Source organism: Pleurodeles waltl, chromosome 6 (genome assembly GCF_031143425.1).
Source record: "Pleurodeles waltl isolate 20211129_DDA chromosome 6, aPleWal1.hap1.20221129, whole genome shotgun sequence".
Lineage (NCBI taxonomy): Eukaryota > Metazoa > Chordata > Amphibia > Caudata > Salamandridae > Pleurodeles > Pleurodeles waltl.
In genome coordinates this window covers 1,074,731,282-1,075,019,639 of record NC_090445.1, presented here as the reverse complement: position 1 = coordinate 1,075,019,639, position 288,358 = coordinate 1,074,731,282, and the positions used below count along the sequence as shown (strand labels likewise).

General features: G+C 44.7%; 1 protein-coding gene across 1 annotated transcript; it reads left to right on the top strand.

Annotated features, from left to right (window-relative positions):
• Positions 1 to 89,132: 89,132 nt before the first annotated feature.
• On the top strand, positions 89,133 to 287,716 carry LOC138300562 (chloride channel protein ClC-Kb-like). The gene is made up of 20 exons (XM_069240102.1): positions 89,133 to 89,205; positions 131,116 to 131,289; positions 137,757 to 137,885; positions 143,180 to 143,311; positions 143,714 to 143,853; positions 177,457 to 177,534; positions 179,916 to 179,994; positions 181,380 to 181,505; positions 200,463 to 200,547; positions 208,881 to 208,982; positions 210,911 to 210,995; positions 214,013 to 214,186; positions 219,300 to 219,369; positions 242,816 to 242,926; positions 246,607 to 246,820; positions 252,409 to 252,542; positions 255,820 to 255,926; positions 256,669 to 256,752; positions 280,067 to 280,153; positions 282,236 to 287,716. Exons 2-20 carry the CDS (start codon positions 131,178 to 131,180, stop codon positions 282,281 to 282,283), a joined length of 2,097 nt encoding a protein of 698 aa, XP_069096203.1. The 5' UTR covers positions 89,133 to 89,205; positions 131,116 to 131,177; the 3' UTR covers positions 282,284 to 287,716.
• The last annotated feature ends 642 nt before the right edge of the window (positions 287,717 to 288,358 follow it).

Here is a 288,358-nt window from a genome sequence, read left to right as displayed (position 1 = left end):
AAGGAAGACTTATATGATGTGGGACAGATTCCTCATTTGATAGGGGCCATTGATGGCACCCATGTAGCCCTGGTCCTGCCCAGTGCCAATGAACAGGTGTATAGGAACAGGAAGAACTACCACTCCATAAATGTTCAGGTGGTGTGTCTGGCAGACCAGTACATCTCACAAGTGACAGACAAGTTTCCAGGATCTGTGCATGACTCTTTTGTGGAACAGCAATGTCCCATACATAATGGCACGACTGCACACAGAGAGGACCTGGGTCCTTGGTATGTAAGCATCTGAAGGCATTTCACTGTTATGGCACCTGTTGTCACAATCTGGCCAGTCTCTGTATCTATTATTTCACAAGTCCTACATTTGTGAACACAGGTGACTCTGGCTATCCAAACCTTCCTTGGCTGTTGGCACCAGTGAGGTACCCTGCCACGAAAGGGGTACTCAGTTTCGCTGAGGCCCACAGGAGAACAAGGCGTGTAATCGAGCGCACTTTCGGCCTCTTGAAGGCAAGATTCAAGTGCCTGGACCTATCTGGAGGTGCCCTCCTCTACTCGCCCAAAAGGTATGCCAAATCATTGTTGCCTGCTTCATGCTTCACAATCTAGCCCTGAGACGTCAGATACCAATGCTAGCTGATGAGAGTGAGGCAGCTGGACTAGTGGCTGGAAATGCTGAAATGGCAAGTGATGAGGAGCCAGGGGAAGAAGGTGCAACAGACTCTAGGACAGAGCTCATCAATCAGTACTTCCAGTGACATACAGGTATGTAGAGTAGGGTTTTTCAAGTCTTAAATGTCCACATTCAGAGGTGGATTGGTGACAATAGTCCTCCTGACGTGATTCATCAGTGGGGTTGTAATGTGGTCACATCCCTATGTGTGAGTGTTGGAAGCTGACTGATAGAATGTAAGGCACACTGTAACAGTGGTTCAGCTCTAAAGTGTGTTCACTACGGTTACCTACATTCACTTCTCAAATGAACAGACCAGTATTGAGCTATGTTTGCTGCATTCCCATGTTCTCATGTCATTACACTGACTGTGGTTTTTAATCTGTGCCTCTGCTACCTATGGCTTCAGGCATTCATAGTAATTTGCCATTGCTAAATGATTGCAGACATGAAGGTTGTAAATGACAGATGGCAGGTAAATGATTTGTGTGGATAGTCTGTGACTGGTGATGTGTTTACTATCTGGGAGACCCTGCTCAGGAGGTATTCTATACCGGGCACAACATCTATCACCTGCATATGTGCTTTGTGTGACACTGTGCCTTCCATCCTGATGGTAATCTCTGTCATAGCCTTTTTGCAGGTTGGAATACTGGCTATACTCCTGTATGGCCCTGGATTTCTACCTCTCTGACATTTGTCCTGTTTTTTTATTTCTCCTGCTGAGGAAGCCTCGCTCTTCTGTCCATTACACTGCCTGTTCGATGTAGGGGGGCATCACCAGACCACAGTTGGCAAGCATGACAATTTCTGATGTTTTATTAAAGACACATATACAGTAGCTGTGTTCAATGATGATTTATTGTGCATATCATAATATTGAAAGTAAACAAAAATGTGCATAAATTGACATTAAGGTGATGAGTGAGGTCATGGTAGATGGAATCAGAGTAGCAGCCACAGCAGTTGGTTGCACAGGTTCAGTGTCCAAGTGCCATGGGAAAATAAGAGTCATGTCTCTGAACAGTCAACAGGATGTCTCAGTGGCACACAAGGGAGAGAAATCAGATGAGGTTCACTTCCTGGCAATGGGTTCAGTCTTGTCATCTGCTCCATCTGGGTGGACGTCCATGTTTGCAGGGGATGGGGTGAAGGGTTCTTCTGCTACAGAGGGAGGGATGTCTGAGGCCTGTGGTTCCCATGGCAGGGCCTCCATCCCACTAGCTGCGGCTAATGTAGATGGGGCAGATGTAAGGTTGCTAGCGGAATGGGCCTGATGGTGGGTTGAGGAACCACGTAGGGTGGTGTTGATGTCCCTCAACACCCCTGCAATGGAGGCCATGGTGGTTTTGTGGGCCTGCCACTGCTGCATGACCTCCTGGTGGTATTCCTTCTGTAGCCTTTGGTTTTCCCCCAACATAGTGGTCATCTGGCCCATCCTGTCCTGGTAACTTTGGTATGCTCCCAGGACTTAAGAGATCGTTTCCTGGTCAGTCGAGTCCCTTAGGCCCACAGCTTCCCTCTCATGTCCCCTGCCCCCAGGTGCCTGTGCCCACTCCCAGTGTTAGCAGGACCTTGATTACTGGGTGTCATGGATCGAATCTGGTCCCTGTACTGTGGGGCACACAATAGTTTGAACAGTGCTTGCGACACAGGTTTGGGGACGAAGGGTTGGCTGTGATGTTGTAGCAATGGGGGGGGAGGGATTGATGTGGGCATGGTAAGGCAGGGAGTCGTAGACTGACCAGGTGTCCCAGATGGGTCATGTAGGTTTGTCACTGTCCAGACATCCAGGGGTGTTGTCCTCTCTGGGGCCCTCATCCTGAGGAGGGCTGGCAGTCTCTGGTATCCCCTCCCTGGTGGCACTGGCAGGGGTACCTGTGGATGGAGTGAGGCACTGAGCTAAAATTGAAATTGTGTTTGGTTATCTCTTTGTCAGATGCATAGAGTGTCTTACCATGATTCCCAGCTATGACAATGGCAGATGCTGCACAGCACAACTTTGGTGGTACATACTAGTCTGTGACATGCGTTCCATACTCTATGTTGGATGCTGTCATTCAGGTTTGGGACATATAGCACTGCGGATGGGTTCAGGTACTGTCTGATACTTCACATGACTGTTCAGCACTGTTACCTAGTGAATAGTCAGGCTTGCTAGATGTCACACGAAATGGCTGGACATTGCACCATGGTGTAACAGTGGGAGAACAGTATGTGAGTATGGAAGGTTAAATGTCCTGTCTCTGCATGCTGTGCATGTGCATGAAGTCTGCCATCTTACTTTCCATGCGATGGTCAGTCCATTTCAGGGTTGGAGATCTAGATAAGTGGGCATTTGGATTTCTCACAGAGCTGTAGCTGTGTTTAGCCTTGGTTGCCATTATGGTGTGCCAATGCATTGCTGTATTTGCCATGTTGTGGTCCTCAGTCATACCATCTAGTTGGTGTAGCTCGTAGAATAGCCATACATGCTAAATGTGTGATGTGATGTGCACATTCCAGGTTTTCACGTAGATGGGCTAGTGCATTGTGGGAGTCACAGTGATAGTATTAGCCAATGATATCTGTGACTTTGCCAAGGGCTGTGTGGGCAGTTGGGTTGGGTGGAGGTGTGGCATGCAGGAGATGGGCATTAGGTGAATAGGTGGGAGGTGTAGTGAGACATACAGTGAATTGGGGAGTATTTGGGTGGTGATGAAGCATGCAGGACACGACAACTGTGTGACATTGAAGTTGTGAGTACTTACCAGAGTACAGTCCCCCAGGTATTCCAGTCAGGCCCTCAGGATGCAGGATGTCCAAGACCTTCTCCTCCCAAGGTGTGAACTGTGGGGAAATAGTTGGGGGCCCACTGCCAGTCTTGTGCACGGCGATCTGGTGTTGCGATGCCACGGAATGTACCTTCCCCTGTAGGTCGTTCCATCTCTTCCTGATGTCGCCCCTAGTACACAGATGGTTGCCGACTGAGCTGACCCTGTTGACGATTCTTTGACACAACTCCATTTTCCTGGCAATCAACATTTGTGTGGAAGCTGTGCTCCAAACAGGTGTGTTTCTACCCTGACAATTTCATCCACCATGACTCTCAACTAGTCATCTGTGAACCAGGGGTGCTTTTGTGGGGACATGGTTGTAGTTTTGTTGAGGGGGGAAGGTTGAATGTGTGTAAGGGTGAAGTGCTATGTGATTGATGGGGTGTGGGTGGTGCGTTGTGGGGGTGATGGACGCTTGTCATGATTTGTGTGTGCTTGTTATGTGTGTTGTGTGTTAGTTGTGCTGTTGTGTGGTATGTGATGCGTGTGGTGTGTGTGTGCCTATCGTGTAATGATGCTCTCTCTCTGTGGTTGTCTGCTCTTGGTGTATGTAAATGTTGTTTGTGTTGCAAAGTATTGTGGGTTGTGTCGGGGTGTGTTACAAAGTGCAGTGAGTAGATGTGTCTGGTGTGTGGATGTGTGTGAAGTGTGGGGTATTCAGACTGTCCAATGTGGTGTTGTGTTCTGACAATAGTGGGTTCTGACTGCAGCGGTTCGCACCGCCAATAGTTTTTCACCATGGAAGAACCGCTGTGGAGATTTGTGGCTTGTTATCTCGTAGGCGGATTTGTGTTGGTCTGGCGGGGCTGGTGGTGGAACCGCTTCTTTCCCGCCCTCCAGTGTCCTGTTGGTCTTAGATCTTTGGCTGTTTTTTGACAGTCTTCACTGTGTGACTCTTAATAGGGCAGTCGAATGACCGCCAACATGGTAGTCTTTTGGCATCCGCCAACGCAGCAGTCTTCCGAAAAGACCACCAAAGGCATAATGAGGCCCTTTGTGTGCAGGTGATTAATAGTTCTGCAAGCAGTTGGGCTTTCTTGTTCCAACTAAACATATATGAAGCATATAGTATCCGAGTTCTCTGAATGCTAAAGATGCAAGATAGCAAGCAATAAATGGGGAAGGGCTTTGCAAATACATGCCCAGAGTTCCTTTTTTGCAGCAACCTCTCCCTATTTTCTCCTGTAAATTCCTATGTTGCAATGTTTTCACCAGGTGGTCCCCGGTCCATAGATTGCCTAAGTTCCAGCTCTAAAGTGCCATCTGGCAAAGAAATCCCAGACAGAGGCTTACCTTCTGCTTTCATCCACTAGACAGCACGCCCTCTAGAGGTCTATGGTGGATGGATATATATGTAGTGTAGCAGCAGATGTGTTTAAGCTTTATATAAAACCTATAAACTGTGATACAAAAGAGTTATTCAACTGAATATATTCAAGAAATCATCTAAAAGCATCAGCCCAGACTTCCAAACACATTAATGATTAGGTTTCATAAAAATATCCATTTCTTCTCTCAGCAGTTTGTGAAATCAAGAAGACATGTGCTTGAATATATTCTCATTAAAATCTCAATGCCTTCAGATGAATATAAAATATGTACAAGTGTCTCGACATGTCGCATGACATAGGGCCTAATTATGAGTTTGATGGATGGGATAACCTGTATGCCAAACTCCCCACAGTGTGGCTGCTGCCATAGTGGTGACTACCCCACCGGACCTTTTAGGAGTTTCCCACTAAACTAAGGTTTCCACCCATCAGCCTAGCACGAAACAGGGGACAGAACTGTCTCCGGCTTGAAATAGAGCCGGCAGCAATGTTGTTGCCTGCAGGGTGCACCAGCACCCTTGCTATGCTCACTGTCTGCACATCCCCCGCTTTAAAATAAATAGACATCATGGTCTTTGCCATGAAAAGGCTAGCAGAAAGAGGGGTTGCAATCAGCCAGGCAGCTCTGAGTTTAGCGCCGTCCTGACAAGTTACGAGCCCGACCACCGTCATGTTCGGTGGGGACAGCGGTCCTCTGGTGGGGCCGCCCGCCAGGGTTGTAATTGGGCGGATGGACAGCCATAGTTGCAGCAGTCCAACCATGAAGGCGAGTGTGGCAGTCCTTAGACTGCCACACTCATAATAAGGCCCTAAATCTTTAAATAATTTAAATATATTAAATTTAATTCAAATTAGTTTGCTGAAGTTTAAATAAAAAAAATAATTTCCTCCTAAAGTAAACAATAAATATTATGCATTAATGCTTATTAAATATGAGCTATAGAATGAATTAAAAGTAATAACATTATATTTAATAAAAATAATGTTACATTAATTTTGAAATTCAAAAATGGTTGTTAGAACATTTTATAACTAAATAATCTTTAATCATGAAATTATATGTATTTATGTTTTAACTATTTTAAAATATTTAATGTAACATTATGTTCAGTGGGGTTTTGTTTTAAGTCCCTACCTCAACTATTTTTTTATGGGAGTGTGTTTCAATATCAGAGTTGTCCATGTGTGGTACTGGATTACTACTGGTTTGTTTTTGGCATTAGTAACTTACACTCGCAAATTTGTCTCTGCCCCTTTTTCAGGGCATGAAGACATTGAAGGCTAAACTTTTGAGTAATTTTAAACTCAGATTTTCTGAATAGCCAAAAGTAGTGAAGGTGCTCAAACGTGTAAATTAAGTAAGTAAATTACTTGTGTAAATTACTCATAAGTGTAAGTTACCTTTGCGATTGACCCCAAATTATCACAATACTAAGACATGATCATGAAGCGCATGGCTACTTCAGTGAAGTGTCTCAGCGCTAAACTCCAATCCGGTGAAAATAGTGCAAGTGAAAACAATTAATTAACAATTGTATCCTGAAGGAGGCTTCAGATGGGGCCTGTTGAATTATTTGAGGCAGGGAGGTCCAGATCTTAGGCGCCAGGTAGCTATAAGAGCTGTTTCTGATTCTATTTTTTTTAACTTGAGGTACAAAGACTAGTCTGGCATTAGATGGTCTTAAGTTCTCAGCTGGAAAGTATGGTCTGACCACAGACTGAAGGTAATGCAGGCCAGCATTAGATAATACCTTATAACAGTAGCAGGGAGCTTTAAAAGCAATGCTCTGCCTAACCGGTAGCCAAAACAGTTTGCTAAAACTAGTTCTGATGGAAGCACATTTAGAAAGTTTCAACAGCAGATGGGCTGCAGAGTTTTGAACGCGCTGAATTGTACTTATTCGGGACTGGGAAATGCAAGATAAAGGACATTACAATAGCCCAAACTACAGATAATTAGAGCTTGAATGACGTCTTTCTAAGCTGACACTGGTAGAAATCCTACGATCTTCATGAAGATTTTGAGTAACCCAAAACATTTTCTAGCTGGTGAATTGACTTGGTTGTCAAATAAAAGAGCCAAATACAACGATGTTTTACTTTTTGTTTAGGTGAAGGTAGCGAACCAAGACTACTGGGTCCCAAATGGCCGTCATGTATTCTTTGTCAACCCTTTGCCATATGTAACATGATTGCAGGCTGTGCATTACACAGCTGGCAGTAGGTACAATATAGGAAATTTAGAAATAAATGGGAAATTACTTCCTGTAACTTTGTTTCTGATATGATTTTCCATATTCATTGGTGCTAAATTGCCACCTGGTTTGTGATGCTAATATGCACATAATGCCTTTACAGAGAATTGGCATTACCACAATTTATAAAATGGTAATGTGTTTTCAATATATACAACACAAGGTATAGCAAATGCATGAAAAACTACTTCCTGCTTATTTAACATACATTTCTGCACCCTCTCACCTTCTATAAATGAGGGCTTATATTGAGATGAGGCTATGTTTGCTCTTCAGAATTCATTGCCACGAACATACATTGGCAGTTCACAGACAGCTGGAATAGACTACGCTCTATGGTACCAGAATGTTGTAGCCTAAATGTTGTATGACAAAATATTGCACCCTAAATATTGCTTACAAAAATATCGCTCCACTGAGATTTATGATAGAAAATCTACACTAAGTGGAGCAATATTTTTGTAAACAATATTAAGCCCACAATATTTAAGTCAGCTGCTTGGCCTCATGCACAAGAGAATCTCTTTGGTTCTGCGCCTGCACCTTATTATTGGTGCAGAAGCAAACATGCCATTAAGAGGCACACTCACAGTGCACCATAAAAAGGTGACCCACTCTGAGTGTGTCTGACAGCAGTTTTAGACCTCTTCTGATCTTCTGCAGTTTTCTGAAGTGGGTGCTCAGAGATGCCACATTAATGGTTGTCCATAGCTAGTGGGTGGGAATGACGCCTGGCACACCCTAACCAATAAGGTAAAAGTTCCCAGGGCCACCCATCCTAACCACTTTGGGCATTTTCAGGATGGTGTAAGCCTTCAATCACACTAAACTTGGGCTCTGTGGATTGTGTGTGTGTGCCTGTGTGGTGAACTATTATAATCCTAGTCCTCTCTCATCTAAAACTAAAATTGAGATTAGGACGGTCACTGTACCCCGAATAGACATGGAGACAGAAGTCTGGTAGAAAAAAGAAGGGTTTTCCAGCAAGCAGACAGTAAATACACAATGATTGTTCATTGTTGTATATTCACCCTTTGAAGTGTGCCCCAATTGTTATATGTAAAACCTTAAAAGTCCTGTCAAGCAGGATTTGATATTCAAGCATGATTTAATACTGCAGTGTCAAAATGAGGCCACTGTAATAAGTGCTAGGAGGGACAAAGAAGGGGTCTTTCTCGGGTGTCAGCCAACATTTGCCTGTGACAGGGGAGGCGTCTTTGCAGTTAATCAAGTTCCTATGCACAGCCCACTAGCCAGTCTATCAAAGGAACAGCACCTCCCAAAACCCAGTCCTTGGTTCTCTGTTATGGTAACAGTATTCACACATCTTCAAATGCTAATTACTGGCTGGCAGAAATAGGAGAACAAATGCAAATAGTCCACCAGAATCTGTAGGCAGTGAAAAGTTAACTTTCCAAAGGTTTATTTTCCTTAATATTTATAAAAAAATCCGACTTCACCATTGATTTGCATTTAAATAACTATTAAAATAGTGGTTTAATTATAGTTTTAGCTGTTTCTATCGGATATTAGCATTATTAAATGTAATAATGTAACCCAGTATTTTTCTCTGGAATAGGCAGTCTTGCTGTGGTGAAAATAGCTTTTGGGGCTTTTTCACTGTAGGGACATGTTTAACAATTCCTACCTGTCCTACTTTTAAGTAACCTGCCTTATGGCCTACAGAAGAGACTTATACATGTTTAAAAGAAAGGTTTTGACCTTTCAAAAAGGATTATTTGGATAGGTCTGATTTTCAGTTTTAAAACTACAACAGTCAGGCTACAAAGAGTAGGCCTGAAGTCATGTTTGCACTGTCACTGCACTTGTGGATGGCACAATGGGTGCAGCAGTCCACTAGTAACATTTAACCTACAGATCCTGGGCACCCTTTGTATCATATATTACGGACTTACAGGTAAGTGATACATGTAAATCAGCGGTATGCCAAGTTCACCATGTCGAAAAGGGGCAGCAGAGGCACTTTGTCACTGTTTAGCATGGGTAAAGTGAACACAGTTCTACAGCCAGCAAACATGTAGTGTCCAGCAAAAGACAAGAAATCCAGAGCAACCCTGCAGAAAGGGCACATTTCAAACAAGAACCATGCTTCTCATCTCGTGTTTGACATGAAATAGTATTACCACATCACACCTGTGCTGAAAGCCATTATTTAGCTCATTGTAAAGAGAAAATGTCAAGTTAATCTGCCTCGTCCATAAAGGCTTATGTGGTCAAGCCTCGAATTACCCATCAAAAGTGTTTGTCCCTCAATTTCTCTCCAGATGTCTAAGATCTTCCAAGCTCAACTTACAATCTAAAGTATTAAGGATTGCTTTTGTCCTCCAAACATTTCTTTACAATAGAGGTGATTATGGCATTTTTTAAGTCTTTATCACGCAGAGAGGGAATATCGATTAGTCTGGTGATAAAAGGTACCAGCACAGTGATACCCAGGCTAACCACTTTAGGATTCCAAACATACATTACCGGGAGGACATATTTTGAAGGGCATCAAGATTTTCTGATGTCATCAGCAGAGACTAGAAAGTACTCACAAAAAAAGGGCAACGGCAAGCAAGTACTAATGGGCAAGGGTCATCAGGTTGGTAAAGAGATGCTCTCTCATAGACATGCAATTTTGTTGGTGGAGGCAGTAAAGGGTTTAACATACAGCTGATTTGAGGGTAGGAGGAGGCTTGTCATTAGACTATGGATTAACAATTCCTTAAAAAGCATAAAAACTTTATTTTGTTGAATGATCTGCCATCAGTTGTCTGGACTTCAAAGTGTTCTTTTTCAGCACTGGTGCAATTTGATTTGCAGCCCCATAGAGTCCACTCAGAAAGTGGTAGGGTAAGATAGGAATTTCAGTTAATTCCAATGCTTTTCCTGTGCTCTGCCTTAGTGTTTCAATTTGTGAAATTTATCTGTGAACCTCTGATTGATCTTCATGGGATTAAGCTTGCTGGTGGGCAAGGGGCAAGAATATCTAACGTACAAGAACCCTTCTCTTTATAGATGTTCTCAAGATTCCTAAGGTGCTTCTAAGGGGAAGTCTGGTGATTCTAGAAGTCAAATTAGAAGGTTAGAGTATGTAATACTACTCTAACCTTCTAGGCAGTATATTGTTTTGTGATATAAGAAAGATTAGGATTTTAAAGGAATCCACTTTAATTGTATAACATATTTAAACTCTGGTATGACCAGGATAACTGGTGGGAGCCGACAAGGAGATCAGTAATTGTGGAAAATAGGTGGAGACAACGATCGTGTGAGTGAGTCGGGCCATTGATAAGCTGAGAGAAGCCAACAGTGTCCATTACTGCAATGATATTTTGACTAACGCAGTTGGAAGGACTATCTGCACAGATAATCAGTTATGCGCAGACTATGCCAGCCCATGGCCTCAGGGGCACACTTTGCTGGAAGTGAAATGCACAGTGGCATAGCATAAGTGGGACATAGTTAGGGCAACGGGAGCACCAGAGGACCAAATTGTGTGTCAGGGTCGAGTAAAGTATGCATCTTAATGTGGCACACTTTGTGAAAGTGTTTCTTTATCATTTTGTCATTCTTGCACATGCTAACACTGTCCAGAAAAAGGTTTCAAATCATTATTACCAAGAAAACGCCCAATTACAGCAATAAGTAATGGAAAGGGGGTGGTCAACCTTTGTGAAGGGTCCTCTACTTCGCTGTAACCATTTTTGTTACATACGTGAGTGCACACACGCACAAATGCACACACCCACCTACTTTTATTTGTGTTTCTACTTACGTTTTATCACAGTTGTTCAGTTCAGCACCAATGTTAACGTGGGTCACGGAACCAGCAGCCCAACTCAGTGGTGCTTATTTCATTCACTCAAAAATGAAAGGTTGAATCTTCAGTAACAGAATCTGAACCTGTCACTCCTCAGTTGACCTCAGTTAATCACAATAGACCACCGACTTTTTTCACGAACTGGATCTTCTGGGCAAGTGTACCTACTGGTAAACTGGTTTAAGGGGTTAAGACACCCGATGATCTGTGGGCATCAAGCACTTCTTGGTGCAGATTTCCAAAGTATTCTCCTGGTTGTGAATGCACTTGCTAAAGAGCTCTGTGTTGAAATATCTGGCTCACATGGATGAAGGGTCATAAAACATCTTGGAGGGTTAATTCCCTTCTGAGAAGCACGGCCTGTAAAAAGTCAATCACGTAAGAATTGTGCAGCCCCCTAAAGCACGTGGGGGGGCAGTGGAAGTGAAAAAGAGGGACCGGTAGTATGAAGAAACGAGGGGATCAAGACTGCGGGAAAGGGGAAGGTGCATTGTGAGTGCTACTGTCTCATCGAAGGCAGCGTCGATGGACTGATAGCACGTGTTGGGCAGAGAGCGGGGATCTGTCAATGTTTTATCTTTTTGATAGGGGGACAACAATATGAAGTTCACTTCCGAATTTCACTAATGATGCCACAAACATTCCCTACGTTGAGCACAAATGACTGCGGTTTCCGACCCATCAGAGGCCACCCAGACACTACGTCTTACAAGTTCAGAGTCGCTTGATTTATTATAAATGCGGGCCGCTTATTGACTACCCAATTTGCAGAGGAGGGCAAGTTGTATTTTGGTGCCTGGGCCTATTTTCTTTTCGACTCCGAACCTGTGTATCACTGCTCCGAAATGCTTATTAATATTAAGTGAACTTCTACAAGTTTTCTGTCTGTATAGTAGTCAGTAATATGCATGCTAAATTGATAATGACAAGAAGATCTAATATTTATTCACTGTGGAGAGGCAGCATGGTCACTTTTGACCACCAACTCCCTTGGAAGCAAAGTGCCACAATAGATTTTATTTTTTGCAATTGCAATAATTGAGAATTGCGATTTAATAACTATTAGGTGCCTTATTTTATATTTTGTAATACATTAGCAATTATAGATTAAATAGTTCATAATTAAACCAAATTAAGTGCAAATTGAATATCACCAGAGCAGCTCCATCTCATCCTTCTATCTCAAACCAAAGTCATCCGTATGCAAGCTAATTAATTTCCTGCACATTCCTCTGGTGCATTCTTCCCCTTGGCATCGATTATTTTATTTAACCGCCTACAATATAATTAACTAACGGAAATGAGGCTAACGACGGGTAGAGCAGGACTTTCGAATGCGTAAAAACATTAGGACTCTGTAACAGAGGCCGAGGAACTAAATTTGTTGTGAAATTAAGTGTGCAGTCTGCTGAACTTGTAAACGGAATGTTTATTTTATCAAAGTCAACACGAGAGCAAAAATAAAAGCACAAATCTGGTAGAAGTGCGTCTTCACGAGACACCAAGGGGGTCATTCCCCGCCGCCCGCCAAGCGGGAACCGCCAGAAGACCGTACCGTGGTCAAAAGACCGCGGCGGTCATTCTGAGTTTCCCGCTGGGCTGGCGGGCGACCGCCAGAAGGCCGCCCACCCGCCCAACGGGAAACCCCCTTCCACGGGGATGCCGGCTCCGAATGGAGCCGGCGGAGTGGAAAGGGTGCGACGGGTGCAGTTGCACCCGTCGTGATTTTCAGTGTCTGCTATGCAGACACTGAAAATCTTTGTGGGGCCCTGTTAGGGGGCCCCTGCAGTGCCCATGCCATTGGCATGGGCACTGCAGGGGCCCCCAGGGGCCCCACGACACCCGTTCCCGCCAGCCAGGTTCTGGCGGTCAAAACCTCCAGAACCAGGCTGGCGGGAAGGGGTTCGGAATCCCCATGGCGGCGCTGCCTGCAGCGCCGCCATGGAGGATTCTTCAGGCCAGGGGAAAACCGGCGGGAAACCGCCGGTTTCCCTTTTCTGACCGCGGCTTTACCGCCGCGGTCAGAATTGGCCTGGATGCTCCGCCAGCCTGTTGGCGGTGCATCCGCGGTCCCCGGCCCGGAATGACCGCCCAAGTCAGCTAGTTGTTTGAGAAACCGGGTCCCAAGTAAGGCAGTCAAAAATAGTTTCTGGCGCCCCCTGGTGACCGAAACGGGACTTTTCATGCTGTTCAAATACTGAATGACCTCGGGGCACATTTCCTGATAAAAGACAGTGTGTCTGGCCTTGGCAAGCTGGTGCACTGGTTGCTATTTTATGGCAAGCATATGCCACAACAATAAAAACAAAATATGCAGTCACCTAATGTGGCTTATACATGCAAAAAGAAATTAACACTGAAAATATATTCACCAATGGGGCTGTTTTACTACTGTTTTACTAATGATTTGTAAACGACAAGTCTTTCAGTTTTGTCATGCGTTACAATAGTATTATTATTTGTAAACAAAGCAAGTATATATCACCATCTAACTAATAAGCCCAATTACAGGCAGGTACAACGTTAAAACATCACATAAACACTTCATAACATGAATTTTAAAAAATACAGGGAAAATACATAGTATTTAAATGTAATACCATAGCAAAATAAACATGATTACATAAAGCACACTATGAAGGAACTTTGCATCTGAAAAGAAAGGGACTATTTTAAGCAAGGGTAAGCAATATGCACAAGATGTATGTAATTAATCATAGTGAAGTGTGCCAGTGGATAAAAAGGGAAGTGGTTTGACTCTGTGCATGCTGCATGCTGTGATGGCATTGGGTAAAATGTGAATGGCGGTTTAACAGACCAATGAATGCAGTCTGCTGATTTAACCCCCTGCCCCCAATGTATAGTCTGTATGAATATGTGGGGGTAAAAAAATAAGTTTGGTGAGGCAGCTAAAACTGTCTCAAATACTACTCCTTAATAGTAGTGGTGGGAAGTAATAAACATAGGAAGATCCCGATGATGTCACATGGAATGATGCCACGGAAAGTAGCATCACAGGTAGTCATGTCAGAATCCGTCAATAGCCATCACTAAATAATCAAAAGCCCTTTGTTACAGTGAAAGCGGAGATATTCTTTATTATGGTGGGCAGCCTGAATATCGAACCTACATTATTGGTGGGACAGAATCTCGAGGACAAAATATATAAAAAAAAACATTGACAGGTAAGTCTAGATTTTGGATATCTAACTCCATATATATGTACCTACGCAGTACATATATCTTCGGGGTACACAGCTGTGGAACTAGGAACAGTAAATCTAAAATTTACAATATATAATATGTGAATTTAAACGAATGGTTACAAAGTATGTTTTCATAGCTGGAGGAGACGTACATGAGGATATTCTTGTTTGGCATTGAAAATGAATGTTTGTTTTATGCACTAACTGAGTCTACATTGAACATAATACTTGCTTTTATTATCATTCGCATAGTATGAAATAAAGGCAGTGATTGATTAACACACTGTTTACTATTAAAGATTTAATTTTCATTTGCAACTCACCAAGCTAGTACCAGTCAACAGGGTTGCCGGAAGTTACTGCAAGTTTTTGGCCAACACTTAATGAGGGGTCCCCTGGACGCTGCTTCTGCTTTGGCAAGGTGTGCTGAGCACCACCTGTTTCGGAGTATTAAAAAATATACTTCACGGAAAGACAAAAAGTGCACTCTGGTGCCATCGAGCAGTCAGGCCACATAAGATCCCACTTGCTGCTCCTGGGACACCTCTCAAGACAAAGAGAAATATTTGGGATTTATCAGAAATATGACATAGTATATAGAGTTTCTTGGCATATTTATGTTTTATCAGCAATGATGACCAGCCTCATGAAAACATTAAATTAATGACACAGAAAATTTTAAAATAACATTTCATGTATATACCTATTATCTAATGGCGGTCGTCACTAGGTAGTTATACTTAGGACCATGTTTCCAAAAATAATGTTTGAAAAAGTGTTTTTTGACTTGTCTATATCTTTGGCACCATTTGACAAAATTTGATGAAATTTTCCAAAACAAAAAATGTGCCGCAGTGATTCTTGTTGCAAACAGAAAAATTTGGGGTGATCTGTCAAGCGGAGGCCGGGAAAAAGAGGGGGTCAAAAAAGTTGTGTTTCCCATGGTAATTCCCATAGGACCTTTAGACACGACTAAGCCCGAACCACTGGACGGAATTACACCAAATTTGGAAGATAGCTAGCTTTCAGTACACAGATCACACTATTGAAAATTTGGTGCAAATATGTTCACAAGTTTACAAGAAATTAAAGAAAATCCAAATTTGGATATCTGGGCTGGGAAATATATTTCGAACATTACTGAATTTTCGCGAATGCACGTACAGATGGAAGTGCTGCAATTGGCTTGCCACAACCTGAACAGAAAGTTGTGCCCATCATTTTATGTTACAGGAGAGGGACCCTGGGGCTGATAAATAAAATTAAAAGTAGCATAAGGAGTCAGGCTGCAGGTACCCCAACCCCAGGAGTGTGGTATAAGGATGTTTGAGGTTCAAATTATGGGTTTGAAACAATTTTCTTCATCATGTGTGATATTTGTGATTAAACAAGAATAATCGAGATTAATCGAGAATAATCATGAATAAGCAAAAAAATGTTTTTAATTCACAGACTAATTCATACAGTAATTCATTCACTCATATATGCACTCAGAGACTCATGCGCCCCTCACACACCAACTCAGACACTCATGCACCCACTCAGACCCACTCATAGACTCCCACACCCACTTTCAGACCTGCTCAGACCCTCATGCACCCACTCAGACTCACTCATAGACTTCCACCCCCACTTTCAGACCCACTCAGACCCTCATGGACCCACTTATGGACCCAGTGAAAGACTGTTGCACCCACTCACAGACCCACTCAGACACTGACACACCCACTCACAGACCCACTAGACCCTTTCTCACCCACTCACAGCCCCACTCAGACACGCACTCACAAACCCACTCAGACCCTCATGCACCTACTCACAGACTCACTCAGACACTGTTGACTTACTTACAGACCCACTCAGACAGTGATGCACCCACTCTCAGATCCACTCAGACCCTCACGAACCCACTCATAGACCCACTCAGACACTCTCACATCCACTTTCAGACACACACTCACAAACCCACTCAGACCCTCATGCACCCACTCACAGACTCAGACACTGTTGACTTACTTAAAGCCCCACTCAGACAGTGATGCACCCACTCATAGATCCACTCAGACCCTCATGAACCCACTCATAGACCCACTCAGACACTCTCACACCCACTCTCAGACCCACTCAGACCCTCATGCACCCACTCAGACACTGATGCACCCACTCATAGACCCACTCAGACCCTCACACACCCACGTTCACACCCAGACAGACAATCTCACACCCAAAGACACCCTGTTACACCTATTCTCACACGAAGAGAGACAGACTGTTCGGCTGTGCACAATGTGGGGTTGGGCTGAGCACGGCCAATGGTGGCGTCCCCACCTTGCGCCACCATTGGCCGTGCTCGGCACTGGTTCGGATGGTTATCAGGGGTTGGCTGCAGGGCCTGGCTACAGGCCATCGGCGGTGTGCAGCGCAGGTTTGGATGGCCAACCCCTGCTGTGCACAGTGGTGGTTGGATTAACGTGTAGTAATGAACATTACTATATGCTAAAAAGAATAGAAATTCACTGAAAAAAAAATAAAGTTACAGGGACGTTATAGTTAGAAAACAGAATTTAAAAAACATAGGAATTCAATGACAACAACAAAAGTTACAAGTAGGTTATAGTTAGGCTCAGATTTTGAATGTACAAAACAATAACAATTCACCTGTTATAGTTAGAGTTATTTCAAGTAAACTATAACTTGTGCCCTAAGGTAACTATAACTCGTACCCCCGCCATGCACAGATTTTTCATCAAAAATGTTACTGCAAATATTACATTGATATTATCAATGATGTTATCAAAGATGTCATGAGTGCTGTAATTTGTGGGGTAATTAGCAGTGCATGGTGATAGCCTGAGTTATAGTTACCTTAGGATACGAGTGATAGTTACTTGAGATTAACTACAAGAAATGAATTTCTATGGTTTTGTACATTTAAAACCTGAGTTTAACTATAATGTCCCTGTCGTTTTTTTTTTCAGTGAATTTCTATGTTTTTTTTATTCTACTTCCTATGACTTTCCAGTTACCTTTGTTTTTTTCAGTAAATATTTATGTATGGTTTCCTATGTATCACTTAATGAATCAAAGTGAGAATATTTTTAAACGCCCATGCTGCACTCAGTGAACACAGTTTTGTTCTGCATTCATCGAGTAAATAGGATAGTAGTTAATGGTTTGCATTTAATATATTTTTTGTTCCTGATAGTGTTCTTTAAAAAGATTTAAAACGTAAAAGCACTGCTGATTTCCTCCTCGTGAAGAGCTGAAAGGGTTAATGATGAGCAGTTCCATGAAACTTCATTAAGCATTCCAAAGAAAAAAAAAACTTCTGGGCCCTCCTAAAAGATATAAGAGGATGCTGCCTGGGGTTGGGAATGGAGGAATGAAAACATGCTGAGGCCCCAGTATCAGTGTATTCGATGCCTCCGGCTCTCAGCAGATGAAGAAGATGCAGTATTGGGCACTAGGTGACACCAGGGACATCTCCATGTCCCCTTCAGCCTCGAGCTGAGTAAAAGGCCTCACATTTCTATTTCACCACTTTGAAGGTTGCCTATATTATCAGAGCTCAAAGCCCTTTTCCTTCAAAGACATTTTAGCTACCATCCCCTCTAAATTTCGACCTTTCTGGTTTAGTATCCGCACTGATGGGTGCCTTGAAATTTACTGCACTGCCTCCTTTTTATTAGACTCCATCGTAGACATCCTATTATACGCATTTTATGGCTGTTGCAACATACATTGTATCCAATGTTAGTTGTTTTTCAAATGTACCCACATTTTTAAATAATGTAATTTTGCGCCTTAAGTAATCTATACCCGACGGTGGTTCAATTGGGATGCAAGAGAGTGGGCAGGGCACAAACACTACTGTTGAGAGACGACCCATGGCCGTATGTGGCATTCTTTTGGATATCTAGTTAAAATGCAGAATGCATGGCATGGTGCATTCGAAGAATGTTTAATCATTTAGAACATACATGATAGGCTTTAGAATGTTTGGAGAGTCAATTAGCTGGCTCATCTGATGGACGTGACGTTTCTGTAATCCCCAATACTTTTTCACATTGGCGATGAATATTTTTCGAGGACCCTTGTGAAGAAGAGGATCTACTTTGATTTGTCAATTCGTCAGGGAATGAGGCCTATTGGCTGTTTAGGCTAATTGCCCAACACCAAAGGTCTCAACATACTCCTTTACAATCAGTAGTTCCTTTAATGTACCTTATTCGGTCGCATTTTGTGTGTCTGGCTGTGAGACCAAGATTTATAAAAGATCTTAATCAAATTTGCCGCTGCGCATAAGACTTACAGTTACAAGATGAGCATTTGAGCGGTTAAAGCTTTTGGACTCCCCTGTACCACTTGGGGAGCCTCGCGCTTCGAGGAGCCTTGCACCATGATCTTAGCCTCGAGCTGTGCAGCGTGCTCGCTATTCTACAATTACAAGAAACGGGGTAACGAGTTGAACTCAGACACTTATGTGAAGAGACGTTACTGAAACGCGACGTGAAGCCCATGTCTCATCTGTCCCATGATTGTTACTGTTGACTTAACCCCTCCTCTGCCAGGCCTTTTCCCCTTCAGGCACCAGGCCTTTTTTTTGGCTACTTGGGGCAGTTGGCGCTTAGGCCCTCATAACTTTTTGTCCACATAAGCTACCCACGCCAAATTTGCGTTCTTTTTTTCCAATATTCTAGGGATTCTATCAGTACCCAGAGTTTGTGCATTCCCCTAAAGGAGCCAAAGAAATTAGCAAAAACACAGCAAAAATTTCGTTTTTTTGGAAATAAAATGGGAAAAAGGGGCTGCAGAGCAAGGCTTGTGTTTTTTCCCCTGAAAATGGCATCAACAAAGGGTTTGCGGTGCTAAAATCACCAACTTCCCAGCTTTCAGGAACAGGCAGACTTGAATCAGAAAGCCGCATTTTTCAATACAACTTTGGCATTTTACTGGTACATACCCCTTTTTGTTCTATGTTTTGTGTTTTCAGCCTCCTTACAGTTAGTGACAGAAATGGGTATGAAACCAATGCTGGATCATAGAAAGCTAAACTTTTCTGAAAAATAGACAAAATTCTGAATTCAGCAAGGGGTCATTTGTGTAGGTCCTACAAAATTTTCCTACAGAAAATAACAGCTGAAATAAAAAAGAAAAATTGAAATTGATGTGAAAAATACCAGGCATTTTTCACCACGTTTTTCTCTGCAACTTTTTCTTGCGATGTCAGATTATTTAAAGCAATATACCATTATGTCTGCTGAACTCTTCTGGTTGCGGTGATATAGGGCTTGTAGGTTCATCAAGAACACTAGGGACCCAGAGCCAATAAATGAGCTGCACCTTGCAATGTGTTTTAATTCTATACCGGGTATGCAGCAATTCATTTGCTGAAATATAAAGAGTGAGAAATAGGTCTCAGGAAAACCTTTGTATTTCCAAAATGGGCACAAGATAAGGTGTTGAGAAGCAGTGGTTATTTGCACATCTCTGAATTCCGGGGTGCCCATACTAGCACAAGAATTACAGGGCATTTCTCAAATAGACGTCTTTTTTACACACTGTCTTACATTTGGAAGGAAAAAATGTAGAGAAAGACAAGGGGCAATAACACTTGTTTTGCTATTCTGTGTTCCCCCAAGTCTCCCGATGAAAATGGTACCTTACTTGCGTGGGTAGACCTAATGCTCGCAACAGGAAACGCAACGTGGACACATCACATTTTTCCATTGAAATCTGATGTGTTTTTTGCAAAGTCCCTAACTGTAGATTTTGGCCTCTAGCTCATCCGGCACCTAGGGAAACCTACCAAACCTGTCCACCTGTTTTGAAAACTAGACACCTAGGGAAATCCAGGATGGGGTGACTGGTGGGGCTCTCACCAGGTTCTGTTACCCAGAATCCTTTGGAAACCTCAAAATTTGGCCCAAAAAACTATTTTTCCTCACATTTCGGTGACAGAAAGTTCTGGAATCTGAAAGGAGCCACAAATTTCCTTCCACCCAGCGTTCTCCCAAGTCTCCTGATAAAAATGGTACCTCACTTGTGTGGGTCGGCCTAGTGCCGGCGAAAGGAAATGCCCCAAAACACTATCTGGACACATCAAAATGATCAAATACAAAACTACCTGTTTTTGCGGGGGCACCTGCGTTTTAAGTCCTGGGCTCAGCAGCCATACAGGGAAACCTACCAAACCCAGACATTTCTGAAAACCAGGCACCCGAGGGAATCCAGAGAGGTGTGACTTGCGTGGATCCCACAGTGTTTTTCTCCTCAGAATCCTCAGCAAACCTCAAATTTAGCTGAAAAATCTAATTTTTCCAACATTTCTCTGTGGGATAACCTAATCGGGACAAATTTCCTACTGCCCAACGTTCCCCTCAGTCTCTCGGTAAAAATTATACCTCACCTGTGCAGGTGGGCCAAGTGTCTGTGACAGGGAAGATCCAAAAACATGTCGAAATTGGGGAGGGAACCAAAGCGGTTCCAAAAGGGCAGTTAGAAAAAATCATTTTTAGGCTGACAAGTGGGGCAGAATTTTTATCGGCATAGATGAGACAATGCTGGGTGGTAGGAATTTTGTGGTTTCATGCAGATTACGGAAGGTTCCATCACAAAAAAGTGTAAAAAATGTGTGATTTCTAGCAAAGTTGGAGGTTTGCAGGGCATTGTGGGTAAGAAAATGGTGCGGGTGCATGTGAAGCACACCACCCTGGACTCACCCAGATGTTTAGTTTTCAGATGTGTCTAGGTCTTGTGGATTTTTCTACATGGCAGCGTCCAAAAGTCCAAAAAGGGCAGCTCTCACCATTCTAAGTGGGACGATTTTGAGAGTTAGCCAAACTCTCATGCCCAAATGTAAAACCAAAACCCAAAATAATCAAATATCCTCTTTCTCGCCATGGGATAAGATGTTTTAGTGTGCAGGGGGAGAGCTTAAAGACTGTTACCCCTTTCAGTTGGGGTGGGGGCATAACCATGCCCATACTGGTTGGTAGCCACCACCACACTATTTTTTAAAAAATTCCCTGGCATATAGTAGACTTTCTGCCCACCGGGGTGTAGATTGGGGATAATTGCAACGACTTTGGCCCCATTTATTTGGGGTGGGGGTATGGCCATAGCCCCACCCTCTCATTTTGAAAACAAAATCTTCCCCCCTGGTCTCTGGTGGGTTTTCTGCCATCCTTGGGGGCAGATGGGCCTTCCAAAAATAGGCAGATATGGGCAATAGTAATATGCCTCTAGGGGGAGCGACCCTTGCCCAAGGGGTTTCCCCCCAAACAAAACACACACACACCAAACCTTGGTGCCTAAGTGATATCTTCACCCCCCCGGGGGCATATTGGCCTAATAGAAATAGGCTGATCTGCCCCAAGGGGAGCAGAAATGCCCCAAAATAAAATAAATGTGCCCCCCCCGGGGAGCGGCCCTTGCCTAAGAGGTCGCTCCCCTTGTGTGAAATTGATGCAAAAAAATTAAAATCCCTGGTGTCTAGTGGTTTCTGCCCCATTTGGGGGCAGATTGGCCAAATAAAAATAGGCGATCTGCCCCCAAGGGGGACAGAAATGGCCTAAATACTATTTGCCCCCCAGGTGAGTGACCCTTGCCTAAGGGGTCGCTCCCCATTTATTAAAAAAATAAAGTAAACAAAAAAAAAATACCCCTGGTGTCTAGGGGTTTCTGCCCCCAGGGGGCAGAAAAGGCATAAAAATATTTTGCCCACCTGGGGAGCGGCCCTTGCCCAAGGGGCCGCTCCCCTCATTCAATAATATATACAAAACAATAATCCCCTGCTGTCTAGTGGTTTCTGCCCCCTTGACATTTTGTGGTAGCTTCTGGATGTAAGCCCCAACTACTCTGCACAAGCTGTTTTTTGGGTGCCTGGCATCTGCACAGCTGCCATGTCCTATTAATGTGGAAACTTTTCGCATGGTGAAAATAAAAATATGTACCTGTTGTTTAGGCAAGGTTTTACTTCATAAAACATTAGTCTGATGCGGAATTCGTCCTTTTCTACCATTTACAATACTTACAAGAACACAGTATCTGGTGGAGTGAGTTAGTTTGTTCGGGTGTTTTTTTGTGTTTTTCGTTTGTGTTCAAGTACAGGCAGTGGCGGCAGCTGCAAATCTCAAGGGGAGGGGAGAGCGGGGTGAATAAAAAATAATTTTTAAAAAACTTACCTCTTGCCGTCGACCGCTGCTTCCTCCTGCCGCCTTGATCCTCTTCTGGTCTCCCAACATTCACTGGGACACCAGCACAGGCTCCCTAGAAATCTTGGAGCTGCTTTCGTGCTAAACCCAGCATGAAAGCAGTGTCACGATTGGTATGAGCAGCTTGGACTGCCACTCAGACACAACCCTGGGATCTGTGCAGGTTTTCTCCAGCCTGGCTGTTCAACACAGCTGGGCTGGAGAAACATATGTGTGCATGTGTGTTTGGCCGGCCTGAGACAGCCAGCCAAACACACATGTGCAGTTAGGGGCACTCTCTCCTCCTCCCACCTCCTGTGGCCCATCTCGCCCCTCCCTTCACATGGTGCTGGCTGAGCCAGCAGCTGTAAGATAAAACGATAAAGAAATATCGCTTTATCTTTCAACTGCTGGCTTAGCCAAGGGGACAATGCTCCTTCGCCTTTTGGAAGGAGCCTCCCTTGCATACAGGTAATTTCGGTTGTGAGATCGCACACCGGAGTTTCCAGTCATATTCCACTGGATTTAACAGTGGTATTTTTGGTGTGTTATCACACATCGGAATTGTGATTCTCAAAGTTGACTTATGATCCTACAATTCACCTACATTACTGGTGCAAGTGTGGTATAGCATGTTATATACAAGTTTAAATTTGGCACTTTATTGTACACATCTCATCACAACTGTGCCAAATGTTACCCTACCACCATTTATTTGTCCTCTCCGGGGGAACCGATTATCAGGTGGTCTAAATGGAAGAAAGGTTTCTTACACTATGCCCGCGTCTGCAGGGTTTCATTAAGTGTAGAAAGAAAGACCTCCCTCCTTCTTTACTGTTTAGGGCCAGAAGGCCAGGAAGTTTTCGAGCACCTCTCAAACCTAGAGGGGAGTGAATCTGTAGGCTTAGAAGGGTTTGAAGTGTATTTAAAAAAAACTAGATAAACATTATCTTCCAAAAGTGAGTACTATTTTAGAACAACATCACTTCGGAAGAAGAATCCCAAAAATTCAGGAGTCTGTTGAGATGTACATACCTGACCCACGTAAGTTAGGTGCCACTTGCAAGTTAAAAAGTACCTTGGAAGAATGCATATGTAACCAATTCATGTTGGGCTGTAATATTGAAAAAATAAGGATGAATTTTGGCAGAAGGATGATCCAAATTTGGATGAGGTGGTGTTAGTAGTAAAAAGGATTGAACATTCCCTTGCTTGAGTAGAGGTGATAAAAAGGATAGTGATGCCGCTTTAAAGAAAGTGCATAGCATAAGCTAAGCACCTACAAAACATACAAAATCACTTCTAGTAATTCTGATTTCAAATCCAAGAACACATTTACGCCAAGTGTTTTAGATGTGGTACGGTGGGTCACTTGGCAAATGATAAACGTTTCCAAATGTCGTAGTTGTGGCAATATGGGACACTTTGCAAAAAAGTTTAGGTCTCAGCTGAAAGATGAAGGAGATTATGTTGAAAAATTAAAGTGATTGTGAGCATGATGAGTTACATTGCATTGAAGTGGTACTTAAGATTGGGCAAAACAAAGGTAAAGGTCTTGTTGATAGTGTCAAAGTGGATGTGATAAATATGCTATTTGTGATAAATACGCTATTTGACTCAGGTGCAAAAATTTCTGTTGCACCAAAGGAATTTTATATTGAGAACTTGAGAGGGAAGTTTAAGGTATTTAAATGTGACATTAAACCTTTGGCTAACGGTGGTCAATCGATAAAGTTACTGGGATATTTTCTAGGTGATATTGAGTACAAAGATGGCTTGACCATAGGTAAGATTTAGATCTCTTGTAAGGGTGACTGCATCATTAACTGGTTTCACCAGGGTGATCCAAATGTAATGTTGGGCTCCAACAGTGAGCCATGCATTGTTCTGAAGGACACACTTCCTGGTAAAGGGTCAATACTTGATGAGAAAGTGGAAGTTAAAACAAACACGTTGAACAAGGAGGAGGATAGCAAATTGCTTGAACTATGCCATGAGTTTGAACAGGTTTTTCATAAAAAGTCAGGTTGTCTATTAAATTATACTCACAAAATTGTACTCATGGAGGGTGCCATTCCTGTTGCCTGTAAACTGCGTGGAGTGCTGTTCTCCCTGAGAAGGTTGATGCGTTCTGAGCAAGATAAATTAAAAAATAAGGGTATAATTGTGGAGACTGAATCAACAGGGTGGCTTGCTCCCGTTGTCTTAGCACGAAAGGCTTCTGGAGAATCAAGACTCTGTGTTGATTTACGAGCGCTTAATAGGGTAGTAGTTGCAGATAGATACCCACTTCTTAACATAGCAGATATGTTGACTCAACTTGAGGGAGCTCTTGTGTTTTCCACATTGGACCTCAAAGGTGCACATCATCAGAAACAACTAGATAACAAATTTCCTGAGCTTACATCTTTCATCACATCTTTTGAGTTGTTCAAATTCGCAAGGCTTCCCTTTGGATTAAGTTCAGCTGCTTCTGTATTTTGGGAGCTATGGAACATGTTTTGAGAGGGATACCTGGAGTTACAATTTACCAAATGATGTTTTAATTTATGCTTCATCTTAAGAAGAACCCAACAGCAGATTGAGATTTGTACTGGTAGTTTAGAGTTAGGGTTCTCACCTTAAGAGAGAGCAAGTGTAAATTCAATTTTCTGAGATAGAGTACCCTGAGTCATAGGTTAACTAGAAATGGTGCCAGGCTTAAAGAACAATTAGTAAAAACCATTGACCAACTTCCAGTTCTGGTGGTCACCTTCTTGGGGATGGCTGAGTCATCCAACTTTACCAAGCTCTGGAGTAATTTATCATGCATAAATGGATTGGAAAATTTGAAGACCCATACTTCTGGCGATATCTTATTTTCACAATGTCACCCACTTTTACTTCAGTTTTTGAAGTAACATGTCTTACATCAAAGTTATGCTTCCTTTTCAATATTTTTTATATCCTATGTCTCTTTCCACTTCACATTATCTGAACCTTCACACACTTTTTTGTACATCATCCAAGCAGGGCACATCTGCACATTGGGCTTTCTTAAACTGAAAAGGTCAAAAGGTACTTTTATCTCTATTAGTCTCTATAATCTCACTCTCTCTAGTTCCTCTGTCTTCCAGTCTCTGTTCTGGGATTTAGCAATTTGAATGGATCCTTTCAACGACCTGTTGAACCCCTCTCCCCTTTTGGACAAGAAATCCTCCATCTCCTTAGAGACTAGTTGAACTCCATTGTCCGTTAAAATGCACTCTAGTAGCCCTTCTCAACTGAAAATGTCATCAAGGAATCCAATCACATTGTTGGTTTCTATGCCTTGTGTAATATGTCTCTCTGGCCACCTTGAAAACATGTCTGTCAATGCCAGTAATTAATAATGACCCATTCTACTAGTGACAGGTCCTAAAATATCTAGTGCTACCTTTTGTCACAACTGTTTCAGTGTTTCTCTTACAGCCCTGGACTGTACTCCACTTTTACATATTTTATTGCTAGTATTACACTACGCACAGTCTCTCACAATCTGTTCCGCTTGTACATCAATAACAAGCCACCAAAAATTTAACATGATCCTCTTTTTGGTTTTTAAGATCCCTTGATGACCTAGATGAGTTAGTCTCTCCCTGTGCAATGGGCCCTGTGAGTGATGTATCACATTGGCGGCCATTTTATATATTCCTCGGAAGTTGTTGTATCATTGGTGGCCATTAACCTATGCATGAAAGGTTGCCAGTTTAGTGTTGTGTCCAGTTACGCCGGTGGTGTCATTTCCTTATTGACTGGTTGCATTTCAGTGAGGTTGTGTCAAGCATTTTATTTTATGTACACAACACCTCCAATGTTCAGTCTCCGATCACGTAGTCTAGCAAGTAGGTGGAAGATACTGTTGCACAACTTTGGCACATCTTCATGGCATTGTCCTGCTGCTGGTCATTCGTAACGGTGATTAGCACACCATTGGCACATTGTATCATACATCTGCACACAGTAGCACGAGGATGCCAGCTACAAGGGCTAGACACAAAAACGCTCTTTGTTGCAGGTACATTTTCATGTGTGCTGGCTTCTTCCCACTTGCCAATATTAATGCTCATGCATCTTGATTCATGAGGCACCTGAATAGATAAGAACGACCTCTTCCCAGAAACATTCAAGTGTGATTGTTTTTTCTTGTCATTTTAACGCCTCGGAATGCATTAACTAATAGTGCATGTGCAACATAGCTGTGGGTGTCTTTTGTGTCTCTACTTGCCCTATGGATAAGTAGGGGATTCATCATAAATGTAGTGTGAATGGCAGCTGTGTAACCATGGTATGTTCCAGGTATTTACTCCAAGCCTCTTGATAGGATTTTGAAAGTAGAACATAAACATCGAGCTCAACCATGAAGCCCCTAGCCAGCCATAACCACTTTCATCCTACTTGCTCACCACAGTACTATAGCTGATAACCACATACCCTCTCCGAAGCTAGACCACTACCTGTGTTTCCTAAAACCTGTTGTTTTACCCTGAATATCTCCATTTATTGACCACTGGACATCAGATATGGTGTACTAAACAGCTTTGAATCAGTCCCCACATGAGCATCTTTGAATGAAGGGATAGTGCTGCAGAATAGGACTATGTATTAGAATTTTCTTTATTAACTATTGAAAAACATGTTTATCCATGCACAATAGCTCACTTTGATGTATTTGCTCTGGTGATGGTGGTTCACACTGTTTTGTTTGGAGCACAGCCAAACACAACTCTTGCTAAACATGGTAAACTATGACATTATTTTAAATTGTGTTATTACCTACTTTGTTAAAAATTGATTAAAAAAGGAATAGTAATTGTAGAATGGAAAGTTTGACCTCACGTACAGAAGATTCAGGTGTACTGCACCTCATAAAATTATGAAATGAGCAGGATAGGCACATCCTCCTGGATACATTGTTCTGTGCGGGCTTTCTTTAATGATTGAAAAATACCCACTCTTCAACACAGTCTTTATCAAACAATGCCTTTACCATGCAGGTAAGCACCATGTAAGTAGGTAACACACAGCTAAGTAGTTGTACCTTTACCATGCATACCTTTACCATGTATGTATTTAAAAAAAATAGCATAATCATTATGGCCCTCATTATGACATTGGCGGTAAATCCCATGTACCACCATGCTGACTCCCACCAACATACCGCCGCCGCAGTGGATATCTGTTCACCATTTTATGACACACACACACACCCCAATCGGTCACTATTCAGCCAAACACACAATTCTGCCACACCAAAGGTCAGTGATAAAGCGGCGGTATCAAAACCCACACCGTTACGCCAACAGAACTACGCCCATCACATTATGACCCACGAATCACCACGGCGGACATTCAACGGCGGTAAACCATTGGCAGTACATACCGCCATGCTCAAAATACACACACACAAACAATACAACAACACACTGGACAATTAAAAAAACACACACCTGACACCTATACACACACCACACCCACACACCCACACCACTATAAAACACACACCCACATTACCCACAACCTTTTACCATTACAAACCATTGGCACGAGACAGACACCACGACTACAGACAAAACCAAAGCCACACCACCTACACCTATACACCACCCACACACCCACATCACACACACCAAAACATCACCCTACACATCCTCACCTACACACTTCAAACAACAACCATGGCACCACAAAGACACCCCAGATTCTCAGAGGAGGAGCTAAGGGTCATGGTGGAGGAAATCATCAGGGTAGAGCCACAGCTATTTGGACCACAGGTGCAGCAGATATCGACAGCTAGGGAGATGGAGCTATGGCGGAGAATCATGGACAGGGTCTATGCCGTGGGACAGTACCCCAGAACTAGGGATGACATCAGGAAGAGGTGGAACGACCTACGGGGGAAGGTGCGTTCCATAGTAGCAAGACACCAACTCGCTATACAGAGGACTGGCGGTGGACGCCCGCCTCCTCCCCCACAACTAACAACATGGGAGGAGCAAGTCTTGGCAATCATGCATCCTGAGGGCCAGCCGGAGTAGCAGGAGGACTGGATTCTGGTAAGTCAACTCTCTACTACTACTACCCCCCTACCTGCATGCCATTACATACCCTCACCCTCACTCCCATCACTCCACCACCTCCCGCACGCCCCAACATCACATCCCACCGATCCCAATGGCAAGCCCTGCATGCACCACCAATGCATAGACATCACTCACAGCTCTGCATGGCACCTATCACCAAAGCATGCACACTAGAGAGAAGCAGCTAGCCCAGCATTTGCCAACTTACACAAGTTAAATCTGCCAGGGCAAATACAACCAAATAGAGCAACCCACTGATGCACAATATGTCACACATAGAAACAATAACACAGCATTTACATTCCCACAGGTATCCCAGCCAATGTCAGAGGTGAAGAGGTGCCATCACTATCCAGTCTCCCAACTGAAGAGGCCCACAGTGATGACAGCAACTCTGGTTGCCTAGATCTGGATGACCAACCTGGCCCAGCAGGGACCCCTAGACAGTCGGTTACCCAGGCACAGTCACACACCACACAGAGCCTCCCCCATCAGGAAACACAACCACAGCACCCACCCAGTGAACTCATACCTCTGTCCCCAGGACATGTCAATCAGCAGTGTGTCCACCACTACAGGGACTCCAGGGCACCCCTCATACCCAAGACAATCAGGGACCTGGGGTCAGTGGCAGTGGGCACACTGTTTAGGGGACAGAAGCACAGGCCACCAGGGAAACTGGGAGGAGTGCTGTGCACCGGGGGAGGACAGGACCAGGGAACCGACTCTCTAGGAGGCACTGACCGAGATCCTGGGAGCCTACCAACATTCCCAGAATAAGCTAGGACAGGTCCAGGACAGGCTAGGTGCAGGAGAACAGGCGGCTGCAGGAAGGACAGTACCACGGGATAAGGGAGTACTTGTAGGCCATCAACACCACCCTGGTCTCCATAGCAGGGGTGCTGGCGGACATGGGCAACATTATGAGGGAGGTAGTCACACAGCAGCGGGCCCCTGCCACTAGCCAGACATCTGAATTGCCTTCCACCTCTGCTGCCGCTAGTGGACAGGAGGCCCCGCCACAGGACTCACAGACCACCAGCACCCCTCCCCTGCAGAAGGAGAACCATCCGCAAACGTTTCTTGTGGTCCAGGCAGAAGCCAGAGACTATTGGCAAGACTCCCTCCAGGAAATGAGACTCTCCTGATTGATACCCTTGTGTCCCACTCTGTTACCCTGTCCACCTTGAACTGCCATTGCTCCCCTTCCTATGTCCCCTTGGACTATGCACCTGCGCTACAAATAGACTGGAACAATACCCTGGACTTTCCTCCATCATCGCCCCATCCTATTGCACTTTCCCCTCTTCTTCTTAGTACCTCAATTAAAACCTCTGGAAAAAATACAAGTATGGAGTATGTAAGATTTTTTAAGTATGTATTCGTTTAACCAGGTTCAAACATTGCAATTCAACTGTACAGTAATGTTCACATAGGAAAGACCTGTAGTGTCTTGCAGTGATCACACTAGGAGCGATAGTGGGGCACTAACATCTGCAAAATGAATTGCCAAAGGGTACAGTGAGTGGCATAGAAGTGGGAAATAACAGCATGCCAGTGCCAAAGATAATCTAAATAATGACAATCAAATGTGAAGAAACACTGTCTTACCTGTATGTCATTGGAAATATTGTCGTATCACTGCTGTTCTGTTGTCCTCATCCTCTGCCTCCTCATCCTCACTGTCCTCAGGGTCCACTGCTGCCACACCGGCATCTTCAGTCTCCTCCTCCTGCAGAAAAGGCACATGGCGTCTCAAGGCAAGGTTGTGCAACATGCAGCATGCCACAATTATCTGGCAGACCTTCTTGGGTGAGTAGCACAGGGATCAACCAGTTAGATGGAGGCACCAAAACCTGGCCTTCAGGAGGCCAAAGGTACATTTGATTATCCTTCTTGTTCGCCTATATGCCTCATTGTAACATTCTTCTGCCCTTGTCCCGGCATTCCTCACAGGGGTCAGTAGCCATGATAGATTGGGGTAACCAGAGTCACCTGCAAATATCGAGGGACAACATTTAGCTACATACTATCCTATATGGCCCACACCATACCCATACACCAACATATGCTAGGTTGGAACCAGGGCTCACCTATTAGCCACACCCGGTGCCTCTGTAGTTGGGCCATCACATTTGGGATGCTGCTATTCCTCAGGATAAAGGCATCGTGCACAGACCCAGTATACTTAGCATTGACATGGGAGATGTACTGGTCCGCCAAGCACACCATCTGTACATTCATGGAGTGAAAACTCTTACGATTTCTGTACACCTGTTCATTTTGACGGGGAGTGAGGACAAATGCAATATGAGTTCCATCAATCGCCTCAATTATGTTGGGGATATGTCCCATTGCACAGAAGTCAGCTTTCACTGTGGCCAAATCCTCCACTTGGGGGAAAGCAATGTAGCTGCACATGTATTTAATCAGGGCAGACAACATTCTTGTCAGCACTATTGAGAACATTGGCTGTGACATTCCTGCTGCCAAGCCCACTGTCACTTGAAAAGAACCAAGAAATGAAGCACAGATAGAACTTGCACAAAAGGGGTGGGATCCCAGTGGGGTGACGGATAGCTGATATCAGGTCAGGCTCCAGTTGGGCACACTTGGGCACACAGCTGTGTGATTGTGGCCCTGTCAAGTCTATAGGTGAGGATAATGTGCCTGTCCTCCATAGTTGCCAAAGCCACCAGGGGTCTGTACACGGGGCATGTCTTTATCTCCTATTTATCCACAGCAGTTGCAGTCTAAGGGACAAAAGAGTGAGGAGGCGGTCACAAACTGAACATTGGAGACACAACAGTACAATGCATGATGTTAACTAGTAATGGGTAAGTGGGAATCATCCTGTATGTCAAATTTTTAACTGTGACCCAGTTATTATCCAGGGCCTGCCCCCCCAAATGGCGTCCGCCTGTCCTGTGTGGAGGGACAGGCGGGAACCGCCATGGAACTCCTCATTGGCTAACATTGGGCCCTATAGTGAAGTACGCCGGCAGTGACAGTATGCAGCGCCGTGGCAGTGACCGTCATTTTCTATCTGATGCCTCACTTGCTACCTAACCTTCAACAGGAGAAGACCTACACTGAATGTGCCGCTGTGACCTGTGTCTGGAACCTACCATGGCCTGTGTGACTGGGGAAAGGGCCCCTGCCTTCACCTCAGCGGAGTTGGAGAGTCTGGTGGATGGGGTCCTACCCCAGTATGGACTGATGTATGGGCCTCCAGACCAACAGGTGAGGACACTGTGGGTACGTTGTATGTGGCATGAATGCATGGAGTGGTGTGTGTGAAGGCCTTGTGTGGGGGGTCGGGTGGATGTTGGGTGGGAGGACCTGAGACGCTTGGCACGGAAGATGGCGGAGGCCCAGCTGGGGATGGCCTCCCAACGAGGAAGGGGTGCCCATCGAACCCTGACCCCCCTGATGGCCCGCATACTGGCGGTGGCCTATCCAGAGCTGGATGGGTACTTGGGGGCATCACAGCAGCCACAAGGGGGTGAGTACAGTGCCCATAATCACAACTTACGCATGGTAGGGTGGTATCTGGGTGGGGGATGTGTGTCAGTGGGTGCCCCTAGGCCAGGCCTGACATTTCAGAGTAGACCCCATGTTGGCCAGGGTTCTGAAGTGATAACTCTGCTACCTAGCTCGTACGCATCCACAACTGGTCAGGTTTGTCTGGGTCCCAGGTGTGCTGCATCTGGTGGTGTGTGCCCCTCCCCATGCCTTAGTGGCTAGCATTATAACTGGTAGTGCAATGCATAGTGCGTAGGGCTGTTCCCTGTGTGTGAGGGTGGTGTGTACGTCAATGGTGGTGTTGGTACAGCCATTGACCCAGTGTATCCTTTGTCTCTCCCCCCCCCCTTTTTGTTTTGTCACCCTGTCCTTATGTGCATTAGCATCATCTGGTGGAGGAGCAGAGGCATCAGCGACGGAGGGAGCTGCATTCCACAGGACCCAGGAGGCAGAGCCCACCGACGCTGAGGGCACCAGTGGGACAGAGGGTGTGGGGAGCACTACGTCGGAGACTTGAGGGGACAGTTCTGACACAGATACCTCCTCTGATGGAAGCTCCCTGGTGGTGGCGGACACCTCTGTGCCCACCCCAGCTACAGGTACCACCGCCACCCCCATACCAGCACCACCCTCCCAGCAGCCCCTCATCGAGTTGCCGGTGTCCGCTCACCCAGGAGGGTGGGCATCTTCTTCGCCCCAGGCACCTGAGGCCCTGCCTCAGTTAGCCCTGCTGCCCTGAGTGAGGAGGTTATTGACCTCCTGAGATCCATCTCTATAGGGCAGTCAACCATTGTGAATGCCATCCAGAGGCTGGTAGCCCAAATGCAACAGACTAATGCATTCCTGGAGGGCATTCACACTGACGTGGCAGCCCAACAGAGATCGATTCAGGCTCTGGCCTCCTCTCTGATGGCAAGCATTGTCTATGTTCCTACCATCCCCCCTCCAACTTCCTCTTCCCAATCCCATTCCCCTCAACCCCAACCTATCCTAAGCACACAGGCAGAGGAGCATGCACACACGACAACACAGAAGTGTGGCACAAGCAAACACAAGCACCACACATCATCCCACATTCACTCACACAAACACCATCCAGATGCAGACATACCAACATCCACTATCTCCACTGTCTCCCCCTCCTCCTCCTCCTCCGCCTCCCCCCCAGTTCTGTCTACACTCACACCTGCATGCACTACATCCTCATCCACTACCAGCATCACCACCACACCTAGCAGAACACACACCTCACTTGCAGACACCTCTACAACAGCCATGCACATGTCCCCTGTGTCCTCTCCCACTGTGTCTGTCCCCCCTCCTAAAGTACACAAACGCAAGCACTCAGATACCCAACAGCCATCCACCTTACAACAGCATCCAGCCCATGCACCTGCACCCAAAATCAGCAGACAGACACCTCCTACAACCACTTCCTCTTCATCCACTCCCAAACCTTCTCCCTCTTCCCGCCCCAGTGTCCCTAAGAAGCTTTTCCTCTCCACCACTGACCTCTTCCCTACCCCACCCCCCCATGCTTCATGTCTGGGCAGGGTAGCAAAAACCCAGGCAAGCACCTCAGCCACCCAGTCCAGGGGCCCAGTAGTCCCCACACCCACTCGTGGTGGGAAAGGATCTAGGGCACCTGTGCAGAGGTTGAAGGAGCCTGCACCAGGCAGCCTCAAGGAAAGGGTGCCTGTCCGAGCTGCCGGACGGAAGTCCAAGGAGCCAGCCCCAGCTGCTGCCAGGAAGGGCAAGGAGCCAGCCCCAGCTGCTGCCAGGAAGGACAAGCACCAGCTGGCATGAAGAACAAGGGGCCTGGTGCAGGCACTCAGACGGAGCCCCCACCACCAACCATGGTTGTGCAGCCATCCAAGGCTGCAGGGGATGGGCTGGACCCTCCCCCCCAACCCCACTAGCAGAAGCAGCACCACCACCACCAGTGGGCAGCTGTCTGAGGCTGCAGGGGATGGGCAGGAGCCTCCCCCCACCAGCAGCACCACCAGTGGGCAGCTATCCAAGGCTGCAGGGGATGGGCAGGAGCCTCACTCCACCAGCAGCACCACCACCACCAGCCTCCCCCCACCAGCAGCAGCACCACCACCACCAGTGGGCAGCCGTATGAGGCTGCAGGGGATGGGCAGGAGCCTCCCCCCACCAGTGGCATCACCACCACCAGTGGGCAGCCGTCCAAGGCTGCAGGGGATGGGCTGGAGCCTCCCCCCCACCAGCAGCAGCAGCACCACCACCACCAGTTGGCAGCCGTCCAAGGCTGCAGGGGATGGGCAGGAGCCTCCCCCCACCAGCAGCACCACCGCCACCACCACCACCACCACCACCACCATTGAGCAGCCGTCACCGCCGACGGACGGTTTGTAGTCAAACGTCCATGGGCTGCTGTGGGGCCTGCACCCTGCAAATCCAGTGCGTATGACACCCACCAGTGAGACTGTGACCTTGCACTCCCCAGGATGAAGAGCACAGGGCACGTTGCCCAGTTCAGAACCAGTGGGTCAGACACCCACCAACCCCAGCCTCCCCAGGATGAAGAGCACAGGGCACAATGCCCCCTCAAACCAATGGGTAAGCCACCCACCAACCCCAGTCTCCCCAGGATGAAGAGCACAGGGCACAATGCCCGCTCCAGAGCAGTCCACTTGAGGGACTGTGGCCTTGAACTCCCTGGGACCAAGCAGTGGGCAAGTCACCCACTTGAGAGACTGTGGCCTTGCACTCCTCAGGACCAAGCAGTGGGCAAGTCACCCACTTGAGAGACTGTGGCCTTGCGTTCCCCAGGACCAAGCAGTGGGCAAGTCACCCACTTAAGAGACTGTGGCCTTGCACTCACCAGGACCAAGCAGTGGGCAAATCACCCACTTGTGAGACTGTGGCCTTGCACTCACCAGGATCAAGCACGGAGCATATTGCACCCTCAAGAACCATTGGTCTTGTACCATCTTCCGGCTGAGATGCCCCCGTTCCCCGTACCCCTGAGGTGCCTGCCTATTTACCAACTGATGTCCCTACAGTGTTCTCTCTGTGTTGTTGCAGGCGACAAGTGGGGCCGTTGACTTTGGCCTGTGGCCCACACACAATGAGGACTGGGCAGTGTCCTTTGAACTGTACAGTTGCATAGCATTTTCGTTTTTCTATTGTGTTGATCTTATTACACTCACTTCATCACATTCCTTTTGTCTTTGCATTATTCCTCAGGGGTACGGGGTAAATATGTTTTATTACTGCATCTGATTGTGTGTATGGTGTTGGGGGTAGGTGTGTGTGTTGAGCGTGTGTGTGCCACTCTCTTTTTCCTCCCCCCCCACGTGTGCTAGGCAGCTGTACTCACCGTGGTCGTCTTTGCCGTCATTGGTGTTTGTGGTGGAGCAGGGCATAGAAGATCATTGGAAATATCTGTAGCTCGGGTTCCATGGTGGCGTGGTTGTTTCCTGTGTCTCCAAAGGTGAGTCCTTTCCCTTCTGTGCAGTGTTTCCGCCAGGCTTTTGATGTCGTTGGTACTGCCCCGGAAAAGGTGGCGGTTTCCTGGGTCTTAATATGGTGAGCGGAACATTGACTTCCATCTGGCTATAGGCGGTTCCCGCTGTGGTGCAGGTGTGGTAAAGTGGCTGTCTATCTGAGTTCTCACCACAATGGTCATAATTTGGCGATAGTTACCGCCAGCCTGTTGGCGGTATTACTGCCACTTTATCACCGACCACCAGGGTTGTAATGAGGGCCTATGTGTTTTAAAAAAGGATTTAGGGGTAAGCAGTGGTAGAGGGAGGTAAAGGGAATCTTAGGGTTTAGGGTTGGATAGTGGTTAAGGAAGGTAAGAGTAATGTCAGAGTTTAGTGATGTGTAGTGGTAAAAGGAGGTAAGGGTAGTTGTAGGGTTTAGGTGTGAGAAGTGGTAAAGGGAGGCAAGGATAATTTTTGGTTTACAGGAGCAGTGGTCTAGGGATGTAAAGGTAATTTTAGGGTTTTGGGGTGGTCAGAGGTAAAGGGAGGTAAGAGTAATTTTAGGATTTAGGGATGGACAGCAGTAAAGGGAGGTGAGTATAATCCTACATTTAGTGGTGGGCAGTGGAAAAGGGAGGCAAGAGTAATTTTAGAGTTAGGGGTGGGCAATGGTAAAGGAAGGTAAGGGTAGTTTACGCCCTTTCAAAATTAAAATGGGCATAAATTGGAGGAGTGCATTTCCTTTATATGGGACACTTTACAACACCATGACCCTCCAAATCTGCTCACCTCAAATGTCTGTTTTTCTAGCAGTGTCTTGAAGCATAGGATTAGCACAATACCATCCACACTGTGCTAGAAAGCAACACTACCTTTTCCCATTTTTACACAAAAGTCTTAAGCATAAGATTAGCAACTGCCATCCATGCCGAGCTGAAAAATGACAAAAGCCTTTAACAATATCAGGCACAGTATTAGAGCTTTGCATTGGCAAAATACCATCCAGGGCAACCTGGAAGGAGATATGTGTTTTGCTCTTATTGGAGCTCATCACAGAGGTATAGCTTCATCCAGACACAAGGGGAATCCTGTATAAGTCTAAAGAATGCAGTTGCAGACTTAGAGTGCTGCCTGTAGCAAGGCCCTGCACCAACACCCCCACAGCGCACAGCCTATGGCTGTGTGTGATGTTTGGTAGAGGGCCTGGCTCTGCGCCTAGCCTCCTTGCCGCCATGCATGGCTGACTATGTCATAACAAAATAAAGGGTGTCATTTTAAGCAAGGCAGATCAAGTGGCTTTGGGTCTATTATCTTTATCAAGGGGTCAGCTTTTGAAATGTATTTAACAGAGCTATTGGCTTTGTAAAAAAGTCACTGATAATTTTAATTAAATGTATGTTGTATAAATATGCATCTTGCAAATATGCATCTTGCAATAGCCACAAGATATTTTCAATAAAGAACCCTCTCCTCTAAACAAATCAAAAAAAGCAACCACCCCAGCACTGGCCCATCAGGGTGGATTAAATTGTAAAGAGCAGGAGCCTGCCCTTCTTTATTGTTGACAATAAACAGCTATATATATATATATATATATATATATATATATATATATATATATATATATATATATATAATTGCCACCTCCTGCTCCGTAAGGGGCTACAGACCCTGCAGGGCGGCCTGGGTGACTGGGACGAAGCCTCCCACAGAAAATATCTCCCAAACACGAAAAGCCCAGGCACCAGTCCATGTTAAAATCCAAGCATTTAACAACATTTCTGAGCAGCAAGACAAAAAATCCTGACGCGTTTTGGCAACAGCATGCCTTGTTCACAGGTAAGTAAAAGCAGGTGTGAGTGAGGCAGTGCTTTTTAAATACACAGTCATATGACTTCAATAACCAAACTCCAACTCCCATAATGCACAGTTCCATATAAATAACTTCCTGAGTTGGGGCGCTTAATTTCCATATAACTGCAATAGCGTCACAGGCACTTCAGTTCACCATACAAATGTTCTTATGTGCATTAGCTATCTATTACTTGATAATCCACTTGCTTTTACAGTTGCTGCCCAGCATGATAACAGCAATACAAGGAATACATGAAAAGTAAGAAGAGAGGTACACTGTCTCCCTCCTATCCCTTGCTCACCTCCATCACAATATATTTCTCGGATAAATGCCTTGTTTGCCTGAAGGTGAGCGGGTCGGGCCCCTTCCAGAGATCCCGACCGGTTTACTGCTGAACCCTGGTGGCCTGATATCGGTCCTGACCGCCACTGAGAGTCTGGTGGTCTTAAGACTGCCAGCCTCGTAATGAGGCCTTATAATTGGTGAATTTCTGTGATTTTTAAAGTTTGAAACGTTACATTGTTACAGACCATTTCACCTAACTTTAATGTTACTTTAACCTTTGTTTGTTTCAGTGAATTGCTAGGGTTTTTTTTTAAATAAAATAATATTTTATTACCATATTTAAAGTCAACCTTTATGGCCATGCTCTGCAGCCAATCCCTCGCAGGGAACCAACCCCGCAGCTGGGGTGGGCCCCACGGCCTGGTCTGCAGCCAGGCCCTGTGGCCAAACCCAATGGCTAACCCCTACGGGCAGCCAAACCTCCCCCTCTACTGTCTCTCCTCCCCGTCCACATCCACCCTATATATAACACCCACTATATAAAGCTGATCTTTCTAAAAAAATGACCAATACTTTTAATCAAATCTATATTTCATTACTGTGTTAAAAGTATTTAATAAAGTTGTATTTAATTAAGTTTGTGACTGTTTCTTTTTTACAAAGCTTTTATTACTGCACTTTAAGGGTTCAAAATAAATAGTCAGAGTTATATATTTTTTTTAAAGAAAAAAGAAAGAAAGCACATATATCTCTGTTGCATCTTTTCACATTTTACACCACAATAAATGCAATGGTAATTATAAGGGCTTGTATTTTATGTGACATATTTTTAACAGTTAAAATTCAACCCTATGTAACATTACAATCCCAGCAGTAGAGCAAAAGCTACAGCATGGGAGTGCTTTAGCAAAATATAAGTTCTCTTGGGGTCATGTTTTCAATTACCCAGGAGACTTATGTTCTGTTTCTAGTGTTGCTGGGGGCTGCAAATCTACTTACAGTCTCCCCACAACATTAAAAAAACGTGGTGATGTACCTGCCCCTTTCAGGGATTTCACCAAAACCAAAATATAGTTATATAGGCCACTCTGGGAATCATAGGGCGCTTCTTGAAGGAGCAGTAAATAATAAGTGAGCAGCTGTGGCCACTCATTTATTACTCACTTTTGGCTTTTTTTCTGGGTGTACTGGTTTTACCCAGACTATCCACTATTTATTTTTATAAAGGGCTGTGGGGGAGTCCTAGGGTCCTGTTTCCCCCACAGGCTCCCTGCAAGCAGCCCCAATTCTTGTGGCCATGCAGGAGCCGGCATTCTTTTACATATTTAAGGGGTGCCCTGGTGTCCACCTGGGGCACCGCACATTATTATTATTTTTTAGGGCTATGACATAGCCCCAAGGCCTCTGTGGCCCACTGGATTTTTTTTTTTTTTTATTATTATGAACTGGCGTGCACCGCTGCCCACATGGGGCAAGGCACAGATATTCAATTTTTTTTAATAGTGTGCCCTGGTGCCCACCCAGGACACCCTACAGCTAACTCTTCATTGGGGGCTGCTGGGGAAGTCTCAGGGCCTCTTCAGCCCTGACAGCTACTCTCCGTGCACCCATCACGGGTGCATGGAAGCCAACCAGTGGCAGCTCGCGGCATGGAAAAGGAATGGGGCGGCGCAGCGCGTGGCGGGGGGAACATAAACGGCCAGATTTACAAGGCCCTATCGCCACCAGAGTGTCACTTTTTGGGACGCTCTGGTGGCACAGTGCCCTGTGCTGTATTTACAAAGTGGCGTTAAGCCACATTTTGGGGCTTAATGCCACCTTGTAAATACTCCCCCTTCACACGCAGCACTGTACGTGGAAGGAGAGTCCAATGGGTGTTGCTGTGGGCATGCCACAGCAACACCCATTGCATTTTGACACTGCCTCAGATTTACGATATTTTGTAAACCTGAGGCAGCGCCAAAATTTAACGCCACCCCAGGGATGCCGTTAGAGTGGCGCAACAAGGAGAAATGCCTTCATATCTCCTTGTTTTTTGCTCTTTTTTGCATTTTGCAGCACACATAGAAAAAAGCAAATCGCCATTTAAGACTGTTTTTGTGCAGGAAGGTGGACCTTCCTGCACAAAAACAATCTCCCCCTCAATGCTGCCATCCTTGCACCATGGCGTAAGGATGGCTGTGTTGACACTTAGCAGCCAATTTAGCGCAGGGGGAAACACAGGGATGTGCCGTATTCCATTAAATGTGTGCATCCCAGCGTTTTGAAAATGACAGAGCGAGGTGCTGCCAAATTTGGTGCAGTGCCGTGCTCTGTCATTTTCTAGTAAACCTGGGCCAAAATATAATAATTAAAAAACACAAACAAACAACAAAACGTACCTTTCCTGCTGCGCCGATCCTCAGTCCTTGACTGAAGTGCAGCCACAGGCTCCCAGCCTGCCCTGCGACCAAGCCTAACGCTGCTTTCATTCTGCTGGCAGCATAAAAGCAGCTTTAGGATTGGACGGAGCGCCCTGCCAGGGCGCTCAGAGGCAGAGTGAAAGTGTTTGCCTGCTGTTTCCCACCCAGCAACGCAGTGCCTGCTGGGTTGGAGAGAGCTCAGTGCGCATGTGTGTTTGGCTGGCCCAAGACGGCTGGCCAAACATACATGCACACTGAGGGGGAGTGTGCACGTCACAGACCGTGGCCCCACCCCTTCGACAAGAAAACGATAATAAACACAATTTATAATTGTTTTCTTGTAAAAGTTTTGCAGCTGCTGCGCAGCAACTGCTGTTGGGTGGGAGGCGACGCTCCTCCGCCATAGTGGAGGAGCCACCCCTGGAGCCAGCATTGCTCCAACCCTATGGGAGCCGTTTTCTTTTGCTCTCGTGGGGAGGAGGCAATCATAGAATTTTCCTAGGTGAGCACGGGCAAGGAAATGTTTTTATCTCCCTCCGGGTGGGGGCAGCTTTGTGCTTCTGAGCAGTGATAAAACATTTACACTTATCCCACCTGTAGTCGCTGGCAGGGAAATAAATGCTGTCCTGGTGGTTGTGGATCCCTGCACATCATCAATAATGTGGCCCGGGGGATGGGGTGTCCAGGGCAATTGTATGGGTCAGGGAGGAGGGGCTTATTTTTTTAAAGACAGTCCCTGGAGATGGGGTCTCTGGTGCTCTACTGATTCAGATTCAGGGAGGCGCCCCTCACCTTTATTTGTTATTGGCCCCGGTGATGGGGTCTCGGGGGCCTTTTAGAGGCTTGGAGAGGAGAGGCCATGCACCCCCTTAGCAAAAAATGCTGCACCTTCTGTCCACCACTGGACCTGGCCCACCCAGGGGAGTATTTTTTTGACACATTTCTAAGATTTTGCTGCTGATTCGCGGATCTGTACTCTGCCCCCTTAAGTCTTTGTTTCATTTTTCTTAGGACTTGGGACTGAATCCCAAGTCTTAAGATGGCTGCCACCACTTCCTGGTTGAGGAGGTGGCAGCCAATCAGATCTCAGGATGAGATCTGGAGGCTCCACGGATCCTCTGCGGCATGATAACTACAATATTTTTTAATGTTAATTTTTCCAAAACTACAAAACGGATTTACAGCAAAACACAAAAGCACTCTTTCTGGACCAGGATCTAGGTTTCTCCCAAATTTTGTGTAAATCTGTTCCGTGATTTTGGTTGTAGCTATGTGGAAAGTTCCTATGGAAAAAAAGAATGAGAAAAACATATTTTGGCAAACCCCTTTTTCTCAGTCCCCGCTTTATGGATCAATCAATCAATCAATCATTGGATTTATAAAGTGCACTATGTACCCGTGAGGGTTTCAAGCTGCTTGGGGGGGAGCTGGTGTTACTGGCAGAAGAACCAGGTCTTGAGGAGTCTTCTGAAGGTGAGTAGGTCTTGAGTCTGTCGCAGGTTGGTGGGGAGGGTGTTCCAGGTTTTGGCGGTGAGATATGAGAAGGATCTGCCGCCGGAGGTCTTTCTTCTGATGCGGGGGACGATGGCGAGGGCGAGGTTAGTGGAGCGGAGATGACGGGTGGGGGTGTAGAAGCTGAGTCTGTTGTTTAGGTCGGCTGGTCCGGTGTCGTGGAGTGCTTTGTGAGTGTGGGTAAGAAGCTTGAAAGTGATCCTTTTGTCCACGGGGAGCCAGTGAAGGTTTCTCAGGTGGTGGGAGATGTGGCTGTGGCGGGGTACGTTGAGGAACAGCCGGGCGGAGGTGTTTTGGATGCGTTGGAGGCATAGTAGGTCTTTTGCTGGGATGCCTGTGTAGAGTGCGTTGCCGTAGTCCAGCCTGCTGCTGACGAGGGCCTGTATCACTGTTCTTCTTGTTTCTGTCGGGATCCACTTGTAGATTCTGCAGAGCATGCGGAGTGTGTTGTAGCAGGAGGAGGAAACTGCATTGACCTGTTTAGACAAGGTGAGGGAGGAGTCGAGGATGAAGCCCAGCTTGCGAGTGTGGTCGGACGGTGTTGGTGGGGTTCCTAGTACAGTGGGCCACCAGGAGTCGTCCCAGGCAGAGGGGGTGGGTCCGAGGATGAGGACCTCCGTCTTGTCAGAGTTCAGTTTCAGACGGCTGTTTCTCATCCATTCGGCGATGGATTTCATTCCCTCGTGTAGGTTGGTTTTGGCGGTGCGCGGGTCTTTGGTGAGTGAGAGGATGAGCTGGGTGTCGTCGGCGTAGGTGAGAATGTTGAGGTTGTGTTGTCGGGCCACTTGTGCGAGGGGGGCCATGTAGATGTTGAACAGCGTCGGGCTGAGGGATGAGCCTTGGGGGATGGCGCAGATGATGTTGGTGGCTTCGGAGAGGAAGGGGGGGAGGGGGACTCTCTGGGTTCTGCCGGAGAGGAATGAGACGATCCAGTCGAGGGCTTTTCCTTGAATTCCGGTTTCGTGGAGTCGTGATTTCAGGGTGCGGTGCCAACCTGTGTCGAAGGCGGCAGATAGGTCCAAGAGGATGAGTGCTGATGTTTCGCCGTTGTCCATTTGGCGTCTGATGTCGTCTGTGGCGGCGAGAAGGGCGGTTTCTGTGCTGTGGTTTTGTCTGAAGCCGGACTGGGAGGGGTCTAGGATGCCGCTGTCTTTGAGGTGGCTGGTTAGTTGTGTGTTGATGATTTTTTCAATCACCTTTGCTGGGAAAGGGAGCAGGGAGATGGGTCATAAGTTCTTGGGGTCAGCTTTGGGCTTCTTGAGGAGGGCGTGGATTTCGGCGTGTTTCCATTTTTCAGGGAATGTTGCTGTTTCGAAGGAGATGTTGGTGACCTTCCGTAGCTGGGGGGAGATGGTGGAGTCGGCTTTGTTGTATACGTGGTGGGGGCAGAGGTCTGACGGAGATCCTGAGTGGATGGAGTTCATGATCTTGCGTGTCTCTGTGTCGTTCACGTTGGTCCAGGAGGTCAGGATTGCACAGGTGGAGTGTTCGAGGGTGGGGTCTGGCGTGGGAGTGGCGTCGAAACTGTTGTGGATGATGGTGATCTTCCGGTGGAAGAAGGTGGACAGTGCGTTGCAGAGTTCTTGGGATGGAGGGATGTCATTGATGTTGGTGCTGGGGTTGGAGAGTTCTTTCACGATGCTGAAGAGCTCTTTGCTGTCGTGTGCGTTGTTGTCCAGGAGGTCTTTGAAGTGGGCTTGTTTGGCTTGTCTGATGAGCTGGCAGTGCTTGCGGGTGGCGTCCTTGTGGGCTGTGAGGCTGTCAGGTGTGCGTTTAAGGATCCATTCCTTTTTTAGCTTCCGGCAGTCACGTTTGGAGTTTAGGAGCTCGTCGGTGAACCAGGTGGCTTTTCTTCTGGCTTGGTTGTCGGTGGGTTTTTTGAGTGGCGCGAGGGTGTTGGCGCAGTCGTTGATCCACAGGGTGAGGTTGTGTGCGGCTGTGTCTGGGTCGGTGGAGTCGGGGGTGGGTTCTGGGCAAGAGCGTTGGTAAGCTGGTCTTCCGTAACTTTGCTCCAGCATCAGCGGGGTGGTTGTTGGGTGCGATGGTGCTCGGTATGTTTCTTGTAGGTGAAGTGGATGCAGTGGTGGTCGGTCCAGTGGAGTACGGTGGTATGGTTGAAGGTGACGTGGGCGCTTGAGGAGAAGATGGGATCAAGCGTGTGGCCGGCAATGTGGGTTGGTGTGTTGACGAGTTGTCTGAGGCCGTGGTTGGTGAGGTTGTCGATCAGAGTAGTGGAGTTGGTGTTGTTGTTGTTCTCCAGGTGGAAATTTAGGTCCCAGAGGAGGATGTAATCCATTGAGGTGAGTGCGTGGGTGCTGGTGAGGTCGGCGAGGGATTCGCTGAATGGTGCTCGTGGTCCGGCAGGACTGTAGATGAGCGTTCCTCTGAGAGTGGTGTTGGGGTCGGTGTGGATGTGGAAGTGTAGGTGTTTGGCGGTCTTGAGGGAGTCGTCAGTGTGGGCGTCGACCTTGAGGGAGGATTTGTGGGCGATGGCTATGCCTCCTCCGATTCCGTTGTTGCGGTCTCTACGGATGATCTTGTAGCCGTCCGGGATGGCTATTGCGATGTCGGGCGCCGAGGAGTCGTTCCACCAGGTTTTGGTCAGGAAGGCCACGTCTGGGGCGGTGGAGTCGAGCAGGTCCCAGAGCTCAATGGCGTGCTTGCGTACGGAGCGGGTGTTGAGGAGTATGCAGTGGAGGTGGTTAGTTTCGGTCTTTGTTGGTTTCGTTGTTCTGTCGCAGTTGAATCTGCAGGTGTGCATGCGAAGGGTCCGTGGGTGTTCCTTGGTGAGGACTGGGAGCATGCTGTGATGCGGCCGGGGTTGAGGGCGTTGAGTTGGTCGACAGTGTAGCGGCGTCTGGAGGTGTAGGGGTCTCGCGGACCGGGGGGGGGTGGCGCTGGGCGCGGAGCGGCCGTGCCCCGGCTGCCATAAGAGGAGGGGAGGGTAGGAGTGGCAGGTGGAAGGCGGGAGGGCTTGTCCTATGAGAGGGCTGGGGGGGTGGGGCCGCAGGGGACGCAGCGGCGGGGAAATGGAAAAGGAGCTGAGAGAAGGAGGTGGGAGGCTCCATGTGCAAACTACTCCAAAAGTAGCACAGAATGTTTCATGGAGATTTGTCAAACAGCGCCAAAGTTATTAGCAACACAAAAAAGGCATTCATACTACGGACTGGATCAGTGTTAACCAATGGTTATATGCATAAAATCAATAAAAACTCACTTAAAAGAAGAAGAATGCACTTCCGTTTCGAGGCTTTCAAAATGGGCGCCATCCTGTCATATCAAAATTACTATTCATATTCATTGTTCTTGGTAAATGTAATCTTTCAAAGATATGCAATAAATGATAACAATGAATTTATCTCTATGCATTTTTGACTGAGTGCCTGTGAAGTGGTGATATCAAATCACATTACCTGCCCTGTAACATCAACTCATAGAAATAAAGTCGACATTATCGTCCCTCAGTGCCTAGAGAAAATGATTGTGCAAAATGAATTTTAAATTGCTTTACCAATCATTTCATTGATTGCCACTCAAGTTGTTGAAATCTCATTTCACTCAATAAAGCCCTTGTGGGCTTCAACTTTATATTTATATCGTTCCACACTAAAATCCACATGAGTACAGGAAAATATTCACATATATGCACATTCTTCATATCATATTCCAATAGTCTGGCTAATATCGATTTGACTCGATATTCGAAATGCCCTGCCAGTGATTCTGAAAAGAGACATTAGAAACTTTTAAAAAACAAAGTATAGCATTCCTGATAAACTGCAAAAATAAAATAATCACAAATGAACGTGCGTTTCCTTAACTACGAGTCCCTGAGATTCCTACGAATCCATTAAAAAAATCTGTGGCAGCAACACTGCAAGCCGAGCACCGCTCGTGTTCTGGTGCCTCCTGGCACCGCTGGTTACTGGAAGATATATAAGGTTGAGATACCCCCCCCCCCCTGAAGAACTAATTAAGTTATTTAAAAAATAAAATACTTTCCATGGGTGGTAAAGGCATGCATGTTAAAAAAAATGCGAGGTAAAGGCATCTGAGTGGTAAAGGCAGGCTGTGTGGGAAAGGCACGCGTGGTAATCGCTTGCATTGTAAAGTCATACAACCCTCTCCAGTTACCATCGCATTTCATTAGTCAATATGTACCATTTGTAATTATCCTTGCCTTAGGTTATGTGTCACTCACTTTATTTCGTTGAAGTTTTAATTGATATAGTAATAGTTACCAAGAGATTTCTTTAGTTCTATGACACTTTGGGGCAGATTTGAGAAAAGTGGAGCTGTATCCACTGCAGCGCACTTTCCTTTCGCTCCCCTATTGCCACCATGTGTGCACTGTATTTAAAATTTGGTGCACCATGGCGCATGTTAGGGGGGCAATGGTGTCAACGTTTTTGACGCTATTCATGTACTGTTCAGGGTTAGCACTAAAATGTTGTCTCTAACCCTGAATTGTAACCAATGGTATGCCCTCTTTTAACACCGGCTCTGAGCATGTGTTAAAAATTACGCAAAAAATCATGCCATTTTTTTGGCCACTCCTAACGGGGAACGCCCTTTGCATACATTATGGGGGTCATTCCGACCCTGGCGGTCCATGACCGCCAAGGCGGAGGGCAGCGGAAGCACCGCCAACAGGCTGGCGGTGCTTCCTGGGCGATTCTCCGCCGCGGTCAGAAAAGGGGAGCCGGCGGTTTCCCGGCGGTTTCCCGCTGGCCCAGGGAATCCGCCATGGCGGCGCTGCTTGCAGCACCGCCATGGGGATTCTGACCCCCTTCCCGCCAGCCTGTTTCTGGCGGTGTCCACCGCCAGAACCAGGATGGCGGGAACGGGTGCCGTGGGGCCCCTGGGGGCCCACAAAGATTTTCACTGTCTGCTTTGCAGACAGTGAAAATCGCGACGGGTGCCACTGCACCCGTCGCACCCCTGCAACTCCGCCGGCTCCATTCGGAGCCGGCTTCATTGTTGAAGGGGCTTTCCCGCTGGGCCGGCCGGCGGTCTTCTGGCGGTCGCCCGCCGGCCCAGCGGGAAAGCCGGAATGGCCGCCGTGGTCTTTTGACCGCGGAGCGGTCTTTCGGCGGGAACCGCTTGGCGGGCGGCGACCGCCGACCGCCGCGGTCAGAATGACCGCCTATGTCTGGCACAGGCATAATGTGGCGCAAGGGACTGCAAAGTGGCACAAAGCATGCATTGCGTCACTTTGTAAATTTGGTGCTGCGATTTTGGCCTCGTTGGGCCACATTAGCATACCTAAAAATTATGCTAATGTGGCGCAAGGAGGCGCTAGGCCCTCTTAAATCTGGGCCATCATGATTTAAATCATATAGTTTTTAAAGAAACAACATTTTGTGACAGTTTATATATTTTCTCCCCTTGACTGCAGATCATTTCAGGCGGTTGGCCTTCTTCAAGGCATGAATGATGAAGAATTCATTTTGCATATGTGTTCTCATACTGTGTTTGCAGGGACGCAGAGATGCTCACTTCCTGTCCCCTTCTGAATCTTATCTTGCTCCCCTGATGTTCGGGGTGCTGACCTCTTCCACATGCATACCCCATCCCACCTTTTCGTTTTACTCTTCTCCCACATGTAATCCCCTTCTTTTAAATGCACTCCATTTCTCTTTACAGTAGATAGTAGGCATGCGCTATACAAACCACATACATATTTCTTATTCTTTTTCTCTCTGTCTAATTTAGAACATTCTGCCTTCAGTACGTGAAATGGTCAAATATGTTATTTTATGTATATAGTGACTTCTATCTTTAGTATGACACTGTTACAGTTTCTTGACCTGGCCAAACGTTTCGTAAAATTCAGGGGTTGACCAACAGAAAATCTTGGTGTTTGGGTGGATCTGCTAGGGATTTTGCCAATGCTTAATGTTTGTTCGTTTAGCTGTGTGTGCTGTCATTAAAACCCCATATGCCTAGGAATAAACCAGCCGTTAAATGTCTTCTTGCTTTTTATATCAACCCATGCAGAGGGCTAGGCCTCTCTGTAACTCTCTGTGGCCCTAGAGATGCAGAGAGCTATGATGCACTCAGAGACTGGAATTTTGCATGTCTGGGCCTGCTGTGGTGTCCAAGCCCAGATGCACAAGCACTGCACTTTATTTTAGCAAGGTAGCAGTACTGCCTTTAGTGACCAATGTATAGCCGGTGTGAACGTCCTTAGTCAGTATCAAGAGCATGTTTCTTGCTGGTGAGGCTCATTGTTCAGTGTTTCAAAACTAGCTGCTCCTGTCACATTATTTATCGAAACATGATTCACACCAAAGTGTGCATGTCTGCAAACAAGAACGAACCTGAAAGAGGCGCGTTTGGGATCGGGAAGAGAGATATTCTACTTTTCAGTTTCGAAATATATCGATCGAAATTTATTTTTGTAGACGCCTAATGTAGAAAATGATTTAGTGTTGACAATTTCAGTATCATAAGCGAGAATGAACCTCGTACAGGGGACATATAAAATACTTGAGTTTTATCAATCTGGAACAGCCCTCTTTTAGGTGTGTTGTTTTTTCAAGCTGAACAGTGTTGTAATGGCTGGTAATGACAGTACCAATAAAAAGGCAGGAGTAAAGTGGCTTTGAATGTCTCTCTCTCCCCCGAGCCCCTTCCTCTCAGGCTGTGTCTAGAGCCCCGCCCTCCTGCTCCCTTTTAAAGCTTTAACAGGTGCGATTTAGTGGATGTTGTACCAACAGTTCAGTTGTTGATGCCTACACAAAGCTGGGACAGGTGCTGCCCATGGCTTCAGTCCGGAAATAATCAGAGCTTGTTTTGCCTTTCCACTGCCCTTTGGCACAGCAAGGATTGTGAAAAAACAGACAAAATAGCAGGGGCCAGAATGTTTATTATGAGTCTGCTGGCGTTGATGCTTAGCGCCAAGGCGCCTACAGACCCTGGAAAATCAGGAGAAAAAGTGTGCGACATCTCAGGGAATCTAGTGACCCTGGAATATAAGGAAAAAATAGAAAGCGAGAACCATCTGGTGGCACATACAAGCACTGAAATATCAGGAGAGAAAGAGGAAGACATTCAAAAAATATAAAGAGTGAGGCATCCATTGCACCTAGAGTCCCTTTTTGGAATACTAGGAAAGGATAAAAAGTGGGAGACGTTTCACGGCACCGAGATGTCCTGGAATATCTTGAAAAAAATAGAAAGATGGAACCATCTGGTGGCACCTAGTGGTCTTCGAATATCAGAAGAGAAACAGGGAGACGTTTCATGGAACCTGGAGGTACAGGAATATCAGGAAAAATGACAAAGGAAACATCTTGTGGCACTTAGAGGCCATCAAGTTTCCCTCTATGACATCTAGAGGCCTTGGCTGGAATATCTGGAGAAACCAACAGAGGGCGACATTTCCCAGCACCCAGAGGCCCTAGAACACCAGGTAAGGAAAGAAAGACCGAGATATTTCACCCTACGTAGAAGCTAATGATTATCAGGAAAAGCGGGAAATAGGGCAACATCTCATGGCATCCAGACTCCCTGAAATATAAGAGGAAACGAGAGAAATAGGGAAGACATCAGATCAAATCTAGAAGCCTGAATATCAGAAAAGGAGCTAAAGAGGGAAATATTTAACATCACCTCGAGGCACTGGAATAGAAGCAAAGAAGTGGAAGAAGGAGACACTGTGGCACCTGGAGGCCCTGGGTTATCAGGTGAGAAAGAGGGAGCCTTCCTATGGCACAAAGAGAGAAAGAGAAACATCTTTGGCATCTAACGGCTCTGGCTGTGAAAACCAGAAAAGGAGGGAACTAGAAGCGCTTAAAAAACAAGACACAAAGAGGAAGACATCTCATGGCACCCTGAGGTCTAGGGATATCAGGAGAGAAAGGAGACCTCATATGGGCGCTTGAGACCTGGGAATATCAGAAAAACAGAAAAAGGAGAAGGCATACATGGCAGCTAGAAGGCCCTGGAGTATCAGGGATAGAGAGGAAAAGTGAAACATCTCATAGCACCCTGAGGCCCGGAATATCAGCTAAGGAGACAATAAGGTAGACATCCCATGCCACTAAAAAGACCTGGAATAATACAAAGGATAGAAAAGGGGAGACATCTCACGACACCTGCGGGGCCTGGAATATCATACAAAGAGGGAAACATCTCATAAGAATGAGGCCCTGGAACATCTGGAAAGCTGGTAACAGGGGATGCTTTTTTGGCATCTAAAAGCGTTGGAATGTTAGGAAAAGGAGAGGAAGAGGGAGTCATTTCACAGTACCCTAGAGGCTCCGGATTATCGAGAATGGGGATAAAAAGGGAAGTAAATATGGCAGTTACAGGGAAGGATGGAATTTGCAAAACTACCCATGAGTGTCAGCACAGAATGGGACAAGGCATTTCTCTTGGCCTCACTGAGCCTGCGACTATCACAGAAGGAGGGGGCAGGGAAGAAATGTCTTGCCACAGAAGGCTCCATAATATCGTGGAAATAGTGATCTGTGGTACATTTCATGGTACGTAAAAAGCATGGATTGTTAGCAATGGATAGAAAGAGAGAGACATTCCAAGGAATCAGAGAATATTAGCAGAGAAAGTGACAGAATATATTACTTCAAAGTAAGGTCATGGCATATCAGGATAGAAAGGAATCAGGGTACATTTGATGGCACAGACAGTCCTGGAATGGGGGATGGGAGGATCGGGCCACACAACAATATCAGTAAAGGGTGGTGTGGGAAGACGTTTAATACCATAGCAGCGACCTGGAATATCTGAGAAAAAAGGGGACCGGTGAGACGTCCCACGGAGGAGCAGAGCCCTCGAACGTCAGGAAAGAATGGGAGTGAGGGACACTTCCTTTCTATGTGGGACTCTGCGTCAAAACGCTGTCTAAGCCACCAAGACCACAGCATGTTATTGCCCAATTCCTTTTGGGAGTTGAAGGCTCAGGTCACATCACCACAGATGTAAAATCACTCCATGGGCTGCGAATAGAACAAAGGATCGATTTCAACAAGCACTGGCATAACCAATAGGTCTCGCATTTTGGATGTGAATGCACTATTTTTGCATTTCTATTGTGTTATTGTTTGCATCTTGCATTGCCACTACAAGCGAAAAACCACCCTAGATATGTGTGTGATGCTGTACTCACACGCATTGAAAATATTAAAGGACATTTGGGGCTGTGTTCAGAGCATTAGCCTGCTCCTTGTATTAGACTACCGTTATGCTTTGTGAATGAGATACAGCCACGGCTGTGTCAGAATGAATAAGTGCCGGGGAGGTAGAGGAGATTGAGAGAGAGAGAGAGATGTAGAGATTTAGAGGTATAGAGAGATGTTGAGGTAAAAAGGTAGAGGAGGAGAGGTAGTGGTAGAGATAGAAAGAGAGGTAGAGACAGAGGTTTTGAAGGGAGAGGTAGAAATAGAGGTAGAGGTAGAGGGAGGTAGAGGTAGACAGGTAGATGTAAAGAGAAGTAGGTAAAGGTAGGTATTGAGGCAGAGGTAGAGAGAGAAGCAGAGAGAGAAATAGAGCGAGGTAGAGGGAGGTAAAGGTAAAGAGGTAGCGCTAGGTTTAGAGGTAGAGGTAGAGAGAGAGCGAGAGAGGTAGAGAGAGTGGTGGAAAGGTACAGAGAGAGGGATAGCGGTAGAGAAAGAGGCAGAGGTAGAGAGAGAAGTAGAGCGAGAGGAAGAGGTAGAGGGTGGTAGAGAGAGAGAGATATCCAAGAATAAAGTGTAATTGTCACGCCCAAAGTCAGGAGAGAGAGAGATACCCAAGAACAAAGTGCCATCACAAATGAAACCTGAAACCTTTGGTGCCTTTAAAAACAGTGTTTTCACTGGTGTGGTATGAACACATTGCTATGGACAACCCAAAAAGAACACTAAGGCTGCAATGCCGAGACGGGAGGAGGGAGAAGGGGCAATCACCTGGGAGGGAACTAAGCACACAAAGGGGGAACATTTAGAAAAATGCGCCAATAAAATGTAAGCATTTAAGACCAGCACAACAAAGAGCAAATGGCAATAGTGGGCGTGGTTAAAGCCCATAGGCTGAATACAGCATGCCTTGCAGACAGAGCTTAAGCCTGCCTAGGCTTGACCTAAAAACCTCTGCTTATTACACAAAGCCTTGTAAGTTTCCCCTCTGAACTTACTTATGCACAGTGCCACTGGAATTATGTGATTTGGTGACCATGGCCTTTTTTAGCATAATTATGGATTTGCCACATTTGCCACATAGTCCACCATCTGCTGCATATTCTGCAGATTTTAACCAAAAAATGTTGATTCTAGTTCCACTCATCAAAAGTTGCTAAAAAATTTGCAACGTGTGTTTGTGCATACTGAAGTCCCTTCGCAAACGTTAACTGATCATCTTTCAGTTGTTTATTTCTGTATTTATTTGTTAAACATGTATTACTGAGGTGTAATCATTGTCCAAACAGTATTACCATGTAAAAATTACAAAATAATGAAATAATCCTATTAAAATTGTCCCGTATCATGCATCATGATTTGACATTATGCTGCAAAATGTAGTCAACCATGCTGCATAATTTGATGCTTCCCTGCCACATAATTACTTACTCGATAGGATCTAACCAGACTCCAGGGGTCGGCCAATCATAACTGTTTACACTGCTCCAGTCATGGTTAAAATGGGCTAAGGAAGTATCTACACCATCAAGACCTTTCTCCCTATCCATCCATGCCATGTTTAAAAGCAACTCAAAACCCACCTGTTTATCCAACCATTGTTTCCTGAATGACTTTACCTTATTGCTGTGTGCCCCCAACTGTCTGCTGCTTAATGTCTTCTCCCTGACAGTTATCTTCTCCTTGAAGCCCCTAATGTACCAACACTTGATTACGTCCTTCTAAATGAATAAAGGAAAACGTATAATGTCATCCTGGCACTGCAAGTCCTAGTGCACTGACTGCCAGTGAAGAGGAAAGAGGAATTTAAGTCAGTCCACTTTATTTTAAGGCCTATTAGGCACAAAGTGCACAGTTTTTGACAGACAAACTGGTTCCCTATGCACATGTTTACTTTTCTTTCTCTGACTTCAAAGTGAGAGGATTTATGTGACAATCTTGTATACTGGGGGAAGGAAAGGGTTTTTTCTAGCACACAACATTTAAATGAACTGTGAATATATCAAATTTAGAAAAACAAATGAAGCAGATTTTTTGTTATTTCTGAAGTGTGTTGGAAACAAATACTTCAAAACGATCAAAACAATTCATTACAGTAGGTGATACAATGTATACACATTTTTGTCTGTGCACTGTATAGTTTTTTGTAGAACTGTTTATCTGTGCAAATGTAATGGTCATTTCAATTGATAATGTGTTGTCTGTTATGGCTTTGTGTTACCACACCATGAATACTCCACTTGACACAACTCCATTCTACTCCGCATCACTCCACACCACTGCACTTTACCCTGCACCACTCCACACCACTGCACTCTGCACCACTCCACTCTACGCCACTGTATTCTACACTACTTCGCGCTACGCCTCTCTGCTCTACTCTGTACCGCTCTACTCTAGGTCAATGCACTCTTCGCCATTCTACTCTACACCACTGCACTCTTCGCCACTGCAGTCTACACTACTCTAGTCTAGACCACACCAGTCTACTCTGCACAACTCCACTCTACACCATTGTATTCAACACTGCTCTGCAACACTGCAATCTATGCTACTGCACTTTATGACAATGCACCCTTCGCCAATACACTTTAATCTCTAATACTCAACTTTATGCCCCTGCACTCTACACGACTCCACTGTATGCCACTCTACTCTACTCTGCACCACTGAAATCTATGCCACTACACTCCTCACCCCTTTACTCAATGCCATTAAACTCTTTGCCACTCTATGCAACTGCACTTTACTCTGCACCACTACACTCTGCACTGAAACAATTTACTGTATGCCACTGCACTTCATGCCACTCTCTGCCACTCCACTCTATGCCACTGCACTCTATGTCCCACTACTCTTAACCACTGCATTCTATGCTAATGCACTCTACTCTGCATCACTGTACTCTATGCCACTCTAAACAACTGCACTTTACTCTGCACCACTGCACTCTACACTAAAAGAATCTACTCTATGCCACTGTACTCTGTCCCCACGCTGCGCAACTCCACTCTATGCCACTGTATTCTATGTCCCACTACTCTGAACCGCTGCATCCTACGTCAATACACTCTACTCTGCATCACTGTACTCAATGCCACTCTGACCCTCTGCTCTGCAACACTGCACTCTCCACCACTGAACTCTCTGCCACTCTACTCTGCATTACTCCACTGTACGCTTCTCCACTCTACACCACTGCACTCTATGCCACTGCACTCAATTGCACTATACTCTACTTTGCACCACTGCCCTCAGAATCACTTAACTCTATGCCACTCCACTCTGTACTCTACACCTCTGCACTCTATGTCACTCTACTCTGTGCCACTGCCCTCTGCATAACTCAACTCCATGTCACTCCACTCTCCATCACTCTATGCTGTTCTACTCTATGCTACTGCACTCTATGCCACTCTACTCTGTGCCACTCCACTATGAAATTCTACTCTGCAACACTGTGATTTCCTCCACTGAACTCTACGACACTCTACTCTGCACTGTCCACTCTGCTCCTCTGTACACCATTGCACTCTATCGCACTGCACTCTAAGGCAGTATACTCTACTGTGCACCATCCTATGCATCTGTACTCTGCACCGCTCTATGCCACTACGCTCTATGCCACTCAACTCTACCCTGTGTCACTGCCCTCTGCATCACTCAACTCTATGCCATTCCACTCTGTGCCACACTATGCTGCTCTACTCCACTCGGTGCCACTCCACTCTTCACCACTCCACTTTGGACCACTCCACTCCACAATGCTCCATTCCAATCCACACCACTCATTTCTACTACTCTGCATTGTACACCACTGAATTCGATGCCATTGCACTTAATGCCCCTGCACTCTACACCACCGTACTCTGCAACACTCTACACTAGTCCACTCTACCCTGTGCCACACCAGTGTATACCAATTTATGTGACTCTACATTTTGCCACGCCAATACACAACACTCTCTGCCACTTCACTCTAGAACACTCTACTCCAGTCTCTCCATTCCACATTATGACACTCCATGCCACTCTCCTCTATGCCACTAACTTTTAGATATGCTGAACAGCAGCCACTCTGGTGTACAACATGGCTAAAACAGATTGGCAAAGCCAATATCTCTTGCACAGGCGTGACATTTTGACTTTGCCAGTGCTTGTTTTAGTTTTTCCTCTTTGCACATAGATTCCATTTGGTGAACGAGCGCTTTTTAAAAATAAAAACAAAACCAAGACAATGATGGGTATAATGTTTGAATGATTTTTAGCCCATGCTAATTATTCGAATACTCTAGTTCATCACTGTTTTGCCGGCTACGCCATTCTAAACAGAGACCATCCATATGTGAATCAGATTTGGTCCTGATCAAGGATGAGCAATCTATTCCGAGCTGCCAGGGCAAGCTCCATCTATATAGAGGAAATATGCTTCGCCTTACTGGTTTGAGCCTTTTGTTCCTCATCAGTGAGATGCAGGTTAAATCAGGGGCACAGAGCACTTATGTCATGGAAAACACATTGCACTTAGGGACGGCATTGTTGGGTCGTGGCAACTCATTGTTGGGTAGAACCACATGATTTAGAGTTAGGGGACTCATACTCTCATATGGTATAATTTTTGTTTCATAGGCTTTTTTATGGGTATGTACATCCTTAATCCATTAAATCTGAAATGCACGTAAACTGGTGATGTCTGTTACAGTCAGGAGCGTCGTGAACGCCTCCCCCACCCCACAACTTAAGCAGCTAAAGCAGGGGTGGGGTTGCTGATGGGTCTCTTCTGTCTGCAGCTGGGCAGACAAAAGCTCATAAACAACGTGAAAGAGTGGGTGGTTGGTTGGTTGAGTGAAAGAAACGATGGATAGGTGTGTGAGTGAAAGGGTGGATCAAGTGAAAGGGTGGATGTATGAGTGAAACAATGGATGTAAGGATGGATGAGTGAAAGAATGAATAGATAAGTGAAAGGTAGAATGAATGGATGAGGAAAAGTGTGGATGGATAAGTGAAAGAATTGATGGATGAATGAAAAAGTGTGGATGGATGGATGAATGGGCAAATGGATGCCTGAAGGTAGATGGATGATGCGAGGATGGATGGATTAGTGAAAGAATGGATGGATGGATGGGTGGAGTGAAAGGGTGGCTAGATAGATGAAATGAAAGAGTAGATAGATGGGTAATCTAAAGGGTGGATGGGAGAGTGAAAGGATGGGTGCTGGGACGTCTTGAACCCTCCGCCACCTCCCCAACATTAGAAGCTACCGCAGGGTGGAGTTCTTGATGGACCTCTTCTTTTTGCAGCTTGGCAGGCAAAGGGGAGTTAGTGAGTGAAATGATGGATGGATGGGTGTGTGAGTAAAAGAATAGATCGATTGGGTAGATGGATGAATGACTTAAAGGATGGATACAAGGATGGAGGAATGAAATATGGATGAATGAGTGAAAGTGTGGATGGATGGATGAGTGAAAGAATTGATGGATGAGTGAAAGGGGGGCGGATGGATAGATGAGTGAAAGGGTAGATGGATGATGGGAGAAAGGATGGATGGATGAACGAATGGATGGATGATGAGAGGATGGATGGATGGATGATGCGAGGATGGATGGATGGAAGAGTGAGTGAAAGGATGGATGATTCAGTGAAAGGGGTGGATAAACAGATGGCTGGGATGAGTGAAAGTGAGGATGAGCAGATGCTGGAGTGAAACTGTGGATGGATGGATGAGTGAAAAGTTGGATGGATAGATGAATGGAAGGGCAGAAGGATGGATGGATGACTGAAAGAATGGATGAGTGAAAGGGAGGGTGGATGAATGAAAAGGTGAATGGATGGATTGGTGAAAGGACGCATGGATGAGTGAAAGGGAAGGTGGATGGAAGGATGAGTGAAAGCATAGATTAATGAGTGATTGATGGATGAGTGAAAGGGTAAATGGAAAGATAGTTGAGTGGTTGGGTGGAAGGAAGATTGAAAGGATGGGTGAATAGATGGCTGAGTGAAAGAATGGATGGAAGAATGAAAAGGAGGATGGGTGGAGTACAAGGATGAATGGGTGGATGGATGGATAAATGAAGGTGGATGGAGAGATGGATGAGTGAAAAGGTGAATGATGGATGAATGTGGAGATAGATGTATAGGTCTGGCAATGATTGGGCAGACAGACGGGATGGTGAAAGACTGAATGGCAGATGAAAGAATGAATTGATGACAGAATGTAAAGATGAAATTGTGGATATCAGCAGGTGAATGTAAGGATAAATGTATAGCTGTTTTGATGGGAGAGACAAGAGAGCTCTTCTTGGGAGTGTGGTGATGAGTTCCTTCGTATGCTTGGCGCCATATTAGCTTTCTTTTGGAGTGGGGGGTATTTGAATTTTCTGGCCACTCCCTTGGTTACATCCCTGCTATTGCTAATGCCAACTGACAATGTGAATTGTTAAGTCTAGGAGCACAGAATGTTTACAACCTCTGTTTTTCCTGCTATAAAAAAAACAATTGCTTTGCTCTGTTTGATATCTAGGACAAAACAAGACCTTGGTATAACCGAGAATAATTTTGAGCTGGTGTTTAGCCATTTGTATTCCATAAAGTGCACTGAACACTGCTGGCCAGTTGGGGACGGTCTGGTCCTAATGAGGTAAGGGCGCAGGAGATCAATGGGATGTGAACATTTGAGAGCTTCAACACCTGTGGAAGACTGGCCACAATCAAAACAAACAACAAGGCAGCGAGGATCCAGTGTTTTCCAACTCATTACTAATTGTGGGATGTAATCATATTTTTAATTTGCGGGCTGCTGTCACCTGCACCTGATCCCATGTGTTAATATGGATTGCAATTCCATTTCTTCATGAATTTTTTTCATTCCAAAATTAATTCGTTTTTGGCACAACCTTTCAGTAAAATTTCAGAAAAATATGTAAATACATTCACTAACATGGATAAGATCCAGTTGTTTGTGAGGTGCATTAAGGCAGATGCCTCATTACCAATCCCCAAGGAAGCCAGAGATACAGCGGCCAATTTTGCAGCAGCATCATTTCCAGCCAGCCACCTTCTCCTCGTACATAGACTTAACCACGAAGCACGAAAGGTCCATACCCATCTATGAGACCTCACATCAAATATCAAATGTTACTGTTGCAAATGTGGCTGACTAGATTAACTATCAAAACTATTTGTGTGTGTGGGAGGGGGAACATGATCTTCCTGATGAAATATAGATTCTCAAAATATAATATGGGAATGACACCACTGCTATACAATGCAGACAGGGAGGAAGCAATGGAGCCACATTAAGATGTAATTAACTAAAATTACTATTTAAGCGCCATGACGACATTTAAATGAGTTTTTGTGTTATGCTAAGGACAGGGCGGGTGAGGTGTTGTGCAATCACACTTTATTAGTATAATGACCTAGGTGTCTCTGGGAGTCACGTGGAACCTCTGACCTGTTATACTCGATGCACTCTGCGGCACAGGAGAGAGAGCCCCATGAAGGCAGTATGGTCTTTAATACATATGAGATTTCATGACGGTGTAAGTGGTTTCTGTTACATCATCAATTAGAAGCGCTTGAGAAATCTGCAAGGTGATGCTCTAGAATCATTCCAATTTCTTTGTAGTTATTGCATGGCTTCTACCAGGGCCTCTTGTGTCATCACTGGCTTCATTTGTGATACTGACAGTCCAGGCTGAGTGACACAAGGACCCTTTCGGAAACTCCAGCATGAGGGGATCGAATGATTGTCACGGACCACAACAGTGAAACATTGTAATTATTGGAGCGTGTTGGTTTAGACCCCAGAAGAGTTATTTGAAAAGCCATCAACAAATCAGGCCTTAGTGCCAGTAGGGTGTGAGATGGAAAATAGTGCGCACGTGAGAGCGGCAGGCGTGAGAAGGGTGAGTGGATCCTAATTGCATAGGAAGTTGTAATATTTACACAGTCAATGTAGTGAGAGCGAATGCGAGGGCATTGAGTATGCATTCTTGCACAGCTCACAGGAGTGTCAGGTTTAGGAGAGTTGTGCTTTGGGGGCCCCATTAGCACTTAAGGCGTAAGGTGGTAGGTGTGCAATGTAAAGATGCACTAACTTTGTAATCCAGATCCAACTGCAGCAATGTGCGATTCCATACTTCTCAGATCCCACTGCCAACCACGGACCAACAACATGAGGTTCAAAGTGGACCTGGGGAGAGGGGAATGGTAAAAGAGAGGGAACAGGGACATAGAATATCTTCAGTGTGCCAACTTACTCACCTGGCATCTAACCTTCTCACAGCTCTCTGTTTTTCAAACTCTATGGCGGAACCAACGTTGATTTTTTTTCCAGAACTTAAACACAATTAGAGTTGAAATAATAATCGTGAGCTACACTTTGACCTATTCAAGGTTGTTAAAAAATCTACTTTGAAATTATGTGATAGCATGCTGTGGCGCTGATTAAGATACTCGTGACCAGTTGAGAAGTCTAATTTGAAAATCATCAATTAATGTTAAATATTTTTCTTAAAACACATGCTCATTCAAAACTATACCCTAACACCAAATGTGTTCCAATAAGGATGTATATTCTGTGCAAGATGAGGTTCTTATGACTCCTCTTGTAGAAATAATGCACTTGTAATGTTAAGGTTGTAATCCTGGTGGATGATTTCTTGCATAAATAAACGAGTGTATATAGAATTTGTAGTCGTAATGGACAAATCCTTTTGAAAAGTTCACAATCCTTATTGAAGAAATTCAGAAATACACACATTCATAAATGCTGTGTCAGAATAATTATTTCACTCCAGTTATGTCTTTCGTTAACTTCCAAGTATAACAGTTTGCGAGGACTTCAAGTGTCTGAACAGGTCGTGGCTGTAGAAACTATGGTGGTCATTATGCCAGGGTTAATGTGGTGGTATCACCACCAACAGGTTGGTGCTGAGGACCGCCACATTATGAGTGTAGTGGGTTGGCCGCTGCCAACCCTCCACATTTCCACCCATACCGCCATGCCGGTATAAACCGCTGGGCCGGAGATGCTAATCTCCGACCTGGCGGTCCACAGAGGACCACTGGCGGTATTAGGAGCCAGCCTCCCGCCATGGTTTCCGTGGCAGTAGCACTGCCACGGAAACCATGGCGGTAGGGCTACCAGTGACAGGGAATTCCTTCCCTGTCACCGGTAGACGGCTCCACCCCTAGCAAGCACCTGATCCCCCCTACAATAACAGTGCCCCCACTCCCCCTACTGACATAGCGCCCCCCACCCCATACATGCACACAGACACCCACACGTACCATGCATACACCCACTCACCTACACTCCCAGACACACATCTACTCACACTCATCCATACATGCATTCACTCACACGCATCCATCCAAGCATTCACTTACACATACTCAAACACATTCAGGCATGCATACACACAAACATCCCAAGATGCACACAGACACCCACACGCACCACGCATACACCCACTCACTTACACTTCCAGACACGCATCCACTCACACTCATCCATACACGCATTCACTCACATGCATCCATCCAAGCATTCACTTGCACATACTCAAACACATTCAGGCATGCATACACACAAACATCCCAAGATGCACACAGACACCCACACGCACCACGCATACACCCACTCACTTACACTTCCAGACACGCATCCACTCACACTCATCCATACACGCATTCACTCACACGCATCCATCCAAGCATTCACTTACACATGCTCACACACAATCAGGTATGCATACACACAAACATCCAAAGACGCATCCTCACACGCATACACACCATATACACTGACATGCAGATATGCACCCACTTCAACATTCATACACGCATTCACTCACATACATACAACCACGCATACACCACAACACTCACAGTTGTATTCACACACACACACACACATGCATACACACACGCAGACATCACACACTCAGACACGCACACACAACACCCCACACCCTCCCACTCCCTCCCCTGTCGGACTTACCTTGTCTTGGGAGGAGGTCGTCCGGCAGGGAACAGGAAGGGGCGCTGCCACTGCCGGCAGTGCCCCGCCGGAAAGACACCCCCAGGCAGTAATAATGATAGTGGTAGCAATGCAAGTGCGCCACTGCCCACCAGCATGGCTCTTGCCGGATATCCGCCCAAAGTGTGGCGGAAAACCGGCAGTACCCATTATATGGCAGGCGGAAGACCACCAGCTTTGGCGATCTTCTGGTGCCCGTGGCTTTTGCGGTCTCGCTCAGAGACTGCCAACGTCATAATGAGGGCCTATGTATCAAGACTCCCTAACAATGTTTGTATACTCTAAGGATTCAAAATCACCTTCACCATTTGCAAGTCTTGTGCCAATCCGGCAGCTCCATGGTACATGCAGTTTTTCATGTCTTCACTCATGTGTTATGTGCAGCATGTCCATCTGAGACATGAAACCTCTACTGAGGTGGTGCCTACATTCTCAACACTCCACCATCCTTTTCTGCTTATGAATATGCATGTGCTCAGGAGATTCAGAGTGACAGGTCCCCACACTGGACCTACACATAGAGGGAAGCACGTCCTGTGTATCCTTACATATAACATCACTGCTCAGGTTCACCATAATTGACTGGCATCCTTTAGCACCATAGGATGCCTGGACAGGTCTGAACGTCAGTGTGATCGATTATTATTTTATTGGCTAGATGAATGGGCTGAATGCCTGATGTTTTCATGATTAAGTGAGTCACATGTAGGAACTTGAGGAGTTTGTAGCAACACCAGGTGTTTTCTTCCGGAGGGGTTTTCATTAATCGGTAACTTGTTGCCTACACAGAGCAGGAATCCAGAAGGAGAGCAGTATATTTACACCATGCTAGCGCCATGGTATAGGATTATCTACATTGTGTGTTTGTGGGATAACTGGAGTAGCCTCCGTTTAATACTAGGCAGCAGCTAGTCCCTTATCGATTGTCAGGCAGCCTATCTTGTGCAAATATCTCTTGTAGACTGAGATGTAGGAATATGTAGCCTGGCACTTCAAACCTCCAGTACCCAACCCTTATGGTGCGTTATGAAATCAAGTCATCCTCGAAGGAGGTAACTCTACAAGTTTGTAAACAATTCGAATCAAATTATTAAACAAAATAATCTGATTTGAAAAAATACTGGAGTACATCATCTTTGGATCTTATGGACCATTCAGAGGTTCGTCCTTTGGGGAAGTCTTTCTATTGAAAATATAGCTCTGAAGGCCATGGTAGGTCAATTCCCAATCACCCCTAGGCAGAAATGATGAAGGGAAACCCTCCAGATTACATAAAGGTCCCTTTTGGGAAGCCATTGCGCTGTATCAATGTGCCAATTGTTCCCTAGTTTTATCTTCAGGGTTTCACTATTTGAGTTACTGAATGTCTGGTCCCATGCTCGATACTTCCTCTGCATCATGCTATGGGAACTAATTATTATTTTTCATGTAAGAAATCCCTGCGATGGGCACACCCCATAGCCCCATTTGTGATGTTTGGACACCCTAACGTGCTCGAAGGAATGAACGTTGGAAACATTCCAGTAGTAAGCCTTTTTGTCCTTAAGCAAAGTAGATAAACTGTGCTCATTACAGAGCCTTCGGTGCAAGGGAGTAGCCAGAAAATGACTATACCCCACTCCAAACCCTGTCACCAAGCAAATGAAGCAAGTCATCACGACCCTCCCTAGAAGAGCTCTCTTGTCTCTTCCATCCCAGCATCTATCCATTAGTCCTTTCAAGTCACCTGATGATATCCAAAATGTTGTTGGTACATTCTGTCATCATTTTAGTCTTTCATCTATCATTCAGTCTTTCACCTTTCTGTATGTCCGCCCATTCATGCATCTCCTATGCCCATCCAGCCAAACCTATGCATCTATCTCCAAACATGTGCATCCATCCCTCTATCCATGCATCCACCTTTCCACTCATCCATCCTTTTGTTCAGCTATCCAATCATCCATGCTTTCAATCTTCCTTCCACCCAACCACAGATCCACCATCCATTTACCCTTTCACTCACCTATCCATCCACTCATCCATTCATGCCTTCACTCACCCTTCTATCCATCTACCTTCCCTTTCGCTCATCCATGTTTTCTTTCACCAATCCATCCATTCACACTTTCATTCAACCACCCCCCTTTCATTCATCAATTTTCACTCATCCATCCATCCACCCTTTCATCCATTGATCCATCCATCAGCCCTCCCTTTCACTCACCCATCCATTCTTTCATGCATCTATCCTTTCCCTCATCCATTCTTTCTTTCATCCATCCACCCTCTCACTCATCCATCCATCCTTTTGCTCATCCAGCCTTACATTCCATCCATCCAGCCACAGTTTCACTCCATCCATCTGTCCATCCTCCCTTTCACTCATCCCATTCAATCCATCCACCCCTTTCACTCAGCCATCCGTCCTTTTACTCCAGCCAAACCTATGCATTTATCTCCAAACATATCCATCCATCCACCTTTTCAGTCATCCATCTCTCATCCACCCTTTCACTTATCCATCCATCCTTTCTCTCATCATCCATCCATTCATTCTTCCATTCATACTTTCTCTCATCCATCCACCCTTTCAGTCATCTATCCATTCTTACATCATTCATCCATCCTTTCACTCATCCATCCATTTTTCACTCCTTCATCCTTGCATCCATTCTTGATGTCCTTCATTCATCCATCTACCCATCCTTTCACTCACTAACTCCACTTTGTCTGCCAAGTTGCAGAAAGAAGAGGCCCATGAATAGCTCCAACCTGCTGTAGCTTCTAAAGTTAAAGGTGGGGGTGGGGACTCATGACGTCCCAGCACCCATCCTTTCACTCATCCAACCATCCCTTAGCTCATATATCTAGCCACTCTTTCATTCCGTTTATCTATCCACCCTTTCACTTCACCCACCCATTCATCCACAGTTTCACTAACCCATCCCTCCTCTCTCACCATCCATCCACTTTCAGTCATCCATCCATTCTCCCTTCATTCACCCTCTTTCGTTCATCCATCCATCCATTCTTTCACCTATCCATCAACATGTTCCATCCAGCCATCCATCCATCCATCCTACCTTTCACTCATCCATTCATTCTTTCTCATCCGTTCTTACATCCATCTTTTCACTCATTCATTCATTCATCCATCTATGTATCTACCCTTTCACTCAGCCACCCGCCCTTTCACTCACACACCTACTCTTCAGTCCCTTTACTCACTCAACCAACCAACCACCCAGACTTTCACGTTATGAGCCTTTTACTGCCAAGCTGAAGACTGAAGAGGCCCATCAACAGCTCTGCCCCCGCTTTAGCTGCTAAAGCGGGTGGTTCGAGACATCCCTGCTTCAGTGCACAAACAGATACTAAACACACACACATGTGTGCACACACACACACATATAACCTACTTTTGCTTAAGTGTGAAGGATACTATGTTGTCCTGGTGAGCTGCTGAAGGGAGCAGGGAGTTGTAAGCAGGCGCAGATTCTCCGTTAGGGCGGAGGAGCATTGCCCCTCCTGCCCGCCAGCAGTGGCAGCTGCAAACCTTTTACAATGACGATAATAAACTATGTGACGAGCACTGAGTGCACTCCCCCTCAATGCACATGTGTGTTTTGCCAGCCGTCTCGGACTGGCCACACACATATGCGCAGTAGGCTCTCTGCAGCCCAGCACTGTGTTGTCAGGCTGGATAGAGCAGGCACAGGCTCCCAGTCTACCTGGGAGCGCCCTGGTTGGGAGATTCCAGCCAATCCTGATGCTGCTCTGAGCAGTGTCAGGATTGGCCGCAGGGCAGGCTGGGAGCCTGTGCCTGCAGCCTGTCTGCAGAGAAAGCAGCGCAGTGGTGACGGCGGTGACTGTGTGCACAGGTACTTTAAAAAATAAAAAAAAATCCCCCTTCACCCCTCCCGCGCGCGCGCGCTGTCCCACCCCTACTTGGCACCGCAAGCAGCTCCTAGTTGTAAAGGTTACAGTTGAGACGAAAGGGGTCAGTTTTAGTTTCTGAGAGGAAGATGACAGACAAAAACATATAAATGTACACCCATACACATACTCTCAAGCACGGGTGTAAATATATGACTTTTAGTAAATTTTCCTATTTCCACAATTCGTATTTGTAGAAGGCAACCGCTGTCAAGGGGGCTGTTAACTCCTGCACTCTCTTGATAGAAAACAGAGAATGGTATGCTAGAGAGCGGCATTGTGAGTCTGTAAAGGCAGGTCCGCAGACAATGTTAACAAATAAAGGGGATGAGGCGGATATTAAGGGAAAACTCTTTGATATGTCTACCGACCAGCAGCTCCATAGTAAGGGGCACACATTTGGGAGGGCAACTAGTGGACTAGGCTTAGTGATAAGAATATGCTTTTATGTAAGGTTCGAAGAGGAAGATAACCACCTAGAAAGGAATGGCACCCGGGCATCCACATTCATGACACAGCATAATTATGGGCTGGTCAGGTTTGTAGATTAATAGAATATGATTTCAATGACTATGAGCAAAATGCCTTGCCATCATCTCCAATCACTGAAATGTGCCAGGTGAGCAGAGGAAGCTTATATATTTGGATGGGACCTTCGTGAATGGTAATCAGCATGAGATGGGGGGAGTGGGGGTGGGTAAAGGCAATCCTCCAAAAAGCAAAAGGATGACGTTGACTGGCTTTTCATCCAGATACAGACAACATTCACATGTTCAACTGCTCATTCAGCCTTGAGAGCATCCAGAGAGACATGAATAAACAGAAACTCACATGGGTGTAGACTACAAATATCAGAGTTTCTTCTAATACTCAGTGTTAGAAATGGGGTCTCTAGTTGGCAGTCGGTTTGCACCCTGTCCAAGTAGGAACCCTCACTCTAGTCAGGATAAGGGAGATACCCGCTCAGATAACCCCTGCTCACCCCCTTGGTAGCTTGGTACGAGCAGTCAGGTTTATCTCAGAAGCAATGTGTAAAGCATTTGCACATAACACACAGTAAAAAGTGAAAACACTACAAAGGGACACCACACCAGTTTTAGAAAAACAGCCAATATTATTTATATTAAACAATACCAAAACGAGATAAAATCAACATACAGTAATACAGATATGAATTTTGCAAGAATTAACTTAAAAATAAAATTTCTTGAAGCTGATAGCTCCCTCTGTTGCTATCAAGGTGTTGTGAACAACAAATCCAACAGTTCAAGCCAGCTGTGGCGTCGTGGGCAGGCCACGGTGTCAAGAAGACCCGAAAACAGTACCTTGGAAATGTAGGGCATCGTGCTCCTTGTAATGAGATCTAGAAAGCAGAGTTTCTGGCATCGCAGGAGTCACTTCTGGAGGTCATTGCGGGGGTCAGTGCGGGGGTCGTCGGGCCCTTGAAGTCACAAGCGTTGCGGATCGAACCCTGGGCTGATGAAGTCAGGAGCGATGGCGTCAGGGCGGCAGTGTGAAGCGAGACGATGTGACGTGGGGTGCCTACAGGTCACGGTGTAGCCAGTGGCTTGGTGACGGTGTCCAGCAGTGTCGGTGAGACCAGGGCTGCAGTGTGAAGCAGGGTGGTGCGACGTGCGCTGTCACCAGGACACGATGCAGGCAGCAGCGTGATTGTTGCTGAAGTGCTGTCATCGGTAGGCCCAAATCGGCGGTGCGGCATGGGGCGGGCTCCGTGCAGCATCCACAGGCACATCAGTTGACAACACTAGAGTAGATGGTGCTGGCGCCAGTGGTGTAGTGAAATATGTGTCTTGACCACTGACTTTGTGTGTTCACCAGTTACAGACTACATTTTGTATTCAGTTTAGCCTTAGATTCATTCTGCCTATTGACTTTATCGTAGCATTAGACACTGCCATGTTAAAGGCTGCACATAATTTTCCACATTGTAAACTGTGCATTCTGTCTTTTTGTGCTTTTTCTCACCAATCGCTTTGGTTGATAAGGATGTACTCAAACGGCAGGGAATGGCCTTGTTTTGACTTGACATCTTGGGATTGTGGCCAAACCACAACGTGTTATTTTCAAAGCACACCTAAACTAGACAGCATGTTTGAATACTTCTTACAAGCGAGTTTTCCAGAAAGCTCCTTTGGTTTTTTAAGATATAAAAAGACCCAGTGCGACAGTGAGAGATGGAGTGGCCTCAATCAGGATTCAGACGTCAGACGCCTGATATAGAGTTCCCGTGAGGACGGAGACTTCTCTTTCTCTCAGTCGAACGGGGTCATTGGCTTGCTGCCATGAGAAAGATGAAGCACCTGACAGGCCCTGCGGTGATGCATTTTTATTTCATTATTTGCTTTGCACTATAATATAGATACATATATTTGCTGTGTATATTGCAGTGGAGAATCATTTTGGTATGTTTTCATTTCATTGTTATGAATATTTTTAAATGTGTGCTTTCAACATGCTCATCTCCTTTTAGGAACCTTGCTTAGTGAAATAATAAATGTCTTCTTTGGACTCAGAAGTGCAGTCCAGAGATTTTTGTCAGCTCGGTCATTAGTGAAAAGCAAAACAAGTGGGCCGGGGCTGCAGTGCGGGATGGGACCTTGCTTTGTGTACCTCACAAGCGGTGTCCACAGGCCACGGTGCAGGCAGCGGCGCAGGTGTCAGCAGAAGCAGCGTTGTTGGGGATGCCCTGGCTGCGGTGTGAGCAATGCGATGCTGGAGTGCAGGGCCAACAGGTCACGGTGTAAGCAGCGGCTCGGTGATAACGTCAGATGATGGTGAGACCAGGGTTGCGGTGCGAACGGTGGCACTGCGTTTCCGTGCGGTGTCGGCAGGCCACGATGCAAGCCAGTGGCATCGTTTGCGGTGGCTTTTCTTCCTGAACAGCACACAACACACAGTTCCCAGTGCTGTAGGCAGATGAAACTGAAGTCTTTGGTGTCCCTGAGACTTCCTACAGGAGGCAGCTCTACTCCAAGCCCTTGGAGAACTTCTCTCAAGCAGGATATACATCAAAGTTCACCCTTTGCTCTCTTGTAAGGCAGAAGCAGCAACTGCAGGCCAACCCAGCAAAGCAGCACAGCAAAGGGCCAGTACTCCTCCTTCAGCTCTTTAGCTCTTCTCCTTGGCAGAGGTTCCTCTTGATCCAGAAAGATTATAAAAGTTTGGGGGTTTGGGTCCACTACTTATACCCCTTTCTGCCTTTGAAGTTGCCCAACTTTAAAAGGAAAGTCTCTGTTGTTGACAAGATCCTGCCTTGCCCAGGCCAGGCCCCAGACACACACCAGGGGTTTGGAGACTGCATTGTGTGAGGACAGGCACAGTCCTTTCAGGTGTAAGTGACCACTCCTCCCTCCACTCTAGCTCAGATGGCTTATCAGGATATTCAGGCCACACCTCCGTTCCCTTTGTGTCACTGTCTAGAGGGAATTCACAACAGCCCAACTGTCTGATCCAGATGTGGAATACACAAGCAGCAGAGGCACAGAGGGGGTAATTCTGACCCCGGCGGTCAAAGACCGCCGGGGCCGGGGTCGGCGGTAGCACCGCCAACAAGCTGGCGGTGCTCCGCCGGGCATTCTAACCGCGGCAGTACAGCCGCGGCCAGAAACGGAAAGTCGGCGGTGTACCGCCGACTTTCCGCTGCCCATGGGGATTCCGACCCCCTCACCGCCATCCTGTTGCTGGCGGTTCCGACTGCCAGGAACAGGATGGCGGTGAGGGGTGTCGTGGGGCCCCTGCAGTGCCCATGCCAATGGCATGGGCACTGCAGGGGCCCCCGTAAGAGGGCCCCACTTTGAATTTCAGTGTCTGCTCAGCCGACACTGAAATTCGCTACTGCACCCGTCGCACACCTTCCACTCCGCCGGCTCCATTCGGAGCCGGCTTCCTCGTGGAAGGGTGTTTCCCGCTGGGCTGGCGGGCGGTGGGAAACCCAGAATGACCGCCGGGTACGGTCTTCTGGCGGTCCCAGCGGCCGGGATCAGAATGACCCCCAAAATGGTTTAAGCAAGAAAATGCCCACTTTCTAAAAGTGACATTTTCAAACTAACAATCTAAAAACCAATTTCACTAAAAGATGTATTTTTAAATTGTGAGTTCAGAGACCCCAAACTCTAAATTTCTATCTGCTCTCAAAGTGAAACTACACTTTAAGGTTATTTAAAGACAACCCCATGTTAACCTATGAAAGAGATAGGCCTTGCAACAGTGAAAAAGAATTTGAATATTTCACTGTTAGGGCATGTAAACCACACCAGTACATCTCATACGTTCTAATACAGTGCACCCTGCCCATGGGGCTACCTAAGGCCTACATGTAGTAAAAGGGAAGGTTTAGGCCTGGCAAGTGGGTACACTTGCCTGGTAGAATTGGCAGGTCTGAGACATGTTCGCAGGGCTACTTATGTGGGTGACACAATCAGTGCTCCATGCCCACGAGTAGCATTTCATTTACAGGCCCTGGGCATCCCTGGTGCACTTTACTAGGGATTTACCAGTAAATCAAATATGTCAATTATGGATAAACAAATCACCAATACCATTTATATAGGGAGCACTTGCACTTTAGCACTGATTAGCAGTGGTAAAGTGTGCAGAGACAATAAACTAGCAAAAAAAGAGTCCAGTATACTATAAAAACAGGAGGTCAGAAGGCAAAAAGACAGGGGAGACATGCCAAAAAACTGCCAGGTCTAACGCTCAGATACCTTTCTGCTGTACACTTTGAAATGACGAACAAGTACTTGAGTGAGACAGGGAGTTCCTTTACTAAAGGTAGTGTGACAGGGATGCCATTCAAAAATCACTACATTTCAGCTGCTTATTCCCTTTTCCCACCTGTACACAAGAAGAATAAGATGGACATGTTTATACAAAAAATGTATTCACTTGAAACCTGAAATCATAATTAAGGCTCTCAATTTTATAATATGTATTTTTCAGCATTTCCATCTATCGCATCCATATTTTTGCTACTCTTATCAGTATTTATCCATCTCTTCATTGTGTTTTATGAAGAATGAGTTGCCACCAGTATATTCAGATTTATTTAACTGATAGCTTTGCACTTGCAGTGGACATCTGCCGGAAATTAGCATAAATAAGCAGTCATATAAATAAAATACAAACATATGAAAATGTGTATTACAATACAAGCAAATGTGAACATCTGCAGGTACTTAAGAAAATTCCATCTGTTTTTCAAATTACCTATGATGTTAATCTCAGCAGATAATGTCCCGGCTGTGGTAATTGATGGCTTACAAAGAAGACCCATTTTCTATTTCTTCCATTTTTTTTGTTTTCTAAACAGATTTTGTTGAGTTTTGTGGAGAGTGCACACAGTATACCACAACAGGACACACATTCATTATGGTGGAGAAGGCTGAATAGCTGTTGAACACAGCATCAATAAAGAAATTGAAGTCATGCAATAATATGGTGCTGCACTTTGGTCCCTCCCTCACAACGATTCTTATGACAGCTGTCCAAACCATTTTCCTCAGACCCTTCCATGTTTGCAACGGCAGCCCCGGGTCTTTATAACTGGTCTCTCCTGTTGTGCACACCAGTCCACCCCTCTGTACTACTGTGAAATGGTGGGAGAAGTTGGCTTCCTACAGTGGGCTGCAATGTCCCGCTTGGCCACCATATTCACTGTCTTCAGGAAAGTCTTTTCAGGCCTCGTACCCTCAAACCCCTCAAGGATCCCCAATAAAAGCCCCAAAGGAGAAAGAGGAACCTGCCACCCCAGAACCTCAGTCAACTCCCCCACAACTGCTGACCAATACAATTGAATTTTTGGGAGAGCCAGACCACGTGATAGAAATCTGCAGGTGTTCCCGCACAGGAGGGGCAGGTGGGCTCAGGAAGAAGGCCCGCTCGGTACACCTGGGTTGGGGAGAGATAGGCTGTGTATAAGTATTTGTCTATATCAAGCGTAGCTTTGAGGATATTCTAGGTGCCATGAGGGCATCTCTCCAATTGCCTTCCTCGAGGTGACTCAGTCAGGCCTCCCACCGACTTCAGAGGTGATCTAGGTTGCCTGGGGTATTTACAATCAGGGTACGGTATATCCTAGAAACTCCCCCTTTGCCCAAGGCACCCATAAGGAGTGTGGCTTTCATCAGGCTAAATTCTGGGAGGAGGTTGGTTTGGATGGCATGGGCCTGGAGGGAATGTCTTGACTGGCAATATTTCTAGAATTCTGTCTTGGAGAGCGCATAAGTTGAATGGAGTTCTTGAAAGGCCCGCATATCTGTGCCTGCCCAAACATTACCCAAATGTGAAATACCAATGAGGTCTCATTTCTCAAACTCCCATAACAAGGCCATCTCTTGCACCCAGGTACCATGCCAAAGAGTTGTTTGTTGTGTGAGTGTTGAGTTCCATTGAGTATGCTGAAGAGCTGCCCTCTAAGCAGTCAGAAAGGCAAGTTTTGTCACTTGGGGGGTGCTCTGGGGCATTGGGGACCTGTAAAGCAAATCTATCATGTGGGAGAGTTCTAATTGGTATGCTGGGTCTGACCACTCCCCGAAAACCAGTCATGGATTACTAATAAGTGAGAGGCTAAATAGTACAGGTAGAGGCTGACCGTACCCAAGCCTCCCTCACAGAGGGCCCGCAGACAGTGTGCAAAGGCGAGCCGAAGCCTGGAACCATGCCATATAAAGGCAGCCGCAGTTCCATCCATGGCCTGGAACCAGCACCGAGGTATAAGGAGAGCTACGTTTTGGAAGACATACAAAATATTGGGAGGATGATCATTTTGTAGAGGGTTATGAGCCCCATAACATTTAAAGGAAGAGATCGCCATTTGATGAGGTCATTTTTTGCCTTCCTCGCCAGGGGATCGACATTAAAGGACCAGGTCAGCTCCAGATGCAGGGCCACCCAAATGCCTAGATATCTTAAACTGAGTCAGTGGATGGGAATAGTTTCTTGCCAATCAAAGCAGTCCCGAGAGGGATCCAAGGGTACCAGTACAGATTTGGAAGAGTTCATCTGCAGAAAGGTCACCTCTCAAACCGCTGCAGGAGCAATAAACAGTGGGGATCACTCATTACCAGTTCGGCTAGGTATAAAAGCACGTTGCCTGCATACAAAGCTATTTAGTCTTCTTGACCCTCATCCCACTTCCAACCTGGGCATCCCAACACATGAGCCATACCAATAGCTCTATTGCTAGCGCAAAAAAAAGTGGGGACAGAGGGCATCCCTCTCTAGTCCCTCGGCTGACAGAGAATTGTTGGGAGAGGATTCCATTGGTTTGGACCCGTGCCGTGAGATTGGAGTAAAGGGTCCGGACCATCCTCTGAAAGCGTGGCCCCATCCCGGCGTGTTACAGTACTGACCGAAGGTACTTGCAGTTCACCATGTCGAAGGCCTTCTCAAAATCTATAAACGACAGAGCTAAGGCTGTGGGCAAGTACTAGTCATAAAGGCTCCACAGTCATAAGTTTTGAGTGCCATTAATGGACAATGGTGGCCCAGGAGATTGGTCTCTTTGAGCAGGAGGACCTCGGAAAAATATAAATGAGCGAAGTTTAGGACTGCCGTCCATTTCACAGGGTCAAGGAAACCGTTAACAGTCCAAGGTAAAATATGGAAGGGAAACATCACTAAGATGAATGGGTCTTAATACGATAGGGAGTAGGAGCTGCCCTTTGTCCTGGGGCTCTACTTGCGTGCCTGTCATAATGTGTATATGTCTCTGACTCAGTGCTAAGCGCATATAATATGCTGAGTGTGTGTGGCCGTGTGCATGAAAACAGAAAGCAAAGGCAATTCCTATAACAAAACAGAACATGTGCTAAAAAATAACAAGAGCATCTAAAAAAAAAATAACCACCCCAACTCCCACCTTATACTTCCAACCCAGAAGCATCTGCTGCCCTGAAAAAGAAAACAGAGGTGCAAGCAAACATAGAAAAGGACTTTGGAGTAGTGGACCCCTCCATTAGCAAGGATAAACACTAGCCAATCAGACAATGTATAAAGGTTCACTTTCTGAAGCCCTTTTACCCCTTAAGGGTGGTGAGTCTTCATCAGAGACCCGTACTCTGAGAAACATTTGTGTCCACTGGTCACTCTGTATTCAATGCTGGGTTCAGGCCCACTCAGCCGTCAAGGGCATGACAGCACCTCTCTGCCTCCAGCATGCAGGAGGTGGAGTGTGGCGGCAATGAAAAGTGGTCCCCCACCAGAGTCGACCTCACAGGGGATTTCTAGCGACTGGTGCAGCATCCTGTCCATGAGTAGATAGGCACTGCCACACTCTGGTCAGGTCCATGCGCTGTTGAATCCTGCACAAGGGTGTTCGGCAGGAGTTCGGAATGGGTGTTCCTCCATGAGCCACAACCAAGCAGATTCTGGTGTGTCAAAGAAATTTATTTTATTTGCATAGACAACACAGAGCCTGGCGGGAAAGAGAAGCCGATACTGAAGCCCCATCACTCTGAGCTTTTGTTTAACTTCTAGATATGATTGATGTTGCTGCTGTACTTCCTGGGTGTAGTCAGGGAAGATAAGAACCTTAGCATCTCCACATCAAAGCTCCTCTAATGAGCGGACGTCCCTAAGGATGTCCTCCCTGTCTCTAAAATTAAGGATGTGTGCAATCATAGGCCTAGCAGATGCCCCCAGGGGGAGTTTAGGGGTCAGAGCCTGGTGGGCCCTTTCAACTGTGAACTACACTGACAGGCGATCCAACGGCATCCAGGGTCTGATCCATGTTTCAAGGAAGTCCGCAACTTGTTGAGGCTCTGTGCCTTCAGGGATGCCAATTACTCAAACATTATTGCACCTGGAGTGATTCTCAGCATCTTCGGCGCTCTAATGTAGTTCCCTTGTTTGTTTACGGAGATCAGACATTTAAATTTGAGGGTGGAAACATGATCCTCAACTATAGGGATCCGAAACTCGGCCTCTGTAATCTGCGATGTAGCATTTCGGAGGTCTTGATGGAGCAGTGCAACATCCACCCGGACCTCTCCAATCTTGGCTTCCACTGCAGTTTGGGAGGTCTGAATAGCCTGAAGAATTGTGACAAGGTCACATTCGAAAGTTGGGGATCCCCGTTGGCCCACAACCCCAGCCTGTTTTGCAGGAAACCCAGTGGTGTACTGGTCCATTTTTGTTTGACAGGCTGATGTAGGGGCGTGCTCATCTTGACCCATAACTGTAGATGGTCGGTGAGCAGTACAATGATGCAAGTCTTCGGGTGAAGGAGGCTCAATCGGCTTGCCACAACCCTACAGCAGTACGAGCAGTCTGCCTCAAGGTCTCCCCCATGTTCTGTGGACCCAGGCCTACCTTATTGTAAAGTCCTCCTCCTTGTGTATCCTTGGAGTGACCTCAGATGGGGGTGCGTAACTGACAGGGAATGCCGGCATGAAGAAGGAGGGTCTACTGCAGTCCAATGTATGGAAGGCTTCAGGGCAACTGAACATGAGCAGATACCCACAGTCCAGAGACGAGACCCAAGTATCTCATCCCCTGAGGGCGCGACTCCCTAAGTGACACCCAGGGGAAGCTTAGTGTGGTGCAAAGAACCTCTGTAGTGTAGCAGGGATGTATGAAGTGGATGTCCTTAAAAGAAAACTTGTGATGCAAACTAGGGCTCTTTAGTAATCAGGTGGCTGAACAACACCGGGAGTAAGGAGTGTCTGTGATTCATTTGGTGGGGACAAACCACCAAGGGCCTCACTCCAGACCCTGGGCAGGTTGGTCCTTAATAACGGTTAAATAACTCAATGTAGTGCAGACAGCGAATAGTCTCCTTGGCCATCCACCATGTGTGCCCCCACTCCCTAGGGTCAGCAGGTAGGCCTAAGAAGCAAGCCTAAGGGCAGCAAGGGCCCACCCCAGCACGGTCTCTGGCCCAACAAGGCACCTCCCGGAAGTCATGTGAAATGTGGGAGGGCACTAGAGGAAGATCGGAGACACCTCCTCCCTGTCAGATAGGCCCCATGCACTGCTGCGGCACTCCAGGAAGGCAGAGCCACAGGCCCCTGAAGCCCCTGGCTGATGGTGGGGAATTTCAGTGGTTGATGGAGGGGTCGGGAGCACTTTTAGAGTGTGACTGCCATCTAGATGCTCAAACTATGGCCCATGGTTTTTACCATTTTTTGAAGAAAATAGTAGACTTAGGAAATCACGTTGTTTTTGGTTTGTGTTTCTGTGTAACAAAATATAAAAACAGAAAACGGAGAGTCTTTATCATAGTTGATAAATTCCCATAAAATGTTTTCTTAACAATTGGGAATTAGTAATATGCCAATACGTTCACTGGTAAACAATCATGTTGCTTGAATTCAATAATATTCACAGGACATGATCCCAATCGTTTGCTTTAGTGCTAGTTACTATGAAACAATGGTTTGCTTCTGCCATTAGTCCATGTGCTCACACTGTATTAATATATCTTACAACGCCCTGGCCTATCTATCACTGTCTACAAAGACTAACTTATCCACTATTCTAGCCAAAGCTTCTTGAATATCCAATTGGGAGATCAAAATCCTATGCCTGGCCTCCTTCTGCTTTAGTTTCTCAAGATACGGTACCCTGTGATTAAGCTATCATATTTTAGATAATTTACACTTTTTGGGCTCGGTTCTTTAAGATTTTACTGTGACTTACTCTTGGAGTCTCTTGGCTTACTCTTGAATTCCAGGAGTTAAGTCAGGAGCACTACCAGTGTTCAACACATCTGTTCACAGTAACATCTTGTGAGTTGAAACCATAGTTTTTTTATGCAACGTCCGTCCAATCTTTTTATTGTTGGCATTGCAATATGTTTCTTTAACCTCCACGATAAATATGAACCTGGAAACCTTTATGTCCCCAACAAGGCGTTGTGTAGCTTCCAAATGCTCTTCTTAATGACAGCTCTTTTTCCCTCCATTTTGTTCATTTCATCCCAATTCCTGACAGATTTCAAGGAAACACAAAGCTGTTGTGTAGATTAATGTTGGCACTATGTGTGTGATATGCGCTCTCTGGTACAGTGCCATAGTGTAGTCTCAGTATTGTGCTTTGAATCTTCCCAGACCCATAGCAATGACTTGAACTCACTGCCTCTGTCTTAAATTTCCCCTTGTTAATAAATGCTACTCACCCCTTCCAGAACGCTACCGTGAATATTCTATCTCGAATTCTTTATCAGTTCGCCATCATGTTAGAGTTTCCAGGTATGCTGGAGTCCACGAGGGATGTGGCTCATTAGTACTGTATAATCTGCATAGTGCATCTCAGGAATTACCTATTGTCCAGCATTGGTGCAAACAAACACAAATTCCCAGGTTACTGCCCCGAGAAAGATCTCAGAAGAGGTTTGCAACCTTGATGCTTTGCTTGTGCTGGGTGCTTTTTACACGTGCAACCTGATTTTCATTATATAATTTTGAATAAAAACATGTTTGTATTTTTCTAACTTGGAATAGGTTCTAATTTAATTTACCACGGTTTCAGAAGAAATGTATATTGAACGGATTTTGGATTTTACTGTGAACCGAAGTGTCACAGGTCCTCCTTGTACAGTTTTAATAAAGCAAGGGTTCCACGATAAGAATGATACCCTTTATAACGTAATGAAGAGAAAAACAATCAGTGTGATCTTATGTAATGCATTAAAATGCAAAGTTACAAACTAAACGCCCTACCTATAATGCAGAGTACAGCAATGAAAGCAATCTGTTTCTTAAGTCTAATACCTGGTAAAGTAATGTGAGCAACTCGTTCTGTAATAAAGTTTTTAATAAAGAGAGTACTTTTCCCTTGTCAAATACAGAGTGAAATATTCGGTTGTGATCATTATACATCCGATTAATTACATCGCAGCCACATACATCAATTTCACAATGTTGGAATACATATAGGATTGAAATTTTGTCAACACCTTGCCTTGAATAAAGGGTAGAAATGAGAGAGTTTCAATCGTGGCTATCTGATACCTAATGTGCACTGTTTGGGTATGGAATGTTTAATATATTTTAACCCTTTGTATTGCAATAATGAAAAAAGAATAGATTATATTAAATAACCTATGGAATGTTTGTTTGTTATGTCACATGGTAAGGTGTGTAATCTGTTTATATATTTTGAAGGTAAAGTAATTTGTGTGATCTCCTGCAATCAAAAGCAGACTAATGACTAATGCAGAATCACCTCCTGCCAAGGCCACTGCAGGATATACAGTTCTGATAGCAAGGAGACTTCATTGCACCATCTTCATCCTCAAAGCAATCTATCCACTAAATGAACTTCACACCATCATTGCTGAATTCCAAAATACAGAATGCAACTCATCCACTCAGAAGAGGACTGTGACTTTTTGTCCTCTCAGTTCATCTTCAAAACAAAAATAAAATGTTGCACAGCTACCTTTGGAGCAAGTCCTATATTGACCTACTCCTACTTCTGCATTCCTTTCACACAAAACTCGTCACTCCAGCCGGCTCCTAAGGCTGCAGTCTCTTCAACCTGAACTCTAACAATTTCACAGAACTCATCATAGCTAGTAGCACTGCTGAATCGCTGGCAGACCGGGCTTTGTTCCTGGCAGGAATTCAAAACCATATTTTCTACTTCAGCAGCACTCCTGACGAGAGCCCTCATACTCCCCGATGTCTGGCTGGTGCCCCAGTGACCTCCCCTTCACCCTCTTCAAGCCAATCCTGACAAACAGGGCTTCACCAGCTGAGCTGTCCAGCTTCCAAATGGACACCCTAGTAAAATTCATTGAAAGACCAGCCTTCATCCTGCTCCCGGCCTGCGTCGAGGAGGACAACCTCTGTTCTGACGGTGACCACTGCCAGGGTCCTGTCCAGGCAGAAGCATGCAGTCTGCCATGGTTACCACCTTGGATGACTTTAAGACCATTGATGACATGAACCCAGTTGCCGCTCTTCCCCTACTGGGGATCTACCAAGTACCACCTTCCACCTTGCTACAGAGCCCGAGCACCGTGAAAACTCGAGGTACAATCTTGGGTTGGGATTGTATGCTACCTTGCCGAAAGATCCACAGACTCCATTCCTGCTTTTGCATCTGCACCTTTTGCCTCTATCGGCAGCGTTTCACAAGATTCGCTGTCTCTCCTCTCATATTCAACCCGTATCTCCGGCTGTCAAGGACCTTGTCAAATCCCTCAGCCTCAACTGCTGAAACTGCACCCACAACACCCAGGAGCAGAAAACACCCTCGGAGCCTCGTGCAGATTCATTAGAGGAAATTGATTCGGGTCACAACGAAGCTATCATATCAGTCTACTCCCGCGATCTAATGTGAGGTTAGGTAAACTGAATCCTTTCTAATAACTGAAGGATAAAGTAATGAGAGTTATCGTTTTCGGTATTTTAATGTAGGAAAGCAGTCAAAGTAATATTCTATAATGTTGTAAAGGATAAAGATGGAACCATAATCCTTCTGTTATTAAATGCAGAGTACTGTCATTAGAGCAATCTCCTTTGCTATATTAAAGGGTAAAGGAAGCAGAGTCATTCTGGAATTTAATACACAGTAATTAGTATAACCTCTTTCCCTTCGTTCCAATAAGGCATGATAACAATCCAAAAACAATCTATTCTTCTGAAGTAATGAAGGGTAAATTATTCAGAGTAATCCCGTTAGGTAATCTGGTGGTGAAAAATGAATTTATTTGCTGGCCTTCTAATACATAATAGTAGCGAAACAATCGCAGTAATCTTGGTATCCAATACAGAGTGAAAACGAAGTTTAATCTCTGACTGTAAAAGGATCCAGCTCGTACAGCGGCTGCTCTGTGTTGTACCTGTTTTGTGTATCTCTTGTGTGGCAAATACACATGCCCTGGCTGTTCAGTGAGTGTGTGATTATGTATCCATGCACGGTTGCAGCCATTCTCTACCTACCTTGTGTGTGACGGAAGCCTGCACTTTTGCTTCCAGGAAGTACCATTGCCCAGTGTGAGGGAAGCTTGCACTGTGTGAAGTTAACAGCACTGTTCTTGAGATGTTCCAAGACTTTCACTGATGATTGCTGTTCACTGCCACTTTTCTGTGCGAGAGAAGATTAAACTACTTTACCTTGCTGCCTCCGTGCTGCACCCACTGGGAGTGGGGATGGAAACTGATCTGCTGCTGCTGATTCTGTATCTGTTCTTTCTGTGAGGGAAGCTTTCTTGCTATTCTTGAGTTTTGAAGTGTGTGTTGCTGCTGCCTGTGCAGTACCTCTTGTTTGTGTGAGGGGCATTTACACTGCTGCTGCATTGCTATGCCCACACTGTTTCTGTTATTTCATATCTATTATTGGTGTGAGGGAAGCTTGCACTACAGCTGCAATGCTGCCCCCACGTGGCTCTTTGTGGCCAAGCCTGTGCTGCTGCATGTGTCGTACCTATTGTGTGAGAGAAGCTTGTCCTTCTGCTGCATTATTGAGCCCACGTTGGTGTTCTATGTGAGGAAAAATCGCTGCAGCGCTGTTCCACATTGTTGCTCTGTGTGGCAAAGCCTGTGCTGCTGCTGCTGTCTACGTTGTAGCTATTTTTTGTATAAATGAAGCTTGCACTGCTGCATTGCTGTACCCCAGTGCTTCATTTGTAAATAAAAACGTGCTGGTGCCCAAAGCCCTCCTCTTAAACATGTGGCTGCTGCAATTGAATGTGGGAACACGGAATACTGAGGCGGCGTAATCCTGAAGCCATCTCGGCCTCTTCAATACATTTAAAGCCACTCCCTGCCTATTCAGCTCACTCATGCAGCTTTCTGCTTTCTCCCACTGTGACGCTTTTTCGTTTTTCTCATCCTCCGTCTTTCCTAAATGTGTCTTTTGCACGCAGCAAATGCTTAAGGCAGAAGAACAAGCGCCGGACCTCAAAAATAAGTGCTGGTGCTCAGCACCAATTAACCTCTTAGCTGCTGGGCCTCCCCCCCCCCCCAACCCCCCAGGGCTGAGCCCTTTTTTGGCTATTTGGGGTAGTACGCGCTTAGGCCTTCATAACTTTTTGTCCACATAAGCTATCCACGCCAAATTTGCGTCCTTTTTTTCCAACATCCTAGGGATTCTAGTGGTACCCAGAGTTTGTGGTTTCCCCTGGAGGAGACCAAGAAATTAGCCAAAATACAGTGAAAATTTAGTTTTTTTCAAGAAAATCGGAAAAAGGGCTGCCGAAGAAGGCTTGTGGTTTTTTCCTTGAAAATGGCATCAACAAAGGGTTTATGGTGCTAAAATCACCATCTTCCCACCTTTCAGGAACAAGCAGACTTGAATCAGAAAACCAAATTTTTCAACACAATTTTGGCATTTTACTGGGACATACCCCATTTTTACTATTTTTGGTGCTTTTAGCCTCCTTCCAGTTAGTGACAGGAATGGGTATGAAACCAATGCTGGATCCTGGAAGCCTAAACATTTCTGAAAAGTAGACAAAATTCTGAATTCAGCAAGGGGTCATTTGTGTAGCTCCTACAAGGTTTTCCTACAGTAAATAACAGCTGAAATGAAAAAATATTGAAAGTGAGCTGAAAAAAACAGCAATTTTTCTCCACGTTTTACTCTGTAACTTTTTCCTGCAATGTCAGATTTTTAAAAGCAATATACTGTTACATCTGCTGGACTCTTCTGGTTGCGAGGATATATAGGGCTTGTAGGTTCATCAAGATCCCTAGGTACCCAGAGCCAATAAATGAGGTGCACCTTGCAATGGGTTTTCATTCTATACCGGGTATACAGCAATTCATTTGCTAAAATATAAAGAGTGAAAAATAGGTATCAAGAAAACCTTTGTATTTCCAAATTGGGCACAAGATAAGGTGTTGAGAAGCAGTGGTTATTTGCACATCTCTGAATTCCGGGGTGCCCATACTAGCATATGAATTACAGGGCATTTCTCAAATAGATGTCTTTTTTACACACTGTCTTACATTTGGAAGGAAAAAATGTAGAGAAAGACAAGGGGCAATAACACTTGTTTTGCTATTCTGTGTTCCCCCAAATCTCCCGATAAAAATGGTACCTCACTTGCGTGGGTAGGCCTAATGCTCGCGACAGGAAACGCAACATGGACACATCACATTTTTACATTGAAATCTGACGTGTTTTTTGCAAAGTGCCTAGCTGTAGATTTTGGCCTCTCGCTCAGCTGGCACCTAGGGAAGCCTACCAAACCTGTGCATTTTTGAAAACTAGACACCTAGGGGAATCCAGGATGGGGTGACTTGTGGGGCTCTCGCCAGGTTCTGTTACCCAGAATCCTTTGCAAACCTCAAAATGTGGCCAAAAAAAACACTTTTTCCTCATATTTCGGTGACAGAAATTTCTGGAATCTGAGAAATTTCCTTCCACCCAGTGTTCCCCCAAGTCTCCCGATAAAAATGGTACCTCACTTGTGTGGGTAGGCCTAGCGCCCACAAGAGGTTATGCCCCAAAACACAACGTGGACACATCACATTTTACCAAAGAAAACAGACCTGTTTTTTGCAAAGTGCCTAGCTGTGTATTTTGGCCTCTAGCTCAGCCGGCACCTAGGGAAACGTAGCAAACCTTGGCATTTTTTAAAACTAGACACCTAGGGGAATCCAAGATGGGGTGACTTGTGGGGCTCTGACCAGGTTCAGTTACCCAGAATCCTTTGCAAACCTCAAAAAAAAACTTTTTCCTCACATTTCGGTGACAGAAAGTTCTGGAATCTGAGAGGAGCCACAAATTTCCTTCCACCCAGCGTTCCCCCAAGTCTCCCGATAAAAATGGTACCTCACTTGTGTGGGTAGGCCTGGTGCCCGCGACAGGAATAGATCACACAACGGTCAATGTTGGTCCTTACATGAGGCAGCTGTTGACCCTGGGGTTATCCATTCCTGATGCAGGCACTAGGTATAGGCACTCAAGTGGGGTAGTGTTTTTATCAGGACAGGTGAGGAATCACTGGGTGGTAGGAATTTTGTGGATCCCAGCATATTCCTGTAGTTTGTGTATGCGAGAAAAATAGAGTTTTTATTCAACATTTCAGCTTTGCAGGGTATTCTGGGTAAGAAAACTTTGGGGAATCCACACAAGTCACACCTCTGTGGACTCCCCCGGATGTCTAGTTTCCAGAAATGTTTGGGTTTAGTGTGTTTCCCTATATGGCCGCCGAACCCACGACCAAAAACACAGGTGCCTGCCTTACAAAACCAGTTTGTTTTGCGATAGATAATTTTGATGTCTCCACAATACGATTTGGGCGGTGGAATTTGGGGCTGAACTAAATTGGGGAGCTCCCAAGAGAGCACTCTCTCTCTCTGCTTGCCGCCGCATTCACCTGCTCTCTGGGTTGGGCTAACCCACTATTACCCCGTTGCACAGACTGTGCTTGCGAAGGACTGTCCTCACCTCCCTCATAATTTACTGGAAGAGGAGTTATCGAATGGGACTCCTCCGACTGAAAAATCACTCCCAGAGTCTGCGCCATTGTCCTATCCCTCAGATGCTGTCTCAGTATCTGATGTCTCAGTCTCTGATCCTATGTCAGATCTGTCCTCTATAACTTGAGTGACAGCAGCAGTCATCCATCAAGATGCCATCTCTGTTATTGGCTAAACTGTTACTCTAAAACACTAGCCTACGTAGACAGTCACAAAATCGATGGTGTGTGAGAGATACGTGCAACAGTAGAGGCCACCTTACCTGCGCTTCTTCCCTCAATCAGCACGTTCTTTCAAGACACTCAAAAAACACCTTGTCACATACCATTCGTCACAGTCTTTAGCACCTCCTGCGCCCAGTCCAACAATCATTATTGGTGCTCCCACTCCCTCCTCCTCGGATTCCCTCATAACCACCCAGCATAAGTGCCCTTCATCTCTCCATAGCCGCCCCCCACCCCGCACATACATTTCATTTGTATTATAGCGCAGGTAATGGCTGACTTTACTAATGTACTCAGCTATTTACAAAAAATACAGATTTGCTCTTAGCAGTAGGCATATAAACCTTCTGCGCTTCTTTATGGCACTAAAACTGCCACTAGAAAAAAGTCTGATCCTTTTGTAGCAGAAACATAATCACAATACTTACTTGACTTTTTTATTGCTGCCTAAAAGCTACAGTTGAAATGCATCAGTTGAAGTATGTGCATTGCTTTGAAGACGCAAGCTGCAACTGCAAGACAATTGGTGGCAAAGATATATAGATATATATATATATATATATATATATATATACAAGAAGGGAAATTGTCCTGAATTGCGTGTTACGGCGCACTTGTTTTCTCTTCGGTGGTGCTGGTTTAAGGCAGGACAACCGTTAAAGGAAAATAATTCTCTTTCTATTACGAAAGAAAAAACCGCACTCCGTCGTTGTGCCTATAAAAGTTAATATTTTTATTCCATTAGTGATATCACGGCAAAAACAAACCAGGAATCCCCTGACGCGTTTCGGTCACACCGGACATTGTTCACAGGTGTTTATATATATCACTTTTATATGTGGGTCTGATTTTCCTGGGGGCCGATTGCAGCCCCCAGGGAAACCACACATGTATTGACAAAAGTGATCTTTATATATATATATATATATATATATATATATATATATATCTATTTCTATATAGATATATCTATCTACATAGCTATATCTATAGATAGATCTGTATATATATATAGATCTATCTACAGATATATCCATGTAGATAGATATATCTACATAGCTATATCTATCTATATATAAATATATATATATATATAGATCTATATTTTTTTTAGTAGTTGTATGGTTTACTTGGGGGCCAAAATGGCCCCCAGGGAAACCCTACAACAGCTAAAAAAAAAGATTGCCCCACTGTCCATTTCTTTTTCGAGAGTGATCGCTCCCCCCCCCCCCCCCCCCCCCGGGGACACCTACCTTTTTTTTTTTAATTATGCCCCCGGGCGCTTCCTGCTCCGATGGGGAAATCAACAAGGTGATGTCACAAAGGAGCGGGTGGGGGGCGGGGGGACACATGGAAAAGCTTCTGTGTCTGCCGGGTATTGTCGCACCCGAGGATTTATTGACCCCCTTCCTGGTGTCGGCCACTGGTCGTGACCCGCACCAGGGAGGTAGTGTGGGCGTCGGCCAGTGGCTGAGGCCCGCATTTAAAGGGTTAAGCACTACTGTACCCATGCTCTGGGATGTGAAACTGTGCTGCTGCTGCCTATATCATACCTATTCTTTGTGGGAGGGAAGCTGCACTACTGCTGCATTGCAGTCCCATGTGGTTCTGTGTGGCAAAGCCCACGCTGCTGCTGCCTATGTTGTAGCTGTTCTTTGTGCGAGGGAAGCTTGCACTACTGCTGCATTGCAGTCCCATGTGGTTCTGTGTGGCAAAGCCCACGCTGCTGCTGCCTATGTTGTAGCTGTTATTTGTGAGAGGGAAGCTTGCACTGCTGCTGCATTGCAGTCCCCATGTGGTTCTGTGCGGCAAAGCCTGTGCTGCTGCTGCCTATGTTGTAGCTGTTATTTGTGAGAGGGAAGCTTGCACTGCTGCTGCATTGCAGTCCCATGTGGTTCTGTGTGGCAAAGCCCACGCTGCTGCTGCCTATGTTGTAGCTGTTATTTGTGAGAGGGAAGCTTGCACTGCTGCTGCATTGCAGTCCCCATGTGGTTCTGTGCGGCAAAGCCTGTGCTGCTGCTGCCTACGTTGTACCTGTTCTTTGTGCGAGGGAAGCTTGCACTACTGCTGCAGTAGTGTACTCATGCTGGCCCTGTGTGGCAAAGCCTGAGCTGCTGCTCTGTTGTACCTGTTCTTTGTGCGAGGGAAGCTTGAATTACTGCTGCATTGCAGTCCCACGTGGTTCTGTGTGGCAAAGCCTGTGCTGCTGTTGCTGCCTATGTTGTACCTGTTATTTGTGCAAGGGAAGCTTGCACTGCTGCTGCATTGCTGCCACCATGTGGTTCTGTGTGGCAAAGCCTGTGCTGCTGCTGCCTATGTTATACCTGTTCTTTGTGTGAGGGAAGCTTGTACTGCTGCTGCACTGCAGACCCCACGTGGTTCTGTGTGGCAAAGCCTGTGCTGCTGATGCCTATGCTTTACCTGTTCTTTGTGCGAGGGAAGCTTGCACTACTGCTGCAGTAGTGTACCCATGCCGGCCCTGTGTGGCAAAGCCTGCGCTGCTGCTATGTTGTACCTGTCTTTGTGTGAGGGAAGTTTGCACTGTTGCTGCATTGCAGTCCCACGTGGTTCTGTGTGGCAAAGCCTGTGCTGCTGCTGCCTATGTTGTAGCTGTTCTTTGTGGGAGAGAAGCTTGCACTGCTGCTGCGTTGCTGCCACCACTTGGTTCTGTGTGACAAAGCCTGTGCTGCTGCTGCCTATGTTATACCTGTTCTATGTGCGAGGGAAGCTTGGACTGCTGCTCCATTGCTGCCACCACGTGGTTCTGTGTGACAAAGCCTGTGCTGCTGCTTCCTATATCATACCTATTCTATGTGCAAGGGAAGCTTGGACTGCTGCTCCATTGCTGCCACCACGTGGTTCTGTGTGGCAAAGCCTGTGCTTCTGATGCCTATGCTTTACCTGTTCTTTGTGCGAGGGAAGCTTGCACTACTGCTGCAGTAGTGTACCCATGCCGGCCCTGTGTGGCAAAGCCTGCGCTGCTGCTATGTTGTACCTGTCTTTGTGTGAGGGAAGTTTGCACTGTTGCTGCATTGCAGTCCCACGTGGTTCTGTGTGGCAAAGCCTGTGCTGCTGCTGCCTATGTTGTAGCTGTTCTTTGTGGGAGAGAAGCTTGCACTGCTGCTGCGTTGCTGCCACCACTTGGTTCTGTGTGACAAAGCCTGTGCTGCTGCTGCCTATGTTATACCTGTTCTATGTGCGAGGGAAGCTTGGACTGCTGCACCATTGCTGCCACCACGTGGTTCTGTGTGACAAAGCCTGTGCTGCTGCTGCCTATATCATACCTATTCTTTGTGGAAGGGAAGCTTACACTACTGCTGCATTGCAGTCCCATGTGGTTCTGTGTGACAAAGCCCGCGCTGCTGTTGCCTATGTTGTAGCTATCCTTTGTGTGAGGGAAGCTTGCACTACTGCTGCATTGCAGTCCCCCATGTGCTTCTGTGTGGCAAAGCCTTTGCTGCTGCCATGTATGTTGTACCTGTTCTTTGTGCAAGGGAAGCTTGCACTACTGCAGCAGTAGTGTACTCATGCTGGCCCTGTGTGGCAAAGACAGTGCTGCTGCTCTGTTATACCTGTTCTTTGGGCGAGGGAAGCTTGAACTACTGCTGAATTGCAGTCCCACATGGTTCTGTGTGGCAAAGCCTGTGCTGCTGCTGCCTATGTTATACCTGTTCTTTGTGTGAGGGAAGCTTGTACTGCTGCTGCATTGCAGACCCCACGTGGTTATGTGTGGCAAAGCCCACGCTGCTGCTGCCTATGTTGTAGCTATCCTTTGTGTGAGGGAAGCTTGCACTGCTGCTGCATTGCAGTCCCATGTGGTTCTGTGTGACAAAGCCCGCGCTGCTGTTGCCTATGTTGTAGCTATCCTTTGTGTGAGGGAAGCTTGCACTACTGCTGCATTGCAGTCCCCATGTGCTTCTGTGTGGCAAAGCCTTTGCTGCTGCCATGTATGTTGTACCTGTTCTTTGTGCAAGGGAAGCTTGCACTACTGCTGCAGTAGTGTACTCATGCTGGCCCTGTGTGGCAAAGACAGTGCTCCTGCTCTGTTATACCTGTTCTTTGTGCGAGGGAAGTTTGAACTACTGCTGCATTGCAGTCCCACATGGTTCTGTGTGGCAAAGCCTGTGCTGCTGCTGCCTATGTTATACCTGTTCTTTGTGTGAGGGAAGCTTGTACTGCTGCTGCATTGCAGACCCCACGTGGTTATGTGTGGCAAAGCCCACGCTGCTGCTGCCTATGTTGTAGCTGTTCTTTGTGCAAGGGAAGCTTGCACTGCTGCTGCATTGCTGCGACCATGTGGTTCTGTGTGGCAAAGCCTGTGCTGCTGCTGCCTATGTTGTACCTGTTCTTTGTGCGAGGGAAGCTTGCACTGCTGCTGCATTGGTGTACCCATGCTGGCCCTGTGTGACAAACCCTGTGCTGCTGCTATGTTGTACCTGTTCTTTGTGCGAGGGAAGCTTGCACTGCTGCTGCATTGGTGTACCCGTGCTGGCCCTGTGTGACAAACCCTGTGCTGCTGCTATGTTGTACCTGTTCTTTGTGCGAGGGAAGCTTGCACTGCTGCTGCATTGGTGTACCCGTGCTGGCCCTGTGTGACAAACCCTGTGCTGCTGCTATGTTGTACCTGTTCTTTGTGCGAGGGAAGCTTGCACTGCTGCTGCATTGGTGTACCCGTGCTGGCCCTGTGTGGCAAAGCCTGCGCTGCTGCTGTGAAGCTCTCTCTGCTGCGCTGCTGCTGTGAAGCTCTCACTGCTGCGCTGCTGTACACACTCCGTTCCTGTTCTGTGAGCCTGTGCTGCTGCCTGGGGTGCCTGTACTGTGGCTGCACCGCTGTACCCGAGCTTTCCTCTTCTGTGAGGGGAACCTGTCTTGCTGCTGCACACTTGGTGTTTGTGATGCGTTTACATCTCTTGAATTTTAACCGTGGGAGGCGTTGAACTAATATCCGCTCTCAGAGTGTTTCCAAGGGAGTGTGAGAGAGTTTTGGGGAGAAACAAATTATTCGTATTACCTGTTTTATAATGTAAAGAGAGCACCGAGCTCGGTGAACTATTTACACCGGAAGTGGTGAGCTGGACAACTTTGGCAGCTTGATTTACTCACCTGCTACCTGCTCAGGCACATAAAGCACAGCGAGGCTTTATTAAGTGGGCACGTCCTGTCGTGGCACAAACCCGGTAGTAATTAAAATCTGACTTTGAAACCGGTTCCCACTGGGCCCTATTGTCATGTCCTTAACTGCACAGGAAATGCACTGATCTGTTTTTCCACAGTGTGTACAAGAAACCTTAGGGCGATCCACTTAAGCTATTCTGTAACATTTCAAGTTTTACTTCAGCACGTATCCCCTAGGGGTATTTGCTTATTTTTCTGTTTTTAAGCAACATATGCGCTTATGGATCTGGTACAGCACATACTGTGCGGTGAGTGAGCTAGGTGTCTTGGTGAATCCCTGTGTGAGGGCTGTTCGTGATAGGGCTCTCGTGAGAGCTCTTGAGTTGAGCCAAAGGCAGTGTGAGCTTTGTGCAGTGCCAGGTACTAGGTCACCAAGGCGTACAGCCTCCCTGAACATCCAGTCATTGGCGTCTCTGCAGACTGCACCAGCCAATGCTTTTATACGTGCCAATTGTAATTACCAGTTTATGTAAAAGTGTGCGAAGGGTGTATGCACAGCCCTCGAAATATTGACAGTGCCAAAGGAAAGGAAAACACTGTGTTCAGAGATGAGGAGAGACAGGTTGTGTTCATTGTTGTTTAGTAATTCTGCGAACAATAACAGAAAACTCACTACGCGGCACGCATATACTGGTCACGTGGCACACTTTATAAACCACAGGATACTAGGTCAAATGTTTAAGGCGCACCCTCAAGTGCCTAGGCCTCCTCTCTCGGAAAGGATACCAAGTTATGTGTCTTGACCTCGGAGACCCCCACTTTGTACTTCCCGCTTAAAGCACTGAAGCACCACCGGGCATGCAACTTTCTTCTTCAGCCCTAGTATCCTTTTAAATGCTCTGTCCGACCGTATGACCACACAGTTAGAGGTTCTTCCCTGACATGGTGTTCACTGGAACCCTGTTGACCTTTCAGAGGCGCTAACTTCACTTCACCCCAGTCCTAACATCTTGCTGTTGGCTGCAGTAAGAAACGCAATTGACTCGTTCTTCAGCTCTACGGGCCTTTCAGGGGTCCTTGTTTGATGGCCACTCACAGCCGATCGCTACCTAGAACTACTGACCTTACACACAGCATTGTCTGAAATGTGGCTGACTTTCTGGGGCTCTACCAGATTCTAATCCCAGGGGTTCTTGACACTTGACCGACCCTGCACCAAGCCCTACTTACGTTCTGGCCTGACAAGTGATTCATTCGTCCCACTCCCATCCCAGCTAAGCAGACTGGTCTCAGGTGTAACTGGCCTCTCTAAGGGTGCAATTTGGGGCTCGGACCTGGCCTATCTGACTCTTCCACGAGACCGTGGTCTGATGAGCCTTTTGGGGTTATTGTCTGGTGTTAGGATCTTCTGCTCTTGGAGCTCTGGCCTGACCCGTGCCTGACTCCACCCCAGCTTGGGTCCCTCTAGACCTGTCCACCCTCCCTGTGATTATTACCTGGTGCCAGGTCTTCTGTCTTTTGGGGGCTCTGGCCTAACTCTCGTTTAACTCCTCCCGAAACCCCCCGGGCCTCCTTGGGCTGGTCCGGGCCCATCAGGGTCTTCAGCTAATAGCCGGTTCTCCAGCCGCAGCCCCTTCCTTCCTTTCCCTCGCCCTTGCCACGAGCCCAAGGTGACTCGGCTGGAATGCTCTCACCTGCAGCTCTTTTTAATTCCAAACACAGGTGCCCTCCACCCGCGCGCCGCTCGGCTTGTCAAGGACATCGGTAACTGCGAGTATGAACTTCTGGGAGGAGGGAGGCAGGTGGGGCTGTGATAAGGGAAGTGGCTTCTCCCAAGACCGGTTCGCGTCGGCAGGGGAACCATCCGCAGCCTTCCCAGCCACACAGGAGCCAAGAGGTGGCCGGGAGGAACAGACCCAGGACAGGTGAGCGACCGTCCTCATGTATCTGGCTTCTAATTTGGGCCAGAATCTAGATTTCCGAGCTCTTAAACCAACCCATACCGGTGTAAGAGGTCCATTCAGTCATGGGCGCCCTCCTTCCCGCACTGCATGTTGGTACTTGTAGTCCCGTGTGTTTTTTTTTTAAATAAATGCAGGACAGTCTATGTCGAATGTCCAGGACCCGGTGAGCAGGTCTCACTGTCTGCCACGAGTTGTCATTGATATTTATAATGCGCGCTGCGTGCACTCGGCCCCTCTACAGCTGTTCCTAAAGCGCCAGCGGCGCGGATTAGGCTTGAAGGGAGGCGCTGCGATTTGTGTACGGTAAAATACATTTAAAGCTCACGCAAGACCCTGAGAGGCAAAAGGAGATGCTAGCTCTCTGATGGCAACTAGATCAGTTTGTTTATCTTTGCCTTTTTATGCATCACACAAGATCGTAGCCTGTGGCTACAGGAGAGTTTTATATACAGGTACAATTATGGCATGCGTGCTAGAACGAAACACTCCTGATTAAGTGCAGGACGCCGCGATCACGAAACAGAGACATAAATACATGATCGAGGCTTACCTCACTATCGTAGGACCGTAACGAGGAAGCCTTAAAGACGAATACTACAAAGTAATGACGTATTACATTCTGCGCATCTTTAGTTATGATTTATGGTTCAATATTTTTTAATTTTTTTTTGCATGAAAAAGGCATTTAACAACCACCTGAATGCAAGATCGTGAAATCGTGTAGTAAAGTAAAATCACAAAGGCCTCTTTACTTAAGGAGAATTGTTTCCCTGTGCACAGTGATTGCAGCATGCAATATGTGAGGCAACAAACAGTGTTTTCTCATGTCAGTTTCATTATACTGTGGTAAGAGCGTGGCATTTGACATTTGTATTGTAGTAACACATGTTTGAATATGCTTTTATTAGTACACGTGTTCCAAGGAGCATGAGTTTTTGGCCACATCTATTGTCACTGGCAATTAATAAATGTCATAGTTCTTAAGCGATGGTCGGGTGAGGGTTTCCATTCAAAATTTGTTCCTGTTTTGCTTATAATGTTGGTTCATTTTGATGAATGCGGGTGAAACGTTTTTTAAAGTATATCCGTTTTAGGGTTGGCAAATGTTGTGCAGATCTACCTAGAGGGAAGAATACAATGGGTCAAAAAGCTATATCTTCCACGTTGACTGCGATAGAAATCTGTGATCGCTGCTACAGAAACGAATGCATCAAACTTTGCATGAAACTAACATTTTACTAAGAGGAGGGCAATTGTTTGGTTTGATGTATATCCTTTCACTAATTTTAGAGAAATCAGGGTTACAAAATGTGTACGGTGGGCTTTGAAAGGTTAAACGAGAAAGATATCTGTAACATTAGTTGCCAAACTGTCCTCAACATTAGATCAGGAGTCCAAATTTAAACCATAAAGAAACCTCATTGTGTCAGTGAGTATTTCCTCCATTATCCATTTCGGGCCTGCAAACTCATAGCTCAGTTCGGAACCCGCGAGTTTGGATTGTCTAACAGTGACATAATTGTTTATTCTTCTAGTCACCACCATTACAAGACGCAGGGTACTGTCCTCACGTCCAGAAAAAAAGGCCATATAAAGAGGCAGAGGCGAAATCGAGACCCACAGGCCTCCGTGGAGGGACTCTTTAAGGGTCTCCCCAAAGTTTGAAAATAAAAAAGAAATTATCATCACACAAACATTCATTAAGGTCTTAAAACCAAACCGGAACATAATTTGACCTTAACTGTGTTTCTTCAGTGAATATCTATCTATCTATCTATCTATCTATCTATCTATCTATCTATCTATCTATCTATCTATCTATCTATCTATCTATATTCACCTATATAGCGAGAGAGATAGAGTTACAAGGGCAGCTCCTCCCTTATTGCTGAGCAGCGTCGCCCACCAATTAAAATGCCCACATAAGCAATAAATAGATGAAAAATAAAATGGAAATGAAGTTAATTTATTACCGTTTTATCTTTCATCCATTCGTCCTGAACCGAGTGTCAGGGAGGGGCCTGCTGAGTGGCAGCAGCAGGGAGGAGCGTGGGCTGTCTGGGCTCCTCAGGTTAAAGTGCGTTTGTCCCTTTGGCCGTCCGTCTTGGGACGGCCAGCCAGACATGCGCACTTTGAAACCTTTCTAATGCAGCTGTCTTAAGACAGCTGAGGAAGCACAGGCATCCAGTGGCCTTGAGAGCGCCGAGAGGGGCCAACTCGCTGCAATCCTGGGGCTTCTCTCATACTGGTTAACAGCATGAGAGCAGCACCAGGATTAGTTAAGGGAGTTGGCAGGGGCCCGCACTGAACACTAGATGGCAGAGGTAGAGGACATGCAATGAGGAGGAGGAGGACGTGTTGTGCGTGTGAGGTAAGTATATTTTCATTATTTTGCTTGTGGCATGTGGCGCGATAGTGCATGGAACTAGTTCTACCCACCACCAATTTGCCCACCCCAAGCCTCTGCTTAGATGCCAGCCACCACTGGAGCGATAAACATACAGACCTAAATAACGGATGTATGGGGGAACAATACATGCGTATATCACGCATGCCTTTAGAACGCGGTCTGAACAACAGCCTCGTCCTTACCACGCAGATCTTTAACCCGACCCCTCTGAACCCTAAAACCTACCTCAGCCTGTCCTAAAAACGACCCAACACATTTGTCCCCGTCCTGTACCTTAAAACCCACCCCCACTGTTCTAAAAACGACTCCGACACCCGACCTGAACCCTAAACCCAACCCTGCCCTGTCCTAAAAACGACCCTGACCTCCCCACCCCAGGCCTGAACCCCCAAACTTACCCTGCCCTGTACTAAAAACTACCCTGACCCCCGCCCCTTAACCCTAAAACCTAGCCTGCCCTGTCCTAAACACTACCTCCATCCCCCGCCTGTGCCCTGAATCCTAAAACCTACCCTGCCATGTCCTGAAAACTACCTACCCCCTGTCCTGAACCCTAAAACCTACCCTACCCTGTCCTAAAAATTACCCTGACCCCAACCCCTGCCCTGTACCCTAAAACCTACCCCGCACTGTCCTAAAAACTACACAATCCCTACCCTGAACCATAAAACCTACCTCGCCTGTCCTAAAAACTACCCCGACCCCAGCACTCAACGCTAAAACCTACCCCACCCTGCCCTATAAACTACCCAACCCCCAGCCCTGAAGCATAAAACCTACCCCACCCTGTCCCAAAAACTACCCAAGCCGCCCACCCCGCCATGTACCCTAAAACCTACCCTACACTGTCCTACAAACTACCCTGACCCCCTGCCCTGAACCCTAAAACCTAGCCCGCCGTGTCCTAAAAACGACTTCGACCCCCTTCCCTGAACCCTAAACCTACCCGCCCTGTCCTAAAAATTTCTCCCACCTCCCTGCCCTAAACCCTAAAATCTACCCCACCCTTTACTAAAAATTACCCCACGCCCTCACCCCTGCACTGTACCCTAAAACCTACCCCACCCTGTCCTAAAAATGACCCCACTTACCTCTCTCAGCTCTCCTCTCTGCTTCTTCTTGTTTCCCCCGGACACCCAGTGCGCTCTCTCTTCCATTACCAAGGATATGCGTAGTAAACTCATGCATGGTAAACCCACGTGTAGTAAACGCATAAGCGTGGTAAGGGCACTATGGTCAATGTATAGAGATGCCTGACCGCGTCATAAGTGATGTTTCCCCTGTAACTGTCTGGAACAGGTTCATATGAGGTAGCTGTAACATGGCACAAAGCTTTAACCGTGGCCCTGGTGCCGTGGAGAAGCACAGGGCATTAGGAGCTGGTTCTGCAACAAACACAGACGCTAAAGAATGTATCTGTGTCCTGGCGTATTGGCACAAGGTTAATGTAACTGTTACTGCTATGCATGGACGCACAGGGATGAATGGTAGAATGCTTTTTGAGTACCCATGTGCCCTTGAGCAGTGTAGGTCTGTAACTGTCGAGTGCTACATGAGATCTGTCTGTCACATGAGGGCAGAGTTTATGAGTGTTCCTTTGTCACTGGAGCAGCTGCCAGGGCAGTAGGACCTCTACTTGGTACAGAGATACATGGGTGCACGCTTTAACTGTGTCTGATACACTTGGGCAGTTGTATACTGTGGGCGTTCTGCCTGGCCCAGAGTTTATGAATGCTCCATGACCCCTAAAGCCGCGGCATTGTAAGAGCTCTTCCTGTCTCAGGGGTACATGGGTACAGAACATTGACAACAGAGTGTCTGATGCCCTAGGGCAGTATAAAGCTGCAGAACATCTGCTTGGCCCTGCATCCCATTTATCACCATTCTTGGTGTGTTCATCAAGAATGAATGACGCTGTTAGGGCACTGCTTAACACAGGGGAACAGACACACAGCGTTACCAGGCTGCTTAAACATCCAGCTTACTATTCAAAAAGGTAAATTTACATGTGAGTAAGCCTACTCTTCCGCTCTGTAGTAAATTCAATTTTTGCTAATCAATGTTTCTGAGTGTACTTTTACTACAATGTGTAGATTTATGTCTCCAAACCCTAAAATATGGAGTGTGGCAGATTTATGAGTGCAAAGTCACTACTAATAACTTTTCACACATAGGTGGAGTTATGTACATGTATGTGTATATATATAAATATATATTAAAACAACACTCTTTCAGGGCCAGAGTGGTGCATAAATTATGCAAGAGAGAAGAGAGAACTCTTGATAGTTCGCAAGTTTAGGTGGAGAGCAGCTCCAGTAAGGAGCACCCTGCAACACCAGTGACACTCTGGATTTGCTCACCTCAAATGCCTGTTAGTCTAGCAAATTTTTTAAGCATAGGATTGACACAGTGCCTTCCACGCCAAGCTACAAAAGACAGTCTTTTGAACAGCAAAATCTTTAAGCATAGGTTTGGTCCCGTGCCATCCTTGCTGAGCTGGAAAATGACAAAAGCCTTTCACTACTCCAGGTACAGTATTACAGCTTTGGACTGGTAAAATACCACCCAAGCCAACCTGGAATGAGAGAAAGCAACCCTGACACGTATTTCAATGTCATTACATCTGTTCAAAGAGGTTTAGCTTTGTCCAGACACAACGAAGACCCCAATTTAAGTCAAAACAACACCCTTACTGGGTTAGAGTGACGCAAAACGTATGCACACAGAAGAGAGAACTCTGGGTAGTTCCCAAGTATAGGTGGAGAGCAGCTGCAGTAAAGAGCACCCCCCCAACACCAGCAACACTCTAGATTTGCTTGCCTCAAATGTCTGTTATTCTAACAAAGTTTTTAAGCATTGGATTGACACAGTTCCATCCACACCAAGCCGGAAAACAAGAAAGTTATTTGCCTTTGCACAGCAAACCTTTTAAGCAGGATTAGCCTATTACCATCCTTGCTGAGCTGTAAAATGAAAAAAGCTTTTCACCACTCCAGGCACACTATTTCAGCGTTGGCCTGGTAAAATAGCATCCGATCCAACGTAGAATGAGCAACAGCAATCCCTTACACATGATTTGATTTCATTATATTTCCTCAGAGAGGGTTAGGTTTGTCCAGACACAAAGGAGCATTCAGTATCAGTCGAAACAGCATCCTTTCACAGCTAAAGTGACGCATAAATTATGCAAAACAGAAGAGACAATACTGGGTACTTCCAAAGTTTAGGTGGAGAGCAACTCCAATAAGGAGCACCCTGCAACACCAGCAACACTCTAGGTTTGCTCACCTCAAATGTCTGTTATACTAGCAAAGTTTTTAAGCATAGGATTGACACAGTGCCGTCCACGCCAAGCTAGAAAAATCTTTAAGAAGGATTGGCCAAGTGCCATCCTTGCTGAGCTGTAAGATGACAAAAGCCTTTCATTTGTGTGTGTGTTTTAAATGTAGAACAAAATTAAAAAGTTACAGCAGTATTAAGTTAATTTTGAATTCAATATTTCATGAATATAAAAAGCATATACATATTTTAAATCAAGATTATTTTTAAAGTTTAATTTAAAAAGATCCCACCTAATGTAAAATTGTTATATTTATTTATTATGTATTTACTATTACAAAAAGCTAGTTATAGGATTAAGCTAAATGAATTAATTTAGTTGTAAATAAATGCTGCATTTATATTTAAATTAATATGATTACTAAAATATTTCACCATAAAATAATATTTATTTCTATATATATTTTGAACTTTAAAGTATATTTATAAAAACCTTTTAAAAAGTAAAAATAAATTAATTTGTTTTAACGTTATTTCCTATGGCTCTGCCTCCATTTCTTTCTATGGGAGAGTATAGAAGTGCCAGTGGTTGGCCATGTGTGGTGCTGGATTTACTCCATTTCTGAGCTGGAATACATTTATTACGCTTGGGCTGTAGTAACTGTGGAAGAGCAGTTTGTAATTAGCAATAGGCTTACTTTTGGTGGCTAGGTGTATGCCCCTCCCTAACCCCTTCCTTTCTCCTCTCTAAACACCTCCCATTTAGTAGTGAGTATTTCCCATTTTCCAGCCAGTCGCCCTGGTGCCTTCCGCATTTACTACTAACTAGCAAACTTACATCTGTGAGGATCTCTTCATAGAAAAAATAGGTGATGCAGAGATTTCTGCCTTTAGGTCTGTGTATTGCATTTTGTAGTATTTAGTACCACTGTAGTACTACTTTACTCACAACAAAATGCAGTTTGTGAACCAACCCAAAGAACCAGGCAGAGATGCTCTTCTTGCCAATAAATGCCAGAGGAACTTGCCCTAGATGGAAGGGTCAATCTTGACCACAGTGCCAGCTTCACTTGCTTGGGTAAATGCTCCTTGATGTGATCTGCAGGTGGTGAGTTCGATCCTGGCTAGGTCCACTAAAACATTCATCTGAGATTACCAATCTGAGTACTATTAATTAAATTGTGTATTGGCAAATGTTATTTACAGAGTTAAGTAGCAGTATAAATAACGTATAAAAACTATGAATTATGGCTAATTCATTCTAAAATACCACTTCTAATCCCCAGTTAAGTAGAGCAACCATCGGGTATTCATACTGGGAAGACTTTGTTGTCTTACTCCAGAAAATACTTATCAGGGTCCCTTTTAGTTAGGTTGTGTGAGGTAGTGTTTACATTGTTGTGTAGGACACTTAGATGGTCGCCTACCTAAGGCAACCTCTGCTGGGGAGTGTCTAGTGCTTAATTTGAGCCAGTGGTTTCTGGTGCTCGGCACCGGCACTTTAATTACCAACTCTGGCACTTATAACTGTTTGTAATATGGGCCATTGGCCCTGTTTAGAGGTGAGCATAACAGTAGTTGTTTAGTAATTCAATATACATTAAATTGACTAACACTTCCCACCCAAGCCATTCTTAAAGCTTTGGGGGCCCCGACTGGTCAAAAGTGTCACATGATGCTTGGCAGGTGTGTTTATACTGTTATGGGCAATGGGTGGTGTGTGCTGAAGCGGCCCCCGGACCAAACTTTTTTTTTTTTTTTACAAATTAACCACTGGGAGTGTCACTCTGACCCTTCCAAACAGTGGAGAAACTACATGAGCCATAAAAGAGGCATAATGAGGCAACACGTACAGTGCCCCAGGCACCAGAATACCTTGACAGACCCCCTGCTGTGCCTTTCACATTGTGGTTCAAGCACCGGTTGAAACCGCTTGCTGGCCCTAAGGGCGAGTTTCCTGCTGTAGCGAGGTTCGCGAGCCATGCAGACGCTATGCTCCCCTCCCTCGGGCGCTACAAAGCCTGTTATATTTACCCTTGCCTGCCTGGCTAACATTTGAAATACCTTGTGTACACTTTAAGGCCATTTTCTTGCACAAGATGGACCAGAAGTGGCCACTTCCTTAGACTTGATACAAAAAAGCTTAAGGAAAGGGTTGGATGCTCACCCTCCCCGATTCCCACCTCAGCTGCTTCAACAAATTGTGTTGTCTAGGAAATTGCTTTAATTAACTGCTGATAATTTTTCTAGATCATCAAATATGCGAGCACCATGTATTAATTCAGTTCATGACGTAGGCCCCCAACAGCCTCAATTATATGCGATTTAATAGAGAATAATGTTCCACTACATATGTGAGTGAGATTGGGCTTCTGCACGGTGCATGATACAAGCTGACTTTTTATTTTTTAAATTAAAGCATGCTTCATGGTCCGGAACTCTTAAAGGTTTCTAAATTCATGTTTGGAAATTGCTACGTTTATTAAATGCCTCAACAATGCAGAGGTTAAACCTATTGTGCAAAATTGAAACACTCGCACTTTGCCAAAGAAACACACTTTTAAAAATAGAATTCTAATTCTAAAAGTATTTATCATATTTTTCATTTTTGTTGCTTGATTAGCATGATAAGTGTTTCATTGGCGCAGCTCGTGCTCTGGCTGTTAGGGTAAGGCAAGGCCTAACGCAAGCCCCAGCAACTGTTGCAGGACAGGGTGCCCCCTGCGTGGCGTAGTTACCATTGATGCAACAAGTGCAGAGGCGCGGGGGCACAGAGCCCCGATGGCCCATTGAACCCTGATAATTGCTATACTTTTCTACCCCAACAGCATTCACTCTCTTGCACAAGGGCCTTCGGCCTGCTTGCTGCACTACTGGCGCTCTTGTGCTGCACCTATGGCCTATAAATATCTGTGACATAAGCAAGTCTCAGGAACCCCACACCACATTTTTAAGACTTGGGGAGGGAGGTCTTAATTTTGCGTTACACCAATGGTCACACAAGGTCGTGGCAACTTCCCGCACACGCGTGACGGCTCAGTTGATGAGGCACAGTTCCTTCCACAATGATGCACATGGGTAACGGCCCAATCAATGCAGCAATGTGGTGCCTCGTGGCATATAAGGTTCGTGAAACTTCGCAATGCAGCACACTGGCAATGGCCTCATCGATGCAGCACGGCTCCCCATACCTCGCTCAGGAGCCCCACTCATCTGGGCTCCGCTCTGAATCTTGCTTCCTCCAACACACTCCTCTCCCTCATGGGCACACCGTTCTTGGCGAGCAGACAGGTACCGGTGCTCTAGACTCCAGGGCCAGTGGTCGTGGTTTCCCTGGGTGATATCCCCTCACCCTGCAGGGGGATTAGCAGGCTGTGACTCTAGTCCTGGTCACAGGCAGAATTCTTTCAGAGATTCTGCTCCTCATTCAGCCTGGCTGGCTACTCGGCAGATGACAAAGTATGGGTTCTTGGATTCCTGTACTTGTAGTTCTTTTCCATACACAAAAAGTGATTTAGGGTCTGGGCCTTTTATGTTGGGGTTCTGCTTCTTTGAAATGGACATCTCTCCCCTTTGTTCTTCCTCCTGAAGGACGTCTGTCACAGCAGGCAGGAGTCTGAAGCTGATTAACCCACATCAAGATTCACGGGAGTGGCCGGAGTTCACATCTGGATATTAGCCACAGCGATATGTGCATGATAATAAGTGACATTTATTGTTTCACTTGTTTCTAACCATTACAATATATCAAGGAAAATGTACAAGCAGCTAAAAAAACAAATGTGTTAATCACTTCAAAGCAACTGACCGTTCTATGTGCCATTAACTGACCTTCAATTAACTTCCTCAAGATTCATAGAATTACATATGCAGCGACATATGCCAGATAACATCACATTGTCTTTGCGACCTTCCCAACAACATTAAAGTTACAATGTATTAGACTTCTAGCCAGTACAGTGATGTTCTACCAACTCAGCCATTTCACAGCAATAGTTGAGTGCAACAGGATAAAGGGCGTCGTAAATTCACCCTTGTGCAAAACATAACCACATTTTGAAGAGAGAGGAGATGTGTCTGGTGACAACATGCTACCGATGATTAATTTATTTTGGCTTTTCATAGATAATCACCAATTGGGATATTTGCTGTTACAAAAGCATATATCGAAGGACACCAGGGTATAGTAGCAAGTGATAAAGTGAATTGTGCATTTAACAACTTAAACACGTGTTTGGACAGTGTTTTCCCCATTGAGCTGATAAAGTGCATAGTACAGAATCAAGCTTAGGACGCCAGCCAGCATGTCATAAGAAAAAGTAATAAAGTGCACTGTGCATTAACCGCCATAAATGAGATTACATTTTGAGAAGACAAAAGGAATCTGCAACATTAGTCACCCACAGAACACGTATTCAATAACTTGTAAGCTTCCCTGAGAAGTTTCAGACACCTGATTGAGAGCTGAGCACTTACTCCTCTGAGGCATGTGGTTTTTGCTGTTTTGCATTGGTTTATGCCCAAGTGAGGAAATACAGGGTTAAGTCATTAAACCCTCAGGCTCTTCAGATGAGGGCACAGACATACATCATGCATTAGCGACTCTTGCTTGTAATTACACAATCTAAAGTTGCATTGAGAAGAACCTTTTGAGCGCCCACATTTGTACACCTTTAAAGGGATTAGTCCAAATATCCGTCTCATGAGTTCTTTTTTATAAGCCAAGTTCAGGGGACAGGATAGGTATGCAGCATTACCTGGATCTCGGTAGAAAGCTACACACAATTCCGCATGTGCTTTTTGTGCTAACTCTTGCTGATCATCCTAGCCCGTTTTTATTTTTGGCAAGAATTTTGGCTTTTAATTTTGGTCACAGGTTTTGTTTCATAAGACTCATAAGCATCTGGCACCACAGGTCATGGTATTTGTTTTTGAGTGGTTAACGGATATTTTGTTTTCCTGACAATACTGTGAGAGGGCATCCAGGGATCTTTGCAGGCCAACAGCTGTGTGATTGAATAATAGCATGTCGTTGGCATACTGGAGATACTGGTTTGGGTTCCCACGTATTTAGAGGTAAAGGCTTGCACTGTGTCAAGTGCACTGTTTATATCTTCCACACAGAGATTTGATAGGAGGGGGGCAAACTGCACCCCCGTTTTAGACCTGTATTGGGCCAAACCTTTTGTGTCATAATCCTATTGGAAGATATTTGAACTCTCAACGAGGTCCTAGTATATAGGCTCATGATTGCTTTCAATTGTTTTCCCAGAATACCCCAATTTTGAAGCTTCAGCCCGAGCCTCGGGCGATCAACTCAGTCAAATGCAGTGGTGAAACTGACGAAGGCTGCATAGAGGGGAAGGGAATCTTTGATGGTAGCAGCCTTGGTCAGGGATATGAGACGGAAAATATTGTCATCAGTACTGTGACCACATCTGAGTCCTGATTGTGTGATGGGGATCAGAGCCTTCAAAGTGGCCCATTTCTCTAGTTCTTCATTCAAGACTGTAACAGAACATTTGCCATCGTTGTCAAGGAGGGCAGTCAGCCTGAAGTTGGCCGGTTGATTAGGTGAGCCTTTTTTTATGAATTGGAGATAGTCTAGAGCCTCTCCAACTCTTCAGCACGTTATTCATCATACTGCAGTTCTTAAATAGGGGACTTAATAAGAAGGCTCATTAGTCTATTGCAGATTTGAATGTTCTAGTGAGAAAACTTTTTGGTCTTGGAGCACCCGGCGATTGCAATGAGACAATTATTAATGCAGATTTTTTCTTCACTAACGATAGCCTCTCCCCATTGGTCAAGATTGTCATGGAGAAGACTGGATTTGTTGACAAACCAAGGGACTGGCAGAATTGGTCATCGTCTGCTGTGTAGTATGGTTTAGAAATGCATTCTGACCACTTGGATGCTTGAATGGACGGTGCCACGTTTAGATTATATCCAGCTGATCGTTTCTAGATCAGTCTCCAAACGTTGGTGGAATTTTGTATTTTCAAAGCTTCATACAATTAAACTGACTGAAATGACACTTTCCCTTAAATTAGCTCTGTAGGTCTTCCTTGCCTTCCAAATCTTGTCAACTCTTGAGGGGAAAGACTTGCTACTAACTGATTTTCTCAAGAGATTATTCAATTTTTGCTTTAAAGCTCTCAATTCAGGGATTGGCATGGACGTTTGCCTTGTTACTGTCTTAGGTGCTAACAGCTTGAGTAGCTGCACCGTTAACGATGACCTTGTAAGGGTGATAATTGCTCACTTGCCCCTGTGCATAAGTCTTATGCCCATTCTTCCTTTTTTAGTGCTACTGGAATTGGAGACTATTTTATTCTTCTTAAGCTGCAAACACCCTCCATGTCACTGATGGTTTTGACCTGTAGGAGTGTGATGGCCATCATGGTGAGAGAACAGGTTAGTCTTGCGTGATCGCCAACGCATGATTACACTTGAAAGGTGGTTACTTGGAGGTAATTCTGTGTGAATACCCAAATGTAATCGATTAGTGAAGAAATTATAATGTATGTGCAAAAAGAGGGTTGGCACAAGGTGCTTCTGCCATTAAGTGCTCTACAACCCAATGAATTGAGAGTGGTGGCAAATTTTCCACCTACCTGGTCCCTCTTGGTTTGCCCACGGTGATCTCTGGAATGCTGCAGGTGGTATCTTCTTCATGCTGCCCTATTGAGGCTTCAGCTGTTCCTAATAGGTAAATATTAAAATCACCGGCCATTACCAACATGGCTTTTTGATATTGTTGCCTTAAGGATTTAATAGTTCTAAAGAATTCTCCATTGAGGATTCTTTTCACAGGCTAATTTCGATGTATGTAGATACTGCGAAAGACAATAGGAGTAACTTTCCTGTGTTGTGTTTTATTTGCTGGGACTACTTTGACAACAACATAGGCCTCCAGGCCACCCACAAGCTCTGTTACCTCAAACGGCAGCAATTTGTATAGCACGATTGAAAAATCACCAGAGGAATGCCCTTTTTGACTGGCGGGTCAGCTGGTTTGAAGAATTCAAAGGAGTCCTGACATGTGGTGGGCACCAGCTGCCATGTCTCTTGCAAGCATACTATATCTTTTTTTTCAGATTTCTTCTTTCGCTTCAGTATTTGTCGTCAAGTTATTTATGCCTGGATTGTTCCTAGAACAGAATTGCAGTTTAGCAGAAAGATAATCGGAGATGTTATTGTCAGGGGCAGCAGTTTCTTGACCCACATCACGATTTAACTCCATTCAGTGCGAGATGAATAATAGCCAGTATATTGTTTTATTGGAGCAAGGTCCTTCTATATCAAAATCGGATGTATTCCTGACCTAGGGTCTTATGAGCCCTTTGAAGAACAAGGGACAGATGCCAGTTGCTGGTATGGATCATGTGTTTCGTCCAGGATCCATGGTTATTTTTGTATTGCCACTTTACAGATGCTGATTTCCCATTCTGCCAAGAGTGCCCCTCCACGCGTCTTGCTATCTTGGCTTCTCAAAACAGCATTTTGGTGGCCTCCTTGGGGTGCCTCTATGTCTCCTGGATAAATGCAATATATTTAAAATCTTTAGATTTGAGGGAGTCCGAACAGGAAGTGGCGATAGGAGTTTGGGATTTTTTCTATGCAGGATGTTTTAGTGCCCATGGGAAGTATATTCTGGATTAAATATTAGAGTCACTTCATTACTCTCTGCCTCCTTACGCTCATTTTCTTGCTTGGGGGAAACAATGCGTCACCTCAGGTTGCCTTCAGACACCAGACTCCTTCTGACACACTAGCAGCTTCATGGATAAAGTTACCCTCCAGTCCCTGATTTGCATTAACTGGTGGTACGGTGGAGTACAGTCTCTCCATCCAATTATGGGTGTCACTAAAGTTCGAATGGTTGGAATTGTTACACAGGTTGTATTTAACAGCAGCAATTGAGTGACCGTTGTTTGTGAGGTATTTTTAGAGGATACAAGCTGTAATGGATTTAGGTCCAGATACTCCTTTTTGGTGGTTTGAACATTTGGGTCTGTGTTCTAAAATTCTCTAGTGGGAAGTGGATTTGAATTACCCTCCCAATTCATTGGTTTGGGCGTTTCCATATTTATAGAATTGGTCCCAGCACTTGGACCAACGTTAATGTTCTCTGTCTGTGCAGCGGTGGTTTTCATCGTTCTTGACGGCCTCCCTTGATGGCATTTTGTCACACATGCCTGGTCCGTGTTCTCTGTGCAATTGACTGCTTTGTTACCTGAGTCAAGTTTAAGAGCCTCAAATGGGGGAAGAGAGTTGGTGGGTGTAATGCTGCGATTGTCCAGAACTTTCTCTTTCCTTGAATTTTTGTTCCCTGTCTGAGAATTCTTAAATATTGAGTATATTTTTTCACTTACTTTTGTTTGTTATGTTTGTTTTTTGTTTAGTTTTCACAGGTTTTTCCTATTTTCCTTCTAGCACTTTTTCATAGTTAACTCCCCACTGTTGAAACTTAGCAAATTCTTCTCCCTCTTTGGTCGGTTGGCTTGGACAATTGGGTGTTCCCATGAGATGTTCTGTTGAAGACTTGACAAATGTGTGTTTGGGATTTAGACAAGGTGAGACTCTGACGTTGGTGCCTGGTGGTTCAACATTAGCTCTTGAAGTAGGGCCTCAGTTCTTAGATTTGCATTCTCTGATTAAATCTGACATTATCACAGGCACGGTTGAGATCTTCTCTAGAAGGTGCGAGCAGTAACATTGATCTTTTGGTTTGGCCGCTGACTGTTGGGCTTTCACAGTCAAAGCATTTAAGTTGTCTTATTGAGTGTCTATGTTTTTGACGTCATTTGACAGTGATTGAAGAATGAGCATTTCTGCATGCATTATGGCAGCATTGCCCATAGCTGTTAGTATATTGCCTATGGCAGCCCACCAGCCCAATGCATTTTCTCCTTCAACTGTTACACTTTTGCTGTTGGATTCATGGAGGCCTAGCTGTGGATGGCTGGGGCCTATTAGTATTTTGTTTGACAGTGTTAATAGACGTCATCACTGCTTTGAAGGCGGGAGAACTATAGCCTTCGTGCCCACTTTTAGCCAGTGCCACATTTGGTTGTCCAGTTGGGTCGGTCAGGGATTGGTCTTGAACTGGATGATCCAATGGGTCGATGATGTTCAGGATTCTCTCATCTCTAATGTAGTGGTCTTCCAGCTTTACATGATGCTCTGCAAATGAGTTTGAACTAGAGGGAGGCCTCTGCACAGTCCTGTTAATGAGTGCCTCTAATTTTGTGGCCTGCTCGTTGTTGCTCATTGAGAGGGAGTTCAAAATGTCATTGTCCCACTCAATCAGGGCTCTGTCACTGGCTGTCTTGTGGCCCTTCATGCATACAGCAGTTTCCTGCAGGGAATCTACCTTAGCCACTTTAATTGTTTGTGTGGGCAGCCATGATGTTGTGGATACAATTTTGATTTCTGGAGATAGGGGCCAATGTGGTTTTATTTGCTGGTCCACAAAAAGAGGGACTGCGGCTCGATGTTCATTAATACTGTCCGTGCTACCCGGATCACATCTCAGTCTTCCTTTTGGACCACCCTATGCCCCCCGCCTCCCATCCCGGAAGCTTGTGAATGGTCTGCTTACCCTCTGTAGGGGGCGAACTTAGAAATAAAGCTGCACTACTAAGTTTGTGGGAGGGGAGTTCCCCACTTTTCTTTTACCAGAAACCACTTTGGACCTGGTTGCTCTGGTTAACTTCTTAGGTACTTTTCAGCCACTCGGTGACTGATGTTAGATGGTGTTTCTTGAGTTACCATTAATCAGGTGTCTAAATGGCCAGTTCACCAGGAGACCAGAAAGTCTCCTGAAATTAAATCTGCATTGCCTGTTGGGCATTCTAATTTTACCTCCTGTTGAAGTGAGCAGCAATGGCCTCATCTCACAGTAGCCCGGGTCACTCTGCTGAGGTCACGCAGGTTGAATTTAAAGCTGGAGTGCTTCTGGTTCAGAGGTAGGGTGGTCAGGGCAAGTGCCAAGACCAGTGGTTGAGCTTGCGATGGGAGGAGAGGGAGTAGCTATGCCGACGGCGAGCCACCACTCACCCCAGCAAGGCACAGCAGCCTAACGACAGCAGCTTCCGCTAGGGAGGGGTGAGCCACTGGTGCCTAGAACTTGATACAGCTTCAGACCTCATGGCACTGGCACTCACACTCGCTCTCCCCCTGGATTTATTTTAGCCTGCTTGCTAAAACCAGGCAATGAGGTGGGCACGGAGTGAAAGGTATGTGGGCAGATTACCAATGGATCAGGCTAGGGGGTAGTTGGGTGGGCAGGGTCCGGGGCTAGTCCCCAACAGGCGGCAAGAGGCAAGACATTAAGGGTAGAGGGTGGACAGGGGGGGCAGTCACAATCCTGACACCCGACTCACCTCTTTAACAGTACCTGGGCCTGGGCTACAGAACCGGGAACATAGGCAGATATTATAGGGCTGGACGCCAGGCAGCTAGATATCTATTGCTAGCCCATGGTTCCTGGTCCCTGCTCAATGCTCCATTTAAAAAGAAAAACAAAGTAAGTGCTGTCAGGGTGTTAAAAATTGAGCCTTTAGGCATGGCCAAATTATTGTAGATCCTTAGATTCACAAAATGTCCCAAGCGTGACATTTTCCTACAAAATGTTGGCCTACTGGAGACTGCTTTGAGCAGAAAATGTCTTGGCAGAGACATTTTCTTCTCAAACCAACGAATTTTGAATGCAAAGCGTGTACCCTCACATTCAATTTTCACTCAAGATATCGACTAGTGAATTTTGCAATAAAAATGAAATGGTAGTTTCCCTGAAGTTTCACAAAATTTCAATTGTTCACACCCCAAGAGCTGGTGAAAGTGAGTCTACACCCCTGGAGCAGCCAAAGATAATACAAGCCATTTGAGATAATATGACTCAGCCACCCAGCCACTCCTGTTGCTCTTGGATCCCAGGATCTTCAGCCAATTTCATTTCTTACAGGTGGCCACTTCAGCCAGGCAGGAGATGGGGGAAACAAAGGCTGCTAGTGAGTTTGTTTGAGACATAGGTGCAGGTTTCATTAGCATCTTGGTGGTAACCTCATTAAACTACTGAAGAGACCGCCATTTAGTATGAATAGTGTACAATAACCATTGAGGTATCAGAGCTTCTCAGTCCCAAGGCCGTCTTTGGCAGTTGGCCACAGACCCCCACTGCCCATTAATAACTACTAGAACCAGTGCTTAGTTTGTAAAAGAATGAGTGCAAGTGCTTAAAGCTCTTCTCAGAAGCCCACAGCCAGTGCAATTAAATTTCCTCTCTGAATACCAAAGCAGTGTAGTCTTCGGTTATCCACAAGCCTCTTAAATCCACCACCAGACACTGCCCCGTTTTCTCACTCTTGCATGTTCTTGCTTTGTCACTGTTAGGATTTTTCCACCTTTCATTTCGTCCATCTTTCAGCATTGTGCATCTTTCTGTAGGCATAATGCCAGATGAGAAAAATGAGTGCCGGTCCCCAAACATAAGTGCCGGCGCCCCCCACTTGCAACTACCGGCTCAAATTAAGCACTGCCTAGAGTAATCCTTCAAGCTGAACCCTCTTCTTGCCAATCTTCCCAAATGCACATCTTATCCATCCATGAGCAGTGTTGACTGTTTACTGATATAAAATGAACCTTTACCTGAGGGATATGGAACAACCCACTCATCAGCCAAGTATAGCTCGGTTCCAGTGACATAGTGTGCATGGGACCCAAATCTGGGCCCACCCATCCCACTTAGGGCAACACACTAAAGTAAAGAAAAAGGTTATGGCTTGAATTAACTTCAGCCACTGGTAATTATTCAGACAGCATCCCAATCCATCTTTATTTTGCTTACCATGCCATCTGGCTGAGTAGCCCTCACTAGGCTGCCCTCACTGGACTGCTTGTTCTACGATTCATGGGGGACCTGGTCTGGCAGTTTGGGATGAGCTGTTCCCATTGGAGCAAGGTCAAGACTGATTTGCATGTGGCTATGCCAACACTGAGGTGGTGTGCAAAACAATGATGGAATAGAATACGGCCCGAGTGGTTACCAGTGGCTGAGATTAATTCAAACATTCCATCCATCACTTTTTTTTATACTTGAGGGACACACGCAATGCTTTTCTATTAAATTTGCAGTTGGAAACCATTGATAGGTCATTTCTCACAGTGGAAACCATCTATAAAAGAGAGCGTCCACTCAAGGAATCACAAATGGGACAACTACAAGCTCTCCTGGTGCCATTTTCAGTATGTTTTATTTTTAATTTTGATTCCAGGGCATGTCTTTTTGTTGGCAAGGGGCTGGAATCAATAAATAGGCATTTGCAATGCAACTGGTCTTGCATGTGCTCGAATTAGAGCAATTGGCATTGTAAATTCCTAACTGGACTTTTCTTGCCACATGAATTGAAAATTAAGTGTAAAACAGTTGACAGAAGCAAGCCGAATCAAAGCACCACCGCTGCCATGAGCGCAAGAGTTATTAGCTCCCTGGCTGAATATCTAGAAAGGATCACAGCTGAGATGAAAGGCAAACGGAAACCTGAGGAGGGGCCATCACATGCTGTAACAGGAGGAAGAATGACGTAGTGTGATGGCCAACAGAAATGTTCATAAATGTTCACTTAGTTAATACACCAGGGGAAGGAACACTGCACACAAAGGAGGGACATTTCACAAAATGCACCAATAAAAATGAAGCACTTAAGACAAGAACAACAAAGAATGAATAGCTAGAGTGGGCGTGGTTAAAAGCCCACAGAGAAATTACAACATGCTCTAGAGCGCTACCCACTCGACCCTAAAAAGTAGGATCTCTTCAAATGTGAATACAGGAATGTAGGTCTGCTGCTCCTTGCAAGCCCTGGTGTCCGCATTTGCAGCCATTTTCAAGGAGTTGCAAAAGGAATCCTGCCAAAACCCTGTGAACGAGACAGGGCGTTTTTCAACTTCTTGTCAATGGTAAGTTAGGATGGAAATTATCTAAATAGCTGTCAGAGCTCGAAATGAAGGGTGGGCCGCAAAGCGGATGTTTTGCAAGGAACATCAATGGCTGCATGGTCGATCTTTGTAGTTAGCCCATAATTCAGATCATTAACATCGCATCTGCAGAAATGATGGGGTGGTTTCTGATTCCCACACTGCTCTGAAGCCCCCTAGGGAGGTAATCAAACTGTTTGTGATCTCAAAGTAGGTATTCACTGGTGCGTAGGTCGCAAATGTTTTGTCAACAGAGTTTGTGTTGTGCCTTAAAGCTTTGGCACATGTAGCCAAATCAATTATATTAATTAGATGGAATTATTTTAGGAAACATCTAGAACGTGTGGAAAAGAAAAAACATTTTTTCTGAACATATTTATATTTTTTATTCTTTCAAATTTTATATAGCTTACATTTAGATGAAAGGAGCAGGTGAGAACTTTGCAGAGAACATTTTTTTTGTTGGAGGAACACCTCAGACATCATGTGCTAAAGACATAAGGTGAATGGGGATCAGTGGAGACCAGACCACAGAAATCATTAAGGCCAGATGTACAAAGCATTTTTCTGGTCGCATATGGCCCAATTTACAGAATTGGGCCATTTCTGACCGGAAAAATGCTTTTTGTAATGTACAAAAAACAAAATGCGATTCTGTATCTTGTAACCGAATTACGTTTTGTATTTGCTATTCAGTATTTCAAGGGGGCGTGTTTAGGGTGTCCCTTCCAAATACCGAATCGATATGGTATGTATTACTGTTCTGAGATCAAATTCCGAGTCATAAAACAATATTACTTTACCACCAGTTTAAATCTGGTGGTAACCAATTCGCTAATGGAAAAGAGTCCCTGGGGAATCCCCTCCCTTTTGAGAATGTTATAATAAATATTTTTAAGAGCAAGCAGTGGTCCCAAGTACTACTGCCTACTCTTAAAAAATGAAATAGCAAAGCATAATTTTTTCTTTTTCAATCTATCCCATTTTCCTTTAAAGAAAATTGGCTGCTTTAAAAAAAAAGATTGCTTTATTAAAAATCAACCACAGATATGTTGGTTCACTGACCTCAGCAGGACATCACCCCTGTGATAGCTTTGATTCCTAGTGGGTTGCAAATTGCAACCTGACTCCTGATTATGCATGAGGAAGGTCTATTCGTGACCCACAAGGAATTGCTAATGAAACTCAAAAGAGTTTCATACATTAGGAATACTGATTTCTTAATTGTGATTCGGAGAGAATCGCAATTAGAAAATCAGTATTTCTAATGTTTGTACATCTGGCCCTAAGTGGCGGAGACTGGGAGGGAATGTGTAATTAGGAATTCACAACATAACACAGTGCACAGTTTGTCAACTAACACCACATATGCAAAGTGCGAAGCACATGCAAGGGGCCAGATGTGCAAAGATACTAATTTGAAAAAAGTGGTTGAAAATAGCATCCCAACGTTTACTACTGGTATCTCATTTATAATAAGGAATCATAGGGGGTCACAGAAAGACCTGTCTTATCAATAATAATTTGACAGGTTGCAATCTGTGTCCCCCTACGATTAAATACAATCACAAGAATGGTGGCCTGCAAGGGACAGCAGACGACTTTCCCTGTAATTGCATTTCAAAATTGAAAATATTTTTATAAGCAACCAGATTTCCTTAAAGGAAACATTGCTGCTTTGAAAAAACAGTTTTTTCTATTTTAAAAAACTTTGCTGAGAGTTGCAATGGTCCTGTGGACCACTGCTTACTCACTCTAAAGCAGCACTGCTGATTCCCAAAGGGAAAGAGTCCATAGTTGTTTCCTTGCACCTTGTAAATCACTCACCACTTCAACTTGGTAGTCAGTAACTTTTCAATCATTTGTGACCAGAAATACAGTCGCAAAACATTAATACATAGGGTTCGAATTCAGTAGTTGGAAGAAACACTCCAAACTCGCCCCTTCCAAATACCAACATGATAACTATTTGTAAACCCATTTTGTGATTTGGATTTTTTTCCCAGATTGTGAAAGTGTTTAGTACATTAGGAAAACCTTTTTACGGGTTCCAACCCTAAGCTTTACCTTATCAAAGGGTTTGCAAACAGTAAAGACCTTTATACATCTGGCTCAGGGTCCAGTGTATATTTTGCCTGTAAACATTATACAAACAGTTTAGCAAAAACTAGCAAGAACACATTTTAGTAAAAGTAGGTCACGAGTAACAGTAATTTAAGTTCAGTTTGTTTCATGATAAGCTGTATGACTTTTTACACACAAGGCATGACTATAAAATTAAAACAGAAATTTAAGATAACATGCACTAGATCACACACACTATCCAATTAGTCTTTACACACACAACATGCAAAATCCACCATAGATGTGAGGGAGTTTGGGAAGGGGAAGAGGAAGAGGGGAATTGTCTGGAGGAAGTTAGGTGTTCAAAAATGAAAGTAGAGTAGCTTTATTTGGGAGGTAAAACTACGATCTATGCATCTCTCTTTCACATTAACTAATTACCTATTTCTGTGTATAATATATACCATGAAGACAGTTATAGTTCATCCACACACTTCGTTAGTAACTTGCACATTATCCCAAAGCTCCAGATCCATTTATTTTGAAATGTCTTCTGTACTTTTGTCTGAGGTTTAGAATATATACTGTCTCATCTTTTCCTAAATGTTTACATTCTTACATTTGTATTCTTTTCCACAAATACACAATCTCCCATGATACACTGTGTATTTCAGACTCTTGCTCTAAGGTAATAATTTCCCTTGTATATTTCTTGCTCCTTCCACACTAGCTCCTCCACAGCTTTTCTCTTGACCCACAATGGAGCACTTTCACATAACCCTAAAGCAATTTCTTTGATATTGGCTCTCTTCTGTTTACTAAACAGAGATACCAAAGTGGTTCAGCATGCTGTCATCCCATAAACCCACATTATATCTGTTAGATCTGTCAGCCTTAGGGTGGTCTTCCGACAAACCTTTTCTTTACCCCTACATAGTTTTTCTGAGCTTATTTTCGCTGGCCTTAGGACTTTGTGCACTTTACTACTGCTAACCAGTGCTGAAGTGCATGTGCCCACTCCTTAAAACATGGTACAATTGGTTTTTCTCCAATTTGAATATTTAATTTACTTATAAGTCCACTGTAAAGTGGTACTACATGTACCCAGGGCCTGTAAATTAAATGCTGCTAGTGGGCCTGTAGCACTCATTGTGCCACTCATTTACATAGCTCTGTAAACATGCCTCAGGCCGCCCATTGCAATGTATGTGTGCAGTTGAAACCACTTGCCAGGTCTAAACCGTCCTTTATAATACATACTGTAGGCCCTACACAGCCTGGGGGGGCAGGGTGCAGTGTATTAAAGTATGACATACGTTTAAGGTTTACATGTTCTGGTAGTAAAAAGCTCTTAATTTTGATTTTCACTACTGCAAGGCCTACCTCTCCCATAGGATAATATAGAAGTTACCTTATTACATTTAATAAGCCAGGGCAGGGGGGAGGGAAACTTGCAACTTCAAAGGGAAATCTCTAATAGCGTCTCTCACTTCAAAGAGGGCACCAGGTATAAATATTGAACCTCAGACACCAACTCTTCAGGGCACTTCTGGACCTGTGAAAGACTCTACCGGGAAGGAGGACTACTGTTCTGCTGAACAGACTGCCACTCTGTTTGACTGCTGCCCTGAACGACTGTTGCCCTGTTGTGCTGACCTGCTGCTCTGCTGCCCTCTTGCCTGGGTGAGAAGGACTGGACCTGCAACCTGTACCCAGGACTTCCAGAGTGACTCCAAGGCCCAGTCTTTATAACCAGCACCTAGACACTGCAGCTGTGGGTCCTACCCTGCCAAGTTGTGTCACCCCAGTTCTGGCCTCTGGAAGTGGGCCTGAAGGTGCTCTGCCAGCCCCTCCGTGGATCCAGCGGAACCAATGCATCTCCTTTGCTGCATGGCACAACCACTAGGAGAACTGACGCATTTTTCAGAACAAGACGTGTGTGACGCATCCTCGACACAGGACTTTGCATCACAAACCTCCTTGTCAACAGCCTCCTCGACAATGACACAGGGCCTCACATCACTGCCCCATAGCTCCCTGGAACCAGCAAGAACCTCACATCACCTTGGCTGTGCAACGCATCCTCGACACGGGACCACGCAATGCTCTGCAACCAGATTTTAAGGGGCTCTTGTTCAGCTGGACCAACTGGGTGCCTGTAGCTGTCCCATGCTCCATCGCAGTCAACCTGAACTTTAGACCTTGTCCCAGGCAAACACAATCCGATGGCCCTAGCTGGTACTTTCAGCGTTTAAGTGCTATTTTCAACAAAGTCTTTAAACTTGTACATCTCCGCTTGTGTTGTGCTTTCACATTACTACTGCTGAAGAGTTGCACAAATACATTAAACATTGCCTCTAAGTTAAGCATGACTGCTCTGTGCCAAGCTGCCACAGTGTTCAGCTTAGGCTAATTTCAGGTTTGCTTGTAACTTCCTCCTGATAACGATAGTTGCTACTTGAGTAGGGTTTTACCTTCCCCACAACCAATAACCCAATTTCTTACAATAACTGTAAGTCCTTCCTTCTTCCATGAGATTCTGTTAGCTACTGTCTTTTGAATATTCTCTGTTAAACCTCTACTTATTATTTCCACTAACAAATGTGCTTGAGGTCTGAATAGTGCTGTCTATTATTGCTTAATTTTTTTTTTCTGAGATTTCACTCATAGCTTTCAAAATGAACTGAACACGTTTGTAACATAATAACTCTATGAATCCCCACCTTCAAAAACTCTTCTTGCAAACATTCTACAATTTAGATTAAAAAGTGCTATTCATCACTGTAGTAAAATAGTCTACCTTTTATAGCATGAAGCACTTTTGAACGATAGGCTACTAATTCTATCTTGTATCTATATATGTGGCCCCTATTTTGTCTGTTGGGCAAAAGAAGTCAGTCCCTACCCACAATCCTTTTAATGCCAGTCATTACTTGGGTTAGCATTGCTCCCTAGCCTATATCGCTTACACGAGTTGTGATGTATGTTATTCTCTTGACATCAATGTGTACTAACATGGAAGCGCTACTGATGCAGTTCTTTATTTCGTTAAGTGCACTACCGCACTCTGGACAACACACAAAATACACTTTACTCTATTTTCGAATACAACAGTGGTCAGAAATATTTAAAAATGGCACCCCACACAAAATACACTTTACTCTATTTTTAATTACAACAGTGGTCAGAAATATAAAAAAAAATGGCACACATTCACTAACGGACATTGGCAAGCATGAGGCCAGAGAAGTGAATTGATCCAGTCCGCTGGCTTCTTGACATCATGTACTGGCAGATTTTGAAATGAGATCTAAATTTTTCCTGCATTTTTAACATGGGGGTCCCGGTTGTCTTTCTGCCCCTTTTAGACAAAGGCAATATGTAAGTTTATTGTTCATGGGCATTACTGAGCTTTCTCAATTGTTCAATGCTAGCTACAAAGGTAACTGCAAAACTTCTAAAACAATAACTTAGTTTTTATGAATGGCCATAAGATAAGACGGAATGACAATCCTTGATTTGCTTTTATTTGCTAAAGTTATCTTTATACATAACCCATCTGGTGTAACTGTTTTTCCAATTGCACATTTCAGTCGTTCATGTACAGCCACACTATCACACAAGTACATATGGGTAAAACCGTTGCTGATCCTATAAATTAAGCGTGCCTTCCCTAACTATGTAATCTTTCCACTGTCCTTCTGCAAAGGTGAATTTCTGTTGTTGCCTTTGCATTTATTTATAAGATATCGTATGCAAATACCAGGGAAACAATCAATATTTCGTTATCAAACAGCAATAAACAATACACAATTTACATAAATAAAAGAAATGTATAGCACAGCACAATGCAATATAAATATTACAGTGTCCTAAGGCAAAACAGAAACGTTCAACAAGTACAGTTTTAATTTACTTTTAAAATCAAACAAAGTGGACAGATGACCTAATGAGGAGATTAGAAGGTCCCATAACTTGGTACTTGGCGCACTAAGTAATTAACTCCATGAACTTTCCAAACTCCCTTTGGCAATTATCAGTTCACAATCAGTGGTGAAATGTAGGGATCTTCGATGGAGATACAACTGAAAAAGGCTTGATAGACAGAAAAGTCCCTCTGATAGCTATTCAATTCCCACATAGAACTCTGAACTGAATACAGCTTTGTATTGGCAGCCATCCAAGTTGAGCTTAATATTTCAAAACTTTCTGAGACCAAAAATAATTCTGATGGCTCAATTTTGCCGGGTTTTGTATCATCTCGAAATATTTCTGGGTCAGGTATAAAAAAAAATCACAACACAAGGCCTTGAGAAGACTACTGCTTGAATCAGCAAGAATAAAGATGGTGGGCTCAAAATGGCGGATCTGTGATAGTTTCATAAAGTGACACTGTGTATTTTTTTACAGCATCACGAACCTGATGGGCAAAACACACCTTGGAATGAAAATGATCCCAGGTTGCTGGTGGAATGATCAGAAACTGGGTTATTTCATATACAGAAGCCATTTAAATCGCTAAAGGGGTAGTAAGAGCTATATACATATAATTCAAACAACAATCGATAATCTGCGACCAACAGTAACATTTCTATTTTGCCAGCATTTACATGCAGATAATTAGAGGTCATCGAGCAAATCAGATCCTGTAAACAGGAAGTAATGGTAAATCGGTCAGTCACAAATTTACACAGATCCAATAGGATCTGAGTGTCAACAGCACGCATGTCAAACCATAGACCATGGGCCCTAATCATTTGCGCCATAGGGCTCATGCAGGTAATAAACATCAAGGGACATAAGGTGGTTGCCTGGAGAATGCCACTTATAAAGGTGTGAGGAGCAAAAACAAGGATTCTCAGATGGAAAAATGTAAACCAAGCCAATCTTGCTGGTTGGCGTCACATGCCACCAAGAAGTTTCAAAGAATAGGAGCCGCAGGATGTCTTTTGACCTGGAATTAAGGGAGTTGTTCACATATATTTATCTGAGCTGTTTCTTTTTCCTCTGAATGGTCAGAAGCCAGATTAGAAGTGAGATAATAGTGCGTTAGACTCACGTTCCTTGTAGGAATTGCCTGTGGCAATAGAGTTTGTGAGTATTTGCTAGGAAAGGGATGGTGAATACACATTGAAAATGTGCTGGGATTCTAGTCTCAGAGCCTGCCTTTTTCAAGTAGGTAACAGGATTGCGTTTTTCAACTCAGAGTGAAATAGTCCAAAGGGTTTAGAAGGCATGAGAGGCCCTGAGGTAAGGATACATAGGGCCTGATTCACGAGGGTACACTTTAGAGTAAGCTTACATTTTTGAGTAAGTTTACTACTTTAAGGTATTCAGACACTCCTAGTGTAAGTTACTACTAAACAATAAAAACAGTAGCAAGCCCAGCACTACCCTTGATCAACAATTAGTAATACAACACCCTTCCTTAGAAAATAATAGAGAAAGGGATTTAAAATAACACCCCATAGGAAATAACGTTAAATGAAATTATTTAAAATAGTTAAAAGTATAAATTGATAGTGTAAGTTACCTTTGTGAATCAAACCCTATATATTTCTCAACTGAGGGGCTCGTAGAATATCTCTTATTACCTATGGTCATTGTTAGAGACAATTCTCATGATATCTCCCTGGGAGACAAGATTAAAACATTTAAACAGTGGACTGCACTAAATTTAACTCATATACTGCATAAGAAAGGGGATCAAACTTAAGTTTTTGGTCACCGGTGATAGAGCGGTCCGTACTACTAATTTTACCTGTTTTCGGACGCTCTTTAGGCCGATGAATCTTTTGACTTAGTGGGAACTCTCTGTACTCTTAATCGATCGATTGCATCAAATCAATAATCAATAACGAACATAGGCAATACCTTGATCAACATAACACTTGACAATTAATCCAGAATACATTTCGGCGAACCCTGACCTTTCAGTCAGGAATAACCACACCAGTTTATTCAAAGTTAGTGAATTTTATTTCCCTATATTAACAAAGCTAGCACAATATAAATGTGTCTCAACACCAAATGATAAACATAAATGAACATTAATAGCTGTCCATAGCGGCGAAACAGGTGCAATCTATGTAGCATTTGAATCACAAGACATTCAATAATGGCTATGCAAATCACTAATATGATAATCTGTAATGAACTAATTGCATACATTTAGTCAGCATAACAAGATCTCAAATTGCATCGTGCGACATATGGAATCCTCGTCTAACCTCAAATTAGCATCGGCATGTGGGAATTCATGCAAAAACAATTTAGCAACATTAATTTAGAAAACTCCTAACTAGGGCTCTTATCAAAATCAGCAGTTGGTTACCTAAAAGAAACACAATGCAATTGTACAATTTCCTTTCATATTTACCAATTACGATCAGCATACAAGGAAGTCTTCGTCTCACAGGTACCGTTCTTCGGTCATCATGGGTACCGTTTCGATCAGCATAGGACGGGGCAAAGGGGCAGGGGTGGACGGGGCAATTGCCTCACGGCGGCAAGGTAAAACTACTACTTCATGCAAAGGGATCAAAGTTAAAGTTTCTAGGGCAAGAATCATCTAAAGTCTCTTTCTCTCGATTAGAGAAAGAATCAAAGTCTCTTTCAAAATGGCGTCGCAGCAAAGTGGGCCATAATAGCTACGAAGTCTACAAAATGGCGGGCATCGAGCTGGTAATGGCTACTTTCTTCTCGTGCACCTGGGTTTTATAGACAACAGTTCAAATCCAGTAGGGTCTTCCATTGGAGGGTTCATAGGTTAGCTTCAAATTGTCCAATCAAAAACGACAGTTCTCAAGCTTTTACTTAAGCATACATTATCCTTGGAGATGGGTACGCAAATTGCAACATAGTATACCAATTAGCTCACTTTCAGAGCCTCCATTGTCCGCACCTGCAAATCGACCTTGGAGTAAAGAGAAAATATGCCAGGCTGGCACGAAACCTTAAGATAAGCATGTGAACGATCTCAGTGGAAAAGTACAGCTTCAAGCAAAAATACACGTTTAATAGCACATTGGAAAAATACGAGCATCTAAACCGTGAGACCAGGCAACTAGGCCGAAGCCTGCACTAAAGTAATGCTAAGCTAAAACATTTCAAACAAGCAAATCATAGCACACGTTTACGATTATGTCGGATTAGTGCAGTTCTAATACACCACGTTATATAAAGCACGCTTATAAATGTTGGCAAACTATTCTGAGGGCACATTTTGTCCCCGTACAATCTTTATTAGTTCGGTTAAAGTCACACATGATTATTTCACACTACGTTTACGCATTAATAAAAGCAAAACCTTCATTTTCTGCTTCAACACCGGTCACTCCTTTTTTGATGGAAAAATACTCTGACTGCATCACCAAATTTCTGAGTTTGTGGAATTTATTCCTTCAATGTTAGGTTGTGGCTCAGTTAGCTCTTTATGAATTTTAAAGAGTTCTTGGGTTGAATTAGGAAATGTATTGATAGAATTTGAATAAAATGTTTGTTTGAGAAAGAACGTACGCTTGAAAGTGTGTTTTCCTGCCATATTTGTCGGCCTCTTTTTTGGATTTCAGTCACTATCTAGCTGCACCCCTGCTAGATAGAGATTTTGTTTTGCTTCAATTGTAAAATATATTTAGAAAACCATGGAAGAAGTGAACAAAACATTGTAGAAAGGAGATTATGGTTGTAACCAGTATTCCAAAATCTATCTACAGATCGTAAACGTATAATCTGAAATTGAGATTAGATGAGACAAAATACTTATTGGCCAGTTTCGGAAGTCTCTGTGAAGGAAATCACTGTAAGGTTTTATTCACAACCGTAACAAAGTTTTGAGTATATTGGTGTAGTGCAGACCCATAGCCAAGGGTAGATCTTAATGGGAGCATAGCCCTACAGAATAACTACAGGAGGGTTTCGGTTCTTGGTGTTTGACATTGGTGTACTTCCCGCTGTATTTTTTAATTAAAGGCACAATGTGGTGAGATTTTAAAGAGCGCAGGATCTTTTGCAGTTTTTCTAAAGTGTATTATTCTACATTTACCACTTATAGAAATAATAAATATGAAATGGTACATTTCAACGCACAGCGTGCACGGAACACTGGGACATGTTCATTAAATGTGTTACAGGGTATTTTCCACGCAGTTATATCCAGTAAAATTGTAGAAAACTAAGTAGAGCATACATGCAATTATGCATGGGCCTGTGTGCCTTCATTCAAGACACATATGTGGAAAAGTAAGGCAAATCCAATGTTTCAAGGTACATTTCTAAACAAGCTTTGACAATATTTGAATGGGCTTTGAAGGCAGTTCTAAACCATCTTCAACAAGAGAGACCTCAATGGAACAGTTAGTAGGAGAAATAGACAAGGTAGGCATATGATGTAAGGAGAGCCTGGGCACAGGTTGGTGTGCTGGTAGGACCCCTTCTAATGCTTAAACAGCAGGAACTTGCCAGGTAGCTGCCCAGTCATCATTTCACAGCCTTGTGCCCAGTTCTAAATTTGTGTAGTTGGTTGCAAGTAGCAGACATTGCCACTTATCTTTGGGGACCCAGACTTATTTTCATTATCAGCTTTTGACACAGACCAGAAGCAAAATCAGCAGAATAGAAAGGAAAAGAGGAATAGGAGTATTGTAAAATAATGGCAAAGACAGAATGCAGGACAAAAAAGATATAGAAAGAATAACAAAAAGAGGCAGAAGGCGTAGGGTGGTAGAAGAAAGAGGCATGTGGTGGAATCAAGAATAGACAGCCTTAGTATTCAGAAATCTCCACATGCAGCAGGTCTGGCCTCATTGAAGCCCCACTGGATTGTTACAGTAGAAAGCGTGCACCTTCACTATTTCTAGAAACCAAAGTTGTATTCTGTCAACTCAAATTGCAATAGGCAAAGATTGGGATTACTTTTGGCAGGTCTGAGGGGTCATTGCAGACAGGCTGCCATCGTATCTAAAAAGAAAAAGTTAGGAAGTATTGCTGATGATCAGCACTTGCTCTTAGTATGTGTTCCTGGTGATGTTAAAGAATGTTGTTTAGATGGGACCATAGACTTGCTTATTCTTATGTCTATAGTCTGAGTGTGTGTGATCTCTGGTGTGTTTCCTTGTGTTTGTATCCATTCACAAGGGGCTCTGTGTCAGTGATCCTCTATATTTTTTAGTACTTGTGCCAGAGTCTCTGTGCCCATATACCCCTATTTCCCAACTAGAATGCCACAATGTCAATAATCCGATGTTAGTGTGCCTTAAGTATCTCCATATCACAGTCCAAATGTCAATTATGACAGTGTTGGTGTCCCATTTCCAGATGGGTCCCTTTGACTTCCTTGGTGTCCCAGTGTCATTGTCAGTGTCCCTATTTCCCCATCTACCCATGACCTAGTGGCAGTGCTCAGACCCAGTGTAGGAGGCTGGCCTGGCTTATAGTGGGTAGCAGAGGTACTTACACCTTGTGCCAGGTCCAGTTATCCCTTATTAGTGTAGAAGAGGTGTTTCTAGCAGCTTAGACTGATAGAAGGTAGCTGTGGCAAAGCAGCTTAGGATGAACTAGGAGACATGTAAAGCTCCTACTATACCACTGGTGTCATATGCACAATATCATAAGAAAACACAATACACAGAAGTACTAAAAATAAAGGTACTTTATTTTTATGACAATACGCCAAACGTATCTCAGTGAGTACCCTCAGTATGAGGATATGATACATACCCAAGATATATGTACACAAACCAAAATTATGCAGGTAATAGCAAAAGGAAGTAATGCAAGCAATGTAAAGTTACAGTAGATTGCAATAGGAGCACATAGGTATAGGGGCAACACAAACCATATACTCCAAAAGTGGAATGCGAACCACGAATGGACCTCAAACCTATGTGAACTTGTAGAGGGTCGCTGGGACTGTAAGAAAACAGTGAGGGTTAGAAAAATAGCCCACCCCAAGACCCTGAAAGGTAGGTGTAAAGTGCACCTACTACCCCCAGAGAGCACAGAAGTCGTGATAGGGGGATTCTGCAGGAAGATCAAACACCAGCAATGCAACAACAGTGGATTTCCGTACCTGAGTACCTGTAAGTCAAGGGGACCAAGTCCAATAGTCGCGACAGTGTCGAGAGTGGGCAGGAGCCCAGGAAATGCCAGCTGAGGGTGCAAGGAAGCTGCCACCTGTTGGAAGAAGCTTGGAGTTCTGCAAGAAGGAAGAGGACTAGAAACTTCCCCTTTGGAGGATAGATGCCCCACATCGTGAAGAAGCTTGCAGAGGTGTTCCCATGCAGAAAGACTGCAAACAAGCCTTGCTAGCTGCAAGGGTCGCGGTTAGGGTTTTTGGGTGCTGCTGTGGCCCGGAGGAACCAGGATGTCGCCACTTGGATGAGGAGACAAAGAGGGCACCCAGCAACGTAGAGAGCCCTCACAGAAGCAGGCAGCACCCGCAGAAGTACCTGAACAGGCACTTAGAAGAAAAGTGAACTGGAGTCCACCTGAAGTCACAAAAGGGAGTCCCACGATGCCGGAGGACAACTCAGAAGGTTGTGCACTGGAGGTTAGAGTGTCAGGGACACAGGCTTGGCTGTGCACAAAGGAAATCCTGGAAGAATGCACAGGAGCCGGAGCAGCTGCAAATCATGCGGTACCCAGCAATGCAGTCTAGCGTAGGGAGGCAAGGACTTACCTCCACCAAACTTGGACTGAAGAGTCACTGGACTGTGGGAGTCACTTGGACAGAGTTGCTGAGTTCCTGGGATCACGCTCGTCATGCTGAGAGGGGACCCAGAGGACCGGTGATGCAGTCTTTTGTTGCCTGCGGTTACAGGGGGAAGATTCCGTCGACCCACAGGAGATTTCTTTAGAGCTCCTGGTGCAGAGAGGAGGCAGACTACCCCCAGAGCATGCACCACCTGGAAACAGTCGAGAAAGCCGGCAGGATGAAGCGATACAAGGTTGCTAGTAGTCATCTTGGTACTTTGTTGCAGTTTTGCAGGTGTCCTGAGCAGTCAGCGGTCGATCCTTTGGTAGAAGGTGAAGAGGGAGATGCAGAGGAACTCTGATGAGCTCTTGCATTCGTTATCTGGTGAGACCCCCAAAGCAGAGACCCTAAATAGCAAGAAAAGGAGGTTTGGCTACCTAGGAAGGAGGTTTGGCTACCAAGAGAGGTAAGAGCCTATCAGAAGGAGCCTCAGACGTCACCTGCTGGCACTGGCCACTCAGAGCAGTCCAGTGTGCCACAGACACCTCTGTTTCCAAGATGGCAGAGGTTTGGGACACACTGGAGGAGCTCTGGGCACCTCCCCTGGGAGGTGCGATCAGGAGAGTGGTCACTCCCCTTTCCTTTGTCCAGTTTCGCGCCAGAGCAGGGCTGGGGGGTCCCTGAACCGGTGTAGACTGGCTTATGCAGAGATGGGCACCATCTGTGCCCATCAAAGCATTTCCAGAGGCTGGGGGAGGCTACTCCTCCCCAGCCTTCACACCTATTTCCAAAGGGAGAGGGTGTTACACCTTCTCTCATAGGAAGTCCTTTGTTCTGCCTTCCTGGGCCAGGGCTGCCTGGACCCCAGGAGGGCAGAAACCTGTCTGAGGGGTTGGCAGCAGCTGCAGTGGAGACCCCCGGAAAGACAGTTTGGCAGTACCCGGGTTCTGAGCTACAATTCCATGATCATAGTCATGTTACATGGCCATGTTCGGAGTTACCATTGTGACGCTGTACATAGGTAGTGACCTATGTACAGTGCACACGTGTAATGGTGTCCCCGCACTCACAAAGTCCAGGGAATTTGCCCTGAACGATGTGGGGGCGCCTTGGCTAGTGCCAGGGTGCCCACGCACTAGGTGAAGGTTAGACATATAGGTGACTTATAAGTTACTTAAGTGCAGTGGTAAATGGCTGTGAAATAATGTGGACGTTATTTCACTCAGGCTGCACTGGCAGGCCTGTGTAAGAATTGTCAGAGCTCCCTATGGGTGGCAAAAGAAATGCTGCAGCCCATAGGGATCTCCTGGAACCCCAACACCCTGGGTACCTCAGTACCATATACTAGGGAATTATATGGGTGTACCAGTATGCCAATGTGAATTGGTAAGTTTAGTCACTAGCCTGTTAGTGACAAATTTGGAAAGCAGAGAGAGCATAACCACTGAGGTTCTGGTTATCAGAGCCTCAGTGAGACAGTTAGGCATCACACAGGGAACACATACAGGGCACATACTTATGAGCACTGGGGCCCTGCCTGGCAGGGTCCCAGTGACACATAGACTAAAACAATATACATACAGTGAAATTATGGGGGTAACATGCCAGGCAAGATGGTACTTTCCTACACCCAGTGTGCCAGTGTCAATGTCCTCCAGTCAGTTTCTCTGTGTCATTGTCCATGTGCCCATGTCAGTCTCCCAATTTCAATGTACCAGTTAGCTTCAGTGTCTCTGTGACTGTGCCCACTTGTCCTAGTGCAGTGTCTGTCTCAGTACCCAAAACGTGTTTCTAGGCAGTAACTCCTTGGTAGTGTTGCAGTGCCCAGTGTCCATGTCAGTGTCACAGTGTAAATTTCAGGGTCCGTGACCAAATGTATGTGCCCCCATATCAGTGCCCTTGTGTCCGTATCCCAGTATCAGTGACCCATGTCAGCAACCACAAGTCAGTGCCTGAGTGCGCATCCCCCAGGTAAATGCCCTTGTGTTATTGTCCAAGTATCACCAGGCGTTGTGTTCAAGCAGGAATATCTAGGTGTTTATATTCCAAGGTCCCTATGAGAATCTCCCCATGTCACTTCCCCATTTTGGTGGACCAGCATCGATGTTTGTGGCAGCATTTTTCGTCAATATCCCCATGTTAGCGGTCCATTATCTGTGCCCCACTGAAACTGTCCTGTGGAAATGCCCTTGTGTTAACATAACCTTGGTGATGATGTGTTAATGTCCTCATGTATCGCAGTGTCAATGTTTGTGACTCATGTCAATGAACGTCTTACACTGCCACATTGTCAACATCCTCATGACATTGTTGGTACCACTGTGTCAGTGTTCTAATATCCCTGTCTTTGTGGCTCCATGTTGGTGTCCTTGCATCAGTAACCACTGTCAGAATCCACAGGTACACTAATGGTGTCCCCTCCAGTTAGTGTCCCTGTGTCAGAAAATCATGCCACAGTCTAATTTTAGGTCGCACTGTTTAGTGTCAATGTCCGTGTATCCTGATATCCCTGTGTCAGTGTCTCAGCATAACTGTCCTGTGTCTTTGTCCCAGCATTGGTGTTTGTGTCCCATATCCGGGTCCCAATGTCACTGTTCCCATGTTAGTACTGATGGACCTGTTTTGGTATCACCTGTTCCAGTGCCCTAGTATCAGCGTTGATTTGTCTGTTTTATTATCTTACTAACAGTGCCCATTTGCTAGTGACCCTGAGCCAGCGTCCCCCTGTTATTCTTAGAGTATAAGTGCCTATTTGTCACTATGGCCACATCAGTGCCCCCACGTCATTGTTAGTTCTCCTGTGACAGTGTGCTAGTGACGGTGTTGGAGGCCATTTATAGGAGCCCCTGAGTCAGTCATTCCTGGTGCCGGTGTGTCAGTTTCCTAGTTTCAGTGTAGGCCTCGCTTTGTCACTATACTAGCCTTAGTGTCTCACGTGATGGCACTTTTTGCTTTTAAACTACTTATCCCATCCTCGGTCTACTTCAAAGTGCCAAGGGCATAGAAGAGTTACAAGTCCTGGGGTAGAGATGCACAACGATTTGATGATATAAACCGTAAATCATGGATGATAAAGTGTATTCAGAAGTATAGATTGAAAAAACAAAATATGAAATAGCAATTTAGGAAGGAGATCCTTTAAAAGAAGGGAGAATTGAAAAGTTAAACAAGCATTTCTTTAGTACATACCTTAAAGTGATGAATGCAACAGTATGATTACCCCTACATCAGGCTCCATGCAGGAGCGGATTCTCTGATCATTTGAAAATTAAAGAAACAGTTTGAGGTTTGTTTCACAACGCAGTGGAGCAGTTCTTAATTAAAAAAATAAATAAATAAATAAGCAGAAGTGCCAAAAGTTTTCGTAGGAGGCCACCCAATTCCTTCTCAGGCGCATCACATTTTTACCAGTGTCTCCGCCCATTTCTACTACTATATGGGTAATGCTCACTACTTTTATGGCCAATATATTTTGGGCTGGAAGAGCTATTTTTTTTTGCATCACTGCTGATTTAACCATTGTGTGTATTATTATTAGGAGCTGACTAGACTTATCAGTATTAAAAAGCCTTAGCTGCTGTACATGGTGCAACAGATGTGTGAAAGCAATATTCTCAATGACCTTTTGGGGCTGGCGCCAAGATTGACAAACACCTAGGGGCATATTTACAAGCCCCTTGCGCCACCGGTGCGTCACTTTTTTTACGCTCCCTTGGCACAGAGTGCATACCATTATCTACGAGGCCACACAGAGGTGCTTTGCGTGGCTTTTCATGGCCTCGTTGATATGGTGTAAGGCAATGTAGCGCAAGTCACTGCATTGCCTTACAATGCGACTTGGGGGATTTCTATGTGCATTGATGTGGGATCTCTCACACAACACCCATGGGGTTTGACACAGTCCCAGATGTACAAGGATGTGCAAACCTGGGAAGGCATCAAAACCTTACACTTCCTTAGGTGAGGCATAACGAGAAGAAGTATCTTTATTTCTCCTCGTTTTTTTCCTCCGGCTGCATTCTGCAGCACACACAGAAGGAGGAAAAGGCCTCCATCCTGCCAACAACACTGACACCCTTGCACCATGGTGCAAGCGTGCCTGCATTTGTGCTAGGCTTCAAATTATGCGCTGGTGCTGGCTGAAATGACAGGAATGCAAGATATTTCATAAATACGGTGCATTCCTTTCCTTACGAATTGGCCTAGAAGCACTGCAAAAAGACTTGCGGCACAGCCATACACCAATTCTTTGTAAAAAATGCCCCCTATTTGCTAATAGATACCTGGCTGACAGTAGAGGTTTACTGAAAATTGAGGTATAGTGTGTAAATAATAAATGCCCACTTTTAAATGAAGCATTAGTAACCGAGTCTACATAGGAGCAGTTTCTGTACCTGCATCAACTGGGGAGGACACACAGTGCAGCTGAAAATATAGCTGTGCTTGATTAGTGTGTTTGTGCGTGTGTGTGTATTGTTTGTTGTGTTACCTGTGTACTTCATGCTTAGTGTGCATAGCTTCTGTGTGCTGTAATAATTATGGCTTATCTATGTGTCCGTTGTCTGTCTTTTTGCTACACGTGTGGTGTGCTTTGTGTTGTGCTATATGTAGAAGTCTGTGTGCTGCATGTATGATTGGATACGTAAACAGTGGTTCACAGGGTTAGTTGTAAATCCTTCAAAAGTAGCTAATTTTCCCGCGGTGTTGGACTCACTTGAGGGTGATGAACTGGATGTGAAGCTTGCAGTTCCTCCTAGTTTAAAAAAAAATCCAGCTCCCAAATATTTTCTGAGAAAGTGTCTTTCAACTCTGCCAGTGTTGTGCAATTTACAATGCCTTACTGCTGTCCAACTAGGTTTGAACATCTGCAGTTTTTTCAGACCGCAGAATATCATATTCATGAAATGTTGGATTAGCCTAGAGTTGCTCTTTGTTTGGTGTAGTAACTTTCTATTCATGCTTCCTTTGCATTCTGGTATTTGTAGTCCTGAATACAAATTAAAAGTCAATCTATTAGAAACAAGATTCAATTAAGAAATCAAATTCATGGTTTACTTGTATTTCATAAGTTGACTTCAGAGCTCCTACCTGTTTTTAAGAGATGTTTTAAATCTACATGAAAATACAACCTTGCAAATACCAGACCCACATCAGGAAGCTGCTAGCATATTACTAATTGTCCTGGATGACCATGCCTGCTTCAAGAACTGTCAGGCCTAAAAGGTGGCGTGGTTGCTTGCTGGTACCAGTACCATTTCTACTTCTCATTCATTAAATAAAATGTGTATATGTCACTCACAATTAGCAGTGGTATTGTGGTGGTTCGTTTTGTTAGAAATTTGCAATTACTGAGCCATAGCACAGTCACCTAAATCATGATTCAGGCACCCCAGTTTTTCCCCGATGCTCTAAAATGAATTTCTGGCACATTGGGCCTCTAGGTGGCAGAGGTATGCACCCTGTCCAAGTGGAGACCACAATCCTTGTCAGTGTAAGTCAGATACGCAACCTAAATTAACCTATGCTCACCCTCAGGTGGCTTGGCACAAAGCAGGCAGGCTTAACTTAGAACGCAATGTGTCAAGTATTAGTGCAACACTTGATTACAGCAACACAGCGAAAGACACCACAAAAAGATGCAACAGCAGCTTAAAAAATAGATATCATTTATCTGAATAAAATAGGACCAAATGACAAAAAATCCAAATAGTATATCAGGCGATATTCATTGGTTAAGGGGAGAGTGCTTTCAGTTACCAAAACATTAATTTAGATATAAACTCTGGTGATTTCAGAAGCCTGTGTTCTTCTATTGGGGTAACAGTGGTGTTATGAGAAGTCACTGCAAGGAGCGCCAAGGAGAGCCTTGGAACTGCTCAGGTTCGAAGTAAAGATACAGGAGTCTGTCTTTACCTTGTTCCACGCTGGTCGCGCTAGTACTTAGGGAAGTGCCCAGAAAGTTGCAGCACTCCCTTCAGGGGAATTACAGCACTGGGTACTGTTCCTCATTCCCCACCACAGCCGGCTCTGCCTCTGGGAACGGAGAGGCTCAGAAGTGGCCTCCTGGGGACTGGAATGCAGGTGAGTCCTCCCGCGACGTCCCTCTGTGTTGTCTGGGATTGAGGTGAGGCCCCCAGCCCTCACAGGCACAGAACCGCACTACAGAGCAGCTATGTTGGCGTCGGTGGGCCTCACTCTTGGGGCCTGCATTACCATTGGTGTAGTCGGGCTCTGGCAGGGTGGCCTCGCACACGGAGCCTGCGCTCACAGTTGCAGGTGGGGCAACATGGGGCACAGCATGGATCGGTCGGTGCTATGGCCTCGGATGGAGTCCAGCGATTGCATGCTGAGATTGCCAGGCAACCGGATGAGGCCCTCATACTGAACAGGACTCCCAGCGGGGTTTGCAACACAGTGCTTGATCTTTGGGTCCCTGCACAACTGGCTCAATGTACTGAGGACGAAGGGGAAGCGCCACTCTCAGTCTTTTGAAATAGAAACACTCTGGTAGCTGGGAGTGGACAGAGCGGGTTTAGTCGATAGATTAGATCTTTGATGTCCCAGAGACCGCTTGGCAGAACCCGGGACAGGCTAGCAAGTCCTTTTGAGACTCTTGGGAGTAGAGAAATGGAGAAACAGTCTAGTCCTTCTCACTGCAGGATAGGGGTAGCAAGCAGCAGGCCAACACAGCAGAGCAAACAGCAAGGTAGCAGCCCCTCCAACAGCACAGCACACAGCAGTGTTAGGCCTACACAGAAGTGCAGTTGCAAAGTGCCAATCCCTCCTGCCAGACCATCAGACCTTCATCCTGGCAGAGTGCCATTGATGCCGTTGGAGTTCTGATTTGCAGGGGTTTGTGGTACAGTACAAACACGTAAAAAGGCCTTTGATATGGGGGAGACATTAAAGGATTTCCCGGAAGTGCACAAGGGTCCCTTTCATCCCGGCCTTGTCTGCCAGGCTATATGTGAGGGTAATCAGTCCTTTGGGTGGAGAAAGGACACCACTGATTGAAGTGTAACTTCCCTCTGCCCAGGAAGACCCATCAGTATACAGGTGAATGCATAAGCAGCTGACTGTCCTGTGTTTGTGGCTGTCTAAAGGGAATTCATAAAGTGCAGCTTTCAGGCAGCCGAATACAGACGTGTATTCAGAGAGGCTAAGGCAAAGAATGGTTTAAGGTAAGAAAATGTCAACTTACTAAAAGTGGCATTTTCAGACTTACAATTCAAAATCTAATTTCACCATAAGTTGTGCTTTTGTATTGTGAGTCCAGAGACACCAAACCCCATAGTTCTATCTCCTCCCAATTGGAAAAAGGATGTTAAAGGATGTTTTAAGGTAACCCCAATGCTATCCTATGGGAGAGATAGTCCTTGCAATAGTGAAAAACGAATGTAAGAGTTGTTCACTATCTGGACATGTTAACCTTAAAGGTACATGTCCAACCTTTTAAATAGGATGCACCCTGCCCTTGGGACTGGCTAGGGCCTACTTTAGGGGTGACGTACATGTAATAAAAAGGAAGGTTTGGGCCTGGCAATTGGGTCCACTTTCCAGGTCGAAATGGCAGTTTAAACTGCACACACAGGTTCTGCAGTGGCAGCCTTTAGTCATGTCTGAAAGGCTACTGTAGTGGGTGACACAATCAGTGCTGGAGGCACACTGGTATCATTTATTTGCATACAGTGCACTTTACTAGGGAGTTACAGGTAAATTAAATAAGCTAATTGTGGAGAAGCCAATGTTACCATGTTTTATAGCACAGCGCACCTGCACTTTAGCACTGGTCAGCAATGCACAGAATCCTAAAAGTTAGCAAAAATGAGTCCGAAAAATGAGAGGTCGGAGGGCAAAAGGTTAGGTGTAACCACGCCAAGAATGCCAAGTCTAAGGCTCCGCAACTTTAGAGCTGCAAACATTTATCTCGTATGCTTTGCCATCAGATAGCCTTTTGCTCTCCCGCAAACAAATCACGATGCAAGGCAGGTTTCTTCTTGCATCCAGGAAAAGGAATGGGGTGGCTGAGGAAGTCGATTTTGGACGTTCCTGCGTACAGTGCCACACTAAAGCATCCCCCTTCACCTTGCAAGATTACAGTGGCAGGCTGGGCACTAGTGGTTTCTGAGCATCAGCAACAGACAGAAGTTTCTCGTGAATTAAATATTCTTTAATCCAATAAACAGGCATACCAGTGAGCTGCGCATTGGTAGGCTGTGAAAGTGAACAAATGACCATACAAACCAACATGTTGGAATAGGTGAGAGGGAGATGTATGAAAGAAGTCATGGTAATGTATTTCCACCTTTAATTCATATTTAAGTGGAGAATTGTTTCGAAGTCAAGACAGCAAAAATAAAGGTTCTTTTGCTTTAAGAACGATAGACTCAACAAAAATAGTAGCATATGCCTGCCATAGGTTGGGAATGGAAAATCAGCCTCCCCTCCCCCCACCCAACACACAGAGAAACACACACACAATCACTCACCCACCAGCATACATATCAGTGGACACATAAGGTGGCACAAACATGTACGTCGTTTGACACCTTGTTAAGGATTACAAGGACTATATCACTGCAATAGAAGATACGGACTATGACACTGCAGTTAGTTTTGCCTAGTGCTGGTACCAGGTCACAATTTGTATTTCCTGCAGTTGACATTCCTGCCCATCCCCCCACCCCAGCCCCTTCCAAAGCAAGTACTGTCCTTGAATTACACTATCCAAAAACTCTTATTGCTGCCCTCACAGATATACTGAAAGTTCTATTTTCATTAAGTTTACTAACACCACACCCCAATCCCATAAACCCTGTACTTCTGCACACATATAGAGACATACGAGCATGTATTTCTCTGCCTACTATAAGCTTTTGGAATGAGCATTTTAGTCAAACCTGTTTTCTAAGGCTTAGGGGGAGTTTCCTTCTACAAAGAGGAAAAGTCATGTTAGGTAGTTTGTCCTTCAGGACAAACAATGAAGGCCTCAAAAGCTTGAGAGTCAAAAACATATTCACTGCCGTACTACAGAAAACCTACCTCACCCTCCGATTTTCTCATAAGAATGCAACAACTTTTGTTTCCGTGCTCATCCACTCACTTCCTAAGACCTGCTTTCCTCTTTTAACAGTTTTGAGCTACAGTCCTGAGGATCACAGAAGGCAGAACCTCGGTCTCCCATCTCCCATCTCATCTCCCATTTGACAGAAAAAAAGGATCTAGCACCATAAAATATGCAGCCCCATTAGCAAATTTGATAGCTAGAAAACTCTACATTTGCAAATCAGAGCAGTTTTGAGCTTACGGAGGTAAGCTGTTTAGGTGCTTTGCAAGGTATGGGAGGCTGAATGAATGTGTGCTTGCTGCAGGGACTGACTGCTGTAATATCAAGGAATTTAACTTTAACAAACAGCCCTACAGACTATAAAAGCGACTACAAACAGTCAAAAATAACCAATCCACTGACCTGTCCGACCTGTCCTTCTGCTACTGGTAGATTGCCCCACAGGCCAGGCTTAGCCTGCTCAGACCCATATACCAGCAACAGGCTCTGAGGTGAGTGTGACTGTTTATTCATTAAACTAATGCCACTTCCAGCACAGCAATGAATGTGATTTAATTTGCTATAAACAGATTTGGAACCTGACCTGACCTTCTAGTTGATTCCTTGCCAGCGTGTCTTGCGCTCCTGTAGTCTTATTAGGTGCTTCTGACTGAAGAGAAGTGTTGGTTCTGTATAGCTTGGAGTGTGCAAATATGGCCCAGGAAAAGTCTGCTCCCCCTTGCGCCCTAATGTTGCTGCTTTCCCTATCCAAAAGCCTCTGTTCCTGGTTGCGGCAGCACCTTTCCCAGCAGGCAGTTTCTATCTGAATCCTTAGCAAATGCAAAAGACCTCAGGGTAAAGTGAGGCCCCTGTTTCACGCTCTTTTTATTATGATTGCTGCCCGTGTGAGAGTCTCAGCAGTCCCTTAACTGTTGCAGAGCAAGCCGTTGTTCTGACAAAGTTTCCATTGAGTTCAAAAAAAGAATTTTTTTGTTCTGAAAGCAATCTCTGACATTCTCGCAGTTGCATTTGGAGGAAAGAGGGAGGGGGACATTTTTATGGAGGTGCACGGCCCCTTGAGCCCCCCCAGGCTACGGCAATGGTGTAATGGATGAGATCACAGGGCTTAATATGATGATCAGTGGGGCATCTTCCATCTCTAAAATTCTATAACCTGATGACATTGAGAGTGATGGTGGGGACTAAGACAAGTTTTTTCGGTTGCTAAAGGCACCTGAAGTACCCATTTCTTCCATAGCAGTCACATGTATATATGGAAACACTATACTATTTCTGAATTGAAAACTCAGTTTGGACATTGAGGGTGATGGGTGGGTACTAAGACAGTTTTTTTCTCTTTGCTAAAACCACCTAAAGTACCTTTTTCTTCCATAGCAGCCACATGTATATATGGAAAAAATATTTCTCAATTGAAAACTCAGTTTGGAGAGCTTGGGATGGAGCACCCCCAACGATTGGAGAGGTATCGGAGCATAGATCGGGAGGGGAGGACGCTGTTGAGAGATGCAACCTTCCAACCCTGGCCCAAGACCAGGCGGAGAGTCCGAGGTAAGACTGAGGAATTTGCAACTAGGAGAAGCCTACTTGAGCCCTACAAAATCCATCACCACTCTGATTTCCTAGTAAACTGATCCTTTTTCAGGTTCAACCTCGAATGACATCCCCCTTGCTACATATACACAGTTACTTCCCCCAGTGCTGTCAGGTGGTTTTTGAAAGTGGTGGAGCATAATTCATGCCTGAAACTGTAGTTAGCAAGTGAAATGAGCAAGCCTGATTTCTTCTACCAGGAAAATTGAGAAAATGTTTGCAACAAAATGGGTGAAACATAGTATTGCAAAGCACAATTTTCACACACATCTGCTAAAAAGTTAGAAGCCCTGAAAGGGCACTCATTAAATATTGGAAGTTTATTGTGTTATGTCAGTGAAATCTGATGCTCCTCAGGAGTTGACACCTTTTTTGTGAAATGTTCTATGTATGGCACCATATATCCAAACTGGACTCAGCTATGTCAAGACCAGCAGTTTGTTATGGGCGTCTCTCATATACCATGTGTACCCCCTTATGCCAAACAGTACAAAGAACATGCAAGTGCCATACTTTTGTTAGTGATGCCATCCATATAGCATGGGTGTCTCCCGTATAGTATGTGTGCCTGCTTATGCCAAACAGTACAAAAACATGCCAGTGCCATAGTTTTGCCAGTGATGCCAACCACATGCTATGTGAGTTTTTTAAATTGGTTTTACCGAGGTCCAGCAAATGAAAATAGCCAGTTTCAGATACATAATTTATCATACAGCATTTCCATAGTGATAGCACCCTTTTAATACAATTGATCTAATTAGCACCACTTATATAATTATCCTGACCTAAATGTATTTACTACTAGTCATCTCGAAAGAATTCGCCCCAGGTTTGGGAACATTTCTTGAGCCCTGCTACTCTCTTTGCGTACCTGAGTTCCTGATTTCTTACCACAACCATTTTATTCAGCCATTCTGCAGAAGTATGGATCTGCACGGAGCGTCAGTTTTTCAGTAAGAGGGATCTAGCAATAGCAGTGGCAATAAAAACTAGTTTCGCCCACCGAGGTGGAAGCCTTGCCGCAAGATCATAGCCCTAAACCAAGAACCAGATACTAGGAGTTATGGAGATCTGAAGGGTGACTGTTAACAACTTGAATACCTTATCTCAGTAATCTTGGTTACTCTGACACGTGCCGATCATGTGTCCAATTTGCTATGCCTTCTGCTTGGCAGCGAAAACAGACATTGGGGCAGCTGGAGGTAATCCAGGACAGGGCTTGTGGGGTGCGATACAACAGCCATTTACTGAAAAATATCATACAATGTCAATTTGCGCCTCTAAGTGACCTGGACTTTAATTGATTGACTTTTTCCCAGCAATCCCTTGTCTGCTCCAAACCCTCTTGCCTATCCCATTCTCTTGCCTGGTTGGGGGGGGGGGGGGGCGTCAAGTATGTCAGGGCAGCATTTTGTCATACTCACTGCCTACCATATGCTATGGTGGTCCTCCCTTACCGCAAGCAAGCCTTACTTCCAATTGTGCCAGCATTTTCACGTAGGTGTCCCTCTTGCCAAGATATTCCTCCAATAGGGCACACCAGAATTTTATTTTTATCGGTGAACCAGTGTCTCATAATTTACCTCCAGTGTGCCAGTGCCAGCACTGTTGCTTCAGTTGCCCCATATGCCAAGAATTTCCACCAGTATGCCAGTAGCAGTAACTTTGCAATTGGTGCCCATTATGTCAAGAGCAGTACACAGTATACCAGCACAAGGATTTTACCCTGGGTGTTTCATATGACGTGTTAGTATGCAAATGCCAGTATTTAGTGTGCCGCTGGCAGTATTTTTTTAATGGGAGCCTGTGGACCAATGGCAGACTTGCAAGCATAACACCAAATTCTCACTCACACTCAGTTACATTCACTCGCTCACGCTCATACTTTTCTAAGTTAGGGCCTGATTTAGATTTCATCAGATGGGTTACTCTGTCTCAACGGTGACGGATATCTCGTCTGCCAAAATATAAATTCCATTATTTTCAATGGAATTTATATTTCAGCAGATGGAATATCTATCACCGTGGTGAAGAAGTAACCTGTCTCCCGAAATCTAAATCATGCCCTTAGTCACATTCATTTGCACTCATTCATTCTCACTCACACACTTTCACTCAGTTTTTACTTTCACTCATTCTCACTCATCTACATTCACTCACTCACACTTGTTTGCACTCTCTCTTACTTTCAGTCTCACCCTGCCAGCTCTGCTAGTCCAATATAGTAACAGGGAAATGAAGAGTCTAGGTGACAGACGTCTATTTTGGGGAAAATGAAGAGTCGATGACTCGGGGTGGCCCTATTGGAGAAGTATAAAACAGTGTTTGAGAGGCCGGGTAATATCTCTTAGACCAGGAAGAGGCCAGGACACTAAACTGTGCAAAACAGAGAAGGTGTCATGAGGAGAGGAAAAGGCAGGGAAACTTCTGGCCTGGCTCACAAAGAAAGGGGCGGGGACTAAGACTGGTGCAAAAGGTATACACAGAGGAGGGTGTTATGGTGGAATCAGCTAGTGAGATCGCACAAGCATTTGCATGTTTTTCAAGCAAGCCATGCACCCGCATATTAGTGGGGAACATGGGAGTGATATGTACAGTTTTATTAGAGATATTCCAGTCCCCAAGTTGGGGTGAAAGGCAAGGAAATTATTAGAAAGGGAGATACAGGAGGTATGATTGTGGAAGCTGTCACAAATTAAGAGTAGGAAATCACCACCCCGAATAGCCTGCCTTCTGAATTTTTCAAACATGTGAGGGGCCAGGTAGTGTGACCAATCAAAACCATGTTATACAAGTCTGGGCCAGTGGGTGAGCTCCCAAGGGATCTTTGACAGGAGACTATTGCTCTTATTCACAAGAAAGGACAACCACCGTAGAGTTGTGCTTTGTGTAGACAGATCTCCCTCCTAAATAGAGAAACAAAAGTATTAGCAAAGATAACTGTGGACCACCTCATGCAGGTGACAAACAGCATTATAGACCCAGATCAATCATGCTTTATGCCCTGTAGATCAACTTGCCACAACCTTAGGAGATCATTTGGATACCTGGCACACAAGGGAGGTGTGAAGAAGCCAGCGGTACTGTCAGCCTTGGACGCTGAGAAAGCATTTGACGCACTGGAGTGGCCCTATGTGGTGGCACTGCAAGAGCAGATGGCCCTTGGCCCCTCCTTTTGGGCCTGGGTGCAACTTCTATATAATCATCTGACAGACAGGGTCAGGGTGAATGTGTCTATGTCAGGTGAATTAGAACTGGGCAGGTGGACCAGGCAGGGGTGCCCCTGTTATGATTACCCTTTGCCGTGGCTTTACAGCCAGTGACAAATGAGTTTCACCATGACGCCCTGATACGGGTACTCCAGTGGGACATAAAAAATTAAGGATGTTATCTCATTACATGCGGATGATATCCTGCTTTATTTGGTTGATCCAGAGAGGTCCATCTCCAGGGATTTTGAGAACTTAAGCATTTTTGGGAACTATTCAGGCAGTCATATTGACTGAGGGAAATCCATCAGTTAACCGCTTTCGAAGTGGCAGTATAGTGAGGGATAAAGCTGTCCCATACCCTGTGAGGAAAGTGGGTTCATCTACTTGGGGGACATACATGACCATGGATCAGAAATAGTTCTTTGAACGGAATCTGGGTAGACTATTGGAAGAGCACAGATGAGATGATGGTCTTTGGCGCCAGCTTCCCCTATTGTGATTGAGTAGGACAGCTCTTTAGAAAATTATACATTTGCCCAAATTCCTCTAATTCCTACAGAACGCACTTTTTGAGGTCTCCAAGTGCTTTTTTAGATTGGTGGAGGCTGAAACCAGATTAGGACAGTAGGGTGCCAAAGACAGCGCTATCCTCTTTATCCTGTAAGCCATTTGTTGTGGGTATAGACCGCCTGAACCTGTGCTGGTGCTACTGGGTGGCCCAGTTGTTGGTGGTCAATGACTGGTTATTCACAGAACAGAGGGAACCATCAATACTGGTTAATAGGAGAGCTATGAACCGGGAGGCTATGTCAGGCAGCTGTGTGGTAAAGGGAAACCTGGCTAAGCTCCTGACTCCAACGGTAATGGTAATCAAGGCATGGAGAAGTGTGATAAAGAAATTGGGGTAGCAAGACAAACTAGCATTGGAGACACCACTGTGGGATGTGGCGGCCCTTCCAACCTTACACAGGCTAAGGGATACAAGAAATAGAATTTATTGGGTCTCTCCAAAGTGGAGGATATATGGAACAAAAGAGGGATTTTACTCTTCACACACAGTATGAGCTGACACACAGTATGAGCTAACAGTTAATCAATATTTATGGTACTTACAAATGAGGCATATCATAATGGACTGTATTTGCCCGTCCCCCGATATGGAGGATGAGAACCAAGTGAAATATATAGAGTTTTGAGGGGGCCCTTTCAACCGACATGCATTATCCCTGATATACACCACTCTACCTACTAATAGTCTGCCCCACTGACTGCCTTGCGAGAGAGATGGGAAGTGTACTTTGTACATTGGAAGACGTTGACTCGGGCGCAGCATGTAGATATCCTGAGGAGGCTGCAGTCCAGGCTATATTTTGTCTGGTTCAACTGAAACAATTTCACAGAGCTTTTTATACCAGGACCAGATTACATGCTATGGATAGGATTGATACTGAAAACTGCCTGAGAGGCTGTAATTGGAGGATACACTCTTGCATTATGTTTGGGAATGCCAAAGGGTTCTGAAGTACAGGGAAGGGGTGTAGTGCAGAATGTCTCAGGCTATCGATTAGTCACTAGAGTGTACTCCCCAGGTGGTTACATTGTGAATATTGGGAACAGACTTTGGCCTGATACTCACTTCTCTGAAATGTTGCACTAACGACAAGACATTACACGGCCGTGGGAGGAGAGAGCTCCCCAACGGGACATGGGAAGCAAATATGGACTGGTGCATGCAGGCTTAGGACAAAATATATGAGACAAGGGGTTGCCTGTACACAAGTACTAATGAAAGATATATATTTGTGACAGCAATTGCCCTAGGGCGTCAAGGCTTTGCCTTGAAAATAGAGGGCCATGGAAGGGTGTGGATGAAGATTTTTCATATGCTGTTCTGTCCAGGGATACCCACCATTGCATCGTGGTTTGTTGATGTGGAGTAACTGTTCATAGTATAACTTGTCATGTGGGGATACCAACGGGGTAGTGGAGATATACTGGAATCCTAATAGGTCTGATCCATCATGTGGTTTAATGTAATCCTCCTGATGATTGCCTGACATAGAAGTCATCCGATATGGGGCTGTATCATGGTTTACTGCCATCTTGCAAAACCCAATACAACAGATTAAAAAAAAAAAGAAATAAAACGTCCCTAATATCACCTAACTCAGAACTTATGCAATACGTTCCATAGTAGTTAAGCCTTCCCATACTGAACATGATTTGAAAACCTATGTGGCTGAGCTAGGATGTCAGTGCTGTATTACACAATAACACGAATCGAACAACTCAAAGATCGTTGTTTAATTTACAATAAAAACAGTAAGTGCTGGTGCCCAAAGTTTTTTCTTCTGAGCTGATCACGTGTGCTACCGAATGCCAGGCTGTGGATCATCACAGCTAGCTGGTCCTGATTCCACCTCTCTCTCTTCTTCGACCCCACACTTCCTGTCTCTTTATGTCACTCTTCCCAGTGCTTCGCTCATCCTTGCTTTCTCATTTTGTTGCTGTGTTGCTATCTTTCTCACCCTCCTTCTTTCTCCCTTTTCTTCTTTCTCTCTCTTCTCTGGTGAAGGTCTGATGCTGAAAGCTAAGTCGTGGCCTCCAAAAATGAAGGCTATTGCCCACCACCTGCAAACATCTTCACAAAGATGCGCCGTCAAACATTGTCATTGCAAATCAATGTTCCTTGTCCACCCAACTCCCATCTCACCCACGACTTACACTGAGGCATCTTGGACCTCAGCCAATCCCAGCCTTGTCTTAGGGACAATGAACTTGACACAGTCATTGAGGAAGTGAAAAAGTGCTGAGCCGGTATTCCCTACAATTCCTCACTTGGCACAGAACATTCCCTAAATCAGCGAGTGGGGCATTGATGCACAGCTGATGTTGCAACTCCCATCCTCCCTCTCTGCACAGCTGTTGTGTCTCTCATCAACTCTACAGAATTCCTGGATCTGTCATTCTCTTCTGGACTCCCCTGATGCTGACTTGTCATCAGTGTTGTTGATCTGTTTCCGTGTTACCCAGGTCCTCTTTCCCTCTCCTCGTCATCTTCCGTTGTTCCTCCTGTAAGCTAGTTGGTGCTTTTTTCCTTCGGCTCTTGTATCTCAAACCCCCCCTCAGCCCAGTTTCTCCCGCTCTGAAGACTTCCCACCCCACCCCTTCATAGTTCATGGTTTTGACTAACTGTTTGATTCCCCCCTGCAGGCTGCTTGGAGTTTGTGAAGCGCCAGCTTTTTCGCATCGGAGATGACTGGTACTTTCTTTTCGCGCTGGGAGTGATCATGGCGCTCATCAGTTTTACCATGGATTTCACTGTCTCCAGGCTTCTGAATGGTAATTTCAAAGACGTTTTAAGGCATGGGCAAAGTGGGTAATTGCCCAGGGGTTCACCTTCCAAAGTGCCCCTGGGAAAGTGGACTTTCTCTCACTTCTGTGTATTTTTGTACCTTACTTTTTAAGGTATGACTCAATCTTGTTGAGCAATATAGGGCTTGAATTAGCAAAAAATGGGTAATAAAATTCAAAGTTTTTCCAAACAGGGGCCCCAAACATACTTTTCAGGGTGACATCCTTGGATGTAGTTGGGGCAGGACAATCCGGGCAGGAAAAGAGTCATAAATTTAGGCGAAAGGGTAAGTGGTGGCTTGAAAGATAGTGAGTGAGAAATGTGTGAAAAGCAAGGGGAAGCAAGATGGATGGTACCCCTCAAAAGAAAAAAATATCACCGTTCATCAGGAGGAGGAAGATGGAAGCGATATGGAGAGCGGTACAGGGAATAAAAGAGAAGGGAAAATGGAGAGAGACAGAAGATGTTTTCAATGTTACAAAAAAACCCAGTAGAATTGAAAAATGCTTCTTAAACACGTGAATATCTCTGGATAGGATTCCATTCTATCCATTTTTAACTTGTCTGCACTGTTACTTGTTAGAACAACTAAACCAGATGAGTCCAACCCACACATCAAGAGTAGCCTGGCCAGAATTGCTGGGTAACTTCCACCCTGCCTGAAAACACAAGCCATTGCAGACACATTGTGGCCTTATTGAGGCTCATCAGAGAGGAGAAGCTTGACATCCTCCTCGCAATGAGCCAAGTGGTAGGAGCATAACTAAAAATATGTTCCATGCAGCACCTCACCCCAGCCACACTGCAACTCAGTTCAGCTCTATAAGTTTCTATAGCCATAGCTTTTTTGTGGCATCATGTGCACGCTTCAGTTTTAAAGAATAACCTTACATCCCACAAGAAAATTGGCAGCTTAAATTCTTCATTTGGAAATGAGTAATTTTTGTATCCATATGTCCTATGCTTTGCATGTGGGCACTACAATGTACTGCGTGCCTTTGAGGGAGGAGATGGTAAGTGTGATGGTCCTAGTTGCATATAGTCCCTGGGCCAGAGGGGCTCGCGGCAAGGTGAAGGGGCGGGGCGGCGCACAGGGGAGGGAGCAGGAGGGGTAATTAAAATTAAATTTAAATTTAAAAAAAAAACATACCTCCTCTGTCGCACGCCGCTCCTCTGTCCCTTGTTGACTGCAGGCACAGGCTCCTAGCTTGCCCTGCGGCCAATCGTGATGGTGCTCAAAGCAGCGTCAGGATTGGCTGGAAGCGCCCAGCCAGGGCGCTCCCAGGTAGACTCGTGCTCGTGCAGGCAACACGGTTGCTGGGCTGGAGAGAGCCTACAGTGCATGTGTGTTTGACCGGCCCGAGACGGCCGGCCTAACACACATGCACTTTGAGTGCTGAGCACTCCCCCTCACTACTCGTCACCCCCAATGCCCTGCCGCTTTTACCAAACAACAATAATAAACATAGTTTATTATCATTGTTTGATAAAAGTTTTGCAGCTGTTGCTGCTGGCGACGGCGGGCGACGATGCTCTGCCCCCATGGAGGAGCCGCCCTTGTCCCTGCGTGAAATTAGTAAATTTCTTCCAAGTGAAACAATGCGTAATTTACAAAACATATATATGTATTCTGTGAGATATGCAAAGATCGTTTTTTTTGCGTGAAATTTGTCCGCAATGTTAGCTTTTCATGCAAAAGTCATGAGCGAGACATGCTCAGTGCATTTCCTTACAGCTTCCAAAGGGACACATGCTGCCACGCATATGCTCAGTTCCAAAGTTCTCATAATATGTTTTCTGAATGACTCAGCCTTTTTCAAACGAAAATTATAGAAAAAGGCATAAGCAAGAGGCAACAAAAATTATGCGAAATACCCAGAACCCACGTACATGATTATGCTTGTGTAATAAGAACATCACCTCAGGCGGCGTCTTGAGTCTAAACCACAAAAGAAACCCCTGAATATGTGTACTATTTATGCGCTAATCATGGGGCCCAGAATCCAGCTGAGTTTTAGCATCTCTTTTCTACTTCGTGTTTGTTTTTTTCTGTTTCCCATTGTAAAGCCTCATCGAGATGAGTTTCCTCTCAGTACTCCTGTATCTGTCGCTGCTGACCATACAGTACTGGCACAGCAGGGGGGCAGCGCTTTTCTATGGGAGTCCTCTGCTTCCAGGTGGTACACGGACAGCGGAGGGGCTCTCCGATGCAGTATCCATAGGGAGGGCAAATAGCGTTCACTCTGGGTATGGCTGTAGTTAAATGTGCAGATAGTGTTGGCTACAACATCAGAACTCAGGATGCTAGTAACTTCTATGATATCACTCCCCCAACCCTTAGTGTCTGGTGCGGGAGTCCAGGAGTATAGGTGCGACTTGGCTTCGGGATCCGCGGCAAAAAACAATATAAAACAAGTGGGGAAAAACTGTCTGCCATAATAGCAACCTCCCCGAAAATCTCAGAAGAAAACTATTTAATTGATTCCCTAACTGCATGGAATAGCAACAAAGGAAATGTTTGGTCAGAATTTACTGGGAAACTTCCACTGAATTGACAACTCACTCCAAATTCTGGCCTTGTTCTTCTGTCAGGTTTTTTTTCATGAGCTCTCATGTGCTGTCTCCCATTCTGAGTGTGAGCATAGATCTCCATTTAACTCTACCATGTTGGTGCAGCAGTTCTCTATGTAGATTCCCATAGATGCTTCTGTGGTCGAGGCCTCTTCTATGGGACCCAACTGAGGTAATACATCATCCTTGTAGCACTCCTGCACTCATGTTTCTCTGCTTCCTTCATCCTATTCTGTCACTGACATTATTTATTTATTTACTAATTCATTGTCATTTATTAACTACAGCTCTCATTCTCTAGGGGTTTCATGACACTGTAGATGCTGACAGATGTCGAGGCAGCTAGACAGAGACACTACAGTGCTTAATTTGAGCCAGTATTTGCCGGTGTTCAGCACCTCCACTTAATTCTCAACACCATCAGCTATGACAGTCTACCTTGTGGTGGCGCTGTTTGTCTACTTTTGAGATTAGCATATCAGTAGTGTTTTTGACAATTAAATTCACACTCAAGATTAATACTATGAGCTTGTCCAGGCCATTCCCACAGTTTAGGGTGGTCTGAAATAGTGCAAAATGTTAGACTTGTAGCAGTGTGGTAGTAAGTTGTGTTGGTGCTGACATTTCACAGTGCTGGCATGGGCAGTGCGGTGGTGCACGCTGCACTGGTGTCCTGAGAAATACCCTGGGCTCTGGCACATACTTTTTACAAATGAAACACTGTATATATTTCTTGTTTTTAAGATATTTCTGATTTTCAAATGCTCGTGGTGGATGTGAAGATCAAAAGGATGTGCAAGGCCAGGGCCCAAAGCACTCTAAAATGTTTGTGTTGCCACCCTTGAACATTAAAGAGGGACTTCGAACAGCAGCAGGAGACTGGAGCTAAGAGAGTACTTAGGGCTGTATTTAGTCAAATTCTGATGCAAAAAAGGTAAATCAATGTCCATAAAAATTCTGTGCAAGATGTAGGATGTTTTTAAAAAAATCCTCTTGTGAACAGAGAGCCAATGCAACTGCTGGAGATGCTCTGATTTTGTATCGTATTTGCTGGGATGAAGCAAGGGCCTAGCCTTACATTTCTCGGTGTGCTAACCATGAACTCTGTCAGTCGACTCGTTTTACCTCAGAACTTCCTTTGATGCGCTGGAGCTTCCATTTTGTTCCTTCCCAAAAAGCCACAATTTAGCTTCTTCCAGAAGGAATAATCGCATGCTTCTGCTCTGTATCAATGTACACTTACACGACTATTTCCGTCTCAATTGAAAGTGCGGGTCCTGGGTCTCTCTCCATCTCGTGCCAACATGAACATGACCCATACTCTAACCACATGAAGGAATAAGCAACCAATTCTCCGTATGGCGAAGTGGACATAGTTGGAATTCCAAATGATGCAATGTTTTTGAATCTTTAGGGTGTACTAAGATTTTTAATGATGAATCAGAATAAACAAGAAAATTACAAAAAGAGAACACCAGGACTGTGTCGGTCTAACATTCGTACCTGAATTAATAAATGCCTCTCCAAAGGAGGATCAGGAGACTGTTAACTTCTAAATAATGCTTTTTAACTTTCTCTGTCCCATAGTTTCCCCACATATATCGTCAGGTGCCATTCCTTCCCATAAGCAAAGGTAAATATCGCACAAGTGGGCCAGGGTGGCAACTGCTACCCTCTGAAATATCTATTGGTGCCATCAGGTGACAAACCGGTACATTCTAGGCTGTAATTAGGAGTGGCCTGTAAATTCAGATGGGCCCAGTAATAGGAGTTACCCGACCCATCCGAACTATAAGTTTTTGATTTTTATCCAGAGATTTTGACTGTTGAAAGCAGTTGAAATCTGAATTGACGCTGACACACTAATCCCCACATATTATTGTCCAAAAATATGTAATCCCTTTTGTTTTCCTGTCCCTCGAATTACCAAGACTTTTGGTAACAGTAATTATAAGGATGAAAGATGACCGGAATTTTAGCAGGTCATTCCTATTGAGGGCACATGCTGCCTGTGCTCTTCTAAGAGTAGGAGGTACGCTTTGCCCTGTATTGCATGTTGCCCAGGAGACTGGAGTAAGGGTGGCCCTGCGCAAGTGTACTGCACAGGAAGTCCAGCTTACCTATGGATGCATAGAGCGGGATGTCTGTAATGTCTGCAGTCCAACTCCTTTTGTTAGCACTGAGATACCACGGTGGCCATATTGCTGTTGGTGACCAGACTGAGGGGATGCTCCATTGCCGCTCGGTCTCCCCGCCTACAGAATTGCACCCTCATTGAGGGACACACAAAGGGGTAAGACCTGTGTGAAGTGATCTAAATCGATGTAGCTGCAGCTGGCGGGAGAGAGCACACCAGGTTCCCGGGTCTAAAGACACTGTCCTGAGAATCCCAGTATCGGAATTGGTTCCACAATCAATGTAGATGGGGGAAAGTTACAAACCGAGGGAGGCCAGAGAAAGAAGAAAAATAGGGGGGAGAAGCCACAAAAGGAAATGGATCACCAAGAATTGCACAGCTATTATGAGTCAAAGAAGCAGATGATGCTAGAGTGAGAGGTTGGAAATAAATGGTCTAAAGTGTGGAACTGGAGGGTTACGGATCAAAGAATAAGGGAGACCTGAGCAAGAGATGAATGAGAAAGCTTCTGTTTATGGTTAGCTTTTTGTTTTGAATATCTGCAACTTCTCATGTCCTGTCCCTTTCCTGCAGCCCACAGGTGGCTTTACCAGGAGATCGGAGAAGACCACATGCTGCTCAAGTACCTTTCCTGGATTGTCTACCCGATTGCATTGAGCTCCTTTTCCACCGGCTTCGCACAAAGCATCACCCCACACTCCGGAGGTGAGGCACACGCACAAAAGATTGGGAGGTGAAATGGAAAAAGGGAACAAATACTTGACTTCTCCTAGCTGAAGGGCATCAGCCTGTTGGCTAATTGTAAGGTCTCCAAATAGCCAGCCTGCTTAGAAGGTTAGTGGGGGTATTACATATCGGACAAGTTGTGTTTCCAATCTAGCATGAGCAGATTCTACTTAAAGTTTGTGTGTTCACCTTGATAGGTGCAGATGCTTCACAAGATACCTGCTTCAACACTGAACATCCTCACTCTTGTCTATGGTTAACGGATCCCTAGCTTAGGGAAGGGCCCAATACTTTGCTTCCACTGATTCGTGTCACATTTCACCCCCCCCGCAAGCTGGAATCGGGAAGCTTAGAGATATTTTTTCTTTTCTTTTTTCACAGGCTCTGGCATTCCTGAGCTCAAGACTATCCTCACCGGGGTGATTCTAGAGGAATACCTGACCATTAAAAACTTTGGTGCCAAGGTTGTGGGGCTCACCTGCACCCTATCAGCTGGAAGTAGCATCTTTCTCGGCAAAGTGGTAAGGAGCTATTGAGGTGGCCATTCAGAGGAAGGCGGGACGGACCAGGGATAACCTGGTCGGTCTTATAGAAAAGGAAGAACTGGGAGGTGGTGGGTCACTACATTACACATTTCAAAACCATTATAATACAGATTGTGTAATAGGATATATTCAAACTGCATGGATTTCCTTAGCTCGGGCTTTGCCTGTGACATCCAGCAGCCCATAAGTGGTCCAGATGCTGTGGAAATCTTGTTTTGTGTAAATATTCTCTCAAATTCGGACCTTGGTTCATTACTGCACCAACTCAAAACAAGAAGAGTCTGACACATGTTCAGTTCCTCCACTGTGCGTTTTGGTCAATTGCTAACATGACACTTACAGCTACAGATCATTCAAATATGGGGGAAAAGGACACTACAAAATGTTCATACTAATACATTCACAATGCTTTCTCTTTTACGTTTATTCCTTTGACAGGTACTAATAAACCATTATAGTGGTTTGGATTAGAAAAGTAAACATGACTCTTCAACTGAGAGCACCTGCTTCCCTCCTGTTTCTGCTGATTTGTTTTGCTGGCCTTGGGACTTTGAGTACTGTACCACTTCTGACCAGTGCTAAAGTGCCTGCGCGTCTCCCCTAAAAATGGTTATATTGGGGTATACATAAATTAATATTTCATTTACTTGTAAGTCCCTTGTAAAGTGGTATTACATATACCAGGACCTGTAAATTAAATGCTACTATTGGGCCTGCAGCACTGCGTGTGCCACACAATCAAGTAGCCCTGTAAACATATCTGAGGCCTGCCACTGCAGAGCCTGTGTGTGCAGTTTTACTGCCACTTCGACTCAGCATTTAAAACATTTTGCCAAGCCTTAAACTCCCTTTTTATTACATATGTCACCCAGAAGGTAGTCCCTAGTTAGCCGATAGGGCAGAGTGCTATGTAACTAAAAGGTACAACATACACTTTTAAGTTTTACATGTCTTGATAATGAAAAACTCCCAAATTCATTTTTCACTACTGTGAGGCCTACTCCTCTCATAGGTTAACATTGGGAATTCATTATTACAATTTTAAGATGTAATTCCTGATTGCGAAGAGTAGCTGTGCCATGTTTCATTTCTTTGGAATGATAAATCTGCTTTACTGGTAAAGTCAGATTTAACATTACTATTTTAGAAATGCCACTTTCAGAAGGTGGACATTTCTCTGCTCTTACAGCTCTTCCTGCTTGCAGCCTGTCTCCAATATGCATCTGGGGTACACTTTGTGCATTCCCTCTTGACAGCCACAAACACAGGAAGGTTAGGTGTATCTGAGTGCCCATCTGCATTCATTTGCATTCTGATGGCTCTTCCTGGGCAGGAAGGATGGTAGAGGCCGACACAACTGAATAGACAGCGTTTGTCCCCACACAAAGGGCTGAATAGCCCCTACGGATAGTCTGAGGCCAGGGCTGAGGAAGAAAGGATACTTGTGCACTTCAAAGACCCTTCTTTGAAGCTACCCCACTTAAAAGGCACATCTGGGTGTAAGTACTGGTTCTGATGGATACAACTACCTGTGGATTCCTCACCTAATGAATACTCCCATGGCGCCAGCATTCAACGGAAATCTTCTTCCTAGCTTCTGCACGTCGACGAGGACGTCACATTTGCCCACGTGACGCCGTCTGACGTCATACAGGCAATAAGAGGTCCTCGCCGACGTGCCAACGTCAGTTCCCTTTTTTCCGTGCGTTCGAAACGGTTATCTTCGAGGGAGCTAATGTTGCTTTCGAAGTTACAGTGTTTTTTTCTGCTGCGTGATTTTTATCTGAGGTTACTATGTCTCAGAGGAAGTCTGGTTTCAAGCCCTGTCGGGAGTGTGGGGGCAAGATGTCCGTTACTGACCCACATTCGGACTGTTTATGGTGCTTAAGCTCCGACCACGACGTCGCAACATGTGATTCATGTCAACACTTGAATCCCAAGGCCCTAAAAGAGCGAGAGGCTAAACTCTTCATGGCGAAGCCGAAAAGGAAGGAGAAGAAGCATCATAGGAAGTCCTCCTCGCCGAAGTCTCATCGGCGTCATCGATACTCCCGGCGCCGTAGGGATTCACGGTGCCATTCCAGCAAAGAGAGGTCTCGATCGAGGTCGCCTTCGGCTCGGCGTCGTAAGACTTGGGAAGTCAGTCCCACAGTCACTCCACATCCATCGACGCCGTTGCCTTCTCCGGCTTCGCCGACTTCGCCTGGGCAGACGTCTTCAGTGGTTGAAGTGACGCAGCCTCAGGTTTTCTCTCCGGCGTCGCAGACGTCGAGGCTGGCGTCGGGGTCGCCTTCGATCCAGGCACCCCAGTATCCGGCTTTACCTGCCCCTGGAGCCGATAATACCGCATTTTTGAATGCGATGTATACCATCTTCCAGCAGATGGCTCCAGGAGGTGCTCCAGCCGGTCCTTCGAGGCCGTTGGCTTTCACCTTGGGTGCTCCGGCTCCGCTACGGCCAGCACCCTTCATGCCCTTTCTCCCCTTAGGGAATGTGGGCTCGGCGCCGGTGTCGGCTCCGGTGTCCGCTCCGGTGGCCCCAGAGGTTTCGGCCCCAGAGGTTTCCATCCCGTCGACTTCGTGGTTTCGACCAGTGACTCCGACAGGACCATCGGAGACTCCGAGACGCGCCTCTCTTCTTCCGGCTCCTACCTCGGTATCGAAGCTGCCTGTGGTGCCGGACATGGCGTTGGATGGATCCGGAGATCGGCGTCGATCCTCGACTTCGGCGGATACTATGTCGACGCCGCGTATTGAAGAGAGGCTACATTCTAGGAGGCTTACTCTCCGTCTCTTGGAGGAGCAGGAATACCAAAGGGTCTTGGAGGAAGGAGAGATTGAGGATTCTGGCGAGGGTCTTCATGGTCTGGATACAGCTAGTGGGCTGGATACTTCCCCTGAGTGGGACTTGTCATCTCCAGGGGAGTATACTGAGGAGGCAGCCACTTTTCACGCTGTAGTAAGGAAGGCAGCTAACTTTCTTGAAATGCCTTTGCTGGTAGCGTAGGCGAAACAGAATTTGTTGACTGAGGTCCTACATCAGGCCTCTACTGCAGCGGAGCCTCATTTACCATTCAACGAGGCTTTGCTTGATCCGGTGTTGGAGGTGTGGAAGAAGCCGGTATCGTCCTCGGCTGTTCATAGGGCTGTGGCCAGGAGGTATCGGGCTGCACCATCTGTCCCTGGCTTTCTGTCCAGACACCCTACGCCGGAGAGCTTGGTGGTCCAGGCCTCCTGTTCTTCTAGATCTGCGCCTGGATCTTTTCAGACGGTGCCGGGGGATAGAGACTCCAAGAAGTTGGACTCGCAATCCAAGAAAATATTCTGGTCCTGCAGCATGGCGTTGAAGTCCACCAACGCGACATGTATCTTGGGGAGGTACATCTATGCTCTTATGGACGAGATAACATCATCACATACGGAGCTTCCCCAAGGACTTTTGAATATCGTCTCGGATGCCCAGGCTGCTGCAACCCAGGTTATCCAATCTGGGTTGGATACGACTGACTCAGTGGCTAGGGCGATGGGCACGGCTGTGGTTGCGAGGAGACAGGCTTGGCTTCGCAACTCAGGGTTCTCTGCGGACGTGCAGTCGACCCTGTTGGACCTCCCGTTTGATGGGGACAAACTTTTTGGAGCCAAAGCGGATTCGGCCTTGGAAAGGTTTAAAGAAAGCAGGGCCACAGCCAAGTCATTAGGACTGCAAGCCGCTTCTTCTGCCTCCTCCAGATTTTTTAGGAGGTTTCGTGGATTTGGACGTGGCTCTTCCTCCTCTTCCTTTCGGGGGAGATTCCAGCAACCTGCCTCTTCTCTCACCTTTAGATCAATTATAGGGAGGGGTAGGGCCCGCACCAGGGGAGCCTCTCAGCAGCACTCTGCCTCTTCCTCGTCCTCTGGAGGGGTGCACCAGGGGAAGCAGCCTTAGGCTTCCACTAATTCCCACTCACTCCTCTCCTGTAGGGGGAAGGTTACTGCATTTTCTTCACAAGTAGGAGGCTATTACATCAGACACTTGGGTTATCAGCATTGTGGAAAAAGGCTACACCCTTCCCTTTCGAGAGTTTCCACCCCCATCCCGCCCCGCCCATCTTATTGTTCAAAAGAACACCTCCTGTTGTTAGAACAGGAGGTTCAAGTCCTCCTTTTAAAGGGCGCGGTGGAGTTGGTTCCAGAGCAGGAAAGGGGTCGAGGTTGTTACTCGAGGTACTTCCTGATTCCCAAGAAGGATGGTCGGTTGAGACCGATCCTGGACCTGAGGATTTTGAATTGGTTCCTCAAACAGGAAAAGTTCAAGATGCTGACCCTAGCTCAGGTGCTTTTGGCGTTGAACAATGGAGATTGGATGGTGTCTGTCGACTTGCAGGATGCTTATTTTCATATCCCGATACTCAAGTCGCACAGGAAGTATCTCCGGTTTGTGGTGGGGTCGCAGCACTATCAGTTTGCGGTCCTCCCGTTCGGTCTTACTTCGGCTCCCCGAGTCTTCACGAAGGTGATGTCAGTGGTTGCGGCAGAGCTCAGAAGGAAGGGGATAGCAGTATTCCCTTACTTGGACGACTGGTTGATCAAAGCCAAGTCCCCGGAGGTTGTGTTGCATCATCTGCAGTCAACAACCCAGTTGTTGTTCGACTTGGGCTTTTTGGTGAACGTGCCCAAATCTCACCTAGAGCCCTCTCAACGCCTCCTGTTCATAGGGGCAGTACTGGATACAACATTGGATCGAGCCTTTCCTCCGCCTCAGCGGATTCAAGATATTCAGGAGTTGGTTCCAATGTTTCGAAATGGAGCGGTCGTTCCAGTCCTCAAGGTCCTTCGTCTGCTCGGTCTGTTTGCCTCCTGCATACTGTTGGTCACGCATGCTCGCGGGCACATGAGGGCTCTTCAGTGGTGCCTCCGAAGGCAGTGGTCTCAACACAAAGGAGATCTCGAAGGTTCTGTCAAGATCTCCAGAGACACTGCTGCGGACTGGAAGTGGTGGATTGCGGGCAACAACCTTTCACAAGGAAAGCCGTTCACGCAGTCACCACCAGTGACCACAGTCATAACGGATGCTTCCACCCTAGGGTGGGGAGCTCATCTGGGGGATCTGGAGATCAAAGGGCTTTGGGCTCCAGAGGAACAGATTTTTCATATCAATCTGTTGGAGTTGCGGGCTGTACGTCTGGCTCTCAAGGCCTTCCTCCCATCCCTTCGCGGTCAGTCGGTTCAGGTCCTGACAGACAATACTACCGCGATGTGGTATATAAACAAACAGGGAGGAGTGGGGTCGTACCTTCTCTGCAGAGAAGCTCTTCGGCTATGGTCCTGGGCAAAGGACCATCAGATTTGCTTGGTAGCAAATCATCTGGCCGGAGTCTTGAATGTACGTGCGGATGGTCTCAGTCGCCATTTCTCGGCCGACCACGAGTGGCGTCTCCATCCAGATCAAGTCTGTCTAATCTTCCAGTTGTGGGGGGTTCCTCGGATAGATCTGTTTGCCACCCGGGAGAACTCGCACTGTCCGTTATACTGCAGCCTCCAGTATCCGGTGCAGGGGGCTTTGGGGGACGCGTTTCAGAGAACCTGGTGCGACCAGTTGCTTTACGCGTTTCCCCCCATACCCTTGATTCCTCAAGTGTTGAGGAAAATTCGCCAAGACCGGGCGCAAGTAATCTTAATAGCTCCGGATTGGCCAAGGAGGGTGTGGTACTCCGACCTTCTCCAACTCCCACTGTGCCCTCCGCTCTGTCTCCCTCTCAGGGCAGACCTCCTCTCGCAGTCGCAGGGGCAGGTTTTTCACCCCAACCTCCAGAGCCTGCACCTTCATGCCTGGAGATTGAACGGGGCAACCTGAGTTCCTTCTCTCTCCCACCTGATGTAGTGGATGTTATCTTAGCGGCCAGGCGACACTCCACTAAAACTATCTACGCTAATAGGTGGTCCAAATTTGTGGTATGGTGTGGAGAGAGACAGATTGATCCCTTACGTGCTCATTTGTCAGATGTTTTATCTTTTGCTTTGTCTTTAGCGCAGAAGGGTTGTGCAGTGGCTACTATTAAAGGTTACTTGTCTGCCTTGTCAGGCTTCATTTGTCTTCCAGACCAACCATCGTTATTTAAATCTCCTATAGTTCTTAGGTTCTTGAAGGGCCTTATGAATAAATACCCTCCTAAACCTTTTGTTATGCCTCAATGGGACTTGTCCTTGGTCCTGACTTTCCTTATGGGGTCCCCTTTTGAGCCTATGCATTCTTGCCCTTTAAGGTTCTTAGTTATTAAAACAGTCTTCCTGGTGGCCATAACATCTGCAAGGAGAGTGAGTGAGTTACAGGCTTTATCGGTTAAACCCCCTTATACAACTTTTTATGGGGACAAGGTAGTGTTGAGGACCAAGGCTGCTTTCCTTCCGAAGGTTGTTTCACCTTTCCATTTGGCCCAGACAATTACTCTGTCCACGTTCTATCCTCCGCCTCATCCTTCAAAAGAAGAAGAGAGACTTAATCGCTTGGACCCAAAGAGGGCGTTAAGCTTCTTCATTGACAGAACGAAGGATTTCAGGCTGGATGATCAGCTTTTCATCGGATACGTGGGCAAGAGGAGAGGAAAGGCAGTCCACAAGAGAACACTCTCCAGGTGGGTTGTTCTTTGCATTCAAATTTGTTACTCTTTAGCAAAGAAGGATCCTCCTGATGGTATTAGAGCTCATTCCACCAGGGCTAAGTCGGCCACTTCGGCCTTGGCTAGGGGTGTTCCTGTGGTCGACATCTGCAAGACCGCAACTTGGTCGTCCCTTCACACTTTTGCGAAGCATTACTGCTTGGACTCTGAGGTCAGAAGGGACGGCCATTTTGCACGGTCAGTGCTGCAGGATTTCTTGGTTTGACCATACAGGCACCCACCACCGAGTGCGGTACTGCTTTGGGACTCTATTCATTAGGTGAGGAATCCACAGGTAGTTGTATCCATCAGAAGAACGAGTTACTTACCTTCGGTAACAACTTTTCTGCTGGATACATTAGCTACCTGTGGATTCCTCACGGTCCCACCCGCCTCCCCGTTGCCTGTCTGGTCTCACCAAGTAATCCTTGAGTGTGCTCCTCTTGGTCTTGAGGACTGCAATAGATTATGTATATATGGATATTTGTATATATATATTTATTTGTGTATATACATGTTTAGTGTATATATGTATTGATCTTTAAAAAAAAAAAAAAAAAAGAAGGTTATATTAAATCTATAGCCATTTTCTTGCAATGATGTGTAGTTTACAATGTTATGAGATATTGCCTTTATCTTTCATTGCACTGGATTATTGTTCTCAGGCACGTAAAAAAGTGTTGGTACTGACGTCGGCACGTCGGCGAGGACCTCTTATTGCCTGTATGACGTCAGACGGCGTCGCGTGGGCAAATGTGACGTCCTCGTCGACGTGCAGAAGCTAGGAAGAATATTTCCGTCGAATGCTGGCGCCATGGGAGTATTCATTAGGTGAGGAATCCACAGGTAGCTAATGTATCCACCAGAAAAGTCGTTACCGAAGGTAAGTAACTCGTTCGTCTCTGACCCTACCAAATCAGACACATCTGGACCTGCAACTGGACTTTGTCAGAAGCACAGCACTGCTGTGCTGCATCAAAGACTGCTACTCTCCTGGACTGCTGACCTGGAAGGACTGCTTTTCTGTCAGGCTGTCCTGCTGCCTGCTGCTCTCTGACCCTGCTGAGGGAGAGCTGGACTGTACCACTTTACCACCACAACCGTCTTCAAAGCCTTCAGGGAGCTACATCAGTCAGGTTTGTGTTCTATTTTGGGCCATGGAAACATTTGGAAGACACATAAATAGGACTTTCATTTTCCTTATCATCAGAACAACAACACATTTTCAGGCTCAACCAGGAAATCAGGCGAACCTCGCAAGGTGCCACAGTCAACCTATTACTGGAAATGGAGAGAGAGCTTCTTCTGTTTCATAACTGCTAAATTGAAAGCCTGGAAATAGTTCAGTTGGCCCATGTCACTGAGGACTTCTCCCATTTCTAAACAGAAAGTAAGAAACTTGGGTGCAATATTCAATTATATGTTTGCCTCTGACTGAATTCCAAAGGCTTCAAGGCTTCCCTCAAAATGGAAAAAATAACCAAATAAAGATAGCAATGAATTGTCTTCACTGGCTCCCAGTGTCATCCATTGTTGATCAAATTCAAAGTCCTATGAACATACCTATGGTATTTTAGAACAACGTCCGCAGCAGTTTGCAGAGATTGACCATTTAATACATCCCACACACGTCTTACCACACAACCATGCCCTACACCATTTGTCAAAAAATAAAATATAAACAACAAAAGCATGAGATAAAAACCTGTTACACAGAGCCATAGCTGTGAAATGGATACAACCTACTCTTGAGGCACATAACAAACAGTTGCATCCTCAAGATGCTTTTGAAGATAAAGATTTGAAGGGAGCATTAAACTTACCTAGATAATGTGACATGGTAAAAGAGTAAGGTCATCAGAGCCAGACTCTACCCACAGTTTGTGTTTGCGCTCCTCCCCTTGCTTTTACTACTGAGCCCATGGTCATTGATTCACTAAAATCCCAGGGATAATGAAAGTGACATCATGCACACTTTGGACTTAGTGACATCACAGGAAATGACATCATGTGATCATGTGACCTTTGACTTTGGATCTTCCCAGGACGTGATGTTGCGTGACGTTAACCCTGATGACATCACAATAAATGTAACTTCTGAAATTCCATAATAACTACATTATTCATATAACAATACAACACTGACACATCTGTTTTATATGTCATCTATGCCCTACACCATTTGTCACAAAATAAAATACAAACAAAAGCATGAGTTAAAAACCTGTAACACAGAGCCAATGCTGTGAAATGGATACAACCTACTCTTGAGGCACATAACAAACAGTTGCATCCTCAAGATGCTTTTGAAGACTAAACATTTGAAGGGAGCATGAAACTTACCTAGATAGTGTGACATGGTAAAAGAGTAAGGTCGTCAGAGCCAGACTCTACCCACAGTTTGTGTTTGCGCTCCTCCCCTTGCTTTTACTACTGAGCCCATGGTCATTGATTCACCAAAACTCCAGGGATAATGAAAGTGACATCATGCACGCTTTGGACTTAGTGACATCGCAGGAAATGACATCATGTGATCATGTGTCCTTTGACTTTGGATATTCCCAGGACGTGATGTTGCGTGACGTTAACCCCGATGACATCACAATAAATGTAACTGCTGAAATTCCATAATAACTACATTATTCATATAACAATACAACACTGACACATCTGTTTTATATGTCATCTATATTAAAGTGTCAACATGATATGTCAAGGTAGCATTTACTTGATTTACGAGTGCTGAACAATGCAAACACTCACCCCCAATCACAGATCTGGGTTTAATCCATAGTTCTTTTGCTCACCATGCCACCCCAGTTTGGAACCAGCCATATGCAAATCAGTCTTGACCCTGTCCCTCATGGGAACAGTCCAGCCCGAACTGCCAAGCCAAATCCTCACTGGATCAGAAACAAGCACCCTGGGACCAGTTTCAGGGCTTCACCCTTCATCAGCCAGGCTCGCTTGAATCCAGTGGCACAGTGAGCAAGGGACCCACGTCTGGGCATACCCTTCCCACTTGGGGCAACTTTAGCAACACAAAAGGATGATGGACGGAGTGCTGAACAATGCAAACACTCACCCCCAGTCACAGATCTGGGTTTAATTCATTGTTCTTTTGCTCACCATGACACCCCAGTTTGGACCCAGACATATGCAAATCAGTCTTGACCCTGCCACTCATAGGAACAGTTCAGCCCGAACTGCCAAGCCTGGTCCTCACTGGACCGGAAATAAGCATCCTGGGACCGGTTTCAGGATTTCGCCCTTCATCAGCCAGGCTAGCTTGAATCCAGTGGCACGGCATGGTGAGCAAAAAAACTGATGGATTAAACCCAGATCTGTGACTGGGGGTGAATGTTTGATTTGGTCTACATTCCGTCCATCAACTGTTCTTTTTGCATTTAAAACATTTACTCCAATAGTGCATTTTAAAGCACATACATTTTCACATACATTTTCACATAATATTTTCACATAAATGTGCTAAAAAAACCCAGGCTCTGAAAAGACACTCATGAAATATTCAGATCCTTTCAAGATGTGCCAAGCTAATGAATCCTGACAGTCCCCATCAGATGACCCCATTTTGTTTTTAAAATGTTCTGTGGGTGCCCACATATGTCAAAAATGTCCTCTATTGCTAAGGCCAGATTTTTGTCATGGTTGTCCCTTTTGCTCAATCATTGCATACAATATGTCACTATCAGAAGTTTGCCAGTGCCACAGTCATGTATAAAGGTTGACCCTTTTGCTCAATCATTGCATACAATATGTCACTATCAGAAGTTTGCCAGTACCATAGTCATGTATAAAGGTTGACCCTTTTGCTCAATCATTGCATACAATATGTCACTATCAGAATTTTGCCAATACCACAGTCATGAATAAAGGGTGACCCTTCTGTCAAAAGTTACATATAGTGTGTAAGGGACAGTGTTTTGTCATGGATACTCCCCTGTCATATGTCACAGTTATCCTCCATTAGTCTAAGAATCTTTTCCAAGGTACCGCCCATATGCCGGCGTAAGCTTTTTGCCACAGGTACCACCTACGCCAAGATTTTTCCCAATATGCCAGTTCCAGCATTTTTCCACAAGTGCCCCATGAAAAGATTTACCTCCAATATGCTAGCGAAAGTATTTTTCTGTGGTTGTTCCATACACATGTATTCCCTCTAGCGTGCTACTGCCACATTTTGCCATCGGTGCCTCTATAAACGACATTCACTTGTTCACACTCACTTCCATTCACTCAACCATTTGCACTCATTTGAAGTCATTCACTTTCACTCAGTCTATTGCACTCACTCCTTCTCTGACTCACGCATTAGCACTCTCTTGCTCACTCTTACTCTGACTCACTTATTCTTGCTTTCTCCCTTACCTTCAACCACAGATGAACCCCCCCCGCACACACCCACACACACGCTCACATATCCACGCTCTCTCACCCAAACTCTCACCTACATGCATGCACACAACATATATTTAAAAGCATTTTATTTTACTTACCTATGATGCCACTAATGGTGAATGGAAGAGTATTATTCACTATTAATATAATAAAAAGTGAGATGAAAAGACGGAGATTGCAGCCCGGCACGGATAATGTGAGCCACTGCTTTGTTCTAGTCATTGATTTTGCCACCTCTGTCGCCAATGGTCGCAAAGGCAGTGCCAGGGGTCACAGGAGGCAAGGCAGGGGTTGCAGCGACCCCTAGCGGCCCCTAAATGACGTCCATGACTGAGCCGCTTCCTGAGAATCACCTCATCAATAAAGGAACCGAACAGAGACGCCTTAAAAACAATTTCGGCTACTCACACCTACGCATTTAGGGGGTCATTCTGACACTGGCGGTCTTGGACCGCCAGGGCGCAGAATGACGGAAGCACCGCCAACAGGCTGGCGGTGCTTCCAAGCCCATTCTGACTGCGGCGGTAAAGCCGCGGTCGGAAAACCGGGGCCGGCGGTTTCCCGCCGTTTTTGCCCCAGCTGGGCGAATCCGCAAGGGCAGCGCTGCAAGCAGCGCTGCCCTGGGGATTCTGACCCCCTTACCGCCAGCCTGTTTCTGGGTGTCTTGGGGCACCTGGGGGCCCCTGCAGCCCCAGGCCAGCTTTTCACTGTCTGCCTAGCAGACAGTGAAAAGCGCGACGGGTGCAACTGCACCCGTCGCACGGCCGCAACACCGCCGGCTCCATTCGGAGCCGGCTTCTGTGTTGCGGCCTCATTCCCACTGGGCCGGCGGGCGCTAACTTGGTTAGCGCTCGCCGGCCCAGCGGGAATGTTGGAATGCCGGCAGCGGTCTTTTGGCGGCATGGCGGCCGATTGGCGGTTCCCGCCTGGCGGGCGGCGGTTGACCGCCTTAGTCTTTTTATTTTCTCTTAGTATACATTCCATTTACTCCAAGTAAACACGGATGCTTGTTTATGTTCCGATGTTACAATGCTCAAATCTGGTGGCACAAGTACATATGTTAACGTTAATAATCACCTATACCTCACACTACTGGACGTCACCATGCATTTTTATTGAGAAGAGTTACATTATTTGCTCAAGGGAATGTCGTTAGTTACTTTCGTGTGTGTTGCACCTTTTGCAAAAATTAACTTCCATTATTTTTTTGTCTTTTAACAGATATTTAATAATATGTGTTACATGCTAAAGCAGATGTCGGCAAATTGTAGCCTTCTATTGAAGTTAGTGTTACCCTTTTATCAATCTCAGAAGGATGAGAGGCTGCAGTTATTCAAACCTGTGCCCTGCAGGTTACATGTAGGTGGATGCCTTCAAATGACAGACTGCCCCCCCCCCCCCCCCCCGATACGCCTGCATACCATGTAACTCAAATAGAATGATTGCTGTAGAGCATTCTTCATAGCCAAGTGCCAGGATCAACATTTATTTTTCGTTTTACATTAAATATGGGTTTTCTATAGTTCCACGAGTTTTGATGGGCTCCACAGCACTAAATAAAAAAAATAAAAAAAACAGTATTACGATTTTAAGTTCAAACTCGTTTTAGTTTATTGATTTCTTAGGATGGATAAATAATTTGCTTATTCTGCCGCGTAGTTGTTTTTGTCTGTTAATTAGACTGTGATGGGAGGTTTTTTGTAGTCGTGGCGTTGCAGGATCTCGCTGCTTTTTTTTTTAGATTTGGGGGAGGGTTGCGATAACTGCAGTTTTTACCTGTGCTGACGTGACACCTATAGCCACACATTTTGAAGCGCATTCGTCATTGCTGGGTATCATGCCAGTGATCAGGCAGAGAGCAGTGGAAGGGAAATGGAAAGCTTTGAATAAATGTTGGAGGTTTTCCCAGCTGTATAGTGCCTTCGGCAGTTCTGCAGGATCCCTCGGATGAGCCCGACCTACCAGGCCCCTGTTGGAACCAACCCAGACAGTGAGTCAGCGGAGCATTGAGAGATGAGGGCTGATTGGCATCCGGGATGCTCGTGTGAAGGCTTCATATCACGAGGTGTCGAGAGATGTTGTCCTGGTAGACTTTGAATATCCAGTCCTATCTGTATGTTTTTAAGGCGTCTGCCGCTGTCACTCACTGAAATGCAATTTTCTACACTAGTTAGGAGCGTCAAGGGGGCAGAGTCATTGGCAGTCCACGTCTGGGCTACAAGGACCAATGCATTCTTCTTAGAAATGGTTGCTCCAAAGAAACTGACATATAGTCAGGGCCACTGGAATTATGTGATGAGGCAACTTGGCGTTTACTGCATTATTATGGTCTTGATACATTTGTCCCATAATCCATCATTTGAGAATTTATAAAAAGTGTTCCTAGGTCCAAAATATAGTTCCGTGGAATGCCAGACCATTTGCAAAGTCTGACTGGTGACAATTCAGGTGCCGACTGCTGTGTTCAGGTGGTAAACTAGTACTAATGTGGTGCAACTTTGCCAGGGCATTAATAGGTGTTGAAATGACAAAATAGAAAGGGAATTCTGCCACATAACTTGCTGATCTGCCGCATTTTATTGGTTATACGCTTATGGCGTTGAAAAACTCTGCTGAAGTTTGTCACCTCACTTAACACAAATGTTCAGATCCGGTGTAATCAAACTTCACCTATTTCTGGTGTACCAGAGATGTCAGCAGGAGTATATAAACCTTAAGATGGTGTGTACAGAACAACATTGCATATATTGATACTGGTTGAAAACGACTTACTAAAACCAGATTTGCAATAGGTAGTAAAGAGCAACATCCAACTGGAACAGGGTGGAACAGGGAGATACAGTAATCAGTGCTTAGTTTGTGGCAGCAGCAGGTGGGGATTTATTTTTCATCGTCAGTTGTTGAACCAGGTATTAGCTAAACCAAGCATTCAGCAGCCCCATAGGCGGGATCCTAACAAAAACATTGAGCCTTTCTTCTTTTCACCAAATAAGCACTGTAGCCACACTCAGATGATGATGGTCATATTGCAAGTTGAGAATAGAACCCAGGTTGCTAGATTTCAAGGGAGCAATGAGTACATTTGAATATGGTATAAAATACAAGCTTTTACTTGAATTGGGAGGTAGGTTGCCTGATACCTCTTCTTGCACTCCACTCTGGAACCTTAGAGAAGAAGTGCCATCTCGTATTCCAAAGAAGGTTTTTTTAAAATAAATTTATTATGCAGTCGCTAATAAATAGCTCTGAAAGTCAGGCCTGCCTTGTTGAAGGGGGGCTGCTGGTATGTATGAACAGATAAACACAAGGCTCTAAGCCTATTTCCTAACCCCTGGAATAAAATATCAAATTACAAGAAGACAGTGTCGGCTCCTCTGCTATGGCGGGGGAGCATCGCCCCGCCAGCAGCAGCAGCCGCAAACCTTTAATAACGAAAGGGGTGGGGCAATGGGGATGATGGGAACGAGGAGGGGTGCACTGTGCACTCCCCCTCAGTGTGCATGTATGTTTGGGAGGCCATCTCGGGCCGGCCAAATACACATGTGCACTGAGCTCTTTCCAGCTGGGCTGGCGAGAGCAGGCACAGGCTCTCAGTCTGCCTGGGAGTGCCCTGGCTGGGCGCTCCAGACAAGCCTAATGCTGCTCTGAGCAGCGTCAGGATTGGCCTCAGGACAGGCTGGGAGCCTGTGCGGCTTGCTGAGGAGGCAGAGGAGCGGCGACACGGCGGGCAGGTATGTTTTTTTTTCTATTTGAATAATATTAATATTCTCCCTATCCCCCTGGGTATCAGTCACTCCCTTTGTTTAGCCTGCACTGTGTTGTGTAGGAGTGGGAGGGATTGGTCAAAATTAATGTGTCAAAGGTGATGGTGGCCATGCAACTTCCCAGAATGCTGCTTCCCCCTTTCTCAACCCCCTAATACCCACCACCACTGATGAGGAAATATTAACCAAAGACGCAGAAAGGTCCAACTCTGAACTCCATGTCCATGTCTGAAAATGGTAAACATGAAATGTACTCCTGGAGCCCACAAATCTCTACAGCTGTGAACCCCTAACACCTAAGATGTTATATATTCCGGGTTGATTGCACCACACTTGGGCACAGTCCATTTGGCCCTCAGCACGGAATGCAGGTCTGAGGCATGAATAACTGCAGGAACCAGATTTCGGCCTGTTCCCACACAGTGTCACCACTGAATGCCCATTCACTGATGTCACCTCTTCTGTTTCTTTGACCTAATGTCCCACTTCCTTCCACCCATCCCTTAGCAGTGTTGTGCAGCTGTTCCCGTAACAATACAAGAAGAGAATCATAGAGCAATGTTTATGGCTAGAATCCTACAAGCTCTCTAAAAGTAGGGACGACATTCACATAGGTTTTGCTATGTATGTGTGACTTAGTCTTGTAATACTCATGTCTTACTACTGGATTCTAGGAGTAAGCAAGGGGTATTGCTGCCTTAATTTTGTAACTCAGGAGTAAGTTGAAGTAGTAAAAGTGTTAGTCAAAGTAATCTGTTTGATCCCACAACAGTGGGACGAGTAGGGAAGGAACTTGTGTGTGGGTGCTTGTTTGTCATTGTTCTTGTGCTATTGATTGAACTTCAGTTTAAATGCTGGCTATGCGTGTGTTTCTGCCAACTTCTTTTGGATCCTAGTTTCCTATTTGCATTCTCTTTTTAGGTTGAGCATAAGCATACAACCTCATGTGTACTTTAGTATACTTACCTTGTGGGCTTAAAGCCACCCCACTGCTTTTCATTTGCAGTGGCAGGTCTTCTATTGGGGCATCGGGGCTTTGCCCCCTTATATTTATTGCCCCCCTAGTATCCTCCTTAGCCCCCGTTTAAAATACAAAGATTTAAGTTCTAGTTGTTGTTTTTTTCTAGCCACAGGCTCAGCTTTGCTTTTGTTACAGCCCTGGGCTGAGTTGCGTAGAGGGAGGTGCACAGGTGGAGCTTAGAAATAATTGACAGCAGTCAGCTGTAGGCATCGCACTTTGAAGTGCGCATGTCGGTTCGGCCAGTTGCTGTTCTGCAACTTGCCTGACATGCGCTCTACAGGCCTCTCAGTACCTGTGCAATTGCTGAGCCAGAGAGTTCACTGCCGCAACCACTTGTACTCCTTAAGTGCGCTGGCTTCACCTGCCCGAGCGAATCCTGGCATTGCTCTCATGTTGTGTTTTGGGAATACAGCATGGGAACAGTGTCTGGATTGGCTCAGACACGTGATTAGGGCTCTGGCTCAGTGGGTCTGTACATATGGCAGCGCAGGGTGGGAGTTTTAGGACTAAGAAAAAATGGCCAATCACTGCATGGCTTTATTATGAAGCCATGTAATGATGGGCCATTTCTGTTCCTTGTTCTCTGCTACCCTCTTTGTGTGCACACCTGTAACAGCATTGTGCACGAGGGCGTGGTGGAGGCGAGTCATAAAACTCCTGAGCTCCAGACCTCGCATTCCGAAAGACAGTGGTTGACTAAGGTAAAATAACTGTGTGGATTCTGTGAAAAAGAGTTAACTATATTATGCTGTGGCCAGAGCTGAAATGTGTGGCATATTAGGCATTTATTGTTTGACTGCTCTGTATTGTAAGCAGTGCATGTTTTTCTTCCGCTGAGGAAGTCTGCCATCAGTCAGAAGATTAAAGCAATGGAGTTTGGATTTAAAGCGTCGTGGCTGTGTTTATACATTTTGCTAGTATGTGAAGGCGAAGCCAGCCAGAAAACAAGGTGTATATCTGGACTCACACCTGTGAAACATAATAATTTGTAGCCTGTAATTTATGGTAGTTTGCATTTGGAAAAAGTGACTTCTAATAATCCGTTGAATGTATTAAGGTTGTTTCTGTCCATGTCTGACACAATGACCCAGAGGACAGCTCGGGGTGAGTAGTTGCGGGTGAGTAGTTGCTCTTTACAAATACTGATTGATTGATTGATTGAATACAAAGGTAATTCATCACAGACAAGGCAAGTAAAGCAACCATAAGTGATCGGTGCTACACTGGTATTAAAAAATGAGCTGTGACTCAAACTACTCTGCATGCTTTGAAGCCAACACACATAAATAAAATAAATATAATTGGTTTCAAGGCTCTGTGCTACTCACATCAGTAATGATCAGACAGACTGCGTGGCATACGGGTATTGTGACACTTGGCAAATGAAACTGTATAATTAATAATTGTACTTTGTGGAATGTTAATTGTGAAAATGTGCTTAAGTGAACTTATGATGAATTGTTTAACAGCCAAGAAGCTTTTCTGATACCTTGTGTTCTCAATATTACTTGCTGCGTCAGCAGTAGTCACACGAGTTACAAAATGGCGGCTCAGCCGGGCCGGCAGACACACTGACATATCATGAAGAGATTAATGTTTATGTTTAATTTCAGATTCTTCTTCATTAAAAAAATATTACTCACCTTGCAAAGCATGCCTGTCAATGAGACAGGATAATTTTGTCCTGCTTTGATTTATTCGCAGACAGCTTACTACCACCTTCCTTGCAGACACTGCCAAGTGTTCTTTCTGATTGTGTTACATATCTCGGCTGAAAGGCAGCAGGCAGAGATGGCAAAAAAAAAAATATTAAGTATCAGAGTGTGTAAAATGAGTTCAAGGGTGACTAATGGCATGGAATAGTGTTTAACTATGACTTTGGCCTGTCAAGTGACTTTAATTATGATATGCTGTGGCTATAGCTGCTGTTATAGTACACCAACTTCACTGTGTCATTGTGTTGATGAACTTCAGTAGGCTGTGTTGCTAGCAAATATAAATATTTGACTACTGTGATTTTGCAGCATTGAACAATTTCAGTTTTGATATGTCTGTGGTAAATACTGTGCTGTCTTGTCTGTGTGACATCTCTTCAGCTACAGGATGATGCTGACCCCACCTCCCCCACCACACACCTTTTTAGGTTTAGGCCCCTTTGCTGCACTTACTCGTGAATTATACTTGGTTTTCAGTGTCCTTTACAAATTCTTGCTTGCTATTGGTCAGTCCTGCCTCTTTGTCCCTCCTTTTTTTCTTTCATTCCTTCCAGGGAGCAGTGACAAAGTACTGTATATTTACACTTTGGTTCTTTATCCCTTAGTTAGAGGGACTACTTTATAATTTCTTTGTTGCTCCTGTTACACTGTTGGTGCTTCAGGCTGTAGCTGCTTAAATTTTCATGCAACATTCTCCTTCCCCCCAAGCCAGAAAATACCAGCTGTGGTGCTCCGATTGGAGCTGCTGCAACAGGGTTGCTCTGCAGCTTAGTGAGAGCAGGTTCCCTCTCTCATTAAAGAGAGGTGGAAACAGGCCCCTAAAGCCTTCACATTTATTTGGCATACATGAAGAGGCTGCTCCCCCATGGGCTGATGTGCCCATGCAAAGACTGCCCCTTTAAGAATCTATGGTCCTGATTATGACTTTGGCGGAGCGGATTACTTCGTCCCAAATGTAATGGATATCCTGCCCGCCGTACTACGAGTTCCATAGGATATAATTGACTCATAATTCGGCGGGCGGGATATCCATCACACTTGGGATGGAGTAATTCCCTCCGCCGAAGTTGTAATCAGGCCCTTGGTGCCTTTAAGGCATGCTCCTTTAAGTTCCTTTGACCGTAGTCGGAAACAAACATCTATTGTGCTCCAATTGGAGCTGCTGCAACGGGAGTGCTCTGTTGCTTTTTGAGTGCAGGAGGTGAGCATGTTTTCCTTGTTGCTCAAATACGGTACCAAGGCCAGCTGTGCTTTTAAGAGAGTGTGTTTTCATTGTCACATTTAGTTGCTTACTTACAGTTTCACAAAGCACATTACTTTTTGAAAAATGTACTATATAATCTGGCACTTCTCAGTTTAAATTATGATTTCTAATATCCATTCCACTTCTTCCTTCTCTGCAGTAGCCACAATCTGCTGTTTTCTTTGCAGGCAGCAAACCTCCTGCTCCACTCTCCCTTTCCCCTTGAAGTGCCAGATGTAGACAGGACTGGGCTTCCCTTGCTCTCAGTGGGTACATGCTGGGCCCTAGGTGTCTCCCCACAGACCCTCTCCCTTTCGCCCCGCCCCCACAGAATATTAGTGCATAGCCCATCCTCCTCGCCTCTTCATTTATCTCCGGTTATGCCGAGTGGCAGAGCTCAGACCTCTCAGTGCCTCAGTGCTCACATTTGCCCCACAGACAGATAGGCACTTGAATAACAGGCATCGCAGGAATGCAGAGCCACGTGCACACCTAATGCAGCTTCGAGGCAAGGATATGGCAAAGAATCCCCCCTGCAAAACTGCAGCCAAACTACTTGAGGGCAAACCACATTTCCATACAAAACAGGCACACTAAGTAACCAAGTTAACTGTTCTTGGGGGAGAGGGGTGTTAACTTGCGAAGTTATCTGCAGAGCAATAGCCTCAAGCATAGATCTCTGGCCTTTTATTAGACATGGGGTCTCTAGTAGGCAGTGGTTTGCACCCTGTCCAAGTAGGGGCCCTCACTCTTGTCAGAGTAAGAGAGTCACGCAGCTAAGATAATGCCTGCTCACCCCGTTGGTAGTTGGTATGAGCAGTCAGGTTTATCTCAGAGGCAATGTGTAAAGTATTTGCACATAACACACAATAACACAGTGAAAACACTACAATAGGATTCTGCACCAGTTTAGAAAAATAGCCAGTATTTATCTGGATAAAACAAGATCAAAACTATGAAAATCAAACATAATCAAGTAAAGGTATCACTTTTTAAAAGTTGAAATAATGTATTATTCCATAGGAATCAATGATTGTATCTTTTTAGCTTTAAGTACCTGGGATGTGTCAAAACAAGGTTGATGCAGGCAACAGGGGAGGCGAGGCACCGAAAGGCAAAGCACATTGTTGGTTTCTTACTGCGGAGGGGAGGTGATGCTTCAATTCAGTTCCTCGCAGGAGAGGTGATGCATCGGTTCCTTTCTGGCAGGGGAGCTAATGCATCAATTCTTTCCTTGCAAGAAAGGCGATGCTTTGATTTTTGGACACGCGGCCTTGGTTCCTTACTTAGGTGTGGAGTCAGTGAGAAATTGACAACCCGGGGATGATACATGGAAAATCCAGATTCGCCGTGTTGATGGAGCTGCAGTGAAACAGGTGCTGCATCGATTCTGCAGCCGTGAGACAGGCAGTGCATAGATTTTTCTGCTACGGTGCATGGATGTTTTTCTTCAGGTTTCCAGCTTACACTTCCAAGGGTCCAGGGACTGGAGTTGCCACTACTTTGCAAGTCAGGAGTTTCAGCAGAAGAGCCCAGGCACTGGCAGCTGAAGGCTTTGATGTCCCTGATACCTCTTAATAGGACGCAAGCTCAATTCAAGCCCTTGGAGAACCTTGGAAAGCAGGAGGTCGAATGTAAAATTCAGTCCTTTCACTCCCAGAACAGAAGCAGCAAGCAGCAAGCAGCAAGCAGCAGGCCAGGACAAAAACGAAACAGACATAGTTATAGTTCCTCTTAAAGCATTCAGCTCTTTTTTCCTGGCAGAATGTCCTCAGTCCAAAAGTGTTCTAACTTTGTTGGGTCATAGGTCTGATACTTATACCAATTTCTCTCTTTGAAGTAGGCAAACGTCAAAGAGAAGTCTTTGCAGTGCAGAAGACCCTGCCTTTTCCTGCCCTGGTCCCAAACACACTTCAGGGGCTTTTAGACTGCTTTAAGTGAGGACAGACACAGCACTATTCAGGTGCAAGTGTCAGCTCTTCCCACTACTCTAGCTCAGGAAGACCTATCAGCCTGATAATGGGCCATCAGGATATGTAGGGCACACCTCAGCTCCTTGTGTGTGACTATCTAGAGTGAATACACAAACAGCCCAACTGCATCCTGCCCAGATGTGTATTTCACAGACAGGCAGAGACACAGAATGGTTAAGTAAGAAAATGCCCACTTTCTAAAAGTGGCATTTTGAAACTTGCAATTCAAAAACCAACTTCACCCAAAGATGTATTTTTAAATTGTGAGTTTAGAGACCACAAACTCCATATCTCTATCTGCTCACAATGGGAAATTACACTTAAAAGGTATTTCAGTGCAATCCTCATGTTACTTTATGGGAGAGGTAGGCCTGGCTATAGTGAAAACTGCACCCAGCTGCTGGACTGCCTTGGGCCTACTTTAGGTGTGGCGTACATGTAGAAAAAGGGACGGTTTGGGCCTGGCAAGTGGGTGCATTTTCCAGGCCAACATGGCAGGGTAAAACTGCAAACACAAGCAATGCAGTGGCAGGTCTGATACGTGTTTACAGGGCTTCTCATGTGGGTGGCACAATCAGTGCTGCCGGCCCACTAGTAGCATTTGATTCACAGGGCATGGGCACACATAGTGCCATTTACTAGGAACTTACTAATAAATCAAACATGCCAGTCATGGAGAAACCAATCATCAATACATTTTAGGCAGAGAGCATATGCACTCTAGCATTGGTTAGCAGCGCTAAAGTGCCCAGAGTGCTAAAGCTAACAAAAACAGGTCAGAACAAATAGGAGGAAGAAGGCCAAACGTTTGGGGATAACCCTGCAAAAAGGGTCATGTCATGCACTTTTTTAAATTTCAGGTTTATTGGTGTTTTTACACAGGATACAACATGGAATGTAGACTGCTGGGAAGGAAATAAAGGGCTCTGTTCTGCCTAAGAGTTTAATCTCTGCTCATTTTGCTGTTATATTTTATCAATTGTTCTTTAAGAAATACAGCAATTTGCAAAAGCCACACTAAGGTGGTGCTAGGCTTTCTCAATCGGCCCCTAACATCCTCACTATGTTGAGCTTTAATAATATATTATAGAGTGTATCAAGCAAGTTAAAAACGTACATCTCAAAATCTGTCGATTGTGGCAAAACGAGACAGAAATATGGCGAGTAATCCTGTGTAAACATTACAAAAGTAATCAACAACTAACACAGCCGAAAATAGTGAACCTGGTAAAACATGGTCAGCTTACATGTAGGGTATGTGTTCACCTCATAAAAGCATCCTCTGCAGTCTTTTTTTCTTTATCATTAATACCTGAAACTGTCATGTGACTTGACTTACCCCAAAATTGGCAGCTCTGGCTGTATCACTGCATCCTCTAACCTAAATAAACCGACTCCGTCATTCTCCACTCTGTGGTCCTTACATTGCTAAAAAAAACTGTTTTTCTTTAACTCTCCAAGTCCCCAAATGCTGTAAGTCTCCCTTTGTCTCTTGTTCACATTTGGCCCAATGCTCCTTATTTTCAAAACTGTTCGGTGTTGCTCAGGCCCAGTCGTGGCTCGCTGTGTTAGAGAGGGGCAGGGCGGTGGGCCCTGGGGGAGAATATTAATAAAATAAAAAAAGATAATTAACTTACCTAGGCCTGATCCGTGCTGCTCCTCACCTATTCCTGCAGGCACAGGCTCCAAGCCTGCCCTGTGGCCAACCCTGACGCTGCTCAAAGCTGCGTCAGGATTGGCTTAGAGCGTCCAGCCAGGGTGCTCCCAGGCAGTTGCTGGGCTGGAGAGAGCCCTGTGTGCATGTGTGTTTGGCCGGCAGTCTCATGCACTTCTATCTGCTCGTCACAGCCTGTGGCCCGCCCCTTTCACAAGGAAGGGAGAATAAACGGATAATAAACACAGTTTATTATCCCTTCCTTGTGAAAGGGTTCACAGCAGTTGCTGCTGGTGGAGGGGGGGTGAAGCTCCTGCGCCCTTATAGAGGAGCCGCCCCTGCCCAGGCCTGCAGCCAAAGTCACACAGGCAAGGTGGGAATCAGCAATCAATCTAGCAATACAGGCTCAATAGCAAGATTTTATTTTCTCCTAAATTGTTTGCAACTTCATTTTGCTGACAGTGCTAGTCTAAGCCGTGAACTGTGTAGCCGCTGCAATTATGTGATGTGCAGGATCTGCTTTTTCCGCATAACTATATATTTGCCGCATTTGCCACATAATCCATCTTCTGATGTATAATCTGCAGATTTCACCCCAAAATTGTTTTGACATCACACTGATAAAAAATTGCTAAAAACGTGTTGCCAAATGTTGCCGCACAGTGGAATATTCCTTGCAAAGATTCAATGATTATTCTCTTGCATAAGTACACCCCACATAAAACCACTCAATGCTGCATAACAACAATACACATAAATACACTCCACACCATGCCACATAATTCCACTCAGCATAATTTCATTGTACGCCACACAGTTCCACACCACACAATCCAACTCCACAGAATTCAATTCCGCACCATATATTTCCACAGAAAATCACATAATTCCACTCCACAACACAATTCCAATCCACACCACATACATCCAATTCACAACACAGAATTCCACATCATGCCACAAAATTCAACACCACACCACATAATTCCACTGCACTACATGCCACTCCACAACAAACAATACCACTACACATAATTACACTCCATGTCACACAATCCCACTCCACATAATTCCATTACACTCAATACCACGTAATTACTATCCACATAATTCCCCTCAACAACGCAGAATTCAATGCCACACATTTCCACAACAAGCAATTTCAATACAACCCACAGAAATCCACTCCACACAACAGACATCTACTTCACTTCATAAAACATGGCAAAAAAAATTAACCTTGAGAATGTCAATTGCTCTTGGATTGCTGAGACGACTGGCTTAGCCAATGCTTGGGTTGTTGGGTGTGTGTGGCTGTTCACCTGTGGCACATGCAGTTGCAGCCCGCTTCGCTCGAAAGGAGCGGGCGGGTGAAGCATGCGGGGGGGGGGGGGTGTCACCTAAAATGTAATAAAATTAAGTTTGAAAAAAAAAGAAAAAAAACAATTAGCTTTTTGGCACGGTCCAGCTGTGGCCAATCCGGACGCTGCTCAAAGGAGCATCGGGATTGGTTGGGAAAACCCAGCCCGGGCGTTCCCAGGTAGACTGGGAGCCTGTTCAGGCTCTCTCCAGCCCAGCAACAGTGTTCCAGGGCTGGAGAAAGCCTACAGCGCATGTGTGTTTGGCCAGCCCGAGACGGCCGTCCAAACACACATGCGCTGTGAGGGGGAGTGCTGGGCACTCCCCTCATAACACGTCACCCCAGTGGCCCCGCCCCTTTACAATGATACAATAAGAAACACTGTTGGGTTGGGGACGGTGGGGAGGACGACGCTCCTCTGCCCTCATGGAGGAGCCGCCCCTGGGCACGTGAAGTAACAGCAGATGGACCCAGGATAATGTGCTGCATGGCTAAATACTCATAAGGTCCCAAATGCGAGACCTAGCGACTATGCCAATGCTTGTCTAATTTCCTATGACCTTTCTTTTTTAGGTCAAGCGCTCTAGCGCTTTAGCCTGTTATAATTATTGTGCGCTTGTAACCACGCACATCTCACACCTATCACTTTCATTTGTTCCTGGGCTTGCCTTCAAAAATCACTTGATGTCATTAGTAAATGCTTAACATTTGCCCCACCTTGAGGCTGTTTTTGTAACACCTTGTAGACTGCCCCAGTAACATGGATTATTGCATGATTGCCGATATACTTCAGCGTGGGCAAACAATTTTCTTCTTCTTTGTCTCTCCCCTTCATGCTGCATGGCGGCCATGGCACTCACAGTATGAAAAGGGACAAGAGCGTGAACTCTATCAGTCGTATTGGAGCGCTGTCACGTTGGTCACAGTCACCTAATCAAAGTAATTTCTTGTGGCACTCCCCTTAAAACACCTGAAATTTGCAACACAGAAATACTCAAAGCGAACGCGGCTTTTTAGGCACAGCAGGAGAGCAGATACTGCAGTATTCTCTGCACTCAGGAAGCTCATCCCATAATGCTTTGCAGGGCATTACTTTCACAAAACATTTTTACTCATTACTCAGCCTCTGGTGGTCCTAGGACAATGGGACCACCTACAAGACTTTCAGCATGACGTGCTCTTTCTTTCTTCATCATCTCTGGGTCCCTACACTAGGTTAGTGAGGCCCCTAAAATAATAACCCCTCCCACCATTCAATGTCTTTTTTAAGTGCAGTTATGGTTGGAACTTTTGTTCTACAGTTGGGAGTAACATGTGTTTTATGGACCTTGTTTATAATATGATTGTAATAGGTTTGCTACGTGTGAAAATGTGTAATGCACTATGCCTTGTAGGTGCTAAAAATATGGTTACACTATATTATTTAATACCATTTCCTTTTTGTGTGGTTATGCTTTCTAGGGGCTAACTATATAGTGACGTGACCAGGCCTTGAAAAATCATAAAAATATTCTTAAATCTGCAGGTTGAGTAACTTAAATAATCTACTCAATCTAGCTGTAATGTACTTGACCCGTAAATGGGTCTCAAATTGTGTGATCCTAGACAAATAGTTTACAGATTTGCCTTTTTCTTCATTCTCACTTTTGATTGCACCTTCAGAATGATAGCTCAGCATTTCTGAAGTACAAAAAAAACACTTTTGTTTGATTAAGTAGACTGAAGTTTGCTGCATGTATCACAAGAATCTAGCCCACATGACCCATGACTGGTCTTTAGTTTACTAACAACATTGCCATCAGGGCCGGAGTTTTTCTCAGTTTGTTTAAACACTCTCTTTTAATAAATATATTACTAAACCATGATGTGGTAGCATATTGTCACCTACACACAGTAAATTTCCAAGAAATGTCCAAAAACCTTTCCTCTAACTTGCAGCTTCACTGAGAAAACTATATCATGGATTAACAATTTGTGAAAATTGGGTTTCAGAAAACATATCCTTTGCACACCACCATGTAAATATTCTGCTTTGTTTTCATCGTAGTAAGATATTTTGTTATCACACAAATACAAAAAAATTGGCTTTCACAACTACTGAACTATATTTTGAAATGTTTGTGCAGTTGACTTTGTACTTTAAATGTTGTGTGTTAGGAAAGACCTGACACCCTATATCCTTTTATTTTACACTCTAAACAGCAGGTCACAAAGTTCACCTTACAAAGTTCACCTTAGAAACTCTGCAGTCAGAAGGAAAATTAATTGTAAAACAAACTGAGTTTTGAGCTCTGTCTGTGAACACAGAGCAAATGTGACATAAGAAGGATATTTAAAGGCATCTTATATTGCCCAGGGCTAGTAAGTCCTAAAAGTAGTTCGAACTGATCAATTATGACTGAGCAGGCGACTAGATTTTTGGAGCCCTGATCACCATGTTTCTTACAAATGCCATTCTCAATGTGGTGTCCTCCAGGGGCTGTTCTAAGCATTACAGTTATATCAATATACTAAAATATTTGTGGCACAGAAACTTGCCCCATAAGGCTTTCCAGGGCATTACTTTTACAAAACATTTTTGCTCATAATTCAGCCTGTGGTGGTCCTAGGACAAGGGGACCACACCTTTTAAATACTGGCCACAATGTGCTCTTTCTGTCTGCATCATCTCTTGGTCCCTACACTATGTTAGTGGGGACTACAAAATAATAACCCCTGCCACCATTCATTACCTTTTTAAGCTCTTTTATGGTTGGGGTGTTTGTTTTACAGCAGAGAGAGGTTATGTTTTATGGGCCTTGTTTGTAATATCAATCCAATAGGCCAGCTAGCCTTGAAAATATGTAATGTGCTATGCTTTTTAGGTGCTAAATATATGGTTTCAATATGTTATTTTCTCCCAATCCGTTTTCATGTGGTTATGGTCTCTAAGGACTGACTGTATGGTTACATGATCATGTTTCTTCCAAATGCTGTTTTTATTGTGGTATTCTCTAGGGGTTGTTCTGAGCATTGCAGTCAACATACTATAATATTCACAGCATGCAACCTTGCCACATAATGCTTGGCATGGCATTACTTTTACAAAACATATTTGCTCATAACTCAGTCTGTGGTGGTCCTAGGACAATGGGACCACCTTCAAAACACTCTTTCTCTCTCTGGGTTCCCACACTAGGCTAGCTTGACCCGTCCGGCAAGTCAGTGACTTTAAAGCTTTCTCATGGCTACAACTTGTTTTACAGCTGGGAGAAGTTTTGTTTTAAGAGCCTTGTTTGTAATATCATGGCAGTTGGCTTGCTATCCCTAAAAAACGCCCTCTAGGGGCTAAGTATGTGATTACGCACTACATTACTTTCTCCTGTTTTTTTCATGGAGTTATGCCCTCTAGGGGCTAACAATATGGTTACATGACCATGTTTCTTACAAATTATATTTTTGTTATGGTGCCCTCTGGGGGCTGTTTTGAGCATTACAGTCTAATGCCAAAAGTGTATTTCTGATCAAGGTTTATATGATAATTGTATATGTTTTAATAATCTCTCCTTCTTACAATTATGACCATGATTCAGGCCAACTTAACATCCTTATTACACTACGACTGTTTGAACATTCTTTATGTTTGGGTGACCCTTCTAGTTTATTTCTCCTCTGTGGCTGTCTTGTGCCTTTTTTCGGGAGTTGTGCTAGCTAGCCAAGAACACTGATTGTGGGGTGGTGAAAGTGGTACTCTATTGGAATTAGCCTGGCATATTTAAATTAGGATGCTATTAGGCAACATTTTCATTTTTTGCTGCAGACAGGTAAATCAAAGTGCTTTAGTTATAAGCAAGGCCACTGGAATTATATGGCAGGAAAAGACAAAATTATGAGGCAGAGTTGACCAATTTATGTGGCAAGAAAAGTCCAGTTATGAATTTACAATGCCAATAGCTCTAGCTCAAGCAAATGCAAGACCTATTGCATTGCAAATGCTTGTTCTATTGGCATTTTGTTACACTTCTTTTTATTAATTTTGCAAAAACACTTGAGCATAGGTGGATTGGGAGGGGAGTGTTTGGGATGTTACACCCCCCAATGTATTTTCTGGTAAATAGGTGGGTACAGGTGATTTTAGTTGGGTTTGTTTGGGTGTCTGTTGTATTTTTGCATACACAGACAAATACTTACAAACACTCTCTCCCTCTCTCTGTTTTGAAAGACTTAAAAAATGTTGGTTATTTTACAAAATATTGTAATTTCTTTCACTTAGTACCCCTACCAATCAGCATTCTTCTGCCTTCCCGCTGCGGTTTAAGCCCCTCTCATGCACCCTGCTTGTCGTATAATGTAGTTTAACATTAATGCTAGCTTGATTGTTGAGAAATCACACACTCCTTCATCCTTACTGACCAAGCTATGCCCCTCGCAACATATTTCACTTACATTCCCTATCCTAATTTATCTCAACTTGAAAGATATTCCTTGTTTCGAATTCACATCTGGAATCCTCCACCCACACCTCTTTATTACAGTAACAATCTCTTTCCCATCACTCAATCGCACAGCAGGGAGTGGCTCACCTGAACAGCATCTTACGCCTGCTTGTGAGCAGTACGCTTTCCGACAGTGAGGCTGTCATTGCAGTCTCATTAATGCCCCTATTTCATAGGTCCTGGTACACCACTACCAGGACCTATGAAATACTATTTGTAAATCGTGCTCCATTTATGCCGATCTCCTGACATTCACTGACTAAGTCATAATGATTGTAATATTGTAATATTGCACCTTGTTTTGCAAATTCTGCCCCAATACTTAAATCATGGCCTGCTTGCCCTTCAGGAAGCACCGCTTAGCATCACTCGTACACCGGGCCTGCCTTACTGTGAAAGTTAGTTTTTAGGGAATAAAAACCATCATTGTTCTGGACCACCTCCACAATAAGCAGATTATAAATGTTCCTTACGTTCATACCCAACATATGTAGCCTATTTTTATTCTCTATTGGATCGGATTTTGAACAAATCTCTCCACTCAACATCATCACACACCAACACTCCAAAGGTAATCAACAGACAGCACACCTTCACAGAACACCTACACCCTCATGCGGACAACCCAACACCAAAGACATAGTTGGTACAGCACTTCCAAACCAACAGCAATGTCACACACACCACAAAACCATGCACCATAGAACCAGTCAGATAAGCCTAGCATATATATACCATCAGCGGGACCTACCCAGACTATGATACACTGATTGAGAGCACTTTATTCCAGCCATGTATTGAGCAACTGCCATCCAACAAGGTGAAAAAATGTTCTTCAGCGCACACAAACATATCTGCTAATGAGATACTGCAAAGGTCTAACAATATACATTCCACTTTTTTACACAAGCTACTATAAAGTAAACATTGAACACACATGCACTCTATTGCCCCCACACAATTCAAGAACAACAAACTTGTGATGTCCTTGCCTAATGCGCTCTGAAGGGGTTCTCGGTATTTGAGATTGCTACAATGCTAAAGTTACTCGTAGTTAACGCTATACAAATGCAAGAAACATATCATAAAAATTACTGTTTTGGTAGCCATCTTGTCTTTACACACTAAAATTGTACTGTCGTAAGAAAATGGGTGTACTATATGGCAAGGCTGGGGCCTTGTCAAGCAGTACACTCACATTTGTTTTCTTGAGTCCAGTCAGAGTTATTTGCTCAACCCTCAGCTCAACCCTTTGGTAGATGTTTCAGAGAGCAGCAAGGCTTGGCAAAAGAACAAAGAGTAAAGCATTTAACAATATCAAACAATGAAATAAAGTCACTAAACAAGAAAGAGACAGGACAACAATATTTAAAAATAAAGCATCGTTTTATGAACTTTTAGAGTACTTGATGACTAAAATCCACCTGAAGGGTTCGGAGATATGAATTTATGACGCATTTAAAAACTTTAACATCTAGTGCAAACAAGCATTGGCAAATCAGTTCTTTGAAAAATGTTCAAAACTTTGTAGTAGTTTGATACCCTCAGTTCGACGACTCTGACCTGAGTTGGGAAACCAAATCAGATCGGGTATAGGTCTAGGAGTCTATAAAGTAAACTTTAGACAGTTACCTGGCCACCAGAACATCTTTTAAGCAAGTTCCAAACTTTAAGGACAACTGCCATTGACTATTTCTATGGAGTGGTCCTGATGCTGAGGAATGCAGGCTTAAAAATGCTCAATGGATCTGCCAGCTGCTGTGCAGTGCACAGGGGTGAAGTCCAGTCGAGTCCTCGGTCCACAGATGAGTGGGGGTGACTCCCGCCATGGATCTCGGGGTCCCACTAAGACCTCTATGCAGGTGTCTAAGGGCTGCTGATGCAGACCTTTCGTTCTTGCAACACAGAGGTTTCAGTTTGAACTTTTGGTGTGGGCTAGTGGCCCTTAGGGTGGACGAATTAGTCACAACCAACACCCATGGGTCCAGCAGACTTGGGCGCAACTTCTTGCTACTCCCAAATTGTCAGTTGAAGTGTTTGGCATCTGGTACATGGAAAACGCCTTAGGTGTGGTGGCTCCCATGAATGAGTTTTGGGATCTTCCAGCTTTAATATTCCCAGTGCCATCCTGGGGAGGCAGACAACTGACCCTTGGAGTCTCTGCTTTGGATTGGGGATGGGAATCAACTTTTCCCTGAGCCAGGCATGCAGAACAAGGTCCAAACTCCACTAGCCCAAAGTGCAGCAGGTGCAATCGCTCTGGCATTGGAGCCTTTTGTGTTGTTCCAATGGGTGCAGAGTGGCCTTCTTCTCGTCCTTGGTCCAAATCCAGTGAGTACTGAAGTCTTGGGTGCCAGTGGTGCCCATTATGTCTCAGTAAGGTGCTCTAAGGGAACAACACAGTCACTAGCCAATGGGCTAGTAGGACTCCTCCTACCTGGTGATACTGTTGCAGTGATGTGTGGCATCTGGCTATCTCAGAGTGCATCCTACATGCCACAAACAATACAACTGAAGTATTTCTCGAATGTGAAGACCTCTGTAGTCCACTGCCCATGGCAAACTGGTTCTGAAACCAGTTTTCCCTCCCTTGGCCCTGGCTGTACCCTGTTTAGGGCTTCCTGGGCAGGAGAGTTGTCACAGCAGCCCTTCAAAGGGAGCATCACCCTTTGAGGCTTGCTTTATGGGCTAACATCCTTTGCAGCCCATCCTGTGGGCGGGGGTTGCACCTCCAGCACAGCAACAGCTTTTGTTTTCAGCCTGGCAGTCGCTCACACGTGTCCCCAGGCAGGTAGGAACCTGTCTCGGTCCCTGTGCCTCTCTGAAGACACTGGACTCAAAGGACTGGGTCAAAGTATGGCAACTTTCGCAAAAGTGGCCAGCACTAAATTGGCCATAAATAGCAACTGCATCATTGAGTCGCATTTGATGTCCCCCTTAATTTGATACTTTACATGACAGGATTAGGTAGCCTCTGTCAGAAGTTATAGTTTGTGTGCTAACCATTATTTATGCAATTACCTTATATTGTCCTCAGCAAACACCAACACCTTAGGGCTTTGCTATAAAGACATATCCAAAAATATATGTCTGTCTTAACAACATACAGCTCCTTGCCAAAGGACTTCTTAGGCCTACTTTAGAGGAGACTTACATATATTGTTAAGGGACTACTGGACTTTGACATTAGTGGTAATGGCAAAGTTGTGTGTGCAGTGCATGCACAGCCTCTTCAGTCTGCAATGTCAGCTGAAAGTCGTGTTTTCACTTTGTCACACTAAGAGTGGCACAACCAGTGCTACAGCTCGTATGTGGACAGCCAGCAAATACATGCCCTTGACACCTGGGTACCATATGCTAGGGTCCTATAAGTAAGTCAGCATATAGCATCCAATTCAACAAAACACTCTAGAAAGGGAAGGAACACTGGCACTCAGGTCTGGACAGCAGGCCCCAGTGCACTCTGAAAACCAGCAGCTGGCAGTCCAAAAATGGAACAAAAGGTTGGGGGAAACCTGCAAAAAGCCTAATTTCTTACAGGTTTGAAAACCCATTCAATCAACTGTGGCAAAAGAGCTCCACTCAATCATAAAACCACTCGCCTCTTGCTTTATGGAAAATGTAATTGAAAGAGTGATGCCAAATCCAACATACAACTATTTACCCACACCTCTTTTCAGTGGTGTAACAAAACTTGAGGGGGCCTCTACAAAGTACATGGAGGTCCCCCTTCCCTGGCTCACCACCCACCACTTTGATGTGGGGTCCCCTGCGCGGCTGCGGGGGTTATGTATCACCATTGCCTCTTTTTTCCCCTCTACACCACGGGCAGCCACTGGCAGCCACTGGTTTCCATAAACAAGCACAGCAGAAAAGCTGCAGAGAACATGAACCAACAAATAGGGAAATTCATACATGTTTCCACCTTCCTTTTACTGAGTTTCAACGATACCATAAGTAGGGACCCATAGATCACTGTCAGAATTATGAGCTTTTTATTTTTGCAATGTGTGCTCAATTAGTGAAACAGATCAACGAATATTTCGCTATGCATTCACACATGTCTAAATTATGTAACCCCTAAAATACAAAAAAGGAAATCAACGGTTTACAACACTAAAACGAAAACAAATCTAATTTACCCTGGTTTTATGTTTTGTGTTTGTTTACAGACACAGAAAAAAGTGAAATGTTGTTGTAACAAAAACAGCAATGTATGGGCTGCTGAAATATGATCTATTTCTCTTTTTGGCTTTTACAGATTCATAATCATGTCAACACTTTGAATGAAATCCATCCTGATATTTCGTGCACTCTGTAATCGACCATACATTTCTTATAAACCCACAGCTCAAACTTCAATCTCTTTTACACATTAGAATGCCACAGTGTATATTCCAATCTTTAGAGGGGGGTGCCAACCAACCACCCACGACTCCCAGCAGAGTGCCTGTTCCCCACATACAGAGCTGCTAAACGGGTTGTTTGTTCGCTTCCTTAATTGATGGATGTGGGTGAAAGCTGTCTCAGATTTTCTTGTTCGAGGTTAATAAACACAAGCTGGGTTTTTGGATTTTTCAGATCTGATGAACGTTGGCATGCATTGCTCTGTACCAAGTTTGCATCACGTCTAATTATTTCATCTCTGAATACATAACTAAAATATTCAGTTACAGAAACTGTATTTATGTCTAAATCAGGGTGACCAATGTAAGTGCAGGAGGGTCAGATTTCAGGATAACTACTATCTAAATGGTTTCCTTTGAGCTTCATTTTATGTAAATGTACATTATGTGGACATCCTGAAATATTAACGTGGATCCGGTTCTCCTAGACCTGAGATAGACACACGTTTGTGCAAACCATTTATTTGCCCAGTGTTGGACCTCACATCCTTCGATTCTCAAAAATGTTGTTCTGAAGTCTTAGCATCAGTTCTACTCGTCTATTCCAGCTTCTGTGACCCTCATTGTACACTTGTCTCATCGAAACAGTGATACCTTGAGGGCAACACTCAAGCACAAAGAACTGTACAGACATTAGTCTATTTGGCTCCCTCTTTTATCTGTTCATGGTATTCATAGCGATTAGGGGTGCTACCCACCACTACCACCATGTAGGCTTGTGAACACAGCCTCCCAGGTCAACAATGGAAGCCTTATTGGTTGAAGTTCAGCTGGAGTGGTGAGCAGGAAATGAATGGGTTCTCAACAAACCTCAACTATGTAGGGAGTCCTCCATGAGCATGAGACTGAACTGGAGAGATGAGAGAACAAAAGGTTTTTCTCAATTAACTCTTCCTTGTCTTATTTTTTTATCAGGGTCCCTTCACCCATCTCTCTTGTATGATAGCGGCCTACCTGGGAAGAATGCGGTCTTCTGTCACAGGGGAGTACGAGGTAAAGAGTTCTGGGACACGGCCATGCTTTCGTGGATCACTGCATGATTTCCTTTCTTTTGTTACAGTGGTTCAGTAAATTATCACTGTCAAGTATTTGAACTGAGGAAGCCTATGGTCAAATTTAGGGACTTTGATGGGTTAGAGATTTGGAGTTGAGAGCTTTAGGTTTAAAAATCCATATGAGTGAATTAGGTAGCATGAAGTACTGGTTGGAAGATGTTTTTGGTTTACTATTCTGTAGTTTCCAGTGAGTAGTGCTACCTTGAATGCAAGAAATCTGGCCCAGACTATTAGTTGAAAGCAGAAAAGGGAGAAGATTTGGTACCACAAGTTAGTCTGAAGCAGATTTTGTGTGGGGGCATATATAGCATATTTTTTATAAATATGATTTATTTGGGTGTGTATTTTTATCATTGAATAACGTTGCAACAAAGCAAACCCCTTCCCATGTATAACATATTTGACAGCCTTCTCAGTGTCTCAAGTTTCATACTTAGGGCCTTACTTAGACTCTGCCTAGCCTCTATGCTGAGGGGGGAGAGAGCTCACCTCCCATAACCCATCCTGCCCAATTTAGGGGTCCTCACCAAAAGATCAGGAAATAAATGCAGAAATCTCTTCTGCCAACATGGCAGGTGTACTTTTTTCCCCAGTATGTGGGGGACATTTTTACTCTGAACGGGGTGGCCATGATTTACCTGGTGGTCCCAGTAATGGAGCAGCTATAATGAATGGAGCAGGTGCAGAGTCATAAGGGCCCACTGCACTTCAGTGTCATCTTAAGGACTCTCGGGCCCCAGTCAAGTCTTATGTTGGGGGACCCTGTATGGAACAAATTTAAATTGTTTGACAGGTCCCGATAATTTATGCCCTATGATGCTGAACAATACTAAAATGCAAGTTAAACTTTACCAGGGCACACACCAGCAGCTGAAATATGTCTTGCCTGGAACACCAAAAACCCAAGATGACTGCGGTTGGAGAGAAGGAGTCAGAGCTAGATGTAGGCAGAGAAAGGGAGGTTTAAGAAAGAGAAAAAGGATAGCCAAAGGTCAAAAAGAGAGAAAGTTCACTTTCTCACGGGTCCCCTTGAAAAGTTTGAGCCCTGGGCAATTACCCACTTTGACCATGGCTTATAATGTCCGTGTCACACCATAAATATGGCTGTCTTTTACTACCAGGATGAACTGGAGTTTAGGGTCATATGAGGAGATCTGTCGAGCCGGGTAGGAGCCCCAAGAGCAAATACAAAATAATAGGTCATGATAGATTTGATTTGAGAAAAAGAATCTCAGGCCCGTACTTATTCACAGCACAAAACAGGACCATATTGAACGAAAATTCAGTCTCCATATGTACTGTATTCATAACATCTTGTTATGTACAGAGAAAACAGACTGGGAAATTCCTAATGCCCAATCTTAGACAGGTTAGTGACTGACCACCAACTAGCTCCCCGTACATCTCTTAAACTAGGCCCTCTGCTGTGACCTGGAAACCCCTGATGAATTCCAAAAGACACACTCTTTGCTCCCAAAACAGGGTGCAGTTCCTGCTCAGACACTGACTCAAACCATGCCAAAGGCATCTCTGTGATGACCCCCAGCACCCTTTGGGAGATGTGCTTGGGCATCTTAGCTATACTTGGCCCCATGGCGCAAGCCTCACTTCCCCATTCTACCATAGTATTACTATGAAGAACCCGCTAAGGGCTAGAAACAGTGTCCCCCCATTCTCCTGTCAATATTAGAACTCCAAAGGCCACTCTTGGGGTAGGTCACCAAGGTCAAAGAATTTGCAGTATCTTTGATGCATGATGAGAAGGTGATTTCAAGTTGGTCTGGTCTGGCAGAGGGTGACCGAGGATCTAAGGAAAAATGAGATGGTCCTTCCCTTGTTGCCTTCTATTAAGTTTGTGTACTGGACTCGCCCTATGCACCTAAGGCCACTCACCATCCCCACCTGGCCTTTGAACTTTTACTACAGGAGTCACCTTTTGTGGATTCCTGCAGCAAAAGCCAGCAAAATTTAATAAGTGCTCTGGCTGTCACCACTGGGCTAACCCTCTGCCCCTGCCAGGTCTGCGCCTAATGGCAGGGTACACCAAGCAGAGGTGCACGTCTGGGCTATGTCTTTAGATTGTTGGGAAAGAGTGAGTGTCTTAGACTTGGGCACTCTGGGGCTATCAGGGCTGATTTCTTAAATTTAGGGTGGGAGTGCATGTGTTGGATTCAGGAAGGACTCACGTGGGATCTGGTCGCAGAGTCAGGTTTGGTGGAAACATAGGTATGTTCTGAAGTACATCTCACTTTGGTTTTACTACCACTGAATATCTTGTAGGATGTTGATCACCTGATTGGGGGTTTAATTTTTTTTCAGAACAAGAGTAAGCAATATGAGATGCTTGTGGCGGCTGCAGCAGTTGGCGTCTCCACTGTCTTTGGTGCCCCGATTAGTGGTAAGGGTAATTAAAAGCTGATGGGGTTATGGTAACATGGGGGAGTTCAGATATGACACACCCCTTTGAACTCGAGGGAGTATCCTTCATTTCCATACAGATCTTTGAAACTGCAAGAATGTTGTATTGAGAAGGAAAACGTTTTTGTACTAGGGTCCTACATGCACACATGCATTTGAGGTGACTCTATGACCAAAAAGTATCTTGAGCATGGTGGTAGAACTCCTAGAAGCTAGGGCATGGTGGCAGGAGCTATCACAACCGGCAGTAGGATGGCATACTTTTCTAAAACATTCTAAAATCTGGGCCATCCTGGTAAAAGGTCCCAGAAAATGAAATGGGTTAGTATTACTATACAGATCCATCCCCCAGAGTCAGGTTTGCTTGCAGTCAAAGAATTATTAGCTGGAAGACAAGATCTTTCAGAAGCTGTGAACGAGTTCCAAATAAAGGAGTGGGTTTACTCCAAGAGCCCTGGTTTCACAACCTCAGATAAAGGTGACATATGGTTCCAGGGTCTGGGTGACATGAGCTCTTAGAACCAAAGCATCATGATGTCTCAAGTTCAAGAGCAGCCAGGCATACACTTGGACAACCTGTAACAAAGTGACATGATCTCAAAAAACTTAGAACAACGCACATGAAATCTGAGAACTCAGAGAAGATTGGTGAGAGCTCTTACAGTGAGGAACTGGGTGGTATGCATTCCAGAATTAACAGAAGAGCAGTGATGCATGCACTCTCCCAACCTGGAGCTTGGTAGTGTGAGTTGTTTAAACCGGGTGGCAGGAGAATCTGGAAATGTAAGAGCAATGGCTTTTGCTCTAGGATCCTAAAGCATTGTGGCATTAGTTCCCATAAGCTAGAGCAGAGAGGCATATGGTCCTAAGAGCAAGGTAGATTGAACCACTATACTGGAACATCATGATCTAAGCTTTCAAACCCCACAGCAGGCAGCAAAAGCGACCAGGGCTGTAGAAGAATGACCTGAGCTTCCAGAAGTTTCAGAACATTACGCAGGGTGTCATGCTCTACCTAAACATGAAGTAGATCGAAACTGTTTCTCATAATCTGGAAAAGATTGTCATGAGATTTTGGCACATGAACCAAGCTGTGATAAATCCCCAGAAGTTTGAGCAGGGTGACGTATTGCTAAATCTAGACACTTTTGCTAGGATTTCTTCAATCAGGAGCAAGGTGGCAGAGGCTTCACAAAATGGTGACTCACCCAAAGTGATGGAAACTGTACTTCTAAAACCAGCAGTCTCTTCCTTAGAATAACATGACTTCTTCTCTGCACCTAGATTGAAGTGAAGATCCATAAGCAATGGATAGAGCTCTGCATGACCTACTAACCAGACACCACTTCTTATTCTTCCTTGTAGGTGTCCTGTTCAGTGTGGAAGTTATGTCCTCTCATTTTGCTGTGAAAGATTACTGGAGAGGCTTTTTTGCCGCCACATGTGGTGCATTCATCTTCCGACTGCTGGCCGTTTTTAACAGTGAACAAGGTATGCATTGCCATTTTTTCATCAGGTAGCCACTGTTGTATTCTGTTAGGTTATCATTTCATTAGTTGTGTAGCTTGTGAAAACGACTCCTGAAAATTGTGCTGTCAGGAACTAGTGAGGTTGTCAACATGAAGTATTTTCCAGCTTTGGCTTTGTCATATAAGTTTCAATCAATTAACAGAAGCTTAATATCAAGATAGGCCAGAATTCTAATGTATTGGGATTTAAGCATAAGACTGAATAGGATGAAGATAGACCACATGTTGGTAGTCATGGGATTGAGTTACAGTAGGAAAATGGATGCCTTGGACAATGCTGATTTTATTATCGGCAGATATCTAATGGTGAAGGTGAGGATGTTTGCTAATATTGACTTGTGCGGAAACACTGTCTTTAGATTAGTCTTAAGTCTTAATTGAGACCGTTAGTAGTAATCTCAGTTTTGTCAGCTCTCCTCTGCCTTCACCTACCTCATTTTGAGATGAGGATTGTGAGGTTCCCAAAAATGGGGATAGTGGCGGCACTCCCTGTAACGGAGCTGGTGTGGGAAGGCTGTTCTAACGGTAATGGCACCAACAGAAATTGCTCTGCCCATCTTCTGATTTAGGGAGGCTGGCACTACACTATTTCCTGAGAAGGGGCATGCCGTTTGTGCTAGACCACCTTGGAAACCATGCTGCACTTACACAGAAAAGCCTAAAAAGCTGAGTGCTGCAAATGTACTCCTTTTTGAAGTACATATCCATTTCCTGTGTTCTGGATCGCAGATCCACCAGGCCAGCATTGTGTGTGGACGAGGGCTCTGCATTGTTTATACTTCTCGTGTGTAGTTGGCTCAGCAAAGATGGCTGAGGTTAAATCGAACTTCAATGAGAAGTGAAACTCATCCACCCCACTCTATGGCGCATTTCTTTGTGCAAGATGCTCTGCACATTTGGCATCCTGCTCCAGGAAATTCAGCGCTACAAGACAGCTAACTATTACTCAACGTCTGATAGTCCAGGGACACATCAAGTTTGAGGTTAACCTTATTCTAGCCCTAAATTTCAAACTCCTTGCTTGTTGCCAGGCATTCTAACACAAACACAGGAACCAACAGATCTTGTGTTTTGCATGGACTCAGAGGGCCTTAAAGCTTTCACGAACCCAAATCACATGTTCCCGATCTGGTTCAAGCAATGAGAGGTGACAATCTGTATTGCTGTGATGGTCTGTCTCCCTCCTATGGCTAAACTTCATTGTGGAGCACAAGGGTAGAAATTTGAAGAAGAACCCTGAGGAACTGCTGTAGAAATTAGACTGGCCTGGTGTAAGGACTGCCTTTGGCACCATTAGTTCTCTATCCGATTTTCATCTGGGATGGGAAAGTTGTAAGCATGAGAGTCTAGAGCGGTAGGTAGAAAGGTGCACCACCAAGGGGTATATATATATATTTTTTTTTAGTTTGTCTGTTTCCTTTTTAACCCCATGGTTTCTGGCCACCAGAGTTTACTAGAATGCTAACTCTAGTGCTCCTCAAAAGAGACTTATGGTCTGATTTAGTACTCGCAGACAAGTTACTCTGTGACAACGGTGAGGGATATCCTGGGCGCCAAAACCTAAATTCCATAGGATTAAGATTTTGGCGCACAGGATATCCATCACAGTTGTGACGGAGTAACTCCTCCGCCAATATCTAAATCCGGCCCTCAGTCAGTTACTACTTGGGGGCTACCAAATGTTGTATATGTAAAATTGTAATCACACTCTTGAAGTTTTCGGCAGGTGAAACACTTTTTGACAACACAGAGTTGCAAAGTTTTTTGCTTTTCCAACTGCAGGCACAAATGACAACAAACAAAGATTTTACTAGGAATTTTTACTCAAAAAACACTTTGGGGAGAAAATCATCCAGATTTTTGGTGAGTGCAAGTCCAGCAAACCTACCTTTTGCATAACTTTTCCCATGCAAAAATAGGAAGGTACATTAAGTAGGTGTGGGAATTTGGGTTACTGGTTGAGGAAAGGTGAATCCCTAGTCAAGCAGCAACCGCAATTCTTGTCAGGACAAAACACAAGCAAATGCAAAATTAACCTGTGCTTAATCCTCTAGTAGCTTGGCACAAACGCAGCAGGCTTAACATCAATGTGGTGTCTAAAGCATTTATGTAGCACACAAGACAGTAAGAAAATAAAAACACAACACAAGAAAAATCCCACACTCTAGGAAATTGGGTTACTGGTTGGGATGAGGGGGATGAAACCCTACTCGAGCAGCAACCACAGTTCTTGCAAGGGTGAAGTCACAAACTAACTCCAAACAAACCTGTGCTTAATCCTCTGGTATACTGGCACAAAGCAGTCAAGCTTAACTTGGAAGTAATGGGAATAGTAGTTATGCAGCACTTCCAACAGTAATAAAGTGAAATCACAACACAAGAAAAATCCCACAATAATGTAGAACAATTGAGTAAAATTTAATAAATTATTTGAGACCAAAGCGAAAAATGTCCAATCAGTATAACTGCAGATATGCAGTTTTAAAGACTTCAGGTAAGTATAGTGCCTAAAAGCACAAAGCACAAAGCGCCGCTCATGGTTATCTGGTTGTGTGAGACCGGGTGAAAGTCACAGGTTTAAGCTGACCACGCACCCCAGATACAGGGAACGAGTTAGTTCAGCTGAAAGAGTTATCTTTGAAAGTCCAGTACTGAATAGTTCTGTTTGCCCTGGATGAGGCCTTGGGAAGCAGAGAGTGTCCTGGATGGTCGCTGATGTAGCATGAAGAGCTGGCTGGGCGGGTCATAGTCTGTTGTTGAATATTCATGTTGGTGGTCACTATGGGCTGTCGATGCTGTAGGGTGAAGTGCAAATCTCATGTTGCCACTGTAGGAAAGTACCATCTTGCCTGGCATGTTACCCCCATATTTCACTGTATATATGTTGTTTTAGTTGTATGTGTCACTGGGACCCTGACAGCCAGGGCCCCAGTGCTCATAAGTGTGCCCTGTATGTGTTACCTGTGTTATGACTAACTGTCTCACTGAGGCTCTGCTAATCAGAACCTCAGTGGTTATGCTCTGTCATTTCTCTCCAAATTGTCACTAACAGGCTAGTGACCAATTTCACCAATTTATATTGGCATACTGGAGCACCCTTATAATTCCCTAGTATATGGTACTGAGGTACCCAGGGTATTGGGGTTCCAGGAGATCCCTATGGGCTGCAGCATTTCTTGTGTCACCCATAGGGAGCTCTGACAATTCTTACACAGGCCTGCCACTGCAGCCTGAGTGAAATAACGTCCAAGTTATTTCACAGCCATTTACCACTGCACTTAAGTAACTTATAAGTCACCTATATGTCTAACCTTTACCTGGTAAAGGTTGGGTGCTAAGTTACTTAGTGTGTGGGCACCCTGGCACTAGCCAAGGTGCCCCCACATTGTTCAGGGCAAATTCCCCGGACTTTGTGAGTGTTGGACGCCATTACACGCGTGCACTATACATAGGTCACCTATGTATAGCTTCACAATGGAAACTCCGAATATGGCCATGTAACATGTCTAAGATCATGGAATTGCCTCCCCAATGAGACAATCCCATGATCCCACGGGTCTCTAGCACAGACCCGGGTACTGCCAAACTACCTTTCCCGGGGTTTCACTGCAGCTGCTGCTGCCAACCCCTCAGACAGGTTTCTGCCCTCCTGGGGTCCAGCCAGGCTTGGCCCAGGAAGGCAGAACAAAGGACTTCCTCAGAGAGAGGGTGTTAAACCCTCTCCCTTTGGAAAAAGGTGTCAGGGCTGGGGAGGAGTAGCCTCCCCCAGCCTCTGGAAATGCTTTGATGGGCACAGATGGTGCCCATCTCTGCATAAGCCAGTCTACACCGGTTCAGGGATCCCCCAGCCCTGCCCTGGCGCGAAACTGGACAAAGGAAAGGGGAGTGACCACTCCCCTGACCTGCACCTCCCCTGGGAGGTGCCCAGAGCTCCTCCAGTGTGCTCCAGACCTCTGCCATCTTGGAAATAGAGGTGCTGCTGGCACACTGGACTGCTCTGAGTGGCCAGGGCCAGCAGGTGACATCAGAGACTCCTTCTGATAGGCTCCTTCAGGTGTTGCTAGCCTATCCTCTCTCCTAAGTAGCCAAACCTCCTTTTCTGGCTATTTAGGGTCTCTGCTTTGGGGAATTCTTTAGATAACGAATGCAAGAGCTCATCAGAGTTCCTCTGCATCTCTCTCTTCACCTTCTGCCAAGGAATCGACTGCTGACCGCGCTGAAAGCCTGCAAAACTGCAACAAAGTAGCAAAGACGACTACTGCGACCTTGTAACGCTGATCCTGCCGCCTTCTTGACTGTTTTCCTGGTGGTGCATGCTGTGGGGGTAGTCTGCCTCCTCTCTGCACTAGAAGCTCCGAAGAAATCTCCCGTGGGTCGACGGAATCTTCCCCATGCAACCGCAGGCACCAAAGAACTGCATCACCGGTCCTCTAGGTCTCCTCTCAGCACAACGAGCGAGGTCCCTTGAACTCAGCAACTCTGTCCAAGTGACCCCCACAGTCCAGTGACTCTTCAGTCCAAGTTTGGTGGAGGTAAGTCCTTGCCTCCCCACGCTAGACTGCATTGCTGGGAACAGGGTGATTTGCAGCTGCTCCGGCTCCTGTGCACTCTTCCAGGATTTCCTTTGTGCACAGCCAAGCCTGGGTCCCCAGCACTCTAACCTGCAGTGCACAACCTCCTGAGTTGTCCTCCGGCGTCGTGGGACCTTCCTTTGTGACTTCGGGTGAGCTCCAGTTCACTCCACTTTGTAGTGCCTGTCCTGGCACTTCTGCGGGTGCTGCTTGCTTCTGAGTGGGCTCCTTGTCTTGCTGGGCGCCCCTTCTGTCTCCTCACGCAATTGGCGACATCCTGGTCCCTCCTGGGCCACAGCAGCATCCAAAAACCCTAACCACAACCCTTGCAGCTAGCAAGGCTTGTTTGCGGTCTTTCTGCACGGAAACACCTCTGCACGACTCTTCACGACGTGGGACATCCATCCTCCAAAGGGGAAGTTTCTAGCCCTTGTCGTTCTTGCAGAAAACACAGCTTCTACCATCCTGTGGCAGCTTCTTTGCACCCACAGCTGGCATTTCCTGGGCATCTGCCCACTCCCGACTTGCTCGTGACTTTTGGACTTGGTTCCCTTGTTCCACAGGTACTCTCGTCTGGAAATCCATTGTTGTTGCATTGCTGGTGTTGGTCTTCCTTGCAGAATTCCCCTATCACGACTTCTGTGCTCTTTGGGGAACTTGGGTGCACTTTGCACCCACTTTTCAGGGTCTTGGGGTGGGCTATTTTTCTAACCCTAACCCTCACTGTTTCCTTACAGTCCCAGCGACCCTTTACAAAGTCACATAGGTTTGGGGTGCATTCGTGGTTCGCATTCCACTTCTAGAGTATATGGTTTGTGTTGCCCCTATCCCTATGTGCCCCCATTGCATTCTATTGTGACTATACATTGTTTGCACTGTTTTCTATTACTATTACTGCATATTTTGGTATTGTGTACATATATCTTGTGTATATTTGCTATCCTCATACTGAGGGTACTCACTGAGATACTTTGGCATATTGTCATAAAAATAAACTACCTTTATTTTTAGTATATCTGTGTATTGTGTTTTCTTATGATATTGTGCATGTGACACTAGTGGTACTGTAGGAGCTTCACTCGTCTCCTAGTTCAGCCTAAGCTGCTCTGCTAAGCTACCTTTTCTATCAGCCTAAGCTGCTAGACACCCCTCTACACTAATAAGGGATACCTGGACCTGGTGCAAGGTGTAAGTACCCCTTGGTACTCACTACAAGCCAGGCCAGCCTCTTACAGCCACGTGTCACTGGCAGTCGCTGTGACGTGAACATTCAGGTTCACCAAAACTTCGCATTGGCGGGCGGCATGGGTGGCAAGATCTCATCACGAACAGGCCTAAAACTTCAGGATTTGTCATTTTCCTTGAGGATGAGCTCCTCTAATGCCACACCATGGTCCCAGGACCTGAGGGGCACCTCTTGGGAATTATGAACTCCCTATAGCAGAGACCAGCAGGGCTTAGGCAGGTCCAGGAAGCAGGTCAGCTGGGCAGATGCTGGGCACCTCTGGTGTTTATATCCCTGTAGTTTATAACAGGACGTCGGTCAGCTGACCCTTGGAGTCACTTCAGCCTGAGATGAAGGGTTCCTGTCCAGTCTTCCTTCTAAGCAAGCAGGGCAGTAGGGCAACAGAGTCCAAGGCAGAAAGAAGCAGTTTTTCTGCCAGCAACACAGCACAGCAGCCCTTGTGTCCACAGGTCTAGAAGTGTACTGGAGGGTTGGATCTGAAGGTCAATTATTTATACTGGGTGCCCAATTTCAAGTAGGGGAAGTTTCTAGAGGCCTCAACCCCCAGAGGTGCTTGTTATTTTCTGCCTCCCTTCCCTGGCCTCAGCTTGTCTGGGGCACAAAAGAGTAGTGCCAAGATCCTTTGTGAGTGTGCTGGCTAGAGCCTTTGTGATGTGCAAGTGTTGTAGACGACAGTTCATCTCTTTCATCAAGTTAGAGATGGCCCATCTGGTCCACACTTATTCCCCCTTTGTCTCACTGTCTGGGAGAAATACACAAAGACCAACTGCCAACAACATCTAGTCATGTGACCCAGGATACAGGCTGCAGACTCCAAATGGTGGAGACAAGACCATGACATCTTTCTGAAAGTGCCATTTTGAGAATTGTGACTCAAAATCAGACTTTACCATTAAGGGGGATTTTACATTACAGTTCTTCAGACACCAAACTCGACATTCCCACTTGCTCCCAATTGAAAGTTATCACTTATTACATCTAATAAGGTAACACAATGTTATCCTATGTGACAGGCAGGCCTTGCAATAGTGACAAAATAATTTGAGTTTTTCACTACCAGTACATGTAAAACTTAAATGTACAGGTCCAGCTTTTTAAACACACTGCACCTTGCCCAATGGGCTATTTTGGGACTACCATAGGCGTGATTTATATGTACTAAAAAGAAAGGATTAGGCATGCCAAAAGGTTAATTTTGCCAGGTCGAAATGGCAGTTTAAAACTACATACCTCGGCTGCAATGACAGGTCTGATACATGTTTTTAAAATACTACTTAAATGTCTGGCACAAAAAGTGCTGCAGGCCAAACTAGTAGCATTTGATTTATAGGCCCTTGGTACATATAATACCTCTCGACTAGGGACCTACAAGTAAATTAAATATGCCAATTGGGTGTAAGTCAATTTTACCATATTTAAAGGAGAGAGCACAAGCACTTTAACACTGGTTAGCAGTGGTAAAGTTCACAGAGTCCTAAGACCAACAAAAACAAGTTCAGCAAAAACAGGAGGTGTAAATCAAAGAGTTTGGGGAAAGAATGCCCCAAGGCTGACAGGTCTAACAGCAGGAAATTCCAGTTGAAGAAATGGGAGCGATTATGGGATGGCATTGGGAAGAATATCACACTGATTCAAAATAGAGAAGATAATAACAAAGTTATCACCCTGGATCCTCTCCAAAGAATGTATCCAGCAGAACAGATGGTATTGGAGACAAAGTGGGGAGGAGGGAACGGCTGTACTTATTTGGTGAACATGCTCAAAATAATGAAACTTTTTAAAAGAAGTCTTAACATGCACATTTGAAGTTTTGGGATGTTCCGCCTTTAAAGACTGAGCAATGGTGGTATTGGGGCATTACGTCAGTCAGTGGGATGAAATAAACAACATGAGCTACAAATTGAGATACCAATAGATATTGGCATAAATGTTGTTTACTGCTACGGCTTGGAAGAGGATAGAGGCTCCAGCACTTTTAAACTGAATGTATAAAATTTGAGAAAAAGTGGCTAGGGAATGTTTCTCTATTCAATTTGCCAAAAGGTTGAGATAGATAGACCCCAGTTTAGCTGCGATTGCTAGGCTGTGTTGCAAAAGACTTCAACTAAGCTACATGCCCAAGGAGACTAAGAGCTGTTTGGCTTGGGACCTGTTGATCTATAGTGTGTTGGGCTTAGGAACAACACAGTGTTGCCTCAAGATGGGAGAAGCGCACACCACCTGGTTGGCTTAGCTCTCAGGCTGGGCAGTTTACGAAATACCTTGTGGGACTGTTGGGGAAAGGTAGCTATTGCTTATGTGAACAGCACAGAAGTAACGTGAGGTGACGGTGAGGGAAGAAGCCAGAGATAAAATAGGCCTGGGGCTGCACAAATATTTTGCAAACCAGATATAAGCCGTGACACCATGTTGGCTGTATCTTTTTATACTTTGTCTGTGGACCCTTGCACCTAATAAAGTTTATTTTTTTTTAATCTCATCACAGTCTTAGGGGTACACCTTGAAACCTCTATGAATGCAAAAAATGTGAAAAATTAACTCTGCGTAGGAATAAATATACAAAAGTAAATTTCTGACTTGTTTTTGCTATTTGGACCATAATTATTTTTCTTTTCTTAACGTTTACCAGAATGTCTGTAGATCAGTTTGGATGTAAACAAGACACAAAGTGACACCAAAGTGAACAAAGAGTGATACACAAATTGCGCAATAAAAAATGTAGTTGTAGTTGTGCTCCTTTTTTACATGCAGCACATTCCTTGCACTATGCGTCAATCCAGAAACAAGTTTGTTATTTGTGTTTGTTTTCAATGTGTTATCTTAACCCCTTAGCTGCTGGGCCTTTTCCCCCCCAGTGCTGAGCCCTTTTTTGGCTATTTGGGGTAGTTCGCGCTTAGGGCTTCATAACTTTTTGTCCACATAAGCTAACCACGCCAAATTTGCGTCCTTTTTTTTCCAACATCCTAGGGATTCTAATGGTACCCAGAGTTTGTGGTTTACCCTGGAGGAGACCAAGAAAATAGCCAAAATACAGTGAAAATTTAGTTTTTTCCCAAAAAATGGGAAAAAAGGGCCGCCGAAGAAGGCTTGTGTTTTTTTCCCTGAAAATGCCATCAACAAAGGGTTTCTGGTGCTGAAATCACTATCTTCCCACCTTTCAGGAACGGGCAGACTTGAATCAGAAAACCACATTTTCCAACACAAATTTGGCATTTTACTGGGACATACCCCATTTTTACTATTTTTGGTGCTTTCAACCTCCTTCCAGTTAGTGACAGGAATGGGTGTGAAACCAATGCTGGATCCCGGAAAGCTAAACATTTCTGAAAACTAGACAAAATTCTGAATTCAGCAAGGGGTCATTTGTGTAGATCCTACAAGGTTTTCCTACAGAAAATAACAGCTGAAATAAAAAAATATTGAAATTGAGCTGAAAACAACAGCCATTTTTCTTTATGTTTTACTCTGTAACTTTTTCCTGCGATGTCAGATTTCTGAAAGCAATATACCGTTTTGTCTGCTGGACTCTTCTGGTTGCGGGGATATAAAGGGCTTATAGGTTCATCAAGAACCCTAGGTACCCAGAGCCAATAAATGAGGTGCACCCTGCAGTTGGTTTTCATTCTATACTGGGTATACAGCAATTCATTTGCTGAAATATGAGGAGTGAAAAAGAGGTATCAAGAAAACCTTTGCATTTCCAAAATGGGATCAAGATAAGGTTTTGAGGAGCAGTGGTTATTTGCACATCTTTGAATTCCGAGGTGCCCATACTAGCATGTGAATTGCAGGGCATTTCTCAAATAGACGTCTTTTTTACACACTCTCTTATATTTGGAAGAATAAAATGTAGAGAAAGATAAGGGGCAATAACACTTGTTTTGCTATTCTATGTTCCCCCAAGTCTCCCGAAAAAAATGATACCTCACTTGTGTGGGTAGGCCTAGCGCCCGCGACAGGAAATGCCCAAAACACAACGTGGACACATCCCATTTTTTCACAAAATACAGAGCTGTTTTTTTGCAAAGTGCCTACCTGTGGATTATGGCCTCTAGCTCAGCCGGCACATAGGGAAACCTACCAAACCTGTACATTTTTGAAAACTAGAGACCTAGGGGAATCCAAGATGGGGTGACTCGCGGGGCTCTGACCAGGTTCTGTTACCCAGAATCCTTTGCAAACCTCAAAAAGTGGCTAAAAAAACAAGTTTTCCTCACATTTCGGTGACAGAAAGTTCTGGAATCTGAGAGGAGCCTCAAATTTCCTTCCACCCAGCGTCCCCCCAAGTCTCCCGATAAAAATGATACCTCACTTGTGTGGGTAGGCCTAGCGCCCGCGACAGGAAATGCCCCAAAACACAACGTGGACACATCACAGAAAACAGAGCTGTTTTTTGCAAAGTGCCTACCTGTAGATTTTGGCCTCTAGCTCAGCCGGCACCTAGGGAAACCTACCAAACCTGTACATTTTTGAAAACTAGAGACCTAGGGGAATCCAAGATGGGGTGACTCGCGGGGCTCTGACCAGGTTCTGTTACCCAGAATCCTTTGCAAACCTCAAAAAGTGGCTAAAAAAACAAGTTTTCCTCACATTTCGGTGACAGAAAGTTCTGGAATCGGAGAGGAGCCTCAAATTTCCTTCCACCCAGCGTCCCCCCAAGTCTCCCGATAAAAATGATACCTCACTTGTGTGGGTAGGCCTAGCGCCCGCGACAGGAAATGCCCCAAAACACAACGTGGACACATCACAGAAAACAGAGCTGTTTTTTGCAAAGTGCCTACCTGTAGATTTTGGCCTCTAGCTCAGCCGGCACCTAGGGAAACCTACCAAACCTGTACATTTTTGAAAACTAGAGACCTAGGGGAATCCAAGATGGGGTGACTCGCGGGGCTCTGACCAGGTTCTGTTACCCAGAATCCTTTGCAAACCTCAAAAAGTGGCTAAAAAAACAAGTTTTCCTCCCATTTTGGTGACAGAAAGTTCTGGAATCGGAGAGGAGCCTCAAATTTCCTTCCACCCAGCGTCCCCCCAAGTCTCCCGATAAAAATGATACCCCACTTGTGTGGGTAGGCCTAGCGCCCGCGACAGGAAATGCCCCTAAACACAACGTGGACACATCACAGAAAACAGAGCTGTTTTTTGCAAAGTGCCTACCTGTAGATTTTGGCCTCTAGCTCAGCCGGCACCTAGGGAAACCTACCAAACCTGTAAATTTTTGAAAACTAGAGACCTAGGGGAATCCAAGATGGGGTGACTCGCGGGGCTCTGACCAGGTTCTGTTACCCAGAATCCTTTGCAAACCTCAAAAAGTGGCTAAAAAAACAAGTTTTCCTCACATTTCGGTGACAGAAAGTTCTGGAATCGGAGAGGAGCCTCAAATTTCCTTCCACCCAGCGTCCCCCCAAGTCTCCCGATAAAAATGATACCTCACTTGTGTGGGTAGGCCTAGCGCCCGCGACAGGAAATGCCCCAAAACACAACGTGGACACATCACAGAAAACAGAGCTGTTTTTTGCAAAGTGCCTACCTGTAGATTTTGGCCTCTAGCTCAGCCGGCACCTAGGGAAACCTACCAAACCTGTACATTTCTGAAAACTAGAGACCTAGGGGAATCCAAGATGGGGTGACTCGCGGGGCTCGGACCAGGTTCTGTTACCCAGAATCCTTTGCAAACCTCAAAAAGTGGCTAAAAAAACAAGTTTTCCTCATTTCGGTGACAGAAAGTTCTGGAATCTGAGAGGAGCCTCAAATTTCCTTCCACCCAGCGTCCCCCCAAGTCTCCCGATAAAAATGATACCTCACTTGTGTGGGTAGGCCTAGCGCCCGCGACAGGAAATGCCCCAAAACACAACGTGGACACATCACAGAAAACAGAGCTGTTTTTTGCAAAGTGCCTACCTGTAGATTTTGGCCTGTAGCTCAGCCGGCACCTAGGGAAACCTACCAAACCTGTGCATTTCTGAAAACTAGAGACCTAGGGGAATCCAAGGAGGGGTGACTTGCGGGGCTCGGACCAGGTTCTGTTACCCAGAATCCTTTGCAAACCTCAAAAAGTGGCTAAAAAAACAAGTTTTCCTCACATTTCGGTGACAGAAAGTTCTGGAATCTGAGAGGAGCCACAAATTTCCTTCCACCCAGCGTTCCCCCAAGCCTCCCGATAAAAATGATACCTCACTTGTGTGGGTAGGCGTAGCGCCCGCGACAGGAAATGCCCCAAAACACAACGTGGACACATCACAGAAAACAGAGCTGTTTTTTGCAAAGTGCCTACCTGTAGATTTTGGCCTCTAGCTCAGCCGGCACCTAGGGAAACCTACCAAACCTGTACATTTTTGAAAACTAGAGACCTAGGGGAATCCAAGATGGGGTGACTCGCGGGGCTCTGACCAGGTTCTGTTACCCAGAATCCTTTGCAAACCTCAAAAAGTGGCTAAAAAAACAAGTTTTCCTCACATTTCGGTGACAGAAAGTTCTGGAATCGGAGAGGAGCCTCAAATTTCCTTCCACCCAGCGTCCCCCCAAGTCTCCCGATAAAAATGATACCTCACTTGTGTGGGTAGGCCTAGCGCCCGCGACAGGAAATGCCCCAAAACACAACGTGGACACATCACAGAAAACAGAGCTGTTTTTTGCAAAGTGCCTACCTGTAGATTTTGGCCTCTAGCTCAGCCGGCACCTAGGGAAACCTACCAAACCTGTACATTTTTGAAAACTAGAGACCTAGGGGAATCCAAGATGGGGTGACTCGCGGGGCTCTGACCAGGTTCTGTTACCCAGAATCCTTTGCAAACCTCAAAAAGTGGCTAAAAAAACAAGTTTTCCTCCCATTTTGGTGACAGAAAGTTCTGGAATCGGAGAGGAGCCTCAAATTTCCTTCCACCCAGCGTCTCCCCAAGTCTCCCGATAAAAATGATACCCCACTTGTGTGGGTAGGCCTAGCGCCCGCGACAGGAAATGCCCCTAAACACAACGTGGACACATCACAGAAAACAGAGCTGTTTTTTGCAAAGTGCCTACCTGTAGATTTTGGCCTCTAGCTCAGCCGGCACCTAGGGAAACCTACCAAACCTGTAAATTTTTGAAAACTAGAGACCTAGGGGAATCCAAGATGGGGTGACTCGCGGGGCTCTGACCAGGTTCTGTTACCCAGAATCCTTTGCAAACCTCAAAAAGTGGCTAAAAAAACAAGTTTTCCTCACATTTCGGTGACAGAAAGTTCTGGAATCGGAGAGGAGCCTCAAATTTCCTTCCACCCAGCGTCCCCCCAAGTCTCCCGATAAAAATGATACCTCACTTGTGTGGGTAGGCCTAGCGCCCGCGACAGGAAATGCCCCAAAACACAACGTGGACACATCACAGAAAACAGAGCTGTTTTTTGCAAAGTGCCTACCTGTAGATTTTGGCCTCTAGCTCAGCCGGCACCTAGGGAAACCTACCAAACCTGTACATTTCTGAAAACTAGAGACCTAGGGGAATCCAAGATGGGGTGACTCGCGGGGCTCGGACCAGGTTCTGTTACCCAGAATCCTTTGCAAACCTCAAAAAGTGGCTAAAAAAACAAGTTTTCCTCACATTTCGGTGACAGAAAGTTCTGGAATCTGAGAGGAGCCTCAAATTTCCATCCACCCAGCGTCCCCCCAAGTCTCCCGATAAAAATGATACCTCACTTGTGTGGGTAGGCCTAGCGCCCGCGACAGGAAATGCCCCAAAACACAACGTGGACACATCACAGAAAACAGAGCTGTTTTTTGCAAAGTGCCTACCTGTAGATTTTGGCCTGTAGCTCAGCCGGCACCTAGGGAAACCTACCAAACCTGTGCATTTCTGAAAACTAGAGACCTAGGGGAATCCAAGGAGGGGTGACTTGCGGGGCTCGGACCAGGTTCTGTTACCCAGAATCCTTTGCAAACCTCAAAAAGTGGCTAAAAAAACAAGTTTTCCTCACATTTCGGTGACAGAAAGTTCTGGAATCTGAGAGGAGCCACAAATTTCCTTCCACCCAGCGTTCCCCCAAGCCTCCCGATAAAAATGATACCTCACTTGTGTGGTTAGGCCTGGTGCCTGCGACAGGAATAGATCACACAACGGTCAATGTTGGTCCTTACGTGAGGCAGCTGTTGACCCTGGGGTGATCCATTCCTGACACAGACACTAGGTGTAGGCACTCAAGTGGGGTAGTGTTTTTATCAGGACAGGTGAGGAGTCACTGGGTGGTAGGAATATTGTGGATCCCAGCATATTCCTGTAGTTTGTGTGACAGAAATGCGAGAAAAATTGAGTTTTTTTTCAACATTTCAGCTTTGCAGGGTATTCTGGGTAAGAAAACTTTGGGGAAGCCACACAAGTCACACCTCTGTGGACTCCCCCGAATGTCTAGTTTCCAGAAATGTTTGGGTTTAGTGTGTTTCTCTATATGGCCGCCGAATCCAGGACCAAAAACACAGGTGCCTGCCTTACAAAACCAGTTTGTTTTGCCATGGATAATTTTGATGTCTCCACAATATGATTTGGGTGGTGGAATTTGGGGCTGAACTAAATTGGGGAGCTCCCAAGAGAGCACTCTCTCTCTGCTTGCCGCCGCATTCACCTGCTCTCTGGGTTGACCTAACCCACTATTACCCAGTTGCACAAACAGCTTGCGAAGGGACAGCAGGACTGTCCTCATCACCTCCCTCATAATGTACTGGAAGAGGAGTTATCGAATGGGACTCCTCTGACTGAAAAATCACTCCCAGAGTCTGCGCCATTGTCCTATCCCTCAGATGCTGTCTCAGTATCTGATGTCTCAGTCTCTGATCCTATGTCAGAGCGGTCCTCTATAACCTGAGTGTAGGCAGCAGTCATCCATCAAGATGCCATCTCTGCTATTGGCTAAACTGTTGCTCTAAAACACTAGCCTACGTAGACAGTCACAAAATCGATGGTGTGTGAGATACGTGCAACAGTAGAGGCCACCTTATCTGCGCTTCTTCCCTCAATCAGCACGTACTTTCAAGACACTCAAAAAACACCTTGTCACATACCATTCGTCACAGTCTTTAGCACCTCCTGCGCCCAGTCCAACAATCATTATTGGTGCTCCCACTCCCTCCTCCTCGGATTCCCTCATTACCACCCAGCAAAAGTGCCCTTCAGCTCTCCATAGACTTTGCTAATGTACTCAGCTATTTACATAAAATACAGATTTGCTCTTTGCAGTAGGCATATAAACCTTCTGCGCTTCTTTATGGCACTAAAACTGCCACTAGACAAGTCGGACCCTTTTCCCCCCAGGGAAACCACACACATATTGACAAAAGTGATATATATATGACAGCCAATCACCTGAAACTCAACTCAAGCAAAACCGAAATAATCCTCTTTGGCCCACACAAAAACACCTGGGACCCCTCATGGTGGCCCACCACGCTAGGCCCTGCACCCACCCCCGCCAACCACGCACGCAACCTCAGCATCATCCTAGACTCCTCCCTCTCGATGACCCAACAAATCAACGCTCTCACCTCCTCATGCTTCAACACACTCCGTATACTGAAAAACATTCAAATGGATCCCCACAGAGACCAGAAAAACTGTCACTCACGCACACATCAGCAGCAGGCTTGATTACGGAAACGCCCTCTACGCCGGCACCACTCTAAAACTCAAGCGCAAACTACACGCATCTAGAACTCAGCAGCACGACTCATCCTCGACCTCCGCCGACACGAACACATCTCTCCACACCTCAAATCCCTCCACTGGCTCCCCATTGACAAAAGGATCACCTTCGAGATCCTCATCCTCGCACACAAATCACTCCACAACACAGGCCCTGCCTACCTCAACGAGAGTCACCTTCCACACCCCCACACGAAACGTCCGCTCAGCTGACCTCTCTCTCGCCTCTGTCCCCCGCATCAAACACACCACCACCGGGGGCAGATCCTTCTCCTACCTTGCACCCAAAACCTGGAACGCCCTCACAACCCACCTTGGCAAGACCCAAAACCTACTTCTTTTCAGGAAGGGCCTCAAAACCTGGCTTTTCGAACAGTGAACCTCCCAGCCCCTTTCCCTCCCCCCGCCCCCCCCCCAAGCGCCTTGAGACCCTCACAGGTGAGTAGCACACTTTATAAATCTCTTTGGTATATATAGATCTACCTCTATATATATATATATATATATCTATGTACATGGATATATCTATAGATATATCCATGTACATAGATATATCTATCTACATAGATATATAAATATAGATCTATATATAGATCTATTTTTTTTAGTTGTTGTATGGTTTCCTTGGGGGCCAAAATGGCCCCCAGGGAAACCCTACAACATCTAAAAAAAAAATTGCCCCCACAGGGGGTCACCCTGCCCACGGGCGACCCCCTGTCATTTTTTTTTTTTTTTATTATTTTTTTTTTTTTTTAAAAACAATCCCCTGGGGGGGGCACCTACCTTTTTTTTTTTTATTAATTATGCCCCCGGGGGGGGGGCGGCCCGTTTTCCGAGGGGGCCGCCCCCCCAAAGTGAAATCCCTAGCGTCTAGTGGTGTTTCCTGGCCCCCGATCGCAGCTGTGCTGCGATCGGGGGCCAGGAAACACTTTGAGAAGGCCTCGTAAGAAAGGGGAGACTCTCCCCCTTTCTTACGAGGCCTTCTCAAACTGTTTCTGGCCCCCGATCGCAGCACAGCTGCGATCGGGGGCCAGAAACAGTTTGAGAAGGCCTCGTAAGAAAGGGGAGAGTCTCCCCTTTCTTATGAGGCCTTTTCAAAGTGTTTCCTGGCCCCCCGGTGTTTCCTGGCCCCCGATCGCAGCACAGCTTTGACCGGGGGGCCAGGAAACACTTTCAGGAAGGCCTCGTAAGAAAGGGGAGACACTCCCCTTTCTTACGAGGCCTTCCCGAACGTGAGAAAGGCCGTTTTCCCCATTAAAGCAGGAAGCGGCCGCAAGGCTGCTTCCTGCTTTGATGGGGAAAACACCTTTGCAACGTCAGCGCGCCGCGAGGCGCGCTGACGTCACAAAGGGGCGGGTGGGGGGGTGGGGGGAGACACGGAAGCTTCCGTGTCTCCCAGGGGGGGTTTAAAAAAAAAAAAAAATCCTCGGGTGCAACGCACCCGAGGATTTATTGATACCCTTCCTGGTGTCGGCCACTGGTCGTGACCCGCACCAGGGAGGGTGTGTGGGCGTCTCTATTTAGACACTCTAGATTTTTATTGCTGTTTGTAGTCGTGTCAGAAAAGCATTTTAATTAGGCACTTCTTAGATCAAAGACCCACCTCACTGCCCTGTGGAAGTACTCGGAGGGTTGAGAGTACTATGAGGACAGATAAGGATAGGAAACACTCTTTAAGGGTGTTGTGGGACAGTGGAGAATATGAAATAGATGAGTTTTGGGATAAAGCCTGCATCCGGCCACCAGGACGTCTTCGATTGACAGCCTGCACAGTACCTTGAAAGCTTGGTATTGTAAACTGCACTCTCCACCAGATGCTTCCAAGTGCTGGCAGAATGAGTGTCAAGGCAATACTTCCAAAAGGCTTGCCTGACACCTGATTGTCTCTGCCTCAGTTCTTCCACCCATTCAGTGGCATTCATAGATGCATCCACTTCTATGAGTGTTACAGAATGTGCCCCAAGAGTAAAACTGGATCTTCAGGAAGAGTACATCACCACTTTCATGACCTATCAAGATCATCTCTAAACAACCATACTCATCCAGTTGGACCACTTGGGCTGTGTAATCAAGCGCCTAATATACAAAGAGCAGTTCACAAACCAAAATGTACATCTTCACATCAATTGGTTTGCAAATAGGTATACAAACTTTACTGTGACCTAGCTCAAAACACAAATTGTTCATTGGCAGCAGGTTGCAAAACAACCTCTCTAATGAATATTAATTAGGCATGTCACAATTTACGACTCCCTGGGAAGGTCTGCAGATGTAGGGATGGTTGCATAAAACTACCACTAACGGCACACCACCATTCTTGGATTAGCTTTCCCATAGTGGAAACATTTTTTTAAATCAGCTTGTGTCTATTAAAAGGACAGGTGTCCTCTTTAAAAAATATTTCCCCTTTGAGAACTCTTCACAGGAAGCAGGAACTGGTCCCCTCAACAACTCCCTTCTCTCCCTGAGGATTCCCACATGGACAGCTTCCCCTTGGCAAAACACATACCATTCGGTATCTGACCAATTATTTGCAACTTCCCTTGCAGTGAAAAACCATTGATGCAACTATTGACACAATCAATTGTGACTGCCAAATAGAAGGGGCTCACCCCTTTCTTGCCTCCTCTTATTTGTGATCCGTAATGGGTCGCTAAGTCCCTTTTATGAATCGGAAAGGATTGTTGTACTTTTCAAATCTCTCTGAGGGGGCAAAGCATGTTATTTTTGTGTATCACCGGATTTGCAACTGCAAATTAATTTGTACATCAAGCCCAAGTCAGGTGAGCATCTTACACACAGTGTAGAATACTTGATCTTCTGTCTAAATTCTCTTACAGACTCTCCTTGCTTGCTTAGTGATGATACCAGTTAGGAATTTAACAGATGTGGCAAACTACCCTTATGGCATAAATTTCCAATCTGAATCTGTGATCTGAATGTGATCAGGCATGCCATACATAATCTTCAGAAAGAGCCTTTACACTTGATCATCAGTTGGAAAAGCACAGCAAGAGCCGACTTCACATCTGCATCACGGACACATGTTTAGGCAGGTGCCACACCCAGTGACTGGAATGTCAAATTGCAATGATTTGCATGGTCTAGGCAGAGTTCATTTTTCGAACTACTTCAGAATCACCTTATTCCCTCCAGTCGATTAATTGTGGTCAAACCAACATAACCTACTTTATCCTGAATGTTACTGTTCTATTATATTCTTTGTGCTGACAAAGAAGCTGCCTTGTAAATTATAAACATAATAGAATAATTTTAACCTGGGTATAATAAGAGAAATGATATAGAACATAGATGGAAGCAGTGAGTAATTTGTGCGAGTGAGTGCCTGTGGTGGGCACCCACATCTACTAACATCCAGGGCAAATTGCAGTGGGCTTGAAATTATTTCTTATATAATATATTATGTCTGGTTTCCTTTTAGAGACCATCACTGCACTCTTCAAAACCAGCTTCAAGATTGATTTCCCCTTCGACCTCCCAGAGATGTTCTTCTACGTAATTCTTGGGTACGATAACCTGGGTTCTTCCTTTGTTTTGGGAGTACAGTCATTTTTTTTCAATCAAGTATACCAGGTCCATAGAATGAATAGTTTACTCTGTAGATCTCTTTAGATGGAGATCCAGCAGCACAAAGATAAACACCTTCAAACTTCCACCCCCTAAAACAGTGGTTTTCAAACTTTTTAATGCTGCGCCCTCCCCAGCGGAAAATAACGAATCATCGTGCCCCCCTCAGAATGCTTCACAATTATTCTGTTAATTTGGCAATGTTTAATTATGCCTAGACTTATTTAAACATTGCAACTAAGTTCTTCTACCTTTTAAAAATTGTAATACATTTGTTTCTAATTAAAACAAAACCCTATTATCTCAATAATGCTTCTTTCGGCCAGAGCCTGGTGCACCCCTGGGATTCCTTGAGGCCCCATTAGGGGGGGCCCACCTCCCATTATGAAGACCCCTGCCCTAAAAGTATAAAATTATTCTTCTCCCGAAAATATGTAATCATTGTTGTTTTCATCTTCTATAGTGATGAATAGCATGTTCTATACCTCAGAAAAATTAATCCAGTGCCCTGTGTATTTCTTGACAAGGATGATCTCATACAGTGTGCGTTGCTTAGAGATACAAATACCATGAAATCAGATGCTAAGCCCATCCCTGGAAGCCTTACATTCCATGTTGTGTACATCTCTTGATAATATCATTCCCCTTGGTTTGAATTACTACTCAGAAAACAAATGGCTGGTTCTGTTCATGCACAAAACAATATGCCTGGGTCTAAAATTCAAGAATCAACTTTTAAACGTTTAGCTGCTAGTCAGTGTTTCTGACCAGTGAAATAAATTCTTGCTGGGGACAAAAACCCTCACCCAGCAGAAGGGGGCATGCTTTATCAAAGGGTTCTGATCACACCACCACAGCAGTTGTGGTGTGGGCTACAACTCCTAAAAACAGGAGTAGCTTGTTGAATGTTTTAAATCATACCCTATGTAAGTGAAAGGTATGTATGAGATAGGCAGAGTGTAACAGTGTGTAAAAAGTGTGATTAAAACTGGCGCCTAATCGCACTCTAACTTTTATTCTTGTCTGCTAGGAACAGGATTAAAAACAAGTCTAGTGATCTAGGGAAAAATCTATATATTGCTAGCTATGTTTTCTGCCCTAAGATTTCCCTTCAACAAGGTGCAGGGCCATTCATCCGGGACTATAGTTATCAATCACTCTGCTATAGCGTGCAAATGTGCTATGGTGTTCGAAAAACATAAAATGTTGTGATACAACAGGTGGTCACCAAAGAACAAAGGAAAGCCACCTCTCGGAAACCAGCAGTTGTTAGGTTTTATTGTGGGGTCTTATTGCCTCCTCTCAACGTTAACCCTGGAAGGAAACTCATGGCATATGTAGATTTTCCCTGTTTTAATCCTGTCTCTAACAGACAAGAATAAAGATTGTGGTCTGATTAGGCGCCGGTTTTAATCTCACTTTTTATATGGTGTTAAAACTGCCTATCTCATCCATACATTTTACTCACATACAGTATAATTTAAAATATTGAAAGAGCTCCTCCTACTTTTCGGAGTTGTGCCCACACCACAACTATTATTGTAGTGTGAGTAGGAACCCTATGATGAAGTATGCCACCTTATGGTGGGTAAGGGTTTTTGCCTTCATAAAGAAAAGTTTTTTCACTTGTCAAAAACATTTACTATCAGCTAAACATTTAAAAGTTGATTCTTGTTTTTTAGACTCGAGTATGTTGTGTGTGTAATATTACTTTGAGACTATGTACCGGCTGGTCTCCAAAACTTCCTTGGCCCCCTTTTGGTGGTTTGGTTCTGTTCATGTCCTGGAAATACAAATATCATGCTTTTTTATTCTCCTAGATTCGTAAATCCTTTCTTTAGTCCATCTTTGTGAGTCAAAAATCACTTGCTATGTCATTGCCATTAGGCCTAAACATCCATTCATTATTCATCTCTTAGAGACATAACTCTGCCTCCTTTATTTATAAGTGTTCCTTAGTCCTAAAATATGGCAGAGTCATTTAGAAAATGGCACCCCACAAAAAATGGAGGATTCCTCATTCACCAGCCACGTGGCTCACTCACAACTGGGAGAGGTAAAGAAACAAGTTTGTTCAGATGGCGGAGCCTCAACTGGATCCACTGCCATCCTTGACATCGGCACCATCTACCACAGTATCTTCAGACTGTTCAGCTTCAGAAGATTGGTCCTAGTATGACACACCTCCCTAATCAGATTTTCCTCCCAGGGCCCGCATGAGATGCATGACAGACCAGGAAGTCAGAGTCATCAGTGCCCTGTGCTAGGAGATCAGTGCACATCAGGGCCAATGCAGCCACCTTGCCATTTCATGGCAACAAGATGGCATGACAGTTTTTATGGGAGTGTTCCTGCTTTGTGGCAAGAGCACTCCACAGGAAATGATCCCAGTTGAGAAGGCAGAGATCTCCAAATATTCTGGGCAGCTCTCCTCCTGCATAATTCCTATGTTTCATCAATCTACCAGAGTCATTACTCTAATTTCCTATTATTCTTTTTTTAGTGACTCACTTAGGGTGTAATGTGATATATTCTGAGATCCCCACCATCTTGCCAGGGCTATGTTTTTGCTAAAAGTGATCCATCTGGAACAATTAATTAAACTGCAATGCTGGCAGGCAGCAATGCCTTGGGGGCCGTTGATGATCGTCCACATCCAGGTACACCATAACACTTTAGGCAGATCCGAGCAGGGAAAACCTATTTTGGAAAGCCTGCTATTATTAGGGCAGCCTTCTGTGTTTATATGCTATTACCTACATGGTAGATGCGGCATCTACCACTCATTTTTAACAGCAGACCTAGGTAAGGCTGTACTATTCTAAACAAAGTTGCTCCCCCACCTCTAAAAAGGAAAGGGGCACCCCAAGGTTGGTGAACATGGCAACCTTCCTTGCTCTGTGGATCTTTTGGGCACATAGGGACCAACTCATAAAAGCATTTATGAGTGTAGGAAATAGTACTAACGGAGTAATCTTTTGCTACTCTTAAAAGCCTTCATGAATTGGCCCCAAAGTGTCTAATTCTGCATTCGGAAAAGTGCAAAGAGGGCACAGTCCTTTCTATTTGTACTAATTGTATAAGAATATTCCCTACATATTCCCATTTTATTTGTTTTGGGGCTACTTTATATAGACATAAAAAATACATTAAAAAGTACTTTAAAAGTACTACTTTACAGTCTCCAAAGTGCCTTTGTGAATGCTCAAATTCTGTCAAGGTAGTCCTCATCAGTGTATTAACAAAGCTTCGACTTTAACTCTGGGTTCTTCCAATCACTTAAAAAACATTATTACATGGTTCCTCCCATTTTCATAACAAATAAATACTGGGTTGTGTCTTTCTTCAGAAAAGATGATGCTATTGGCCTGTCCAACTTCTCAAGAGATACACTGTAGTTCCTTTCCAAAACGTATCCCTTTCTCACCATCCAAATTGTTCTCCTCAATGTTCCACTGGTAAGGTTTGATTTTTATTGTTCTTATTGTCACACTCCTTTACTGTAGTTGTTGCATTATTTGGTCTCCTAAATGGTACATTTTTCGTTTGTATAATGTTTTTTACTTTCATGAAACTCATATGTTTTAATAACTAATATCACTTCTCTTGTGCTGAAGCCACTCTTGCCTGTCTTTTCAAGTTCTCTGCTGTCCCTCTACCTTTCAGAGTATTCACTTTCTATCTTGTCTTCTTTAGATTTCGTGGACTTTGGTCCCTGTATTGCCACATCCATGTATATACAACTTCTGAAGGTCATCTTCCTCCTTATCTTTTTCTTTACTATCTTGTTTCTTTCCCATTTTCTTGCTTTTGCAAAATTGATATGCCTAGTTTTTTCTTTTTTACAGCAGTTGTTTATTAATACTTCTTGTTATGCAATTTAGAACTGTTACTTGGAATGTTAAGGGGCTTAAACATCCCATTAAACGTCAGTGTGTCTTATCTCACCTAGCTCGTTTGAAACGCCACCTTGCTTTGTTGCAAGAGACTCACCTCAATGACTCTGAGACAATTAAGCTTAAAAAACAATGGGTGGGGGACTTCTTCTACTCCCCTTCCACCACAAACAAAAATGGGGTAATTATGCTCTGTCATAAATCTCTCAAACCTACCATAATTTCACAACATCAAGATACAGAAGGCCGCTAGGTACTTGTTACATTTACAGTTGACAATATTTCCCTTACTATCCTAAATATATACAGCCCCACACATCTAGATCCAAATTTTGGGAAGAATCTTTCATATATTGTCTCTGAACATTCCTCAAACAATTTACTAATAGGTGGCGACTGCAACCAAATTCTCAATCCATTTTTGCACAGACGTTCCACGTCACGTTTTGTTCCACATGCCTCTCGCAAAGCTTTAAAAAACTTTATTTTACAGCATTCTCTCTCTGATTCCTGGAGAATAAACAATCCCCACCTCTTGGAATACTCTTTTTATTCTCCTACCCACCATTCCCATTCTAGGCTTGATTATATCTTTCTGAGTAAAGGTTTATTACAACATATGGTCAACTCTGAAATCGGTGCTATTTTGATCTCAGATCACGCACCTGTGATTACTGACCTTAATCTTTTTCTTAATGGTTCTAAAACATCTTCATGGAGGTTTAATAACTCTCTACTTTCAGATGCTACTTGTATCGCTTCCTACAGTAAGTTTATAGAAGAATACTTCCACATCAACGATAGTGATCAACTATCATTTAATTTTGTGTGGGATGCATTCAAAGCAGCCTCGAGGGGTTTCATCATAAGTTACGTTCACTCAAAAAAAAAGGTCTGCTCAACAAAAATCGACTTCCATCCTCAAAAATATAAAGTCCCTTGAACATGAATACTATACTCACAAAACCAGTAAATCACATCTTGAAGCACTAGTCTCAGCTAAAATTGAGTTTAACCAATATACCACTGAACAAGCACTCAGAACCCTCCTGAAAATAAATGTCCGATATTATGGTGGTAACAATAAAGCTGGTTCTCTTCTAGCTTGATATTTGAAACAAAGAAAAGAAAAAACATCTATTAAATCTATCACAGATAACAATGGTGTTAAACACTTAAGAGATAAAGATATAGCATTGTGTTTCGCTTCTTACTATAAGGACCTATAAACTACAGAACACACACCATCAGTTGAATCTATCAACCAATATTTCTCTGATCTCAAACCAAGAGACCCATTGCAGATTGACCTCTCATCTTTAGACCAACCCCTACAACTTACCAAACTGTATACAGCTTTACAATCTCTCCCCAAGGGTAAGGCCCCAGGCCCAGATGGCTTCACAGTAGAATTCTTTATTCAGTTTGCTAAGTCTCTTTTCCCCCAACTCTTTCAATTACTTAATCACTTTATAAAGTCAAGTTCTGCATCCGGCTCATTTACGGAGGCCATGATTTGTCTTATTCCCAAAAAAGATAGGGATGCGACTGAATGTAAAAATTATAGACCCATATCTTTAATTAATACTGATTATAAACTCTATGCCAAAGTTTTAGCTCTCTGTTTACTCCCATATATACCTTATTGATTCTCATGAATCTGATTTTATCCCTAATGGAAATGTAGCAGATAATTCTCGTACTTTTTAAAATGTTATTAACAAGGCTTCTAAACTTGAGATTCCACTGGCAGCTTTATCATTGAATGCAGAAAAGGCCTTTGATAGGGTCTACTGGAGTTTCTTGTCGAAGGCATTGGAATAGCATGGACTAGGTACTAAATTCCGACATTTTATATCCATTCTTTATTCCTCACCATATTCCTCGGTTATAACAAATGGTATCCGATCTCCTTTTTTTCCCTCTTAAAAGGGACACTCGTCAAGGATGCCCATTGTCTCCTTTACTATTTATTTTGGCTCTCAAACCCTTTCTATATCAATTAAAAACTTCTGAACAATTTATGGGGTTTTAAATTAATAATACACACATTGAATTTATGGCATATGCTGATGATATTCTTTTGTTCCTGTCTCACCCTGACACTTCGATTTGCTGCATTCAGGCATGAGCTCAACTTATATTCTGATGTATATGGCTATAAACTTAATATAGACAAAACAGTAGTCTTACCACTTAATGCTCATTGCATTGGCTCTGTATTACTTGATGCAGAATTATCTTGGAATTATTCTAAAATTAAATGCCTGGGGGTATGGTACTGCACTACACTCAAGGATACACTAAAGACTAATTCAGAAATCTTATCTGCAAAGCGTGTGGATCTCACACAGAAATGGTCTCTGTTATATCTCATGTGGTGGGGCCTCTTGGACACCATCAAGATGATCCTTCTCCCTATCATTAACTTCTTCCTTATGATGCTTCCTATTAAGATACCTAAACATTTTTTTAGTTCAATTGATAAAATTCTATCCAAGTTCCTGTGGAACGGTAAACAGCCCCGAATCTCTCTCCCGAAATGAAAACTTCCTAAAGTACAAGGTAGAGTTAATTTTCCTGACTTTTTAACGTATCACAAATCTTTTGGCTTTAATCAAATACAACCCTATTTATCTACACTCAATGATGCACCTCAAAAGCTATGGTTCTTTTTGGAAGAAACATTTCTTTCTCCCTTTTCCCATAAACACATTATATGTATGTCTAACCCGTCAAGATTATGGTTGCTCAGCAGTATCTCCCATTCAGTCAACTTACTGAAACGTTTTTTTAGTTTGCATATTACCCCCATTAATAAATTATTTAACAGTCTTATTTGGCACAATAGTTCTCTTAGGAAACAAGTAAAACCTTGTGTTGGAAGGCTTGGATGACTAAAGGTATTCTTCTTACTTCCCAATTATATCATAAAGACTCTCTCATCCCTTTTACTACTCTCTCAGCAACTTATAATCTCCCTATTCACATGAAATCCCAGTATATCATTCTTTCTACTCTGGCCAAAGAGGCCCTCAATAAACTTATACATCACAATCCTTCTTCTCTTTCATTATCTCCACACCAGATCGTAACTTCTAATTATCCTAAAGCAGCTGGAATTTATGAACTTTTAAGAAAGTCTGTTCCACCTAGACTCAAATCACCTATTGAGACATTGTGGGAATCCGATCTTGGTGTTGTTTGGCCAACTTTTTTATGGGATAGAATATGGTATACGATACATTCCACTGCATAAACTGCAACCCTCACGCAGACCCTATATTTTTTTTATAATAGGCTTTTCTAAACTCCTGTACACCTTTACAAACTCAAACTTACACAAAATGACAATTGTTGGTGCTGCCACACTGAGCAGGGTACTGACTTTTACATGCTTTTTCTTGTCCATCCCAATCTACTTTTTGGTCCTCATAATGGTCTTGTATTTCAGCAATAGCTCAGATCTCCTTATCAATGTCATATGAATTACTGCTTTTGGGAGGCGTGCATGAAATCTGGAGTTCATTCACGCCTCTTGGAAAATTGGTGGACATCTTGCTTTCTATTGCAATCTCTATTATTACTTCTAACTGGAAATCTTCGGAGAACATTACTCTCAGACAGTAGTGGAATTCTGTATGTTGTCATCATAGACTTGACAGCTACAAGCTTGATTCAACAGGAACCTTCTTCAAACGTCATCAGCTATGGCTGCCATTAAGTAACTATCTGTCATGCACTGCGAAGGAAATGGATTTTTCTCCTCCTTTTTAAAAATGTCAGTATATTTCCTGTTTTTCTTATATATGCTTATTTAATTGTACATTCACTGTAATTACTGTCTATTACCTCTCTCTCCACATGGCTATCACTTGATTCACTTTTCTATCCCTACAGCTCTTCTCCCTCTCCCTTTTTCTTTCTTCTATCTTTATTCAGACTTGGAGTGTTTGATACTATATTGCTGTATATGCCTAATTCATCTACATGTCTATTATGCATTTATAAATACAGTATTCTTTATTCATATATATTCACAACTGCATATCTCTGTTCTGGCAATGTTAAGTTAATGTTCTTGTATTTGACTCCATAAAAAAAATCTTTAAAACAAAAGAGATACACTGTAAGCACTGACCTGTCAGCGAGATACAATATCCACCTTTGGCCATACAACAGAGACCTAAAATGCAGAGACAACCTTGCCACCAAAAACATGGAATTTGCTGTCCTGTTTATCTCAATGGAAGACAAATCTTGGGTCCTACCCTTTTCTTTGTTTGGAAAGATGGCTTTGCATTCCCTTTAAAGTTAGCAAAGATAAATGAAGCAGGAATTCAGTTTAATCTGTTGTCCTCTATTCTATCTTTCAGGGTAATTTGTGGAGCAATAAGTTGTGCCTATCTTTCTTGCCAGCGGTGGCTTCTTGGATACGTCAGGCGAAACCGATTCACCGTCAACCTCATGGCCACAGAGTAAGATAAGCAGAAGATATTAATCACTGTAGAGGCTTATTCTTTGGATCCTGATGGTGCTTCAATTTTGTATCTCTGTAGATATTTCTGAGTTACAAATATCCTCTCTAATGCAGAGACTGATATTATTGCACGTGGTTGTGGAGGACAAATACTATTGTCATGTTGTAGGTTGATCAAAGACTATGGCTTTATAGCACATATTTTGAGGAAGTTCGTACTAAACATTATGCTTTATTCCAGATATGTTTGGTGGGAATCCACCCCCAGAGCAGTGCTTTAGAATTTGAAATCTTTATATGTAGGTGGCTGGTCATAGAGTTATCATACGATTGATCCCATGAACAATTGCTTTTTGAAAAATGCTGTTTGCTTATTAATACCATAATAGTTTCTTGACTGACTGTTCCAGGAAAGTGCTTTGGTATTGGTATCATTGTTTATATATTGGCATCATTATTTCTATAGAGCACTCACATGTTTCTCTTTTTCAAATGTTATGTCAAATGTATTTATATTGCACATTTCTGCCCTACCATAGGGCTTCCCAGAACTCCTGAAATGAGACAGCAGGCACATGTACAGGAGAATCGCTCAAAAAGCCACGTCTTGAGCTGTTGCCTGCAAGTATAGTGGTTTGGGTTATTCTAGATCCTGATTGTCAAATGGTTCCATAAACGTGCCATAGGAAGTGGAAAGATCTGCCTACCTGTCTGACTAATTTAAATCTCAGAATTGTTGCCAAATTGAGTTAAGCTGATCTCAAGGATCTAGAGGAACTTTATGGCACAAGGAGGAAATTAAGAATGGGTGGACTGGTTTTAAACATGACACAATTTGTAAATGCATCCATCGTTCAACAAAATAATGAAAAGATTCAGGTAGCCGCAGTGATCCATGTGGTCATGTGTCATTTCATTACTTTTTGATTTTGTGGTATGCTATCCATTACGTTCATTCTTGAATGTTTAATACAGCAAATTAGGACAGTGGTGCATTGTGGATATGACCACATTTTGGTCAGTTCATGGCAGAGGATAGCAGTGATTTGTTGTTCTTCTCACAACACTGAACCTACTCATAGCAAAAGGGGCAGGACTGCTTTGCTGGTAGTAAGGTTTTGTCAAGTGTGTCTACATCAAACATTTATCGCAGCTCATTATTACAGGAACTGTTTTAAAAAAATTGTGAAACGGTCAAGATGTGTTGGTTGCTTCAATTTTTAAGACAAATGCCTTGCACGCCTGTCCGATGGGTGACAGACTGATTTTTCAAAATAGGTGATTCGCTGACTATAGCTGCTCTGGTAGTTGATGAAGTGCATTTTGAATGAATATTGAATTTGATTCCCTCAACCCTGAAGTATTAATGTTATGTTTTCCTGGATTTTGATTCCCATAAATATCCTCTATAGTTTAAAGGAATACCTTCGTTTTTTTTCTTTGTTTTGAATCGCTTCCATTTTTATCTGGTTGTCGATATAAAGATGTAATTTATACCTAACCACAGTCTTGACACTTTTCTAAATTCATTCATTAACCAGACGTGGTTTGCTTAAACAAACTAAGTGAAGGTACGTCACTATATAAATCTGGAAATACACTTTCACACTATGTTTCAATGTAGTCATTGCCTATTAAAAAGTTAGTATTTCTTTGTGTGTGCATTTTGGAACAGAATACTTGCAACACCATCCACAACCTACATTTCATTAAAGAAGGGTGCAGAGGGCAGGATATTTGTTTGAAGCTTTTTACCTTTTCGCTGGTTAAATACGAAGGGTAGGTTAGTACGGAAATATGAGGCATGGCTGACAGTACTGCTTCTTTCTGGCCAACAGTGAAATTATGATCATCTCATTGTTGCCTCTGTATTTTGGTATCTTTGATTAGTTTGACTTGATTTTCTGTGCTACTTTATTTTTCCAGTAAGCCAGTGTACTCAGCCTTGGTGGCTCTACTTGTGTCTTCGATCACCTTCCCGCAGAGCTTGGGAAGATTCATGGCTTCAAGGGTAGGTACCATGTCTATGTTCCCTGTATCCTACATAGCCACACTCAAAACTCGTGTCCTTCTCCTGTATTGCACTCATTTTCTCTATCACCATATTTTCCACTACTTTCCCCATTTTACTTCCTTTGTTACCTCTCAGTATGGTCTATCATATGTAGCATATTCCTCTCTGGTTTTCACCTTTGATCCTTCTCATGTCGAACCCTGTGCAGCCCTCTCTTCACGCTTAGGTATTCACTCCTGCCCATGACAAGAGTAAATCTTTAAATGTTTACATGGTTAACATGATTGTTAACGTCTGTGGGTGTTCCCAAACTTTCTGGAAAAGTAAACACTCAGCTCCTGATAAAACAGTTACTCGTGGGTAATATAACACCATAATTGGGTATTATTACACATCTGTAATTGATTTACAAGTGCAACTTCCCCATTTATGAATTACATACATTTGTAGAGCATGCTATTTGATCATGAACATTGAAGTTAGGGTTGCAAGAAGCTTTGAGAATCGGGCATATTATGCTTACACACGTGTCTTGAAATTTGGAAACCGTCATACATGTTTTTCACTATTCATAGGGCGATAACTGCAGCCGGATTGAATAATGAGACCAGCGCATCTCATGGAGACACCTCATTTCTTGTTGGTCGGGTTCTTTTGTTGTGGAGAAGGTTCATCTTATGTGTGGCTGGATTGTATCAGCAAAAGTAGTTGTGGGTAGAACAAAGTATGTGTTTAAGGTTAGGCCAAGCTCTCAGGCTCTCAGGGATGTTGCTCAGTTGGTACCGCTAGCGTTTTTCTCGCCAAAGGGAACATCTAATTTCATCAAATGCATTATAGATAGTATGAGCAGAAGTGAATGCCAAGTTGATCCCAGTCCATCTAAATGAATCCCGAGCACTTCCATGTGATTACAGAGCTTATTAACACCTCAGTCTGCGAAGCTAGGCTCCTGGGATCTCTGAAACACATCTGGAGTACTCCTCGATTGGAGGAAAACACCCAGAATCCAGCAGACTCATCAATCTCTAGACCAACAACAGGAACCCCATTCCTCGCCAAAACCTTGGAACGGTTGTTATCAAACCATCTCACCCATCATACGAAGGCTAATGATCTAATAGGTGACTTTCATATGGTATTTAAACCCAGCTGTAGTATACAAACTGTAGTGATGGATATGCTGGAGAAGTTGTTAATGCTTGTGGACGATGGGCAGCAGTGCTATTGATGTTGCTTTATCTCCCGGCCATATTTGATATCCTAGATCACAGCATCTTAATGATCCAGTTGCAGCAAATATCTGGTGAGTCCTCAATATCACCTAAATGGGTTAGGTAATTCCTGTCCTGAAGGAAATCACCGGTGGTTGAAGACAGTGAATTGGTGCATGTAATGGAGTCAGAATGTGGAGTTCTACAAGGCTCGCCACTATCCACGTGCTATTTAATAGTCATTTGAAGTGGCTATCCGAACTCTTCAAACTCGGGAGTAGAATTTCTCTTCCATGCCAGTTGCATCTAGTTCCTGCTGAGTTAAAACTTTAAGCAAAACTGAAAGCTTAAGACTGCTTGGTGGAGGTGACACAGGCCTGGGGGCAGAAAAAGTGCCTTTTGCTCAGTGCTGCTCAGACAGAGCTGATGTCACTGGGCCTTCAGCCACCATCAAAAAATGAGGGAATCTCACATATATGGTTTCTATGGAAATCAAACATCGGCCTCTCTCTCAAGATAGAGAGAGAGAGGTGAAAAAACTTGGAGAGCTTAGTTTTGAGGGCCAGTAAAATCAACAAAGACATTGCCATCATATTTGTCTACTCCAAAAGTTCAGGTAATTTTTACCATAAGAAAACCATGTTGTGGGACCGTATTGTGATGGAGGCTTGATTATTGCAGTACATGCTTTGACAAAGTACCACATAAGATTTTGAACCGTCTGCAACAGCTTTAACACTTATGGCAAGATGACATAACCCCACACTTCTTAGGCTTCATTGGCTTGTGGTCTCCAAATGAACAAAGCGCCACACCCTCAATCTGAATTTTAGGGCAGTCCACTAAAGCTGCCACACGGTAAGGTGAAAATCAAAACATACTATCCTGCATGTTGCTCAGTTCTCTTGGTACAGGTTGACTGGAGGTCCCAGAAAAAAGAGAAGTACTGTGGGTGGTACATTGCTCCAAGCTACGGGGTGCAAGTAGTGGAATATTTCTTCCATGTGAGCTTACAAGCATCGATGTGCTTGGCTAGGTTAAGAGAAGGCTGACAACTTTTATCTTCTGGAGTGCTAGAGGGTTGAGCACCCGGATCAGTGCTTAGTTTGAGCCGGTGGTTTCAGGTGCTCGGCACCTGCACTTAAATGCCAATTTCGGCACTTATGACAGTCTGCCACATGGTGGCGCTGTCTGTCTACTTTAGAGATGAGTACAACAAAAGTTGTTCGTCAATTCAATCTAATTTAAAAATGACCTGTCACCTCAGACATTCTTATAGCTTTCCGGGCATGGCATAGTCTGAACTGCCACAGTTGTAGGAGTTAGATTTTTAGTAATTGTGTTGGTACTATCTTTGGCAACACTGACGGGAGCACTGAGTTATGCAAGCTGCAACAGCCTCCTGAAAAGGGTTCTGGCACTTATTTTTCTACAACACAGTAAGCACTGACCAGGATACTTATGGGTTTAATATCCTACATGTTACTTGGCTGGATGGTATATAACCTAAGTGTCAGGATATGCTAATAGTCTTTATCATGTATGTACTGTGTATGCCAGTAATCTAGGGCATGTAGGAATGTAATTTGTACAGTGGAACAAAATTTGGATGAGTTGATGAAAGGGAAGAGTGGAGTTAAGGGACAAGTGCTTCACTAGAATTGAGAGAAAGAGTTCACGTTTTACAAATACTTATTGTTTGGTCTTTCAGTGAAAAAATGATTCAAGCGTATTGTGTGCTGCTTTAATCAAAGAAATATGATATCTCACAAGTAAACCTTTTTTTCTACTTCTGTTCTTCAGCTGACCATGAAGGAGCTCCTGAACTCCCTCCTTGATAACCGCACCTGGGCCGTTCTTGCACAGAATGTGACTCTGGACGCTCATGACACAGTGGACCCGAAGAACCTGTGGTTGGAGTGGTGGGACCCGACCTTCACTACCTTTGGCACACTCGCATTCTTCCTGGTGATGAAGGTATTGTCCTTCCACCCACTTGGCCTTTTGCACTGTGAGGCTGCCTCTTTCAAACCCTGCACCTGGAAGGCATTTGCAAACTTGAAGTGCTTTAGAGGAGGTTGCTTTCAGGAGACCACATACCCTCTCTCTCTGTCTCGCTCTCTCTCTCTCTCTTTCTGTCTGCCTCACTCTCACTCTACTACAATTAAAGGTCAACTCGCATGTAGGGATATGAAGCCAATTGATCTGAAAGGTCAGTATTGGTTTTGAATGGTCAGCCACTTATCCGGTGAGCTTTCAAAGCCAGCCTGCGGGGAATGAGGAAGGCCAAACAGCACATGCTCTACGGGTAATCCACAAATATGTGTTGCTAAGATTTGCATCTCTTAGTAAATCTACCCAATACTTTTAGTGAGTGCCTAATTCGTAAAAGATAAGTACCGGGTTCCAAGGTTTTGGTTAGAAGCCCACGATAGGCGCTAATGAAGGTCAGGGGTGCCCCACACCAAGGCAGCATAGTCTTGATTGTACCGCATGCCTCTTTAATTTACCATAAGATACTCCTTGTTCCTTATCTTACTTTTACAAGTTCTTTTTCATCTCTGCTTTCTTTGTTAAACTGTTTTTCCGTTTTCGTATTACTCCTTCTTTCCAAATTATGTGTTTTTCTCTCTCTTGCACTGTATCTGAGTCTGTTGAGATACAATAAGTGCCGGTCCTCAGAAATCAGTGCCAGTGGCGCTTACAACTACCAGCTCAAATTAAGCACTGCTTGCTGGAGAGGAGATGAGGTCGAGGGGTTTAGCTGACAGATCTACAACTGAAACTTGAATTTATTAACTGCCTCCACACTTAATCAAAGCACGTGCACCACACTATCTCCAATCTTCCATTTCCCTTCTTTGTTAAATACGGAGGGAGAAACAGACTAATTGCAATATACACATAACATCTGCATACTCACACTAGTGTTATATTTATGATAGACGTGTTATTTCAATTTTAGAGGCCCCCTAGAGGAGTTTCATCCATTAGGAGCCCAGTATTTTGTGGAGTTCACCCTTACAACTGTCATTATTGGACAAGGCACAAGTCTATCTAAACCAAGGTGAAACTCCTGCTTGTAATGGTGCTCCCTAGAAGCTACGCGAGTCGCAGATTCCAGCGAGTACTTTTTGTTTTGTCATGGAGAAAATGTTTTTCTTTTTGGAGAAACCCCTCTCCTCAAACCCCTCTCCCCAAATCCCACCAAGTTTTGCCAGGTGTTACTTTTCTATTTTGCTTCCTGAAAGGGGATTTACTTGGCAGGACTAAATCTTTGAACATATCCTTGATCCAAATGATCCATTAAAGAGTTTGTGAGTACTCAGCAACTCTGTCTTTGGGGGTGCTTTCTGGGGGATCCTCGGCATGCAGTGCCCACAAGATGAACCTTGGAGCACTTTAGCCCTTTGGAGCAAACTTGGAGAAACGTAATATGAGATTGCACTGCTGGAATATTGCCTGTGAGCAAATATGTTTATGATTATAAATTCATGCTTTGGACACAGAAGGTGACTTTACAATCGCAAACGGAGGTATTGACACGAATATGTTATGGGCGGTGGCAGAAATCCCACTGAGAAACTGGTTTTTGTTTGGCTAAGCACCTGTTGAGGCGTCACTTTGTTGGTCCAATTTCAGAACTGCGTTTAATCACTTGTGCAAACTTCTATCTAGCACAGCCCATATTCAATGAGGTTGGGTCAGTTTAAAGCGCATACGCCTGAAAAGACTTTGTAAAAACTGAAAAAAAGCCAGGAAACCAGAACTATAGTAACAGTGTAGTACCGGGAGACAGAGGGCGGTCACATGTATGAAGTAAGAGCCCGAGTCCACGGCTATCATCCTGTCCTAGATCAGGGTCTGTTGAGATTCAGCTCCTTCCAGAAGCATAGCCTGTTGTAGTTGATCAGAGAGGTGGATTTGATTTAAGTAAAGAAACGGTCCCATCTAGGCTTGAATATTATATCTCCTGGGCATTGGGAGCTGGAACGTGCTTCACACCTCTCAGCTTCCTCTGTTATTAAATCGTTTTGTCACTGCCAAGCAGCTGTGAGGCCGAGAAGACTTGTTTTGAAAATGGTGGACAGCAATTTAAATAGGACAAGCATTTGTACATGTTCTCAGCTCAGACTTTGACCGCCACGGGAGCGTGGTCAAGGTTGAAGGATTGCTGGTTACTCTAAGCTCAGAGGTCAGGGTCCTTAATGTGGGAGGAATGTTTTTGCGTTTTGGAAGAGAGAGTGTTTCATGGCTAGTGAGTGGCAGAGCATAGCTGCGCACTGCAATCTAGAGGTCACTGCCCGTGCGGTTGGTCAGTGAGCGCTGTTCACATTTCATTTTGATTATAGACTGGTTTCAACCTGGACAGAAGCCCAGGGACTTGACTGTGAAGTTTCAGGCTGTACAGTTATGTTACTCTGTATTTGGTTGTGTTATTTGTCTTGTATATGTTTTACTGCACACACTCTGCTATTTTCATGGCCTCACGGGGCTATTCGGTGGACATCTGAATGTGGTTGATCACAAACTAGTAAGCGTGATTGTTCTATTACCATGTGAACGGTATATACTGTCTTTATGGGGTTATGGTTAAGAAAGTGGCTGCATATGATTGGTGTATACTGTCTTTGAAAGGTTAAGTTTAAGAAAGTGACTGCACGTTATGCTATGTTATGTTATGTTATCAACATTTATTATAGTGCAAACAGCTCATTCCAAAAGGAGTAGCCCAGCGCTATAACCTAAGACAGGGAAAGGCGAGTAGCAGGCAAATTATATAAGGGAACGGATGGCTAAAATAGCCACATTTTAACATCTTTTTGAAGACAGAAAAACTGTGACAGGAACGAATATGAAATTTATTCTAGTGGTAAGGTGCAAAGGAAGGAAAAGAGTGTCCTCCATTTTGAATAGTCTGTATGTGACGGGCAAAGGGGTAGTGCAGTGTCAGGTCATCTACGTTTCCTGACTGGCTGGTAAAATCTGATTCTTGTCCGAACTTAGACTGGACCTTCACCCTAAAAGGCTCGACGGGTGTGGCAAAGAAGCTTACAAATACAACCTTTCCTGGCAGAAAGCTAGTGAAGGGATCTCAGAACAGGACATGTCAAGGTGACTGATGAAAAATGGCAGACCAAGCGGGCAGCTGTGTTTTGGGCCACCTGCAGGCACGACAAAAGAGACTCATTTGCCACAACCAGAGGAGCATTACCATGGTCAAGGCAGCTGGTTACGGGGGCCTGAATACTGGTCTTCCTACAGTTTAGGGGGAGCCGGGAGAAGACCTTTTAAACAAGTGAAAAATTCCAAAGCAAGTACCATAAATAGGAGTAACTTGACTCGCTACTTATGCTTTTCATTTGCCAGAATACCAAGATTCTGTACAGCATTTTTTGGGCAGGGCAGAGTGCCCAATTCCATTAGCCACTAGTCTTACAACCCGATCTAAGTAGTTCTGACAAATAAAAAGAATTCAGCCCCCCTGCCCCATTAAGTTGAAGATAGTCCTGCTTCATCCAAGATGGCACAGCAAGCAGGCAATCACAAACCCAGGCTCTTGTTACTTCAGGTTTTGTTCAGTTGATATCACTAATTGGGTGACATCAGCTTATGACAACAATCTCCAGGCCCAAAGACCTGACAACCTTTGCCAGAGGGGCCACGCAGATAACAAAGAGGGTGGGGCTCAGACACCATCCCTGTGGCACTCCACCTGTATTGCTGACAGATTTAGATGTAAGAAAGGGCATGAAAACCTCTTGAGGTCTATCCTCTAGGAAGTCTGTTAGTCATACAGGCCTGTGTGTGAAAACTGAAGTTGAAAAGCCTTTCAATCCGCACTACATTCTAGACCATATCAAAAGCTGTGGGAAGATCTAATAATATAAGTGCAGGAATTTCGTTCATCCGGGCTGGGCCTGAGGGCGTCATGACTGACAAAAGAGTGGTTTCTTTGCTGTGGGCTGTGGTAAAACCTGGGTGTGAGGAGTTCGATATGTGGGTGGTCTCTAAGCATTGATACAATTGCTTGTTCACAATTTTCTCTATAATGTTGATGGGGAACGGCAGCAGCGATTACCGGTGATAGTTAAACAGGTTGGCAGGGTCAGCTGTGGGACTTTTCTTTTAAATAGGGGATACATAGGCATGTTTCTAGGCTCTGTGATTGGTAAGTGCTGCTGAGAGGGTAAGTTTAAGGAAATGGCAGTAAGGCAGTGAGGCTTTGTGGTATACAGATACTGTGTTTGAGGGGTTACGTTTAAGGAAATTACTAGAATTAAGTGACTGCACATGATTGGTAGATAAATACATTGATGGGTTAAATTTAAGGAAGTGTTTGCACGTGATGGGTCGATATCGACTTTGAGGGGTTGGCTGCCTGCTTATATTGCTATATCTCTGATGCTTCCTTTAGTTGAGGGGGTGACCTAGGTGAATGACACCTTATTCTGGAGCTCAACATCATGATGTCAGTTGGGGCGCTCTTCTTCCTCAGCCTGGTGCAGCTCCGACAGCCTGGAAGCCTAGTACTCATTTGTTGTAGCCTATCGTCTTTCATAGCTTTGGTCATTCAACCCTATGCACCCCTTATTTTTAAAGTGAAACACTGCTCCTGTTAGCATACTTTACATAAAAACTTAAGTGCTCAAAAGAAGGACATAGACGATTGTGAGGAAAATTCTAATAGGAAAACCCCACAGTGGGCTTGAAAAATGGCAAGCAAGGCCCACAAGGCAAATAAGGTTAGACGTTGAGTGAGTTCCTTGTCTCCGGAGCTGTGCTCCCCAATATGTGACCAAGAGACATGGAGTCTGATAGGCCTGTGGCCTGATTCAGAGTTTTGCAGAGGGATTACTTAATGGAACACGATGGTTAAACAAAAATGCTAGTATTTTATAGTGCAATATTATATTCCGGTTGCGTATATAAATAGTTTTTATAGATGCAATTATCTTTGTTTTTTTTAGTTCAATGTATATATCTTATGCACTAATGTATGCTAACTTATTCAATAAAGCATTATTAAACAAAAAAAAACATTGCACCAGTCATATAATTTGGCTCATCTTCTTCCTTTCTCTGTCAGTTCTGGATGTTTACATTGGCTACGACGATGCCCATGCCAGCCGGCTATTTCATGCCAGTGTTCATCTATGGTGAGTACCTCCTGTTCGTTGCCATTACTGATCCCATGGTCACTAAAATATTTGTTTTACTTATTTGGCGTTGAAGAAGGGTCATACTAGTTTTGTAAACCTTCAAATCAGCGTTGAGCACTTTCCAAGGCACTGTAGTAGTCCAGGAGGAAACATTTAGCAATCACATAACACACATTGTTCTTTATTTAAAGTTAACTTTTAAGTGAGATGGTGATGGTAACAGGAGTTACTAACCTCATTTGGGTTATGAGATGTGTAATAACTTGACAGATTTCATGTCTTGCGCCCAGAAACTACACCTCCTAAAAGCAGGGGGAGCCTTCAAGTGAAATAGTGGGGAAAATGAAAATTTGAGATCGGACTTACCGATTCACCCAGTAATTCCTCATATCAAAGGGGATCCCCAGCAACTCCAACTCCCCATATTTACTGCTGGTCGGGTATTGGTAAATCCTAGAGGGTGGAGATACCAGGAATTACTACAGGGGTCTAGTGCTGAGGACTGTTGTCAGGGACGCATCATGCCAAGTGTTTTGGGATAGTACAGAGAGGCACCACGGTTCTCAAAGAATGACTGTTTGACTTTTTCTCCACAGCCTTTCCCATTGGTGCGACCCATTAACTGTGCCAACCTTCCTAAAATAGAAATGTTACCCCTTCCTGAACAATGCAGAATGTTTTTAATTTACAAGCCTCTCCACCAACCTGCTATTTGTTTGTGGATGACAAACATTGGAAATGCCAAAGTCCTTTTCCACTTTAAAGGTAACAACCAGAGGAACAGGATATTTCTTAAGAGTGTTTTGTTATACGTCTATGAGTACCAGGGAGCTCCTCCTGGGAGTAGGTATGCAGTAAAGGGTATAAATCTGATTGGCTATGCCTGGAATGGTGTGCACCCATAAACCATGGCCAACTCACACTCACAGGGCCCTGCCATGTATTCAAACAGTCACCAAATGCTTGCCCACTTGTGAATGATGGTCTGAGCGAAGACATGACTTAACTTCTGAGTGGCCACTTAACACAACCTAGACTGATTTGAAGCCCTCCACCCCAAAGCTTAACCACGTAGGCAAGCAGTACCTTCTTGACAAATAAAGCATACTGGTGAGGTCCTTGACCCAATCAACCTACTTTTTGAGCATTTCTCTCAGGATGAGCTACTCTGCCAATGCTTCACAAACATTGTTAAAACAAGAGAAACCTATAAAGGAGTTGCATTGTAGCCATCTTTGCCAAGAGGATTACATGCACCTACACCACCGGTGTAACTGATAAGTTTGACTACCTAGCCACACTGTGTATCTTCAGTGCTGACACTTCACTGTTCTCAGCAGTAATAAGTAAGAAGCAGGGATACAATAGCATGTCTGTGGATGGATTCATATAGTAACTTTACCAACTCAAACCCTTCCCCTGAAGATCATGTTTCCTGGGAATTGAAATCTTTGGCTTGACAATGAAGGAACAAATCACACCACAGACTTAGAGTACAACCAGGAATCTCTGTGGGTCTACCAATCCCTTAGGATTCACAAACAAATGACATCCATATTCTCATTTACGTCTTTCTTCCTAATTTCATATCTACCAGATCTGGTTGGTAACTTACTGATCATGAGTCAACTCACTACATGCTTCATATAGGGAACTAGTGGACTATGTATTGCCTTGTCTCAACCCCTGTCGGGATCTTCAGCGAAGTATATCTAGACCCTTTTAACAAATTAAAACACCCCTGAATATCCCACATTTTGTGGGTGACCCCCTAAGCAGCTGTTTGACAGGTTAAACTTTCAAAGAATGGCTTTCTTCCAAACTGAAGCAAGTCCTCAAGGCACTCCTTGATGGGCTAAAAGCCTGCACTTCCTATTATATACTCAAACTTATGTTTGTCTAACATCAAGCCATAAATAATCCAAAGAATCTCTTCCATCCTTATGTATAGTTAATTTGTTGAAGTTACCCTTAAACATACACCAGATTGACAACTGATTCCAGAATTAATCTTCTTGGTCATTACACAGATATCGTTGACATTTAATCAGACCGCCCCACCTCCCAGGATTTTGCAGCATTGATTTAGAAATGTTTTGCCACAAAAATGTAAATTTTGCAGCACACTATTGTGATTTTTGCAGAAATTTTGCAGTATTTTATTTTTTGGCAACCATGAGCTATTCATATTTAAAAGCTGTGATTTAGGTTTAAACAAGTAGTCTCCGATCCAATTGCCTGCCAAAGGCTCACTGATCACACTTTCGGTCAGCGCTGACATTTTAGGCAAAAGCATTTGTCTGTTGAGATTAGACAGTGTTTTCATTCACATGAGGGCTGAAGTGGTTATGAGAAGAGGACTTTGCGAGCTCCTGCTGAGTTCACACCTGAAGAGAAGGACCTTCAATATTCCATGCTACAGGCTTCACAAAATATGTTGGCACACTTCTGTGGTTTCCTGAAGTTTCTCTAGAATTCTGGATCAGAACTCATAGCACAGCAGAGGTGGTGGAAAAGGAGGGGAAGGCCTGCCTGCTAGTAGAATACACCCACATAGTAAAGTTATAATCCCTGGATGGACTAGTGGGGCTGCAGCCAATTTGTATTTAACTTCAAGTAGAAATTCCTTTCTGCTATTCTTTTTGTGACCAAAGTGTAGGTCAGTCTTTAATTCACTGAAAGTTTATTTTTAACTAAATAGTGTCTAATGCCTAATGACAATTAGACCGAGACCTAACATTAAAAAAATTACTTAAGAATTGTTATAGAACACATGGTGGCCGGTGTAAACCCAAAACAAAAATGTAAATGATGAAATATCTTTAGATGAGCGGTATCATAACCTTAAACTCCTGGACATGGTAGAGAGTCTCTTCCATACCTCTGTATCACAACAGAGAAGCAGTGAAGGTCTTAAGATGACCAGCATGTCATGGCAGCCGCTATTTAAGGACCCAGCAACTGATTTTCCCGGGTCTGAGTTTTGCCTTTCCATTTAGGTTTTTGGGAGACTACTTGTGAGTTGGTCTACTTCTTCTTCGACTGGGGATGCTTTAAAATAGTCCATGCGGCCTCGCAGTGCGAATGCGGTTATGGCAGCTGATGTGGCATCTGAGGTGGCCACAAAACTGGTCCCTCTTCTAGGGCTGTGAAGCAGAGCTTTTGCCCCTCTTCATTTCCTTGACAAAGTGAGATGCACAAGTCACACCCATGGTAAGACTTTCAGAGAGATTATCAAACAGCAATGTTTTTATTTCCCCCAGCCAAATTCAGTTTATACTGGCCTAATCTCATGTAATTCCCGGCATTTTGCTTAATCTTGTTACACAAAATACCCAAAAAGCTGCTGCTATGCAACAGTTGTGGAACATGTAAATAGAAACCAATAGTGTGGTGGGGTGTTGGGAGGGCGTTCAAGCAACATGAGTGAGGAGGGTGGGGGTATGGGAGAATGGACAGTGGGAGGAAGGCGGTGGTGGAGGACAATGCACATTGGGGGGTGGGCAGTCCATGCAATCTTGTTGTCTCATACAGTACACAAGCATTTGATGAGGGTAACAGATAAGCGCTGATCATTTAAAACCCCTGACCTGAGAAGGATGTTTTTTGCACTGAAGTTTCCTTTTGAAACCGCTGTGGATACTTTATTTTCCAGTGCAGTGTTTTAGGCCTCACGAGACATGTTGTTTTGAGAATATGGCCTTTAAGTACCGTCCATATTTGTAATTTGTTTGTTTTACTATCTTTGCTAAATGCTTGGTTTAGATTTATGCAAATGCTTCCTCCTCCCTCCTTTTGCATTTTTGTAACCTCAATTGAGGACTGTCCCTGTTACGTTTGTCCTTTCTATTCATGTTATTTATTTCACTTTGTCAGTCTCTTCTTTTTATTGGTGAGTTAGCTTACTTTCGGAGCCATGAGAGGTACAAACTTCCATGACTATCACACTAGCAACGCATTTGGACAAACACAATGGTTTGTTTTTCATTTTTGACTTTCTGCTGTTCCTTTGGGTACAAACAAAATCTTTTTTTAACTCTTTGTTTTCGGTCTGTCATCACCACAGCAATGTACTTCCAGCACCATACCAGATTTATTGAACTTGTTTTTCGTCATTGTTGGATTTCAGCTGTTATTTTTTGTTTGCAACAACAATTTTGTACGTTTTAGAGGCTTGTTATTGTTTCCCTCAAAAACGTGGTCTATGATACCAATTAGTTCGTGAACAAATAGAATGTTATGGGTTTTTTCTTATTCTCTTTTTTCCCTCTTTTAGACGCTCGTGTTTATCATTTCAACTGACTTTGTCTTTTATTTTAAGATACAAGAGGAACATAGTTTTAGAGGCTTGTTATCGTTTTATTTTTAGCGTCCAGACCCCGCACCAGCAGGAAGGGCAGCCTGCCATAAAGCGGCAGCCAACCTTCAGCTCTGTCAGGGATGAAGGGAATGAGAAGCTATGATCTGCTCTGTCTGACTATGACTAGAAACAAGGGCAGAGGTCATCACAAGAACATGTCCTACTGATAACACTATGAGTCCTGCCTGCTAATAAATCCCACAGCAATGGAAGAAAACACACGTTTTAGGGAGCTGGATGCTATAATATAGGATCATAGTTTATGCACCATTCTCTGTCCTAACTGAACTGCACAGTTGTGCTAAACATGTCATGCCCTCGTGCAGGCCTAACAACCTGTTTAACTAAAGTCCTCTAGATAGTTTAGATGCGTAGGAAGGGGGTGGGGAGATGCTATTCTAACTACACTCTCTTTTCATTGCCGTCTGTCAGGTCAGTAAATAGAAAGACTCTGCCCCCCCCCCCCCCCCCCCCCCCTAGAATAACGAACCAATCCATTCTAGCATCGGGACTCAAACCGCTATATTGCTGTAATGTAGCTTCTTTGAAATGTTTACTCTCATTCTAATGTATTGCAGCCTTTTTAATAAACTGTTGCAGCGTATTTAAAGATACTTTATCTCAAAGATATTGCTGTGTTTTTACATTCACTTTTTGTCGCTTTGCTTCTGACTCTTCTTTCATTTCTCTGTCTCTCCTTAGCTCTTTCAGCCTTCCTTTAACCTGATTCAGCCCTTTTTTCTCCCTGTTCTCTGTATCTTTTTCTTCCTCAGTTTCCTTTCCTCACCCCTCATATCCCTCATATATTTTTTTTCTTTTCCTCCCCAGCATCTCCTCTCTGTCACCCCCTCTCAATAACCAAGGCCCCTTTTTTACAACCACCCGGTGTGCCTCAATCGCATGCACCATAGAGCGGTACGCTCCTACACATCTCTCCTGGATCCCTGCCCGGTCCAGTAATTCAAGACCATGAGCTCATTACCCAGCCCTGCCTGTAACCCCACCAGTGTCAGGCACCTCTAACTGCCCCCCCCTGCCCAGATCCCAGCTGTGTAAGTACTCCAGAAGCCAATCTTGTGGGTGGGTTAGTTACACTCTAATGCTACCACTTAGGAGTGAAAGGAAACAGAATCAATGTGTGCACCCAGCAGATGAGTTTGTGCTTCATATTCTAAGATTTATCCAGGTTTGCACACAGCACTAACAACCTAGCTGACTTTGATTTGGTATATCGGAGATCAACGGGTAGTGATGGGTTGCTGTTTGTTTACTCCATTCATCCTCTCAGTGCATGCACACCAATTGTGAGGTGGGACTTCTGTTTATGGGACTATTACAAAATGACTATTCGGCCTCAGATCTACCCCCAGAGAAAGGCAGCCTCAGAGCTACCCCCAGAGAAAGGCAGCCTCCTTAAATCTGGGCAGCTTGGTATGCACTACATTTAAACTTAGTGGCGGCGCACGATTTAACTCACTGAGCAGGTAGACATTTGAAAGGGTTCTCAGACTTGTCCCACCTCATTAGCATAGAGGGCCAAAGCCCAGCAATGCCCTACAGCACACCCAACTTGGCCTTTATTGAACCAAAAGTACACAATTTGAGTGATGGCAAGAAACCAACTGAAAAAAGTCACCCTTATTTGTGTAGACAGAGGGCAATAGAAAAAAATGCTTGGTGGGGGCACCCTGAGCCTCAGAACCTTGCCTTTGCTATAGTATCTTGCCCCTCTCCCAAATTCTCTGACCTTGTCCCGCACAATCGGACCCACCATCTGCCCCAATTAGCCCTGGCCGATCCTGCAATCAAGCCCAGGCTTCCAAGGCCGAACCCCATGTTGTATTAGAGTCTTGCCCCATCCGACACCGATTGTCCTCCCCGGGGTCACTGTTGCTGTGCTGTTTCTGGTGTGTGTGAGGAAAGCTTGCACTGCAGCCCGCACTTTATCTGTTTTTTTGTGTAAGGGAAGCTTGCATTGTACATTCTCTCAGAGGGAAGCTTGCACTGCTGCTGTACTGTAATTGCGTATTTGCTGTGTGTAAGGGAAGCTTGCACTACTGCTGCCTGTACTGTATCTTCTCAGTGTGTGAGTGAACCTTGCACTGCTGCCTCTATTGTATCTGCTGTGTGTGAGGGATGCTTGCATTGCACCTTCTGTGTGAGGGAAGCTTGCATTGTATCTTCTCTGTGAGGGAAGCTTGCATTGCTGCTGTGCTGTATCTGGTGTGTGTCAGAAACGCTTGCACTGCTGTCTGCACTGTATCTGTTCCTTGTGTAAGGGAAGCTTGCATTGTACATTCTTTGCAAGGGAAGCTTGCCCTGCTGCTGTGCTGTGTCAGCTGTGTGTGAGGGAAGCTTGAATTGCTGCTGCCTGTGCTGTATCTGCTGTGTGTGAGGGAAGCTTGCACTGCTGTTGCCAGTGCTGTATCTGCTGTGTGTGAAGGAAGCTTGCGCTTCTGCTGTCTGTGCTGTATCTGGTATGTGTGTGAAGGAAGCTTGCCCTGCTGCCAGTACTGTATCTGCTGTGTTTGAGGAAAGCTTACATTGTACCTTCTCTGCGAGGGAGCATGCTCTGCTGCCTCCGGTGTATCTGCTGTGTGCAAGGGAAGCTTTCACTGCTGCTGTGCTGTATCTGCTGTGTGTGAGTGAAGTTTGCGCTGCTGCTGGCTGTGCTGTATCTTCTCTGTGCGTGAGGTAAGCTTGCCTTCTGCTGTGCTGTATCTGCTATGTGTGTGGGAAGCTTACACTGCTGCTGCCTGTGCTGTATCTGCTCTGTGTGTGAGTGAAGCCTGTTGCCTGTATTGTATCTGCTGTGTATGAGGGAAGCTTGCATTGAACCCTCTCTGTGAGGGAAGCTTGCACTGTTGCTGTGCTGTATCTGGTGTGTGAGGGAAGCTTGCACTGCTGCCTGCCCTGAATCTGTTCCTTGTGTAAGGGAAACTTGCATTGTACATTCTCTGAGAGGGAAGATTGCACTGCTGCTGTGCTGTGTCTGCTGTGTGGGGGTAAGCTTGCACTGCTGCTGCCTGTGCTGTACCTGCTGTGTGAGGGAAGCTTGCACTGCTGCTGTTCTGTATCTGTTGTGTGTGAGGGAAACGTGCGCTGCTGCTGCCTTTGCTGTATCTGCTGTGTGTGTAAGGTAAGCTTGCATTGGTAAGGGAAGCTTGCATTGCTGCTGTGCTTTATCTACTGTGTGTGAGAGAGGCTTGCACTGCTGTTGCCTGTGTTTTAACTGCTCTGTGTGAGAGAAACTTGCACTGCTGCTGTGCTATATCTGCTCTGTGTTTGAGGGAAGCTTGCACTGCTGCTGCGCTGTGTCTGCTGTGTGTGAGGGAAACTTGCACTGCTGCTGTCTGTGCTGTATCTGCTCTGTGTGTGAGGGAAGGTAGCACTGCTGCTGTGCTGTATCTGCTGTGTGTGTGAGGGAAGGTAGCACTGCTGCTGTGCTGTATCTGCTGTGTGTTTCTTTGCTTTTCATTCAGATTGTTTTTCTCTTTTATAAAAAAAAGTATGGCTTAACAGTTTGTTTTGTTTCTTATTATGTACGTTTTCGGACTCTGGAAAGAACGGTAGTATTAGCCCTTGGTTTGTTTCACTAATCTGTTGGTAACCATTATATTATATCAATAGGCTGTTCCAATACTCCAACTGTTTACTGTTTTTACATCTTCAAAGGGATTTTTTTTAATAACTTTCCCGAGCGCATTTGACTATTATTTAGTCTGTGCTTTTTTATTCGTTTGTGCCTTGAAGCTCATTGCTCGCAGAAAAACATTTTTAATATATAGAGTAGGCTGTTTTACTACTCCGCCTGTTTACTTTATTTTATTAATGGTTTTCATAGATTAGTAAAAATAACCAAAGTATAATAGTAACGTTCTTCTCTGAGCGATAAGCTTGAAAGCACAAACTAAATAAAAGTTTAATGCACCCGGGAAGCCACTTCATACTCTTTTACTGTGCAAAAGCGAACTTGTTTCCTTTAGGCATTTACTGCTGCTTGACTATATAAATTAGCGGCAATTGCCTGCGGGCTCCAAAATGCTGGTGGTGCTCGGTGAATGGAGTGACTGCTGTCCGCGCTGCCAAATATCCTGTTTGTCTCAAATTCCCAAACAGAGGTAGGCACTCTAAAAGTGGTTCCGTAAACTCATTTATTCAGGACAAGGTATAAACATTGACACATTTTAGCTACAACTTGTCTTGGTCACATGATGTTTATACCTAGGTCTGATTAAATAATTCAAGTATTGAACCACCTCTGAAGTGCTGGTCTCCTTTTGGGAAAATTCTAGAGAAGGGATACATATAAAACATAAAGTCAGCATAAATGCAATAATCATCTGCATATAAACTACATTATATATATATATATATATATATATATATATATATATATATATATATATATATATATATATATATATATATATATATTCTGCTTCTAAGCCATGCTCATCAGCTTTACAACTGTACCTCTACCAACCCGACCACTTATTGACTTTCCAATTTTCCACCTCAAAATGAAACCTTCTTAAAATCCCTGACAGATCAAGCTACGATTAATCAGACTCATTGAATGTGGTATTATCTACAAAGTCTATTATGCTCAGACTAGCCCAAAAGATTATTTTTGCCAGGATCTTTCTTTCCTGGAGAGCTGTGTGGGGTCCACCACCAAATCACTCCTCCAGCTGCCACCCTCCCTCCAATACATGGTTGATAGCTTAAAAAAACATGCCATTGGTAAGGTGTTAACTTTAATAACCCCGCTTATAAATTATTAGGTCCCCCAAGGCGTCTCCTAATATATAGTTCAGAAGAAGTATCGCCCAAACTGAGGTGTGTTGCATATTTGAAGTATTTTAACATCTCTCCTTGACAAGACCCCCCTTGTCTTATCCTCTTTAATGCCAGACCTTCAATCATATGCACTGATTACTTTCCTGCAATTTTTTCCTAAATGTTTTAGGGGGAAAGTTCCCTAAAACCTGCATTCAGACAATGTAAAGTGAGGAACTCACCTTAAATGAACCTCTTATACAACATACTGAATTATACCGCTGAAACCTAAAGCGCACAATATAGAGGGACTCATTTACGTCTGTTTACTTTATTTAAAAAATGTTTTTCACAGATCAGTAAAATAAAGTAAAGGATAATAGTGGCGTTCTTCTTTAAGCTATGAGCCTTAAAGCACAAAGTAAATAAAAGTTAAATGCGCTCGGGAAAGTGACTTTATGTCCTTTCACTACAGGAAAGCGGACTTGTTTACTGCCAGAAAAGAAAGACAGAAAAGCGTCACAAATGGAGAAAGCAGACAGCTGTAACAATGCGCTGAAGGGGGCGGGGTGGCTGGAAATGGAATAAAGAGGCCCGAGATTGCTTTAATTACAATTAAAACAAGATTTCAAAGCCACAAGGCTATCTCTGCTGTACTTAATTTGGATACAAATTACAAACTACATTCAATCCTCAGATAGCATCAACAAAAAAGTAAGGATTTGTAGACACGGGGAATTTTTTCCGCCCAGACAACAGAGCCGGATTTGCCGGCCTTTATGCCTGGGCCACTGTAGGTGGGATATAATAGTACTTTACAGAACACAGGCCGTGGTTTATTGTTGTTGCATCTTTATTGTGCCTTCAAAAAATGCAGATTGTACCCACCATAACATCCTAACAGAACTGTCAATCTATTACATTATAAATGACAGCGGACTTCGTTTGAAACAAAGTCTGAGCCTGTTTCACAGTACTATGCTATGTCTGGCTCTATCTAGGCCCAGGCGCCTTGTTGAGATAAAAGGTGGAAGTCATTATTTTAGCTTCTTGTGCTTTTGCATTGAAGCACTTTCACTACACCAACAGCTTCAAATCATTTAGTTTTTGCCTACACCCCTAATTATACACTTCCTAAAACACAATTAATATTTCGTTTTTGTGGAATTCCAACTGTGCAAAGGTAGGCCGAGGTAAAAGTAGCTACTATGTCCCTCTACCTACACCTCCCTCCCTCTACCTACACCTAGACCTACCTTTACCTCTACCTATACCTACCTCTACCTCTAGATACACCTAATACTACCTACCTCTATGTACACCTACCTCTGCCTACAACTATTTCTAACTACCTTAACCTCTATCTCTACCTACCTCTACCTACACTCACCTCTAGATAACTCTACCTACACCTACCTCTACCTAGCTCTGCCTACACTACCCTCTACCTACACTTACCTTTACTTCTACCTACTGCTACCTCTAACTACTTCTACCTTTATCTATACCTACCTTTACCTACACCCATCTTTACCTACCTCGGTCTCTACCTACACATACCTGTACCTCCACATCTACCTACACTTACCTTTCCTTACACCTACACCACCTACAACTACCTCTACCTCCACTCACCTCTAACTACCTCTACCTACATCTACCTCTATCTAGCTCTACCTACACTAACCTCTACATACACTTAACTCTACTTTTATCTACCGTTACCTCTAACTACCTGTACTTTTACCTACACCTACCTTCTCCTACACCTACCTCTACCTACAACTATCTCTACCTGCACATACCTCTATCTTCTTTACCTACACCTACTTTTAGCTACCTTTACCTACATCAACCTCTACCTACCTTCACTTACACTCTAACTCTACCTACATCTACTTCTATCTACCTTTACCCACAACTACCTCTACTTGCTCCTACCTTCACCTCTACCTACACCTACATCCACCTCTATCTACACCTACCTCTACACACACCTATCTACACCTACTTCTAACTCCATCTACCTTCACCTACATCTACCTATATCTACACCTACCTACACCTACAACTACCTCAACCTCTAACTACACCTACTTTTATCTACACCTCACATGGAGCGGCTTGCAGCATGCGGCGGGGGCGGGGTTGTGTGTGGCGGGGGCGATTGAGGGGGGAGAAAAATTAATTAAAAAAAAAACTTACCTGAATCGCCGTCGCCACCGTCACCACTCCTCTTGCGTTTGCTGCAGGTACAGGCTCCCAGCCTGTCTTGCGGCCAATCTAAATGCTGCTGTCATGCTGCTGGCAGCATAACGAAAAAAAAAAAAAACAACAAGTGATGGACGGAATGCTGAACATTGTCAAACACTCACCCCCAGTCATGGATCTGGGTTGAATCCATCGTTTTTTTGCTCACCATGCCACCCCAGCTTGGACCCGGCCATATGCAAATCAGTCTTGACCCTGTTCCTCATGGGAACAGTCCAGACCAAACTGCCAAACCAGGTCCTCACTGGACCGGAAACAAGCATCCTGGGACCGGTTTCGGGGTTTCACCCCTCATCAGCCAGGCTAGCTTGAATCCAGTGGCATGGGAAGCAAGGGACCCACGTCTGGGCATACCCTTCCCACTTAGGGCGACAAAGCAAAAACAACAAGTGATGGACGGAATGCTGAACATTGTCAAACACTCACCCCCAGTCATAGATCTGGGTTTAATCCATCGTTTTTTTGCTCACCATGCCACCCCAGCTTGGACCCGGCCATATGCAAATCAGTCTTGACCCTGTTCCTCATGGGAACAGTCCAGACCGAACTGCCAAACCAGGTCCTCACTGGACCGGAAACAAGCATCCTGGGACCGGTTTCGGGGTTTCACCCCTCATCAGCCTGGCTAGCTTGAATCCAGTGGCATGGGAAGCACGGGACCCACATCTGGGCATACCCTTCCCACTTAGGGCGACAAAGCAAAAACAACAAGTGATGGACGGAATGCTGAACATTGTCAAACACTCACCCCCAGTCATAGATCTGGGTTTAATCCATCGTTTTTTTGCTCACCATGCCACCCCAGCTTGGACCCGGCCATATGCAAATAAGGGACCCACGTTTGGGCATACCCTTCCCACTTAGGGCGACAAAGCAAAAACAACAAGTGATGGACGGAATGCTGAACATTGTCAAACACTCACCCCCAGTCATAGATCTGGGTTTAATCCATCGTTTTTTTGCTCACCATGCCACCCCAGCTTGGACCCGCCCATATGCAAATCAGTCTTGACCCTGTTCCTCTTGGGAACAGTCCAGACCGAACTGCCAAACCAGGTCCTCACTGGACCGGAAACAAGCATCCTGTCTTGCGGCCAATCTAAATGCTGCTGTCATGCTGCTGGCAGCATAACAGCAGCTTTCGGATTGGTCAGAGTGCCCAGCCAGGGCGCTCAAAGGCAGACTAGGAAAGTCTGCCTGCAGTCTCCAACCAGGAAACGCAGTGCCGGGTTGGAGAGAGCCTAGTGTGCACGTGTTTTTGTCCGACCCAAGACTACCTGCCAAACATACATTCACACTGAGGGGGTGTGCTGTGCACTCACCCTCGTGCTCTTCACAGCCCGTGGCCCCACCCCCTTTTCAATGAAACGATAATAAATGTAGTGTATTATCGTTTTATTGTAAATGTTTAGCAGCTGTTGCTGCTGGTGGGTGGAAGACGCTCTTCTGCCTTAGCAGAGGAGCCACACCTGCACCTACCTCTACCTACAGCTACCTTTCCCTGGACATACACCTACCTCTACTTACACCTAGCCCTAACTATATGTACACTAACTCTGCCTACATCTACCTATACCTACACCTACCTGTACCTACAATTACCATTAACTGCACATACAACTACACCTACACTTATCTCTACCTACACCTACCTTTACCTACACCTACCTCTATCTACACCTACCTCTAACTTCTCCAGAACCTACCTCAACCTATACCTACCTCTACCTATGCCTACCTCTACCTGTACCTACACCTACCTCTACCTACACCTACACTTATCTCTACCTACACCTACCTTTACCTACACCTACCTCTATCTACACCTACCTCTAACTCTACCTTTACCAGAACCTACCTCACCCTATACCTACCTCTATCTATGCCTACCTCTACCTGTACCTACACCTACCTCTACCTACACCTAAATTTACGTCTACCTACATCTACCTCTGCTTTTACATACACCTAATTCTAACTATCTCTACGTGCACCTACTTCTACCTACTCCTACTTTTAACTACCTTCACCTATATCTATCTCTACCTACCTTTACCTACACTCAACTCTTCCTAACTCTACCTACACCTACCTCTACCTACACTAACCTCTACCTACACTTACCTCTACTTCTACCTACCGCTACCTCTAACTACCTCTACCTTTATCTATACCTACTTATACCTACACCTAGCTCTACCTACACCTACCTTTACCTACACCTATCTTTACCTACCTCTACCTCTACCTACACATACCTCTATCTTTACATCTATCTACACTTACCTTTCCTTACACCTACACCTACCTACACCTATCTTTACCTATGCATATACCTATACTTACCACTATCTATACCTACCTCTACTTTGACCATTCTTATTTACCTCTACCTATCTCTACATACAGTTACCTCTACCTACCTTTACCTACACCTAACTTCACCTACACCTACCTCTAACTACACCTCCCTCTACTTCAACCTACTTCTTCTTCTATATACACCTACCTCTACCTATCTCTACCTACTTATGCCTAGATCTACCTATACCTACCTGTACCTACACCTAACTCTACCTGTACCCACACTTACCTTTACTTATACCTACCTTTACCTGCACCTACCTCTACATACATTTACAGCTAATTCTACCTCTACCTACCTCTGTCTATAATTACACCTACCTCTACCTACACCTACCTCTACTTACAACCTTTACTTACATCTACTACTATGTCTACCTACTGCTACCTCTAACTACCTGTACTTTTACCCACACCTACTTGTACCTACACCTACCTGTTTCTACACCTACCTCTACCTACACCTACTTCTGCCTGCACACACATCTATCTTCCTTACCTACGACTCCTTTTAACTAGCTTTACCTCCATCCACCTCTATCTACCTATACCTACACTCTAACTCTACCCACATCTACTTTTATCTAGTTTTACCTACACCTACCTCTACCTACCTCTGCCTACACCTACCTCTTCGTACACCTACATTTACCTCTAGCTACACCTACCTCTACCTACATCTACTATCTACACCCACTTCTACGTCCATCTACTTCTACCTACACCTGCCTCTACCTACATCTACACCTACCTACAACTACATCTACTTCTAACTACACCTGCCTCTACCTACATCTACACCTACCTACAACTACATCTACTTCTAACTACACCTACTTTTATCTACACTTACTCAGGAGTTGCTTGCAGCGTGTGGCGGGGATGAGGTGGTGCGTGGCCAGGGGGGTTGAGGGAGGAGAAAAAATAATGAAAAAAAACAAAAAACGTACCTGAAACGTTGTCCACCACCGCACCATTCCTCTTGCCTTTGCTGCAGGCTGCAGGTACAGGCTCCCAGCCTGCCATGGGGCTAATATGAATGCTGCTGTCATTCTGCTGGCAGCATGACAGCGGTGTTTGGATTGGTCGGAGCGCCCAGCCAGGGCCCTCCAAGACTGGGAGAGTCTGGCTGCTGTCTCCAACCCAGCAACGCCAGGTTGCCGGGTTGGAGAGCCGGGTTGGGAGCCTAGTGTGCATGTGTGTTTGGCCAGCCGAAGACGGCCAGCCAAACATACATGCGCATTGAGGGGGAGTGCTGGCACTCTCCCTCGGTGCTCGTCACAGCCTGTGGTCCTGCCCCTATTACAATAAGACAATAATAAACCTAGTGTATTATCATTTTATTGTAAACGTTTGGCAGCTGCTGCTGCTGGCGGGGGCGACACTCTTCTGCCTTAGCAGAGGAGCCACCTGCACCTACCTCTACCTACAGCTACCTTTCCCTGGACATACACCTACCTCTACTTACACCTAGCTCTAACTATATGTACACTAACTCTACCTATACCTACACCTACCTTTACCTACACCTACCTCTACCTACAGTTACCTTTAACTGTACATACACCTACCTCTACCTACAACATACTTTACCTACACCTACCTTTATTTCTACCTACTGCTAACTCAAACTACCTCTACCTTTAATTTACCTCTATCAACAGCTATCGCTACCTAAACCTGCACCTAAATCTACCTATACCTAAATCTACCTATACCTACATTTACCTACACATATCTCTATCTCTAGTTCTACCTACACCTACCTCAACCTACACATACATCTACCTCTACCTACACCTACCTTTACCTCTACATACACCTACCTCATTCTACACCTATCTCTAACTACCTCTACCTACATCTACCTCTACCTACCTCTATCTCTACCTGCCTTTACTTACACCTACGTCTACCTACCTCTTCCTAAACCTAATACTACCTATCTTTACCTCTAACCTTTACCTACACCTACCTCTATCTACACCTACCTCTAACTCTACCTATACCTACCTCTATCTACACTTACTTCTACATGTACCTACACCTACCTCTACTAACACCTGCTTTTACCTACACCTACTTCTACATATACCTACTTTTACCTCTACCTACACCTACCTCATTCTACACCTTTCTCTACCTATCTCTAACTACACTTACCTTTACCTACCTCTACCTACACCTACATCTACCTACCTCTATCTCTATCTGCCTCTACTTACACCTACTTCTACTTCTACCTACGTCTACTTCTACCTACATCTACCTCTACCTACCGCTTCCTACACCTACTACCTACCTTTACCTCTACACTTATCTCTACCTACACCTACTTTTACCTACACACACACCTCTATCTACACCTACCTCTAACTCTACCAGCACCTACCTCTACCTATATCTACCTCTATATACACCTACGTCTACCTGTACCTACACCTACCTCTACCAACACCTACCTTTATCTACACCTACTTCTACATATACCAACATCTACCTCTACCTACACCTACCTCAACTTATACCTACACCTACCTCTACCTGTAGCTACACCTCCCTTTACCCACACCTACCTCTACCTACACCTATCTCAACCTACACCTAACTCTACCTGTACCTACCTTTACCTCCACATAGCTCTCTCTCTACCTACTCACACCTCTTTCTACCTACAGCTACTTCTACCTCCATCTACCTCTACTTACACCTACTTCTACCTACATCTACATCCACCTACAGTTACCTATAGCTCTAAGTACACCTACTTTTATCTACACCTACCACCACCCATAGCTACCTCTACACACGTCTACCTCTACTTACACCTACCTCTAACTATACCTACACTGACCAGTATATACACCTACCTCTACCTACACCTACCTATACATACAACTACACCTACCTCTACCAACCTTTACCACTACTTCTACCTTTACCTACACCTACCTATACCTACCTTTACCTACACTTACCTCTACCTACACCTATCTCTACCTAAACCTACTAATTCTACCTGTACCTATGTTTACCTTCACACACCTCTATCTCTACCTCTACCTACATCTACCTACACCTCTACCTACATCTACCTGTACCTCTACATACACCTACACCTGGCTCATTCTACACCTATCTACTACCACTAAACTACACCTACCTCTACATCTGCCCCTACCTACAACTACACCTACACCTGTCTCTACCTACACCTACTTCTACCGCTAACTATCTCTAGTGCTACCTACCTCTACTGCTACCTACCTCAACCTACAACTACCTCTACCTGTACTTACACCTACCTCTACATACCTCTACCTCTATCCCTCCCACATCCACCTCTACCTACCACTATCTGCCTCTACCTACACCTTCCTCTACCTACACCTACTTCTACCTTTACCTACACCTACCTCTACTTATACCAACCTCTACCCATACCTACCTCTGCCTACACCTACCTCTACCTACACCTACCTCTACCCACTTCTACCTACCTCAGCCTAGTTTGAAAACACAGCCACAATCCTCTACAACATAGATTCTGTCTCAAGGCCATTCACCGCTTCCTAAGTAAAGTAGCTATCACTCTTGATCTTCCTTTCTATTTATTCTATGCAGCTCTCATCCCTATATATTCACCATGCCACATAATTTCACTACACAAATACACTCCACACCACATAATTCCACCCCACACAATTTCACAACTAACTGCAATTCAAACTACAAATCTCCACTCCACACCACCTACATCCCCTACACTCCAAACTAAAACACATATATAAAAACATTCTCATTTACAATGCCAATAGCTCTAAGTCTCACAAATGCGACACCTATTGCATTGCATATGCTTATTCTCATTTGCTTTGAAGGATGTGGGAATTGTATACATTCCACCTCGTGCATCTTCCAAAACTGGCAATTCTTAGATTTCTAGAGTAAATGTTGGCTAAAGCAGATCACAAAGCTGCCCTAAATGTAAAAGAAAGAAATGATAAATAGGATTTTCATGAAACAGAACTATGCGATTTCACTGTGATTGGAACGGAGGGACGTTATGCAAGCTTTTTTTTCACATAAGACCGTTTTCACTTACAGTTTTATTCTTCTATGCATGGAGTGACAATGTTAAGCTCTTGATGCAAATAGCATGGTGTTTACATTCAGTTTGTGTGTGAGGTTTATTCAAAATTAGTGTCTAGCTGCACTGAGCATTGGGTGTAAAGCACTTGGTGTAAGATGTCACATAATGCCCAGTTTAGATGGAAGGTACAACAATAAACATTCACAAATGAAAAAGAAGTGGGAGCGGAACATCGACTGGTCAATGCTCATAGTTCACCCCATGTCAGTTACCAGTAGCTCATTCAAGCGTGATATTCCTTGCATTCTGAACTTGCGGCTCCCGCCTATATTTACCTGTTGCATAGCAGTGCAAGCTTAGCTCTGCAACATGGCTTAAAGTAAAAAAGAGCACTATGACACGGACAGCATTGACCGCATCATAGTGCTTTTTTTTACGTTAAACCATGTGTTGCACAGCATCCCACGTTGCTGAGCAACATGTAAAAAAAGCGCATGAATGTTGGGGTAGTTAAGCAACATGAGGGAGGAGGGTTGGAAAGACATTAGAGAGAGGGCGGTGGGGTCTGGGTGAAACTACGGGGAGCTAGAGGAGGGAGGGTGGGGGTGACGGAGAAGGACTGCTGACTCATGTTCAAAAGTAAAAAAGAGTGCCTGTGGCCAGTGGAAGGACACTGGCCACAGGAGGCTATACTTTGTCCACTCTCCATGGCAGGGATGAAGACTCCAAACCTAGCAGAAAGCTAGATGTGAGAAGGAGCTGCTGACCAATAGGAAGGACGGAAACAAGAGTTATGTGGCAGCCAACCCGTAGTAAGTAAAGGTAAGTAATGAGCAGGGTCTAAGCCGTTTCAATTTTTTTTTCTTTACAAGATCATTTTGCAAACACAGTGCAAGTGCTGTGCAGCCGAAACCTAAAAAAATGAAATTAGTTCTTCATGTGATGTTTGTTTTTGTCGCACTCCTGTGTGGAAAGGCACAAGGAAGCAATCAAAATAAACAAACCCCAGCATTGTTTTGTTTTTTTGCAGCAGCTTTTCTTCAAATTGTGAGAATTGCTGGAGTAATCACATTTTGCGGCTAAATCACAATTGGCAAAATTGCGAACAGCTGAGGGGCCTCACATGTGATCATTATTGATGTTTCTCACCATATCACCTATGCAGATGTTGCTCTCACGGTGCCAATAAAGACTATTTCAACTACACACTGTCCTCACATCCAGATTCCATTTTTTGGCTCTAAACATACATTAAGAAATTTGAAAAGAGCGTTGTAGAACATGTTGCCGCTAACGAAAACTCTGCACTTTACCAAGATTGGTATATAACACAATCATATAATCTTTCACATAAATCCATAAAAATTACTGTTGAGGGGGATTTAAGGTAGATGTAGGTGCCGAGTCATTACATCATAAAGCAATACAGAAGAAGAGTTAGCTTAGCTCACGACCGCAGCACTCACTTAGCCTTAACCTTCCTACAGCTTCAGATTTTTATGGAATGTAATTGTTTTTCTCTGAGACTGGCTCTTCGAAAGGTGGAGGTTAGCCTCATTTACAATATTCCCTGTGAACCGGGTGCTGGGGCAGGTGCGAGCTGTCCTGGGCCTTCTCCGCCCTTGTCTTTTATGTGTGAGGCCGGAGGTGGGACAGCTATCGGGTGGGCCGGTCCCTTTTCCCAGTTGCCTGCGCGGTGCTGGGGCAGCTGTCACCTGGCTCAGCCTTGTTGCTATGGAGACAGAGAACGCACTGTCCTATTACTGTGAGCCATGGTGCTTCATAGAGTAGTCTTTGGCTCACAAGTGGACCCTCCTCTGCATGGGGTACCAGCAGGAAACGGAAAGGAGACGCGCGTTTCTTTGCTCCTCTGAGCTCTTTCCATTCTATCCTCTATTTTGCAGCAGTGCTATATAAAGTTTCTCTATTCTCACCAGGCAGTGCATGTAAAAAACCCATCCATAACTGATTTCAGAGAATTCACCTTTCACCGCCCAATGTGTGATCAAATCGCCTGTGCTTGAGGATAGTCATAGTGGTGCTAAGAATTCCCTAATTGCTGTGATGTGATGTGATGTAGCATTAGTTGTCACCTTCCTTATGAGTGTTAGCTGAGGTTCTAGCAAGGCAGGGCCGTCATTTGCCACCCTGCTTCAGTCTTGTTTTTTCTCTGCGTACAATTCTCGCCTTTATTTATTTTTCTTTCTTTCTAGCTTTCTTTCTTGCTTTTTTCTTTTTTTTCCTGTCTTTGCCCCTTATCTGTATTTTCTTTTCTGTCTCTCTGCCTATGTCTATCTTTCTTTGCCTACTTTCCCCTCTTTTATCCCTGTTTTTCCTCACCTATACTTCAAGTTCTCACTTCTTGCTTCCACTCCAGTTCTTCCCTGGCTCCCGCTGGTCCCATCTTCCTCTGACCTATATATATGTTTATATATGCTTCCCACATTCTTCTGCGTAAGTTGTTTTGTGCTATAAATAGAAATACATTTCCCTTGTCTTTCTGCACTACGACTTTATACCCCCAAGCCTGCCACTGTCACACGCTCTATTGAACGCACACAATTGTACATGCATGGTTACTCATCTTGTTGCTTCTTCAAAGCTGTATATTAGTCCCTAAACCTGTAATTAAGTATAATTTATTCCCTTTAATACCCCTGCGTGCAAGGAGGCACGATCTAGGGCTTCTGCAGCATGTTCCCTCTTTTTCCCAGAAATGCTGGTCGTTTGTGCTACCTAAATCTCGGATTGCTGTCCTCAGTACGGCAACACCACGCAACTGCTCATGTCCCGGCAATGGTTGTTCTCTGTGCTTTCTGCAGAAACAATAAGTTTCCGTTGCTGTTGTGCTTGTTTCTGCTGGCTTCTGGACCCCTGGTGAGTACATATTAGGAAAGGCTATCATGTGACTTCCTGTCATAAGCAACCAATATTTCCAATACGGGACTTTCCTCTTATAAATCCATGTTTTCAGGTGTGATAGTCCAATAGATTCAACTAAACCATGGAGACAGGCCTTAAGATGCCCTAATATCATAAGCAAAAACCTAGCATGGAAACGGGATCTCCTTAGGTCATGGAGTCAATTTAAACCTATTATTATCAGAGTCGTTTCATCCCTTGCTGTGTCTATACTGCATAACAATAAAATTGAACCAACTCCATCGCCCTAACCACCGTATCGCAAGGTAAGTCTAGACTAGTAGTGTTGTGAGGTTACTTTATCATTTACACCAGCACATTATTTAGCCCTGGGCCCGAGGCCTGTGCCATCTCACCTAGTCACATTTCGCTTTTATTCCTTTTATTATTTTAGCAAAGCTTCATTTTAGTGGAGATGTTTTTCCATTCTTTTATCAGTTGCCCTTCCACACAGAATTTGTTATTCATTTCTTTGCGCAATATTTTCATCCTGTGCTCAATCCAAGGTTGTATTCAATATTTACCGGGTACTGCCAGTCTAAAGAGTACATGTCTACCCTACACAGAAAAATATGTATTGTCAGGTCAGGGCTGTTCTTAGAATAACATATATGTTATTATAAATTATCACACTGCCCACAACAGGGTAGAGGGGACATTCCAGCCAGCTTACCATCTGATGCTGCAAGTCATTGCAGTTTCTGCTGAAACCTTTTGGTTCCTCTTTGTCTACGTGGGAGGACTCCCAGCAGACCAACAGACCTCTTCTTTACCTCTGAACACAGGTATGTGGGTTGGGCTTCATTCCCAGGACCAGAAGGGCAGATTAGGGCTACCACTGCTCTTGCTCTCATGTAGAAACTTAGGGCCAGATGTAGCAAATTTCCAAATTGCGACTTGCAATTTGCGAGTCCCTGCGACTGTAGCTATGGGGTCGCTATGAGGTCGCAAATACCCACCTCATTAATATTAATGAGGTGGGTCGTAATTTGCGACCCCATAGCGATTCAGGGCACTCACGGGATGGTGGCCTGCTGGAGACAGCAGACCACCATGTCCGTGACTGCTTTTCAATAAAGCATTCTTTTTTTTTCAAAGTGTAGCCCGTTTTCCTTAAAGGAAAACGAGCTGCACTTTGAAAAAAAACTGAAACCTTTGGTTTCGGTATTTTTCAGGGCAGGTAGTGGTCCATTGGACCACTGCCTGCTCTGAAAAATTATTTTTTGTTCCAGACACAAAGGGGAAGGGGTCCCATGGGGACCCCTTCCTGTTTGCGCCTGGGTTACCATCCACTTCAAGTGGATGGTAACTGCGCTTTCATTTGCGACCGCAATCGCGGTCGCAAATGAATATTCATAGCATTGAAAGTCGCTAATAGGAAGGGAACACCCCGAGTCGGAAATGCATTTTGCGAGTCGGTTCCGACTCGCAAAATGAATTTCTACATAGCAATGTGGCTTTAGCGACTCGCAAACGGCCATTTTCGCCGTTTCGACTCGCTAAACCATTGCTACATCTGGCCCTTAGTATTGTAGGTAGGGATATTAGGGACACTATTGTGACAATATCGTGGGACTGTTCTTGTGTTTCACTTTCCTTGTCACTGCTGTAATAACGCTGTGTTTCATTCTCTTCATAATCACAATTCATGCCTTTTTACTTAGAACAAAGTTGTTCCAATAAAATATATGTTGAACCAAGATCGTGCTTTTCTTGTCTTGTCTTGTATGAGGCTTGTACAACTGAGAGAAAGGGGTACGATCTGTTCCACTACAAGTTCCCTGAGGAGTCTGAGTGTCATGCTATAGGCTGCCACAAATCACTCTTTCCTTTGGTATTGGTGAGTTGCTGTAAGCTAGCCGGGTGGTTAGGCTGACATCTGTCACACGGTGTGAGATCAGACTCAGTCCCCCATACTCGGTGGTGCTGCTGCCCAAAATACAGCTGTCTCGTTACTACAACAGGATTCTACGACAGTAGATGCTGCTGTACTACTGATAGTTCTGTATTTACCTTGACAATATAGTAGCTGTGATGTTATTGTAAGTCATTATTGGTGACTTTGATAAAAGGTCCCATAACATTCCTCACATTCTTTGTGATTGTATCCTCATTCCTGCTTAATCCTTAAACTCTGGCAATTTTTCTTCTGGTGTTCAGGTTTCTGGTATCTCCTGGACATTTTCTAAGTGCTTTTTTACACTTTTTTCCTGGTGTTCAAGGTAAAGCTTTTTATTGGTGACCTAGTTTTTTTTTTCATTGCTTCTCTTTGAGTATTTCATGTATGAGTGTTTGGTTTGTGGCATGTATTTTGGGTTTTATAAATGCATGCTGCATGAGCCAGGTTACTCGTCATCCATTTTGCTCCTATAGGTGGTCTTGAGCCTTTTAGACCATTGGCCTATCCGTTAATGGTTGTTGGAAGTCTTCTGGCATCTGCCAGAGTTTCTGGTTCCTGGTGTCTCTTTCACTCCTAGCTCTTGAAGCTCCATAAAATGCTCAGACGATGATTTGACATGTTCCAGGTAGGGCATACCACTAACCACAGTGCCTGTAAGTGCCCAAGGTGCATTAAGAATAATTGTACAACGTGACTGGATATTTCTTTGGATTCCTCACACGTTCCTCACTAAGAACCTTTTTCCTTTCAGGTGCTGCCATTGGTCGATTGGTGGGTGAAGTTGTGGCATTTATTTTTCCCTCTGGAATTAAGACGGATGGCATAGTTAATCCCATCATTCCTGGAGGGTATGCACTGGCTGGTAAGTTCTGACATCTATTGAGTCAGCATTAACCTATTGAGGACCTGAAAAGGCTTAGGGAAGTATGATTCTAGAGCTGCTAAGTCTCTCTGACATTCTATTGATAGCATGGAAAGGCACGGGTGTCCCTGTACAAAGAGGCATTTTAAGGGATCAACCAAGTGGGTAATGCCTCAGGGTCCTAGTTTCTTAGGGCCCCTAGTAAAGTGATTGCAATAGTCAGAAATCCTATCATAATTAGCGCGTGTGCATAAAAAACAGAATCAGTTTACGAGATTACTTATCTACCTCACCTCTTCCCCTACCTAATCTCTTTTTCAACTGCCTTTCTACCTACTCACATCTCCCTACTTCACATCTGCCTCACTTTCAGACTGTTGACCTCACCATTATCTCTCTTCCATATCCGTCTTCCTCGACTCTAGCTCGCTCTCTTTCTGACCTCTGTTTTATACTCTTTCTCAGGCTCTCTCCCTTAATGTGCCTACTTTTACCTCTAATTCCAAAAAGAATATGGCTCAGATCTTAAACGAATGTCCTCGACCTAATGTGAAGTCAAAAGTGGGCAGAAACATGTTATTGATGACGATGACTTTCAGGCAACCAGGGTCTTCAAATCACAAAGGCATTGCTTTTAATCTTTTGTAAAGAAGTCAGTAATAAAGACATTTTCTATCCACGGCACTATTTTAATTTCTTCATTGATCCCTTCTTAGTGACCCTACCCTACCTTGATAGATTTTCCAATTAACATTAAGAGGAGATTTAGGATTCTCATGCATCAAAACAAGAACATAGACCATGCACAGCGAGCCCACATAGCAACAGCAGTCACAAGTGAGGAGGGACCCCCATGATGGAGCAGGCCACGCAGTCTGGGGGAGAAGTAGCATCCCTTTTAACGGGAACCAGGAGCACACTTAAAACACAACTGCCAAGATCCAAAGAGAGAGAGAACTCACTAGCCCTTTAGGAATGACTACAGTAACTTTTGTTGATGAACTATGATGAAGGGGGATTATACTAGCAGTCCTAAAATGTCCTCCCGCTTCCCTCTGTGAGTGCAACATGATTTGCCCTAAACTCATCTCAGGAGTCTAGTGATCATTATTTGGCCTGTAGAATTGTGCCATTTGCTTTTTGGTCACAGCGGTCATCGTGTGTCTCTTTGTATTCGAGACTATTATTTTTCCTGAGCATGCTTAACTCTGGGTGTATTTAGCCTTGGTACGGAGGTGCTAATGGGTGATACATTTTTTTCACTTGCCCTGAGTGCGCTTTTTTTGTTACTTAGGGCCAGATGTAGCAAGGGTTTAGGGAGTCGCAAACGGCGAAAATCGCCGCTTGCGAGTCGCTAAAGCCTCATTGCTATGTAGAAATGCATTTTGCGAGTCGGATCCGACTCGCAAAATGCATTTCCGACTCGCATATAGGAAGGGGTGTTCCCTTCCTATTTGCGACTCGCAATGCTATGCATTTTCATTTGCGACCGCGATTGCGGTCGCAAATGAAAGCGTAGTTACCATCCACTTGAAGTGGATGGTAACCCAGGCGCAAACGGGAAGGGGTCCCCAAGGGACCACTTCCCCTTTGTGTCTGGCAAAAACAAATAATTTTTCAGGGCAGGCAGTGGTCCAATGGACCACTACCTGCCCTGAAAAATACCGAAACTAAAGGTTTCGTTTTTTTTTCAAAGTGCAGCTCGTTTTCCTTTAAGGAAAACGGGTTGCACTTTGAAAAAAAAAAACTGCTTTATTTAAAAGCAGTCACGGACATGGTGGTCTGCTGTCTCCAGCAGGCCACCATCCCCGTGAGTGCTCTGAATCGCTATGGGGTCACAAATTGCGACCCACCTCATTAATATTAATGAGGTGGGTCTTTGCGACCCCATAGCGACTCGCAGAAGGTGTCTGAGACACCTTTCTGCATTCCAAATTGCGAGTTGCAATTTGCGAGTCGCTGGGACTCGCAAATTGCAACTCGCAATTTGGAAGTTTGCTACATATGGCCCTTAGTGTGTAGTCATGTTTTGCTTCTAGGAGGTGTGGCCATTTCTTCTTTATATACAATTGTCATTATGTACCTTTTCGTTTGGGGCGATTGCAAGGTTTATGTTCCTGAGTTTAGAGTTCATGTTGTATCCCTATGTGCAATGGTCATTATTTAACCCTAGCCAGTAGTCATTACCTATGCTATCATGATGTCTATGTCATTTTCGTTTCTGTAGGTACAATGATCTTTCTGTATTCTTTCATACCGTGGTAACTATTTCCCCCTATCCTTATTGGTCATACTTCTCCTAAGTGATGTGGTCCTCATATACCCCTAGGTTCAGTGACCACCGTTTGTGCTTCTGAATGCAATTGCCATGTTTAATTCTCGCCTGCTAACAATGCATGCACTATTGACTGAGAGGGGTATTGTTTACTATGGAGGGGCTGGATCCCATCCGTTGCTTATAATTCGTTAGCATCATTGTCACTCTTCATTGCTGCCTCCTATTTGGCCAGTGTATGGCAGACATCACTTCCTTTTCTTTGACTGGAGCATGGACAGAGCACAGACTGATTCATCTTGATAATTGTCCATCGCTGCTCGTGGTGTGAGTGAGGTACTATTTCTTTCACTGCTGCACTTTATACATACATCTTTTTTCATGCATTTTTATATTAATTCTCACTGTAAATGTACACACTTCAGGACACATCCTCTGTTTCCAGTTCTCATGCTGCTTTCTCAATTCATTTTCAAATGCATTTATTCCACTCCACTTCATTATGCCTTTCCACTCTTTGTGACTCCACTCTGTCACTCTACTCTACTCTTCTCTACCACTGCACTACACCACTATTCTCTACGCCACTCTACTCTATGCCGCTCCACTCTACGCCTCTCTACATCACTGTATTCTACACCACTACTCTACAACACTCTACTCCACTCTGTTCTACACCACTCCACTATATGCCAATCTACTTCACTCACCTGTACACTATTCTCCTATATGCCACTATATTCAACCCGGCTTACATATGCGCTATGATACACTCCCGGGTGTATACAAATCTGCGCATCATAACATAAAACTCTATGCCACATCACTGACTTTTATCCATGCTTAGTAGCAGCCACTCTTCTGTGCATTATGGCAGGCAAACTTGGCAAAGCCAATAGGTCTTGCATAGGCGAGACCTATTGGATTTGCAAAGGGTTGTTAGACTCCTTGTTGCCATGGTTATTTACGTTGCCCCAGGTTGATTCCCTGTTTTTGTTCCTTGGGTGATGCTGTATTTTTCGCCCCTAGATTTATCATTATTTGGCCTCCCGTGCACATTTGTCATTTTTCTGCCCCTAGGTGTAGCGTTAATTTTTTTGCTCATTTATACAGTAGTAATTATTTAATCCTGAGGTCAAATGTCTTTTTTGCCACAGCACAGAGGCTATTATATTGGGCAAGATGCAGTTATTCTCATTCATCGTTTTGAAGAGCGCCAATTATTTTCCCCTGATCTCAGTGGCCTTATTTTCCACTAAATGATTGGGTCCTTTTTCACCCCTGGGCCTGTGGTAATCATTTGCTTTGTGTGCAGAAGTTATTATTAGTATCTGGTTGGTTCACTCATATTGAATATTGTGTACATAGCCACATCTGAGGAGCTCATTTTTGTAATTTCTTTTAGGAGCGGCTGCTTTTTCGGGTGCAGTCACCCACACCCTGTCAACTGCACTTCTGGCTTTTGAGGCAACAGGACAAATTGCCCATATTCTGCCCGTTCTTCTGGCAGTGTTGATCGCCAATGCCATATCACAGAAGTTTCAGCCTTCCTTCTATGATGGCACCATTATCGTGAAAAAGCTGCCCTACTTACCTCGGATCCGCAGCAGGTACATTGGGTGAGTCACAAAGCAGCTGCGCTTGCACAAGCCTACAAAAACGTGATCAGTGCACACGTTTTCCAGCTATTCGCAGAGAACCAGAGAACTGACGCTCTTACCGATCCGATCCAGGTGAAGTATTGACAGAGGTTTTAAGTAACATTAGCTTTGCACATTATTTTAGCATTATTTTCTCGAGATTTTAAAAATGCGCCCTCACACTCAAATCCCATAGTCATGGCACACTGGTCATGTACGCAGCTGAAATATACTCTTACACACTACTCATATTCAGGCACCGTGCAACAACAGCGCCACACATTCCTAGATACAGCCTACAAACTGAAGCAAATCAGAGCACACTTTTCCGCATTACTCACACACTCAGCTTCAGTAAAGGGCACTCTAACACTCTAGTTGGAGGATGGGCCACACCAAAGTACACTCTTAAATGTGGATGTTTGTGTATAGAACCTTTAATTTCAATGGATACTAATGAAAAAGGCTATGAAGTCCAGCATGTCTTGGAGCCTAAAGTGAATAGTGAACAACCTTCTTACAAAATAACCATACGTCATATCCGAGCCTTCAAAATATCTTCAATTAGGACTGTACCAGAGTCTAATAGTAATCATATGATATATCACATTGCAATCCTTTATCAGTTGTTTCTATTCACCAAGTTTCAGTTGTCATACAAGTAATTTCTAGAGAACTGCATCCTGATCTAAGCAATGTCAGTCTGGTGTGATGCTCCTTCTAATATCACCTCTCCAGGCGTGGCTGCAGTGGGGAAACCCCAAAATGAATTTTATGTTTGTGTGAAGCAAAAAGCCTGTGGAAGCAGGTCAACTCTAAAGGTAGAGGAGGAGAGATTTCCTTCAGCACCCTCAAGCTCCAGTCATAGTTCCATCAGCAGACTAACGTCAAAGGTGTAAACACTCCCCAAGTCTGCTGGTTATTCCTTCCATTTTCCTGAAAGAGATCATCAGCCATCTGTTCAGGTGGAGGATCATGAGGTCCTCACTAGCTGGTGGTGCAGGTGTTGTCCATTAGCTGGAGCTACAGCACCTCAGTGCCAGGGGACAGCATATCCTTGGGCATGCTCATACCTTTCCACATATGTTGGGTCTATGCCCAGGTCTCCATCTGCTTATCCTCCAATCTCTATAATCCTGCAGCAGTGTCTTGTGCTGTTGATGATCACCATAATACGATGTATTCTAATGTTTCCACTGCTTCATCTCCTTCATAAACATGGTTGACAAAATTATTTACCATAATGAATTTTTGGCATATTTAGGTAACTCAGTTTTCTTCAGGGAAAAAGAAAATGGGACAGAGTGCAGGTTTTTCCTAGGCATGTGTTTGCATTTTCGAAAGATATTTAACCTGCAGCTCAAACCAGTAACTGCCTTTATAGTTGTAATTTGCAATCTTGCCATGTTCATGTAGGCCTGGGCAGAGTTCACTGAGTTTTGCTACGCAAGCTCCGCGAAGTGCCTAAAAAAGTCTATCACGCTATGCCAAGTTCCACGAGTGGCGGAGTTTGGGTACGTTGTGCTGTTTGTGTTGATCTTTAGCGCAGGAGTTTCTCCTGCGCTGTGAAATCAGCACGAACGGCATCACGCGGATTGCTAACTTTTTTCTGCCGGTCGACTAGATTTTCTACTTCAGGGGCAGCTTCCTCAATGTGAGCGGTAGCTTTCTTATCACAAGCGGTCCCAGCCTACCACGACCGCTTGTGACCACTTGGGTTCATAAACCTCGCTCACGCTCGCCAATTTAGCGATTTCTCTTGCTTGCGCTCACCAACTTAACGTTGGCAAGTGAGAGAAAAAGCTCCACTTCACTTCACGGAATTGTGAGGAATTCTGCGCTCCGTGTGGAGCGCAGAGTAGGATAAACTTTGCAAACTCTGCCAGTAAATTGAGAAGTCATTCATTATCTGTTTCCCCTTACCTCGCAGTGTATTAGTAAAAGACAGACATCCATAATGCCGTTCATAGCTGCACAACCGGTAGGCGATTATACCTTTAGCTGTTGCTAAATATGTAAATATTAATGTTATATATCATATCACACTTTACCCCATAGGGCATATGCACATAGACAAACCTGAATCTTAAACAAGAGATACTGTTATCAGGGTGCAACCTCTGTATAATAACTAGATACCACAATAATCTGTGTTCAATCTACTCAATAGACATCATGGGGAACATAGTATAATGCCTATGGGAATATATCAAAAAAAGAATATAAGTGTTCATGAGAATTGGCCTTTTAGAGCATTTTCAACTGTTAACTTTTTGTGAATTTTCTTTTAACATCAACTAGGAAAGAAGGTGTGGTGCAGTGACTAAGTCAATCTGAGCACCTGGTTTTGAATCCACTGTAGCACTTCAATGGAAATTGTGCACTTTTGGGCAAATTACTTAATCTGTTTTAATGGTGTAATTGTGTGTAACTATATGATTCAAAGAATTAAACCCTCACTTGATGTTTGCAGTCTCACTCCCCAAAATGTACCTCACCCCGGTACTCCCCAGTTTTGTCTGTGCTATAGAAATAGAAACACAAAAATGTTTTGCATTGTTTAGTTATCCCACTTATTCCTCTCTGTAAATGCCCCTTCCTTTTGAGATCTTTGTGAAACCTTGATTTTATGACATTCCATGAGAAGCCCCATATCATTTCCTTTTTCTCAGTACTCATTCCACACCTTTAATACGGCTCCTAAAAGTCTACTTCTCGATGTGCGTGGGAGCACTTTCTTGTGTTTATTAGGACATCCACCATACACATCTTGTCCCATGGAAAGATTAACAGAGGAAATAATGTGTAATTGAATTTCCATGACCAACACACATTAATCCCTAGTTTCTGTAGCTTAATTTCTTTTCCTCTTAATTTTCCAAGGTCTCCTTTTGGTAGAAAAGTCCACTTGGTTATTGTTAAGCCTTATTAACTGGCCAGAGTTTACTTGACTTAAACGGGCACTTTTTTAAAATCACATAGTAAATTGAGGAGTCATTCATTATGTTTCCCCTTACCTCGCAGTGAATTAGTAAAAATCAGCCATCCATACTGCCGTTCATAGCTGCACAACGCAGATTATACCTATATATATAATACAGCCAAGTATTTCAATGTCATTATGGTATCCTGGTCTCTTTGTACTTTCATAGCTCCACTGCTTCTGTGATTAAATTTCAGTTGACATCTACTAATAAGTTAATATACCTCCATTGTAAATCGTGTGCCATATTTGAATAAGAAATCCGCCTGCTATAACTGCGTAAAAGATGTAAGAAATGTACTTATTTGTAGGTAAGAATATGTTCATCAAATCAGAGCATGAAAGGAACTCAAATATTCCAGGCAGGACGTGCCCTTGCTATATATGGATAATTTAGATTATGCCATACAGGGTCTCTTTGAAACGTTCCTCAACATTATTAACAAGTTGGTCCAGTTGTGATTTTTTCTACAACATCCATATTTACAGAGCAGTGAGTTAATAATGTGGCATCTAAACCCCTAATAGCAGGGAGTAGATTGCTTACTGTGCGGCTCCTGGTAGTATGTTGGCTTGAGCTAGGAGTGCCATGAAGTACTCTGCATTATGTTTGCAATGCCTCAGCTCACCTGAACAGCAGTTATATTGTGCCTCTTCAAATAACCCAAAGGCCGCCCATCATGATGAGTGGCAGAATTCCGTCCGGAGCAGTGACTCCTGGTGGATTTCTGCTGTCCCACAATTACAAGAATCTCCGGGTGGGGGGAAGCAGACATTGCTCACCCTGGACTGACTGGAATGAAGTCTAACCTAACACACCACATTAAACCCGGGACCAGAATTACTATGAATTGACGCAACACTGCAAGACAATTTGCTCTCCTGCGTCAAGTGGAGAGAGCTCGAGTGTGCCATATCTAAAAATATGCGGCTCTTTCCTGCTGTCTCTCTGCGCTGGTGCACACAGTGCAGACTACCTCATCACTTGCACCCTCGCGCTGTGGTGCAAGGGTGCCTGTGTTACAGCCATGATGGGTTTTGGGCAGAAAGGGATATTTTTCCGTGTTACACCTCCCCTGAGCAGGCGTTCCCTTTGACACATTCTCAGGTTGGGTTTACTAACATTAGCAAATCTGAGAATGAGCTAAAAACCATGGGTAAATATGCAGGAGCCCGCACCTCACTCCTGGGAAACCCTTCCCAGGTCTGAAGAAAGAAAGACAGTGACTTGTACTGCCTTGTGTTACTCCTGATTTACTATTCCACGCACAGCCACACAAGGTGGCTCTGCATGACATAGTACATCTCACTTAAGGGCCTGCATTATCCTTATGTCACCTCCCATGAGGTAAGGGCAACGCAAGCACTTGATACAAATCTCCCCACCCACCACCATCCACCCCAATGACACTCTCTGCCTGCTGGGTACAGTTGGAAAGTTCCATTTTTCTGCCAAGAATGGGGAAAGATGAAAGTGAAAGGCCCTGGCATGTCTTTGGCTGTCAAGTTATTCATCATTCTGAGGCGAACGCTTGTGACTGTCAGAATTTGGTGTAGAGTCTTAATGGCAGATTCCAGATCCCTGGAATCCCGGCACTCTCCTAACAAAGGCTCTTGTCTCAATAACATTATATTGCTACATAATTCCTCCTATATTGTACTGTGTAACGCCTTTTGTTTACTAATAAAATGTAATGAGACAGTAGAAGAGTCAGCAATAAAGGCATTACATTCCTGTAATCAGACAATAAAAAAGTTGGGGTCTTAACTATTGGGGACTCCTACCCCTTGGGCATATATCAAAGCAATGCATGTCATTTATACACTTTAATCGGCACTATATTGGTTTAACAGCTTTCTCTAACTCGCTTATCATTACGATATGTGAACCCCAAGAGAGAAATTAGATTCTATTATGCTTCGTATATTAAACACATGAGCATATGTGCATGTTCATTCTTTGATGCGAGTATAAACTTACTTGCAGAAGTAAACATATACAAACAAACTTCTTGCGGAGGCCAGCTAAAAAGTACACACAAAATGTACACATCGGTGCAATGTAGGGATATGTAAGGCAATTAACCCCGACGCCTGTCTTCCTTGAGGTTAGCGGAGTATGGGGAACTTTTCAAAAGCTTTTGTGGGGTCTGGTCGCAAACTACAAGAGGGGCCCCATTTTATTTTCCAGCAACATGAGTACCTCTTTCAAACGTCACTGGTAACTTTTTGGTGGAAGCGCAGGCATTTGGCGCCACCTAGTGGTGGTATTAGTTGCCTCATAGTTGCCTCTTCGTGGCTCTATCATAGAAGCAGACAAATCCCTACTTTTACTGCAAACAAGTATATTGTGCTATTGCAGCCTGGGGCCCTGAAAATTGCAGGGCCTGTGGCAAACATCCCCGGCGTCCTCTCCTTTATGAGGACATAGTGGGTGAATGTGCGAGAAATCTGGGCGAGGGCGTTAGAAGCTGTGAGTCTGGATGTGAACTATGACAGAGTAGGGGTGAAGGGAACTAGGTCAGAGTAGGTGGGTTTGAAGTATTCCTTCTCCTGATGCCGAACTTGTTTTTTTTATCTACAGCTCTTACAGTGTCACCACAGAGCAGTTTATGAGGAAAGATGTGACGTTCCTGGTTAAGAACGCAACATTCGAGGAAGTCCTTAAGATATTCACCTCTACTGAAGACCTGGAGTTTCCTGTGGTGGAGGATGCAGGCAAGTTCTCACCTCTATGTGCAGGATACAGGCAAGTTCACTCATCTCGATTGAGGTTCCAAGACTTCATCAGGCGATGTCCAGGATGAATTCTACTGCACTGAAGTAACTTCAGAGTGACTTTAGCTGTTGGCACGACATAGGTCAGTTTACTCTGTGTGAACTCATCCCACATTACACATGTGATCGCCAAGTGGAGTACGCAGATGCAGTGTCCCTTGTATGTGCAAGACCCAGGAGATTTCATCATGGCAACCAAGGGTGTACACCAGGGGCGGCTCCTCCATTAGGGCGGAGGAGCATCGCTCCCCCGGCCAGCAGAGGCAGCTGCAAAACCTTTTCAAGAAAACGATAATAAACTGTGTTTATTATCGTTTTCTTGAAAAGGGGCGGGGCATTAGGGTGACTATCATATGAGGGGAGTGCACAGAGCACTCTCCTCAGTGTGTATGTGCGTTTGGCCAGCCGTCTTCGGCCGGCCAAACACACATGCGCAGGAGGCTCTCTGCAGCCCAGCAACACAGTTACTGGGCTGGAGAGAGCCTGCACAGTCTCCCAGTCTGCCTGGGAACACCCTGGCTGGGTGCTCCCAGCCAATCCTGACATTGCTTTGAGCAGCGTCATGATTGGCTGTAGGGCAGGCTGGGAGCCTGTGCCTGCAGCCTGTAGCCAAGAGGGACAGAGGAGCGGCGGAGGAGATAAGTGTTTTTTATGTTTTTTTTAAATTATTTTTTAATTTAATTTTTAAAAGGCTCATGTTCACTTTTATTACTATGCACAGGGAGTTTTCACTGGGATGTGAATGGAAGCTAGAGGCCACACGCTATGAATTAGAGATTGTGTACTGACTCCACCTCAACGTTTCAGCATCTGGGGCCTTCTCTTTCTGCCTTAATGACTGCTACAAACTAACATTTATATTCGCTAATGAGCTCCACCTAAAAAGTGCAGGAAGGAACAGACCTGCAGCAGCTCTGCTCCACTGGTACTGTGCTGGACAATCAACTTTTTTTTAGCTACACACTATTTCTGGGCATCCATAATGAAACCTCCCTGCTTCTCATTCCCAGTCCGTACCTCCATAATCCAACCAGTCATGTACATCGACCATGGAAAACCTAAGGATGCACTCATTCTGTCTGTGTTCACCGGATGTGAATCCTGAGGCACCCCATGATCCTTGCCACCTTCACTTAAGTTTTGTATTTGTACTTCCATAGCCATGCACATGCGACTAGCATTCCTGTTTTTGTGTTTCGTGCAATCCAAAGACCTCTGCACCAGCAATAAGCTTATGCCCGCCATAGGCACCAAGATCTTGATTTCTTCCAACCATAGCCATTGAAACTAAGGCAATCCTTCTAATTGCACACTCTTATTTCATCACTGGATTCGATTTTCATTGCTCACATTTTGCGTGCACACAAGATTTGAACTCTCAAGTTGGGTACAATGTCTGATTAAACTGCACAAATCAATCAATAAGATGCCTCATCAAAGTTTTTTTAATAGTTTTTGAAGAATTTGTTCATAAATATAACGAAGAAAATGAAGTGAAAGGATTGGATGATCAATGATTCAGAATACCATATGAGTGGATTCCTCACTCAATGTGCTCTTATAGCAATAAGAGAAACATGTTGTTGATTGATTAATGATGTTTAACCAACTATAAGCATAGCATCTCCTGTATGTGCTTCACTCACAAACAACCCTTGGATAAAAAGCATTAGACTGTGAAAAAGTACTCGTCCTCCACGGACACCTGTACTTCATGGCTCTCCGCACTCTGCTCTGCTACACTCCGTCACTGCTCCAAAGGGCTTTTATACAAGACCATAGTATTCAAAGCATTGGATCTCCATCTGCCAACTTGAGCATCACTTAATTTAGCATTGCCACTGCCTCTGAAGTTCTGCAATCTTGAAAGAATGTATCCCGGACTGTCTCTATTCCGAACCACACTTATCTAGTGCAACCTTCAAGACATCTGTGAATCGATAGATTGTCAGGCGAAACCACCTTCATGCATTTACATCCTGGGTCTTCTGTGCAACCCCAAATCCATGCTATCTGTAGCAATCTCTACCTGATGCACCAAATTCCCTACTCTTATAGATCATAAACCCTATCCTGTAATTCTCTGCCTATCACCTCCTCAAATGGGTCACCACCACCCCCATTCCATCTGATCATCGACAACTTCAACAAGTGCAATGACATATCTGCAAGCAAATAACCTATGTTTAGAAGTGGGTGTGCACATTAATTTCAAGGTAATAACTATGCTTTAAAATCAAACATTGCTGTGCCATTCCTCCTATCGGAGATAACTTTTTTTAAATACACCCACTTATGATTCAATTTATAAGACACTCTACTGGGTTCTCATTTGCTTTTATCATGAAATTTAATATGGCATAAATATCACCCACCATTGTGAATTATTCTTCTGGTATCCCTCCTGTATGAAATGCGGTACAGTCATCTTTTGGCAGCCAGAGACCATTGCCAATTTCCCAAAGCAGCCTCGGAAGATAGGAGAGAAATAATGCAAAGATATTTTTCAATTGATAGTAAAACTAATTCATTAGTGAAAGTAGACTTTTGATAAGGGTAGTAGGAAAACAGCCTGGAAAAAGTTGTGCTGCCTAAGAGCAAACTGTTTTAAAACTACTTAGCTTGGTAGCACCACCTGAGACTTCATTACACATCCCAGAATAGTGTGAATGAGTGGCTTCCTGGAGGTCACTGAGGCTACCTACAAGAGCAGGGAGCCTGCAGTGGTTTCTCCAATGACCACTTAGCAGGGATGAGTCATCTGGGAAGAGCATTTGACAACAGAACGGGCTGCCATAACAGCTTAGGGACTGAAACCATTTATTCCCAGATCCACCTCCGACAGTCTATCTGTGCTCCCTACAGGCGGGATAACCAAATCCAATACTGGGAGAGGGGAGGAAACTTCCATTCTTGAGAAGGGTATTTTTGAAAGGAAGCATCAGCCTCTTGGAGAGGGGTGAAAGCTAGGACCATCTTGAAAGAGGGACTCTTTGAAGATTTGCAGTAAGTTGAGATAGGACAAGCTCTGAACGGAGGTGGGCTTTCCAAAGTGAAGTTGCAAGCTTAGGTGTTGGGAATTCTTCAATCACTGGTTAGTACTTAGGAGAAGACTGGCACATCACAACCAACTCCTGAGAACATTCCTGTCCAGTCTTTGATAGCCCCCTTTTTCCTTTTTACACAGTCTTTGAAGTCCCTGTTTCTTTTCATTCAGAGTCTCGTATTCTGGTGGGGACAGTGACAAGGTCAGAGCTGGTCCGCTTCCTACAGACTCATGAAGCCCAACAGCACCTCCCAGAAGGCCCAGAAGATAAAACTAAGGTATGTTCATTTCAAGTTTACATTTGGTAGGTGGGGTGGGAGGGGCAAAGGAGCATCTGTAGGATTCTGCCATTTTCTGGTGGAGAATCCTTGCATATAATACATCTGGAAGATACCTTAATTCTAGAGGGTAGATAAAGATCATTGTAGAGGTGGATTGTGGAAGTGGGAATGAACAGGAGTGCTCCCAGAGAAGACACAAATTGAGATGGCAAGTCGCTAGAGGATGCAGAGGTACCACTCAGCCAGGTTTCAGGGTTCAAACAAAGGTGGGAGCCCTAATTCTGTCTTCAATGGAATTGGATCAGAAGACTGCAGTGGAATGTAGGGCTGGTTCTTCTCAGTGATGCAACCACCACATTCCCAAAATCAGGATGCAGCCAAAATAGCCGATCTCCAAACTGAGTCAAACATCCTCATCTCTTATTTACAGTTGAAGAAAGGTGCATCATCAGCGCTTGATCATGGTTGGTGCTATAAAAATGTAATCATGCATTAGTGAAGCACTGAAACTGTTATACATGCATTAGGTGCAACTCTGAAACTGTCATTCATGCATTACACGCAAAGATGAACGTGCTTTTCATGCATTACATGCAACGATGACACTGCCATTTAAGCTTCAGCTGCAGCACTGTTGTTTATACATTAGGTTCAGCACTGAAACTTGTGTATCACATTTATCAGTTTTGTACGTCTGTAGACTGCTGCACTGTTGATGCTTTTGTTATGTCTCTCATAGGTTCTGTTCGAAGGGAACCTCAGTGATGATTGCACCATTGAGCCGGTCACTCTGCAGCTGTCTCCCTTCACGTCACTACATCAGGTAGCTGTGGAAGAGTATTTATGGAGCCCACATAATTTACCGGTATTTGGGGGTGGGGGGGTTGCATGCATGTTACTCGTTATTTGGTAACAAGAGCAAAACAACTTCAGGTCTGATATACAATGTCATGAGGATAGCAGTATGCAGAACCCACTGCAAATTATCGTACTGGTACCCTGCACAGATCTGTCTGTTGCCCTTTGATGTTTCAGCATGACACTGTCAGAGTGGGATAAAATACCGCAGCTCACCAAAAAACCTGCCTCACCATCGCAAATCATGGTTACGTGAGCAGTCTTGGTACTACCTGGCACTAATTGTTTGTAATATGTGTACCCCTTTGGTCCAGTAAAGTTGGTCACTATTAGCCATTAATTAGATGTATCTTTCTGTGGTAAGTGAGGAGTGTGTGGAATCCTCCAAATCACCTATTTGACAAAATGGTGCATTTTGAAGTGCACAAGGCCGGTATAATTTCTCATAGTGGATATGTTATTACGGTCATTCTATAGAGGAATCTTTGTAAATATTGTAGAAATGGAGACTCTTGGAGTAATAATGTTTATCAACCATAGTCCATATTTACAGATAATTTTATATGTCATTCGAGTTCTTCTCCCAAGATATTTTTTATGGATTAGTTGTGGCTTTTGATTTACAATGGAGCAATAATATTCACCATTGGATATAATATACAGAAAAATTTCAGGAGTTTTTGAGGGACCTGATCTAATACTTTTTTAAGAAAGGTTGGCTCAAGAAGTGTGACATTTAAGGATAATAATATTGATCAAATTAAATGGGATTTAAATGTCTTGCAAGAGGTGGATGGAGGTTTGATGGTCTCACAGAAAGAACCATTCAGAATTGTGTTACTTAACATTCATTGCAAAGCTTACAATACCACTGGATTGGAGTTAAAGACCCACCTTACACCATGTATCCAAACAAGGAAGTTTCAAGAATAGTTGTGCATTTGAGAGCACATTGTTCATTGCAATTGGTCCAAAAACTGGATAGGATTGAAACACCGAGGAGCTTGAGAGATCCTTGGAGGGCATATTTATGAAACATATGTGGCAGTGAGACAAATAAACCTTGGTCGGGTAGTGGCATAGAAGCATTGCTCAAACTGCATAAGAATTAAAGACACATTTACAAGAGTTTTTTTGGTTCTCTCAAAGTGAATATTATGAAAGTGTGGATGGTGTCTTTTAAGCACGCAGGACGTAACACTGGTCAAAACGTAATATCAATTAAGCACAGTAATATGAGAGGGGAAATAGCCTCCCTAAAACTAGTGGCATATCAGAATTTTAGAAGGGTATGGGCAATTGATTGCTGTAGGGACACATGTTTGTGGTCAGTGCACATCCTAGAGAGTACACTGAATGTGCTCCATTTTCTGTGTAAGTGAGCATCAGAATGTGTGTCCGAGATCCTAGCAGTCTTTCTGTCACCTTCCAAATCGGATTCAATAGCTCTAAGCAATGAACTGCCCAATGGCGCCACATAATAACCCCAGTTTCACAGTTTTTCCATACCCATAATACCTCTGATGCAAGCTAGAAGCTAGTTATTGACTCATATCATTAACACTATGCAGCAGTTCCTGATCTAAGCACATAGGGGGTCAATGCAACCCTGGCGGTTGGTGTTAAAGCAGCGGTAAAACCGCCAACAGGCCGGCGGTAAAAAAAATGGAATCATGACCGTGGCGGAAACCGCCAACATAGACAGCCACTTTAGCACTCCGACCGCCACGGCGGTACAAACAAACACCGCGACGGTAACCACCAACAGACAGGTGGAGGACAATGTACCGCCCACACTATTACAACCCACCAATCCGCCACCTTTCCGGAGTGGATTCACTGCGAACAAAAACACGGCGGAAACAGGAATCGGAAGGGAAAACGCTCACCTCTACATACCCCACGAGGAATTAGGACGCCATGGAGCCCGAGCTCCAGATTCTGCCAGCCTTTCTCTTCCTGCTCCTCTACCAGGAGCACGAACGCCGGCGACGAAGACAACAGTGAGCACAGCACCTACGACACAGGGGAGGGAAAAAACAGTGACACACACACACGCAACACGCAACACCCCCCACCCTCACCCACTACAACACACACACCAATACATATTGATACATAACAGTTACACCCCCCAACCCCCCCTTGAAGAATGCAAGGACAAAAGGAAATGAGTCGAATATTTGTGATATATTCAATTACATACATCAAATATATTGACAAATATATAAATTTATACTATATACAATTATATACACCAAGAACACAAGTCCAAGGGATTCCACCATCATAGTCCGTGGATCACTGGGCCCAAAAGGCATGGGCGAGGCCCACACCCAATACCCGAACAAAACAGAGAGAACACTGCAGGGGCATCAGTTAGAAATAAAACAGGCAGCTCGGGGGAAGGAAAGGGGGGCATCTCAGCTGGTTGAGTGCACGATGCCAGATCCACAAGGGGGCTCCATGCCCACAGTTCAATCCTGGGGAGTGCAAAGCCACAGTCTCTCAAGTCTCTACAGTAGGTGGGTTGCCCACTGTTCAATCCTGGAGAGTGCAAAGCCACAGTCTCTCAAGTCTCTACAGTGGGTGGGTTGCCCACTGCTGCATCCTGGGGAGTGCAAAGCCAGAGTCTCTCAAGTCTCTACAGTGGGTGGTTTGCCCACTGCTGCATCCTGGGGAGTGCCAAGCCACAGTCTCTTAAGTCTTTACAGTGGGTGGGTTGCCCACTGTTCAATCCTGGGGAGTGCAAAGCCACAGTCTCTCAAGTCTCTTCAGTGGGTGGGTTGCCCACTGCTGCATCCTGGGGAGTGCAAAGCCACAGTCTCTCAAGTCTCTACAGTGGGTGGTTTACCCACTGCTGCATCCTGGGGAGTGCAAAGCCACAGTCTTGTTCCCAGAGTGCTTCATCCTGCCAAGGACTGAGGTAGTGGATGTATCTCTCCACTGGTTCTGGAGTGGGCCTTGTGCCCAGAGTGCTTCATCCTGCCAAGGACAGAGGTAGTGGATGTAACTCTCCACTGGTTCTGGAGGGGGCCTTGTGCCCAGAGTGCTTCATCCTGCCCGTGGCAGACTCAGTTGCGTCGGAATCATTGTCGCTCACTGGCCTGCGGTGCTGCTTGCGGCGGTGTCCTGGGCAGCGGTTCAGCTGGTGGCGGTCTTGTCCTGGCCGGCAGTGCTGCTGGCGGCGGTGTCCTGGGCAGCGGATAAGCTGGTGGCGGTGTCCTGGGCAACGGTTCAGCTGCTGGCGGTGTCCTGGGCAGCGGTTCAGCTGCTGGCGTCCTGTCTTTGGCAGAGGGGCTACGGCTGGCAGTCCTGTCTTTGGCAGCGGGGCTGCTGGCGGTCGTCTCCTGGGCAGCGGGGCTGCTGCTGGAGGGCCTGTCTTTGGCAGCGGGGCTGGTGGTGGTCGTCTCCTGGGCAGCAGGGCTGTTGGCGGTCATCTCCTGGGTAGCGGGGCTGCTGCTGGCTGTCTTACCCTGGGCAGTGGGGCTGCTGGCGGTCCTGTCTTTGGCAGCGGGGCTGCTGGTGGTCATCTCCTGGGCAGCGGGGCTGCTGCTGGTGGTCCTGTCTTTGGCAGCGGGGCTGCTGCTGGCGGTCCTGTCTTTGGCAGCGGAGCTGCTGGAGGTCGTCTCCTGGGCAGCGGGGATGCTGGCGGTCATCTCCTGGGCAGCGGGGCTGCTGCTGGTGGTCCTTTTTTTTGGCAGTGGGGCTGCTGGCGGTCGTCTCCTGGGCAGCGGGGCTGCTGCTGGTGGTCTTCCCCTGGGCAGTGGGGCTGCTGGAGGTCCTGTCTTTGGCAGCGGGGCTGCAGGCGGTCGTCTCCTGGGCAGCGGGGATGCTGCTGGCGGTCCTGTCTTTGGCAGCGGGGCTGCTGGCCGTCTTGTCCGCCGTGCTGATCTTCCCAGACTTGCCGGTTTTACTGTGCCTCTTCCCCACCTTGGATGGTGTCGCAGCTGTCTCCACACTCCCAACTGGACCCCTGGGAGCAGCTTCGGTGGCTGATTTCTTTCCCCTCTCCCGCCGGGCACTGGCCAACTTTTGATGCTTGACAGGTGGGGGACTGTCCGTGCTGTGGCTCCTTGCCACACTGGCTGCCCTGCTGCCTGGTGCACTCCATAATCCGGTGACTACTGGCACCACTGGTCCCGCCGATGTTGCGGCTGAGGTGCTAGGTTGGGACCTGGAGAGCCGGGCCCTAGGAGACTGAAGGGGTGGGGGAGGTGAGGGAAAGAGGTCAAGGTTGGACAGGAAAAGTTTCTTAGGAACACTGGGACGGGTAGCTGGAGGGGGTTTGGGAGTGGAGGAAGAGGTAGTGGTTGTAGGAGGTGTACGTTTGTTGACTTTGGGTGAAGGTGCATGGGCTGGAGGCTGTCGTGAGGTGGATGGCTGTTGGGTGGGTGTGTGGCTGCGTTTGTGTACCTTGGGAGGCGGCCTCACAGACACACTGGGAGAGGACACAGGGGATGTGTGAATGGTAGTGGGGGTGGAGCTGCACGTGAGCGGGGTGTGGTGGTGTGTGTGCTGGTGAAGGACGTAGTGGCTGAGGATGTAGTGCAGGCAGGTGTGAGTGGAGACGAGACAGGGAGGGAGGAGGGAGACGAGGAGGAGGGGGACACAGTGAAGGCTGTGGATGTTGGTGTGTCTGCATGTGTGTGATGTTTGCGTGAGTGCCTGTGGGATGTGTGGTGCTTATGTTTGCCAGAGATTCCCTTGTGTGTTGAGGTGTGTGCATGCTGGTCTGATGGTGTGCTTGGGATAGGCTGAGGTACAGGGGTGTGGGTCTGGGTGGAGGAAGTTGGAGGGGGGAGGCTAGAGACAGGGACAATGGCTGCCATCAGTGCTGAGGCCAGAGTCTGAAAAGCTCGCTGAAGGGCTGCCTGACCAGAGTGAATGCCCTCCAGGTATGCATTGGTTTGTTGCAACTGCATCTCTACACCCTGGATGGCATTCAAAATGGTAGGCTGCCCAACAGTGTGGGACCTGAGGAGGTCAATGGCCTCCTCACTGAGGGCAGCAGGGGTGACTGGGGCAGGGCCTGAGGTGCCTGGGGCGAAGGTGATGCCCACCCTCCTGGGTGAGCGGGCATGGGGCAAAAGCCGAGGGGCTGCTGGGAGGGCGCTGCTGATATGGGGGGTGGGGCTGTACCTGTAGATGCGGGGGCACAGATGGGGCCGCCACCGCAAGGGAGCTCCCATCAGAGGAGGAGTCTGTCTCGCTGGTGTCAGCTCCTGTCCCTGCCGTGGAGGTCCCCTCGCCCTCCGTCCCACTGGTGAATTTGGAGTCCGTAGTCTCGCCCTCCAGGGCCATGTGGGATGCAACTCCCTCCTGCTACGGTGCCACTGCTCCTCCACCTGATGATGCTAATGCACACAAGAACAGGGAGACCACAAAAGGGGGGGGGAAGACAGAAGAAAGACATGTTCAGTGCATGCAATACCGCTACCGTTGGCGGACACGACAGACACAGAAGCCCCCTGCACTACGCCGCGCACTTGGGGTCCACTATTCAATCCCTGGGACATGGCTTACAAGACTATGGCTGATTTCTGCACACATGGATGTCACAGGAGCCTGACTAGGTGCAGTTGCCACTGTACACAAGTGTGGTGGGGTGCCACAGGGCCTGCCTGAAGAAGGGAACTTAACTACCAAACTCGCCCTGGCCTAAGGGAACCCACAGCCCACCTCTCCCACCCAGACACCTACAATGTGCGCTGAATCAGCAGAATGAGAGTGTACTCACCCCCTTGTTGCTGCTGTGATGCCCTCAAGCGCCCATCCAACTCCGGGTACGCCACCGCCAGGATCCTGAACATCAGGGGGTTCATGGTGCGACGGGCACCCCTCCCACGTTGGGAGGCCATCCCCAGCTGGGCCTCCGCCGTCTTCTTGCTCCAGCGGCGAATGTCCTCCCATCTTTTACGGCAGTGGGTGCTCCGTCTGTGGTAGACCCCCAGGGTCCGGGCTTCCTTGGCGATGGCTCGCCAGATGTCCTTCTTCTGATGGGCGCCTACCTACAGGAATTGTACAGGTGAAAAAGTGTAGTAATTACCAACTGCACCGTCACAGTCATTGGCCCGCATCCCTACCCTTGCCATAACGCACATGCACTCACCGTTGTTTCATGCACGCCTCATTCTCACCCCCCATCTTTCATCCACCCCTCTCCCCACAGGCATTGCCCATACAGCATGCTCACAATGTACTTACCTGTTTGTCTGAGGGCCGTAGAGTAGTGTGTACTGGGGGAGGACACCATCACCGAGTTTCTCCAACTCCTCCATGCTGAAGGCAGGGGCCCTTTCCCCAGACACACGAGCCATTGTCTCTTCCAGACTGAGGTCACAGCAGCACTTGCAGTGTAGGTCCTCTCCTGTCGAAGATCAGGTATTGAGTGATTGAACAGAGAGAAAATGGCGGTCACGTTCACAGCGGTGCATACCGTCACCGCCGGCGTACATCGTCATTGGCTCCTGGGACCCATAGGGTCCAATGTTCACCAATGCAGAATTGCGCCGCGGTCTTCGACTGCCTACCGCAACGGTGTACAATGCCAGCGCAGTTACCTCATATCCCCTTGTCCCACCTTACAGGTTAGGCAGCCGCCATTTCAGCGGCCCACATGGATTTATTTTTGACTGCGTCACACATACCTAGGTCTTGCCTAAACACTATTACAGGCAAAATTCGATTTATGAATATTTTCAGAGTAAGCTGTGTTTACGTACCTCAGAGTTGGTTGACTTTCTGCTCGCTGTTCTCCTCCATGGGCACCATCCGCTGGGGCATGTGAGGAGATGGCGGCATCCTCCGGTGTACAGACTGCTGGTGGACCTGTCGACAATGGAGGAAAGACATGTGATCATCACCTACAGGCTTGATCGTGCCACATTCCAGGAACTGTGTGCCCAGTTGGAGCCAGACCTGATGTCAGCTATCCGCCATCCCACAGGAATCCCCCCTCAAGTGCAGGTGCTGTCAGTACTCCATTTCCTAGTAAGTGGGTCTTTTGAAACAACAGTGGCCATAGCATTATGGATGTCCCAGCCTATGTTTTCCAACATGTTGTCCAGAGTGTTGTCTGCCCTGCTGAAACACATGCGGAGCTACATCGTTTTCCCTCAGGTGGAGGATTTGCCTAAAGTGAAAGGTGATTTCTATGCCCTGGGACATATCCCCAACATCATAGGTGCCATTGATGGGACACATGTGGCCTTGGTCCCCCCACGCAGGAGTGAACAGGTGTACAGAAAACGGAAGAGTTACCTTTCGATGAATGTGCAGATGGTGTGTTTGGCAGACCAGTACATCTCCCATGTTATTGCAAAATTTCCTGGCTCAGTGCATGACGCTTACATCCTGAGGAATAGCAGCATCCCTTATGTGATGGGGCAACTCCAGAGGCACCGGGTGTGGCTATTAGGTGAGCACATGGACCCAAATCAGTGGGAATAGTTGTCTGGGTCTGTGGTTGTCCCTATGAGTTAGTGTGTGTCTAACAGTTGTCCCTCGCCATTTGCAGGTGACTCTGGTTACCCCAACCTATCATGGCTACTGACCCCAGAGAGGAATCCCAGGACAAGGGCAGAGGAACGCTACAATGAGGCCCATGGGCGAACTAGGAGGATTAAAGAGCGGTCCTTCGGCCTCCTGAAGGCCAGGTTCCGGTGCCTCCATATGACAGGTGGTTCCCTATTCTACTCACCAAAGAAGGTATGCCAGATCATCCTGGCCTGCTGTATGCTTCACAACTTGGCTTTGCGAAGACAAGTGCCTTTTCTGCAGGAGGATGGTCCAGATGGAAGTCTTGTGGCAGCTGTGGAGCCTGTGGACAGTGAAGACGAGGAAGCAGAAGAAGAGGACATCGACAACAGGAACACAGTGATCCTGCAATACTTCCAGTGAGACACAGGAAAGAAGACAAACCTGCCTGCTATATCTAATTTAAATCTAATACCTCTCTACTGTCTGTCATTTTCACCCAGGGTATGGTTGTCACTTTCCCTTACGATTTCACAGATGTGGGTCCAACTGTGTGACATCTGCCTTGTTTCCTCATGGACTATAGCTGTGTGACATAGGTATGTTGACATTACATTTGAAAGAGCATTTTGGCACTGTAATTGCTAATCCACTATTTCGAAATCACAGACAGACTCCAGATTGTTTTGTGCTGTAAGGGTGTTTATTTAAGTGCTCAATATTGGAGGGGGGTGTAAAATGGTGAGGGGTGATGGTGGAGGAATGTCCATGGCAGAGTCCAGTCCATTAGTCTCACAGGTGCATTGTCCAAAGAGGCATAGGAAGTGGAGCTGGGGCAGTTTAAGGATGAACAGGGTGACAAGGTGGGATAAATGGATGACAATCAGGGTGGTCTCATTTCTTGGCGGGGGTCTTGGCATAGTTCTCTGTCTTTGTCCTGGATCTCAGGGACCGTTTGCGGGGTGGTTCTCCCTCTGCAGGGGGTGGGGTGCTGGTGTGGTGGTCCTGTGGCGGTGCCTCCTGTCCACTAGCACCGGCGGAGGTGGTGGGCAGTTCATTGTCCAGGCTAGTGTCAGGGGCCCCTTGTTGTGCCACAGTGTCCCTCCTGATGTTGACGAGTTCCTTCAGCACCCCTACAATGGTGCCCAGGGTGGAATTGATGGATTTGAGTTCCTCCCTGAAGCCCAAATACTGTTCCTCCTGCAACTGCTGGGTCTCCTGAAACTTGGCCAGTACCGTTGCCATCGTCTCCTGGGAATGGTGGTAAGCTCCCATGATGTTGGAGAGGGCATCGTGGAGAGTGGGTTCCCTGGGCCTGTCCTCCCCCTGTCACACAGCACCCCTCCAAGTTCCCCTGTGTTCCTGGGCCTCTGTCCCCTGAACCGTGTGCCCACTGACACTGCCCCCAGGTCCCTGTTGTTGGGGTGGTGGGTTAGCCTGGGTTCCCTGTAGTGGTGGACACACTGCTGATTGACGTGTCCTGGGGACAGAGGTATGGGCCCGTTCGGTGGGTGCTGTGCTGGTGTTTCCAGAGGGGGGAAGCCCTGTAGTGGCTTGTGCCAGTGTGAGGGGAACCGACTGTCCCGAGGTCTCAGATGGGCCGGGCTGGTCGTCTAGATCGAGTTGGACAGAGCTGCTGTCATCACTGTGGGCCTCTTCTGTGGGTGGAGTGGACATGTCTGGACCCTCCTGTCCAGTGACGTTAGGTAGGGGTCCTGCAGGGGTGTAAAAGCATGATTATTGCATCTGTGTGTACCATGGTGTGCAATGGGTGGGTGACCGTGTACCCCAGTGCTTGCATTCTTGTGTAGGACCTTGTGTGATGATGGTTTAGGGGGGTGTATGGGTATGTGCAGTGGCCATGCTTTGGTGATGGGTGTCCATGCTTTGGTGTTGCATGCAGGGCTTGGGTTTGGGATGGGTAGTTTGTGATATTGGGACATGTGTGAGGAGTAGGAGTGATTGGGGGAGGGTGAGGGTGGGGGTATGTGATGGCATGCAGGATGGGTGGGGGATATAGTAGTAAAGATTAGCCTTTCCAGAGTCCATTCCTCCAGCTACTCCTGCGAGGCCCTCAGGATGCAGAATAGCCAAGACCTGGTCCTCCCATGTTGTTAGTTGTGGGGGAGGAGGTGGGGGTCTGCCGCCAGTCCTCTGTACTGCGATGTGGTGTCTTGAGACCACGGAACGCACCTTCCCCCGTAGGTCGTTCCACCTCTTCCTGATGTCATCCCTATTTCTTGGGTGCTGTCCCACTGCGTTGACCCTGTCCATGATTCTTCGCCATAGCTCCATCTTCCTAGCTATGGAGGTTGAAAGACCGCCGCATGGATTCGTGGGTCGTGATAGTGTGGGCGTATTCCTGTTGGCGTGACGGTGGAGGATTTCTTATCACCAGTTTTTCACTCACCTTTGGTGTGGCTGACTTGTGTGGGTGTCTAGATTTTGGCGGATTCCGGCCTTTGGGTCATAATGGCCGTGGCAGAACTCCGCGGCCGCGGCTGTGTGTTGGCGGTCTTCTGCACGGCGGTAAGCGGCTTTTACCGTCAATGTTGTAATGACCACCATAATCTCCTCCATGCTATTATTGCACATTTTAGCTCCATCCAGCATTTAATGGTAGCATATACTGGTCCCGAATGCAGTTGAAGGACATGAAACAGGCCAAATACAGACTGAATCTAGGTGGCCGAAACATCGCACATTAGAAGACAATACCTTATGGACCACATGCTTAAACACCAGTCTCATATTTCCCTATTAATAGAGGCATACTGCCTGGAAACATGTTGGACTATCCTCCTGTTAGATCACTAGAATTAGACACTCCAGTGAGCAGTGGAACTGCAACTGTCAGCAATGTTGGGCATGGGCTCTCTGGCCCATTAATACAATATTTATACCCTGCACCAAGCTGCTTTAAATTGAATTGTTTATTCTATTGATCCAAATACCCTAATAACAGTGGTGCCCCTTCAACAAAGGCAATAACAACTGTTATATGCACTTATCCTATCTGAGGCTCAAGCATATAACCCAGGGAGTGGGTTCTATTGCCCTATAAGGCAGACTTTAAGACTATATAGTAGAGAAGAAAAAAGTGGTTGAGGAACCCTTGGATATACAGTCATCTGTACCATGGGTAAAGAAGAGGTGTGAAAAGAGTTGGAGTTAGCTGGCAGCATCATGGCACTCTCGAACAACAGACATTTGGAGTGAACTGCTAGATGGTGCTGCCATGGATTATAACTGGGAGTACCGGCTGCTTCCTTTAGTCTTGGTATTTGGTGTCCATATGACTCCCCCGGCTGCCCCTAGTGTTGGTCTCGAATGCAGCGGCAGGAACAGTAAATAACCATGGCTCTAAAAAACATATCTACCTTCTGTGAGTTCCACTTCTTACACTCATGCTAATCTACAAGAATCAAAAATAGCTTGTTGAAGATGAAGGATGGAGCAGAAGCTTAATAATGTGATTTATTGGGTGTGGGGGTCCAAAAGGTGAATGATATCACTTTTGATATCCTTATTTTAGTTGAATGATGTCCATACGCTCAGCCTCTATCTGCTCTGTCCCTTTTGCACCCCTTTTACTGGCCTCATAACAGCTTAGATATGCATACCTGAAGGTCTTGCCCACAGTTGCAAGTACTTGTATGCATCACACACACTTGAGGATACTCAACACAATATCGCACATAGTAGTGAACTTGTGAGATATATTACAGAGCTGTGCTCAGTTGGAGGATTTAATCTTGGAGTGCACATTCAGGGTAGGAAACGCAAGGACCGAGTTTATGGGTTGCATCAACAGCTAGGCACAACAAGACTCAGAGCCAGCTCTCACTTTGTTCTAGGACTATCACAACACCCCTTGGTTGAGCAAGTTCATTGTTTACCTGTCAGCATGTGCTGGCCCAAAGAACATGTGTGTTTGGCTATTAGAATAAGTGAAGCTTACAGGGGCCATTCAATGTGAGAAAAACAGTTCTTATTGCCCAGTCTTACATCTATAACAGTCACCACCAGTAGACGTTCCAGAATGTCCCGTACTTTGAAGATGTCTGCTTGGGTTTTGAGACATATTATAGCGTTATTTCCTTTTGCTTAGGGACACCTCATCACATAATACAGGGGGACGTTACGTCACTGTGTGCTATTCATTGAACTGTGGTTCATATTTACATGATATGGTGACGTTCTTGATATGCAAACTCAATGAGTTTAAGATCCCAACAAATTTGTTTGGTAATTACCAGGGTAAGCCAGGGTCAGAAGATAGGTCCTGACACCAAAAGTAATGTGCCACCATTAGGAAATCAGATATCTAAAAAATTGGCGCCTAGTCGCCAACTGGGGCAATTTTGAACATGTAAGGACAGCTGAATAAGTGTTTTGCAGGGTAGAGGAGGCTGCATGTATTTGTGCTAGCAGCAAGCAATGTTTGTATTAATATTGGGGAACTCAACAATAAAACAAACCCACCAGACCATTAAATTGTCCCACCAACAGACAATAACAAGCATTTGCAATGCAATGGGTCTTGCGTTTGCTCGAGTTAGAGCTATTAGCGATGTAAATTCTTAACTGAACTTTTCTTGCCTCATAAATTTAAAATGAAAAGTAAAACAGTTGACATAAGCGAGCCGAATCAAAGCACCACGGCCGCCATGAGCATGAGTGCGAAGGAGAGACACAAAGGAAAATGAAGTTAGCCCGCAGCCAAACGTATCGGCAAATGTGCAATTATCTATGTAACAAAGTCGGTGTCCAAGGCGGTATCAAACCCGCTCTAAGGAGGGACGAACGTAAAGCATTTACCAATTCTAACAAAAGATTTTTGAAAGGGAAGCCCATGAATGAATGATAGTGATGAGTGTGCGGGGGTGTGTTTAAAAACCCATAGATAGATTACAACAGGTAAAAGCACTTGCGTGCTCGACTTAAAAAACGACCTACATGGCTGACCAGCCCCTCTGACTCTGTCAGATTGCCCATAGGCCAGTCTGACCCTAGGGCAGGCCTGGACAGGCTTTTAGTCTACTGGGCATTTCATGGGTAGCATGGAGTCCTTGGAGGCCGGTTTTTAGGGCAGAGGGCAGCTTCTGGTGCTTCTGTCACCCGCCCTCAACGGCTAATTGCAGCAGGAAGAGGAGGGTTCAAGAGAGAAAAAGAAGGTGAGGGACAGCGGGGTAAGGTGGAGACAGAGTGATCAGAGAGGGAGAGGAAAGAGAGGAGAAAATGGATGGATAGATAGAGAGAGATTGCGCAAAAAGATGAAGGGGGGTTGGCTGATGTGAGCATTTTTGCCAGAGCAGCTTTGGTTTTCCATTTCGGTCCTGCTCTAGGAACTACTGTTTCTAAATGCACATGTTTGCAAATTCATAAAATTCAAGAAAAAGATGTTTAAATAAAGCACATTGTTGAGAAGTGTCTGGCTGCCGGCGGGGGAGGAGATGATTATTTCAGAGGTTTCGATGTTACAAAGAGAAGTGTGAGACGAACTCCCTGCCTGACGGTGGGTGAGACAAGGACTGCTCAAGACAGATTTCTAGGGTGATAGTCGGGCTTGAATGAGTTCCCTGTGTTATGATCAGTTTCATTAATCACTTCGATTCACTACCGGTTAGTACAGTCCGATTTTTTAATGTCGAAATCCAATACTTAATTTTGTTCTGACCCTAAAACTAATGTTTTTCGGCAATTCCAAATTAAGTCGTAGAACCTCCTTCGCTTTCACTAATTAGTTTACTATCCAATCATCTTTCTTTTCCTTTAGCCTTTTCCCTTAGTCTCTTTTACACTTCCCCTCTGTTTACTAAAAAATACTCTGCCTTTCTTAATTTTATATAAAGTGGGCAAGATCGAGCTGTAAATCCAATTATTCATGTTTTAAACCCACTCCCTACTTTTAAAGTTTTTATTTTCTATTACCCTTTGCTCTAACGCCTCAAACTTGTCTTCTTCACCGTTATGTATCTAATGGTAATTAACCCGAAACAAATGTCACCACTGAATGTAATTTTGTAAGTTACTTTTTTAACATAATATTTTGTAAGCATTTAAGTTAGTAAACGTATGCATCCATACAGCTGCATTACCGCCGGAAACTGTTATAACACTTAGACTTATTAGTGCTAAGTCGTTTCAGTACCACACTAAACACTTTTGTTTTTTAACATCTTACTTGTTGAGCCATCACATGAGACTAAGGGCCTGATTTGCAGTTTGGCGGATGGAATACTCAACCACAAACGTGACCCCTATCCCGCCGTACTACGAGTGCCATGGGAAATAATGGACTTATAGTAACACATATGTGATATAGGTCGTATTTGTGATGAAGTATGCCATCCTCCATACTCTAAATCAGGCCCTAAATTGTCACAATCCCTTCTTCATTCACTCACACCTCCCTTGCAATTCCTCTGTAGTTTCCAACAATTCTCATAGGTTTATGTCTTTTTTGGGGAAACCATGTGAGATGTGCATGGGGATTTCCAGATACAGTGATCCATACCCCTTGTCTATCCCCCAGACCGGGCGGGCCTTTGTCTCACCCGTTTCGGGTTATATTACATTTAGCCAGTTTGTATCTGTAGGAATCGAGGTCAGAAGTTATAGGCAGGAGAATCACTTTGGGGCCTTTGTCTATTATCCACCCATCACTTCCTCTGATTTATGTCCTAACTCCACCAAAGAAGTGCCTAGTCTGTGGGCATCTCCATGTGGTGAGCATGAAGTCTCTCTTCTGCTCCCACATCTCATGCAGCCAAGGGAGTTAATTTTCCCAAACTGCCATACTCTGTGTAAAATATATGCAGCAATTGTTTGAGCTAGATCATGCCTAACTGGCTTTCAATGGCCATCTCCCTTGAGGCCATCCTAGCTGTTTTCCATTCTTTGTCTTTGAGAGAGCCCACACATCACTCCCAGGATCTTTGTAGAGCCTCTAAGGTATCAGGAGTGCATATAACCAGTGGCCTGCACACAATGAGTATCTTCTTGTGATGTATGTTCCCCATCAGCAGTTTTGTCTTTAGGGGATTGTAGTCAGGGAGTTCCATGAGGCCTTTAATGTAGTGGTGCAAGGCATGTTGCAGTTGTAAACATTTAAAAAATAATGTTTGTGAATATCGTAGGTAAGCTAGACATCCAAGATTGAGCACATAGTTGTGCCGGACATCATATCTCATAATTTAGAAATTCCAATATTATTCCATCCATAGAAGCCCACCAGGCCTTCGACCTGTCTGAGTCTATTGCACAGCCTTAATGGGGTTTCTTTTGGGAGCCGACTGTGCCAGTCATTACACTTTAGGATCTGCTGCCATGCCTCTGTTGCTGGATTGGTTGGTGGAGGGAGGGTTGTGGGTGCCTTGCGCCAGCACAGAGGGTGCAGTTAGTGGTTGTCTCCCGTTGCTCACTTCTCTGTTGTGAATTCTGAGTCTGCTTGAGATTCCGAGACATTCATTTACAGTTATCAGATGAGCATCCCAATAACGAGCAGCCTCTCAGTTGTCACAACGCAGTCGTCACACTGAAATGTGTAACACAGTCATGGCTATTCGCAGTGTGTCCTGCTGCCCAGAAGAGATTGCAAACCTTTGCCAAGGGATGAGTGAAAAGTTGCATGAACGTTGTAAGGGTAGTTCCGAAACTGGTACTATAGGTGTGAAAGGGATATTGTGCTAAATATTACTGCTCACTCTATCAGTGAGAGTAGGGGGAGGGTCGAAGGCGAAACATGAAAGCCAAACCGCTCTGCAGGATTCTAAAAAGGAACATGCAATTGTCCTCCCATGCATGTGCCTTGTTGCAGGCGACATACATGGCAAGGTAGCGAAACCCCTCTGTAGCAATCACCGTGTGAGTTAGCAACAGGAGGTCTGCCTCCCTGGCATGAATCGGGTACACAACAGACTTGGAAAGGTTCACTTTCAAGCCTGATAATTTACCTAGTACCTGGAGCATCTGCAAGGATGTAGGCCCCTCAGGGGTGCATCCATTCTAATCCATTCTGCCAGGTGCTCTGTCGTGATGGCAAAGTGTAGTGGTTCCCCTGCATATTGAAAACCTATCAGATAATATCTCATATATATGCACCCTAGCCACTAGATGGCATTCCAAAGATGCCTGGGTCCCAGATTGACTTTCTTCCCAGCAATGTGAACAGGTAATCTCATCCAACAGAATCAAATGCCTTCTCGAACTCTATCATAAATTATGTTAGCAGCCACTCAACTTGGTCAGTCAGGTGCAGGGCATGGTGAAGGCATTTAGGGCCAGATGTACCAAAGGATTTTATCCATTCTGTGTCTATGGGAAAAAGCTTTCGTACATATGGCCCTTAGTATTTTGTTGTGTACACTTCTGGGGCATAAAGCTGTATTGGTCTGGATTTATCAAGGAACCTATCACCCTGATTATGCAGCTAGGTAATACCTTAGTGAATATCTTGGCCTTGATCTTGGTAAGGGAAATCGGGCTGTAAGTTGAGCAGTGTACTTGCTAATGGCCTGGTTTGTGGCTCCTTCACTGTTTCAGCAGTTTGTAGGTTACGCAGGAACTCCTTAGCCACAAATGCTATCTCAAACAAAGTTAAGAGTCACTAATTGTAATAATACTGATTTATTGTGGAGTGCTGGATTTTACCTGAAATAAGTGTATGGACTTTGACAGATGTTTAATTGAGTGCCACTGATTAGCTGTCATAAAGGCGCCTTCCGAAAGCCAATGGTGAGCCATGCATTAAACCAGAAAGTTCTGAGCCTACTTGTACAGGTACAGAAACACTTGCTGCTAAGCATCAAACAGCTTCTTTTGCACTTAAAGGAAATGCAAAAGGTCGCTGTTACAAAAGAGTTTGAGGGGTCGCTCTTCAGAAGTAATTTTAAAATGCATGCTCCACCAATAAAGGTCTACATACATTCACTCTATGGAAATTAGCTGATTCCACTCTTGATCTAAAACCTCATTCACTATTCCTTTGTGAATTTTAGCTTATTGACTCTTCTCATGTAATCTGGACATTGTGGTGTCAAACCCCATTGTCCTTTGCTGTGAACAGGGAACATCTGTGGGGTGGTCTCTTGAGTGCTTGACACAGAAATGACTATGTTCACCTTCACCACATAACTCTTTATTGTCTTACAATGTAAGATACCTTAGGGGATAAGCTCATCAAATACCCAACGAAATGCCCTTGATCTCCATCATAACCTACTTCCCAGTATCATAATTTGCAGCAATACCAGAAGCCACCACTATCTATAGATACATGTATGAATCTGAAAAGAATCTCGCAAAACTGCTTTTTTTCAAATTACTCTTTAATGGATTTTCAGCTAGCAGTTTTACTGTACACATAAGGGCACAAGTGGCCAAATAAAATCATCAGAAAAAAGCTCTGTGAGCATTTGCTGTTACTTTACAGGGAAAATGAAACATTACCTCGCAAACCAACATTAACAGTTCCCCAGCCAACCGATACTTCTCTGACTTCATCTCCACCATTATCAGATGTTATACTTTTATGGAGGTTGGACATACGATTTAGCTCCATTGGCCATTAGAAGGTCGTTCAAATTATTAGTAGTTGCACCACTGCCCCTCTGTCTTTGTTGAGCATACGTGCTGCCAGCTTGACCATGCTCCATTTTTTGCAAATCATGGAGCCATATCTTTGTGTTTATGGCAGCACATTTCTTCTAACTCCTCAGTATGATCCTTTGGCAATTACAAGTACTGAGCTGATATAGCTCAGATGTGTTCTGTGCCCTTGGTTCTATGCATGTATCATAATAGAGACAGAGATGGACTAGGCGCCAGTCTTCTGCTTATCACCTCCACTCTAAGTGGGTGATTTCCTCCCAGATGAGTGATTTCCATCCAAAGCACACACCCAAACCATCTGAAAGAAATCTACCTGCATGTTTTGGCATCTAGAGCAGGCCTCAGATACTCCCTAATGCATTGCCTGCTAAGCCAACAGGAGTCAAGCGGGTCTGGTGCAAATAACCGAACTCTGTATGTCTGAACCATGGGTTTCTTTTCACTCTTTTGGCATATTCTAGTGTTTTTAGTGACACCCTATCTGTGGGTGCCTAATGCAAATCTAACTCTGATTTCTTCTTCAGTTCTCAAGAATCAGCGTTAAAATTTGGCGACATTGCTGAATGCAAGATGGTCACAGCATGCCTGTATTTCTCATAGATTTATAATATTGTGAGCACCTCTGACCCTTTGAACTTAATTTCCTCCCCAAGTCAATCTCGCTGCCCTTGCTATTGCATTAAATGTCATGAACTGCCACAGTGCCAATCTAAAACCTTCCCTCAAAGATTCAAGTGTGCATATTGTCCCATTACAATATGTCACCTTCTGAAACCGTTCTCACTTCTATCCGTGACTGATTATCATGTCATTTTGTTCTGTCTTTGAACTTCTAAAGGCACCACAGCAGGATCTCATGGGTATATAAACCAGATACATTAAGCATCCCCAGGTACTGCATCAGCTGTACCCCACAGCAAGTAGTGCTCTCAGCCGCACCCTAGTCAGTTTTGTGAACTGTAGTAGCATATCTTGTATCAGTAATAGAATATCTACTCAAGCCTATTTTCCGTGGTTATTTTGTTTAGATTTCAGCTGTGTTTTCTCATTGTTTTCCAAACCTTTTAAAATTAGTGCTTAAGAGTTTACTTCAGCTGCTTACCCCCAAAATAGATAGAAACTGTATTTTTTCAGTGTTTAAAAACATTTTCTAAAGCACATATTTAACTTAGAGAAGAGTTAATGCAGGATATGTAGTGTTTCCACATTGGTAGTGTATCCAATGGACTTATCTTGGTCTGTTTTAAGTATTGAACATCTGTGTATTGCTCTCTCACTCACATTTTCATCTCATTGCCCTCTATCACATCTCTTTACCTTTCACTCTGTCACAAATGTAATGGATACCCTGTCACCTATCTTACAAGTGCAATTGGATATAATCCACTTGTAATGAAGTGGACATGATATCCATAACATTTGTGACAGAGTGTTCTGTCTGCCAAAATCTAAATCAGGCCACCTGTCTGGTTTACAGGAATGTTAATGTATTAAAAAAGTAAGAGTGTTATATTAACATGCTTTATTAAAGAAATTCCTGGTCACAATTGGGGGTCATTTACCCACTCCTTACTGAATACCATGACATTGTAGGGTGGTAAAGCCTGTGCATAGGGTGGTAATGCATAGTGCATTGTGAAACCTGTAACATTTTAAATTATACTAAATTAATTTGTAGCCCTGCATCCTAAGGCACATGAAATGTGTTAGCCTTAGAACTTTTGTCTCAAAAACCCCAGCACTAAAGGGCAGTTGGTTAATAAGCTGGGGTTAGCTGAAGGTATCACTTACAACAGTGGGACTCCTTGCAGCTATGAATTGCATTAGTATATGGAAAGCCTTCTGTCACGTTTTCACCACTATGCCATGTGCATTGTTAGAGCTCTCTTTTCACAGGTACCTGTCAATACACCTTGCAATGAATGTGTAAAAACTGAGGTGATTGGAACTTGACCTGCTATTAGTACTGACGTGCTGAAAAAAAGAGGCTGATGGATCATAGGACTTTACCCATTGTGTGTATGTGGGCAAATGTAATAGTATATTTTGGCCAAAGTTCTTATGAGGCAGCTGTTTCAAAAGTCAGTAAAAAAATTAAGCACTGCAAAAATATCACATTTCATTTTATTATTCGTAGATTCTTTACAGTGTATAAAATAATTGAATCAGACCTAAAAAAATATGGTTCTAAGCCCTACACTTTTAATCCAGGCAGTCAAACCTGCAGGAAATAAAAGGGAAGAAACAATATTTTGTGACAACCCTAAGCAGCAAATCTCAAGCGGAATAATCGTATACCAGCCTTTTTTTGCTACTTCCTTGTATAACAAAGTTACATTGTATTGATCCCTTGCACAAGAAGTAAAAATTACCCCTTCTTTCCCACTTTCCTTTCTTTATCATTTTAATTTGTGATTGTGCAAGTGTTTATCAGTGTTCATATGTTTACAATGATGAGGGCTGTTTCCCTTTTGGTGGGGTTTATTCAGTTATTGTAGGTTTAAACCTAAACCAGGATAGCCTTATCATATCCTACATGGAGCCCCTGCCAAGAAAAAAAAAAATTGTGCTCCCTCTGGGTCCACCCCAAAAACCATCCATCAAATTGGCTGTAAAAGCAGGCCAAATAGTAGATGTCAAAATTTGCAGCACCGAGGCCACTCCCCTCCGAACATATGTACGGCTTTCGCTATAACTAATCTTTCCCTGGTATTCCCCATATCAATCCTGGCAAGAGTTTATTGAGTTCTCTGAAATTGCTCATTTTGACGAATATAGATGTTGGCTCTAAAAGGGATCAAATGCTAGGCCACTGCCAGTCTACCTAATGCAGAAAGTGGCAGTTTACACCAAAAGAGAGTTGACTGCTTGATATATGTCATTATTTTCTCAATATTGCTAGTCATGAGTCTTTTGTCATCATGGCATATTTAGAATCTAAATATTTAAATGCTTAAAAGTGCTGCAACTTTATTGAGCTGATCAGAGGTATTAAATGGGCCAAGGGGAAAACGACATGATTTCACCCAGTTCATGACCAGAAATGTTACCAAATCTAGTTCTGTCATTATCTCAGGTAGAGTGCTAGACAGGTCTCTGAAAAGCAGGCGTGCATCATCAATGTTCATTGAGACATCATGCACACTATGCAGCAAAAACCCTTCACAGTCTCATGCCCTCTCGTACATCAAACATGCCACGGAATCCATGATGAGCATAAACAGCAGTAGCAAGCTAATGCACCCATGTCTTGTGCCCCTGTGAATGGATCATTACTCTGAAATTAATTAACCAGTGAGTGCTCATTTGAGCAACTGATTGCAAATATCCCAGTTTAATCCATTTAAGAATACTCGCACCCATGCCAATTCTTTCAGTGCCTCAAACAATTATGACCAAAATAATGTATTAAATGCCTTCTTTCTATCTAATGAAGCACCAGCAGATATTAGGCATTCATGTGGGGCTTCTAAAGGAGAAAGACATTACATCTCAAGGTAACATAAGTGCTGCACCCAGGGATAGATTCTCCTTGATTCTGATGTAATAGATCTTGCAATAATGACAGTTGTCTATCAACAACCATCTTCCCCAGGATTTTGTATTCCAAACATAGAAGGGAAATAGTCTATATTATTTGACATCCAGCGTCTCTCCCAGCCTTGGACAGCACTATAATAATGGCTTCCCTTTGTCGTTTTAGGTAATATTCCTTTCTCAGGGGGCTTTTCATACATGGACAGAAGTTTGGTGACCAACAGCATGTTCTAAAATTGCAGAGGCAGTCGATCGGCACCAGAGTCTTGACAACGGCGAGCTGATCCACGGTTGCAATTATTTTATTAGTGTAGGCGGTATCTAGCGACAGTTTGATCTTGGATTTGTCGTGCAGACAGCACAGTGCTCCAGTAATCCGCTATAAACTCTGTGGCCCCATTAATAGGTGCAGAGTATAAAGTGGTATAAAAGTTTGCATTTGCTTTCTTAGTTTCCATTCACAAGCACCATGGTGTCTGTCTCTGAACTTACTCACAAAGCTGCTTCATAGCCAACCATGGCAGAAATATCCTTGGCCAAATAATCCCCCAGTTTACCCTAAAAAAAAAATTAATTACGCTGTAGTGGGCAGATGAAATTCTACTGATTACCATTCTCTTTAGAAACCAAAGACACTGTTGGAAATGATGGACATGTGCTATACAAAAACCCCACAGGACAGCACTCGTATTGCAAAACGTCCTTCTTAAATAATAAAATGTTAAAAATCCTGAACAGCAGTACACTTATAACAAACATCTTAAATGCTCCTCTGAAACTCACAGTGGACTATATCAAAAATTCTGCCCCTAGGTTAATGAGGAGTTTAGAAAAATGAACATTAAGAAAATTGAAAAGAAGTTATGAAATCCACATTTCATTACTCAACCCGACGCCTTTAAAACAAGTCAGCAAATAATCCAATTCCTACCTTGTCCATGCCAGATGTTCACGTCCAAACAACATCAGCTCATGAAAGAACAGACCCAAGTTATTTTTGCAAGTACCCAGTCACCACCCTCAGCATCGTATGTCTGGGGAAAAACAAACAAAAAGAGACTCCTCTGATCCGGAATCCCACTCCCTCCTTCCCCAGTCAAGCATAGACACCTACAGTACCCACAGAAAATAGCATCATATGGCACCGTTTTCAATCCTTTCCCAATATGATCCTTGTCAAATTCAGAAATTCGTTCCACATTGCAGATTATGTACATGTAGTCTGCTTTTTAAAATCTTATTTGAACCTCTCTGCCTACACCCAGCTGCTCACTACAAAGACATCGTTGGCATCAGGCACCATCGCCAACACGCTGATGGATGAATGAGAGCTCAATAAAATACCGATTCGGGATCTCACCTCTAAGCAATCTCTGTCCCAATAACATACTTCCTCCGTTTCTTGTTAAAACTATTGAACTCGTATTGCGGCTCTATTCAGATCTCAGTATGTAACCAACATCTTTTGGAAGCTTGCTTGGTAATTCTTTTGGATGTCTCAGCACCTTGAAGATAAGTTATCAGATTGAGTCACCTGTGGGCCAGGCAAAGCCCACTGTTTTTCAGAATATCTGTCTTCCAGCTGCCAGGTTTACTCTTACCAGCAGTCACATGTGCAGTGGTTGTTCTGATTGGCAGCGCTGCCCTCCTTTTAGAGGGAAGGCATAGATCCAAAATTGATCATGTCTCCTTTAGAACGATTTATCTCATTCCAATTTTCCAAAACACATTCCAATGCCTTTCTGACAAGTGGAAAGTTTCAGAAGCTGAGAGAGTCTGAAAATGTAACTCTCGGGGTGGAAGTCCCAAAAAACTATCTTAACCACACCAAGGCCAATCCTTGGCCTGAACCTGCTCCTGCATTCAGGAACCCTTTGCTCACAACTTTTACCAAATTCTCCCTCAATTCATGTGAACTTGAAAAAAATGTTATTTTTCTACCAGCACTTATAAGAGGCTTTAATGCGTCACTGCATTCTAATAATGGGCCGTTCTTTCTTTCCTTTCCTTCACTCCACATTCTTAAATGTAACACTTTACTCTGTTCTTTCAATTTACTAAGCACCTGTAACCCCTTTGGATTACTTGTGTATGAAATTGTTGCCTCTAATTGAAACATATCCTCTCAAAGTTTAACTTCTTAGTTTCCAGTACGTCCTATGTACCTTTACGTTCAAATTTTAAGCACTCTTATGATCCCCGGTATCTACAGTGTGGTGTGTAAAACGTGTGTGTAGGTGAACTGTAATGCATAACAGCCCACTGTCTAACACGATACCCCAAGGAAGTTCTACCTATCTGCATATTCTCTTTTGGGTCTATTTGAAGTGATTTGTTATTGTGAATTGTCATCCTGTAGGATCTGAATATGATTTGCGGGTCTGCACAGTGTACCGTCACTGATTGAAGGTGCATTAGTGGGAGAAGGGGTCTGAGGGACACGTAATTTCTAGATAGAGGAGAAGCAATATGAGCAGTTGTAGATTTGTCCTTGGTTTTCTTCTGTTACGAGGCTTCTGTCCCCAACTGCGCTGCAGACAGAAAGAACAGCTATTGTTTCAAAATGACAGCATCGTGCTTCTCAGTGCCCTACTTAGTGACAGGTATTGTGTACTTTACAAATATGTGCTTCTCTTGTATTTTCCCAGGCGCACAACCTCTTCGAGTTGCTCAGCCTACAAAGGGCCTTCGTGACTACTTCAGGAAGAATTGTTGGATGTGTCACCAGAAATGAGGTATATGATCACAAGATGTTGCATTGAGTGTTGTTGAGAGTTAGATGCTGCGGGGTGTATGATATGAGCTCGAAGGGCTAAGCAGAACAGTTGCAATAACTATTCCCAGCAAATAAATGAATGAATTATTTTTAATTGTATACTCTTCACTGCCCTCCAATATCCTCAGCTTCTTTGCAATGTAATAATTGGAAGAGGTCTTTCGTCATTAAAAAGGAAGTCTTACAAGAATATGCAGGGCTTTTTTTTATTTCCTTGAGGACATGCAATCATGGATAAAGAGACCAAATTGGAATATGACATCCAGGACGAGGCAGAGCAGTGACCTTAGGGTTGCTGTATCTTATTTGGGCCGAGGTAGCAAAATAAAGGTGAATATTAAGAAAAATGCCTGAGGAAATGGGCTCGGAGATCCAGGATAAGCAATAGCAATGAGAGCTTAAGATCCAGGATCAGGTGTAAGAATGAGGGCAGGAGATCAAGTGAAGATTTAGGCCCTGATTGCGATCTTGTCTGCATTGCCATTGAGACCGTCAATGCTGAGAGGGTGAAGCTGCCGGCAAGGCGGAGGCCCCATGCTCAACGTATTACGATGTTTCCACCGGACTGACCAGTGGAACGTCGTATTATGACGTTTCCGACGGTCAGCTGGGTGGAAATAGTGTGGTGGCATTGTTGGCAAATGCCATCACAAACCAGCACCTTTGATACCTTCCGAGGATGTTGGCAGGGGGCCCCTACCACTGGCTTTCTGCCAGCCTTTCCTTGCGGTGCAACTGCCATGGAAGGGCTTAAGGAAAGTGAAGTCTTGATCAGCATGGCGGTACAACCATGAGCACTGCCGTAGCTGACCACGACTTCGACCACCGCCAACCCGTCAGGATCTAGGAGGCAGGATCATAATCTGGGAGTCGGACTGCCAGGAGTGTGGCAGTCTGACCACCACCATGGTTTTAGCAGTCCTCGGACTGACAAAATCCTAACCGGCCCCTTAGACTTGATATCAGGGATTGGACAGATGAGAGCTGAAATTAGACCTAGAAAAAGGCAATGGAAAGAAGGCAAATAGGCTTAGTCAGGGAGGCGAGTATTGCTTGTGATGGGTTATTTGGCAAAGAACTTGAGACATGACGGAGTTAGTTGGTCAGAGTCCTACATCCATACGCCTGTAGCTTCTGCCCTTATGTTTATTCTAAGCAGGGCTCCCTGGCATGAAATATGGAAAGTTTTGAGATGGGGTCATAGATCTAGTGTAAGGCAAAGGGCTGGAAGTTTGATAACCAGGATGATGTGGGGAATGGGGGACGAGATCCGGCATCAGATGAAGAATCAGACATTATGGGGGTTATTCTAACTTTGGAGGAGGTGTTAATCCATCCCAAAAGTGACGGAAAAGTGACGGATTTACCACCAGCCGTATTACGAGTCCATTATATCCTATGGAACTCGTAATACGGCTGGTGGTATATCCGTCACTTTACCGTCACTTTTGGGACGGATTAACACTCCTCCAAAGTTAGAATAACCCCCTATATCAGTTGTCACACAGATGAGTATAGAATGAGACTGAAGAATGGGGCTCTATTCAGGGTCAGGCAGAGGACGGAGGCATGAAATGATTTGAGGAGAGGAATCAATGCATAGTGCTCGCAGGAGTTTCTGTTTCACAGACCCTCATATTCTTATGTCTGTTCTTGCTGTTATGATGTCTTGATTAGTAGCTGCGCTACCAAGCTTAGTAAATTCAAGCAAGCTTGGAAGATTGAACAGACAGCAACCAAAGCGCTGAAGGGTCTAACAGACAGGGATTTCAAGTTTGGATATTCACATTACAGTGGATCTCTGACACCAATATGTGACTTTTTAAAGCTTTCAATGACAGATTTATGCCTTTGTCTTTTCTGTTGTTTCCAAAACTCATTTTTACACATTGCTGAGTACTGAACTTTCGCCCGTCTGAGTTCACTCATGCCAAGAGTTTGATTGCGTAGGGATGTTTTAGGTCTTATTCTGTCAGAAGTGCAGGATGTAATGAAGAAAGTCTTTGTTGAATAAAAGCATGTATTGTATGTATCTTTTCAGTTGAAAGCTACAATTGAAGATTTGGCCAATCCTAAAACTCCAAAGTGAGAAAGGAAACCGTGTCTAACTCTAAAACATCAAATGAGGAGTGAAGAAATGCAGCACAAAGATGCAACTCCAGCAAGAATAAACATAGAATTCCAGCACACCCCAACATCTTCATAGAAAAGGAATGAAGGACCTTACAACAACCTGCAATGTGAAGTAAGCAAGGACTACAGCACACTCCAAACCACCAAAAAGAGGTCACAAAGGGCTACAGGGCACCCAAAACCCCTAGAAAAAAGGCTATAGGGCTCTAGAAACCAGAGAGTGTCCAATTAGAAGCAAGGAAGTACTTAATCATACCCCCGATTTCAAAAGAAGGACCACACAATGCCAGAAAAAACCCAAACCTCTGATCCATAGTCAGGAAAGACGTCTGCATTACACAAAAGCTTCTATGAGAAGAACCATAGGACACTGGCATTCAGCAAAAATGTCAGCTAGCAGAAAGAACTCCAGTTCACCCTAAGCCCTCCAAAGACAAAAAGAACCATATCAGACTCAAGCAAACCCCAAACCTCCAAAAACAAGGGAAGCATCCAAAGATCCTAACATCCTAAAGGTAAAGGACAACAATACTCTATCAACATTAGTACCCTATAGTGAGGTAAAGAAGCTCTAGAACACCTCCAATACCTCCAGAGAAAATACAATAGGACTCCAGTGCACATTAATAACTCAGTGAGGAAAGGAGCAGATGGCTCCATCGCATTCCGGCCTTCAAAACAAAGTAATCAATAATTCTAGCACACCCAAACGCTCAACAAAGAAGGACCAGAGGTCTCCAGTGCACCCTATGGCCTCTAGTGATGAACATCAAGAGACTCTAGCAAACATAGTGCCTCCTAAGAAAATGGAGGAAAAACTAAACATACCTCAAGAGATCGAACTGATGCCAGCTTCTCCCAAAACCTCACTAAAGAAAGACTGATGGACTTCAGTATACACCAAAACCTACATGATAAAGGAACAGTAGACCTCAGACACACTCCAAATGACCCCAATGAAATAGACAAAAAGACTCATCACAGGTTAAAAATATGGAAAGAGGTACAGGACGACTACAGCTCATCCCCACTCCTCCAAAGACAAAGGAAACAAGGGACTCAAGCTCACTGTATAACAGCTTAACTGAAGTATTGAAGAATGTCTGCAACCACCAAAACTTTAAATAAGAAGGACAATAGGATGCTGGCATACACCACAAACTCCAGCAAGACAGAATATAAAACTCTAGTTCACCACCAATGCTCCAAAGAGAAGTACCAAAGGACTGTAGCACACAAAAGAAACTCCAAACATAAAAGGAAAGAGTCCAGCCCATCCAGAAAACGAAGGGATGCAATGCACTCCCAACCCTTAGAAACAATGGAATAAAGGGCTTCTTCACATTCCAAACACTTTCCGGAGACAAACAAATGAACTCTAGTACACCACATATTTTTCAGTGTGAAGGACAGAAGAACTGAAGCACACCTTAAATACTCCATCATAAAAAACTGGGGACATCAACATACTCTGAAATCTTAAATGAAAAGAAACAAAGGTCTTAAACAGCAAAATATCTACAACAAAACAAAGAACTCCCTCACACATCCCAAACTCTCCAAAGAGAGGGAAAAAGGATTACTCCACACCATACAAACTAGAAAGGAGTGCAATAAAGGTCTTCTGTGTACCTCAAAAAGAAAGGATCTGTGTACCTACAATAGAAAGGATCAAAGTACTATAACAAACCCAAAATCACCCCGAGTAAAGTAGTAAAGAAATAAAAGAATTATTTATACCTTCCAAATCCTCCAATGACAAGACAACAAATTACTTCTGCACACTCCAAAGTCACCAGAGAATAGATCAAACATCCCTTTTCATGTCGGCTCCCCCATAGAGAATGAATGTTTTCAGCAGACCACAAATCTGATCTGACAAATCTGATAAGAACAAAAGAACAAAGTTATGCAGTTTCCCCCAGTAATCTTCAAAGAGATAGCAAGCTGGATTAGACCCAAAACACTTGCAGAAGAAACATAACACATCATCACATCCAAGCAATTCTGAGTGAAGAAACACACACATATTCTTCAGAGAAATTGAGAAAAGCACCCGGTGTAATCCATTGCTCAAGTGCGCATGAACAAAAGAAGCCACCACACCACAAACTCTTCCTTGACAAAGTAGACATGAGTTTAAAATACGCCGAAGGCTACAACAAGAAGAAGCAAAAAACTTTGCAGACTTCAAAACCTGCATCGGGAAGAAGCAAAAGACTTTGTCATAACTTCATAATTCTAATATAGCATATAAGATGGTGCACACCCAAATATCTTTAAAAATATGATATGCTGGAATCTATCATACTGCAAAACTCCTATAAAAAGGGAAAAGTAGAACTTGATTATCCTTACAATCTGCAAAAATGCAGAGTGAAGGGGCCCAGCGGACTTGTTACCTCTGCACAGAAGAAACACAGGATTTCAGCACATGCCAACTCCTTCAGAAAAGAAGAGAGGGTGTAAAAATGATTTAGAGCAATATCAAACTTCCAGCCAGTTGGTGCAAAAAAACATAATCACATACCAAATCCTCTTTGGAGAAAATAACGAATGAATCCAACACATCTCCAAACTTCTATGGAGACTTAGCAAAAGGGACTCCTGCTCACCCCAAACACTTCTGTATAAGGAGCCACTTGCTTTCATAATACCCAACACTCTCAACGAGAAAGAATGAGTGTACACCACATACTCTCCAGTGAAAAGAAGTGTGTGCATGTCAGAGCATCCAACAAGAAGGAAATTACTTTATTACATCACAAAACTTACATAGAGCATGAAGCAATAGAAATGAATGATTCTGAGAACCTTCAAAACAGATAGAACAAAAATCCATAATCCTTCAAACCTCCAACAAAGAAAAATAGCACTCACCATAGTCTGTCATTGCTGAAACATTGGTGTCAAGCATATTCTTTATTGTATGTTCTAAATAGAGTTAAAAAATGACTCCTGCACATACAAAAACTACAAAGAAAAGGTAAGGGGATAAAGCACAACCCAATTCCTCATGCAGAAGGAAAAAGATTCCAAAACAGACCATCACTCCCAATGAGAAAAAAAAAGTAAATAAAGCCCTCCCCAAAATCACAAGAGGGAACAAGGAAGAGACTCAAACTTGCCTGAAAACCTTCAATTGAAGTATCAACTGGCACTTACACACAGCAGATAACACACTGTACATGCCAAAGCCTCCACTGAGAAGGAGTGATGAATTCTAATACACCTCAAACCCTCCAAAGTTGGGAACAAAAACTCTGGCATAGTCAAAACAGGCATATAGAAATAAAACAAACATTTGCAATGCAATGGGTGTCGCGTTTGCTCGAGTTAGAAATATTAGCGTTGTAAATTCCTAACTGGGCTTTTCTTGCCACACAAACTGAAAATAAAAAGTAAAGCAGTTGGCATAAGCGAACCAATTCAAAAAGCCACCGTGAGCGTGAAGGAGAGAGACAAAAGGAAAAATGTGTTTGCTCACAGTCAAAGTTATCCGCAAAAGTGCAATTATCCATACAACAGAGTCGATGTGAAGGCGGTAACAAAACCGCCCCAAGGAGGGACAAAGGTGGAGCATTTACCAACGAAAACAATGGATTTTTGAAAGGCAAGCCCATAAACGAGTGATAGTGATGGGCGTGAGGTGGGCGTTGTTAAAAGCCCTGATGCATACCAACACGTCGGAAAAGCAGCCCTTGCGTGCTGTTATGCTCGACCTAAAAAGCACTCAAGCAGGCTCCACCCACATTTAGAAATAACAAACTGATACAGAGCAACCTAAGATTTCTAGCAAGAAACAACAAACGATTCTAGCACATTCCAAATTCTCCTGAACAAAGTAACAAAACAATCCAGCATGCATCAAATGGCTAGAGATAGGGAAAAAAGGGCTCTGCACATACCAACGTAAACCATAGAGATGGAACAAAGGACTCAAGCAGACACCATACCAACAAAGTGAAGGAACTAAGAAAGTACCAAATCACAAACATCTAACACATAGAGTGAACTACAGCACACTCCAAAACATCTACGGAGAAGAAATCTAGAAGTATCATAGTCAACAAAACCTCAAATGAGCAGACATTGGGGAGGTCAGGATACCACTTGAGAAACAAAACAAAGAATTCTGCCCAACACAAGATAATCACTAAGCAGAAACAAAGGACTTCAGGTTAGTGAAGGAACAGGAGAATCCAGCACTCCAAAACCTTAATAGGAATGAATAAAGGTTTCAGGCACACCCGAACAATTTCATCAAAAAACACACCCCATATCACATGTGAAAAGTTACAAAGCAATCAAGCACACCCTAGTCTGCCAATGAGAAGGTTAGATAACTCTGGCAACTGTTAACACCTTCATTAACAAGGGACGAATACCACATGCATTTTGTTAATTCTTCACTGAGAAGTAACACATCACCCATGCATTCCCCAAATACATCAATAAGGCCGAAGAAAGGCCACCGCTATAGGAACGGCTACCCAACACCCCATATTCCAGAAAAGAAGAACAGCTAAGCAGTTCAGCACTCCCATAAACCTCCGAAGACAACTTACAGCACCCTTGAGGGGAAGGAAACAGTCAGACGCCCACGGTTCCAAGTCAATGATTTCCCCAAGGATTGTAAACAATTCAGTTTTTCTCGCCGAAAACCTACTCTTGCTTGAATAGTCCACAGAGTTTCATGAAGATACCTATCAAGCAGCTTGTGCCACCAGAGGGGAATGTAGGGAAGTCTTTCAGCAGGATCCCTTGATTGTGCACGTCTCTGGCTAATATTATGGTGTGCAAATCAGCATCGATAACTGGGGTTTCCCTGCATAGGTTCAGCATGACCATATCCATGCCAGATTTTGACGGTGATTATGGACTATGTAATTGATTTCCATTCAGATTCCCTGTATGTAAATGTATCTTATATGAATATTCTGAAAATCTAGCAGTACCTACTTTGATATCCCTGAGCAAGAGTACTCTTCAGATGCCCATGCTGTTCCTCCCAACTCGTAATCAGGCCGCAGCCCTGTTTCGCTTCACTGTGGCGTTGCTTGCCCTGTAACCAATGCTCCTTCTGCTTTTAGTAGAATGTCTCTCATGATCACAGGTCATAATTCTCTGTAACTTTTTTTGGATTGTGCCTTACACTTTCCTGGAGCATCCCAGTGGTAAAATATGCCTTGGATGTAAGCAGTCTGGTTAAAGCATTTCAATCTCAACTAAAAAGAGTATATAGGGATTATTATAATGATATTGCGTAATTGTTCCACAGTTAACAGGTTCGCAACCTAATCCGCCTTTATATTTACTTTCAGTTCCTTTTCTAACAACTAACACAAATGCTCTTCTGTGTAAAGTATATTAAACATGCTTTCAGATATCCTGCAACTTATTTATTTGATTCCCACAAGGGCATTCTTAACGTGTTCATTCGGTATCAAATGTTTAAATGTAAACTTCATTATAATCATGGCATACTTGTGCGCTAAATGTCAACTCTGTGCATGTATTTTCCTAGACCCTATTTCCAGGCTCTGTATTTGTGGAGGTGGAGTTCCCAGTGTTCAGTTGGTGGCTTGAGAAAGATTGTTTTCACAACTTTCTTGAATGTTACCAAACTGGGTTAATTTCTCTGGTGTGGGTTCAAGTGTTCAGAAGTTGTAAACCCCGTACCATGATTGTTATGCTTTGTGTGCTAAGTCAATCAAATTCAGGTTATGAAATTAGTTTTCCATTTTCCAGTGCAAGATTGTGTCCGGGGAGTATTGGGGTACGGGATTCTACACTTATTGTACCCTTTTTCCTGATTCCTAAATGTAGGATTATGGAAGGTTTATGGTGTTTTAGGATGGTCAGTCTGCAAAAGTAGATGACCACCCAGAAACTCATAGGTTTGTCTGTAATTACCTCTTTCAGGTAATTTACTCCCTGGAAGCACATGTAAATTTACTCCTGTCAAGGGCAATGGAAGGTGGATTGAACAGCAAGGAACACCCTCATATTTAATGGTTATGTTAGGGAA

Coding starts and splice junctions, on each gene's coding strand:
- LOC138300562 (XM_069240102.1), top strand. CDS start 131,178: ATGGAGCACCCCCAACGATTGGAGAGGTATCGGAGCATAGATCGGGAG. Junction 179,995..181,379: donor CTTTGGTGCCCCGATTAGTG/GTAAGGGTAATT, acceptor TCTTCCTTGTAG/GTGTCCTGTTCAGTGTGGAA. Junction 280,154..282,235: donor GATGTGTCACCAGAAATGAG/GTATATGATCAC, acceptor GTATCTTTTCAG/TTGAAAGCTACAATTGAAGA.